The following is a 288,358-nucleotide window of genomic DNA, read 5'->3' on the forward strand; positions in this document are numbered from 1 at the left end:
TCCAGAGCAGGCAGCTGCCGCCGATGCCCCTGAGATGTCACCTCCTGGCCCTGCCCTGCGTGCTCCCAGTGTGTCCCAGGGCCAGTTTACAAGGGGTGGCAGCCCCATGCCTTCAGGACAACCATGAGCCCATGGAGGTAGGAGCCGTAAGCTCATCTTGCACTTGGCTGGCAAAGCAGAAATAGCCCCTCCAGCCCAATCTGTCCGATGCGGCTGTGCTGCTTTGCTGAGGTTTTCTGTAGATCTCTGATAATCGAGTCCCCGTGAAGGGAAGAGGATTATTCCCTGTGGTTTGTGTAGCTGCAAGTTTTTGTTTTTACACTAAGGAAATCTCTCAGTGAAACTGCCAAATTTCGGCACCATCCCCGGGTTTTGCAGTAAGTTAAGCCCAAGCCCATGCTGGCCCAGGGCCGTGGGCTCCATCCTCCTCACCAGCACTGGGGGAGCAGCCAGGCACAGCCATGTGGGCACGGAGGGGCCCACCAGAAGGCCGGAGAAGCCACTGGCCACAGCCACCTCCAGCCCCATCTCACCCCTCCAGCTTTGCTCTCCTTGGTGTTTTCTTGCTCCTTGGTCTGCCAAGGGTCTCCCAGCGCTTGTCCCTCTCCTGTGCTGTTGGTCTCTGTGCAAACCCAAGCTGGTATGTGAATGCACGTGACGCTGCTGGGGACCTCAGCGCCTTCATGGTGCCCACCCTTAGCAGGAGGAGCTGATATCCAGGGGTGGGACCACCCTGAGAGGCGGGCAGGGATGGCCTGGTAGTGGCCCAGTCCTACCCTCCCTGCCCCTGGAGGATGGAAACAAGAACCTCAGATGCTTAGCAGGGTAAATTCACTGTGAAAAAAAAGAGACCTTCATGCAGAGTTTTTACCCTTCCTTGACTTTATTTAGCAAGTTTCTGGAGGAGAGCAGCTCTCTTAGCCAGGCAGTTCTGCATCACTAACAGCTTGGTATTGTTTATGCCAAAATTAGGTGCTGAAGAAGCACATCGGTTCAAAAAAAAAAAAAAAAAAAAAGTATCAGCATCCACAAGAAGCAGAAAGAGTAAATGGGCCTAATTAGTCACTAGACAAGGAACTAGATTAGCACATTCTTACACATATCTTTAAGAAATGCAAGCTCTTCATCCTCCGCGGCACACTTGCTGGAGAACTTTTTATGGAAAGACCATTTGAACAGCTGCATGGGTCAAGGAGCACCGGCCTCAGCAGCTACATGACAAGATCCCCAGGATCCTAGACAAGAGCCCCAGGGAGGACAGTGGTGGGGCTCCCCCTGCATGCCGGGCCCTTGTAATCCCCTCCACCAGCCTTCTGCTAGGTCAAGTTTAGGAAAGGCAGTTTATGGAGTTTTCAGGAAAACAGTTGTCAGCAGGGCCGTAGGCATGAGGCCTACAAGGCCCAGTCCTTGACATCACCTAAACCTGAGAGCACTGCTCTGCTGGCAGGTACGCTGAACCTCTTGTGAGAGGGGTGGAAGGGCTTTTGCAAGCAGGTGCCCAAGACAAGCTTGACATAGGATGAAGAGATTTGCAGAGGAAAACCCTAAAAGAAGTCAGATAAAAGCAAATACCATTATTTATCTCTTGGAGGAAGAGAGGGGGCTCACGTATTTCAGCCAGCGTTAGAGTGAAGTGGGATGCTTGCTGCCCACAGTAACCTCGCTGGTTATTTTCTACTATATTCCTTAGCCATGTCCTGGGTCTCCATCACACAAATGTCCCTGTAGGCCAGGAACACCAAGGGCAGGTTTAGCAGCACCCATCTATTTATAAATTATGGTATTTACCATAACTGTGAACTGTGAGCAGGACATCTGTCTTCCCTTCAGGGAACAGGATCCATCTGCAAGCTGACTTGCAAGCATTTAAGCATGCAATATTTTGCAGGATGACACCAAATCATTTACTGAGTTCCCAGCATTTCTCTGCACTCATCAGTGACCATTTTAGCCAAAGCCAATCAGGATACTGTTGCACAGATACTCAGAGTGTTTGTTAATAGGGAAAAAAATTACTGCGATCTTGGCACATGGCATCACTCACGTGGGGAATCCAATTCCCAGCTGGGCTGGGAATCAGCTGCTTTCCAGTGGCAACAAGAGTCTCCATCACAGGCTCCTTGCAGCTGCGTCTTCAGCTGAACCAGGAGAGACTCCTTGGACTTCTGTTTTGCTCAGTTTTTGGCATCCAACCAGTCTTGATCCTGTGTGACCATCCTTCTGCATGCAAAGTTCGCTGCTACTGATGTACCTTAACTACATAAAAAAATATCCTTTAAATGTCTTAATTGCATGCAGAAGACTGTCCTGTGTCAACAGTTTTGCAGGAAAAATCTCTATCAACTATTTCCAAATGTCTTAACTGCACACAACAGCCTAGGCAGGTCTGGGACACTTCCCCAGGACGTCCATCACCACACCTGGGCATACAAACTGGTCCAGATGCAGCTGCTGGCTTGGGGAAAAATTCTAAATCCATCCAAAATTCCCACCTGGAGGGCTCCTGTCAGTCAAGTGCTGAGTCGGGAGGCCAGCAGTGAACTCGCGCTGCTGCTGCGAGACCCAGGATCAGACCCAAGGCAAGGCACGCTTGTCTGCCTAGGAGCAGCCCTTGTATCGACAGGACAGCATCGATTGGAAGCATGATAGCAAGTTTTTCAGTGCAATTGAGTGTGTGCTGGAATAGATTCATCAGTGCTAGGAGAAAGGGTTCACACATAATACGTGCCTGTAAAAAGGGAACACAAGGTTCTTTTAAAAACAAAAACATATCCTGATGTCTTCCACAAAGGCCTGGTTCCATCTCCAATTAAATAAAAACCCTGCTCAGGGAAGTTGCATCAAAAAAGCCGTGACCCTGCTGAGATGTAATTCATAAGACGTTTGTGGTGAGTAGGAAGCTTAATTAGTTCCTAAGGTACCTCCATTAACTTTCGTGTGGAATAAAAACAGGCTGCATCTCAGTGTAATCTAATGTAGTTGGTGGAGAGGATCACACCAGCGTGGCCACTAAAAGTGCAGGCTGAAGGAACCATTTCACAGGCGCAGCACAATGACAGACTTCCAAAAGATGAGCCAAATTTCCTGTCACCTTAGATGTGATAAGCAAATGCACGTTAACATTCCCTTTACAGGCTGTACTTGCACGCATGCATTTTGGTAACAGCTTAAGTTTAGCACCAGAGGCACAAGCATGCACAGGAGAGAGGCCTTGTGTAGCGCTGCAAAAGCCACATCCAGGAACATCATTCGCCATCAGCATCCCATGCGTGGTTAGGAGAACAACGCTCGTTACTTCCCTCTTCATGCCGCTGAAATCTCAGCACGGCTACTTCTCAACTCAAAAGGATCTCACATACTGCTCCACAAAACTAATTTACTTTAATTGAACTTATCTATATTTTATAGACAAAACACATCTCAGATGATGTGCAAAACTTGCAGATAGCGTCTACCCAAGAGATTCCACTCCTGGGTAAATCCGCTAGCTGGTAGCCCTGTGTAATTTAAGCAATCATTTTTACATGACTGAATCTGATAAACAGTTTTCTTTGCAAAAAAAATGGCTTCCAGCCAGACATGGACAAAAATAAGCAATCCACAACACATTCTTGGAAGAGAGAGACTTCTCTCGACTGATTTAATCATAGCAGAATCTCCTAGCAGGCCTGAAAAGAATCTTCTTCTGCACTGGGCTTTCTAATTTGTTGGCGTTCTTAACTGCCTCATTTGCCTTTAAAGTTTGGGGAGTACTTCATTACAAAAGCATTCACGTGGTATAAACTAAAGCCTCGATAGCAATTTTTATGATTTACAAGGACGTCGACAATGCAATTTTCTAGCATCTAGTTCCACCTTTTAGAGATAAAACTTGAAGACCCTTCAGAGAATAAAAAAATTAATCTGACAGGATGAGATTAAATTCAGAAGAGCTACAAACACCAGAGAAGAGAGTAATAAAACAAAGAAATCTAATAAAACATGGTCAAAAAGGTATGGTAATAGCCTCTTCTTACTGAAACTATTGATCGGAAACTTTCTTTCTTTTGGAGTTGGGCTGTGTTCTGGATCTTCTAGCTCGAGGCATGCTGGGCGCAAGGCTTGGCTCCACTCCACACAAGGTCGCAATCAAATTAAAAGGGATGCTTCTGCCCTCCAGCTGTTCTCAGCTTTCTGCCCAGTTAGCAGAATGGATGGCACCGGGATTCATCTGTTTCAGCACGGAATCAACCAGCTTGATTTCAGCTCTGCTTTGAAAGCTCCTGTTGTTATTCAGGGGAAGGTTACAGCTGGGGCAGGGACCTCCAGCATAAAAGCAGCAACATCCTGAACCACGGTGGCCATTTCTGCAGCACAGCCCAGCTCAGCATCCCTGCTACAAAGCACAATCAATCTCACAAGAAACAAGCATGAATCAGGTCAAACTAGAGTAGCACAGTAAGGAAAAATATCCATTTGCAACCTTTACCAAGACACGTTTTCTTCTTGTGTTTTATTTCAGATTTTATCGTATGTATCCAGGATTATAGGAACCCGCAGGGTCACTCCAGTATCTTCAGATCTTGCACTACTTTTTATAGGCTGAATTGAATGTTCTCTGCCATAGCTCTCTGGTTTTTAATGTTTTGCTTCAGGCATTTCTCTCTCTTTATGAGTCTGGCCAGAGAGCAGGACAGAGCAGTCACTGCTCAAGCAGGACTCAGTCAGTTGCAAGAGGAATAAAAATTATTTTTTATTTCTGTTCATATCATATTTAAAGGAAAATACCCATTAAAATGCTAAAAAATAATTTACAATCACTTATGTCAGAGCCTAAATTTCTCATACTCTTCACCCAATTTAATGTGCTGCATCAATAAGCGCTTTACAAAGTGACCACCTAACAGAAATTTCTATGATGCTGAGGCAAAGCAGTATCTTTGCAATGACACCTCTATATGCCCCATGAAAATACTGCAATACCCTCAGTTGTTAGCACATTTAATGTCAGCCTATTTAACTAATTAAAAAAAAAAATCTCTTCAATGCTATCATGACTTTTACCTGGCTTCCAGTTTCCATCTAGAAGAGGCTTGAAACAAATTGTAATAAATTGTCCAGTAAATGAATGGCTCCGTTATTCTGCACGCAACAAACCAAAAATTTTAGACTGAACAAATCCCCGCTAAAGTATACCATACATATGTATATATACGTGTAATGTCTAGTTTTAGAATTAGCTAAATGTACTAGATTTAGTCTTAACATAACGCCTAGCTATAAATCAGCACAACTGAATTGTTCTAGCAGCAGAAGGAAATTGATCGCTGTTAATGTAAAGTACAGACGCAAACCAATACAAAACCCCATATTTAAAACAAGATCTCCTGCTTGGCAGCTGAAGGATTTCTCCTGGCCAGCGGCCTTGGGAGATGCTGGCTGCCATGGCCAGACCTCGGTGCCACTGCCACCCGCGCAGGAGCAGCCCCACCTTCCCCCTCCCAGGAGGGCTGCAGGAAGCCCAAAATCCACCCCGGGATGCTCTGCACCACCAGTCCCTGTGACTCCCAAAGGCCAGGGCCAGCACAGAAGGCAAGTCGGACTCTGCTCTTGCTAAAGCACAAGGGATTTAGGGTACGTGGATTCCAGTACCTAAAAACATCAGTGGATTCTTTGATTACACATCAGCTGAATGATAGCCGCACTTCCATTTCTCCCATGTAAAGCAGGGATGTGAAATACAAGCTTGCAAAAGCTCGGTATTTGTTCTGATACTACAGCACCACATGCTGCAACTCCACAGCCAGGAGAAAGGAGATGTTGGGTGGTGTCCCCAGCAGGAGCCATGCCCCAGGGGGCTGGCCCCTCTCCGCCTGCCCCTTAGCCCTGGACAGACGTGTGGAGCCTTTTGGCAGCAGGTCACTGCTGAGGGGTTCACAGGTGTGAAATGCAAATGAGCTCCTGGGAAAACACCCTTCGGTCAGGTCAACCCTTGCAGTTCTGGTATTAATTTGTGTGCTTTGTGCTTTTCTTCTTGTTGCAGAAACACAGCTAAAATAAGGGTTGGTCAGGAGCCTCTTAAAGCAGATCTACAGTTGACAGCAATGCCAACCCACTGCCATTGTCTCAAAATGCTGAATCCTGCCTTTTTTTTTTGTCTTCTTCTTTCTAGTTCCCAGTTCCCAATGCACCCATCACATACAGCATCTGCTTTAAGGACCTTCCCTCTTCTTTTTCACAAGGCTCCATTGTTGTGGGCCTTACACTCTGGATATACACCTCCCCTCAAGGACAGCTGCATTGGAAGTAGACAGACAAAATTTGTGAGGGTTCTAGAAACAATAGCTCTGTATCAGACAATACAAAAATATTAAAATCTCCATTATCCCTATATATATATATATATATAAAAGGGCACTAGCAAAATTATTGTATGCAGACAATGAATACATCACAAAGACAGAAATGCAGCACAATCCTTCGAAAACATGCAGTTTGTATTTCCCTGGGTAATAATTCTTCCCTCACACCCGCACATATCATAGAATCACAGAACCGTTTAGGTTGAAAAAGACCTCTAAGATCATCATGTCCAACCACTATCCTAGCAGTGCCAAGAGTGCCACCACTAAACCATGTCCCTAAGCACCACATCTACACGTCTTTTGAATCCCTCCAGGGATGGCAGCTCTGCCACTTCCCTTCCGCCTGCTCCAATGCCTCATATGAATGGGAATGTTCCAGTAAGAAACGTTAAATCCTTTGTTTGCCCTGTGTGCAGGCTCCCAGCAAACTGTTCAACCTTCTCAGAACAAAGATTTGAACGAACAGACATCAGATGATGTGCAAGCCACTGGACCACTATGAAGTACACTCAGTCTGTGAATACATCTGAGTAAGATGCACACACCACTGCATTATCACCTGCACCCAGCTCACTTTTGAATGGCTGCTATTGATGCCCCTTGCTCCAGTTCTGAGAGTTTACTGTCTCCACCCACAACGGCAGAAGCAGGACCTCGAATAGCTCAGTGCAGAGGCATTTGCTGACACCGCTCATCACAACCCCTGCAGCTGTCCACATGATGAAGTGTAAGCACAGTCACCACAGCGTCGCATCAGATCCTTCTTCATCCACGGATTCATCAGCAATGCTATTACCAGATCACAGCATTTTCAAGGCCCACTGTGGCACCGTAAACAACGCTGCCTCGGATGCCAAGCAGGTCCCATCTTTCATGTTTAGTATTTGTGAAACTCGGTCATTTCTTCTTGTTTCACATTGTCAGGAAAGAGCAGATGGCAGATGTGCTCTGCCTGTAATACTGTTTTGATGATACCCTGCCTGCTGGCAGAACAGGGGAAGCAACATTTGGAGACAAGAATTTCCCATTTTGAGTAACCAAGCTAAAAGATAATATGGGGTACGTTGAGAGGAAGAAAGACTTTTGCTGAATTGATGTTGACAGATTTCTGTAATAAAAATAATAATAATAATAAAGGAAAAAGTGATATTGAAAAAAAGGAGCATTTACTTTAATGTGTTCTTAATATATGTGATGGGGAGACCAGACATACACAGCTTTTTGAAACCATGTGTACTTTTTGATTTGCTGAAGAGCAGCAACATGCAAAAGCCCTCAGGCAATTATACATACTCAGTGTTTTACTCCAAATTTTGGAGCTTGCCATGTAAATTTGCTAAGACACAGGTCTGCTGAAAACAGACAATCATCACTTTACATTCTTCTTCTCTGCCAAAAAAAAAAAAGTCAGCAAACGAAACACTGTATTTTCCTACTCTCCCTCATTTTCTTGCATAGCAACTTTCCCTTTGTCTAGCTCATTTCTGAAATGTGCAAAATTTAGCAGTTCTGATCGTTCTCCATATTGCCTGCAAGCATTTACCATGCTTTTTTTTTTTTTCTGAATGATGTGCCAATATTGTTGAGGGGGCAGTCAAGAATGCAAGCAAGAAGGCAGCAAGTCTGACTTGTAGCTGGTGTTTGGGTGCAAGCAAGAGATGAAAACCTACTTGAATAACTCAGAATTTGGTATCGTATTCATTTTTTGCTTTGCTTTGGGAAGAATGGTGCTGCTTCTCTTCGATGGGAAAGGACCAATAACAGCACACACCTTGTTGCTGTTCATCAAGATGTAACGGTTAGGGGAAAGCATGCACAAAATCCACAATAAACAACCACGGTTTGGCAGGATGAAACTTCAAAATATATTAGAAAATAAAGATAAATAATCTTTTCTTCATTGTATATTGCCTACCAAAAAAAAAAAAAGTAGCTGATTCCTGATTGGAAGTCTTTCAGGTGCTCCTACCACTAAACCTGTACCTTGTAACCGATTTTATCAGGCAGTGATACTTTTGGGAGCATCACTCATATGGCATTCAAACCCAAGAATTTACCTTCTAAAAGTGGTTTTATGAATTGCCTAATACAAGTGACAGAATCATAAGAGAAATTATTAACTGATGGATAAATAAATGCTTTCAAAACAAAGCCAAAAGAGACAACAGAAGTTTATACCAAAGCTTCAAGAATTTTAATAAAATATTTTAAATATATGTGCATGATACACAGAAGAAAAAAAAGTTTTTTATTTTTAAGTAGTATGGTTTGAGCTGCCAATAATATTCCTCAGTCATCTTAGGACACATTTATCTTCCAAAATAGCAAATCTGACACAGCCAAGAAAGGAGCACTGTATTTTTATTTAAGATTAATTATTTATTCACTTTTTAAAAAAAAAGATAATTGCTTCAAAACCTGTGGATTTAAAATTATAAACCTGTTATGGCAAAATGACATACAGGGATTTAGGTCAGAAAGTTGGTTTAGAAAGCCTTATATATCAAACTAAACCCTGTCTATAATCTCCAGGTCAATAGGAGACAAGCCCGTTGCGCATGGAAAACATTTTTCTCCATCCACTGGTACCCATCTGCCCAGATGCCAAATTGTGTAGACTACTGACAAAATTGTGAAGACATCCCTGAAAAGAAAACCTGCAGGAAAATAATTAGCTGTGACTGTTGAGCAGCTGTAGCACAAGCTCTTCATCTTCTGCCAGAGAAAGCCCAGTATCCAATGGCAAAAAGGGATCCTCCTCCTCTTGGCTGAATTTAGCCTTCTTTCTTTTCAGTGGCATTTCTTCTGCTGCATTACTGCTACCGTAGTTTCTTTTCTTTCTTCCGCTCTTCTCCTCAAGTTCACTGCAGAAACAAATCGATTACTCTTTTTTAACAACTGTGGTAATCAATATCATCATGTAATCAAACAATTCATTTTAAACAAGGCATATTTATGTCGAGATAAGGGCAAACAAAATTACAATTCAGAAGGGTGAAGCAACAGAAGCTGATGAACTCTGCATGCCTAAATTAGAACTGCTTTCAGAGCGAGGTGGTGGTGGATGTTCTGCTGTCTTAATTGATTACAGTCTATCAAGATATTGCCATCAGCCTTATCCAATATTCACTGCCTTATGCAGTGACAGACAACTTGACAAAACTGGTTTAGTAATATGTCAGTGGACCTTGACATGCTTTCAGGATTTTGTCTGAAATAAATATGCACCCACAATAAAAAGATAAGAATTGTCATTTCATTGGCAAATCCTACCCTGACTTAATATAGTTTTGATTTGGGTCCATCTCATCCAAGCCACTCTTTTCTCTTCTTTCAGAATAAGTCCTTGGAAGCTATTAACCTCCTCTTTGCCATCAGAGGAAGAGACAAAACCAAACCCAGTTACTCCCCCTGGTGAGTTCTTATTCCTTCTGCTGCCGTTGTTAAAACTGGAACGATTCGGCTTTTGCAGCCCTCAGTCTGGACAAAACAGCTGTGTATCTGTTTTACCACTGTGACTTCTGTCCCGTGGCCAGATGACAGCAAGAGGACGAAAACCCAAGCCCACTACCGGCCTCCTCCTCAATCCCTCACGCTGGCTGGACCCGGGCCTCGAGAGAAGATTTTACAAAAGAAGGAATTTGTCATCTTCGTGCAGATTACCCTTGCGTAGGTTTTGTTCGTAACACAGAAAATTTGTTACAAACCTTCTAAGATTAAAATAATTTCATCTAACAAAATCTAATCTGAGATGTAATAACTGTGTAGCAGGTTACACAGAGCTGGCTGTCAGATGCCACAGGGCAGAATGAGAATTTGTACAAAAAAAGGACTATGCAGCCCCTTGCACACCAGGCCACTCCATCTGAATAACTGAAACAAGATGATATTCTCAGTTTTTTGTGTTTGTATTTTAAAGAAAACAGCAAAAATAAAAACAGAAGTCCAAGGACCAAGCTTGAACTTTTTAAAAAATAGATGGTTAAATTCAGATTTTCAAATAAATGTGGCAAATTTCTACCCAGAAGACTGAATCTACTTCAAAAAATGTTTCAACAAGATTTTTTTTTTAATTGCCCTAATTTTTGAAATTACTTCAGTGTAATTTTTTAAAAATATTTCACTTGGAAACACTGTTTAGAGATTTAGCAATCAGCAACAGCCATTCTTACAAATCACTCAAGCTGGTGAATGCTGTGTCCTCCGAACTTAGATGGCACAGGAACCCAACGTGCAGTTCAAGCCACTTTCAGCTGGCCACCTCGTTTTCCCATTAATAGAAACGATTACCAGCACATGAAATGTTGATTTCATAATCCACTGAAAAACAGCATAATGTAGCAACTCCGGACAGGACAGTTTTCAGGAATTTCCTGAATACAGGCAAACATTTTCTCCCTTTTTCCCAGCCTGCTCAGGAGCGATCACTATACACGCTGGTGCCTCTGCATCAAGACCGAGAAGCAGACTGGACCGGGGAGGGCTTGCAGTGGGCTGCGGGCATGCAGCTGCCTCCTGCTCTCTTCTACCCCACCTTCCACAGCAGAGCACCACCAGCTCCTGCCCATTCATTACAACACAGGGAGAGGAGGAAAAACCTATGAGAAGTACCTCACATTCCCACAATTAAAATAAACCATCCTGAACTTATATGGTTCTTCCCCTTCCTAGCCAGAAAAACTAGTGTAAAGCAACAGCTGATGCATTAAATACTTTTCCTGAAATTGGGACATTTCAAAGGATGTAGCACCTTGCTGGTTCTGAGTTGTAATTTGCATGGGGGGAGCTTTTCAGTGCTTGCTACAAATGTTTATTTTACTCCTTTTCTGGGGAAAAGGGCTGTTTTTTCAGTCATCTGTGCTTAAGATATACCATAAACATTAAAGCTATATGGAGAGTATATAAAAAGATTCTCAAGGCTTCCTTTCCTAAGTGGCCACTGTGGGTTTGGGATGGAGTTTCACAGTGCCCTCTTTAATCAGGACAGATTATGGGGGTTCGCTTTAGAAGCATTAAGGCTGAAACCTCATTAAGTAAAAGCATTCTTAGCTTGCTTGCAAAAGAGTTAATTATTTCCAGCATTTGAATGGACTCTGAAGCCTACTTTGCATTCATAATTGACTAATGCTTCATCTAGGACACAAGTTCAAAACATCTCAGCAATTAAAATAACACAGACGTCTCACAAGTTATGAAATAGACTTTAAATGCGAAAAATCTAGCATTTCACTTTGGAGTTCGGATGTTTGCAAGGTGTAAAATTTAAATCTAAAACACATTCTAAAGGAACTGTGAGGCTTCTGATTTTTCCACAAACAGAAGCACAATGACAACAACTTTCATCACAAGCTTTGTGGAAAGGTTACATTGAGTCAAGCTGTTCCTTATTATTACTGTGGGATCATGGTGCTCGATTAATAGTGCATCCTAAAGATGTGTCCACACGTCAGCAGCAGGTGTATTTTCACACTAATTTGACCCCTACTGGGCTGTAAGCTCAAGAAGTAAACAAGGAGGGATGTGTAACACGTGAAAATGGCAGAAAAGCCATTGAGTGATGAAGAGAGCTAAAGGCTTGTGTTTTCGTGATGCACAAAAAATAGAAACAAGACAGTATTTGGTAAAGGTTACCTATGAGAAAAAGCAGAGAACCACATTGGGGGTGAAATATACAATTAAGTTCATAATTTTGGGGCAACGGGTGCTGAAAGACAGTGGCTGTGCCAGGAGGGTGGGTCTTACCGGCAGTGAGTTGGGTGGCGTGGAGATGGGCTCTGGAACTACTCTGGAGGAGCAGTCAGAGATGGAGCTTTCAGAAAGGAGCAAAATTTTGAAAAAGGTGCCGGGAGATCGCCAGGAGAGATACCTGCCATCATGACACCGAGGCACATCCCATACTCCCTTCGGTGCCTCTCCTTAACTGGTCAGACAGAAAGCTCTCTGGAGGAGATGTACGAGGTGCAGCTCTCACGTGCAAAAGGAAGGTGGGTATGTGAAAACAACTACATGGGGATGACTTAGGCACTTTTTGTCAAATTAACTCCTCCGTGGTCTCTCTTGACCTCCTGTCAGCCCACCCTGCAGAGCTAGCCTTTTATTGTTGGTCACTTCCCACAGACATAAACGGCCCCTCACTCCTCACGTACACACACACCGATGCACTGCCAGCTGGTGACTCCAGCAACAGCCAAAATAAAATAAAGTAATTCTGAGGTGAATTATTTTCTGACATAAAAACGTAGGTGGAAAGCAAATCCACAATTCAGATCCAAACCAAAGCCAACGTGTCCCTTGCTCTCCTATTTATAACGCTCAGAAAGCGGCACGTACAGCTGGGTTACAATTCCTTCCTTTCACCATCTGGTGCAATTTAGTTTTTCATTGCTGCAGCAGCCCGAGCTGCCCACACGTCCTGACGCCGCCGATGGAGTGATTTACTGGGCTGGGCTGTGTTTACACAGGCGAAGAGACACCAACAGCCGCCTTATCAGCACTCACACTGATTTCTGGGGTCACCATTTACACAGCTGTAACAACAAAGGAAGATACTGTCCTGTGGTAGGCAATGGTTATTACACAAGCACTAAAGCATATTTTCTGAATCCAGGCCCTGAAATGAATGCCAGCATATACGGCATCTGGGCAACAGGGGGTCTGAGACCCTGACAGCAAGACACCAGGGAACTCTCTTAATTTAACCACAAACAAATAATCTCAGGAGTGTGTTTTGAGGAGATACCAGACCAAAAAAAAAAATTTTTAAAAATTCTTTAAATTCCTGGTATTCAACCTGCATCTGGACTTCAAGGTCTGGCCAACCTCTGCTCTGTGAGGTTTAGCTTTTAGGTGCTTTTGAGTCAGCCATTTGACATGTGAGGCCACAGAGCTACGTTGCTGCTGGTTAAACAGCAGCAACTCCAAGCTCTCCAGACAGGCTCTGCTTCAGTTACCATTTGTCAGAGCTTGCTCTGGAGCCGAGGTTTAACAGCACTTGGAAATAAACTGCCCTCGCCACTGAACTGCAGGCCATGAGTTGAGTTCCCAACTGTAATACAGCTGCCACGAGCTCTTTCCCAAAGACATGTACATGAATAATGAATGAATCTGTTAATAAAATACAGTTCAGAAAAGTTAGGAATAATTTATACCGTAAATATTGGCATTTTGCTAATCAAACATGTTGTGCCACAAACCTTCTTCCACGTAATAAATTTTAATTCATAAGGCCAGGGCAGCAGTCCTAATGAAGATTAATTACTGCAGTCCCTTCCGCAAAGCCCAGTGCAGCTTCTTTCTTACTTGCTGTCAGAATGCTATAGCGCACAGAAATGGTAATGAAAATATATTGTGTTGTGTTATTCCCTTTACTGGCCATTCTACTGATGTAAATCAAAACCGCTCTAAAACTAGATTTATAAAAAACAATTGCAGGAAAAGGGAAGATTAATCTACTTGTAATGAAATACCAGTGTAATCGTACTAAAAGCAGAAGACAAGCTGAGCATGTCTTGGAGCTAAAGCACTACAATCTGGAACAAGAAAAAATACTCGAACAGAAATCAGACCAGCAAGACAATATGCTGAATGTTTCTTCGTATTGCATGGGAAGCATACAGAAGATTTGATGAGGAAAAGCACCCAAACCAACCATCAACATTTTGCTTCTGCTCTGTTGTCACCTTTACTTCCTAAAAGGTTCTAGCAGACAAGAGGCAGTGGATTCAAAGGGGGTGGCTGAAGCTCTTTTCTTGCCCATTTCTGGGCAGGCACCACTATGAAGCAGCAGAATCTGATCCAGCCCTAGGCCGCTGGTTTCCACTCAATGTATTCAGGCAGAGCAATTTTAGCTTATCTTTATACAATAGTCTGAAAACTGATATTATTCAGGGGTTGATTCTCAAATGGATGAAATAACACCATTCTGGGTTTAAATTGCTCCAGCTGAAGGTGCTTGATTTTGCTTTATGTCCATCTGTCAGAGGCATAACTCTCTCCGAAATGCACTGCTGCCTTTGGAGATACAACTACCCACCCACCTAACCCTTGCATCCGCTCATTCCTTCTAAGCTTAATATAACACTAACATTCTTCAGATGTTTTTCTCTCCCCAACTATTGCCCTCCAATTGTTGATAATTAATTTCTAAACTACAAAATTTTAATAAATACTAATACCATTTGTGCTCCCTTCATGCAAACACTTGCTAGCAGACTGGTAGATGGAATACTATGTCTTTCTTTCTTTTTTTCTTTTCTCTTTAAGGTAATTTCTGTAGCTGACAAGTTCATAGGAACCACAGTACAGCATAGGTTACCAAATTTTAGTGGGAGATCCTTCAATCAGGTCCACACCATTTTGTAGATGTACAGCATGATTAAGCCCTTAAAGAGATTTTTTTTAAGATGCTTTTCTTACAGTGCTTTTCTGGGTATCAGAACATTAAGTTCTGGCCTTCATGAACTTACTGATGTAACAGCCTGGAGAAGAGGAGGCTCAGGGGGATCTCATCCATGTCCCTAAATCCCTGAAGGGAGGGTGCAGAGAGGCCGGAGCCAGGCTCTGCTCAGCGGTGCCCAGTGCCAGGACAGGAGGCCATGGGCACAGCCGGGCACCCAGGAGGCTCCCTCTGAGCACCAGGCAGCACTTCTGTGCTGGGCGGGTGACGGAGCCCTGGCACAGGCTGCCCAGAGAGGCTGTGGGGTCTCCTCCTTGGGCATCTCCAAAAGCTGCCTGGACGTGGTCCTGGGCAGCCTGCTCTGGGTGTCCCTGCTTGAGCAGGGCTGGCACCAGAGGCCTCCAGAGAGCCCTGCCAACTCCAACCATTCTGTGATGCTGTGATTAGAGGGAAAACCATGACTTGCAGATGAATCATCTCAGCAACTTGGCAGGTCAACATCAGCATCTAGGTTTAAAATACTCAAGACGGTATAAAAAACTGCAATTTGCCCATAATTTTCAAAATAAAACACAGCACACAACTGAGCAGCAATGACTGCAGACTTGCACACCTGTAACCTGCTGACTGGCCATAAAATCACAAACTAAATGGTACCAGAACAAAGACATTTCTCCTTTCCCCTAAAATTTTCTTCTCAGAAAGAGCAGTCAGGCATTGGGATAGGTTGCCCAGGGAGGTGGTGGAGTCACCGTCCCTGGGTGTGTTCAAGGAGAGGTTGGACGTGGTGCTTAGGGACATGGTTTAGTGGGTGACATTGGTGGTAGGGGGATGGTTGGATCAGATGATCTTGGAGGGCTTTTCCAGCCTTAATGATTCTGTGATTCTATTCTATGAAATCTCTTCCATGCTGATCTAAGAGTTAACATGATCAGTTACACCTAATAAAGATTTAAAGAAGGTAATGATGAGGTCATTCGTAACTTTGTTCTTCTCCCATATTTTTATATAAAGAAGTTAAGGGATTAGAAATATCAGAAACCCAATTTGACTGCAAAATAAGTATTTAAGAAAACCAGCTGATTTTCTTTCGCCCTATTTGATACACTTAAATTTTTCACCTCATTAACAATTTACATTGATAGCCTTAAACCAAGTATGATGAATGCTGCTAGATATACAAAAATTAATCTCATATTACATGCTTGGAGTCATTAATTACTCAGCTTGTGGAGGTATTGCTGGAAGGGAATTCTATTCAAAGGCAAATTTAACTCATTATTTGTATAGCTCCCCTGGTTTAAAAAAAATGCTGGGGGCAGGATAGAGGGGAAAAAAACAATGACAACATTTTTGATTTCCTAAACCATGGACAGATGGTCTCTATTTTTAAAGACTGCTGAAGGAAGATACCCTAGGTCTCATATACCTGCTTTGAGTTACCCCTTTCAGAAGCACTTTTTTCCCTTAAAGCAAGTAGTAGGTGGTATAGCCCAACATATTTATTTCTATTCTAATCCAAACACTTCTTGCAAAATCTCTGAATTTTGAAAATATAAACAGAACAGAGTTGTATTTTCCAATTTCAAAGCCTAATTTCACTGTATGCTACTTTCAACTGATTTGGTTTTGATAAAATCATTATCTTGGTATTTCACAGCCCCTAGAGTGACTCACTCATCAAACAATTCAGGGACAATTTTAAGGAAAGTGCATGAGGCATCACTGTTGATTTAGCATAAACCCCTCCTCCCCAGTTACAGCAAGACGTCTTGCCTCTGTTCTTCTTGTCCTACACGATATCTCCATCATCCTACCTCCTCCTTCCATTCATACATCCCCTCTGCCTGTTTTCTCTCGCAGCAAAACTTGTATCACTTTTCCATGGCCTCATGCTCTACAGCCTCTTCAGCTACCATTTTTCTTTAGCTCTATAGCTTATTGGTCATTCAAATTCTCTGTTTTCTTGATTTCCTCTTTTTCCAGCTCTGAATAATTTCCTTCACTGAAGCTTCCTCTTTCTGTTGTGCCTCTGCTTTCACAAAAGTCTGCTAAGGGATGCACAGAAGCAGCCCACAGCTCCCAGTCCATCTAACAAGTGCCTCGAGGCGTTCTTCAGAGCTAGAGAACAGAGAAGAAATGTGGCTTCATCAACACTGCCTCCTGGAAACAGTCCTTGGCCTGTCCTACCACAGTGAAATATGTTGGGACTTTGCCCAGAGGAGATCTAGCTGGCACTGCCCAAAATCCCACCAGTTGTGGGCAATATGGACAATCATGCGCCAGTACTCCAACCTTCATCCTGGCCTCATCTATTTAATCTGTAAAGACATGACTGCTGCTTTTCTGGCAGGCCCAAGTCAGCTCTAGATGAACTGCAGCACGCTGCGCTGCACATCAATGGCTCTCAATTCTGGCACGGTCCTTTCAGGCACTCCTAGAAATTTAATTTTTCCTGGATCCTGTCATCTTCAAATCCATCAGCACATTGTCACCCACCATTATTCTCTGCTCTTGCCCTTGTGAGCACCCCACCATTTTTCATTCTCCTCCTCCTTTTGTGTGCCTGCCCTGGCTGTTCTCTCCTCTCGTTTGAGTTAGTTACTATCTCTACCACTGACTTACACACCCACTCCCAGCCCGTCTCCAACTATAACTCTTACACTGGTGTCTCTGCTATCTAATTCTAGATATTGCTGTTGACAGTAAACTCAGAATGGTGGTTTTTGACATTACAGGTTTATCTGTAGTACTTTTCCCATCAGAGCAGTGCATAAACTGATGTGGCCTATTCTTCCAGCAAACTCTCAACGTCTACCTATCAATCTTAACTGTTTTGTTCTAAACTGCTTTCAGGAACATCGTTAACTTCCGTTCAGCTTAAAGGCTGGAGAAAAATTTGAAGGAATTTGACACACACTGAAAATTTTGGTCCTCATCCCTTCTTAAAAAAGGCTGAAAACATTTACGATCCATTTCTCCAGTCCTCCAGCAAAGAGAGTAAGGACTAAAAGCAGGAAAGCATTCAGTCTGATTGTGTAAAGAAGGGGGGGGGGGAAGATAACTTTAAAAAAAATCTCTTTGAAGAAGTTAAGTACCTTTTCCATTATTGAAAAGTCAACCAAAATTCTGGGCAAACAACCGAGACCAGTGTTGTTGTGGTGGTTTAACCCAGCAGGCAGGGTGGGGCTGACAGGCCTCAGGCCTCAAGCAATGGCATTCTTGAGGCCTGTGTTACCCCAATGTCTTGCTACTAGCCAGAGGAAGCTTAAACCCCAAAACTGATAGCAGAAAGCAACCCAACCAGATTATAACCCCCCAGAAAACTAAACGGACATGAAAGATCTACACAGATATGTTACTTAAGGAAGAAAAACAAAATTGCAACTTTGCAGTCATGCTAAACACTTAACTAAGTCAGCAGGGTTTGCATGCCAAAAATGTCCTGATACTGCATGTGAAAATCATAACAGAAACTATGTTTCAACAGATTCTTTGCATGGACACCTTTTTAATTTAAAGAAATTATAAGATAAAATTTGTTTTATTTGATGTGCCTTCACTTCTCCTATTCAAAACCTGAAATACGATTTTTTAGACAAAATAACTTATACGCATGCCGAGGTTTCAAAGACCAAATAAAATCCAGCCTTCAAAATAAATCATTCTTTGCCAGGCTCAAGGCGAAATTCATAAAGGAAAAGGAGAAAAGACTATTTTGTTGGTAAACCTCTCCTAGATTTTAAGCTATCTTTCAAATAAATGAACACAATGTAGATAGCATTGTAGCATGGAAAATGTTCTACCGTTGCACTTCATTCCAAAGTCACCTCCAAATATGCTCCAAACAACATACTTAAAGTACACTTATTAAAAGAAAACCTGACAAGACTTAATACATGGCAGAAAAAAAAATCTATATGCCAGCTCAAGTTTTGGATTATATATATAGCATTTTTTTTTTTTTGTGCTCAAAATTACTCTCTTCAGCCCAAATTGCATTCAAAAGTAATCTCCTTGGGAGAAACTGAAATACTGTAGGCACAGAGAAGTTCAAAAAAACTATTCCCTGCAAAGGTAATTCAAGTGAGGACAAAACCAATAAAATGGTAAAGCAAAAACTGGGTCTACAATGGTATTAAGTTTATATGTGAAAATTTGGCATACTGACAAATATAACGAAAATATAAATATTTTTATATAAAAATATAAAGATTAGTTACCATTTTTCCCCCTCGTTACAAAGGGAACGCTGTGTCTAGCGGTCAGAGCACTCAATAGGCCCCCCGGGTACCTGAATTGTATTCCCAGAACTGTGTCACCAACATGTTACGAAGCTACTTCGTGATTCAACATTCCTTTCTATAAAAACCATACTGAGCTCCTCTATAAAGTGTTTTGAGATTTGCTGAGGAAAATACTTTGTCAGAAAGTATTACTACACTCCCGTTTTCCTTTTTAATACATTCTTCCTTCTCTGTCCTACCCCACAGGGAGAGGTAATGACCAAGGCCCCAACCTTATCCCTCTCTCTGTAAGCTGACATTCTGGCTCCAGTGGGCCAGGTCAGCTGCTGATTCCAAAAAAACTGCACTGATTAGCACTGCCAAGAACCTGTCCAACCCTATCAGCTTTTATTCTTAAAGCTTAGCAGATCTTGAGTCTAGCTGACATCTTTGGGGAAGGGATTAATATAAAAAGTGATGTAAGAATACATAAGAGAGAGACAGAAGTGATCTTCCCTAGTAAATGGTTCTTTAATAATACTGAAACAAAATTCCCAAATTTTAAACTGAACACCCCCATCACTTTTTCAAAACACTTTTTAAACAGTTATGCTACAAAACATGGTATTGTTGAGACAGCCTTTCCTAGCTAAGGCTACAAGCAGAAACAATACTAAACCTAGTTTAAGAAATGCAGCACTGCAATACCTTTTTCCTACACTAAGTACATAACAACTTAGGAGTAATCAGGAAATGCCTGAGCTACTAACTATTTAATGAGTAGTATTCTGACATTAGGTTTCCCATACTCAGTTGCTGGTAACGCCTTCCCACCTACATGCTGGTACATCAGCTTTATCGATCCCAGGAATCTGTCCTTCAAAAGTGACATACTAACAACACAAATACTGCTTAGTGGCCAACCTCCTACTGAAGCTCTACTTCAGACTTTCCCAATAAACTCCTGATTTTATTCCTTCCAAGAAATGCACCGCCAGTGGTTACCTGTTATCTCAAGATACCCTCTCCGCATTTTTTTTAACCTGCAGCAAAGCATTACTACCAAAGTCACCTCAGAATTTGCTCTCGAAGACAAAACAACAAAACCAGCACTGCTAAGGTCCCGTTAGTATCCTGAAATACTTCTCCAGGCACCTTGGTTAATCTTCTTTGTAAATCAGAATTCTTAAATACACTCTTCTTCTGGTCTCTATCTTACAGCTAATGTCAGAACAGAAACGGTCCCTTCCAACAAAATGGGGTTCTACAGGATCCTCTGGCTCAAGTCGCTGCCTTATATCCAGGTATTACTCATCAGAATCTCATATATTAAAAAGGCAATATTGACCACATTTCTAATATTATCTGGGTAAAGCTGATTAAAAATTTCACTCTATTAACCCACTTCTGCTCCATGCAATACAAAAATACCACTAGAGAACACATTTATCAAGTATGGACAGATATATTTGAACTCCAGTAACACATGAAAAGCAATCTACAAATCCTCTTACATAACCCTCCTCAATAAATGCTGAATCTTAAACTTCATTAAAGAACATCTTTAACAAATTATGCTGCTTCCTCCCACCAAAAGCCTATGAGTAGAGTCAAGCTGTCATAAATACTGCAGGAACTGGAAGAATCTTGTTAAGTATTGGTGGGTCTCTGATGTTCTGCCTGTTTTTAGAAGGCTGTATTGATACTTTACACCCAGCTTTTTCACTCATTTACATTGCATAGAGATACTGAATCAGCTTAGGGAAATAAAAACACAGAAGGAACTACAATTCAGTTACAGTTAGCCTCTTTCTCCCCCCTTGCACTAAAAAGGAACAATTTACTGCTGCTTAGGAAAAGCTCTGCATTTACCCTGTCCTTGTCAGTTCTAATGACCAACACACTGGGAAAGGGGCTAGAGGGGGCATGGTCTCCAGCTGTTTACTTAGGGTAATCCAGCTCTTAAATCCATGTCCCAACACCCAGTGCTGCATACCACCCCCACCGCAGGCAGTCACATCAGGGCTAGTGACAAACTAGCTGCTAAGATTTAGCTGATTCAGATGTGAAAAGCAAGAGATTTCTAAACCTAGACATCTAGAAGAGAGCAAAATAAAGATCTTTACTCCCACTTAACAGCACCAAGTGTCAATAATATGTTTCTGAATCTGTTACACATTAGGCTTTTTGTCAGAAACACCCAGATGGACCTCTTGTTGCTGTGAAGCCAATGACAAAAAACACACAGGACTTCACTTGGAATCCTTTGGTCTTCCTGCAGTATGTGCTAAAACATGCAGAATGTTGCCATCAGCTACAGATCCTCATCCCCACCCTGTGCTTTTTTGTTAAACTACAAGGAACAAAATCTCCTGTTTTATATAATTAAAAATGCACTTTAAAATTAACAAGAAATGTCTAACATAGTTAATTTCATTATACTAACTCAGATTTCACTTCTTTTGTAGTGTTGATGAGTATGAGCAACGCTGAATCAATCATGCAACTCAAGTTTTACCATGCGCTAATTTATTTAATATAACACAGGTACAGAAGGCTCATCCAAATCCTCAAATGAGTTCAATGTTTTCTCTTCAAACAGAGCCTGGAACGTGACAGTGGAGAAACCTATTTCTGAAACGCATGAAACCTCCTGGGAATTAGTCAAGATTTTTGCTTGTGGCACATTCTCACCGAGATCCCTTCAACACTGACTCAAAAAAATCTTTCTCACACAGCTTCACAAAAGGAAATGAGACCCTTTTGAACAGATTCTGTTTAGTAGTTTCCTCATAAAAAAATCTCTTAAATATTAAGTACTGGAAGCAACAAAATGACTGTAAAATGAATTCTTAACATCTAAACACAGCAGTTTCTAAAAAACAAGTACTTTGAAATCAGTGTAGAAGACGTACATACCTATGACTATCTTCGCTTTCTGAATCTTGCTCTTCATCAGAGTCTTTGTATTTATCAGGATCTGGAAGAGTACTTGGGTCAAACTCGTCTTCACTTCCACTGTGTGCAAGAACAGCCACTGTTTCCCCTTCAACCTGACAGGTGACAAATGGAGAGTTATAAGACAGGCAAACAAATCCATGTTGATTACTATGACTCCATTAATAGAGATGCACTAACAAAAAACATTCAACCACACTCAAAGGCCACCACTAGCATAGCCAAGAAAACAAAATCGTTTCTGTCATCATCATCGTTCCAGGCTGTTAAAGGCTGAAGAAATACTATTCAAAATGAAGCTCAAGGATTTACATTCAAATTCTTCCTTCTTAACATCATCATCTTAAATCTACCAAAATTGGAAGAGATTTTGGCAACAACTAATCAACAGTCATCTGAAAGTATTTAATATGAAACTCTATGGTCTCTCAAACACACTGGCAAAGAGATGTGAGCTAGAGGACACATTAATCACTTGGGTAAGGTGTACTTTATAACGTACCCTGATTTAAAATTCAGACGGTTGTCTTTGCAGTTAAAACCCAAAACGTCACTTGAGCTGAAATAACTGTCTTATCCACCACAAGTGATGTGTGGTCTTCAGGCTCCCTCCCAGAAGCTCCCATCTCCCCTCTCTGGAGCTCAGCTCCCCTCCTCTCCACAGCCCGGTTGGGGAAGGCAAGTTTCACCCAGCGTGCGGCAGCGCCTCGTGAATTCCTTAACAAAGAGGGCACAGAAGCTACTCTTCATAATGGATAATATAATTAATCTGACTGCTTTGGAAATATACACTCTGCCCAACACAGTCCTGTACTAATGGCACCACTTTTGCAAATATTACTACTACTAACAGACACAAAGAAAGCAGATGGGCTGGAGGGCATATGCAATTGCATATGCACACAAATAAAAAAAAAAAAGTTTACAAGCATTTCTAAGCAACACAAATGCTAGATGCATGCATTTTTATCGTGAAAAACAAAACAAATGGAAGGAAACTATAATTAAAGACATTGCTACCTTTTGTTTACATTTCTAAGCAATATTCACATGGCTAAGTTTCCAAAACAGTACTCATTTAAACGACACTTCATTCTACAAATAACTTCACTTATTAAATATTTGAAGTTCACTTTTCTTCCGATTTTTCCATCTACCTCCAGGCCACAGTTTTAAAAGCACAATGTCTTCAAGTGCACACACCTCATCAGAATAAAGACAAACAAAAAAAGCCAACCCATATCAAAGGTCCCTATTATACTGACATATACAGTATGTGGAAGGAAACAAGCTGCTTGGGGTAAGATTAGTCACTGCCGCAAGAGCTTGTCCAGTGACACTTCCACAAAGCGTTGAAAGCAAGCAGGAGAAGGTGCTAAAAGCCAGATTTGCTGTTAGAAGGCAGAAGAAAAACATACTAAGCATTTATTTTATTCTTGATTATTTTGAAATACTAGTAAAGGTAATTGCACAGGTGGGTGTATAAAATCACTAAGGGCATCATCAGACTCAGCAGCACTGTGAACTACCTACAGTGATATAACCACCTACTGAAAAGCATGTTGATTACCAAGGAACTTCAGGTGCAAAACTTCACAACAAAATCAAGAGAAAAAAGTATTTTCTAGCTTCCAAAAATATTCTCTAGCTCATCTTTTAGTACAACATCACAGAAATTCAACAGAAAACTATTCTGAAGGTTACCTTTTTCTAAAGCATTTCCATATTCAAAAAGCATCCTGCATTAAATTATAGCTTTTTTCAATTTCTTTTAAACATTAAATATTTACTCTTTACTTGTCCCACTGTATCTATTCTTTCAAAGGAAGTAGCACATAACAATTATATATTAAAAAAGGCAAATGAGAAACAGTATTCAAAGCTGTGATATGGAACAAAATATTTTTAATATTTATGCATGACAATACGCCACAGAAGGCTAACGTTTAATGGCAGTCATCTTTTAAGACTTGGGCTGTTCACATCCATATTCTCAGTTATGTCAGCAAAATGTTGATATTGCATCATTTCTTAAGTTTTGTCATTTATATACGTGCACATAAGACAATTACGCACACACAGATCAAACCTTCACTTTCGTTACACACTCATATTCATTTTTCCAGCAGAAAATTTGCAGAGACTTGTTCAAGGTAATGCTTACTATTACAAGAGAAATAATTGGCAAAGATGCCTCTAATTCATCAGGAATCATGAGGTCATATTTCTTAGGAGCACTGCCTGTTACATATTCATTATAATACTCGTAAGTCCCTGAAATTGTTAAGAACTTGAGCATGAACATTTATCATCCACAGTTGAACAACAGAAACTCATTATTTTTCACTCTTGCTTCAAATTTTTATCAGCCAGTCAGGAGGAAGAAGTCTTGTGACTTCACATTACTCACCACAAGAACTGGAGAAAAAAGTCACATCGTAGCTCAAGATAATACCTGCAAAAATTCTTTATATAAAACTTACAAATAGGATGCAATTTAGAGAACTGGGACTGGATGCTACCTAGGGCAATCACTACCAAAGACAGTATTAACTGAAGAATAGATTTGGACCATCTGTATTTTATGTCTAAGGTTAGCGACAATGTGCTTTGCAGCATGATTTATTACAAAGTTCTGCTGTGGACAGAAACCCGTTCAATCATCACATCAGGCCAGTCAGGAGAACAGGATTCGGTGGCACTTAGCTTGTTACCCCTTGGTAGAATGAAAATAGTAAGGTATCTCTTTCACTATACCAGAGAGATTGTCCCTCTTTATTTTGCAGTCTAGTTCCAGACCGTACAAACTTTCTAGGAAGTCTTTCAGTTTTAATATGGCATTGGGTAGAAACATTTCTGCATTTACATAATCTCTCTCTAGGGCATAAGGAGATCATTCTTATGCAAAAACTTTGCAGAAAAAAAGATCAGCAAAACACCTTTGCTGGAATATAGCAGATTTGTAAACCTCATTGCTATCGACTTGCCATATGTATCAAGTAACAATAACTCACTTCAGGCATTTTGGAAATGCACATAAGATGAAGCAAACAGGGCAGGTTCCTCTAGAGTTTTTGTCCTGCTTGAAGACAATACAACTTCTCATTATCTTTGTTGTAAGATACAACAACTCAGTTTCCCCTATAAAGCAAGATGAATATAATGAAGATAGGTAGTTGTGCTAGGCAGACTGAGAGAAGCTTAAAATGAAGAAATTGATGTAACTTTTAAAGAAAATGAACACTCAAGGGGTTAATTTTTTATAAATAGCAAAATGCTGTCTCCCTTCTACCACTCAGTAGTCATTCAGGTGAAAATTGTCTATTATCATGAGATAAAAGAAAAGCTGAAAAAATATGCCATGAAAACCTATGCGTAGACATAAAACTTCACATTTTCCAAGATTAAATTACAGAATACATTTATTGTGGTATTTAATTTATATCTAATTTAATTTAATAGGTATTTATTTTTTACCTAATTAAATTATTTGGAGTTGCAACTTTTACATTCAACCCTTTAAGCAATTCATTTGTCCTTAGCAATCAGGTCGAGCTGGGGGAAGAATTGTTTCAGTGGTTCCAATCTGTCCATAGTACTTTATAGAAAGCACAGTGGAGGAGTATTTCTGGTCCACTACAAATAAACAGTTTTAAAGGTAGTTTAGAAGTTGATCAGATTTGATTTCCATCTGTCAACAGTCACACATTATAAAATACTTATTAACTTTACTAAAACTTTCAGTTCCTTTTGAGCTATGTCACCCTTTAGCTTTTGTTAATGATGTGACCTCTACCAGTAAGTGAAGTGATGTTTGTGATTTTAATGCAATGCAAAAATAAGCTTTAAATACTGTTAGTAGGTCATTACACAAGTACACAATATTTTAAAATTTAAATATTAAAATTTGTATAAAGGGATATTTTAAAATGTAATCCCTTTCATGACCTGATAGCATTCAGAATTGTGTTCACTTTCTTCTTTCTGACAGTTATTTTTGAGATGAAAACGGGAGTTGCTTCTGTGCCATTTTTATGATGAAGCACATTCACAAACAAAGTGCTTGTAGGTTTGTAGCATTTCCTTTAAGCCATCTTACTCTAGATTCACCTGCTCACCTCGGGGAGTTTTTTTCATAGCCTGAAACCCTAACCCAGAAGTAAGCCCCCTGCTGAGGCGTGGTTGCTCTGATATCCCATCACTTTGTTTGCCCCAAAGGAAAACAGCTATTCTGGCAGTTCACAAATAGAAATACAATCTTTGATGTAGCCAGGGTGTTTGATCCGATAGTTGCTTTGAAGATCAAGAACAAAGCCTCTGACAACACTGGAAACTGACTGGGAGCCAGTGGAGCAAACCAAGTGCAGACCTGAAAGAGCTGCGTAAACCATGATGAAACTGGGCAACCACATGGCCTACTGTCTAAAGCTCATCAATAGCCTTCAAATTCAGCTCCATCTAAACTGAATTACAACACTTCTAACTGGATGTGACAAAGCATCATTTCCACTGAGGCAAGGATCTGTCTTAAGATGATTTTTTCTTGCACGTCAAGAGGGGAGAGGGTGTATTTCTATGTTGCGTGCGGTGGTATTTAAGATTAACCTTCATGAATTGTGATCACATAATCATCGAATGGCTTGGGTTGGAAGGGACCTTAAAGATCATCTAGTTTCATCATGCCACCCACTAGATCAGGTTGCCCAGGGCCCCATCCTACCTGGTCTTGAACACCTCCAGGGACAGGGTATCCACAGCTTCTCTGGGCAACCTGTGCTAGGGCCTCACCACCCTCCGAGTGAAGAACTTCCTCCTGGCCTCTAATATATATCTCCCCTCTTTTAGTTAAAAAACATTCCCCCTTGTCTTGTCATTGTCTGACTGAGCAAACAGTTGCTCTCCATCTTTTTTATAAGCACCCTTTAAGTTTTGAAAAGTTGCAATAAGGTCACCCCTGAGCCTTCTCTTCTCCGGGCTGAACAGCCCCAGCTCTCTCAGCCTTTCTTCATAGGAGAGGTGCTCCAGCCCTCTAATCATCTTTGTGGCCCTCCTATGGACCCGCTCTAACAGCCCCACATCCTTCTTGTGCTGGGGGGCCCAGACCTGGATGCAGCACTGCAGGTGGGGCCTCACGAGGGCAGAGTAGGGGGGTACAATCACCTCCCTCTACCTGAAGGCCACCCCTCTGTCAATGCAGCCCAGGATGCAGCTGGCCTTCTGGGCCTCAAGCATGCACTGCTGGCTCTTGTCAAGCTTTTTGTCCATCAGAACCCCCAAGTCCTTCTCTGCAGGGCTGCTCTCAATGAGTTCTTCTCCCAGTCTGTGCTCACATCTCGGATTGCCCCAACCCAGGTGCAGCACCTTGCACTTGGACTTGTTGAACCTCGTTAGGTTCACATGTGCTGAATTCTCAAGCTTGTCCAGGTGATCAAGTCATGTGAGCTTTTTTCCCCAGTGTCATTTACCCTACCATCTGCAACACTGAACAGGCAATATACATATCCTTTCCAAAACTGTTTTTGTCAATCCTTCTAGGCTAGTTTCTTCTTGTGGATAAGTAGGAAGTGGTATACAAAAGGGTAGGAAGAGCAGAGAACACCTTGTTACAGGAATTTCTGTTTTCTTGGTGTGAAGCACACAGAACAGATCAAGGCACACAGCAGAAAGGAGATGTGGACAGGAACAGGGTCCTCTATTTCAGAAGGATTGGTCAAATTCAATGGGTCTGGCCAGAAAGGCTGGTAACCAAAAGATGGAGTAACCAACGGTTCAAGTTAGTCAGGCGGACAGTCCTTGACACTATGATGATCTAATTTGCCTTCCCGCCTCTGGGAGGAGTATCAATCTTGGGTTTTGGTAGAAAGGAGAGAAAACTCTTAGCTTTATCTTCAAAATATTTGCCCTTCCCAAGCATTAGCAGTCACGCCAAGGTTCAGTTTCATCCAGCCATTCTTCATTTCTTTTTAAGCAATCTGACTTCTTAATAAAATTAGCCTAGTTTAGCTACCAGAATCTTGCTATTTAGCAACCATCTCAAATAATGTACATGTAAATACCTGATTTTCTTTCTTAGCATTCCTATATGCTCAAAATTTATGATCAGTGAATGGGTAAGCCTATGGCCCAAACTAGCACACACTGATGCATATATACTGACATTCAAATCTTTGCTGTGTAAATATACCAACACAGTTCATGTTGTAAAGGGCTCCTGCCACAAGCACAGTTGAGAACCATGAAAACCAAAAAAATCATAGATATTTCCACATTCACTTCTAAATTTTTGAAATTTCTGTGAAAAATTTCTTTGAGATTTTTGAAGTTTCTGTAGTTATCATAGTAGTAGGTATACATCTTATCTGTAATCTTGATCTCTATGAAGTATTGATATTCTCTATCAGAGTTAATATCAGCACAACAAATGCCTATAGAGAATGATAATATAATTTGCTAAATTTAAAATCACAGACTCAACAACCTCAAAATGAAATGTTGAGAACTCTATCCAAATAACTTTTTTTATTTCAAAGTATCTGTTCCTATTTGTATTTGAATTATAATAGTTATGCCTCACAGTTGGAACTTATGCTTTTAATTTTTTATTTTCTTCCTAAAAGGCCAATGTAGAATACTTACAGTAAATACAAGATTTTTCAAGTTGTTACTAGCCACAACTATCAATGTGATTTTAACAAAAGGGCAGACTAATACAATTCTGTTGTGAAAGCTCAGGATAAAACCACAATACAGTTAACTTAAATGCAATTCATGCTACAAACATGAAAATACAACTTAGAAGAAATTAAGTTACTAGGTTGGTAGCACTGGAAATGAAATATACAGTGGAATATATGAAATTTTGACCCCCCAAAAAAAAAGAGTTTAACCTACTGCTTATATTGTTGATTTTAGAGATTGAGCATACCCAGACTGCACAACAGTGCAAGCTAATAGTTCCAGTGACACGGGCATGGGCACACAGTTGTTTTATTTGCCATAAACGACCAAAACTAAGATCTTTAGTACCATTAATAAAATCTCTGGCATTTGAATTAGCACAGTAGTAGCTTAATCTCTGGCCAGACAGAGAGGTTCCAGTGTCCGCCATGGCAGCAGCTGGACAGAGATGCCACCACGTACACTAAATGCTTGTCTGAAAGAAAACTGATGTAAAAAATTTGATAACACAAAAGCCTCAAAACGAATTTTCAAAATCTTTCTAATGCTATGTTGTCAGGCATTATTTTGCTTGCATGTGAGCAAGTAATACAAAAACAAAAACAAAAAAGCGGGGGGGAGAGGGTGGAAATAAGAAAGGGCAAAGAGTAAGATGGTAAAGAGTAAGAAGCCATAGGACCTGCCCTGGAGCTGATTGAGAAAGAAGGCAGAAAAATAGCAAAGAGGGAGGAGAGCTGGTAGCAGGTGCAGAAGAATAAAACCAATGGGAAATGGAACTAGGGAGCGCAAAGCCAAACAACACAAGGCACCTCCTTCGTGCGACAAGTGGCAAAGCCATGAAACCTTCTGCCAAAGAATACAGAAGGTGCTAGGCGTTTAAATGGGCTCAAGAGGTAGGCAGATAGTTAACTGTGAGAAAAATCTATCGAGGGTTATTATGTACAGTCGTGCTGTGCCTTTACCCCTGAAAGTCTTTGAGCTGCAAATTTCTCCAGCCAGAGAGCATAACAAGGTAAAAGGAACTATTAGTGGTTGTCCTGTTTCTATAACAGTCCTGTCTGGTCTCAAGCAGAGAAACAACAACAGAGTAGCTAGGATCTCAGGTCCAGCAGCCAGCTTCCCATCTGTTTTTACCTTACAAAGGTGAAAGAAGTCACAATGCACAACAGTGCACCACGGTCATCCTGCAGATATCCACAGTTACCAAATCCAAGTTTGAAAACTACCGTGCAGGTACCACTGCAGGATTTCCTGCTAAACAGCTAGAAAGAACTATCAAATCTGACCAAGAGAAAGGAAGAAGGCTGTCCTTATTTGAATGTGTAGCTATTTATGGAAGTAATTTTTTATCCCCCTGCTGCACTGTATTGTATCAATCTCTTAGGTCTTCCACAAATACGGCATTTTGTTAAATGAGTCAGGTGAAGACCATCATCTCATTCAGCACAAGTACAAAATGTTTGAAACAATGCAGGGAGGGGAAAAAATCAAAATTGAGACAAGTTCCCATCAAAAGCCTAAGCATGTGGCTAACTATATTTATTAAATGTAACAGTGACACCCCTATCCGATGGCTCATTAAGGAAACAACACTGTACTATACTCAAGCAATCTTTGGCTTTTGCACTACTGTCAAAATGTTTTCACTGTATTTCCAGTGACTGAGTAACACCTTTTGGTTTCAGTAATTGAAATACAGGTGGTATGCAAACGGTGAGAGCAGAAGATCTGGCACTTATCTGTAGGTATAATTAGTGTATTAATGACTTCTTGCTGCTCCCCAGATGCCTCCACCCCATACTTACAGCAAATCGATCTCAAACATGCTGTAGTCATTGATGTTGTCTTCACAAATTTTAACTTAAGAAATTGCAGTTTTCAGCTAAGGACATCTTATGCCTTGCAGTTGCTCATTTGCTTGCTTGTTCATTTCAACAACATCTGAAAAATCTTTATACTGCATAAATAATGTATTATATCCATAACAACAGGATACAGTACATTGTGTGATCGATTACCTTGGCATTTAGCTCTTGTGAGAATAGCTTTTGTGAAACATGGCTCTACTGGGTTCCCACAAAATTACATTTTGGTAAAACTGTCTGAACTATCAAACTTAGGTATGGCTAGACATAACGTTATTAACAGTGCACAGGCAGGTACAAACTTTAACTTCTTATACTATACCAAAACAACACTATTTGTTGTTAGGGTGGGTGGGCCAATTTAAATCAGAGATTTAAATCACCAACTATAATCCTGACTACAAGCAGCAAACATTTAATTCACCGAGTAGTAGATGTAAGTAACAAATGTCTCCTTTGCTCTTCTTTTCAGTATTCTGAGACACGGTTGTTTTACACTGGCTTTTACACGAAATTTGGTACTACTTTATGCTATTTGAAGTCTCAATTTTTCTTTTCCATTTTCCTTTTCTATAGTGATGTTAGCAAATGATAGAAAGAAGAGCCATCACGTACTTGTCCAGTGATTACTGTTCATTTTTGAATCATGATTAGTGTCTCATTCTATCTGAAACCAGAATTTTAATTATTTTGTAACTTATAAAATTTGTTATATAGCTTATGTTTTACTATTATGTTAACTATTTTAAAGTTATTCCTAATTAATAGTTTAAGTAGAACCATCCTGAATACTGCAGATATGTGGAAGAAAAAAATATGAGTTTATCCAAGCAGGTGCTGTAATTTAAACTAACATTTAACAAGATACACATTCTCTGTTGCTGAAAAATAAAATTTACTTCCAGGTATCCTGCCTTTCATGATTTCAGTACGGTTAATGGCCTCAGACCTAATTTCTATTCAGAGACTGAACGAGTAAAGGAAGAATAAACAAAAATGCCCAGTTCCTCAAGTACATATCGAACTTAGTTTAAAATATGGATTTAAATAACTATTTTTGTCTTCTTACTGAACTTTTGATTTTTATCCATCATGTTCTTAATTTTAAGATGGTTTTCAGTTGTGGTGTTTTGTTGTTTTTTTCCCCCATCTTTCTCCCAAAACTTGCAACATACACACAAACTGTCAAGGAAAGGGAGAACAAGGATAAATGTTAGACTCACTGATTTAAAAATAAATTGTAGCATGCTTAGAAAGGTGTCAGAAAAAGTAATTTTAGCTTAACTTTACTGCTCATTATGAACTCCAGTGCGAACAGCTCATTTGCTCTACTGACTTCTTGGTGTTATGCAAGCTGCTTGCAATTGTGACTTGCCGTACATTAGTAAATACTGGAAACAGAAACAGCAAACTAAAAACAAGACTGCTGGTTTGACTGTAGACATATTGCCAGTTCTCATGAATTCACTGGCCACAATAAACAGAAAAGTGTGAGCTTTTATTACCCCAGAGGACCTCCACCAGAAACAGAATTTAGTACAGATCCACGACATGTTTTCTGTATAGGTCACACAATGAAAACCACCATCTTCACTACAAATAAAAATAAATCCACTAAATAAAAGCATAAGCCTAGATAATATTCATGAGTTCACACAATGTTATTCTGTAAAGCAGGGCTTTAAGTCTTCGTGCTATCTTCATCCTCCAGAACCTTTGCTTGTTTTAAATTAATAAAATGCATTAATTTTGGTTTTCAGATTTGCCATTAGAAGGTCAAATGCATGAACTAGCTGAACTGATGTAACGATAACTTCTTGAGACTGACAGCAACTGGATGCTTAACACTCCGTTAATCTCAGTATGGTGATAATTTCAAAACCCACAGAAAAATACTGTTAAACGCTCTCTTACAGCAGCTTCCAAGAAAAATCCAGTCGATGGATTTGTTCCATGAATCTGTCTCTGTCACATTCCTGGATGGGATATTTCTGATCCTGACACAGAAGCCTCTCAGCCACACACAGCAGTGCAGGTGCGTCAAGACAAACCAGGCAGGACTTGCAGGACATAGCTGGTGGTCACCTTCTCCATCCCCCCTCAGCAAGTAAGCTCAGTTACATCATTACCACCTTTGTTTTTCAAGCCTTCAGTAAGGAGGATCCCACAATCTCCTCAAAAACTTGTTCCAGTATTCAGATAACCTCACCACTGGAAGATTTTTCCAGTGTCCGTACCGAATTTCCCTGTTATAAACCTGTTATTTTTGCACCAACCTGAGAACAGATTGCTCATTTACTTTTCAAGTTTTCGAAGTATTTCCTCCATTTCTCTCCTTTAGATCACACCAGCTAACGCGTAGCTCATCAGCCAGGGTGCAGCTTTGGAGAAAACTCTTGGCCTGATGAAAGCTGAGATAAAAAGCCACTGCTTGTCCTGTTCTAGGGCAAAAAGGCGCTGCCCGACTACTTTCTGAATGGGTCACCAGTTAAAAAGAGATGCATCCACCAGCTGGTTTGGCTCCCGACCAGCAGAAAAATGTATATACTGACGGATCAGTCTGAGAAGAAATTTCAACAAATTCAAATCATAATTACATTTTCAGCAAAACCTTCACAGAACATTTGGTTTCAGTGCCATACAATTCCTATCTGGAAACTCTGCAAGCAGACCTAGAATCCAAACTACCAGGAAGTTGTGGAGGTCTTGGCTCTATCCTAAGATATAAACAATAATCCACCCATCAGACTGTAGGTGGACACTTCAACCAACTGAATTTAGGAAACATGTTTTACCACTGCTAGAAGCAAATACTTAAAAATCTTTCCTAAACTGCTAAAGGGACGTACAGGATTTACTATGGCCTTGTTAGTACCTCCCAGAATCCTCCTCAAGATTTTATAGGTCTGAGAATTCACAAAGTCACATAACAGATCAGTTAGAAGTCATTGGTATTTGTTGGTTCAATCTCAACAAAAATCCAAAACCAGCAACCGTAACATACCTCATACATAAAAAATTGTATTAAACTGCCACTTTCTCCAACACCTGTCGTACAATGTCTTAGACTTGCATAACTTTTTCAATTCTTGACCTAATAATTAAAATGACAGATGAAAATCAATCCTTTTTTGCCTCACAAACATTTTTTTTCCACTTGTTGTAATAAACAAAGGTAAACAAGAAAAAATCAGATGTGACTTGGAAACAATGTTAAGCTTTAATGTAGTTTTACAGACATAGCAGTATTGCTTTGTTTGAGAAACGGCAGAGCCAAAGTGCCAGATCCTCTTTACATAAGTCTCATATATTTGCACAAGGAATATTTAATCTTGAAAATATTATTTTTGCTTTCTTCAGGACTACTACTCTTTGCAAGAGACAAGTTTAGGATTTCAGCTTTATGGAGTCACTAAAATTATTTCTGCCTCAGTAGAACCATCTGATCATAAAAGCCAGTTGTGATTTGGTTGCAACTACAAACCTATCTCCTCTCGCACATTTAAATGTGTTATGCTTTCTTTTTAAGTTCTTGCAGTTTCACAAAATTTTGAGGATAAAATTTAATGACCTATATAAAATAAATAAATCATTTGTTATATCACATTCTACTTGGCATACAATATTAGCACAGAGAACATTTGCTAGAGGTACTGTTAAGCGAAAACCCTTGTTACATTATGCATGACTCCCCAAAGCACTGAGTACATAATATCCATCATGAAATTCAGAATATATAACTAAATTTAGAAAGAAGTACTTTCAGACCTGTGATCAGCGTTCTGACATCTCCGGTTATGAGTTTTAATTAAACTTGCTTTTTGTATTAAGTCTATTTTTATTAAGTAGGCACAGAATCATGTTTTATACATTATGCATAACTAAAAAGAGATAAAGTTATTTGTAAATGCCTTTTCTTAAAGCGACATCATAATTCAAGTCACTGTTCTGTAACTTTTCTTCACAACTGTGATGAAATGGAAACACCACTGAACATAATGTACCTCTTTGAGGGCTTCAGCCACCTCACTGGCAAGCTATTTCAACACCCCAAGTAACGCTTCTTGCGCAGCCAGGTTGATAAATGAGATCTTTGGATGATCCATAGCATGTTTTACTTTTGTCAGGAAGTAAATTATCAAAAAATAAAAACAAAGAGATTTCCAGACAGCTCAGATGCACCAGACTAACCCTCAGATTCCTGAATTCCCATCTTCTGGCACTGGAGATCTCCCATCGCTAACCAGGTGATGTCTCAACTCTTTTTCTACGCAATAATCACATTTGAAGTTTCGTAACTGCTATCACAGATGAGAAATACAAAGGTACACCTAGGTAAAGCTCGGACAGCCGAAGAGCGATCTGTCCCATCTCCAACAAGCAATGGAGTCCTTTCATGTAACCCCTGAACACCAAATCCATTTAATCCAAATGTACTCAACTGTACTTTAGCCTGGTGCCCAGCACGTGCAGTTCTGACTGAGCTCTATACACCGCGCTAGCTTGTACAGACACACATGAGAAGTGCCTCCACCTTCGCCAAAGTTGACAATGCCCATTAAATCCAGCATCTCAGCTTTCTGAGCACAAAGGAGCACTCGCCCAACAAGAAATAGCAGCAAATTTACCAGCTGCTCTCCCTCTGCAGATTCCACCCGCAAAATGAACCATTCAAATAAGTCTCAAGCAAGAAACAGACTTAAATTACCTAGCATACCAAATTAACCAAACCAACAAGTACCTCTTAAACAACAAAGAAAGCCCAGCTTAAAGGAGTCGATGTTTTCAGTTCCAGGATATCTGCCTGGATGGTACACTGAGACCTGACGTTGAAGAAAGGTTTTTAACAACACAATGCTTTTCTACAAAGCATTCCTTGAAGGACTATTTTCTTCAAAGGTCACTCTTTCCACATTTGTCAAGAAAGAGTTGTAACTAATGAGCCTAGTACTACAGCATTCGGCTTCTGGATAAACACCTTTCCAAAACAGTCCAAACTGAAATTCCTTGGAATCAGCACGTTTATATTTACAAATCCCAAATCACTTCCTGGCTGCAATCAAATACATGATCAGATTCACTGGCTAACCAATGTTAAAAAACATTGGAAAAGGGGCTTTATTAGAAGACCAGAAAGCTATTTTCCTGCTGGAGAAAGAGCTACTTGGTATTCAGGTGAAGAAAGAAGCAACTTCTGATTTATCTGAGCAACTTCACTCCATTTCCTGAAAATCAGACAGCCAGAATGCAGCACCTGCTAATGTTGCACTACTATTATCTTCAAACTGGGCTTTTACCTGTCTTTTCTTTACCTCCAAAGTAATCCATACCACCAGAAAATTCTGATTCTTCACGTTCATTTCCTCCTGTTTTTTCAGACTGGTTGGTAGCCAGAGGATGGGTATGGTGCAAAGAACTCCCAGCACGCTCCTGTGCTTTGCACAGTGCAAAGAAACACCTAGTTTTCAGAGTCATGAACAAATAAAATATACAGCACTTATTACAAGTTTCAGAGAAATTAAGATTTTTCTGCAGAAAGGAACCTGAAAGAATTCTTTTCAAAATATTTATTCACCACCTTATTTCTATAACAACCAAATTTTGTGTACAGGCTGATGAAATGCTGCTTGTAAGGAAAGAGCACAAATAAGAGGATATAAAGTGCTTTAAGGATGAGTGCAGATAAATTGAGAACCACCATCAAATAAATTAGTATCAGAATAAATTTAAGCATTGGAAAGCTATTTTGGTTCTAACTTTGTGCTTCATTGCTAACATTGTTAAATTCATTTTATTGCAGGCATTGCAATGCAGTGTACCGCATTTTCAAGATCAATTTCATTTTGCAAATGTGAAATACCTAGATTTTCAATCTAGATTTTTTTTTGGAGAGAGTTTCGGACAACTGGTTTCTCAAATTTGTTTTTAACTTTATTTAGTCACTTCTCCCCATCTTTTCCATCTATTCAGTGCTTTTGATCTGGTTTGCATAATGTACGGTGCAGTCATTTTCCTTTTGTTAACGAACACTTATTTGGAAATGAAGATTCACCAAATTATATTCCATAGCTTCTGATAATGAGAAGTGAACACCAGTAAACCTCCTGCATGCTAACTAAAGCTGCTGCCTGCAAGACATACAAGAAGTACTGCACCAAAATGCTCTTGCTGCTGCACCACTGACATCTCTGAATTGGAACAAATGTGGCTCATTAAACTGAAGCAGAATAGAGACAAAACTGGAATGGAGATTTTCCAAAGTGCTCCATTTTCAGGGACTTTTTATTTATGAATTTTATCTGCTTTCCAATATAGATAGAATGGCGAGAAGCAATGTATTGCATATGCTGTCATAAATCAGAAGAGACTTATTCTCTTATTATTAGATCTTATTCTCTTATTATTAGAGTGTCACGGCTGTGCTGCAACTCCCACTGGGTTCTGGTGGACCTCAGCCATCGCAACCATCAGGGCAGGAGCTGCCAGAGAAAGGTGGTTCCCCTCCAGTCTTAAATCTGTAGTTGCTTCAGAAGGCACAAGAGTGAAATGAATGGTCTTAGGGTAATTCTACAGATGGCTAAAACAGGCATTTTTGAGAAAAATTTAAGAGAATTTTTTTGAGAAAAATTTAAGAGAGTCATTATGGCACATTCATAGGAATAGTTCAGAACAGTTAATTCTGGAACCCTTCCAACACAGAGCATGCTGACATTTATTTATTTTTAACTGAATGGTGAACTTGAGTGCAGTGATAGTGTAATCCTGCGTCAACGTTCAAATCCCTGTACTTGACTGATATTGTGATTTATATATATATATATATATATATGTATATAAACAATTTCTGAAGAATACTGTATATGCATTTTTCAGCAGATCAGACACATTTTCAGGGAACTAAATAAAATTCTCCCTGGTACAAACAAATTATTAAACAGGGATTTCTCAAAGCTAATCACACAGGTTGAAGTTGCTAAGAAGAATACAAAGCAAGGAGACAGAGGGCCAGGTGAGGTTCACACTTTCAAAATCACGGCCCATAACCAGCATACTGGTCCCCCACGTATGCTGTACACTGGTTGAAAACAGCATCACAGCTGGACTGTGCTATCCACTGCTCCTTCCTAAACCTGAAGTTTTAACATGACCGGTGATAGGACGAGGGGGAATGGGCTAAAGTTGTGCCAGGGAGGTTTCGGTTGGATATTAGGAAGAACTTCTTTACCAAAGAGGTTGTTAGGCATTGGAATGGGCTGCCCAGGGAAGTGGTTGAGGCACCATCCCTGGAGGTCTTTAAAAGACATTTAGATTTAGAGCGTAGTGATATGGTTTAGTGGAGGACTTGTTAGTGTTAGGTCAGAGGTTGGACTCGGTGATCTTGGAGGTCTCTTCCAACCTAGATGATCCTATGATTCTGTAATGTTCCTATATTCACTTGCATATTCTGGGAGTGTTGCAGGAGCAGCTACTACAGACCAACAGCGAGAAACAGACTGCCAGGGCTGTTCTGATGGCAAAAGATATCACACAGAAACGGACGCCTGATGTTCCCCCTCTCCTCTGCACACGAACCGGATAAATTTTGCAGAAAAATAACTGGCTAACAGAAAAATGTGCAGCACATACACTGACGCCTTTTACGCTTCTGTAGTTTAACAAATGTCTCAGTAGTGTCTCCAAAATTATCATTAATAATTTACTTGACCATTTAGAAAAAACAATTCATATCGGTATACACATTCTCAGGATTTCTTTATTGATTTTCATTACCTGCTATATTATTCTTTTTATTTCATCTCATTCCTATTTAGTCTGTTAATAAGAGCAGTGATTTACTATGTCATATACCAGGTATTTGGAGAACATTTACACAGCTACATCAATTAGCTGCTTTCCTGCAGTCATGAATTTATAATATTTAATACAAATATACGAAAGAAAACACAATGGGCTACACTGGAAGGGCTGCAAGACTGATTATGTCAATGAATTCATACATAAGAAACAAAACTAAGCTTATTATCCACTCCAATTTAAATCAGGTGTGTTTATTTCTGTAGGAGTACTTCCAACTAGAGGCAAGCATAATTTTCAACAAGCAAATTATCTTTTCATCTAATGCTTCACCCTAGTTGAAGTTGCCCAGAACCATGGTGAGATGGGGTCCCACATTGCCTACCAGTGCAGAACAACACGCCATCAGTCCATTTACCTTCGTTCAATAGGTGAGCACTCCTCACACAACTCAGTCTAGCACTCCTATGGAGATGGTCGGCAGCAGTTTTATGTCAGAAGATTAATTCAGTATCTACCAACTCATTCTCAATTAAATGAACTGACATCTCTCCGTTAGTGATCCAATATTCAAAACAGAAACAGAAATCAGCCAATTTCCAGTTAGGACTGGCTCAGGAAAGCAGGCACGGTTGGTTTAATCTGCATTCAGTGAAAGCATAAACTGTAGTCGTGGGTTGCAAAATAAGGCAGTCGTGTCCACCTTCTCCTAGATGAAGCTAATCCTGATTATACCCGTGCAAACGCTGATAGCTCATTAGGACAGTATTTTCTGGCAGGATCTTATGGGTATTTTTCAGTGCTAGCAGTGGCACATTAACAATCACATATTACTGAATAAATCACATAGCTGAATAAATTTCCAAACTAAACTTTTAGATGCCAGCCAAGACAAAGCATGGCTATCTTAGTGTGCATCTCACTGACCGGGTTACAGCTCATGCAGCAGCCTGAAATTTAACTGTTCATGTAACATTGTTTGGCATGTAAAATTTTAAAATCCAGCATCATCTGTAGTGCCATACCTTTAACCCTTGCTTAGATGAAACCAAAATGGCAATTAGCCTCAACTGTACTTAGCTAATTACTGGAATCAATATATGCTTTTAAAATAAATCCTAACTATAAATGTTAATTAGTAGAATATGCAGTTACTCACAGTTACTTAAAAACACTAGCAGGCATCTTTAGGATCAAACAAATTTCTCATTGCTTTGTCACAGATTGTTGAAGTTTCATAGAATCACAGAATCATCTAGGTTGGATGAGACCTTCAAGATCACCCAGTCCAACCTCTGACCTAACACTAACAAGTCCTCCACTAAACCATATCACTAAGCTCTACATCTAAACGTCTTTTAAAGACCTCCAGGGATGGTGCCTCAACCACCTCCCTGGGCAGCCCATTCCAATGCCTAACAACCCTTTCAGTAAAGAAGTTCTTCCTAATATCCAACCTAAACCTCCCCTGGCGCAACTTGAGCCCATTCCCCCTCCTCCTGTCACCAGGCACGTGGGAGAATAGACCAACCCCCACCTCGCTACAGCCTCCTTTAAGGTAACTGTAGAGTGTGATAAGGTCACCCCTGAGCCTCCTCTTCTCCAGGCTGAACAATCCCAGCTCCCTCAGCCGCTCCTCGTAAGACTTGTTCTCCAGACCCCTCACCAGCTTCGTCGCCCTTCTCTGGACTCGCTCGAGCACCTCCATGTCCTTCTTGTAGTGAGGGGCCCAAAACTGAACACAGTACTCGGGGTGCGGCCTCACCAGAGCCGAGTACAGGGGGACAATCATTTCCCTAGACCTGCTGGCCACACTGCTTCTTATGCAAGCCCGGATGCCGCTGGCCTTCTTGGCCACTTGAGCACACTGCTGGCTCATATTCAGCCGACTATCAACCAATACTCCCAGGTCCTTCTCGGCCAGGCAGCTTTCCAGCCACTCATCTCCCAGCCTGTAGCTCTGCTTGGGGTTGTTGCGCCCCAGGTGCAGGACCTGGCACTTGGCCTTGTTCAACTTCATACAGTTGGCCTCAGCCCATCGGTCCAGCCTATCCAGATCCTCCTGCAGAGCCTTCCTGCCCTCGAGCAGATCGACACACGCACTTAGCTTGGTGTCATCTGCAAACTTACTGAGGGTGCACTCGACCCCTTCATCCAGATCATCGATAAAGATATTAAAGAGAACTGGCCCCAGTACTGAGCCCTGGGGGACTCCAATAGTGACTGGCCTCCAACTGGATTTGACTCCATTCACCACAACTCTCTGGGCCCGGCTACCCAGCCAGTTTCTAACCCAATGAAGCGTACGCCAGTCCAAGCCAAGAGCAGCCAGTTTCTCGAGGAGAATGCTGTGGGAAACCGTGTCAAAAGCCTTACTGAAGTCAAGGTAGACCACATCCACAGCCCTTCCCTCATCCACCAAGCGCGTCACTTCGTCATAGAAGGAGATCAGGTTCATCAAGCAGGACCTGCCTTTCATAAACCCGTGCTGACTGGGCCTGATTGCCTGCTTGCCCTGCAAGTGCCGCGTTATGACACTCAAGATAATCTGCTCCATGAGCTTCTCTGGCACTGAGGTCAAACTAACAGGCCTATAGTTTCCCAGGTCTACCTTCTGGCCCTTCTTGTAGACGGGCGTCACATTTGCTAGCTGCCAGTCCACTAGGACCTACCCTGATAGCCAGGACTGCTGAAAAATGATGGAAAGCAGCTTGGCCGCTCCTCTGCCAATTCTCTCAGCACCCTCAGGTAGATCCCATCCGGCCCCATCGACGTGCATACATCTAAGTGCTGTAGCAGGTCACCAACCATTTCTTCGTGGATTGTGAGGGCCACATCCTACTCCCCATCCCCTTCCACCGGCTCAGGGTATTGGGTATCCAGATAACAACTAGTTTTGCCATTAAAGACTGATGCAAAGAAAGCATTAAGCACCTCAGCCTTTTCCTCATCTCTCATCACTAAGTTCCCCCCCGCATCCAGTAAAGGACGGAGATTCTCCTTAGTCCTCCTTTTCATGTTAATGTATTTATAAAAACATTTTCTACAGCAGTAGCCAGATTGAGCTCCAGGTGAGCTTTGGCCTTTCTAATTTTGTCTCTACACATCCTTACAACATCCTTATAATCCTTCTGAGTGGTCTGCCCTCTTTTCCAAAGACCATAAACCCTCTTTTTTTTTTTCTAAGCTCTAGCCACATCTCTCTGTTCAGCCAGGCTGGTCTTCTTCCATGCCGGCTCGTTGTTTTTTTAAACACATAGGCCAGTTCTATAAAATGAAGGTGCTATTTTAATTAAACTATTTACACTGACTGATTTAAAGAAAACAATTAGCTATATTCCTAGAAGTCAATGTACAATCTCACAAATGATGGGCTATTAGCAAATGCACTGATTTACAAAAATCACAACGTTACTTTCTTCATTTAAGCCTCCTTACTGGAAGATGGGAGGAAAATTATGAATTCAAATTAGTAAACTCATGAGACTTGCCACCTTCACTCGTTTAAATGTTTGCGTTGCACTTTAAGTCTTCCCTATTAAAGCAGACTGTGATTTAAAACTCAGAAAAGGTGTATTTAAAAGAAGCAAATGCATTTTTAAATCAGAAGACTCCACAGCCTGGTTTGACATACAGTTGCATGAAAAGGTGGTGGCAGGGGTAACTTCTGGCTTCAGAGTGCAAGAAGTAACAGCAGAAACGAGATGATCAGGATGATCAGGACATAGAGACAAGACCTGCCTTCAGAGGAACAGCAGGAAAAATAGCCTAAACCTAGAGGAAGATCTGTAGCTGAATTTTACCCCAACTTCCTTGCATGAATTTCCACATTTTAACAACCTGACTTATTAGGATATTGAAAACACCACGGGAACACCAACAATCTCAGCTCTTCCCCAAAGCTCTAAAATTTCCAGTTTTGCTATTCTTGTTTCTTCACTCCAAGGCTTAGCTTAAAATAAGGTCCTCATTCCATTTCCACTATTTTTAAGCTTTCTTAATAGTTTATTATTAATAACCCATTAGTTACACTAACAATCCAGAACTCCTTGTACTCTAACACGTCATAAAATAAATAATTAAAAAAGAAATCAAAAGTTCAGGATACCAAAATTACCAAAGAAAGTTTATTAAATAAATAAAATCCCACATTGTTCTAGCTGGCAAAACAGATTTTGCTTTTTCTTAAGAAACCTTAATTCTCTGTCAGCCACCATGTTATTAGTGAAGTGACCACTCAGATGGTGTTAGGTGGAGATTTCCCTTATAGGAAGTCCAAGAGGTAGCGACATGAACCGGTTGGTACATTATTTCAGTTACAATGATGTGATGCCTGAAGAGCTGTGCTAAAGAGTCGTTTTTTAATGAACTCCCCATTTAAGAAAAATAAATTAGGAACTGTTGCCAGCATGCAACTCTTTCAGTGCAGTTATGATTAATGTAGCTGCCATAAGGACATATGCAAGAAGCAGTTTAATTTATTCAGAAATTATTCAGGACAACATTTGGGTGACTGGAGGCTACAGCAACACCTCCAACCAAATAAAATTGCATTAAAGCACTTGCTTTGTAATTATTTTCTCTCTTTATTCCAACAAGTTTTTCGAGTGCACAGGTTTTCAGTATCAAGAAGAAATCACCTATCAACATGCAAAAATAATCTAGAGATGAGATAAATCATTTGAGCTTTTTTCTTGTCTGACAGCATATATAATAGGGAAAGTGACAGATTAAACATCTGCTCTGAATATGGTGTCAAGTAATTGAGATTACAGCACACAGAAAATCTGACTGAGGCAACTGGTTATGATTTTTATTTAAACTGTGATATAAGCCAAACAGTGAGCATGACATTCAGAGCAACAATATTTACAAGCAGTACCATGCCAGAAATGCCACTACCATGATTTTGCGAGGTATTTCGAATTAGACAATAGTACAATACTTTATGTACTGACATGTTTAAACTCCTTTTCATTTGTTATCTTCAGCACCGTCTGGTTCACTGAACCTCTTCCCACAACAACTGACCTTTAAGTAAGTTCAGCCAGTGGAAATTTTCCCTAAGACAGTAACCACTTCTTCTGCAAATAAAAAGTAGAGTAAAATACTACAACACAACCTTTTGCACCTTTAGCATTTATTATTTCAAAATATCAATTCAATTGTAATAAAATTATTTGGAAACACAATCTAAGATAGCACGAAAAGTGCAAGCAAAGGAGGAATGGAAAGGGTTGCCTTGGTTGCTGGATCCAGCATCTCACAATTGCAGCCAACTACTCAGCAACAACCTTGCTGCCATAGACTAAAACAATTCCCCAAATTATACATGAAAAACTTCAGATCCAATATAAACACCAAAAAGCACAACTATAAAATGCCCCAGGAAGACTTTTCCTAGTTTCTGTGAAAGGTAGGAATTTGTACAGGCAAATTCTCAGAAGATGCTGTACCTTTAGTTACAGAGCAATGAAGAAAGAAAACCTCAATTATAATGATCCAGAAGAAAATATATAAATAAAAATGTTGGTGACTGATTAAATCCTGAGCTCAAAAATAAAATGCACCCATGAGATACCTAACAGATTTTAACAATCCTCACCAATAAAACCTATTTTCAGCTGCCAGAGAAGGCAGAAAGAACTCACAGACAAAATTAACATTAACATGTGCTATTACTATATTAAAAACTATTCATGTTAAATATACACAATTTGCCTTTAATTTTAGCTCTAATTTAAAATACTTTGACCATAGAAGCAAACCCAGAGAGAACATCTCATCATGATCCTTTTAAATGCAGTTTACCCATACAACTTCTGATAGCCTACTTGACCAGATGTCAGAATTGGTATGAATTCTGTTAATTACTCTGCAAGACAATTTTCACCTAATACAACAACGTGTTTTTCAGTGACATCTTCACCAAAGGAAGATCATGTCATCAGCAACCAGGACAGAGAGCAGCAGCAAGCTGGCCTAGCACACAGCTACTCAGCAGCTGAAAGTCCTGGACATATTTAGGTAACTCCAAACAAATCCCTGGGTTATGAAGTCCCCTTGAGTCCTACGTATTTGGTCTTCAGAATGAATGTGTTGCTGTCACTTACTAAAATAATTAAACATAACAGTCACTTCAGGATTTAAAAATCCATTCAAAGTTCTTCTACATCATCCTGAAGTCTCTGCTTCACCACATTACAAACCAGTCTGTGCTTTAAAAATGACGGTGAAACACCGAAACCAATTTGAAACGTAAGATCAAATCCAAATGAGAGAAAAACAAACAAACAAACAAAAAAGCCTAACTCTAAGCTAAGTCGGTTTTAAAAGCACTGAGATAAAAAGATGGAAACACTGATTATAAATGCATTTACTGAATTCTGAATGGAACAGGCAATAAGATGAACATAATACTTTTTTTTTTTTTATAATAAACCCTTGGTACAAAGAAAAATCCTTAAATATTTCCACAGCCAAAATAGCCCCAACTAACAGCTGGCCATGTTTTACATGTTGCTACACAAATTTGGAAAAGAAGCGATCAATTGCACTGCTCCCAGCTACAGGCAGCACAAGAGCTGATGTACAATTCATACAACTGCCATGCTCAGCCTGACACTGATCAGCTGGTATCTGAAGTCTGACACTTCAGCTTCACCGTGTTCCAAGCTACCAACGAAAATGCTTCACTGCCAGGCACTGACCATTGCTCAAGTCTTATATGATGTATTGGGTTTAGGTGGGCAAGGTTTTGGTAGCAGGGGGCTGCAGGGGTGGCCTCTGTGAGCAGAGTCCAGAAGCTGCCCCATGTTAGATAAGGGACAGTTTCAGCCGGCTCCAAAGGGACCCGCTGCTGGCCAGAGCTGAGCCAGTAAGTGATGTTGTTTGTGCCTCTGGGAGAGCAGATTGAAGGAAGGAAAAAAAAAAAAAAAAAAAAAAAACTTCTGCCCAACAGCAGCTGGGAGAGAGGGGTGAGAGCTGAGAGAGAAGCAGCCCTGCAGCCCCCAAGGTGAGTGCAGCAGGAGGGCAGGAGGTGCTCCAGGCACGCAGCACAAGTTCCCCTGCGGCCCGTGGAGAGGCCCCTGGTGGAGCAGGCTGTCCCCCTGCAGCCCACGGGTCCCACATGGAGCAGATCTCCACGCTGCAGCCCCCCTGTGTGGAGGAGCCCCCGGTGGAGCAGGTGGATGTGGCCTGGAGGAGGCTGCGGCCCATGGAGAGCCCCCGCAGGAGCAGGCCCCGGGCCGGAGCTGCAGCCCGTGGAGAGGAGCCCACGCAGGAGCAGGGGGTCTGGGGGGAGCTGCCGCCCGTGGGGGACCCGTGCTGGAGCAGTTTGCTCCTGGGGGATGGACCCCGTGGTACGGAGCCGTGTGGGAGCAGTTCTTGAAGAGCTGCAGCCTGTGGGCAGCCCCCCAGGCTCAGTTCGGGAAGGACGGCATCCCGTGGGAGGGACCCCACGGGGAGCAGGGGCAGAGAGTGACCGTGAAGGAGCGGCGGAGATGAAGCGTCAGGGACTGACCATAACCCCCGTTCCCCTGCACCGCTCAGGGGAGGAGGTAGAAGAGGGTGGATGGGGCGAAGGTGTTTTTAGTTGGTTCTCTTTGTTTCTCACGTCTCTAGCTTGTTAGTAGTAGGCAATACATTTTATTAATCTCTCTATGCTGAGTCTGTTTTGCCCATTACAATAATTGTTGAGTGATCTCCCTGTCCTTATCTCAATCCTTGAGTCCTTTCCATCATATTTTCTCCCCCTTTCCCTTGGAGGAGAGGGATTGAGAGAGTAGTTGCAGCGGAGCTCAGCTACCCAACTGCGTAAAACCACCACATATGATGACCACGACGTATGTATGGTTTGTTTGTTTTTAATTCCACCTTTACTTTTTTAATTCCACCTTTCCGTTTATAAAAGCCTTTCAGATAACAGAGAAGGACTGTCAACTAAGCAAGCAACTAGCCTGGCATTTGGGAAGACTGAATCAGCTCTCTACTCCAGCCCAGTCAGAAGCAAAGTGTAAGGAATGCCTGCCGTATCTCACTCTGCTCTTTGCTTGCAGAACAGAAGTAAATCCTGATCGCAGGCTGCTGTGAGGAAAACCGCATTAAAAGATCACGAGGCACTCAGTACTACAGCCACAAGGTTTGCAAAATTTAGACAGGCTAAAATACTTTACAATTTATTATCCTATCTAAGTAGCTCACATAGGAATAGCATTTCAGAATTCAGAGCTAAATGACAATTTAAAAAATCAATTCCAAAGACCTCTATACTATTATTTTAAATGAGGCTTACATTCGCCAGCAATGAGTGTTCTAGAAATACCTTAAATTAGACTAAAGGCAGATTTGCTTCATTTAACAGCCTCTTACAGTGGAAAAGCTGTTTTAAGGCCAGTTTGTTAAATATGACTAGAATTTTAGAGGACATCTCCTGCTTCTTTGGCAAGTTAGATAGTTGTTGGTAATGCAGTACAGGCAACAGTTTGTCATTATTCCTTGTTATAATTTTTCAATAGGCAACTCAGTATCTTAGCTCACAAATATCACACAATGCATTTATTATTATAATAACAGAAAAATTATAGTTGTAATGATTGATGGGCAAAGAGACTTCTTCACTGACATCTTCAGCATTATACAGCTGTCTAAAAGGAGTGATATGCAAAAACTGATGGAAAGTAATTCCAGTGAATGGTGAAGGTTATGGATGAATAACTCAAGCAGCTATAGATCTATTTGATGTATCAAGCTGTCAATAATTAAGAGCCAGGAAACAGGTAAAATGCACTGAGAAGATGCTGTATGATGTTATTTGATAATAAAACATAAATCAGGGTAACTAGCTCATTTTTTAAAAACGCCTTTTCACGCTAGTATAGAGATTTTGATCCCAAAATTTTAAATGTGCTTGCACTAAAGGTGCCTTTCAAAGGTTGCTACTATAGGAAGACAACTTCAAAGATGCTAGGCATCTTACTACCAAAGGTAATTTTAGAGATCAGTACGCAGAGGGACAAGATACAAGCCCTACTCAAAATCACCACAAAGACAGCAGATAAACAAACAAACAAAAAATGTCAAACTTGAACATTTCAATTTCCTGCTGTGTGTTCAAAATTATTCACCTGTTTCTATTCTGGATATGGTATCAAACATCTACATCGAAAAGAACTGCAGCTTGTTTTGAGGTATAGCTGACAAACGTTAAAAAAAATGGTAAAACTGCAGGACAATTCTATCTACAACATAATTAGCTTTCACCATGGCCAAATCATCTTTGTTTAACAACACACACAATCAGAAAATGCTCTACTTCTTTGGAATGCTTCTAGACTTCAGGAAGCAGGAAAACTCTTGCGGCTACTACCTGTTTAGAAAATAGCGTGCTCTTCGTCCCTGGATCCTGCTGGTTAGACTGTAGCCAGAAGGCAGAATAGGTGAAAGGAAGAGACTACAGCAGCATTTCTCACACAAAGTAAAAATGCAATGTGTATGAGAATTGGTCATTTTTAGGACTAACATTCGTAACTGCAGTGTTAAAATGGGACAGCAAACAGCACGATCTGCAGGACTTTCTGTGATGTGTAAGAGGAACTAATACCTATTACACAACAACCCATACTGGCTAGAAACCTTACAATGTACTTTGCCTTTCTCTGAAAGTTACCTTTTTTCTCTGAAAGTTATTCTGCTCTGAAAGCAGAATCCACTAGCAGAGAACAGCAGTGGGACTTGAATGAATCACTGTCATAATCTTGTATCTCACAACTTGTATCAGTTAATGAGAAGTAGTCCAACAGGCACACAGTGTACCATCGAGACCAAATGCATCCTCTGTTCTCTCTTGGCCATGAGCTTTCCAGAACCTCCTTGTACCCTTGCAAAGTCACTTCACCCTGCCTCATTACTCTAGAGGGGCCTTGTAGACATGGTTCAAAACTGGCAGACAGTTCATAGTCTGGAAAAGACTCGGTTAGATGTTGTCTACAAGAGAACAACATGCATATCAAGTCAGCTCTTACCTTTGTTCTCAATGTAACAAACCATATCTGAACAGAATTGTTCTCATATCTCCTGCTTACATTGAAAGTTAAAAATAAGCTGAAACAACATCCTTTATTAGAGAAATCCATCCTTAGATTCATAGAGCTTAACGTAAAGAAAGCCTAGAAGAATATAAGCCTCAGACTGTCATGAACTGCTTCTTCCATCAAGTCAATAGCTGCCTGTGGAGGCAGATTAGAGAATAGGATTACACAATTATTTTTATGCACTAATATTCTTTTAACTATCTGTAAGAACAGGTGCAGTGATATTTTGTCACATATCTTCTAGTCAGTCATACAGTAGGATATTCTTCCTGAAGCTTGAAATATTTTGATGCTACTGTGAATGTTCTCAGTGACACAGGAATTTTTTTTATTTTTTTTTATTAACACATGCAGACTACATTAATCTGTTTAATACTCATTTGTGTTGCTACCAAGAAGCCTTTCAGGACTTTAATTCACTCTGTGTCTGACAGTCAAGTGCAATTAGCAATCTGTAAAAATATGAACATTTTCAACCAAAGACTGTTTCTGAAATACAATGCCTAATGAATTATAAAGGGAATTGTCTTCCAAATGCATACAAGAAAAGAAAAGGGGGAAAAAAAAGCAGATTTTCTTTAGCACCTGGAAAACTTTATTCTCGTGCATTTGCAATAATGAATTATGTCATTCCTTTTTAAGCAGAGCTAATTAACAGAATTGGTATTGTAGTTGGTCAATCAGAAGCCACCAATATTACCTGTGTAAATCTCTCAATCTTTGACTACATTTAGGTACTTTCTGAACATTTTTAATAACACCACCATTACCACTCATAAGAACAGAGATACCAGAAACCACTACAGAATCAACTAGAGTATGAATTCACAACAGTTCCTCACTGACTACCTGTAAAAGTGCTTTCATCCCATGGTAATCGAAGTAGATGACTAAGAAGAGCAATGGCTACCACTTCACAATGGCTTCTTCTGAATAAGCATGTTCATGCAGGGAAGCCAGCATGCTGCCAAGTACAACCCCAAGCTTATTCCTGACGTGTACCTGTAGTAAATCCTTAAAGATTAATTAAATGTGAACCTGTTTTTTCTGCCACAGTATGGATGAAGTATACATTCACCAGCAACAGAGAAAACTGAAAAGAATTTCCCCCAAAATACATTTACTAGAAAATTCCTTTTTGTGATGTAAGAATGTAGTATAAAAAGTCCATTCTCTAACAGTTGATTGCATCCCATTCTTGTACGTTTATGATAATCTTATTAGAGAAATATCTTCAAAGTTCATAAATTATCATTCTTTCTCTTTGGATGCTCCAACAGTGGACCTCCCTTCTGCCAAGGGCCATATCCCAACATCTGGGTGATACTGGTGGTAGGAGGACGGTTGGACCAGATGATCTTGGAGATCTTTTCCAACCGTAATGATTCTGTGATCAACCAACTTCAGAGACATGACAATTTTTGAGAAACTTTAATGAAGTTAAAAAAGCCTTTTTACAGCATGCTACCGTACTCTTTTCTACAGATCCTTGAACTCTGTCTGAGCTACAGCCTGACCTAATAAACAGAGCAGACCTAACTGGCAGAATGCAGCATAAATTTGTTGCTGGTAAGATTGTTCAGACAGCTTCCCAGCCTTTGTTTTTACCTCTTCTAATTTTAGCTGTTTCTTTGCTTTACATCTGTCAACTGGGACCTTTATGTAACTTTTGTATAATCTTACTGGGAAAAATAAAACTATTTAAAGAAAGAAGATACTGTATGTAGTAGTGTAGTGCTAAGACGCATTCTGGAGGAACAAGCAGGTGGCACAGTCATTTTTTCAGTGCCAGATTTAGCTGCTGCCTGCTATCTGCTCACCTCCTACTGACTGAAAACTCCAAGGTCTAACTCTAGAAGCAGAAAGATTGGAGGAAGGAACCAAAAAAACGAGTGTGCTATTCAGGGAAGAGATGGAAAGGTAGGTGGAAAGAGATCTCTTGAGATCCCTAGGCCCATTTCCCATGCAAACTGCTACTGTCACCACCATTAGATCAGGTCAGCTGAGGCTTTGGTACATCCGAGCCTGGAAAACCTCCAACGAGAGAAGTCCAGCCTCTCTGGGTAACCTGTTTCAGTTCAGCACTATCCTCTCTGTAAACAAGTTTTTCTGAGAATCCAATCAAAAGTTCCTGAGTCACAATTTTTGGCTGCTGCCCCTTACTATGTCATCTATCACTCCCAATAATAGTTTGGCTCCACCATCTCTGTAACTGCCCTTCAAATGCGCTATTAAGTTGTCCTTTAGCATACTCTTCACCAAACTAAACAACTCCAGCTCCTTCAACCATTCCTCACAGACTGTATCTGTGCTCCTTTCCACTTCCCAAAATTTTCCTCCTTAGTTTTAGACCACTGAGATGCTCCCTGCTTGTCCAAGTCCAACACTCTCTGACAAGGTTCTTCCAGACACTCCACATGTGGAGGGTTGAATGTTTAATATCAAGGCTATTTATTTGAAGTTATTTGACATTACACAGGATTTTTACTTAAAGACTGATACAGCGATGTACGTAAATCAACGCACAAGTACAAATTACACTTAAGAGTACAGAAATGAGAGTACACAGCTGAATCACAACCCATACGTGATTCTCATCACCAGTCTTTGTAACATCCTCACCATCACAACACCAGACATCTCCAGTAAGCAGATACCCAGTAAATATGATATAGCAAAGGGGAACACATGCATAAAAAATAAACAGATCTCTGATGAATCTGGGACCAACCCTCAAAGTATCACCTGGGTACTTCTCGGGAATTAATTAACAGTGTTTGCTAAGAAGCAAAACAGTGAGGTTAGCTCATAATCAAGAAAGAAAAGGAGCAGACACTCCAAAGAATGTCCTCTCCTATTTATCAGAGAAAATAACACTTTGTGAACAAGACAGGAACAGCCACCAAAAAAAACTACAGGAATTTACAAAAGAAAATGAAACAGGATAAAAGATCATTTTAGAAACCTGCTAGATAAAAACAATATCCCTGGAGAAAAAGGATAGGAAAAAGGTAGTAAAGGATACAATCAACAAAGCATAAATTCTAAGCAAAAGTTAGTATGAATCATGCACGATGACAGCAAGCTCTGTCTAACTGTGTTTTTTGTTCAGATCAGGCCCACACCGATTGACACAGCCAAACTACAGGAAGGATTTCTGGGTTAACAGTGATATATGAGAGAGAAAGGAAAGGCAGTGCAAAGGTTTACCTCTGCATGAAGTGACCACATGAAAACAGTTGTCCTAAGTCAAGCCAATGGCCCTTCAGGCCTAGCCTGTGATGGAAACCACACTGGAAATTTACAGAAAAACTGTGAAAGAGGGCAACCAGATGGATGCTTCCCATTATGTTTTTCCAGCTTCATTGCCTAGCAGGTGAGGGGTTTTTGAAGCAGAGGATACATTTGGGCAGCTACAGAGCAGTAACACCTCCCTAAGTTTTTCTCTTCTGTTCTTAGACTGTAGGTTTCTCATTATGCAGTCACAATGTGATCTACAATGCTACTCTAAACTTTGTAAAAATGCATGTTTACATACATTTTGATATGTAATGATTTTTTTTTTTCTTTTGCCGGTTTCAAACCCACTGTCAGTCCCTTCAACAGGCTCCAGCAGTGCACATGTTCCTGCAGGTTTAGCCATCGGCATTCCAGGACAAACAGAGAATCTCTAACAGAAATCATCCAATACATTTTCATGCCACTGTCCGCATCTGTCCCACTCTCTCTATATCCTTTTTGAAAGGGACTGCCCAGAAACTCACAGAGTTGTAGGCATATTATCTGCTTTGTTGTGTATTTCTTTTCCTTTCTGTTGCAGAGGAAACCAAAAGCTAAACTCTAGAAGTATAAGGTATCTTCTGACCCCAGTCTGACAGCTTACGCCTTAGGACAGCTGCATTCACGTACAGCCTCTGCGGTTTGAAAACAACGCTTCCCAGCACCCTCACAGCAGACTCTCACACTGCGATCTCTAACACCTCACTGGCCGGACTTGCTCAGGGATAACGACTCCAATTGCCCTTCTCATGGGGATAAACTAGACTTCATCCCAATTATACTTTCTAGAGGTCACAGAATCACAGAAATGGTGGCAACTCTTAACCTGGTACAAGAAAAATAATGCCAGAGAATTTGAAAGTTCAACTAAACTAAACATAACAACAGAAACACAAGAATGATTTTAAAAAATAAATCAGAGTAACACAACGTTAACCAAAGACGGGGGAGGTTAGCTTTTGTATTATTCACAGAGCTTTGCCACACAAGCTCAAGGACCTGGGAAGAACAACTTTCCTAAACTGCATGCATCTCCTAAGTCAGTCAATACTTTGATCGTAGTGATAATTACTCTAAGCACTACTTTTACAGATATGCGATCTGCTAGAATATTAGCTGACAGGAAATTAAAAATGCTAATGACTTTTGACATCTTTAATAGCACATGAATTATCAAATAAAATGGACTGTGTGAGACTGCCATTAAAAGTGAAGCCTACTGATCTTTATGAGTTTTCAGCTCAAATAGCTGCTAATGTAAATCACGTAAATGTAAGTTGACTGTGACTGTAATTAATCAATCACCTTCCCTTGTCCACCCACAATTCCTCTTGCTGAAAATTTCAAAGCTCTGTCAGGTTGTCCAACATGGATGAACGGAGGATAGCGATATACTGGTATAAACTAAGTCTAATCCTATTACATGCTGCTGACTGGATTTTTAAATCAATTCATCTTTATGAACATCCATTTGAAAAACTCATTTTTGATATAACGTACAGGAGTGCTGTATTGCAAAAACAGTAACCTAAAGATCATACGTGTATGGAGTACTTTATAAAACTGCTATGGTGCTATCCTTATAACTACACATAGGAAAAACAAGTAGCAAATAGAAGACTTAAAAATGCTTTTTGAGCATAGCATTGGGATTTTTCTCCACAATGACAAATGGTGAACCTATCGTTCTATCAGTGGTAGCTGTCTGCTTGGCATAACTGCTTCCAAGGCACTTCTATCTATACAGAAGTACTTTCCACAACACAGGAGGAAGACCAATGTCAATATACCACCAAAGTTGCTACCAAAGTGTAGCAACCTATTTTGGAAGATACGGGGCTGTTTTTTCTCCCATGCCACAAACAGAAGGGCATCCGGTGATCCCACGTTAGTCTGAAGGGTCAGTTGTCTATATTGAGTATCAACCACCACATGGGAAATGGTCGGGAAGTTCTGCACAAGAAAAGCCCAGAACAAAAACCTGTAACTACAAGGTCCCCTTCCCAGCTGTTGTTCCAAGTGGACAACAACGTGAGAACAAAAATCTTTCAGATTATTATGGACACTGCTCCATTCTTTAGTAGCAATTTAGAAAATCTCATGTGGTATGCCACTAATCACTCCTTTTCTAACTGAAATTAAAGTTTAAATACAGGGGAAAATCAAGAACCAAACAAAACCAGAAAAAAACCTGCACAAACACAAGAAAGGATAAGAGGAAATGAGACTGCAGGCAAATACGAGGCAAACAGCAAGGCAGGCTGTGACCATCTGTGTAACAGAAATAACCACTGACTGAGCATCTACGTAGTTACCACAAAGCAAACCTATTTCCGGATCTTAGGGAATTTCAGGCCTAAAAAATAAGATTGATGGCTAGGAATGCCACAACACACCTTGCAAGAACTACGCATGGAGCTCTGGCGTGGGTACATTCATGCTGACTGTACATTACCTCACACCCAAGTCGCAGTTCTCAGCTGTTGTAATGCAGCAAACTGCATTTCCCAACAGTGACAGAGAGAGAAATGATGTAAAGGAAATTAAACATCCCAGTTAAGAAGCTCAATCTCAAATGTTTGGCAAACTGTTTGCAAACCAACCGTTCACTGGCCTTAGATTTCCAGCTCTCACAATTAAGATTAGGTTTGAGAATGGCTCCATGTTCCCCCTGTCCAGTTTTACTCCACCAGTTTTTCACAGTGCTCTGCACTGAGTGGTCAGGGAGGGAGGAGAGGAACCTGAGCTCAATCCCTTCGCTGAGCCAAACCAAAGCTGGGCTACATGTCTCGCATGAGCCTGATTTCAGAAGGAATTACACAGGGTGGGAGACCTTACCTTCTGAAAATGTTAATGAAGAGTTGTACTTTCAGTCACTGAGGAAATATCTTGCTATCTATCCTAGCCTAGCTTGCCTTTTTTCTCTATTAATATCAGGTGGGTTTTTTTTGTTTGTTTGTTTGTGTAGAAAGAGGTCCAGAAAACATGAGGAAAACTACAACATCCATTCTGAGCTGCAGGGGCCAAAACAGCACATAGTTCCACAACTAAGGCTCCACGGATTTGCACCTCCCACAGAAACCTTCTGAAAAAAAAAAGGGTGTCATATAAGTCCATGCTAGCAGTTCTAAGAGTTTAAAAGATAATTTACCTATCACAACTGCCCATCCAAAAGAGAACTCAGGTTTCCCAGACCCATCTCCTCTTAGAGGTCTTTTCCAACCCAAATGATTCTACGATTCCCAAAATTAACGTCAGCAAAGACTGAAACCTGAGTTTTCTGGGAAATAAGCCAAATGGCTCTGATTGTAGACTCATCTGGGTCTCTTAAGAGATGACTCAAGTTTGCAAAAATCAAGAACTCAAGAATGCCAGAAATACAATTGATGGCAACAGTCCAGCTCACTGTTTATGTGGACATGTCGTTTGTCACGAGAGGTTTTTTTAAAGCCATTTACCTAATGGATGGCATTCTTATGATGAGCAAATGAAAATCCTAAATAACTGAAAAACACACAGCCTCCTTCACTCGTGGCTGTACACTAAGCAAGCTCCAAGTTGAAGATCTGGCTCAGCAGGAAGTTGAGGCCAGCGGACGGGGAGGAACAGAATCGTCTCTTCTAATCTGCATCACCGGATATATACAGAAAGGGACAAGCACTGCCAACTTTAATGCTGGCTTTTCTTAGCTTAGGAGTGATTAGCTTTGAACCCTTACTGATGCTCTTTTAGCAAAAGGTTTCTTGCAAGAATATGAATGTGTGCAAGGAGTAAGAGAGACAGCCTCTCTCAGCTCTCCATAGAAGGAAGGAATGGGGGCACTGGAAAACCAACATTTATTCAGCCATACTAGAGCAGTTCAGCCCAGCAAAACACAACCAGTATGCATTTTCCTGAAGCAATGTCAAGAAAGTACGACACAGTACAGAAAGAAATCAAAAAAAAAAAGGAAAACAAAACAAAACAAAAAAATAAAACTCACCAACCTTTCCCTAAAAATACTAAGCACATTTATTAAAGCTTTGCTCCCAGATGATGCTATTATCTTCGTTCCTGCTGTTCTCCGTTGTTTGTACTCTCAGGTTCCACAAGGCACAAAGTAACCCAACAGAAGGAGTAGCAGCTGGAATTTCAGAAGAAGGAGCAAAAGATAAGAGTCCCAGAAACTCCCCCAAAATTCATAAAAGACCAGAGAAAAAACAAGAGGGAAAGAAAACAATAAATGGAAGGTAGACAGAAAATTAAAGTTGTGCCTTGCCATAAGGCAAAGAAACCTTGAGGGAGACCTGGAGTCAGCATACAAAGACACCAGGAGTCCTAATGGACTTCTCGAAGAGAAGGCTGTGCTCTGTTTGGGGCTTACTGGGCTCTCTGTAGAAACACACAATATCCTGAGTTGGAAGGGACCCACAAGGCTCCAGCTCCTGGCTCCGCACAGGACTGCCCAAAACCCAAACCACATGCCTGAGAGCTTTGTCCAAATGCTCCTTGAACTCCAGCAAGCTCGGGGCCGTGACCACTTCCCCAGTGCCTGACCACCCTCTCGGTGAAGAACCTTTTCCTAATAACCAACCTGAACCTCCTCTGCAACCATGCAGGATGTTTAAATGACCATACATGTTTATTACTAGCTTGAAGTTTCCTAATAACAAACTGTTTGCTTTATCAATGCAGACGATAATACAAAAGAACAGAATACCTACCACAAACACTGAGTGCTGTCTTAAAGCACACTGGGATAGTGCACTACTGCAGATCTAGTGTATTTGGCAAAGGAGGAATCTGACAAAACACAGAATCTTTAAGAATGGTCTGAGATAAAAACATATTGAGACAGTCATTAAGAGCTTTTTCTTTTTCTCTTAAAGCTCATGTAAAATTCAGCATAAAGCAGCTGGAATCCTGGTGACTACATGACCCAGCAGTATTCTGAAAACAGCCATCACAAGAATTTTAAAACATTGGCAACTGCAGCATTATCAGTCAGAATGCAGATAATGATTTTCTGATTGCACAAATCAATTTTCATCACTAGTAGCAATTACGACTGCTGAGAGTAGCTATAGCTGACTATGTAAAATGCTGCAAGCAACACGTTCCAAGAATCTAAACAGGGGCGATGCTGAGAAAACAGAGCTGCTTAATTGAAACTATGATTCCTTATTGCATGAGGATGTCCGCATCATCCAAACACATCTGAAAGATTAACCCTGCTCATCAGCCAATTAACTCGTTCTTAAGAAGTTTATACCTGAGATACGCAGCAGAGTAGAGTCCCAGCATCTGAAGACTATGCTCTAAAGAAGTTTCAAACATAACGAAAGCTGGGAAGTGGCTCAGAGTAATACCAGAACAAACCCAGATGCAAATAAAGAGGTTTGAACAGTTCTGATCCAGCTTACTTATAAATATTATGCAGATGGTTGCACTTCATAGAGCCAGAAGTGAGGCATGTGAATACACGTGCTGTTCACAGCAGAACATATTCTCACTAGATTGCATTGCTCTCAGAAAAAGGCTTACAAATACAGAAAGAATTTCAAATTCACAAATAAAAGCTGTGTGTGAAAGCTGCTGCAAACCTCAGATTACTAGATCTGGATCGTTTGGGGTTTCCCACATCTTCAGGGTTGAAGGTGCAGATAGGGAAGAGGGTCTCCAAAGTTTCAGTTCCAGCCTATTCTGCCATGCTATGTTGGTTAAGGCATCCAAGGACTGTGGTGAGGCACAAAGAATAAGAACTCCACAATAATAAAAAGCTTGATCTGCTGTTTAAAACATATATGGAACAGAGCAAATGCTAGAACAGCAAATGCTTTAAACAGCTTTAAAATTTGTGGTTGAGAAGGAGGGAAAATTTAAACACTGGTACACACACCAGGGTATGGCTCCAGCACTGTCCATTTCCTCTTATTCCTTGACCAAAGTCAGTGCAATGTGGCCATTTACGTTCTGCTGAGGCTGGGACTGCTGAGGAGAGTGTCAAATCAGTGAAGAAACTGAACAAGAAAATTTGGAAGCCAAGAATCCCAAACACATCCCAGTGGCTAGTTACATTTAAACTGCACACTTGCTACCTTTACAAGAGAGCATTGTGAAAAATGAAAGGCTTACATACTGATGAACTGTGATCACAGCACCTTAAACAATCTCTCTCTAACATTTTTTAATCAAAGAGAAAGGATAAAGAGCAACAGGCTAGAAATACAAAACAGTCCCAGTGTGCTCTTCTTCCCCTATTTAAGTTTACAGAACATGGTGTTGTGCAGGTAGCATGAAAACATCCAATCAGTGCTGAAATGGAAATCTGAAGCTCAGGTGGGAAGGTCTTTGCCCCTGAATACACTGTGTTCAGCGGTTTGCACTCTGCAATACACAAATTGTTCTTGTTTGGTTTCTTGCGTGCTTACTGTTTTTCTAGATACAGCTATTGAACTGAAATACTGGATTGATGAAATGTGCATTCAAATGGAAAAATGTATATAACCTAAGTCACTGGTGCTCAGTCATTAGCCTCAGAAATGAACCTGCACAAGAGTAACTCTTACCGCTCTCCCTGTGCTCCAGCACACTGCCACGTGAGAGGAGGAATGTGACAGTGGAATCCTGCTCCTGATGCCCACAGACATCGGAAAGGAGGAAAAGGGAATGGAATAATACACGCCTCCTTTGTGCAAAGGAGAAAGAGAGCTCGAACAGCGACTCGAGCAGCTACTTGGTTATTTGCTGATCCCCCTTCAAGAGCCTGGATGGACTGGTGCCAAAGCACTCCTTAATTCTACAGCTATTGAGAGTTAACGTACCTCTTCCTCACTATCCGCATCATTTGATTTCCTTGCACCCTGTCTATTCCAAGTCTCCTTGAATTCCAGGAGCAAGAAACTTGGCAAGAGGTTGCCAGCTACAGGGCAGCCCCTTTTATGGGGTGGGTGCCAGCGTACATTGAGGTGACATCAGAGTAGGTGGCAGCTGACATCACAGGAAGCCCCTTCGTGGCAAAGGAGACAGACACTGAGTACCCCCAGCATCATTTTGCTCATCCTTACCACAGATATAAGAAGCAATCTTCTCCGTTTCATCTCTTACATGGCTCAACAAATGGGCTACCTTGCAGTGGGAGATGGTGCCGATTAGGAGAAACTACTTAGAAAGAGTGGTTAGGCACTGGAAGGGGTTGCCCAGGGAGGTGGTGGAGTCACCGTCCCTGAGGGTGTTCAAGGAAAGGTTGGATGTGGTGCTTAGGGACATGGTTTAGTGGGTGATATTGGTGGTAGGGGTACGGTTGGACAAGATGATCTTGGAGGTCTTTTCCAGCTTTAATGATTCTATATCATCCTAATAAACCGTAACACAACCCACAGGATTCCAGAGAAAGACAGGAATGCATATATGTTAATGCATATTTATTTCAATTCACAATCTTGCAATTTTGGTAGCCTAAGCCTTTAATAAAAAAATACTCAGTTTTTCCCCAATGCCAAAACATTGCTGTTCATGTCTCTAACAGGTTGAAAATTTTGGAGCTCAGCTGTGAAAGTAAGTCTAAGATAGCTCCAAGGATCCTGTTCTAATTATTTCAAATTTATATGAATAAACCAGAAACAAAAAAGTTCCCTAATGAATACTGAATTAAACATTGCAATCCGCAAAGCTTTAATACTAGTGAAATTTCTTCAGAATTATACTAGAAATTTAAGAAAGTCACTTAACAATAAAGACAATAACTTTTGTCCTCCCTAACACTGCAGAGATAAGGGACACCTCTCCTGTGCCTCTGTGCTCACAAACCCGTATCACATCTTGCATCAAAACCCCTCTCAGAACTGCAACCAAAAAATAATTTAAAAAAAAAAAAAAGCATTACCATACCTCTGATTACCGTAAATTTGAAAGCAAACACAAAGCAAAGCACAGAGTATACGTACGTCAGGCACTGTGATGGAAATGCGTTTTTTTTTGAAGCACTGTGCATCTGCCTTACTGCAGCAGACCTTCTGGGTCTTCAGGCATGTGTAAGGTCCACGTCCACCCAAATCTATGCTTCTGCCAAAGACTGGGAAGAAATCACCTCAATAACTGGCAAATCATCAGCTTACTGCGTGTAGAGCACTAGGCTGTCATTACATACCACATATGATTAAAAATAACAGTTGTGAATATCATACTCACAAAATTCAATTGCTGGGCTATGCCCAATTATTATAAATGGTCACTTATAAACATCTTTAAAACTCTCCACGTGCTGGTGGCTGCAATGATAAGGTTTGCAGCAGTGTGCATAACTGCAAATCAATCCATAAGAATCCTTCCTTCTCATATGTTCAGGGTTACAATACATAAATGCTAATTTAATCATATATTTTTACTGGCAGAAAAGGCAGGACTTATTACAGCTTTACTTAAAGTAATTTAAGTGCTGTTAGCTGGAATCATCAACATGATATTTTCAGTAAGCAAAATATAGTTGACATTTCCATACAGGCATAATAGCCATTTTCAAATATGAACATAAATATTGTAGAATATGTTGATTTTTAAAATTATTTCAGAATACAGATAGTTCAGAATCACTGATTTCTTTATTTCCTTTTAACAACTTGAACCTGACATTGAGATTCTGCCTCAAAAAAAGAAAAAAAAAACTGTTTGAAATTACTGAACTAGAAGGTTAAAATATTAATTTTCCAAATTTCTGTTCATCCACAGAGCTTCTCATGAAAATAAAAAACATTAAAAAACCAAAATGGTAATAAATACAGCTACTTACAGTTTTGGTTTTTTTATGCGTACAGAATGCAAGAGTTGAGAGACCAGATCTACTTCTAAACCAAGGTTAATTAAATTGTTTTAAGTATGACTTAATAAAAAGGAGCTAACTCTCAGAGTAATTTCAGTTGTAAACTCTCCACACAAGACATACTGGAACATTTTGTAGCTGAATTATCATTCAGCTACAGAATTCTCATTGTTCTATTTTTATGTTTGTTGTTTCTCCTTGTGGTTTGCAGAATCAAGAGCAATGATTGATGAGGACTCAGCAAATCTTTTGCAACTATCAAGCAGCAGTGATAAGCCATAGCCTGTCTTGAGGTTTTACTGGGCCATGATAACCCTCTCCTGAGGTCTTCTACGAGCAAAATAAACAACGTCTACATCCTCCAGTCCACCAGAAGGATCTAACCCTGAAACCCTGCTCCACTTCTAGAAGTCGCAGGGAGCTAAAGCAATGGTTCCTCAACACCATCCACCAGGTCGTGAGAGGTGACCCAGAACCAAAGCACCTTTACCATTAACCAGCTACCCATCACAATGCAGGATATCCCACAAGACTTTCCCAAGAACACGTAGGGATAAACTGGTCAAAGGGATTTGGGAAGGAGGCATGGACCAAAAAAACAAACCCCTTTCCACAAGGAAACTACTGTTCACATCTGCAGCACATCTAGAGTCTCCAGCCTACAGACAAGGCTGTGGGCTATATTCTCAACGAAAAGGAAAATCAAGGCAGAAGCCGAGCTGTCAGGTAATAGAAGTAATTTATAGTAACCCCAGGAATGACATACAATGGATGTCAAATTTTCATCATATCTTGAAAATTATATTTCTCCCACAGGATTATTGGCAATAGGTTCCCAAGAGATCCAGTTCTGTCCCTTTGCTACCTGGCACAAAGATATCTTGAGCTACATTCAGCCAGTTTATCACAAATCCCGTGGAGGGTACTGAAGAGTAAAAGAGAATAGGGTTTTAAAGTAGTTTTCTGGTTAACATCTCAACAGAGCATGGCATAAGGAGCAGAAAACAGAATACTATACTGAGGATTATACCTTGCAGTGATGTGATACATGCAGATATCAATGCTTTAATCTGTCTTGGTTTTAAGTACATGCTTCCTGCTCACCCAGGTGTATTTTGTAGATGTGCTCACATACATCCCTTCATAACAGAGTACCAAGATTCCTAACTCCATTGCAACTCTGAGAAAATTTTAGATTTATATATAAAGAGCACTAAGAATATATTTAATAAAATATGTAAAAACTCATACAGGAGTGCTAACTCTTGTCAGAGTACCAAAACACATTGAGGAAGAACAGGGGAAGAAGAGAGGACATCAGAAATGTTAAAGCATACTTATTATCCTGATTTTGCTGTTCATCTTGTAATGCTCCAAAATTATTCAGCAAGAATTCATTCCTATGAAAAACTGCCTCTGAAGACTGAGTACTTGGATCTCTCTCCGTACTCAGAGGACTTCAGCTTTCCTGCCTGATAACAATCCCCAACCTCAACTGTATTACAATGATTTGTCTTCCTCATTCTTTTCTAAAACAGAAAATCCCTCTCGTGCTCAGGCTGGTTTTCCCTAGGTTTAAGTAGGCAACATTTTTCTTACAAATGTTGGGATAAACAGCCTCTAGTCTTTCAGAGGCTCCTTTTTCAGTTTTGGACATTAGCATGGTGCAAATCCAACCAGAAGTGTGCATCTTGTTATATGTCAAGTAACTCATATCAATGAATATGAATGATTTGTGAATTACCTAGGAGAGCTATATTACTTTTACATCATGCAACACAATCAGTTTTCTGTAGTGTTGAGAGTCTTAAGAGAATGACTCTAGGAGAATAATGAATAAAGTGACTGATCCAGTAACACAGAGAAAAATAAGCTCGTGTAGTATAAAGCCATAAAATATAGAGCTTTGATACACTGATCATCTTATCCAAGCAACACGGCACGAGTTGAGGGTCAAACATAAGCAGAAGTTAATACCACCACTCACCACCAAACTGTCAACGCTGTCAAAAATTGTATTAAGCAACTGGTGAGATGACAATCCCTAAACAAGCAGTTTACACAACGTACAGTGTAAACTCTTAAAACATGAAGTGCTTGGGTAGACTGCTCTCAGAGTGACTCAACACCGGTAAGTTCAAGATGACAGGTACAGGAAGGCAGCTAAGTTGTGTAGCTTTATTATTATTTTAATGCTTCGTACTTTTCATTCTGTAACTGCTACAGGATTGCCAGTGGCTGAAGTGATCCACCCAACTGTCATGACTGAGCAAGTTTCACCTCCTGGCACTGCTTACAGATGCTGCCCCAGCTCTTTCTAGCAGATGCTGTTGCAGTCCTTCAGGGGCTAGTTTGCATTGTTTTTGCATGATGTTGGGTGTTGGCTGCTGAGGATCACAAAGAACATCAGTGCTGGAGCTGGAAACATCACCTTATCCTGACTCCTGGTCTGCTCCCTGCCCTTAGTCCCACAGAGCTGTAGAGCTGCTTCTGGAAAATGCCTTTCCTACAAAAATAATTTTCTTAAAAGCAAGAATTATGAAGTGAGGAAGTTTCCTTAACACATCAACACTGTTTTAAGGCACAAGAATAGCAGAACAGTAAACTCACTAAATGAAAACTATGGTCATATTCAGCTAAACTGCAGCTAACAGCTGCTTGCACAGTAAGGACCAATAAACACCAGTTGAAGCCTAGAAGGGAAGGGGTAATTCGGGGACAGTAAGTGCCAGCCACGTGGGGCTGCTCGGGCACAGAGACATGCTATGGCCAGGCCCCAGGTCAGCGGCCGTCAGCCCGTGCTTCTGCTTCTTCTGCACACTGCTTTACTTGCCCATCAAAAGACAGCATGATTACTCAGTTTTCTCTAGACCATTTTCAAGAGCAAACCACAGCAAACAGTATCCGGATTTGTTTGAAGGTTCAAGGACTGCAATTTTATCAGTACCAACTAAAGATAAACACCTGCTTTTTTCAATCTTGAAACACTGCATTTGTTAATATCTCATCCAGTTCGCCTACACTGGGAGAAAAATAAATATCTATTGATAGGGAAAAAAAAAAAAAAAACCACTAAACCTATTTCAAATTCCTCTTTAATATAAATAGAAGAAATCTTTTATCCGATTTCACATACTTTTACACTCAAATTCAATTAATGGCAATAAATTCCAAGGAATACTTTCTCCAAAGTGTCCTTTAAGAGCCCTCACTTCTTACCTGGTTTATTTATTGCATGGGGGATTTCTCCAAGGTGGAGTCAATAACACTGCGGCTACCTACTCCTCTAAGCCCCTGTTCCAGGACACTTAGTAGAGTACACCAGAATTGGTTATTAAATTCCAGTTGCAGAGCCCATCCCAGTACAACAAAGGTTGGGGAAAACCTTCCCTGCAATTGCTGTAGGCTCCTGTGACACCAGGAGAAAAATCATAAGGCCCATCTCTCCTGTGACCTTCCCTCTTTGTTGGCATACAGACAGAAGAGTCGTGCTCATGAAAGGCATGAAAACTCCTGCACTTTGAAGTGAAGGGAAAAAATGGAGATATTCCCCTTCTCCCCAGAATAATCAGGGGCTATAAAGCTGAAGGAAGGCTGTTATTAAACAAAAGTAGGCAACAAGTGAAAAGAGCATAGGCAGAGTAAATGAAAAGTGTCAGTAAGTCAAGATTCCCAGCACATGAAATGGATGAAAAATCCTAAGCCAGAGAAATCCTAAAACTAAGAATATCATAACCAAAGAAACTGAGATTAAATTAAGGCTAAAATAATGATGAAAGATAAAATCCCACAGATGTATAGGTTAAAGGGTAAAAATGAACTAATTGTAAGCTGTTCCAAATAGATTCCATTTTCATTTTCATTTTGGAAAGAAAGCCAGCATACATTAAGATTTACCATACTAGGCACTGCACAATCAGCAAAACAGCACAAGAAACATCAGGACAAAAGGTGCAAATGACACCAAAGCAGAGACACAGAAGTTGTCATTGATGAATTATTATGTAATATTTAGAATGGAAAAATAAATAGCAGTTTTGGTCATGTCACACCCTGCGGGCTTGGTACTACAGAAAGACAATAAATAATTCTCTGTAACCCAGAGTTTATCATATGAGAGAAGCAGTTAATAAAACAAACTGGAATGAAGCGGGTAGAAGAAGTGGAACAACAATTTACGACCCCAGCTGCTTTGAAGCAACTGGCTGTTCAGAACTGTTGATCTAGTCCTTTTCTCCAGCTGCCGAACTGCATTATTATATAGCTGAAAATACCTTTGCTGCTTTTTGGTTTTCCATATTCTATTCTCTTTTAACAAAACCCTATTAATTGCCAAAGGAATTTTGTATGGCAGAGTAAGTGGGTCACAAGCCATACTCTGAAAGCACTAATGAAAATGTGAAGGTTTCTAAACTCCTGATTTAGGCAGCATATGTTTGCTAAACTAGTTTCTGTTTCAGTAGTTTCTCTGTTTTACTGTTTTCCTTTGTTGTTTTTTTTTTTTTCCCCTGAGTGTCTCATAGGAGCTACTTGAGTCATATCCCACACAGACTATGGAGAGCTTCAGCTACTATAGCTTCATCCATAAGCTTTTGTGAAGCAGGGAGTGTTCTTAATTAATTCCTCAGACACCTCACAGCCTGAAACCACCACCTTTATCTATCGCCTACTGCCCCCTTGCATGTCCAGGACTGCAGTGCCCAGCTCCAAGCTGTCACAGCCTTTCCCAGTGGAAGCATCTTCCCTTCAAATGAGCCCCACAGAAAGTGACAGGACCCGATTGCACAGAGTTTTGGCAAAAATAGCCTCTAAACAAAACAAAAAGCCCAGCAGTTTTCAAAGAGGATTATGTCAGCTTCTGAGGCTTGCCTCTTCTTGCACAGAGCGAGCTAAGCACTTGAGGAGTAAAATGAAGTCCAAGTAGTGGCAGGTTTACGCAACTGGCACCCTCACAGAAAGCGTGTGCCACTTGCACACTGCAAAAGGACTAGAAAGTCTGCCAGACAGCATTCAACGTGCCAGTGTTGGAAAGAGGAGAGAAAATTTGTCTTTTTTACCTTACACAAATTGTCTTTTTACCTTACACAATTTTTGGGGGGTGACTCTGCACGTAACCCCATCCTGTACGCATGTGCACACTCACACAGAGCACAGACAGATCAGTCCTTAACAGAGATCTACTTCATTTCCCATCAGCGGAGAGATTCATTTGATTACCAAAGAATAGGATAGGGGAAGTACACCAGTAAGCAGAGCCTTTTAAGAGGACTGGGCTTATTTCTCCAGCTGCTGAGTAATGTGACATAGGGCTTTTTATTCCTGAAAAAGAGGTGAAGTGAACTAGGAGCCAAATGTTTACAAATGCGATGCAGCCTGATCTGATCAGTGTTTTCTCCCTATATTAAGACATTTGTTAATCACTCATTCCATCATTTTCCTACAATGCTTGCTGAATATATTAAAATTATGCATCTCTATACATACAATTACACACAGAAATGTTCTACTGCTTGACTGGGGAGTCATGATGCCAGTGGCTCTCATAGCTTGCCACTCTGAAGACAAAATCTTAATTAATACTTAGTATAACTAGGCTTTCCATCTTAAACTGTAATTACTTTCCTCTTCAGAACTACAGTAGGAAGTATTTTCCTATTCTCAGGTCTCCCAATGCATGGTCAGCTTGGAAAAAAAAAAAAAAAATACAGAACATTATCCAATTTCCCAAGGGAGTAAGATACTTGCTAACTGCTGAGAACAAACAGCAACTATTCATGTATAGCATAGGAGATGCACTGTGAGAAATGACACACGTTCCCCTGTCTATATTCTGGAAAAATCACTGCAGCTGAATGAAACCTCAGTTCCTCAAAAACACGGAATATGGAAAACTAGAACAGTTAAACGCATATGAAAAAGGGGAGCAAAGGGTTTGGGCCTAACAAGAGGCAGGAATAAACTTCAGTGTAAGTAACTGCAGCTTAAAGAAAAGGTTCCGCAGAAACAAGTTGAAATGAGATTTCACCAAAAACCTTACTGCCTGCAATACTGCAGCAAGTTATAAACATGTCCAGGTACTCAGAGGAAAAGAAAATGGCATCAGCGCTGCAGCTGAAATGGCAACTCACTTGATATACAAAATAAAGTGGTTAAAATTCCAAAAGGCTTCCATCTATATATTACTTATTAACCCTACTCAGTACCTTTCCATAATAAACCATTACAACCACATCACAGCAAGGGAATGACAAAAGATAAGCAAAAAGAAAATATCCGTAAAAAGTCATTAATCAAACCACTGTTTATTATAGAAAGGAATACAGTAATTAAAAAACAATTTCAAAGCCACAATCATTCACTCGATCAGAAATAAAATAATAATAATAATCCTTACCTCGGCGTTCTTATTCCTGGCTTCTCTCCTTGCTGCTTTTTCTTTTAGCCTTTTCTCCTAGAACAAATAAGAAGATCCACAGTTTCAAAACAAATTCCTGGTATGTTTTTCTTCTAATATTTTAAGATTAAAGTTCAGACACCGAGAAGTTTAATGCACATCTAATATACAGGTGGAATTCATCCTACACATTATTGATGAAAAATGATATAAAACATCTGATTGAGATATTATTTATAATTCTTGATCCTTAAAGAAAATCAGAACTACAAGAATGGTTCAAACTTACATTTCATCTTCACTGACTTGTTACTCTTAAAAAAAAAATGATGCAACTAGGCATTTTGACAGTTAATTAGTACTTTGACAGAAAGTTAGCATCTGTCTGTAACAGGTTAGTTAAAAATCACACCAAGAAATCAGTTTCCTTATTCCTCCCTGTTTTAATATGAAACCCAATCTATTTAACAAGCAAATATGATCATTCCCCTAACTCCCAAACTGCTAAAGCCACTGGAGAATGAAAGCTAAACCATATTCTCCCTAGCTTTCGTATCTCCATTACGAAGTAAATGCTACTGCAGAGTTTTTATTAGTAATTGCATCGATTCAGAAGCCCTAAGAACATCGATCTGCCTCCAGCAAAGGTATTCTGCTGTGTGAAAATGAGTGAAAAGCAATGATAAAATTCATTCAGAGCTGCCAGCCAGATTTTTGAACATCCAAAAGTAGCCAAGATCTTTAATGTAATTAATATTAATTGCCTTGGTTGTTTGTTGTTGTTGTTACTGAGATTTGCTTATTTTTAAACCATCTTAAAGATTATCTCTGTGTTATACTCTGTCAGGTCCTTGCAATTTAACATCCTTTCAGTTATTGGTTTCATGAGGTAAGGACAGAAATTCAGACTAGGGCACCCATCAGTGAGAAAAGCACACCACTCCCTATTTTTCATTTGTCTTAGCAAAGCTAATGACATTGGTTATTCAAACTTTTTAATGCTAGCATAAAAAAGCCGATGCAATGCAATGCTCTCTGTTTCTTTACGCAACATAAGCTGTCCCTAGCATCAACACATCTACAACCAAGTCCACATAAAATCCCTTTACCATCGGTCCCAGGACAACACCTCAGGATGGAGGACACTGAAGACCATTTCATGGCATGAGGTCACATTTCAGATCACTTTGGGGAATAACAAGAAAGCTCCAACTGTCCTGGTGCCATATCATCACAATGAAAGAAGAGTCAACATAAAATTAATGAGTAAGGTGATCTGGTCAGGAAAAGCATAGATGACAATGTCAGTGCTAGCTGGGGATGACAGTATCGAAGCTACGACTGCACAGAGACCGTGGGGTAAGGGACACCGACGCAAAACATTCAGGTCCCTCTGTCCCGTATTTCTTTTGGTTAGCCTTCATCCTCTTTTCCCATGCCTTATTGCTGCACTATTAATTCCCAACAGACATTCCTGCTCGTGCTGTTGAGTCTCTGGCAGATATTTTTGCTGCAGTCTCTTCAGCTGAGGACTGACAAAGGCTTATTACTCTGCCACACAACTCTACCGCCAAGCCGATTTCAATTTTCCAGGACTAGCTCCAGTTTTACCAAGGCGTATCGGAAGCTACCACACAAAGCTGCTTCGAAAAGCAGTGTGGTTCATGTGCAGAGATGGGAAAAGAAGAACACAGCTGCCACGATTTTCAAAAACGGTGTCTAAATTCAACTTCTTTTGAGACTTCTGTCTGGTATGTGCCAGTTTCTATCCTCCCAACTACCTAAACTACAGAAATGTTGGTTTTCTTTCAAACGTTGAGTAAATCAACCTTTCCTCTCCAAATCAAAACTGAACAGATCGAGTTCATCCCCAAAGGAAGGCAGGGACAAAACTGCATGACGTCTGTGTCTCTCTGCTTTACACAGTTCTCCAGTGCTGTTCCTGACAGCTTTGCACACCAACACCTCAGCACCTCCAGACCTACATGCCAGGGCATTCAACGCATGCCATAAAACAAAACAAAGACATCACTGGAGTCAGATCCAACACAGCTCTCGTATTATTTCAGGTCTTTTAAAACACAAAAAAGCAAGGAAAAATAACAATTACATTTAAGGGCATGTGAGCCAAAAGAAGCCCCTGGGACCAAATGCTACCTGCTGTGGACACAGTCAGAGTGCTCTGCAACAAACGAGACCCACACATCCTGAGCACAAGCCCGCTGCATCGCTTAACCCTCAGTCCCCAAGACAGACAAATCACCTAGCAGCACAGACGTATTCTGGAAAAAAAAAACATGATTTTCCAAGACCTCAAAATAGTTTGTTCTTTTTTTTTTTTCCCATGATCATAATTTCCTGGGAGTGTTACTGCATCTTAAATCAAACTGATTTTGTTTATTTGCCAATATGTATTGGCTATACTAAACTGATTGCAGAACACCTTTCAAATTGCCAAAACGTTCATCATTAAAACACTGCAACCTTTACCACCAACTTTACATGACTTATATTTAAAGGTCCCTGCCAACCTAATTAAAACAAGAACAGGTAACAGACTGAAATAGCTCCCTGATTGACAATAAATGAACAAAGGAAAGAAGAGATAAAGCCAGTTCATTGGGATGAACACTGCTGTGTTTAAATATACAGTGGCACAAAGAATGAAGACCTGGCTTCCTTCTGAATGCCAATTATATGAAAGACAGGAGTAAATGCTTTTTCTTTCAAGTATGAGCCAGGTACCTTTATGAAAGAGAAAAGAGAGAAGGGGAAAAAAGTTGGAAACAGTCAATGAATTAACTTGCTCCAAGCAGAAAGCCCAGTAATGCAGACTTCAGCAAAGGTAAAAGGATATTAGACAGGATGTTACCATATTCCAGAGGGAGATATTATTCCTTCTCTTCCAAGTCAAATCTGTATTCATTTGATCATTTTTACTTACCCTTTTCTAATGCTTTTATTGAAGTTTTCCACTGTCTCCCACCCTTTTTCTAAATGCTTTAGTTAGGCATTCTTTGCTCTTTCAGGTCACCATTGCTCTCTTATTTTTCTGCTAAAACTGTGATCCTTTTCAAACTTTACTTCTGAGCTAGAAAATAACTCACCAGATATTACAAAGCAGGATAAAGCTGTTTTTAAATTGGAGAGAACAGAAAATTTTAGATAGAAAATTTCTATGGTATATGAAAAGACAGTGTCTTAACTACAGCCACAGGCTTAAACCAATAGAATAACAGTTGAAGTTCCTGCTCAAGGGATTTACAACAGAGCACTGGAACGACAGCTATGAAAGCAGAAGATTGACATAATGCCACAGCAGAGCAGTATGCTGGACAGCATAATATATGTAAGTCTCTGAAGAGACAAAAGGTCTCATAGGTGCAGAGACTGAAATCAGGAGTACAAAACAACAACAGGAAAGAGAGGTGTTACCAGGAGGTGTTACCAGGACCCCTTTTTTTTTTTTTTTTTTGGTAAGACTTGCTTCCTTGTCAATGAAAAACAAAACCAAATTTCATATAGAGTGCATCTACATTAGCACTTGGTTGGAATTAGGAGTGTGTTTCAAAAAGTAACACCCTCATCAGCCCCACGAATGTTTTGTTTCACACTACGAGGCAGTCTCCAGGAGCACAGCCAATACACTCCAACCAGTGCTGTGCATTCACAGGATCATTCAGGCTGAGAGACACATCAGGAGGCCTCTGCTCAGCCTGGTCCAGCCTCCTGCTCACACCAGCGTCATCTCTGAGGTCAGACCCTGCTCAGGGCTTCATCACTTTGGGTCAAAATCCCAAGGATGGAGACTGCAGAACATCTCCAGGCAACCCATGCCTCTGCCTGACTGTCCTCACACAGAAGAGGCTTCTACTTAGCCCCAAGCTGGACCTCTTGTTTCAACTCATGCCCATGGCCCTCTTGCTCTGCACTGCTCTGTAGAGCCCGGCTCTCTCCTTGATGACCTCTCTGGAGGCACTGGCGGCTGCTGTGAGGTGCGCAAAAGCCATCCCTGCTCCAGGCTGACCAAACTCCCCCAGCCTCTCCTCACAGGACCACCGCCTCAGTGACTTCTGCCGAACTCTCTGCTTTGTCAATGCCTTCCCATGCTGGGAGTCCCAAAACTGGGTGCAGTATTCCAGATAGGATCTCAGGAATGCTGAGGAGAACAATCGCTTCCCTCAAAGCGATTCAGTTCAAGGATCTCAAGAATGCTGAGGAGAACAATTGCTTCCCCCAAAGTGATTCAATTCAAAGCATCAGGTAAGAGGTAATCGGGTGTAACCTCACCACCACCTCACAGTGTGCAGTCTGGCTCTCAGCACAAACTACATTACACTGCAAACTTCCTTGCTGATGCAGGAATAGCCATCATGCTTTAATGTAGGCTTCAATGCAGGAAAACAGTCTTACTGTGGCACTGCTTAGATTTATGTGCAGCTTCAAGCACATGCATCAGTACATACAGCACGCTATCCTGAAAAACCATGTGCTGAACAAGTGCTAAAACACTTTTCCCCAGCCAGGACCTTATTTTCTACTACCTAATGGACAAATTGTAAATTTTACTGTGCCAAAGTAATATCACCATGTAATAAAGACACCCTATTATATATGACTGCATAAAACCAGAAATTAACTGTATTGCCTTAAGTTACAAGGAAATGCTTCAGCATAGCCAGGAACATAGATTTTCAAAGACTCATTTTGAGTATTTTAACATGATGTCACACTTCCTCATTTCTGTTGCTAGGAAGAAATATGGGCACATACAGAACACACATGGACAGCATACTGTAAGACAGTTGTAAAAAAGTAACCAAATGTGGCAAAGTTTAACCAAACAATCTGATATTGATTTATTTCCTGTCAATAGATTCTGTTCATCTATGGATATGCCTGTAGCTATCTGTATCTACTCAGTGTCTAACATTGGTTTTGATAGACAGGAAAAAAAAAAGTTACACAAAGTCTGGATTTTCTTGGAATACTTAACACAGACCACAATAAGAATGCCAGATTTTATCACTATCCTATCAAGCTATAAATCATAACTTGTAAAAATAGCACATAATTTAGAGACAAAAAAAAAATATCCTAGCATAGGAAAACGAAAGGTTGTTTCAACATATGAATACTTCATTATACATGCTACTGGCTGACTATCTGTAAGGCATAAATTCACATCATAGCACCACAAGGTTGTCAGATAAAGTTTTAAAGCATCACAGTTTGATTAAATACTCTGGTCTACCATGGTGAAGTCAAGTATGCATATTTTGTTTTGCATTTATATTGAATTGTAGCTCTCTTTTGCACCTATATAGCATCTTCTTTACAGTTTAGAGCTAGCTATGTGCTTTTAGGGCTATCAACACTGAGCACGATAAAGAAGTTTAACCAAAAATCAGTGAAATAATTTGCTGCAACTTAACTTGGCCCCTTTAGATGAAAAACAAGGAATCTCACATTAAAAGACAAGGGCCAGAACATTCTTTTATTATCTGATGTCAGCAACATGATGGGTTTTGAACAGCTGCTAAATACAGATTATCAGGACATCATTTGCAGAACAGTTGGGACAGATCAAGGACCACAGGCTCATGGACTTATGGAAACAGGTGAGGAGATGGGATCAATGTGCCTGACTAGCACAACATAGGACTGAATTAACTTCTACTACAATACATATCCTGGTTTAGAAAGAACTTTATCTAGATTTTAAAAAACTTTCACTGAAGGACAGTATACCACAGTCACTCAAAACTAGCTGCTGTTTCTAATCTGATCTACGTATCTTTATTTTTAGCCCCTGGAACTTTTCTTCCTCTGTCAACTACTCTGAAGGACCCCATGTAATCAAAGTTCAGGTACTTACATAGATACATCCCAGTCATGCAACCTCCTAACTTTCTTTTGCAAGATAGAGAAAATCAGGTCCACATGTCTCTCAGCATTTAGGTCTACTTTTCTAAATATCCCAGAAACAAACATATCTGAGATCTCACTATCTGCCCAACCATACTTGTCACTTGTTTCTATACTCAGTAATTCTATCATCCCCTTTCATAGCATCACAGAATATCCTGAGTTGGAAGGGACCCACAAGGACCATCAAGTCCAACTCCTGGCTCCACACAAGACCACCCAAAAATCTGACCCTATGTCAGACAGTATTGTCCAAACACTTCCTGTACTCCAGCAATCACGGTGCCATGCCTGCTTCCCTTGGGAGCCTGTTCCAGTGCGCCAACCACCCTCTTGGTAAAGGACTTTTTCCCAACAACCAGCCTATGATATTATATATTTATCTAGCTGCATGCTAGACACTTTGCCCAGAAGGATTCTGTAGGAAACAGTATCGAAAGTTTTACTGAATTCTGAAAAGATTACATCAACTGACTTCCCCTGGTCAACTAGGCAATTAAGTTCAGGACTTTCACCTCATGAACTCCTGTTGGTTACTACCAATGACTGCATTTATCTTTCAAGTGTTTTTCAGTAACTACCAGAATAATCTTCTCCATCTTCTTTTAACAGGCCCTGATGTGAGACTGGCAGGCCTGTAATAACCAGAGTCTTCCTTCTTGCCTTTCTTAAAAACTGGATCAGCATTTGCCAGCTTCAAGTCAACTGGGACCTCCCCAGACTCCCAAGACCATTGAAAAATAATTGAGAGAGGTCTTGTGATCACATCAGCCAGCTCTCAAGTATTATCCCTGGGTTGAATCCCATCAGGCCACACAGATTTGTACGCATCCAGATGGAGCAGGTAATACTGCACAAGTTCAGGGTTGGCTGGGGATCACGCCAGAAGAATCCCACTGCAATAGTTCACATCAACCTGATCAGCTAAAACATGCACCCAAATCTTTCTCAATGTCTCCATCTCTAAGAGAAGAGCTCAGTCCTAAAAATATGTTCCAAATTTCTTATTCCTAGAAATCTGTATTCATGCCTGTCTTAAAACACAACTTTCTTTGTTCAAGCACAGCTTAGCAAGAAAGCCTTCTTCCATTTCACCGCAAAATAATCTTGAAATAGCACACCATGAAGAACAAATCCCACGGTCCCACTAGAAACATCTACTTAATCAGGAGCCACTGGTTTGGGATGTTGCAGTTGCTGAAGTTTTAGTCCCTTTAATTTGCACAGCGTTAATTTTATTAAATCTAACTTATTAATCAAAACATTTAAGTGAAAAGCTTACAGAAAATTCAGTATATTCCATAGATTTATTTACCAAACCAGATTTTGTTCTGATAAAAATACACATACACGCACATTTCACTACGCTTACTTTCCACAAAACCATACTAGTTATTGATACTCCTTTCATTCAGTTCTTCGTTAAGGCAAACTTAAGTCAGTCATTCTATTATTCTGCTGTAGATTACCAGCAGGCTAAGTTACCAACTTATTATCCTTGAAAGTATTATCATGGTAGTTCTCAAATCCTTCCAGAACTCTCCTGCTGTTTCAAGACCCTTTTTAAACCAACATTAATGGTATTACACAGCTCAGAGACCTTCTTGATCAGCTTTTAAAATTTTCCTGCGAAGTACCATTCTTTTCCCCCAGTTACACATCAAGTTAATGAGGACAGTTAATAATCTCAGTGATTACAGGAATGAAAAGCTTTAATCATCATCATGTAGTTTGACTATATCATTTGGCTTTCAACTAAACAAAAAGCAGTTACAGCTACTGCACCCTTCTACCTTTTCTGCGTTAGAACTGGCAACTGCTCTGCCTAACAAGGAGCCAAAACCACGGACATAAAACTGCTTCTGTTTCTAATATATGGAAAAGTTAGAATCTTAGCTCTGCAACTGACTTTTCAATTTTTCCTCTTTCACAGTTGGATTTTAAAACAAAAATTCATACCCTTTTTACCTCTCCCTCAAGACAATAACACATTTATTAAAAGACAAAACTCTAACATTCCCATTCTGTGTTCTTAGGTTGAGGCAAAAAAGGAACGAATAATAACAGCCCTCTCTATTTGGTGAGGTTAGGAATATGTGAAAGATACATATAAACTCTGTTTATATGGATCAGCCGTAGTTTTTAGATATAAAAACAAAGAACTGCACTTTTGAAAGCTGAAAGTTCTTTTTTTTCTCCCAGAAAGCCCCTTTTTCTTTGACTCTCTTCTTTCTACAGTTAATTGAGAGTTCATTTTATTTTGTCCAGAGGTTTAACAACAACATTAAAAAAATACACAGTTTTTGTCACGTGTTATTAATAGATTTATTTGACATAGTTCAACAAGGCTAAGTGCAAGGTTCTGCACCTGGGATGGGGCAAACTCAAGCACAAATACAGGCTCGGCAGAGAATGGATTGAGAGCATCCATGAGGAGAAGGACCTGAGGGTGCTGGTGGACGAGAAGCTTGACATGAGCTGGCAATGTGTGCTTTCAGCCCAGAAAGCCACCTGTACCCTGGGCTGCCTCAAAAGCAGCAAGGTCAGAAGGGTGAGGGAAGGGATTCTCCCCCTTCGCTCTGCTCTTGTGAGACCCCACCTGGAGCCCTGCGTCAGCTCTGGGGCCCCCAGCACAAGAAGGACATGGAAGTATTAGAATGAGTCCAGAGGAAGGCCACAAAGATGATCAGAGGGCTGGAGCAGCTCTCCTGTGAAGACAGGCCGAGGGAGTTGCACTTGTTCAGCCTGAAGAAGAGAAGGCTCCAGGGAGACCTTACAGCAGCCTTCCAGTACCTGAAGGGGGCCTACAGGAAAGCTGGGGAGGGACCCTTTGCGAGGGGATGGAATGATAGCACAAGCGGTAACAGCTTTAAACTAATAGAGAGTAGGTTTAGATTAGAAGAAATTCTTTATTTAGATAGTGGTGAGGCCCTGGCACAGGCTGCCCAGAGAAGCTGTGGATGCCCCATCCCTGGAGGTGTTCAAGGCCAGGCTGGGGCTTTGGGCAACCTGGTCTGGTGGGAGGTGTCCCTGCCCGTGGCAGGGGCGTTGGAATTAGACAGTCTTTAAGGTCTCTTCCAACCCAAACCTCTCTATAATTCTATCACATTAGTGTTTTTTTCTTTCAGCTTTTCAATTTCTGAACAGCTTCTGTGTGTTTTTTGCTTTTGGTTTTGTTTTACAATAAATGTCTCTCTTCTTTTTCTTAAGGAATTTCTACATAGCTAATAACTCAGATTTACTTGAAATAAATTCCTGGTTTTGGTGATGCACAGCAGTTTTACCAGCCTTAAATTTCACTGACCTCTTCTATTTGCTTACCCATAGGCATGAAATAGTCTCACTCGATACAAGTAATGCATCATTCCATATTTAGCCCTGAGAGCATTAAAATAGCCTAGGGCAAACGTATTTCCTATAAAAATTTCATGTTAATCTGAGTCTGAAGCTGTTTTTGTTTTTTGTTTCTTTGGTTTGTTTTTAAATGTTAAAGAACTCCTGCAGGGTTTGATCAAAACTTTTAACGCTGCATTTTTAATAATCGATCCTTTACCTACTGATGCCATATTTTGGAGTTACCAATCTATCACATTTAACAGTTGAGGCCATGGTGTACAGTTCTCACAATCGGTCAGGGTTTGGAACAAGTCACACTGTTGCCTGAAAAATTCTGGTTGTCATTTGCTAATAAGGCCTTGCTAGTCGATACCAGTACCAGGTATCATTTCTCCACATCTACTATATTTTTATAGGACATAGACACTCCAGAGTCAGCTGTGCTACAGAAATTACACACACAGCTGTTCAAAAATTCACAGCATCTCTTACATACTGGCATCATCATATTCAAAAGCTGGTTTCCACCCAGATTTTAAAGCGCAGATGTGCTCTGAAAAGTGACTTAATAAATAGCACTGTGGTATCTCACATTTGTCTTCTCTCAGATTTCACACCAGGTCTGTGCTGCTTACACACGAAAGAGTTTTTTTTCAACTGCTCAGCTTGCAAGCAACTTGGGATCTGAAAATCCTGCTCTACTAAACACACCACCAGCCCATAAAGCAAGATTAATCTTCTAGCTACACAGTCAGCATGCACATGAGCCAACATAGAAACAAATGATGCCCTCCTCCACAGTGGTTTTGTTCTGCACAGGTAGACAGAATAAAAACTAGAAATTAGTGAGAGCTATTTATTATTTTTAATAACTTAAAAGTAAACAGGAGAGGGCTGAATACACAGAGTAAGAAAATTCCATTTCAGCAGTCACTTTTTTAGCCATCGCTACATTTTATTTAGCTTTTGTATTTTGTATATTTTCTGTCTTTAAGTGTGTATTTTAATATCTGTTTTCTAATAAAGATTAGCAAATCATCTACGTGCAAGCAGTGGTCCAACTACCAAATTAAAAGAATGTTCCCAAATGAAAGATCAAATTGAATAGACACTGAATATTATTTTCAAGCAAGGGAAAAAACAGAAATTAGGTTAAAAAATGGTCAGTACTGAATAAACAAATGTTAATGTCTTCAAAGAAAAAAAAAGTTTTTGTGACTTTGGTGACTGATTTTTCTTTTAGTCTGTTAACATATGGTTGTAGACATCTATTAAACAATCCCTTTAAACAAAAAACTATATGAAGATAACAATATAAACCCCATCCGTGGGGCTGATGTTTATTTAATAGGTAGGGAAAATGAAACACACAGGTTTAGTATGACCTGTTTAGAATACAAAATAGGGAAAGTGTGAAAGCGCATCATCAAAAGCATGTGAAAGATGGCCCAATGACAAAACAACAATCTTAAACATTAAGCAAACAGTGGAAAAGGTCTTAAAGGCAATTGAAAAAGGCATCCTCAATTATGAGAAGAAAAAACAAACTGGAAGAAATGACCCTTACAGGGCATAGTTAGAACAAAACCAAAACAGGAAAACAGTTGAAAAAAATGAAAATGATTCCTTTCTCATCTAACATCTGAACACATCGAACATGTTTCTGGGGCAGATTTTTTTTTAACAAGTTGCTAAGTAATTTCAATAGGCCATCTGTTTTGAACATATGTATACTTAACACGTATACAAATATATACATACAGTTTGTTTCTAACAAATATCTTTGCAAAATTAACAAATAAGAAAGATGTTAAATTGTGGTAATTAAAATACAGAGGCAGTCCAGTAACATTTTTTTTTTTTTTGGTGCACATTACAATCAGAGCTAGATTCTGAACCTCCAAAAATGAATGGGATTCTTTCAAATGAATACATGGACACTTCCATCAAAACCTATGCATATTCATATACAAACAATAATGTGTAGAGGTAAAGGTAACCCTAATTCAACTTAAAATACGCTTTCAAAATAATTATATCAGGGATTCAGCTAGTTAATGATGCTCATAATTAACGTTTAAAAATAAACAGAAAACTTAAGGACAAATTCAATGGGAGTTGCACTGCAAAAAATGCCAGGATTTTAAAGAGAATAGAGGAAAGTCTGATCAAGATGTATATTGTCTAATTCTTCCACTACTTTCTGTTTTACAGGAATTATACCTTTTAAGACTGAAAATTCATAACCTAGATGGGTCACAGACTCCGAGCTGCCTTAACTCATACACCATCCTGAAAGGAGGTAGATAGCCCAGAGCTCCCGGTGCCTGCTCATACAGATAAAGGCATCAGCAGTACCCGAGCGCTGAGCAAACAAAGGGTGCAGTCCCCATCAGAAGCTGCTAGCTTGTCTCGAAGACCCAGGAAAGGCAGAGGCTGGCATTCTGTGCAGTCGTGCCATTACATCCTTCCCTGAGAACATGATGGCTGCAACCCCACCTCAGCTGAAGTTAATGTAAGCTTGCACTTCTTCAGCCTCCCCCCATCTTCCACTTGCAAATTCCTGCTTACAAGTGGTACTGACATTCATCTGATCAGGGTGTACTCGAACCTGAAGTAACTCTGTTACTTCATTTCCTTCTTTTCTACATCAGTAAGATGAGGCCAAGAACTCTGATTTTGCTGGAAAACTCTTAGAAAACATTGAAGGGCACTTCAAGTTTTAAGTGCAGCCCATCCAGCTTTTGAAGTGAAGAGGAAAAAAAAGCAAGCAATGAACAAGCTGCTGCCTCCGCCAGCAAGGCCAAACGGATTCTGGTGCTGACTGAAAAAGGATGTCTGTCAACCCACCTGTCAGTGCCCGTACCCCTTATCTTAATAGCTCTGCACTTGGGCTATAACAGCAGCATTGCCTGCATACAATAGCTATGAAAGTGCTCAGACAGGCTTTCTAATGAAGTAATACTCTCTTGATTTACTTTACACATCTCTCCATCTCTAATACTTCTCCTCTTTGCAGCTGAGCTAAACGCTCCTCTCAGCTGCTACTTCCTTTCCTTTATGTCCCGCTCCCACACTGGCGCACTCCTTACATGAGAGAACAGTACCATCCCCACACAGCACCACACTAAGCCAACTGAACAAATACACCGAAATCTGAAAAATTTCACCTCATAGTGAAGGACTAGTTCAAGTGCTTAACTTAATAAAGAGTACATTTTTTCCCCTTCAGATTATTTCCTTTGAAATACGATGCAATCTTTCCTCAGACCTAATGTATTGATCATTTTCCAGCTACAAATACTATTTTTCAAGGGTTGCTTTATCTTCCAGCACACCAAATGGTTTGTGTTGCCTAACATCTATTTATTTCTTTATCAACTGGACATAATTTCTTTTGTTTATCATGAGTAAAAACGAGAAAAAGAAGAAGAAAATCCCTGGAGGGTCTGTTCTGCTTCTTGAACTGTTGTTCACAGTACTCAGTGATCTATTACAAGTATTTTCACAGAATCACAGAATCGAAGGGACCTTGAAAGATCATCAGGTCCAACCCCCCTGCCAAAGCAGGTTCCTTAGAGCAGGCTGCCCAGGTAGGCGTCCAGACGGGCCTTGAATATCTCCAGAGAAAGAGACTCCACAACCTCCCTGGGCAGCCTGTTCCAGTGCTCCGTCACTCTCACCATGAAGAAGCTCTTTCGCATGTTGCTGCGGAACTTCCTGTGATCCATTCTGTGGCCATTGCCCCCTGTCCTGTCCCCACAAACCACTGAAAAGAGGTTGGCCAAATCCCTCTGTCTCCCACACCTCAGGTATTTATACATATTGATGAGACCCCCTCTCAGTCTTCTCTTCTCCAGGCTGAACAGACCCAGGTCTCACAGCCTTTCCTCATAGGGAAGATGCTCCAGGCCCCGTAGCATCTTTGTGGCCCTCTGCTGGACTCTTTCCAGGAGATCCCTGTCTTTTTTGTACCGGGGAGCCCAGGACTGGACACAGTACTCCAGGTGAGGCCTGACTAGGGCATTTTTAGTATTAATTTATAAAATTATAAACCAAACATGTTTAATCATAAATTTTCTGTCATCGATGGAAATCATTTGCAAAAACAGGTTAGGGTCTGGAGAGACAAGGCCCAGAGCTCCAGATGGAGGGGCCCGAAGGAAGGGGCAAGTTCGAGGAGCTCCCCCCAAAAAACTCTTTCACCTGGGCCATGGCTGGGGCTGCAGTCAGGAGACAAAGGCTACAGCTTTAACTGGAAGTAAACCCAAAGAGTGCAGTATGGTGTGAGGTATATAACGGAAAAATAACCACTATAAATACCAGCTGACATTTTAACTGATTTGATCTGATCATTCTTCTCCTGCTGGTTAAAATCACCATCATTACTGCTTTTAAAATTAAATTCGCAGTTTAATTCTAACCTTCAGCTAATTTAGGTTATAAAGAAAAAGAAATCTTCCTCCATAAGTAAACTTACGTCTCGTTTTCAAGTTTAAAAAATTGGCAGCAATAAGATCACGCACAAGGTGCCCCTTTCATTGTGTCAATTCCATTCACACAGATTTTCAGTCGTGGTTAGGTGACCACAGATATCCAAGTACTCTCTCTGAGTATGCTCAATATACTGTATAACTATACTATCTTTTCTGCCCCTAAATGCATCCAGACATCTTCAAGTTTTTTATGCATCAGCTCTAAACTGAGTACCATGGCTGTTACATCAAGCCTCTTCTTATGACTCCAATTTTTCTTCCTTGGAGGAAGCATCAATTCCAGATTCTGAAGAATGGTATGTGAATTAATACAAAATTAATAAAGTTTGTTTCTCTCCTACTCTCCTTCCTTCATATATATATATATATATATATATATATACAACCATAAAGTCACAGAATGATTTGGGTTGGAAGGGACCTTAAAGACCACCCAGTTCCAACTCCCCTGCCATGGGCAGGGACACCTCCCACCAGAGCAGGTTGCTCAAAGCCCCATCCAGCCTGGCCTTCTGCCCTTCCAAGGATGGGGCATCCACAGCTTCTCTGGGCAGCCTGTGCCAAGGCCTCACCACCCACATTGTGAAAAATGCCTTCCTTATAACCAATTTAAAACTTTACTCTTCTAGTTTAAGACCACTGTCCCATGTCCTTTCCCTACAGGCTCTGGTAAAAACTCTACATCTTTCTCATAAGCCCCTTTTCTATACTTTGAAAAATCACTGAGGTCCCCCATAGCCTTCCTTTCTCCAAGCTAAATAATGCCAACTGTCTCAGCCTTTCTTGATAGGAGAGGTGCTCCATCCCTCTGATCATCCTCATGGTCCTCCTCTGTACCCGCTCCAACAAGGTCATGTCCCTGTAATGCTGGGGTCCCAGAGCTGAACACAGTACTCCAGGTGTGGTCTCACAAGAGGTCTCTATACTGATGTAAAAATGAGAAAACATTCCTTCTGACATCCATGCTTAAATCTACCTGGATGGTCTCTCTAGGGATACCTGGAATTTAATGATGTGGTTTGTAAGAATATCTGGTTAACAGAGAGACAAGCACAACAAACAAAAGTAGTAATAAATTTCACACCAAATGCACTTAAACAAGCAGTGAATAATAACAGATAGACCACTAGAGGAACCACACAAGCGCAACCTTGAAGAGGTTCACACAGACCTTCATAACTAATCAGAACAAGAGAAGCAAGATTATCTTTTTTATTGGTCTCATGGGAAAAAGCAAACTTATTATGGAGTATTTAAAAGGCATTGTGAGACTGTATGGAAAGACCAACATCTCAAAGACCCAAGGTGTGAAAGCCACTCACTATGTAAGGGCCCTGCCTTGTGGGTAAGGATATTCAACATAATTACAGCCCACGCTGTTATTTAAGGGATCAATGAATACTAATGTGCTTGTGAATCAATGGAGCGAAGGTGTTTGCATGTTCTGCTAGCACACATCAACCCTGATCAGACCGGAAGAAGGAATAAAACTGTGTGCTGCCTACATTTTTATTTTCTGCCTCTCTTGTCTCTGTGGCCAACCATGCATGCACGCATTGTACATGTATGTCTTTGGAGTAGATGCCCAGCCTTGACTGGTGTCTTTGTGCACATCTTTGGAATACATGCCCAGCCAGGTCCATAACCTGAAAGCACAGCAGCCTTCATCTAAGAGGGCCCACAAAAGAAACCTCTTAGGTGTTGGGAGTCCACGGGATTTCAATTTCCTTACCAGTCTGCAACCTTCCATTTTCAAGAATAAATTTTAAACAGAAAGTTATTGAATAAATTCACTGGGATAAGCACACGCTTCCTGAAGCTCCAAGATTTTTATTATATAAAAGTCTTTCCATAAGGTACGCCTTGTACCTTGCAATATCAGGCCCCTGAAGACGGCCTGATCTTATTTGCTACTAATGCCACCCAAATCAGGGAAAACATTACTTTTAGTCATCTTCTCATGTTGATCATGCTAAGTTCACAGCATTTACTTGCTGGAAAATGAGGTAAAAAATAAGGCTCCTGTTCATTTTTCCTTCAGCACCTATTTTGCTGAGCTTGGGTTGGCAGAAAGAGAGGTTATTAAAAAGCAAGATGAATCCCTCTCTGCCACTATTTTCTTCCTAACAACAGTGCATTTTCCGCTGAAAACTTGAAAAATGGAGTGTTAAAACATGTTCTGAATACTTTATTCACTTCTCCCTTTGTTGTTGTTTATAACGTTTTACACATTTCAAAAGAGCTCAAATTCATACCTCTCGCTGCGATGTCATTAAATACCCATTAATGCAGAATTCTTTTCACAGCGTCTTGATCAGTGTCACTGCCCTTTCCCATGTGGTCAACTGCTAAGATTTACTTTGCTTACAAAATTTCAATAAGCATTAATTATGTTACAATTATACTTCAGATTTTTATTTATTTTTATCCATCACATTTTCAATTTCTCCCCATTTGCAAAGGAAGGAGAGGATAACAGAATGTGAGACTCATGAAGGAAACCTAATTATAGCATAGATGCTTTGCAAGTTTCCACATGCCTTAAGGCACTGCAACGCACGTCTCATCTAATCCAAGCATCTCATGAATGCACCAAAACATATTTCTGATCACACTGAAAACTGTACTCATTTGGAAGACATTCACAAATAGCTTTAAAAGCAATGGCCTGTGGATACCTTCTGGCCTGTGGATGAATACTGCTAATCATCAGAAATGATTCTGTGAAAAAAGTTCCTATTAAGCTGACAGGCCATATTCACCTTAAAAAAAAAAAAAGTATCTAGTGGAAGTTTTGATTTTAAGAAGCTCCAATTCTGCACACACACCCCCCCCAAAATATCTTTCATTGTCAAGATCATACTGAAGAAATGATAAGGAGAGGGATTTTCAATGAAAGATGGCCTATAAAATGACAGGCTTTTTGTTTTTTAAATAAAAAGCAGTGTTTTTATAAATCACCTCACTTATAATCTAAATCAAAATATGAACCCACATGTAGGACATAAAAAAAAATTGTTGAAACAACCAATACTTGCACAGCATTCCATAAATTGTTTGTTATTCACCCTTTTAAAGCCAATGAAGAGACCTCAGGGACTAGCACACGCGCCATTTCAGAGGATTTTTTGATTACTGAGGCACTTGGCCATGGAGCAGACTGCTGCATGTGGTTTATACAAAACCAAAATGTATTTGCTTTCTGGTGGTATTCTCACGTATCTAAATGATATTTTAAATTTAACATGTTTCAGAAATTGTTTCAAAGGAAGAAATGAAAACTGCCAAACATACAAAACAAGGAACTACACCACCAGCATCACATGTAGCAGGGAGGAAAGGAATAAAGAGGAGGAGATATGAATCAAGACACAGACATATGAGATTTGCTAAGTGAAAGAACAGAAGTTAAATTGATGAAGTTAAGTGAAGATATTCAACAGATCTGAAGCAAAAGCAGAAAGGAAAAAAGTCGGTAACCACGGCAGAAGACCAAGAAACAGAGTTGCCATACTTCATGCTAGAAAAGATGCCAGCTGGACAATAAAAAGTTCTTTAGCAGTCTGCTTGCAGGATAGAAATGAAAACAAAGACAGGAAAGAAATAATGATTGTTACTGCAAAAAGTAAAGGTCAAATGACAGAGTTCGTGCTATATTGTGATATATTTTAGCTGACAGTGCAGCGGCATACAGAGGAGTTTAAGAGAAGGAATGACAGTCACAAGTGATGGATTTAATACTCTGTATACAAGGGACTGCTGAATGCCAGTGAGAGAATGTGCAGGAAGGGATGAAAGCGTGTGACTGACAGCTGTATTTTCTTCATGAAAAAAACAGAAAAGTCTTAAGCAAAGTGGAGGTTGTAGGAAGAACACAGCATAAGAAATGGAAGAAATCCACTAGAAAACAAAAAAAGCACAGAAACAGCTGAGCCTAAATTACTTTATTGTATGTATTTTTTAAAAGAGCTTTGATTCTGTTACATATTCCAGCTTTAATATATGCCATTAGCAAAATGAAACATGTCTTTCAGTAAACAGTGGAAAGGTGGAAGGAGAGAACCAGAGTTACTCAGTTTTCTCATTGCTTTTCTAAATTGACTTTTCTGTTGTTCCACAGGCTTATTAGCAAGCCATCAGCTATGTTCTCCAAATATTCTTTCCAAGTTATATTTAGCAAGCTGTCACATGTATAATTCAGAGTAATCCCCCAGCAGTGGGCTTGCTATGACATCTTATTCCAGTAAATTTTTTACCCATTCCACAACCTGCTATATCATTGTTGGAGAATTAATTTCTACTCTGTTTGGAGAGCTTTTATTTATTTATTTTTAATAGTTCTGCCTCTCAACCACAAGAAAAACACTGAGCATTGCTAAGTACAATATGTGAAATAAATCTCTCCTAAATTGTAATTCCCTCGATCAGCATTGCCACATTTCTCTTGTGATCATTTTTTTATGTTACCTAATTGGCATCACTGGGCACTTGCACTTCTCATTTTCAGACCTAGTATTTTCAATATGCCAATAAATGAAGAATATAGCAGTATAAATTTTGCTTTTTAGTCTTTTTTTTTTTAAATAAATGTTAGATAGCACAGAGAAACAAATGCACTATTTATTGTACTAGATTAGCATGAACAAGATACAGTCTTGAGACAGCATCCAGTAGGTCAGGTATAATGTCATCAAACCTATTGCTTATACAATAAAGACCTGAGGGTTTCTTTTCAGCAGCAATACTTATGCATGTACATGTATATGCTACATCTTCAAGCTTCATAAATAAAATTTCTGGAAACAAAGTTATTATTCCACCAAGGTGTCTTCTAACACATCATGTCCTAATATTATATCTGAAATGGAGACTCAAGATGTACACAAGTTTTTCACACGTAGTCAACACGGGTCATTACACCACGATACAGAAACAGATCTTTTTAGTCAGAATTTTAATATTAAGAACATTCTATTTTAAAACACCCTGTTTTTTCTCTTGTCAACTACAGCTGTGTAATAGATACAAACTAAAAGCAATTTTTAAAAGTATCTTCACTCTGTTAACTTACTTGATATATTTCAATAAATTTGTTGACTTTCAATAGTCAAAGTTATGAAACAGGCATGGGCTGAAGTCACACATGGTATGCCTAAATATTTGCACTCGCTTCTACTGCACACACCTAAGTCCCAAGACACTTTGTTGTGTTCTTATTACAAAGGATAAATGTTGTCACATTTTTACACTACCCAACAGTCGGAATTTCAGACTTACAAACTGAGCTTTTGCAGAGCACTGATTATACCTTCTGTATTACTCTGCATCGCAGACTGCCATGGGAGCTCTCTAACCTAAATTCAATAGTTACAAGACTAAACCCATTAAAAAGTGACCTGAGGATGTATTAACCATGTGTCCCAACACAATCCCATCCAAGTCAAGGCTTAAAGATGCATGCCATTTTGATTCAGCACTCTTCAGTTAATATCTGCTCACCACCTACTTTGCTCCTGCATTATTCGTCAGTAACAAGTGCTTCTGCATTTAGTTCTCTAGGAGCACTCACCAGCTCGCACTGTGCCTCAGGAGGGTGCAACTACCATTAACTGTGCCTTGCAGGCAAGAAGATGTAGGCAGAGATAAGTGACTTGTTGAAAGGCTTACCACCAGCTAGTACCACAACAACACGCCAAATTTCCGGTCTTTTGGTACAGTTTTTAACCTACTAGATTGTGCTGTTTCTGTATTTCTCATTATGCAGACAGGACTACATAAGCAACTTCAGTAACATGAAATTCAAATAAATCCAAATTTAACTGCTAATGATGTGCTCCCTAAGGACCATACTTACCACCAGGTTTGAGACCAAAAATGTACGCAGATGCCTCAATGTATAAATTCACACAAGAAAATAAATCTGCTACTCATTGTTTCCTCTAGATTATAGCACAGAAGCTCTTCTCTCAATGACACATGAAGGGGCACTAAGGCAACCCTACCTTCCCAAAGTAAAGAAAAAAAAGATAAAGCCTCCAAGTCTTTTTGTTGCTTTCATGTCCTTTTTAGTAACACACCTGAATCTCTATTACATTTCCTCCTCTCCCTCCAAGTGAGGCTACAAAATAACACGCACAGCTAGCCCATCAGGCTCACACACACAACCAAACTTCTCATAGCACATTCAGACAATGATCAGGCTCCTGATCAGGCCTGTCCAGCGCAGTCACAATACATGTAGTCAACAAGTCTTCTTCCTTAACATCGCTGAGATCACAGTCAGAGGTTCAGACTCAGCCAAGTCTCTGCTGTTCACTGATTCTGTTACCTTCTGTGAAGGGAAACCTTATGAGGTGGGTATTTTTAAATACCACTGGGTAGTCAGTGTGAAAGTAGCCACATAATTCCTTTTTATTATCAGGCAGTTCAAATTTTAAATACTGATGTTTCCCTTGGCCCAGTCTTAAAACACCCTCCACAAACCCTGTCTGCTCCCTAGCATTTTTTGGTAATTCAGGCCTGACAACTTGCCCCACTGGCAGTGGGGTAAGTTCCAAAATAATACCAGTTACAAACCAATGGCTGAAACTGGATACCCTAAAATACAGTTATCTATAATACTCATTTGTCTACAATCTCTAATTTATGCCAAAGACCTTCCCCCTATAGTGTGAATTAATTAATTACACATTTTCTGTTCAGAAAAAATGGAATAATATCTGCCCTCTGTAATAAAAATGCAGCTTCCTCATGAGTCACTGGAAGAGTGGCTCTTCTATCACGGGACAGCTTAAAATGACCTAAGAGGAACAAGATACCATTTGCTTCTGCTCACGTCAAACAAAACGTAAGGATTTGACATATTCTCCCAACTATTTCTACTAAAACTATTTCCTAAGCAGCAACAGCTCGCTGTCAGCTGTCCCAGACATAAAGCATGTCTTAGTAACAACATATAGTAACAAAAATGCATTCAATCCATGTTACTTTACCTTATAAAAGGTCCATTACTTTCTATTGAAAATGAATTAGCATCTCAAACTTGAATGCATTCTAAAGTGAGGGTGGAAGATCACATTCAACCACAAGGTTAGTGAGACAGTGGGGAAACAAATGAGACCCTACCAAAGGGAACCCTGAAATCCCATTTCCTGTCCCTTCTGTCCATCCTTTCAATTTCATCTCCTTTAAATATGGGAAAGCGAAAAATTACGATTCTAAAAATTTTTTAAGACCATTTCAAAAATTAAATGACAATCAGGAAACTGAATGCTACGTCACATACAAAGAACTTACTACAAGGAACACTTTCACCTCCAATTGTTAAGCCAAAAAAAAAAAAATCTGAACGTGCATGCAGTGCCTGAAGGCAGGAAGGCAGCACTTAAAACTACAGACACATTTCACGGTCCCTCAATCAAAAGCCTTTTTTTTTAAATATATTTTTCTTTTTGTTACGCCACCTTTTTTTTTTTTCTCTTCCTAAAGGATAAAAGTTAGTTGTAGTGCGAAAAACATTCACACAGTAAGGCAGGCTACAAGAAATATGACACTTTTCACAATTACAAAAAAATTATAAATATTTATGATGTGGCATGTTCTGTTCATTGTGCTTGTCTGGCTTTCAAAAAGATGCATTCTCATCATTGCATCTGAACAGGTGAAATACTGGTTTTTTTTAAATGCAAGTAAACATCTGATCAATGTCATTTGTTCTCCTTGGCATTATAAAGACAAAGATGCGTTAACAGACCAGCTGATAAAGTATTTAATCATTACAGTCTTTTATCAAACAACAGCATCACTAAAAGTATATGAATTTGACAGTAAATAGCAGAGTGATTGTAAAGTCATACATGAGTCTCTTCTTCCCTATTTATTAAATTGCATCTTTGAAATCTAATACCATTATTTCCCCAAAAATTGACTATGATTTCACCTGTATGACAGAGAATAGATGATATCATTGCAGCTACCCTCAAATGCAACACTTCACTAATGAAAAACAAGGTGAGATTTTCATGGTCCTCAAATCATTATAACAGGATTACAGGGGTAGACTTTCAGATTAAGTGTGTGAAGTATGCTTTGACTTCAGCTGGAATACTTCTGTGCCTAAATGTAACTCGAAGATTTCACAAATCCTCTCTGAATTATTTTGTTTAAATACAAACCTTAACAGACACTAGAACATCCAGCATCAATCACTAGCAATTAGTGGGTAAAGTCAAACTGGATAAAGTCAGCATTTGCAGAGCAGAGCAATAAAACACTTTATAATGCTTTGGAAATCAGGAGCTTTGAGTATAAAGTAGGCCATTAATCACATGTGGTTCTAGGATCTCGCATTTATTCATGACCTGGAGAAATCCAAACCTTTCTTACAATGTCTAACAGAACAGCACTGAGCACTAAAGACATTCAGTGGTCTTCCGTATGTGACAAGGTCAGAAAATTCTGCTTTGGTCAAGGACAAATAATCCAGAAGAAGTTTGCAAGTATACGGTATGTAAATTTAAAGGTTTTTAAATGCCTTTTTTTTTTTTTTTTTTTAAATGCCCAACTACAGTTACTAAAGTTTCCAAATTAAATCCAAAATTATACGACATTGAATAAATCATGAAAAAAATCCAAGAGCCTTAATAATGCTGATGTAAGAAGTCAGCACTTTTGCATATCTGAAATTTATTACTGAATGTTGAGCTCACGGTAGTCTAGAGACATTTCTGAGATTTTTTTAATTCCCCTTTTCCCCAAACACTTTCAGGGGAAAAAAAAAAAAAAAATTTTTTCTCAAGCAAACACTTCCACTGAACACTGGTTTATATTAAAAAAAGAAAAAAAAAAATGCTCCCACTAAACTCTTACAAGATTAAGTTGGAAATAAAGACACATCGTTACCAACAACTGGCGTTGTATATAGCTTTATGTTACCCAGCTACTTACAATGTCAGAACAATCTGTGCCCTCTGTAGCCTTGAAAACACTGATGAATTTAAATGAACTTGCACTGCACTTACTGTGCAATATATTTAAGTATTTTCCCTCACTGAGTAATCTATATCACAGTACCTAATTCTGCACTTCAGCAGCTGAGGAAGAAATCAACTTACCCTGTGTTTTTCCTTAATTTTCTTCCTGTATTCTTCTTTGTCAAATTTGTCTTCTTCCCGCAGTATCTCTTTCACTTTATCTAAGTTGATACCACTGGCATCATCTTCTTCATCTGCTTTTGCCAAACTGGATTTTTGCAGAGGTGGCCACTGCTGCACTAACTGGATTATAGGTAAGAAAAACAATGGTTAGAAATGTTTTTGAACAAAGTTTTTATGTCCTAAGTAGTCCAACACATTATTTTTTCTGGACTAAATAAAAAGGCCATTTGCAAAGAAAAAATATTTTGAACAATACAAACTTAGATAGCTTACTCAACATCACATTCAGTCAAAAATAAGTATTTAAAAATAAAGTCTTCATTATACCATGTTACTATTTAATAGATTCACTTGAACTTTTTTCCCCTTTGCCTAATGGCATAAATAATTTATAACCATATTAGTCATTTGGAGAGAAAAAAAATGGTATTTGCTTTCAAGAAATGATTCTCCAAAATCATGCAGAGCAGAATGTCAGTAAATTTAAACAGTATATTTTCAAGTAAATTATCAACATTCCAATATTGATAATTCTCCAAATGGAGAGAAAAATCAGTTAAAACTTCATCACAGAGTACATGAATAACCCTAACTGCAGGTCTGTGTTTTGGGGGGAAGCAAGGAGGATAGACATGAAGGTTTACTTTGGTTATTGTACGAATACTGCATTGGAAATGTTTTAAGATTCACGTTTGACATGTGGATGACATGCTGAACACATCCAACATAACTTAAATAACTGAAGCTCTAAACTGAAGACAAAGACTACATATTAACAAAAACAGCCCCACCTATCTCATGACATAAGAGCTTATACTTAATGAGCCGACATGTTTGCCAAATCATTCCTGCATATGGATTGACAGAGTAGTAACTCTTAAAAATAAGCTATATGATAGAAAATACTGAATGTCTTTCAGATAGTTTGTAAAAAGAGGGACAAATGTAAAAGCATGTTTAGGACTCTCTAATGCACGAAGGGTGTTAATCAACTGGATCCTGGTTATCCCAACCGAGTGTTTCCACTTGGTTTCATAAAATGGACTTTGTGTACTTGTATTTGCTAGGAAGTTACATTTCTTAAAGGAGATTTATTTTTAAGCAAAAGCATGTGGAGGGGAACAGTAAAAGTTGAAAGTACAGTTTTATACAGCCCAGCAAAAATGTAGGAACAGATGCAAAGTTTCTTACCTTAAATAAGTCAAGCATCTTCTCTACTGTTAATGTAGTCCCTCTGCTAATTTTTGCTCCACATCCTATTTGCTTCATTGTATGGGCACATGAAGCTTTTGCACATATGTTTTAAGATGAGACAACTACTTTTGAATATCTAAAATATCTAAATAAGTATCTATTGAATATCTAAATCTAATGTAATATCTATCTATTTAAATATCTAAAAATATCTAAATCATTTCCAGTCAATAGGGCAACCTCTAAAACCTTTTAAATTTTGTTTGATGACAGTAATTATATGGCTATACCCCCTTCATCCGCAATACAAAATCCTTTTATTTTATTTGGTCACAAAAGCAAATGAACTACTTGTGAAGGTGACCTCTCTTTCAGTTTATGCCTTACTGAAATTAATCTAGAGTTTAAAAAAAAACACAAAAAACATTACTTTCTTCTTAGTGCTGGAACTGGAAAAACAATGTACACATCTGAAGCTGTGAAATCAAATGTTAGGAAAGTTTATGGAGCATGGAGACTTGCTCCTGAGGTTATCACCACAATGAAACCCTACAGTGACTAGCAATCCACAGTAGTTCCTTGCTGTATAAAATCAATACATTTTTCCAGGGGCTATTAAAAGATCCAACTAAATTACTGGCCAATTTCAATGCACTGCTGCATCAGCACCAGCAGGCAGAAATTTGGTACTCCCTTAGGTTTTCTAACAACATTTTCCATCTAGAAATAGTGAACATTTGAAAGAAAACCAGGAACTTCCTCTAATTCCAATAAGTTAACTCGACTTGGGAGAGCTCTGGCAACTACCTATAGGAAAATAGCATTACCTACCTACAAGTAAAAAATAGGTTCTCTATTCCACCTGAAACTGAGGATAATAGGCAGGAAAGGAGTACAGATAGCTAAGCGTAATAACAGCTCTCATCCAAATAACTTACAAATACAAATGTAAAACAAGGTCAGTACTCAGCATTCCTCTTTTCCTCTGTGGAATAGAATATAAATGGAAGCTGAACAGTTTAGCAAAATGTAAACCAATTATAAGAACCACACACTTATCGAAAGCTTTTTTTTTTTAATATATACATATATAGATGTACTTTTCTCTTGACAGAAACTACAAATACAGTTCTCACCAAAATACAGTTATTCTGAATTATCTTACCTCTCCATCTTCAGTAAAAACTATTCTTGTGTTGACTTTAAATTTCTTCTTCAAGATTTTTTTGGCTTCTTGAGTTCTGGTTGCTTTTTTCTTCATCTTTGAGTTTGATGCATTCTGTATAAAAGAAGAAATGAGATTTTGTTTTTTGGGTTTTTTTTTGGTGGGGGGAGCATAGAGCATATGTTTTCAATTTTCTAAAAGCAATTAGACATTAAAACGTTATTGCTAAAACATATGAATGCAAGAATGATGCCAAGTGAACATTAGCTAACAAACATTTTTCTTAAACTTGTTTTTCATGAACTTGCTCTATATCATGGCAAACTCATTTATTGTTAAAAATTCAGCATCCGTAAATCCTACCAACAGCAGGACACCAGACTCATGCAAATCTCATGAACCTTTTTGGAACAATGACACTAAATTCATTGGCATATGCTGTCAGCTGGTAAGCCTCGTCATACAGGAAATCCAGTGTAACTGACTGAAGCCATTAGCCACAACTGATCAGATCACTTTCATCCCACTTGTCCTCGGGTGATGAAAGTAACTCACACCAGCCTATTTCTGCGTCAATGAAATGTAGAAGAGGCCATTCAAGAACCTTTCTATTTCATAATTCCTGTTCTGCACTGTGGTGGGATTGCAATGCACAAAGGTGCTAGGAGATGTTTAACAAACTTAGCATTTAACAAAATTTAGAACCATAAACGCTACTAGCATCACAGGAGAAAATTTTAAGTGCTGAAGACACCAGGGAAACTAGAAGACTGAAATCCACAGACATTGTTTCCAACAGATAGCAGTTATTCCCTCCTCGCTGCCACCGAGAAACCAAAACTGACCAGAAAAAGCAAATAATATCAGCAAAACAGTATCCCTGTATAAAACACACTCATCCTGAAATTATGTTAATTATTTCTGCGCGCAATCTTGTTGTTGGAAAGGAGAGGGGGAAGAGGTCAATCCCATTTTCAACAGAGACTGAGGATTTACCTAGAGTATTTTTGGATATTGGAAGTAGTTTCTGACTGTGGGACGACCATTTCAATTAATTTATTTTCCATTTCATTTTACAAAAGTAGCGTCAGGTCCACAGATGGTCCACAAAGGTTTCAGAGAGCCTCCCACATGATGGAAGCAGCAGAACGCCATGGAGCCAAAGTACGGGGAGATTCCTCACCTCCAGCTCTTTTCCTGATAACTCTCATTCCAACAAGAATAAAAGCCGTACCTGTAGAGATACCTAATGGGATAACACACGCAGCAGACATTTGAAGCAACAGCTGCCACTGCAGCAAGTATTGCGAAAGATAGCAAAAGCTATTCCACTGGAACATGCACAAGCTCCTTAGGAGAAGGCTCGTCATAATCCTGTAAAGACTGCAAAGCTCCACTACACAGAAAAAAGTGACTGCCTGAAAACCAGCCTAAACTTCTGATAAATAGCGGAAAGTGGTCAAAACAACCAGACAGAAAAAGGAAAACCCAAGCCTCTTTATTACTATCATTCTTATCATTATGGTCATTTTAATCGGTTTTGTATTCCATACCAAATCCACTATAAAAGGGAGCAAAAAAATTCAGAAAGTCACTGTCATTGTGGTCAGTACACTAATGCACTGAAATATGAGCTACAGAAGAGAAAAATTACAGTCTTCCTAACAGGAAAAATGGTTTGTGACAGCTACTGAGCTGTGTTACCGAGTAATGACCATATCTATTATAGAAAGTGGTAAACTGTAGCAGCACTCAGGAACCCAGTATTGTCACAGGAGTTTTGTTGCACTGTGCAGGTAATACTGCTGGGTCTTACACACACCTTTAGTAGCTCAGGAAGCTGTGCTATTCCTTCACTCCTGTTGCTTATCCCATAAGCACAAAATGTTGAAAGTCTACAAAAGCATAAAACCCTTACCTCAGCGTGTCAACTCATTAGTAGAACAACGGGAATTGTCCAGGGGAAGAATCTAAAGAGGGATGTACTTTAAGCTGGTACAACACTTATTATTATTGCATCATTTTCTTTCACCTTCTTCACTTTTGGTTTTCTTTTCTTTTTGTTTTTTTTTTTTTCCTCAGTCTTCTTTCATTTCTGCATTGCCAGTATTTTTGGTACCAGCATAATATGTTGATGATATGTTGATCTGCTAGCTAAAGAGCACAGAAACCCAATGGACTGTCTAGCACACATAAAATTGTAATATTTTCAGTTGTATCTCCATCCCTGCCCTGTTTTGTGTGATTTTGAGAAGCAGAAGTATTTTGCTGCTGCAAAGTAACATGGAAACAAATGAGACAGGTCAAAGTTTCCAGACAAAGAGAAGGAACAAGAGGAGGAAGAAACAAACGGGAAACTAAATTCCCTTACTATACACATAAAAGCACAGTGTAAGATCAGTGTGTGAATTCAGCAGATGTACAAAATACAGCACGAATGAAGGGTAAAAGATTATGATAAAAATACAGGAAAAGCATCAGTACGAAATTCTGCATACCTCATAGATAATTAAACTTTTCTCTATTAAGACACTTTTGTTGCTTTACCAAACTGAACACACTTCAGAAAAGATGGGTATCAAGGCTTCCTTAAGACTCCATTTCCTGGCAATTACAGTTTAAGACCACACAGTGTGGAGACCAAATGGACTCAGACACCAAAACATGTAATCACAGATGTAGGCCCAATTTTGCCAATTACATGACTTGCTGTTCAGCAGAAGTGTCACAGCCCAGGGGGAGGTTAGTGCTGTGGTTCCTCTCGCAGCTTCCATGTCCCACCTGGTTCCCATTCCTGTGCCCTGCACAGTCCAGAAGAGCCAGGCAGGTTGGCTGTGGTGTGTATACAGTCCTGGAGCTACCGTGGGATCCCATGACTGTTGCTTCAGTCCTCTCTTGAGGACATCTCTCACGCTGCTCTGGAGTCCCTAAGGCCCTAACGTCCGTCCACTAAGTCTCTCCATCACGTGTCTCCAGAAGCATTTTTCAGAGCATCTAATTTCGACATCTCCTCTCTTCATTGGCCGCCGCCACCCCCAAATTTACCTGAGCCAGGCATTTCTCCATCCAGCTGCCGTTTCGGCACATGATGGGTTGTTTCCATCCATCTCAGCACATGGCCTCCTCCCACCCACAGCCCTTCCGCAGCCCATTACTTCAGCCCCGCCATTTATGCCCAACACACTGCCCTCACCCAAATTCCTCATGCCACTGCCTGCCCTGGCTCTCACGCTTGCATTTTAACAGCTACTTTAAAACATCAGGTCCCCATTGGGGAGGGCTCTGATTCATCCACAGTAAGAAGCATGCACACAAGCAGTGGATGGCAGACCTCGGATTTTCCTAATCACAGAATCGCAGAATCGTCTAGGTTGGAAGAGACCTCCAAGATCATCCAGTCCAACCTCTGTCCTAACACTAACAAGACCTCCACTAAACCATATCACTAGGGGCTACATCTAAACGTCTTTTAAAGACCTCCAGGGGTGGTGACTCAACCACTTCCCTGGGCAGCCCATTCCAATGCCTAACAACCCTTTCGGTAAAGAAGTTCTTCCTAATATCCAGCCTAAACCTCCCCTGGCGCAACTTTAGCCCATTCCCCCTCGTCCTGTCACCAGGCACGTGGGAGAACAGACCAACCCCCACCTCTCTACAGCCTCCTTTAAGGTACCTATAGAGAGTGATGAGGTCTCCCCTGAGCCTCCTCTTCTCCAGGCTGAACAACCCCAGCTCCCTCAGCCGCTCCTCACAAGACTTGCTCTCCAGACCCCACACCAGCTTCGTTGCCCTTCTCTGGACTCTCTCGAGCACCTCCAAATCTTCTGTGCCAACTGGTTTCCTGCATTTCTCAAGCCATTCTGCTTGCTCAGTTCCCATTTTCAACTTTTGTACTGGAAGATACCTGAATTTACAAGCAGCAGGTTGGCATTTAACCCTCATTCTTCATGGCTTCGTCAGTTTTCTTTACAATGAGTTCACCCCACCATCAGACACCACCAGCTGCTGGAGACTGCCGGAAGATCTCCATCTGCTAACCTCAAGCACTGCAGAAAACACAGTGGTGGCAGGAGCAATGTCTCCTCTCTAACTGCTCAGAAAGCTGAAGTCGGAGGTTACAGGCTACGCTGACAGAAGCACCACCACACCAGCAGACATGGGTGGACAGAAAGTTTCTGCTGACATCAAGGCTGCTGCTAGCACCAGAGCAAGGCACGGGGCTAAAAGCGCGCAGCCGGTACCCACACTGACATGCTCACCCAGAAAACGCTGTGTGTCAAAACCTGCTCAACCTACATCTGCCTCGGTAAGCCTATTTCTAGAGCTGAATTACACCATCAAATAAACCAGATGCAAACACAGTGGGCATACATGACCCAGGCTCAGAATTTTATGTTACTATTAGATATTAAACGGATTCTGTGGGTAAACTCAAGTTGGTAACACAAGATGTAAGGACAGTCAGCATATGCTTCCTTTTCAATTACAAGCAGACACCTCCTGTTAACTAACACTTACATACTGCCCCATGCCTCACAAATAAGGCCCTTAAGTCTCAGGTTTTCTTCTATAAACATGTGGTGATTGTTAAATAGATAAAACAAGATCAGAGTGATAATCAACCTCTAAAACGCTATGTAACAAGCATTAGAAGTTAGTTGCATGAGTTTACCAAAAATTCATAAAACGTTGGTTCAGCTTCATCATTGGGGGTTTTCCATTATTAGTAGTCAAAAGCCTAAATTTCCCTTTCTGTTCACACATGCACATGCCAGCTGGCTTGCTGGATTATGTAATGACTTAGAATAAAAATCAGTTCTTAGAAGCACAGAAAATTCAAATATTTTGATATACAATCCAGAACAAAACAGCTAACATGCAGCAAGTTATTTTTTCCTTCAAGAAGCAGGCTTCTGCCTTCTGGTTTAATAGATCTGATATTCTTAGCTGAATCTCTATGAAAAAGGTTTTCTTAATGACGACACTGACAAGTTTCAGACATAAGAACTTACTATCTTTCAATTACAACTTTTTGCTCAAAAGACAGTGTGTCAGAAACAGAAATTTTGCTATTCTAATATGGAATGGTTTTCCATATTTATACATTTAATACAATTAACACCACCGATAAAATCAATAGTTTAGACTTGGATTATACAATACTCAATAACTCAGGGTCAAAGCATTTCCAGTCTCTTACCCTGACAAAGACAAACACATTTGCTTTGGCCTTACACTTAGGGTCTTACAAACCACCAAGTGTGACATATGGTTCTTTCTAACTACAATTTGCCTGTTTAATTCCAACCGTGCTAGCCTGTGAAAGCAAGCGCAGTGCATTTGTTACAGAAGCTGCCTAAGACAGGACTGCATTATTGTGGCAGGGTAAAATATCAGTAGAAAAAAAAAGTTATAATCAATTCTTCAATCATGTTAGGTATAAAAAGCATTAGGTATAAAAAGCATTACTGCTCTCCTAGGTTTTTTTTTTGTTTTTGTTTGTTTGTTTGTTTGTTTGTTTTTGGGAGGGGGGGGGCTTTTCTCCCCTGCTTATACCTTGCAATTACTAGGAAGAATAGCTGTGTACCTGGAATTTTTTTTATTTTTCTCTCTCCCAACATTATTACATTACTTTTACCCAGAATTCAGCAGCAGCAGCCTCTGAGAAACACGAATCGATTCAATCCTCAATGTCACACTTGTTTTGTATTTCACGGAACCACAGAAAGATTTGGGTTGGACCTTAAAGACCATCTAATTCCAGCCCCCTGCCATGGCCAGGAACACCTCTCACCAGACCATTTCTTCATGAAAGTGCCCAGAACAGGAGCAAGGCTTGTCACATCTGTATTATTGCAGAGCATTTCAATCCTCCCGTCAGGCTGCAGAATTCAGACTCAGAAGTCATTCTTTACACAAAAAGACACCATCCTGCCAAATTAAAGGCACCATGTCTCAGACAATGAGAAAGGCTGCCTTCATCTTTGCACAGCATAGAGCACACATCCAGTGCTTTCACCTGACAGGCACTACTGAACTCTCAGAAGATTCAGTATCCTCCAACCAGAACCATTACCTCTCAACCCCAGAAACTCACCAAACTCAGACTATGAAACTTTTAATTACTTACAATGGAGATAAGGTTAGAGGAGAGAGAAATTTTCACTCCTGCTGACAGATATTGAACCATAAAAGCAGCAGTGAGACACAAACTTTACCCTCCTACACATAATTATAAAACATGAGAAGGAAAATATCAAGAGAAGCAAAATAAACAGACTTCAAACTACAGTCCACATCACTTTAAGCACCTGCAAAATTATTGAAAAAAAAAAAAAAAGGTTTCCTCTTAGAAATACAGTTTGGCCCAACCAGTCATCTGTCTTCCCAGTAGAAGGAGTGGAAAGGATCCGAGAAACAGAAACCTGGGGGCTTAGGATGCAGCTTGACCACAATGAGATTGGTGGATGCTGCTTTTCTCTGCTCCGCCAGGACGGCTGATTCAGTCCTTCCCAATTCCTGCTGGATGCTGATGAGCCACAAGTAGCTATCCATGGACTTGAGCACCAGAACAAGCTGATGCCACTGAGCAGCAGCCACGCAGTGCCCTTCAAACCAGCCCTCTGTTTACACCACACAGCTCCCCCAGTCACAGCTCTTTCTTTTTTTAATGTAATACAAGCAAAGCTAACTTTGTTTTGGTGAAGAACCCTTTCTTTTTTTTTTTCTTTTTTAATCAAATCTTTAAGAATTAGGAAGGTCAAATTTACAGGTGTTACCCAACAAGCTTGCACAGCGTCCACAAAATTTACCAAACACAGCTTTTACCATGACAGTTGTGAATATAAGGACGTAGCCAGGCTGGTACTCAACAGACAAAAGCAGCACTCCTTACGTGTTGTTTTATTTGCTTCTCTGTGAATTTTTAAAGTGCATCATTCAAGTATCAAGATCAACACGATCTTGAATTTTTCAAGCCATAGCTTAAATTAAAAGGGTGGATTGATTTTTGTTGTTTTGGGGTGTTTTTCCTTCAAGCGGATGAGGTGCCATTTTGTTTTTAACTAGTATCATACAAGCTTCCAACCACGACACTTGAAAAAGCACCAAGTCAAAAGTAATTTCTGGTAATTCCTTAAGCAATGTTACAGGTAGAAAAGTGAAATTTTGGACATCTGTGTTAGTTGCTACACGTATGTACTACTTACTTTTGAAACCTAGTAAAACTGAGATGCTTTTGAACGAGACCACTTTCTGGGGTAGAAGAACATAGGCAGAGAACTGAAGGTGAGTGTTAAGAGTAACAACTGTGAAAGTAAGGGTAAGCCCTGGTCAGTATTCAAAAGAACAGCTCTCACCATACACAACAGCACACATACTGCGCCTCCCAGAGTCCTATCAGGGAAAAAAAAAAAAAAAAAAAAAAAAAGAAGAGGAGGAGGAAATAAGGAAAAGTTCTAATAATGGCTCTTTGATATTGTTACCTGCATTATGGACAAAGAGCCCAAGACTAGCAGCTCATCACACTATCACTCCAGTTTAAATTACCCTTCAGATCACAGAAACAGCAACAGATAGAAGAACCCACAGCTAGGACAGAACTGTGCTATGGCAACCACACGCTTGGATGATGCTGTCTTTGGTTCCTTTGGTTACCGTTAGGACAGAAGATTACATCTGAATCTGAGTTTCATTAGAGTTTGTACGTGATTGGGTTTAAGACCTAGGTTAGAGTGTATATCTTAATAAACCACATACTTTTATTTCCTATAAAACAAATTAAATTAAGCCAAGGAGGCTGAAGAGATTAAAACTAAGAGATTAAAATCTTGATGTCAAACACACAATGTAAAAGTGAGGAACAAACGACTTGCCAGCTTACAACTTGCTAAACCAACTGCAATTTTCTGCAATAAATTTATGTGATGAGTTTGTTTTTTATATGTAGACATATTTACTATCCCTTGTGTTTCAAAAAAAAAAAAAAGGTTTCATTAGATCATTTTTACCCATATATAGACAAATGACAGCAGAAAGGAATGGATCCATGCTCAGTACTTGTCCCCAGCCACAGCTAAAAATTCAGCATAACAGAAAGGTTTATTAAATGGTTCTTAAAAGATAAATCATACTCCCCTTTCTAATTGACAGCATATGGTGCTATTTCTCTAGAATACTTCTAAAACACTCAAAACAAACAGAATTGTTTTCTACTGAATTGCTGCACTTTTTATATAGATGAATGCATATTCCACATTGTACTCGATCACTCATTTCAGCAACTGCTATCAAAACTTAAAATTGGGAGTTTTAGTAAAAGCTAAAGAGAGCCCACATTTATCAAAAAAGAAACTTCATTTGATTATTATGAATTATATAATTGTACACATAGCTCTACTTATATACCAACAAACAGTTTTTAACATGGATCTGCAAAGTCACTGCACATCACTTTACTGTCACTGAGAAATCACTAAGAAATTTGTTGAGTTGTATTAATTAGATCTCACACTGAAAGATGTTTCTGTTTAATATAGACCTTTGTGGTACTGGTGTTGTGTTAGCCCCAAAATCTCCATATCCTATAAGCATTAGCAGCAACGACCTCCCTTTCTAAAGCATTAAGCTCTTAGCAACACAAGACAATGACTCTTTTAAAGAGAGGTATAACAAAATAGTGAAGTACTTTATATATTCCTTGGCAAAAAGCAAGCTAAATTATAATTATGTCTAACTAAATGAAGAATAAGACATTTCAAAAGCCTGTAATTCAAAACCAAACATATAAACACATATTTACTCCTGTGGTTAGAGTTGGTAGAAAGAATAATCTAAAGATGACCTCAGGCTGTTAATATACAAGATGTATACAATGATGATTAACACTACTACTAATTCCAATGCCAGATCAGGACATAAAATGTTTTCATTCCTCCCCTCCCTATGTCATCACAAGTTGCTGCATCACTAGAACATGACCTTCTTTGATAAAATCTAACAAACACAGTAGCCATCAAATTCTCCCCCACTTCTACAGCCGAGAAAAATGTTGAGCAGTCTAATCACTTGCAGTTATCCTAAACTAGGGACTGCAGCTTAGTAAATGAAGAGAAATCCCTCATACAATATCAATTAACATGCAAATATGATTTGGCTGACTACTACTCATACTCCCTATTCCAGACCTTCTGCTTTAGGTAAGCAAGAAGAGGCCATCATGAGGATGCTGTTTCCAACAAAACACTGCGAACCTGAAAGAAAAGCATTAACATGCATTCCATATTGAACTACATTAGAAACCATTTCTAACTTACACGTCTTCTTCTGTTACTTTCCAAAAAAATCCCCAAACCCACAAAACAGTAATGTAAAATTGAGAAGCAACTGCTTTGCACCTTTTGTTCCATTTCAGATCTCCAGCAACGATAACGTTGAGATAATTTCTCACTTTCCAGCAGCTGGAAAATCCTGCCTATTCATCCCCCCCCACTAAGTGACATGGAACAAGACCCACATTTAAAATGGGAGGGAGGCAAGCCAAGTAGAAAGGGGAGGGGAGTGCTGCCTCGTTTTAAGATTAACAGAACCATTAAGCCCTTCAGGTAAATTGAAAATGCAGAACTTCCTTCCATTTGTACTTTTTCAGTCTCCAAAAGAACCAGAATAGCTCCTTCTCTCCCGAGAGGCATTTAGTATCCTAGTGCAAGAGAATAAAATTGAAATATTCAGAGAAATGCAAACACTAAATGCTACAGCAAGAAGGCAATGTTGAGCTGACATTTAATGAACCAAACAGAGAAAATCTGAGGCTTTTTTACTTAAAGAATAAAGATCCCAATTTTTTTTCTATTGTATTTTCTAAAAGGAAGAAAAGGGTTTTCTAAAAAAGTGACATTTGTACTAAGGCAGTTAAGGTTTAAATACATGCCGTAACATCATTAAAATTATGGCTTAAAATACTCTTCAGAGGAATCTCGGGTCAAAAGGGGAGATTAGAAGATTACTCTTTCATGCTGTTTTTCTTTAAGGCTGAACATATTTTACCACCTGTGATTAGCAGAACAAACCCTTTCTCCCCCTAAAGCCATGATGTGTGGCAGCAGGAACACAGCAGCAGCCAAGGCTCCTTAAAACATTTGACTTTGCGAAGATAAATATATTTACCTCAGCTTTCTCCCTCTGCATCCTTTGCTACATTCGAAAACCGAAATTCGAAAGCTATGCCCATTAAATAATATCATTATGGTCTGGTAATTAACGGGCTATTGCTGTAAACAGCAAAGTCTTCATATCCTTTCAAAACACCCAACATTAATTTTCATTTATTTGAGCAGTGCAAGTTTTTCAGCAGTAGACTAGTGCTGATAATCATCATTACTTTATTTCACCTTTAGATTAAAATAGATGGTACATGCTCCTTTCTTTAGAGGCCTCTAAACTAATTTCTCTCAATACCCAAGAACTTACACAAGTAAGAGCGTTCATCTGGCCTGAACTTGGGCATGGCACTACTGAGGCCACTCGAGAGGAAGATGTAATACTAGACGCCAAATCCAGGAGGGTTTACCTCTAAGACAAGGCTTATTTGAGTTTAGCTCCCAAGCAGAGAGTGCACAATCAATCTCAAAAGCACATCAGAGCCTCCTCTGCAGACCAAAGCAGCAAGGAAACCAACAGCGTGGCCTGGGAGATCCAGCTGGGGCGAAGGCTGTAGCAGAGCAAGCACGAGGTACCCACAGCACAGAAGAGAAGGGGAAAAAAGGAGGGGTAACCGAGTGAGTTTCACACTGGTGGCAAGAGATATGAGAGTAACGTAGCTAGTTTCTTCCTGTCACATCAGTCAAGGATAACCTGAAAATACAGAATTTCTTCACAACTAAAGGCTGAGATGCCACGATAACAAACATAAAAGATTATCTCATGACTATGAATTATTTCATGACTACACAATTGTTAAAAAAAGAACTTTTAAAAAAAAAACTTTTAAAAAGGCTGAGTCCTTTCTCAAGGTATTTGATGCAGACTAAAGATGCCACCAGCAGAAGTGGTCTCGTACTCCCTGAGCCCTTTCACATACTCTCACCACTGCCCTTCACTAGCATAGATCCTTTCCTGCCCCTGGGAAAAGGTGCTTTACAGGTATAAAACTGGCAGAAAGCTAACACTAAGAAGACTGCAAATGGTATTCTGCCATTTTAGCTCCCAGGGGTCAGACAAGCACTCGTGCAGACATGTGGAAGGAGCAGGAGCCGGGCAGGCAGAGACACACAGCTCTTCCACTAACAGCCAGCAGTGTCTCGGCCGTGCTACTGAAGGGAACTGCTCCTTCAATAAGTTTCAGGTAAAAAGCCAGGTAAGAAAAGTAGCAAAAATTGTTTTGAAAATCAAATGAGATTCTCAAGCATTGACAGACATGAGAAGTACCTCTACTCTCTAGATCCCAGTATAGGAAAAACACAAGTGTACGTGGTGCCACTGCCATCACAAGTACACAAGCCACCACTGCTCTCCAAACTCAGTAAATTATGATGAGAAAAAATAATAGGGGCCAACATCCATTTGAACTGGCACAGTCAAGATGACTGAATCAGTCTGCTAAGATTTAGCTTTTGTTCCACTACAGAAATGCCCTGGCCAAAACCCCTGCCAAAAAAGATGCCCACTCACAAGTTGTATGAGGGAGTTTGATAACCATATGCATATCAATCTATATAACCAGACACTAAATCTCAGAGCACTAGTAACTACTTATCTTGGGGTTCTAAAACTGTCTGCAGTTTAAACTGCCTTCTCATCTCTTTTAAAACATTTTGCCTTTGATCTGAAAGCCTCCACACCTTCTGTGTTTGCAGAAGTCAACTTTTAATAGGAGGTTGAATTAACATGGAAGTTTATATAATGAATATTTCCAACCTGCTTGAAAAAATAATTTAAAAATCATTACACATCTCCTCTGTCTCTAGCTGAAGCAATTAAAAGTTTTCAATTGTTTCAGCAATATATATGCAGATAGCATAAACTCTACCTAACTCCCAATGCTCAGTTACAAGAGAGTTAAGAATCCATTAAGAACAAGTCAGAGGGCTCAGAGCTAACTTACAAGTGAGCAAGGCACAAGGCTTTCAGTAAATCATATGGCCACAGCCAGCTGGTCCCAGACACACACACTGTGAGCTCCTAACTTCAATATTTTCTGTACTACTCATTCTTGCATGCCTTGCATGGGAAGAGATGTTGCTAGAAGAAAACATGCAAGAAGGCGTGGTGTTTCATTTAAATATTTGTGTTTTCTCAGTTTTCCTCATTCCTCTAGAATTCCATGGTGGTTTGTCTGCCACCAAAAGTTTTCAGTTTTACAGTTTTTTGACTTATGAAAGTGACAGACTGATGGAAAAACTGAAACGCTGAACTAAAAATACCTTCAGTTGCCAGGATACAACCAAAGTTTAGTAGGCTGATACGCTGAGGTACACTAAGATTTTTGCTGTTGTCTCTGAAGCAGCATAATACATGGAAATGTCTTCTTCACTTCTTAGAACTGGAAAAGTATTCAGGTTTCAAAAAGCATGCTCAATTTACTGACATCTATTTTCCTTCCCTTTAAAAACAAAGAAATTAGGTGTAAAAATTGCATTAATTCAGCATGAAGGTTCTCATGGCAAAACATTCAGGATTTAGATCTTTACCTAGAGAGAATAGGACCAGAAATTTTGGTCCAGACCAAAAGAGAAGAATAATCAACCCTAGTTTAAAGGACAGTAGACAGAAGAAAAGGGGGAACACCTATCGTCAACAAAGAACACACATTGACTGCACGAAGTTGAAGGTATACAGAGAAGGTCACAAGCCAAGACTTTGCAAAAGAAGCAGTAAATCATTTGCCAGCAATACTATTAACATTAAAACAAACAAAAAAGTGAAACTGGTAAACAGTATGAGTGAGGTCGATACTGAATATAAATTTGCTATGACTTCAAAGTTTAATACTTTCGCCTCAGCTTTCAGCAAGACCACTGTGGTATCGGACAGGCAAAGCCAACTCAGCTTCCAGGAACCAGGACACGAGAACTCTATTCTATCTTGGAAGAAAAACTAAAAATGATTTATTTATTTTTAAATTCAGACATAAAAAAGCCAGTTAATCTCCATCCTGGAATTCTAAATGTATTAGCACATAAAATCACAAATCTGGCAGAAGATTTTTATTTTTTAAATAAACCTTTCTTACTGACAGGTGGTGTAGAATCAAAAATGATAATACCTACAAAAAGCAGTGAAAGGGAAGAAAGCGTGACCTAGGGCTATTCCTGATTATTACAAGCCCTCGGTCTGACCTCAACAGAATGTGAAGCAGAAAAACAAGTTTTGGAGGAATGATGGATTAAAAAGATAGAAGAGAAATTGGAATAATGAATATATTGTACCACAGGAATGCCAAAGATGCATTTGTAATACAAATGGTATCTTAGCTTTTTTAACAAAGGAGATGTAACCGCACTAATTCATTTAAATTTCAGAGCAACATGTAACACAGCACTACATTTAAAAGTATTAGCTGAAGTTTAAAACAAACGTCAAGGATTAGTTACAGACTGAGACTAGAGTGAGCTGTGCTGAAAGACAAATGACCACGGAGCTGGTGACTCTCCCTGGCCCCTCCTGGGCTCCCCATGCTGCCCAGAGCATCCCAGTAACACAAAGCTGGGAGCTGGTGCAAACTTGAGAGAAGGCAAAACAGGCCACTTGTATAGAAAAGGGTAATTCTGAAAACCAGACCCATTAAAATGAGATGAAAGGCCATTCAGAATTTGAAATTTCAAGTGAGAGCTCAAACCGAAGCAGGAGAAGCAGAAAGGGAGCCAGGCACTTTCAGTCAGACTGTGAGCCCCGACTGTTCCAGCAGCCACAAAAAAGACAAATAGACACCAAAGACACACCAAAAGGCAAGCTATTTCCAGTCAAAGCTGACAAGTACCAATGGTACCACAGAATGCAGCGGTATGAACTCATGTGTTACACTATACATACCTCTAGTACCTCAGACTGAATAGGGACAACGAGCACATCTGGGACAAGGGCATTCTTTCAAGAATTCTTTCAAGAATTTTGATATTAAGTTACAACTGATGTTTTGAAAGAGGAACAAGCATCTGTCATTCACAATACTAATTATCTTAAATTGTTTGGAGAGTACTTAATTGCATTTTAACACTCAAAAGAATGTCTTCTCCAGAGCTGCATTCGCAGCTCTGCTGCTGTCACTGGGAAATACCTTACACTCTGGTTGACCTATCTGAGCAGTAACACTCATTTTAAAGATCCTTGGAAGAAAGTTCTAAAAATTATTTCTAGAGGAACATACTGGATTTTGCAGACCTTTAAGAATGAGCATGATCTACTCATTACAGTTATTTCATCACTATAAATTTAACTTTTTTTTTAATATAACATCACACACTTCTCCTTTCAATTTCATTGTACTGCTTTCAAGTTTGTGTGGATTTCACATTTTGTGTAGGCAGAAAAATCAATCTTACAGGAATAACGTATGAATAAATGTGTTCCTTGTTAGCTATTCACTAAAATACGTAGCTCAGACCTCTCTTGTGCTAACTGAAAGCCATTAAAATCTAAGAACAAAGTTTTACAAATCAGATGATGCAAACGCCTCGGTGACCTAGCAAAAAATGCTCTAAAGCCAAAGGGAAGACACGTGGCACTGATCAGCCACCCCCATCCCTCCCCGCACCACCACCCCAAGACCACCACTAGAGCCAGGTCTCATGAAGACAGGAGGCAGGAGTGGCATTAGCATTTCGGCTCTCAGTGCCGGACCATCTGCTGTCCAAAGTTGTTCCCAATCTTCCCACTGGATGCGCAGTAAATTGTTGAGAAGTCTGTTGCAGGATACAGCTGGTACACAGGTCAATAGCTGGATCGTACCAATTTAAGCAATATCGACTAAATAACACATTCCCATTCCTGAAACCTTTTTCTGAGTACTGCCAAAGAAAAGCTGCAAGTTGTCCATTTTTCAGGCTTACTCCACATCTTCGTAATTCAAAAAATGTACTGGTCTTCTGAGAAATTTTCGTAAGCTGAGAAATCCTCTCTTGACAGATGTCTTTTGGCTGGACTTCATTGCACTTTTCTACTGCCAAAGAATTATCCAATTTGAGCCTTAGCTAAGCTCCTGGGCGCGCACACAAATTCCTACAGTGCCTAAACTGATGAACTAAGCCTGAGCCATCAGGCCCACCAAAGAGCAGCCTGGAGCTTGTAAGACAGTGGGGATGGATCAGCATGTGTTAGCACAACGATCATGACCCCCACCCCTCAAGCCTGCCTCAAGGTCATTCTCACTCAAGTGAGATGGGGAAGACCACCTAGCTCAGCTGGAGCAGCTTTACAGGCTCCAAGTCAAGTGAACTGCTGCATTGAGAATGAAGGACTTTGAAAAAATAATTGAAATCAATGAGGAGAAAAGGGAGAAAAAAATAGGTTTATGCTTAGTAATCTGTTATCACTACCCTAAAAAAAAAGGTTTTTGCTGACAAACCTATTCCTTACATGTAGTCCCTATGGACTAACATATTGGTCCTACTGCCATCTCACTAGAAGTCTCCATAAAAGTTTCCAGATAGATTGAGACAAGGGAGATGCTCTTCTCATACAAAAAAAAAAAAAAAAAAAAAACCACTTTCTGAAGTCATTTCAGAGAATGCATGGGTTAATAGTAGATGACATTTATTACATTAAGAATAATCCGTCTGAAAGTCCAGATTTCTAGGATGGTAAGAAATGTTTCCCATTTCAGTTGCAAGTGTTTCTACATTATGTCAAGAGCCACTCATCAATCACACCAAGGGAAAGTTAAGAAAAGTATGAAAATCAGGAACAAAGGCAAATCAACTGCCAACATGGAAAACGGATTTTAAACGTGCACTCAAAATGACAACTCTTATTCTAGAAGATGAAACAAAAACATCCTCTCAAAACTTTTTGGCAGAAAAATTGTTTCTGTAATTTGTGATTCTCAAAAAGAAACAGTGATGAGTGAGTAGTCATCTGTGTTCTCCGGATTGGTAGTGATCTTTTTCTATTAGAAGCAGTAATCCAAGATGGAACCACTTGAGATAAAGAGTAATTTAAATTCCTCTTCTCCAAAGTAAGTATTTTCTCAAGTTATGTAACTGTGATAATACACTCAGATACGGATGTTGCAAACGGACCAGTTTGTAAGAACAGCCAATTTGACCTTCTGCACAAGCCACTGAATTTAAAACGACAAAGTATATTACTTTGAGATAACGTTTACAGCATTTCATACTTTTTTTTCCCCCAAAATCATGAAAGATCATACATAACAGGAGGCAAGCTCAAGGAAGTAATTTTTTCTACTCCATCTGCAGAAACTGAGGTTTATCCCTCTTTATTGCTACACAGATACTGTTTTGATTTGTCTTAAAAGGGAACAGATATTATGACTTACTCTTACTCCAGTAGGGAAAAAATTCTGAAATGCTTTTATAAGCACTTTTTACAGTGCTTCCATGCTTGAACAGTACATCTTTTTATGGCGCAGTAACTTTTTATCATGTGTTCAATAGATTTTATTCCTGTAGCCATTTACAGAAATGTGGGTAAGATTCTTTTTATCTATCATTTTCAACTGCTCTGAGGAAAACCATAAAAAAAGCATATCCAAGTATAGGCTAATGTAGACAAGCAGAGTTTGAGAGATCATTATGGATAAAAAGTAATCTTTCATTTCAGTCAAATGTTCAATGGTCTCTTATGCCTTGTCTAACATGAAACTTTCCTTATTCAGTAAGGAAATTTGACTGATTTGTTTTTAAATTGAAAAAGCAGCTCAGTGTATTCAGTAGTCAATGATCAGGACAAGACAAGAAGCGTGATAAAAAGTTCACACTACATTGCACAAGCAACCTTCTTTCAAGGACATAACCATAATACATTTTCTATCTGTTTAGCAGTTCCCAAAAGATAACTGGCATAATTTATTATGTTATTTATCTACTTTGCTGCTTAGAACATCAGTAGGTTTCAGTATTTAGTACAGCTATGGGAAAAATAATGAGGCAGCTACAGGCCATTAGTGCAAAGAGATCAATATTTCAGCTAGGATAAGACTTGAGCATTCAGTAATCAAAACTACGAAATACACAGAGCCAGTCTACAAGTATCTCCTCTTAATATGTTTTATACCTACCTTTAATACATGCTTATGCAAAACAGACGATTAACTTTAGAATCCATCTGCTCACTTATTTACACTGCTTCAATAAAATTCATCTTTCGATAAGTCCCACCCTCATTGCTTAAAATAAAATGTATGTGAAGAAAAAGCCATACTTTCACTTGAAAAAACAATTCATCCAGTAAGCCAAATTGCAAAAAATACAAGCAAGAAACCACTTCTCCTCCTTGAAGGGAAAAAAAAATAATCACTGAAAGTGGCAGCAGTTATTTGCCATAAAAGAATTCTAACTTTGAATAGTCCAATTGAAAATATGGCCACACTTCCCATGGCAGAAATAAATCCCTCTCCCATGAACACTTGCTCAGTCAGTTTTTACTTGTTCATAGTTTCATGGATTGCTCATTTGCAAGGACTGTGGTTCAGACAGACTCAAATTTTTCATTCTGGAGATCTGAGACTTGTAAATTCACTTGCAGAATTTTAACACCTGGATTTTCAAAGAAGCCACTGTGGTTTGCTTTCTGGTATGGGATTTTCAAGATCATCATAAGCATCTTAAACTCTGGGCAGTTCGCATACTCTTAAAACTGCTTGGATGGTTTGAGAAATGAAGTTAATTTTAAAGGGAGTAAGACATTAGACTCCTCTCACACCTTCTGAAAATCCTGTCTGGAAAATGACTACATGTCTAGAAAGATAAGAAATAGAGGGGAATAATAGAGGGCAATAAAATAAATTTAAGAATGATATTTTTCTTTCAAAGTTGAACTGAAAAAAACTGAAGTTTTCAAATATCCAACACAACACAATTTTCATCATTACCACATTCTAGCTTCAGGGAATACGTGCTTCTAGCTATCAGCAATTCTTACCAACATAACTCAGGACTTAAATACGGAGTGGTGAGCAATTTACTGAGCAGCAGGTATCTACACAATAGTTGTAGTAGTTGTGAATACGTTATTATAAAGTCATCTTACTCAAAAGCATTAACGTGAGACTTCACATCAGATCCTGTAAAAAAAAAAAAACCCTGCAATCATTATGTCACTTACACATTTACAAGGACAATGATTCAGCAAGCTTTTTAGCTAAACATTTTCTCTGGCAGAGTTTTAACAACTATGCAGCAAATTGGTTTGTTTGCAGGTTAACCCCTTCGCCCTAACACACACAGCAAATGGCTACTGTTCAAGACGTTATTTTTTAGCTGTAGAGGAGCCATTTTAACTTAGAAGCTATAGGCACAATTTGTGATGCAGTAAAACTACCAACTATGTACAGAGAAAATGTATTAGGACAAGGGCGGTTGGTTTAAATCTAAAAAAGGGTAAGTTTAGATTGGATATAAGGGTAATTCTTCACTATGAGGGTGGTGAGGCCCTTGAACAGGCTGCCCAGAGAAGCTGTGGATGCCCCGTCCCTGGAGGTGTTCAAGGCCAGGCTGGGGCTTTGGGCAACCTGCTCTGGTGGGAGGTGTCCCTGCCCATGGCAGGGGAGTTGGAACTAGGTGATCTTTATGGTAGGTCCCTTCCAACCCAAACCATACTGTGATTTTTTTTTCCCTTCTAAATACCAAGCAAATAGCAGGCATTCTACAGACTGCAAGACCATGTATTGTGGACCTAACACTGCTCTACCTGAAGTGAAAGTTAAGACAGACTTTCAAACACAGTGGGGACAAAGCAAATCAGAAAGGCAGAGAAGCATACAAGGAAGCAAAGAAAAACAAATCTCTCTTGGCCACATGTTGCAGACAAAGAGGGATGATTTTGAGCTGGAGATAGGCGTTACGGGCTTTGAATCTGCTCAAGGATGGAGAAGCATCCCCTTCCCCCTCTCCATGACAGGAGCAACCTTGGAGGACTTGACTACTTGGGAGAAACTTAAGCTTGTGCCTATCCTTACCATCCCCTCTACCCGTTCTCCATCACGTGTGGGGGTGATTTTCACCAAGACCTGCACAAAATGCTCTAGCTCTTTGCTGAATATTCTCTTCCCTATAAACCTTTATCCACCCCCAGAAATCTTTAAATGTGCCCTCTACTCCTTTACCCCCTGCAAAAAGGTTTTGTGCTACTGGACTGCCTGTCATTGTCAAATGGCACAACTTACCAGCATCAGACCTTCCTCACTATTATCTTTATCCCTCATACGATTTTTTCCTATTTCCAGAACCATTTTTCAGACCCTCACTACTTTAAGCTTGCCCTCATAATAAGACACAACCTCATTTGTTCACTTGTGCTCAGTTCTTGTTGAGACATTCTGTTTCAGGTTAAAGTTCCCCACATGAAATGCTCATATAACTTTCTGACACATGAGAGCCTGGAAGACAGAAGTTAGACTAAGCTGCCAGAAACAAACACCAGTACTTATTCATTGCCAACCCTCTGTGACTTTTGATGTGCTATGTCGTTCTCAAGTGATTTCAACAAGCCAACTACACATTAAGGACAAATATATTGAGAACACATCATATGCCTCCATGTTCACAATCAAAGAAGCAGCAAAGAGAGTACAACACTTCCTGATATCAAAGTACCAAAATCAACTACACAATGAAAGCCATGAGGCCATTTCCTGGGGGGTCAGCAGCTGTCCCCAGAGTGTTGAGGTACTGCTGCTGCCAGAGCGGCCATGCCACCAGCCACCTCCACAGGTCTCCAGCCAGAGGCCTCGGCCACCACCATGACTGCCACAGAGCTCCCCTCATCAGCAAAGTGACTTCCCATGAGCAAGAAACACTCACGGCCATTACAGCTTCCCCTACAGCAAAGGCTGCAGATGACACACATGCTGATCAGATCTCTTCATACCTCCGATATTACTACTCTGTAAGTGATACAGGCCCTGCCCCACCAACATCCAAGACTGGTCACAACTAAAAGACCTGAAAATGTTCCAGATGCGATCAAACTTTCTTTTCATTTAATCTTGTTAAGGCCTCTCAAATGTTGGTCACCTTATTATTACAGTGGCCAAAAAATTCAAGGAAGTCTCTAAGTAAGATAACAGCTGTATCAAACCATATTTTCTATCGAAACACACACAACCTTCACATTCTCCCCATGCAAAACAAGCTTCCCAAATCACATGTTAACACTTAATTGACTGACATGAATTTTAAGCATCCGGCTGTATATACAGTTGCATTTGATCTTGCAGTTCTATTAGTCACCGCAGTCAGCTTGACCCTAAGCCTACTATCGAACTGGTCAGCAGCTTCCCAGACCTGATGGAAAACGGACACTTGACTGCCCCACTACTTAAAAGGAAGCAAAGCACTCAGGATTATTTTAAAACTTCATCTAAATTCTCTAATCTAGGAAAACTTGGGAACGCCACATGTAAAACACAAGTACTCCCTGTTACGTCCCTAACACCATTACCCTGCATGAAAGGTGACTACTGTAGCTGAGTCCGTCAGAGCAAATCTCAAAAACCTCAGTCAAAACTAGTCAAGACAGCAATGCGGCACTAGCAAATATTTTGTTCCAAGAGAGGAACAAGTATTACTTCAGTTATTATTACAGATAACGCTCATCGACATTGCCTCACCACACATAACCCAAGGCAGCATGCCTCAGGCACAGGCACGTGCATGCTGAACGCACCTGAGGGCTCAGGGACACCTCCACTCTCTAACAGACTTCACCAACCAACGCTGCTCAGGCATATAGTTATATATGTGTTTACAGCTCTACATCCCCAAGGCAGAACGAGAAAACAGTTTGCTACAATAAAAACAATATTACAAAATTTGTTTTCGTTGCTGGACAGATGGTGCATTGCAACTACAGCTTATTACAATAGTCATAATCATCTCCATTACCTTGTGTTTCCCCGTCTGTCTTTTATGTCCACCTGTTTTCTTGCCTTAAACAGTAAACTCTGTCACAGCACATATCCAGTACGTTAAGTGCCTAGTGCAACGAAGTCCCAAACTCTGCTCAGAGATTTTCTAATCTATGCTAAACAAAATGGAAATTGAATATTCTCAGGATTGTATGTGGATTATTTAAAATGCACATTATTAACACCCACAAATCACGTGTTATATTTTTGTTGATTTAGTTAATAAACATATTTGTAATGTTCCCCTTCCCTCAAACACAAGATTTTTACATTAGCAGCTCCTCTTCTACAATGTAGACCACAGAAATCAATATATATATATACACTCTAAGCTTTATTATCTTGCCTCTCAGCTTCCTCCAACACTGTTTAGCGTCCGGCTTGCCTCCTTCTGTAAACCACCTTAAGGATTAGTCTACACCAACTTAGGAACCACCAACTTAGATGCATTCTGGAGCTGAGATGCTTCACTGGAATTCTACTGGACTCAGCCCAAGACATGCATGGACAGATTGCCATTGCTCATAAGACATATAAAAATTTCCATTGCTACAGTAATGAAAGGCACAGTGAAATACAAGGCATTTATTTTTGTCCTGCTGTTTCCCACTGTCAGCATTGTGATTACATTAAGTGCTCCCTGCCCACAGTTTCCTCAATATTATTTGTCAGTAGTTGTAGCCTGCAAAGGAAATTCTCATTTACTGTGCCACTGGGTGAGCATCCCAGGTCTACATTCAAATAATTCTTCAGTAATCACCACTGTGAAGCAAACCATCTCCTTTGTGTCCCAACCTTCTCCTTCACAGTTTAGAAGTCCTCATTAATTGTGCTGTGGATGCTGTACACTGTGCAGGAAAACACAGCATCAAATACAGAAACCTTTATGCCCAGATTAGATGCAGTCTTAATGCTGAGCCATTAACCAAAGCGCTCAGCCAAAATATCACTCTACATTAGTGAAATACATGGGTAAGAAAAGATGAAAGCAAGCAACAAATCTGATAGAAAATATCTGACAGGTTGTTTTAATACACAATTAAAAAGGATACTGCATGTATTAAGCCTTTATATTGGTCTCTTTTTTCAAATGCAAATGCTAACCTCTAACTGAAGCAAACTTTATGTTTAAAAATCCATTACTGACTTTGCCTGTGTAACATTTAATGGAAGCAGTGATAGCAGGGCTATTTACACTAATACCCTAAATTTCTTCCAAATTATACCTGTAATGCAACTTTTATTCTGATTGCAAATTAAATATTCTATTATTCTCCTTATCTATAAATTCTTTTTAAAGCAATATTACAGAAAAACCATAGCTTAAACAGAACAGCATACTGTTTTTTCTCAAGTCTCCAGAGGTCCATTTCCTAAATAAACAGAAATTTCAATAAAGCATTACATCAACACTAAATATTTCTGAAAAATAATGTATTCCTGAAGGCAGAAATGCCAATTTCAGCAAGCAGAAATTACACAATACATTAAATAAAAAGTGGAAATACAAACAACAAGCTCTGAGACTAAAAGACACCTGGAAAAAAAAAGCTTTAATCCAAATAGGCATCTTCTGAAATTCCTTTTCGTCTTCTAAAGATACCATTTTACCTCCAAATATTTCATTGCATTCACTTGTCTACTGCTTCTACACATACTATAGTGCTGTCGTGTCTTTTCACCTGTGACTTGTGTGTGTGTGAGAGAGAGAGAAACTGGGAAAGCACATGAAGGTAAAAGGAGGGGTGAAAAACAGAAAGGATATAAGAAAGGCTTAACAATAAGGTCTGATGAGAAAGGGAATAAAGTTAAGTGCAGCAACACAGCACATTAAAGCTGTGTTAGAATCACAGCATTAGTGCATTAGAGACCAAATCAACTCCCGCTGGCAGCAATCCTAGCAAGAAGAAAAATTAAAGCAAAACAAAACAAAAAAACATAGTTGTGCAAAAAAAAAAAAACTAATTTTAACACAAAGACTTCTTAGTTTTATATGCAGGTAGGTTATAAAAGAAACGTTAGGCTGAAGAAACATTTTAGCTCCTTAGAGAGTAAAAAAAGGTTATAGGCACATCAGTTGGGATATGGAATATGCTGAGTATAGGGTGACACAGGCACATGGAAATACGCAGAAAATTAAGTATTTCTACATTAACTGATAACACAAAAAAAAATTATGATTCTTAAACACAAGTTTGGATACAGCCAATGACTTTAAAATGTTTGCTCATTTACACCAACACACTGACCACTTTAGTTTTATTTGGATAGTCTTAGAACAGCTTCTGATTTGGACTATTTTGGTATAACTAACATAGTCATTCATAAGTAATATCAAAAATGAACAAATGATGGAATACTAAGGTTAAAAAAGGAGGGAATATGTAACATATTTTAAAAAATAAAGTTTTTCATTATTAAACTACAAAAATACAAGTATTTTCAGGGAAGTAGAATAAAATTCAAGGACAGAAATCAAGGATATGACATAAAATGAACTTGTTAATAAATATAACAAATATAAAAATATATAATTCCTACAGAGCTCAGGATGAAGTATAGTAAGAAATTTAGTGGCTATGAAAAACGTATTTTTGAAGAGAACTAACAGATTATAACTTCCCTACTGAACATACTTTTCTCAGGATTTTTTAATTGCCATCCTTGGCTGTTAATGGTCAGTAATGTCTGATATAAAGCAGGCATTCAGAAATCCCATCTCCTTTTCCCCCAGGCACTACATAAGATGACAGGATAAGCAGCGTGTATTACTGTTGCAAACACGCTCAAAAAATAAGACCTAAGCCTTCAGCAGAATTAAAAACTATCAGTTTGCATTAACGTCACTTCAGGAAAGCAGGCTTTTGGGAGCTGCACATACTACCTCTAGAGTCAAATTTGTGCTGAGGCCCCTGAAGATGGCATTTCCTTCTCTCCAAGGAACCGGTCCCTGCAGAGCCATGCTCCCAAGGCACAGCACCAGTGTCCCCTGCTCTGGCACCTCCTCCCTTGGATGCTCTGAGCAGGAAAACTGAAAGTCCCAAAAGGGCAGATGGAGAAGCCAAGAAACCAGGTATCAGCTGGAGGACTGAACAGCTTCATTATGAAGAAGGCATGGCAAAAAAGCATGAAATTCTTCAGAATATATACCTGAGGAAAAATAAACTTGTAGGATTATAGTTTCTTGAATAAATAAACATTACAAGACAACAGACTGGGAACCCTAAAAGGAGCTGAAACAGGGATCCCACGTGAGCAAAAGAAATCATACAGGTCAATTTATAGGACTCAAGTCAAACTGATTCCTAGTACTGTACTACAGACCAAATAAGAACAATCCTGGTGGGGTTGTATAGTAAGAACAAAGGATCAACGACAACCTAAACGTGCTTTCAGAACTATATAGCACAGCAATGAAAGCAGCCTAAGGAAAGCACAACAGCTATCACCAGGTGTCTCAGTGGCATCAAAGGATCTGGAGCAATGCTTGATAGAAACAATAACAGAAACACAAAAATACAAAACAGGACAAGATTCAGCCATGGCTGATCAAAGACACCATGCTGAATAAATATTCTTCCAGTGTAAAAGAAATAGCTTTAAGAAAAGAAATGCAGAAAATCCTGTTCTTCAATAAAGTTTTTGATGGAGCACCAGATGCAAAGTTACCAGTTAGGCTGAAAAAGAGACACCAGCGTAATTTAGCTTCAAGTCATTTAGCTACAGTGAAGAGAGCACTACGGTGTTTCTGCGAGCTGAAGCGCAGGGCTGCAGAGGAGCTTACAAGCCCCACAGCACAGCCCAGGTGGCCTGAAGGTGGCAAGAGCAAGAGGCAGCATGAGTACCCCATGGATGAATAACATGAGTAGCTGCCACTGTGATTTGAGACTCCTTGAGTGTAACAGAAGACAGAAAGGAAAGAGCCAAAGAAGCCATCCGTGGAAAAATAAAGAAATATGAACAGCTGGAGGATGGAACTGCTGAGGTAAAAAGGAAGTACTGCCAGCTTGTTTGTATCAACAAAGAACAAAAATGTGGGAAAACTGAAAAAGGCAACCAAATCAAAGGAACTGCGAGCACCCTGACAGGAGCCAAAAACTTTCCTGGCACCTCCCCAGGTGACCTGCCCATGGACAGCGAGCTCCTGCCACGGGGCACGGCGCAGCCCCGCTGCCGCTGTCCCCAGGCCTCTCCACAAGGAGCAGTGGCCTTCTTCTCCCAGCGGCTCGCCGCTCAGCTGCCCACACTTATCGCTCTGGCAACAGCAGCACCCGTCTCGGCATTACTATTTTCAGACTTCTAATTAATTCCTTTTGCACAAAGGCTATGGTAATGATATTTTGTGAGGAAAAGGAACAGGGAGGCAGCCACAGCCTGGAAAGCCGCAGAAGAACACAAAGGAAGAAATGGTGCAGGATGAGAGGAAAGGCCCTCTTACCTGCTGACAAAGAATTAAGTTACTGAAAAGGGTGAAGATTCAAAGGGTGTTTTTCACCATGTAGGAAAGTTGGTACCAGGATCTTCCAGGATTTCAGCTAGGATTTACACTGCTCCACACATTCCTAATTTTGAAGCAAGTGTAAATAACGGGGTGAAAAAATCTGTAGACAAACTTACTGCAAAGGATCACTGGGATACCGAGTATCTTGACAGTAAAATGATGTACTGAACTACAGAAAATGCAAAATAACACAGAAAAATAGCTATACAGCACTGTAGACACAGTGATGAGCTCTACATCAGCTCTGTCACCTAGAGAAACATCTTAAAATCACTGTCTAATTTTTCATGCATGAGCTAACCAATTTAGCGCAATCAAAAAGGTAAATAAACAAAGAACAAAACAGAACACTAAATACTACTATATATTCATGATAAACCCTGCATTCTGATGACTACATCTGCTCTGAACATCTTACCTGACAAATACAAACTCTTTGTAAGAGATACAGAATAAAGCAACACAGATGATCAGAAGTACAAAACAGCTTCAGTACAGAGCAGCCACAAACAAGTCCTGTACGTTAAAAGGACCACGGGGATGAGGGTATGTGATGTGACAATGCCTATATATATATATGAAAAAGGTCTAGACAACACTCCATCACATAGCTTTGATGAAACGATCCACTTATAAAATATTGAGAATATATACAAAATTTACATTATTTAGACTTAAACATAAAGCCTGCACAGGAAGAGGTAAATCTAAACCGAATCTAAAAACATTTAAGCTGTAGACCAGCAGAGTTTTAATTATTAGAGAATGGTAAGTATATCTTTGTAATAATTCAGCAAGAAGTTTAAGCCTCTCCTAAGATGGAACTAGGGGAAAAAAAAAAAAAAGAGAAATTACAGTACTGCTATATGCAATATAAAGACTTGGTATTCCTAAATAAAAAAAAAAAATCCAAGAGGATAAAATTGTCTTTTAGATTCCAACAGTTCACATGAAGAAAATGCTACAAATCCTTGTACTGCAACTATATACAAGGAAGGATTTAAAATAATTGAGACAAAGGAGAACATTTTGAAGGACTCTATAATGATGAATATCCTGGTGCCATACGAGACTCAGTGAGAACTTGCAAAGTAGAAATGATAGCTACATTCAGCAAGAGAGATAAGGACATGAAGACTTGACAAACCCAATATTGTTTTAACATAGATCTGATACTAGAATCTTCTTGCCTTCTAGCTGTATTCCAAAAATGCACTTTTTTGTTCAGCAAATTTCATCTGTAGAACTATTAAATCCAAACTATGCTATTTTATGAATTGCATCAGATAGCTAATAACATTTCAAGTTTTGTCTCTGTCCATTGCCAGAGATTTAATTTCTCCCTTCTCTCCAATGATACCTCAAGAAAAGAGTACAGCAGTGACATCTTCTGCCTTCTTTTCACTGTAAAAGCTGAGGCAGATTTCAGTGTTAGAGAAGCTCTTAAAGAGTTCTCCTAATTCTTAGTTGTGCAATTGGCTGGTGGTCTGGAGGTGTTGGCTTTAGAAACTTTCCCCGTTTTGACCATATCACCATGACTGACAAATAATCTTGATAAAAGGTCTGAGGTTTGAATCCCAGCAAACCCTTCAGTAAAATAGAGCTTGCAAATTCAGCCAGCCTGACTGAAAAAAAAACGCTTAGCTACCAGAACCCCTTTACTGCCCAACCCTGCAGAAGATCCCCACGTGGCTGATACCACCAGGCAATGGCAGCTCCAAATTAGAAAGCCCCATGCACAACTGGAGAAGTAACATTTCACGGTGGGATGGAGAGTTAAATTCCATAAAATACACAGGTACAGATTGTTCAAGGTCAACTGTACATTGTAACCTCTATTTCTGGATGCACTGACTAGGACTGTGCATGCCATGAAACCATCTCTCTCCTGATCTTCTGTTTAAAAGCTTACCATTTTTAATGTCACCAAGGGAAGCAAAGAATTTCACCTGCATATCTAATAGCACCTCTGAGCATTCAAATTTTACATTTAAAGCTTTCATAAACAAATTATAGCAAACAATTATAAATCCTTGCCTCCTTTAAATAAGAAGTCACATTACAGTAGCATCTCAAGATCAAAAATGATGACTGCATTACAAACTGCATAAACATGCCAGGAAAAAAAAAGCACTGACCTTGTAAGAGCGAATAGCATGTTTACAAGTCACTGCGTCCCACTGTTTGAAGTGATCTCATAAGACAAGGAATAATGGGAGTAAGAAGTCATGAAAAGGTCCCCCAAAGCCTGCCCGAGTGTTTGGAGCAAGCACCTTCCCCCCGGCAGAGGAAAAGGACCCACCTGATTACAACATTGAGATGAAGCCTGTAAAGGTCATGGTTGGTTTCAGTGCAATAAAGACATTAACAAGAGCATTAACAATGATTAATGTTAATCTTTAATACTGGGGACATCGCTCCATCCTGAATGTCTGCCTTAATTAATACTGGGACAGCACTGGGTCAGAGGAAACAGAACTTATCGCCTGTCAACATACAAACTGTCTACCAAAAGTATGTGCAAGCATATTTGTGGGTATACGTATGCACATACACACCTAATTTCTACACTCCTAAGAATGAAGGTAAATTGATATGGTAGATCACAGGCCAAATACATGTCAGCAAGAATCACTAATGCGTAAGGCTCAAACCATACCAAAAATGGCATAATTGAATCAAAGCCACAAAATATACCATCAGTACTACAACATATGCCTTCACTGATGTTTCCATCTCCATCAAAGGATACTTTTGAAATTCTTCTCCTGGTTATTCCTACCTACCGCATTTCGGTTGGCACAGCAGAGCAGTTTTGGAGCACCAGGAATGGATTCGTTTGTGATGAAATGAGGCTTGCAGGCAGACTCCCGGAGTATACCTGATACACTCTGACTGCTCACAGGCAGTCAGTCCATAGGAACAGACCGTATTACTCCAAACTAAAACTCTATGCATGTTAAGTACAGACATGGGTTTTGCTCTGCAGACCCACTCCCACTGCATTACACTACTTGCTCCTGTAGCCACAGATTTGTATAACTCTGTACTTCCCCACTATCAAGAAACAAAAACAGGAACCACCAGATTTCACAGATTTTAAGTGCCTTGCCAGTTTGTATGTCCCCACTTCTTCCCTCCTAGTGCCAGCTTGGTATACAGTCTTCTATAGAACACAACCTGCCCACATGCTGTCACATATGGGACAAATTGTTAACATACTGATCTATATTTTGGTGGAAATGATCCTTTAAGGGCTAGAGACCACTGACAGCATCAAGGAGTATTTGCTAACTAAATTCATTTGCACACCTAAAAAGCCCCACAACCTACTTACAAAGACTCTTCTTCCAACTGCAACGTTAGTTCCTGTGAAACTCATTTATAAACAGTCAGCTCATCACAAAACTCACCATATGTACAAGAATTAGGCCTGCTGAACTCACTGATAGCAGACGCTGAATAAAACAGGATCAGAGGATTTTGGAGAAACAAAGGCAATACACTAGAGATGGAATTCACCCATACTTGAATGAGACACATCTGTGTTACCAGGCTACCCTGCCAGAAAAGTTCATAATGATATATTTAGAATTAAACAAAATATGTTAAGACACGCCGTTATCAGATCCCAATTAAGCAGGTTTATGACATCGTGAATGATTCCCAAGAAAATAAAGCACCACTGGACTGAAAGCTTCAAAATGTTCTAGGGATTGGAGGCTTGAAGGTGTTGCTTTTCCTAATGCAACAAGAGCAGACTGCTTCAGATTATTAAAACTCTTTGTATGGGTGCAGTGGGCCTTTGTCAAACTCCTGATCTTCGGTTTATATCTTATCTTGTCTTTATACAACATGTGATGTAGTCAGGCAGAAAAAAATAACTCAAGACTAAATATTCTAAAGGTTAATCTGATAGCACATGAGCATCCTGCAACCTTGCAGAGATTGAAGGATGCATGCCTACCTGTAAAAATGCTCAGCACTACTTAAGCAGAAGGCACCCAGTTCAAATGTCTCAGCAGACTTCTTTCAGGGTGAACGAGGCAACAACACATACAACAAACGATGTTTCTTGCACAAGGGACACACAAGAGGCCACAGCACTTGGTGACAGCTAAGCCTGCTTTCCAGCAGCTCCCACAATTTCGAGGGGTCATGCCACGCTTCCTTTCCCAGTCCCCCACCATCCCCAGGGACTTGCCTGCACACGGTCACTGGGTGACCTCGAAAGCACAACGTTCCCCCCTGCAGAAGGTATACTGACTTTAGCTACAAGGAAATACAAGGTAGAAACCAGCCAGGTGAGTCTCATTCCGTGTGCCAGACAAGACAACTTTCACACTTCAGTACTGAGCCAACGTTCGTTTCTCTTCTTAAGCTGAGAGCACAATCACTGATTAATCAGGGTAAGGATTCAGAATAAGAACTGCAGGTTTTCTGTTGTTGTTTCTAAGAAAGCAAAACACAAAGACTCAGCAAGTCTTCAGAGCAAAACACTTGAGCTATGCATGAGGTCTTATCTAATGAAAAGATCCTTTTATAACATATACACATATATCCGTATAAACAGTTTCCTCTTGACATAAAAATAAACAGCAAGAAAAAGATCAAGAATCTATTTTTCTCTTAAACATCTTAAAAACTGCAGGCTGAAGTACGAAAACTAAGAAGATAAATGAGAAGACATTTTTTACATTTAAAAGCTTTGTAAATCTCAGTAAATGCTGTTCAAGTTATTTTGCATAAAATCATCATTTTTTCAGCATATTAAGAAAATATCGTAACTAATTTTCAGTATAGTTTTGTACCGTTAAAGCTCCAACCATTTAATTTAATATGAGGGAAATTATCAAAATTTTTAAGATTAGTAAGTGGTAAAGCCCCGTAATTATGTTACACTGCTTAGCAATTTGCTTACATAAACGCTGGTACAGGGGAGGCAAACTAGTATCATCTTTAATTTACACAAAAGGTTTTACACTACTTCTGAAATGTATACAGCTAAAGCCAATTGAACTCTTATCCGTACCTCAAGGTTCATGACTGGGGAGGAGGGTTAAAAAAACCAGAAGGATACCTTGACACTCCTGTTCTTGGTCTGCAATGGAGATGAACTTTAAACAACAACAACAAAAAAAAAAGGGCTGAGGCACAGGAATGTCTCTCAGGGCCCACTCTAGCTTTAACATCTAAATTCCATGAAAATAAAGGCATCGCTGAAAGGAACAGAGATTGCACCGAGTGCTCTGGAAATACAATCAAACCTGCTTGGCCCTATGTAGTAGCTCTAACTATCCCTTTAAACTCTAAGGTACCACTCTAAAAAAAAAAAAGAAAAAAAACACTTAAAACAAGTTACAGAATCACAGAATCATCTAGGTTGGAAGAGACCTCCAAGATCACCGAGTCCAACCTCTGACCTAACACTAACAAGTCCTCCACTAAACCATATCACTAGGGGCTACATCTAAACGTCTTTAAAAGACCTCCAGGGATGGTGACTCAACCACTTCCCTGGGCAGCCCATTCCAATGCCTAACAACCCTTTTGGTTCTTATAAAGCAAAATTCTACTTCAAAGTTAAGCACAATATAAGGATCTTGACTTGATTTTTAGATTGCTTACTCATTACTGGTACAGCCAAGACAATGGCAAGTTGAAGTCCAAGTATTCTGCTGCATCGGCATAGCACTGACCTGTAAATCAACACTGATTTAGGCAGGTTTTTCATTCTAATTGTTGCATGGAAAAAAGGAAAGCAAAAAAGGAAAAGGAAAGATTTTGAAACTAAACCATTCCTATCATTCCACAGCATTTTGGAAAGAGCAGAAACATGTTCTTTCACTGTTTTCACAATGCAAAGAACTGAAAGAATATGACATTTTCAACCTGTACCCATTTTATGGACAATCCAGTAATTTGAATTACTGAAAATAACGAAGTTTTGGGGGAGTTTTTTGTTTGTTTATTTTTTAATCTCTCTCCACCTCTCCTCCTGAAGTCAGCAGAGTATCAAGCCACACAGGGAAAAAGACAGCCACTTGAAGAAGCAAAACTCTGTTCCCCAACTTTTAACTCTACAATCTCAACTCCAGGATCGGCACATACACCTACACCAGCAGGCAGTGTTGCCTGCACCAATTTCTGCTTGAAACTGGACACAAAGTCAAGAAAAAAGGAGCACAACAGTAATCCTAGAGCCCATCCGAGAACGCTCTGAAATAAGCAGCAGTATTTGCCTTTTGCCTGCCTCACTACAAGAGAGAACGCAGAAGATTAAGCAAGCCTGGGTGTCAAGATTCCTCAGTTATTTATATCAGAATCATAACCACTGGTGCAGTGGCGTCTCAGCTCAGGACAGTTTGATGTTGACTGTGCTGCCTGCCATGTTCATACCACATTAGTGTCTGAAGTTGTCCAATCATCAGCTCTAGAATTTTTCAGCTTATAGTCATTATATTTTTGGCACATCAAAGTATGTTACTTCACCCTAAAAGGCCACACCAGAAAAGGCACATGCAGGAGCTGATGGTTAAGTGCATCAGGCGCCCAGCAGTGCTGACCGTGCTGGATGTTCAGGTCACGGCTGGACAGCTGATGCTTGGGACTCCATCCCACGTTACCTACCTGCTCACAAGGTGTATTACTGAGCTGCCACACAAGCACATTAAAATGCTTATTCTATTTTTTTTTTTAATATTTTGTTTTGATACTGTGTAGCTCTGGGAATTCCAGCAAGGATCAAGCAAGCACTCAAGAGTAAGCCAGCCCTCACCCGATCGTCCAAAAGGTCCTGCCATTAGATGGAAAATGCTGCGCCAGCAAACCGACAGAGATTGAAGCTCCTCCTGCTGCACCCATCTCCACGCCAAAACCAAGGCAGTCTCATCTCACAATGGGCTACGATCCTGGTGACTTGCTTTGCCACAGTTCAAAGCTGCCAACTCTTTTGGCACAGTTAAAAACTGCTGCAACAACAATCAGATGGTTACCCAGAGCATAAAGGCACTGCATTTCCAAATCAGATAGCATTCAATAAATATGAACTGCATCGATAATTTCATTAATTTAACTTTCAGTAAAGAGCCAAAAGTCTAAGAAGCTACGTACACTTGCAAGCTGGATAAGTACGCAAAATACATTAGGAATACAACAACAAAACTATTTCCAAATGTTGAGTCCTAATTTTCCACTTGTTATTCTAATTAGACAGTATTAATAAAATAATAATTTCAAGCCATAAGAACACAATCCAATGTTGACTTCGAATAGCGCTTGGCTACTCCGAAAATTCAAATCTGCTTTTTAAGATATGACAAATATTTCCTTAGAATAAGGAAGGTTTTTAAAACAGTCCAAGTCTTTTTATTTCTAGAGCTTACTTTTCTACAGCAGCCAACATTTTTAAGATCACTTGTACTGAAAATTGTACTCTACATTTTTATTAAAATACAACAGAACCACAAACATTTGCATCTGAAATCTCTCAGGCAAATGTTAAAGCTCTATTTTGAGCATATAGTGGCACCCCAATAACTCAAGCTAGAAGAACTTCCCATCTCCGAATGAAGAGGGAGGATTTTTAATGCACTTGTTTCATAATGTGCTTACCAGCAATTCATTTTTATTTTAGGGAGACAATCACACACAAAACCCATACACAGACTTGGGCCAACACTGCAACTGTGGCATTCTCTTGAGCTGAAAGGTAACAAAAGGGGAGGCCTCGTGCAGAGGACGCCAGAATGAGAAACTGGAAGCAACGACAGAAAGACTTACAAGAAAGCTTACTTTTGCCTTTTGTATGGTATTTTCATTGACTTTACCAATTCAAGTTAATCTGAAAGTCACCTCTTTTCTTTTAAAAGAAACAGCATACAGAAACCTCTGTATTTAACGGGGATGATATATTGAGCTTTTTCAACCTGCCACTCCAAGAAGCACCATAAATCACAAAAGCCTTTTCCCCACACAAATTTGAGTGGCTCAAATAGAGGCTTGTTGTGGAGCACTTAATCAAGCCGGTGCAAATAATATGCAGCCAGTTTCATTGCGATTCATCTTGGTTTATTTTAGGCAGAAAAAACAAACACGTAAACTCTCACATTAAAACAGATATCCACATGCAATTTATTCTGAGCTAACCAAATCTCTTTACACTTGCATTTCAATATTTGAAATCCCCTTACTTTTCAAACTGCGGTCCCAGTATAACTTGTTTTTCAGTTCACTCCAGATAATTTATTAGTCTGGGCACTCATTCCTCGTAGGACAACTTGCATTTTCCTGAAACTGCTGCACAACATGCACAAGCCTTTATCCTTTCCCTGTAACCCTTCTCCATATCTAATTTGTAAATGGACCAGCTGTCAACACTGAAAACAGCATCTGAAATTATTGCTGTTCCCCTTGAGAATACCACTTAATAAGCTTATGTAAATTATGTACCTTTTATTTACTGCCTCAACCAATCTAAACAGAGCCCATTGTCAGTAACAGCTACACTCTGCAATCGTATGCTCAGCCCACTCATTAAGGTGGTTAAGTGCAGCACTTAGATTGCCATTCAATAAATAATAAAAGCACCTCTTGGGACACATCGCCAAGACAAGTGTACTCATGGAGTCTTAATAAACGACAAAATTACAAATTCAATTATTTGATAACAACCTGTGCAAAGTGCTTTTAAACTTTTGGTTTATTTGAAGTACATCTTAATACTCAAATGAAAGCAAGGAAATACACCGCTAGCTACTGCAAGCTGGCTGCCGCTGCAGCTAGTGAGAAGCATTTCTGAGATGAGGCTCATCAGACACAGAAGTGGTTGGTTATACAAATGGATTTGGTTACTTAAATTTTTCTGCTTTGGATATGCAAGTACCGATTCTGCTCAAATAGCACGGGACATGGACCAGATGAGTTGAGCACGGGTAAGACCCAAGCTTGTGCGACGGGAATGAAAACTTTCTGAGAAAGTCTAGAGACCTGACCTGTGCTTTTTGGATATCGACACTGTTCAGAGGTGAGAGAGGAGCTTCAAAATTGTTTTAATAAGGTACTGTCTCTTCACAGCAACTTACAGTACGACTCCTGAAAAAAAACAGAAAGTACCTACCTCAGGAGCCTACCTTGCCCAAGCACCTGAAATGCTAGCACCTGCCCACCCCAGCATTTCAGTTTACACACAAGGTCATATTAGTTAGCTGATTTATAAACATGCTAGTTGCCAAGGTCAAGGTACTGCCTTCATTTGACAAGTAACCTGCAGCCAGTGTCACAGAACTGATTTACACGTAACACATGTAAATGCAACACTTTCATAAAACTTCTCATAAAAAGGCTTTTATAACTACGAAGTCATCAGGTTTTGCTTTTAAGTAGGTAATGGGAGGATTCTGAAGATTTGCATACATATAGCTACTGTCAAAGTAAATGATTCATTTATATTTTAAACTGCAGTTCCTCACTTTGTGCATATCGGTTAACTTTTCTCGTTTCTCACAGCTGTGAAGTTATTCAGGGTTTCATGGTAAAAAATTACGTTTAGCAATGATTTTGTCATGAAAAGTTACAAGCAATGGTGTATCAAGTTACCTTTACCATGCATGCACTAAACTGTTTCTAAGGTCAAATCTCAGTGTGCATCCAGTAACAACTGAGTTATACAGGCTTTTTGGCACTGAACTTGTTTGCTTTCAGAAGGAGTGAAAAGAACGCAAGGTATTTTTTAAAGCAGCAATTCAAAGGGATATTAACCGTCTTCGGTAGAATGGGAAAGAGTAAGACTAAATTCTAGTAACTCTACATCACGGTTCCCTGCTTGCTTCCTCACAGCACAAAGCACCAAACCTCCAGCTACGACTGGAGCTTTATCATTTTGATCTCCAGCTGTGAAATGAGACTTTTCTATAAATGAAGCAAGGGAGGAAGCCTCCCTCCTACACTTCTGGTATCTCCAGAAGGCGGACACATAAGAGATGAGAACACGCTGTTTGTGACCATAGCTCTTTTGCATGACTGCTCCCCAAACTCTCACCCACGTATGAGCTTGATCCGAGAATTCTCAATGGCAAAGACACAGGGAGCATACAGCAAGAAACCACGCTTCTGCGCCTTCACTGGCCCTTTTTCAAATTAGGAATGACGGTGCTGTTCTTCTGACTTAAAGGGCAGGGAAGCTACTTTCATAGAGGAATGGAAGACCACCTGAAAAGCTTCTTCACATTCATGTCCTCTGGGCAGATGGGAGCGGGGTAACCTTGCATAATGACCCAGCTTCTGCCACGTGCACCTGCTGCTCTTCCAAAGATGACCCTGCTCTTTCAGGTGTTTTTAATGCTGATGGCAACTGCCAGCAAAGGCAAGCTAACGGCATCCAGTTGTTTCAGTGAACAAAAAAGGCCCTTTTTCAAGGGCAGAGGTTAGTGTTAGTAACACAAGGGTTTCCAAAACCCACAAGAAAAGGAAGATCAGAAAACCTACTCTTCTGTAAAGGCCCCAACAAATACCTAAGTGAGCACTTCTTCCCCTTTACTACTACTTCACACTTTTAAGCTCCATCTACCCTCATCAGATGCCCTGTTTACTTTAAGTGATAATCTTAATCACTTTCTATCAATGTCTGTTCTCATACTTTCTTGTGAATGGCCACCTGAAACAAGAGGCAAAAATAGGGTAATGAAATTCTTCATGTTCCATATATATACCCACACAGAGTATATGCAAAACTAATATCCCCTGAAGAATTTTTCTTAATACAACATTTACTTTTCAGCACAAGGGAATGAGATAATTGAGTCGGAAGACTAGCAAGGGAACTGCGGCTGTTCCTTATATTAAGAAACCTTCAGTTGGCTGGGGAAGCAAATTTCAGGCATTAACTAAAAAAGCAAGTCTGCCCAGACTGAAAAATTTCATGTAGAAAAGTGTTTTATCAAAACTGATCTGATCTCTTTGCTTTGTTTTCTCCTGAGTTCTTTGACTGATAATCTTTTAGTAACCAGAGTTTGCAGAAGGAAAGAGAAGAAATTTACTGGGTGGTGAAAAGGGAAACTCTGGAGCTCAAATTATTCACGTAATTTCCAAAGGAGAGAATTTCCTTTTAATTACCTTGTTTGGTGACTGCCAGCATCTATAACAAGTAGTAGCAACATATCACATTAAGTCAGGAAAGACTTTAGGGGATATCATACTATTATCACATACCAAACTTGCAGTCTACAGTAAAAGGTGAAATATTTGCTGGCAAAAATATGGGAAGGGACACTTTGCGACACCTTGCTATTTTGGGAAAGTTAAAAAGATGACCATTTTTTTCTTTGATGCGTGAGAAACAAGATGAACTTGGATTAAGAAGAGCAGAACTAACCTTTGATTCTACTTATCACACACTGCAGCAAGTTCTGAGCCCTGGTTTACAGGAAAGTATTTGGGTAAGAACTCGGCAACAGCAGCACCAGAACATCCACTGGCACTTGACCACACCGCAGGTCCTCCTGGCTCTGGAGAAGTGGCATCTCCCTGCTTAGCCCACAGGTCACCATGCTCAAACTGGGTCAGAAATTTGGACCTGAGCACACAGCTGAGGCCCAGCACTTCAACTTGAACTGCTGATACCAGCAGTCAACCTGAAACAGATTACAGACAAGCACAGCAAACTAAAACGTGCCAGAGAGCTTTTCAACTGATGGCCCTACTAGCGTTGTCATCCCCCCCTCTCCCATAGCTTCCTTTTAATAAAATTCACATAAAACCCCGTTTTTATTAATAGCTAAAGAACCCTTGTATGCTTATGAAATAAGCCATGGGAAGTGATTCACAGAAGAATCCAGAGAGAAATAAAATGCAACATTTTCTAAGTGCAAGGCACATAACTATTTAGCTAAATTAATTAATTTAATAAAAACATTTTGAAATATTTTATGGGTTTAAGAGCAAATTTCTGCATACCTATAATTTCATTTCATAAAAGACAAAGCTACATTATATGAAAAATAAAAGTTGCTGTAAGTTCATCTGATTTCAGGGTATCAGAACACAAATGGTACCTTAAAATAGCACTAAAATCATGGCATCATCTGACCACGTGCAGGATTTCAGGGTACAGTCTGCAGAAGACAATGTGCCAGCCTTGCTCCTACTACTACACTGGAGGCAGACCTCATGGCTGTGTGCCCCAGGGCAGCTCAAATTTGAGACACTACACACAACTGGACAATATATTCCTTAAAAGTCTCAGCACCTCGCATACACTAAATGACTGTTTTATAACAAAAACATATTAAGATACTCAAAAGACCCTGTTACACCATCCTTCAAAAGTTTTATTCCGAGTACTTTTTAAATAGTACTTCTTAAGGGAATACTCGCAAATGAAAATTATTAAAAACCATTCAATACAGCAAATAATAAAGTGTTAGAAATCTTATGCTGGCATGTTTCATAACTAAGAGAAATGACATTTCCAACAGTTTTAATGGATATTAACTTATTACTTGGGTTTTGTCTAGACTAGCAGTTAAAAGTGTGTTAAAGAGGTTCATTAAAACACAATACATTATGCACAGTGAGAATCAGAGTTTCATATGGTTTTCAGGTGCCAGCATACAGCTCAAAACTATTTCACCTGCAGTGAACCTGGATTCAACATGGATGCACAAACACTACTACTCTGCTGAAGCAGCTTACTGAAGCAAGGCCAAACACCTTCTCAAGAAACACACTTTCTGGGTCCACTCAAAGTCATCAGGCAAACAAATTCAGGACTTAATCTTTGCCACCTGACTGAGAAATAACATAGAATCATGGAATGGTTTGGAAGGGGCCTTAAAGACCACGCAGTTCCAACCCCCTGCCATGGGCAGGGACACCTCCCACCAGACCAGGTTGCCCAAAGCCCCATCCAGCCTGGCCTTTACATCTCTGACATGTGCAGGTTGGTTAAACCCTTCCTGTTGTAGACTGGGAGGCACACCTTAGGAACCGAGATTTACGACAGATGCATCAAAGTCAATGAAATCAGCATGGCTACTAAACCAAGCCTACCCATCATCTGGCACCACAACACAACCAGTAAGCTCATCTCAGGGTACAGTCATCACGTATTTTGCTCCTGACTGCACAGTAGGAACAATCCTCTCTAGCCTGTGCTGTGCATTCCACACCCACCACTCTCTCCCCACCAGGCCAGACAATAAAAAGTTTCTATCCCTTTTACAACCCAAACGTCACTGCCCTGAAGGCTCTGGGAAACAAGTTTAGTAGATTACAACCTGGCACCATCCATTCTGCCTGGGACTTTCTGGAGAGACAAGATACAGAACATCATGCAAGTGCTTTCCTTCTGCACCAGACTCCTTGGAAATACTCCTACATTGAACCGGGCTGACTTAAGCTACTAAATGGAGAATAGTGAGCTATTTTACCCACCTTAAACCACTCATGTCTTGTCCAGACACTTACCTTCTCTCTCTGTTTTTTAACATGTGATAAACTGGAAGAGTCTGGTATAAGCAAGGCAGCACGTGCTCTAACAGACTCGTTATTCACTTGCACCAGAGTTAACCTCCACTGCAGTTATTACAGCCTTGCTCTGTCACTTGATTTTTGTACTGTTTCTTCATCTAAAAAGAAAACATTGCATCCACTCAGTTTTATAAGAATGCTTTGTTGAGTGTTGCATCTCCTCTCACAGCCTTCTCTGCCAAGTAAACGCTCAAAATTAACATTCTTCAAGGAATATAGATGATGTGTAAGCAGGTACTATATAATAATAAAAAAGACCCTCCAGCTAATGAAAGATGCTGACTCCAAACTCAGAGGTTTGCCAGAAAAAAATATGCTCCTTTTAAAAAGGAGAAATTGCTTAAAAAGAAGTATGGAATAAATGCTAAACACTCAAGGCTCGAGGCAAGACATAGCTCTAGCTCGCACATAACTATGGAGCTAAATAAGAAAGATGCTTCTGGTCTCCATCTAGAAGAAAAACAAAGAAAGTTTCTTTATTTTCTTTTGCTTGTGGCTCACTGGTGTCAAGAAGTTCATAATTATTTCTAGGCATTAATTGCAAATAAATATGTGACCAGTCACTGATGCAATGGATCTTGAATGTTTGTGCCTTTGTTCCAATAAACCCCTGGTTTTGCTTCACGGCTTATTGATTCAAATAAAAATTTCTCAAATTCTACTGCTTGTTCTCCTGGACTAAAAAGCCAAGCCAGAAATGACATCTTAAGATTGTCTGAAAAAGCTAAACAATCAGTTAACAATGAATAGGCATTTAGAGCAGTTTTTTAAAAGAAAGGCTCATAAGTGACTGTTTTTTTCCAAGGGCAAATTCAGCCAGTAGTCCTTCCAGTACCAGAATGCAATAAAATATGCAGTGTTTTTTTCGTTGTAACAGTTCATACTTCAAGCCTTGAGTAATATTTCTCCAGGGAAATTCTGTAGATAAAACGTGCCAATTTACTCCCTATCTTCAGCTGCTGGAAAAAGTTCATCTAAGGTTCTACGAGGTATCTATAATGCATTTTATTCTAGCCTTTAACTTACTGAAAGGTACAGCATTATCTTTTATGTTCTGCGTATCCTAACACACAGATATATGCAGAATCATAAAATGAAGGTGATCCAGAACATTCTAAACGCAAAGTCAGTGGAACATACTTTGGAAGAATATCCACAGCTTTGTGGTGCTACAGAACATTCTTCTTGCACAGCCCAAGTAGCGTTACTTGTGACTTCAATATGTACTGCTATCCATTTTACACGTTACCTTCCAGTTTTCTAGCAATTCATTTATAACCACAATCCTATTCTGCAAGTCAAGCAAGAGGTTTTTGCCACTTCTCTTTGTTTGCTTGGATGCCTCTGACCATACAATTTCAGCATGAGAACGCTGCTAAGACCAATAGCTCTATGGTTTCTGCAGCACAAACTTCAATCAATGACTTCTTTATTGGAATGAAAGGAGCATAAATGTTACCAGAACAAATCATTACACTGTTGAAGGAAGTAACATAATTCTCTCTCCAGGCTGTAAACTTCCCAGAAGTCCTCACTTCAAAGCTACTACTTTGTAACAACTTTTGTTTGGATTTCTCCATGAATTGGTTTTGTCCCTGTTGGGAAATAATTACAGGAAGTTCAGAGAAGATGCACTGAAATGGTGAAGAACATTTAAAAATAATTCTTGTTCAGAGAAAATAAAAACAAAGAATCTTTGCCTCTGAAAAGAAAACAATTATTAAGAATTAAGCAACACATATAATTTAATAAGTGAAGAGATGCACTCTGTTTCACAACCAAGAACAAGACACTATATGAAATTACAAAGTCACAATTTAAATAGAAGGCAGGAAATACTGCTTCATACAATACATAATTAGATTATGAAACTCATGCACAGGTAGTAGCTGATATCAGGAACTTGTTTTGATCAAAATGCATTAGACTTTACAGAAATCAAGAGTGAATTTGGATATAACAATATCCACTAACAGAAAAATAATAATATGAATAAGGAATTTACTCAACCTCATTCTGCCCATGCTCTTTTAACTAACAAAGATCAAAATAAATGCTCTGGAATTCTTGTGAAACATAAAATGTATTTTTCAGCAATTATTTTCTTCTTGAAATAGAATTATGAGAAACTTCCTTCATATTTAAGAAGGCTGGAAGGAAGAAGCCTCCAATTTAAGGATATTATCAGGTGTGGGGTTTTTGTTCATCCATTTGTTTTTTAAAAACAATCAGAAACCCTGGTGTGATGAAATTTTCCCCACAGCTAAAAATATTAGTTTTTACCATGTCCATTGGAGCCACCCAGCACTGAAACATCTGGCACTTGCCCCGTGCAGTCAGAGAACATGATGCGTTGTTCTCAGCTCAGCCCAACACATAACCCTACCCTGAAGCCTCTCCGTCCATGCTGGCAGTGACCAGGACCTGCTTGTGCTGCTACAATTACTCCTGAGAAGGGGCTCAGGATCTTCAACTGCTCACAGGAAATCTTCTCATCCAGCCTTGAAAATATACAAAATGAGCTCAAGATGGTGTCAGCTTACTTGCCTGGAAATCTGATGACCAACATTTCAGAGTAAATATGAGGAAGGGAGAGTGGGCAGCTTTCTCCTCCTGCACAAAGAGAACTGATCGGCAGGAAATCTGTCTTCTAAGTCAGCCACCTCTTTTTTTTTTTGTGGCTGAGTCAGCACTAACAAAGGAGAAACAACGTGCATGAAGTAACAGAGAAGGGACTGTGAAGTGAGGTGCAGCTTCTGCACAACAGTAACAGTTTATCCTGTAACCACCATATGAAATATCTTCAATACCAAAACTGCCTGAGAGAGGTACACCATTACTCTGCAGCCTTCGCTGATTGCCTCCAAACACAATGCATCTTCCAAATGACCACAAAACCCAACACGGAAAAATTCCTATTACAAGTTGGTACTCCTCGCTGAGCAAGTACCACCACAGAAATTAAAATGTTCATCATCGGGCTCTTGCCACTTACATTAGCAAAATTAACCCCATACACAGCGTGCTAAGTTCAAGGACTTAACAATAAATTTTCTTAGGAAAGGCACTGGAGGAAGAAGTATTTGGGAAGCAACTTTTTCATTTACACATACGTACACATGCATGTATATATAGGTACATAAATTAAATATGTATAAATATAAGATTGTTATCTGTATTCATTAAACATGTTTGTACACATAGTACATATAAGGGTTAATTGTTTTATGTATACAATTTTTTAATATATATATTTTAAAATGTTTAAGACAACCCCAATCTGTCAAACAATTTAGTCATGCTCTGAATCCTGAAAGGCTGGTAGCCTAGCAAGTCAGTAAATTAACTCAAGTGAAAAGAAAACAGGGTCAATTCCAATTCAGCTCTGATCTACTTGCTGACCTTATCCTTATGACAACTATAAATTTAAACTATATTATCCTCGCAATCCTATTAAAGTAGGAGAAGAATGCAATTTCATCAGATAGAGTTTGACATTCAGATGCCCCGGGTCTCACAGCACAAGCACTGAATTTCTATTTTGTACCAAGTCATTTCAGGCTGAACATGGCAAGTGCAGGAGGCTGTATACTTCGGCCAGATTTCGGGACTGTTTGAAAAGGCAGACAGATAGATAGAAAGATAGAGAGCCCTAAACTGCTCTCACTGACAGATTTCGGCCCCTCCACTGGAGGTAAGGGGATGGCAAAAGATCTCAAGAGAGAGAGATTTATTTTAGACTGATGCATTGTAAATGAAGTCCTGCTTTCAGAGCACTCCAAAGATAATCAGGTAGAGCTTTTACTTGGTGAGATATAAAAAAGAATAAATAAAAAAGGGAAAGGTAAGTTTGTTTTATAAGCCCGAATGCACAGTTCATAGCCGTATGACAGGCTATCATGAGACGTAAGCTTTACTTCCAGCAGTTTTCCATCACTCTGTGAATGCAGTGAACAAGGGCTGCAGACACAGTCCATGAACAGGACGTTAACACACGCAGAACTGCTTCGGGATTTGTAAGCGACCTCTGTCCAACAAAAGTGGTTTTACATAGCAGGAAAATTGTGCTCAAAGAGTAAACAAAGCAGATACAGCAAAGCAAAGCAGTTATGGGCTTGCAATTAAAAATAATAAACCTGGCTTTCTCCCACCACCTTACATTTCCTAACCACAATAACATCTCTCCTGACTGGGGAACTTGAGTCACCCTACATTACGCCTCTATGTTTAAACACACAGCTAGATTTGTGAAAACCTTCACGTTGCCCATATCCAAATGGCGGTCTGTGGGTACGCTGAGCCACCTCATTAAACATTCCCATGGTAAATCCTGGCCACTGATGCCTGTAAAGATACTGTGAGAGATTCCACCTCTTTGCAAATATGCTCATATTCACGGTTTCCAGCAACATACGGAAATTATAAATGCCCATTAGATTTCAAGGAGGATGAAATTCTAAAGGAATTGATCAAAAATGCTTAAGAGAATTAAGAATATGGAAGTCTGATTTTACTCTTGAAGCAAATCCATCAGATGCAGCATTTGAAAATTAAATACTCATTGTATTCTACTGATTTTGAAGCCTTATTAGCCTAGCTTACAATTTTCCTTCCCTCTCCCTAACCCCAATTTGGATCATTACTCTCTTCTCCTTTCTTTGTGTACGCACCCACGCCAATTCTTGAAAGCTAACCTGAGACACACTTTTTCATGTGCACTGTTTCCTATGGTCCTGCTGTCTAGTTCTACAACTGTAGATTACCTCCCAGCCCAACCCAACCCCTCTGAAACCGTACACAAACATCAATGAAGACTACCTGAAATATATACAAAAAGAACACTTCAATCAATGACCAAGATTTAAGAGTTTGATTATTTAACATAAACATTAATCAATGTTTATTTTGATAAGTTCTTAACTCATTCTGAATTCTTATTAATCTTTTTTTTTTTTTTTTTTTGTAATAAAAATACTTTAAGTTAGACTTGAACTTTCCTGCTGCAAAAAAATGAGAACTAATTTAATTGGGAATGTATCTTTTAGAAGCAGTGCTTTTCTCACATAAATAATTTCAGGAAAGAGCTATTAATTTTTTAGCTGTAAAAGCTCTCTTTACATATAGTTACACTTGCATAAAAATTACTTCTGTTAATTTAAATCCCTGCCCAAGCAGGGACACCCAGAGCAGGCTGCCCAGGACCACGTCCAGGCGGCTTTTGGAGATCCCCAAGGAGGAGACCCCACAGCCTCTCTGGGCAGCCTGTGCCAGGGCTCCGTCACCCGCCCAGCACAGAAGTGCTGCCTGGGGCTCAGAGGGAGCCTCCTGGGTGCCCGGCTGTGCCCATGGCCTCCTGTCCTGGCACTGGGCACCGCTGAGCAGAGCCTGGCTCCGGCCTCTCTGCACCCTCCCTTCAGGGATTTATGGACACGGATGAGACCCCCCTGAGCCTCCTCTTCTCCAGGCTGAGCAGCCCCAGCTCTCCCAGCCTCTCCTCACAGCAGAGATGCTCCCAGTGCCTTCATCATCCTGGTGGCCCTGTGTTGGGCTCTCTCCAGTATGTCCAGGACTCTCTGGTACTGGGGGAGCTTTTAACTTTTTAACTATTATTCCAGCAACTAAAGGAAAAATTGAAAACAATGAGCCAAGGCCTGCGTTCCAGTGATATGCTCACACTTTATAGAAACACTCAATCTAAAGTTACATTTCCTTTCTCCAGTGTTTTTCCACTGAAAGATTTAACATTTCTTGTACCTCTATTTATTAGTCTCTTCTCAATTTATCCAGTAAATATTCCATTACAGCTGTCTTAGCTTTAATCATTAGCAGCTGTCCTACATTACATCACGAAATGCTTTAGAAGGCTATTATTGCTCATAAGTGCCTTAAAAAGTGTCCAAAGGTAAAATAAAATATGAAGATGTTATTTTTCCACCCATAAAAGAAAATTAGCAGTAACAAGAAATGTCAAGATTGATTAGCTTCAATGAACCACTGAAAAAATCTGCTGTGCTAAAAAGAATAAAATACTTCTTGAAAAAGGAGAGAAGTCAAAGTAATTTATGTTTTAAATTTCCCACGTTTAAAGGAGGATTGAGAGAGTGGAGTCACAAAAACAATGGTGGCTAATGAAAATGTAACATTTCCTTGGCTTGGCGTAAATGCTGACCTTGAAACCAGACAGAAAGATTACCTGCAGATGTGGTTCATACAACTTTTTTTTACATATATTTATTTATTTATAAGCTTGCCCTGTTAAGCTAATTGTAACACTTGACCTGCCAGGAGCAGAATCTTGACTCAAGTTCAGTCAATCAAAAATACACAACCTTCAACTCCTACACCATTTTTTTTTTTCCATTTCTAAGCAACTACGGGATGCCTGCCTTCCAAATTACTTGCAACATTTGATAACATGCAGTAATGAAGTGTCCCTAAGCTAAATGCTGTCTTAATTTGCATTTGCACATTGCATTTCCAATTTACATCATATTATTCACCTCCTCCATAACAGTATCACATTTTCTTCTCACATTCTCTTGTGTGCTAAAATAAAGTCTCTCTTGCAGACCAAAGGAGTATTTGCTGGAATATCTTTATTCTCAGCTCCTGTCCTCTTTCCCCCACATCCACCTCTTCACTGCAGCACTGACAAACGAGCTAAACCACTGGGAGAAGTACTAGTAATGGTGGACTTCGGATCTTTTTGTGTCTAAGACAAAATGCCTTTTGAAAACAAGATTAAGCAAAATTCAATTTTTGTACTCAATACAAGTGTACCAAATTAAAATAAGAGGGTTATATCTGGGGAGCTCAGACCAGATGACCACTTCTCTTCTACAAAATGTAACTACGTTATCACTAAAGACCTATAGAAAAATTTACATACTATTCAAGTGTCAGGATTCAAAACTGAAGAAGTAAACTTCACACTAATTCTTATTCGAAAATCATCCCATAAGAGGTGGTATAAATCTTCATGAAACATGAGGCTGAGAGACAGAAATCTGCTGACAATATCATACGGGCTTCCCAAAGGAGCAGGCTGGGAAGATGCCTCGTGAGTTTGTCATTCCCGTACAACACCATTGCCTTTCAGTTCTCGTCTCATCTCAGCCCTCTCCCTTCAATCCCCCCCCTTGACATCAGCCTCAATTGCTCGTCACAGCTATTTGGGGAGCTTTTTTTTCTTTGCCTCCTTTTTCTACAGCTGAAAGTAAACCGAACAGCTGCACTTCCTAGAAAAGCCCATTCAAAATTTGTGTCCTAAAGCTGGAAATAACATGAACGTTTCTTTCAGCCCACGAATCAAAATACATTTTGCATCAACGCTCACTGACCTAACACAATACCTTCTCGATAGCAATTCTTCAGCTCTGCTACAGGTCAGTATTTTCTTGTTACCATGTCATTCTGACACGGAGCGTACATATAAATAAATTCCCAAGAGCATATTCGTTTTTTAAAAGCTTGAGCTTTTTGTAACCACCATAAAACCTAGAAGACAAACAATAACTTATTTATGCTTTTCAGGCTGGGGAACCTATGGGCACAAAAGGTAGAAAAAACAAAAGTTCACAGAGACTTATTCTTTCACAGAGATGCTATAATTCTAGGTCAACATCCAATTCCCAAAATACATGAGCAAATTAAGGAATTACACATTCCTACAAGCCCAAAATGGTGAACCTCTGTGGCTGGAGCATACCACAATTCAGCTGCACATGCACTTACTAGGTCTGTAAGCAGCTGTATATGAAGAACCCCTTGCCTTTCAGTATATACTAATGTAAACAAACCCCAGATAGAAAGGCTTAAAACAATTGTTAATACCCGTTTCAGGATTATCAGCTCGTTCTTCTATCTCCCTTTGTTAAGATAAAAAGGCTTGGTAGTGACATCAGATTTGTGATCTCACCAAAAAGACCCACTGTCCTACATTCACGATTTATAAAACACCAAATTGAAAACCACCACCCAGAAGTACAGACCAATAAAACTCAGACCAGTAACATATATATAAAGGAAGAGTGATTACTGTAAAAATAGTATTTCTCCAAAGTCACAGGGCAGACGCATAATTTCTCCACCAAGGCAGCAAAAGATCTACTGCAACAGAAACACGTTGTGTCCTTTTATGCTCTGCAAGACACAGCCCTTGCATTGTGAACCTGAAGGAAAGCTGCCACAGCAAGGCTGGCGTTTTGAGGACACTCTCAGCTCTGAGCCAGAGATAAGGAGGCATCACTGTAAGCAAAACAGCAGCTAATGTTAATTTTGCTCAATGCAGAGGAGATCATGGAAACAAGAAAAGCCGCTGGTCTTTCACCGACATCTCCCTAAAAAGCCAAAAAGGACAAGAGATATTTGCACTTGCTTAGAGAGTCAAGCTCTTGTTTTCTGTTCCCAGCTTGCTCATAGCAAGATCAGCATGGCACAAGTGTCTCAGAACTATCTTATACTCCCCTTTCACATTGATACGAGACATTTAACCACAACTGGCACAGGCTGCCCAGAGAAGCTGTGGGTGCCCCATCCCTGGAGGTGTTCAAGGCCAGGCTGGATGGGGCTTTGGGCAACCTGGTCTGGTGGGAGGTGTCCCTGCCCATGGCGGGGGGTTGGAACTGGGTGATCTTTACAGTCCTTTCCAATCCAAACCAGTCTATGGTTCTGTAACAATAACAGTGAGACGGACTTTTCTTCTCCAGCCTTCTTCCTGCCAGCTGCAGTCCCTCTACAAGAAGCACGCTCAACCCCACCAAAGAAAAAAAAAAAAAACTTAAAACGGAATTTTAAATAATACTTTGTGGTCCTGATCAAGTAAGAGGCAGATCCGAGAGAAATTATATCATCATTTAGCTCCTCAAAAAGCTACTTTTGTCATTTTTGTTTTCCCATGGGTTTCCCCACTCAGAGACACCACCACTTTATCACATCTACTTGATTTTTTGGGAGATTTACTAATGCACCCCCTCAATTTTCTTCATGTGTGCTTGCCAGACCTCTCACTGCTGGAGCACCACCCTTTTTACTTCACGGGCACCTTCCGGAGCGCACAGGGCTGCGAGGAGCAGGCAGGGCAGTCTGCCTCAACCTGGTGAGCACCGTAAAGATGGAGGTTTCCTGCTGGAGGATTAAACAAACATACAGCTTGAGCAAAGAGAAGAACAACCCTGCACTGAAGTAAGCTGAGAGCTACCACAAGAGAAACATGGTTTAGATAATGAAGGACAGGATGCCACTAAGACTTCCCCAGACGGGATGCCACCAGGCTGGTCCAAAGCAATTTATAGCTCACTTATTTTTGACATAAATAAGGCCAGCAGCTGTCATCCTAATTGTTTTATTTTCTCAGAAAACAAGCTCCTTTAACAGATCTTTTTCCCCAGGGGCAGTAGCTGTTTCTTTACCTGAGATGGAGAGCAAAGAGCCCAGCCTGCAGCAGGCAGGAGGCTCCCTCCCAGCTGGTGCCACCTCCACCACTTCACAGCTGGGATAAACCAAAAGCTCACAGAAACATGATGTCACTAAGCAGTTTGTCTGTGATTACTGTCCTTTTTCCCAATGAGTCAGCAGGTCAGAATTTGGAAACCGTGTACTACACATTTTCCTTTTTAAAATACCAATTACACTACAATTTGCATGTTAGTAATACCGTAACAAATTTCTCTGAGACTCATTTTGGCTAACAGCTCATGAATCTTCACCAAAATCATGATTTTTTTGTCATAATTGTCAAATTATTCCACCTAAAAATTATACCATACAGATAAGAATTCAGAAATCTGCCCGAAAATATTGTTGAAAATGTGAATGAGTAGTTCGTTGAGAGGCTTAAAATAGCAGATGTCTGCATCGCAGAAGATGTCCACATAAACAATTGAAGAATTATTCTCATAACTTCAACTACACGCTGTGCTGACAGCAGTCGGGAGGCTCCGGATAAGTATTTATTAGTTGGTCTGCTTTATTACTATTTCAGGAAGCCGCATTTCCTTTGAAAATTAGTGCTGTATAATTTCTGGTGGCATTTCAGAGTATTAGCACTCAACTTTTCGAAAACCGCTCATCCAAAAACTATGTCATAGTTATAAATACTTCCAGTGCCATCACCCAGCAAGCATTCGGGCACTAGAGGTCTTAAAGGAAATCGCTGCATTTTAGAATTTACAAATCCTATGGATTCGGAGAATATTGATTAAAACAAAGCAGTTTTAAAGCAGAGTATATGGCTCACTCATCCTCATCTATGAAACGATTACAGTATATTAAACAAGGCTATAAATCAGTCATTAGGCACACCAAAACTGAGGGTATTGCTGCAGGCTTGAGTAACCTACTAGAAGTATTTAACAAATTATATTTCAACAAATCATTTTAAATTATACAATACCCTCGTATCTTTTGAGATAAAAGACCATGTACCTCAGTCACCTCGGGTCTGTCCCATCAAAAGACAAAGTGTGCCTCACTGCAACCTGAATTTGCACCACATTCTGCACCGTGAGCATGTGAGCAATATGCTGGACTGCTAACATCACTCTGCACTTCAGGAAGCATCAACCCACCAGAAAAACATTCTCTAAAGGAGAGACTCAAGACACGCATGCTTAAACACAAGTATCACTGTCCTCTGGTGCAAGTTAACCACAGGAACACTTTGCAAAATAGCTGCCTCTTGCTAGGACAACAAGCTCTGTGACACTGCAGCAGGTTCAGCACAGCGGAGAAGACTTGGGAGGCTGCTTCAGATGGCATATGGAGTTAAGGATTTTTTAACCCACAGCTCTAGGAACTAAAATAAAAAGGCTGCACTGTTTAGTTCAGGAGTCTGCTTCACTAGCTAGTAATTTTGTGAACAGCATTTCCTCTAGGAGATGAGCAGCACGCTCCTGGAAAAGCTGCTGACTTATGAGCAACTCGCCTCAAAACTGGGGGAACCTCTCTTGGCTCAAAGGAGAAGGTGCTTCTCAAAGAGCTGTGACTGAAAGACTGAAAGCAAGTCCCTGACAGGTGTGGCATCTTTCTTAATCACAAAAGGTCCTCAAAGTGCACTGTAGACATCAAAACTAGCACAGCCCACAAGGGTTCAAAAGCACTTTCCAATGTAAAGCTTTTCACAGAAGCAACACCTTGCACATCAGAATTGGGTACCCTGTAGCCTATGATACAGAAAGCTATGATACAGGCAGATTTTAAATAAAATTCCTAAATAATCCTTTCTATCCAGATTTGAAACATGATTAAAAACATTTAGGATGACCATTTTATGCTGCACCCACAGTTTAAGAGACATAGAGCAGCCATTTATCTGAAGTATATAGCTCACCTGTAACTCAGAGATAGAATTTTCATCCTATAGATTTTCCAATCTTCCTAAACATCACAGGGATTGACACAAATACCTGGAACGCTGCCTCAAAGGTGCAAGAAACAATTACAGTGAATTCTCCATACACTTCAGAAGTTTTCAGGAAGTCTCTAGAAAAACTAATTGAAATAGAAATCAATAGAGAAAAACCTAAAGATGCATTTGGAGCAGACACAAGAGCTGCCAATGCAACTAAACCTGAAAGAACAATGAAGAAACATTAAAGCCATTTTAAAATAATAAGTGATTTATGGATCTGGAGTCTAAAACAGATTATGGGTTCTCACAAAGGACTGCCTCAAAAGCCTCTGTTAAACACTTTAAACTAAAAGAAGCTCATGAACGCTCTACTCAAAAATAATGACGACAGGGAAAAATCTCAAGAGCAAAAGCTGTCCAAGAAGGGAAAGAAATATTTTTGCTGAACACCGTGCCTGGGTCTAGCACTGTCTCAATGCACAGCTTCCAGAAGCACCGCTGAACAACAAGATTTTTTAAAATTACATGGAATATAATATAACTGGGCATCACAGCTTTTCTTAAAAAACAAGTTTCAGCTGTACTTAAGCTATTGAAATTGCACAGAAATAAATTGTGATTTCATTTCAATTTCCATCCACTTTGTAGGACACATTCAGCGCTCGCTGCTGGGCATGAGGAGGCTCAAGGTTCTGTCAGCAGGTTTCATTTCCATTCACGGCCGACAAAAGTTATTTTTTCATAACACTGCCTTCTTGAAGCATCCAAATGTAGGCCTACCTCACTTGTGTGCGAATGTTTTGTGCTTCTTATAAATCATTACTTGCTATAATTCAACTTGAGGTACACAAGCACAGCATTACTAGGCTAGGAACATAAGGCCCATTCTGTAGGAAGGAGAATTTATGGTATATAATGCATCACGGTATTGATTTTTATTTAACTTAAAAATAAATAACCTCTGTATTTCCTCTGCTATAGTGCTAGCTTCACAACATGCCTCCAAGGAATAACGTGCCTTTTATAGCTAGCAGGTTGCCTGGGAGCACGTTTGTTCTCTTGGACACCACACACTGCTACAGGAGGAGCAAAGAGGGGCATCCCTAAGGGAACCAGCACTGCTTCCAGAGCCAGCCAGCTTCAGCCCTTGCCTCTTGCCTCCTTTGAGTGTCTTCTATCTTGTCATCCCCTGAAAAGCACCAAGAAGACCAAGTCATATGTTTAACATGAATTACTATGTAAGAATAAGAGGTAGTAAGAGCTGATAAGAAGAAGAAGATGCTTCACATAGATTTTGACCAACTTTATGTTTATATACTGTTTTTCCTATCTCACAGCATGGAACAGAAAGAGAGAAATCCCATTCAGAAGGGAAAGCCGATATAAGAGAAGCAATCGAGATGAATCACAACTCTGAAAAGTAATTTTGATTTATCTGTATGGTAATAGGCTTTCTTTTCAACATCACGGGAGAAAATTCAAGAGGACTATGTCCTCACTTTGGTGCACATTAAACGATGTTTCCTTGATACGCTCTGTGTAAAGCCCACATTACAACCAGCTATTACTGTCTGCTTGTTGGTATAGACCCCTCCATCATCTCTAGTGAGAGAGACCTACCCTTGTCTGTTCGTTCCTGCTTCCATAAGTTACCATGTTTGTGTGTCTGAGAACTGTAAGAAAATTTCATTTCAGATAACATTACTGGATTATAAAACAAGCCAAATAGCTGAGACAGAATCATAAAAAAAAAAAACCCTCCAAAGCCACAGCATTCAAACTGAAAGCTTTGCGAGTGTACAGACTAACTTCAAGGAAGCTGCAAGTATTATTTAAGGCAACCCTCTGTCCATAGGCTTACACTTCTACCATCTTCCGAGCAGGCGGTACCTCACTAGAAAAGCTTTACGAGTCTATAAATCAAAGGATGGGAGAGCAGGAAGGGAGTCACGGCAATCCTAAGAACTCAATAATTTAACATTCTCTATCCTAAAAAAGAAAATTCACTAGCAGAAAACACGTCTGATAGTATGCAACATCTGACAAGATGACTAAAATAAAGTATAAACAAAAACAAGAAAAAAAAATACTGTAGGCTTAATCTTAGTTCTCCAATAAATAATGTTTTACGTGTAAGTACAGCCTTTGCGTTTGAAAATGCAACAACCAATTTCATCAAAGTAGCATTAAAAGCAGTTTGTAACCTGGGATTATTTAAAGTCCTTGCAACATCTATACTGCTAATATTGTTAGATGCACTTTAAGCGAATAATTTACATAATGTTAATATAACAACTAAATAATACTGTGCATCTGCCAATTGATATTGGCAGTTCTGCTTGTCACCTTTTTATGCACAAAAACATCGTACTTCTAAATAAATCCCATGAGTTATATCAACCAGCTAAAAATCATGACATGTTTAAGTAAAATTCATAAACAGAGCAGCTAGTGAGTACCTCTGGAGCTCAGAAATTCATAACAACGTTGTAATATGTGCCAGGGTGAAAAGTCCACATTAGTCAAGGTTTTAATTTTTTTTTTTATGTGGCAGTGCTAAAAGAAATGTTTTCTTTATATTTGTTATCACGAAAACACAGAGAACAATATATATACAGCAAAGACACACTAAGAAAGGGAAAGCATGCAATCGTTCTGGAAGCGGCGTCATTAACCGAGCTAACATTGGATATGTGTCACTTCCCATCACAGCGTAACTTTCACTGTCAGGTTAGGCACCACAGACATTCAACAAAAGCAAGATATTCCAAGGAAGTCACACACATTCCCCTCCACTCCATCAGCATAAATAAATCCTGCTCTGCACTACAGCCCCACGGAACACGCGGCGGTGCTGCACCTCCTTGTGCTCTTCCTGAGGCTGGAGGGGCTTGGAAAGACACGAGGATGAGGAAGGGCTGGTGACCCTAACAACAGCTCTTTAAAAACTGAAACCGAATGTAAGGTTTCCCCTGAAACTGAAGTGCTGAAGCTCAAGAACAGCAGCGGGACTGGTTTGCTGTCAACAAGCAGCATAATACAAGAACACTGGAATTGCAAAATCAATCACATGCATTAAAAGTATAAAGGCAAATTTAATTCAACCTTTCTAGGCATATTCATGATCTCCCAATCAGATGATCACATACTAGCTTTTCCACAAGACTCTCATTTTTTTTAGCACACAGAATAGATTTTTTTCAGAACTAAATGATCTAGCCAAGAGCATACTTCATTTTCAGACTCCCAGACCCTCTGCAGCATTTGATACTGCTAATTAACACACTGCCTCATCCCAGAAATGCAGCAAGGATCCCGTACGCTGAAGTCAAACTGTTTTCTGAGTCCTTGCTGGAAAGACATTCCAACATTGAGCAACAGGAAAACTGCCCTTGGACTGCTCGGCGCCTTTTTCTCACACCCCAGAGGAATCGGCTCTAATTCTTTAGATGTCAGCTACATGCGTTCGGTAGGATCTACCACAACACAGCATTAATCACCTCAAAACTTTTATCCGGAAAGTAAACAGATGGGGAAAAAATATAAGTAGCGTTGCAAGTTAACAATTCATTTTTAACATGCATAAAACGTGGTGTCAGGGTATAGACATGAAATAACAAAGATGCGCAATGACCGCATCTTTCAACGTAATTTCTGTCATGTGTATTTGTATGCTAAAACATTAAAAGACAGCATACGGTTAGTGATATAAGCCTTTACTCTCTTATTCCTACCGAAAATAGAAACCATAAGTTTAAAGCATTCCACAATTTATCAACAATTTTCACAGTAACTAAGGCAATAAACACCACACTCCCATATGCAGTGATTAGTTTCCACAGCTAGGCACAGCACGCCCTGCGTTTCTGCTTTCTAAAAATTATATATTGCACTGTCATTGGCATTTCTGTAGGAGATTATTCAAATTATATTTCAATTCTTAACGATACAGATCTTGAAACTTAATTTTTCTTCACAGCTGCTTAGAGTATTGTGCCCCCATGAACAAGTGGATTCAGGTAGTACGAGCTCTTCCACACTTGTATAGCAAGTATGAAACATTAACAACACTAAATCACAGAAAAGAATTTCCAGCTTGCCTAACCTATAAATGTTTAATGCTAGAAAATTGTTAAAAGGTTACCCAGTGAGGTTCCAAAGCACTTGTTAAATACTAATATTTTTCATTAAAAAATTTTCATTCTTTTACATCAAAGGTTTGTGGTGTTTTTTTGTTGGTGTTGGTTGGTTGTTTTTTGTTTGTTTTGTTTTTCACTATTTTCTGAGCAGAACTTCCAAACCACTTTCCAACATACGAATCCAACATAAAGCTGTCTGTGTATTTCAGCATGGAAAATTGTGGAAGTGATAGGAAAGCTGAGATAGGAGCATTCTTTAAGGCAGAAATCTTTCATTCTACTTTTTGTTTTTAAAACTGCAGTTCCTTTACCACTGAAATAAACTGAAATTTATTAATAATTATAAGCTACTGCCATGTCCAGGTACTGCCACTCAGCTCTGCCAAGTACTAGCACCTAGCCAGCCACGGGCTGCGCAGGGGCAGGATGATTCAGGTTTAGAGTAAGAGGAACAGAAATGCAATTCCTGGAGCACCCTTCATCCACTTCCCACACCTATCCTCCTCCCGTGCTTCTGGCAAGAGATGGGAACCTGTGACAACCTCCTCGAGGAAGAGGAGAGAACGCGGGCGGGGGTTAAGTTACTGAGCAACTGCTCAGCTGCGACAAAGTTGGCTGACGGAACTATTTTATACACATTGCTAAATACTAGCGGAAAGATGCTGCTTATAAATGCAGCCAGTGGGCTGATAAGCATCAGTTCATGACAAGTGCCCTGTGCTGTTAAATAACAGCACAGAAAAAGATTTAAAATACCGGTTGGAAAAATACATACATCGCTTAACAGGAGGCTCCCCTCGCATGCAAGTAAGTTAAGAAAACCATCTTGCTGAAGCAGATGGCTATTTCACTTGGATCTCTTTACTACAGATAAATAGTTGCTAGATAGGGCAAAGGACACACAAAAAATTCACAATATGCACTTACCAAATCTGCTTTATGGGGGGGACGGGATGGGACTTACTATAACACTGCATTTAAAGATTAAAGGAAAGCAACATTTCTGGGAATACTGAGTACGGAGCGCAGAGCAACCCTCAATTACAAAGCTACTGACTAAGGAAATGAAAGATCTACGTGAATGAATACTTTTAATACACCTTTATACCTATGTTTTAGAAGAAGTGCTTGTCCACTTGCTCTCTGGTATCGGATGAATTCCTAACAGCAAAGGTAGGTCTTGTTGAAAGTAAAAATCTTGGTTTTAAGCTATTTAACATTAACAGTTTGGATCTTTAGGTTAAGGTAAAGATCATTTGTTACAATTTGTGTTAGGAAACAGCTCATCATCTACTGCAATTTGGTTCCCAGTGTCATAAACTGTGTAACACCATCAAAATTAGGACTAAAAGTTGCAGCTACTTTAGGAAAGTACAAGCAAAGTAGTAAAAAGAACTAAAACTGTCAAAAATTCCCAGGTATTCAACTCATGTTATTCATAAATTAAAAACTACTCCAAGAACATATTTTATGTGAATAAAATTACTTACTTAACGTTAATAACACAAAATGATAAAAGCATAAGTCACACCACGACTTATCTCCTGGGAGCAATTCTGACCTCTGATACACTTGAGCAACGCATCTGACTTCAAGCGAGTATACTGCTAAAGAGCAGAATTTTCTCCTCATTCTTACTTGGAGTTTGTCCAAAATAAAATCATCAAGATACATAAGCCTTACTGTAAAGTGTACTTACCTGTGCTGGACCATCTTTAGCTTCCACACCAAAAACATTCCGTCGTTTCACTGTCAGCAAATCAAGATCTTTAGTATCATCGTCGTCATCTTCGAAGAACTGCATGGAGTCTGTGTTTGGAGCCCTGCTTGGTAACGCAGCTTCTTTTTCCTCATCCTCAGATACTTCTTCTGATCCATCCTCAGACTCATCACTCTCCTCAGCACCTTCACTGGAAGGGGGGTGTTCTTCTGTTTCTTTCCTTCTTTCCTCTTCCTTTGCTTTGTTAGCAGATACCTTTCCACTGAAATTAGTTCTGCATTTCTCCACTCCTTCCTTGTTTATTGAGGAGATGGTATTTTTGTTCTGCTCTTTCTCCGTTAAGGGATTTGTCTTATCAGCCGATTCATTCGCAGATAACTGTTTCTGAACTTTTTGAAGAAATCTCACACGAGGTGCCATTGCAAGACCAAGTGATCTAATGCATGAAATTAAACAAACACATTAATCTGAAAAGCATATACCCAAAATTTGACTAAATTAGAAGCCTTCATCGAAGGCTCAAGTGCTTCAATTTTAATTTTGGTAATTTACATTGACACATTTTCACCAATATATTCACAAAACAGTATGTGGCACACAACAGGACACTATAGATTGTACAATATAAGTGAACACTGGGAGAGGAATGAAGATTAAAAAACTGATAAAACAGTCAAGAACAATTACAGAACTTCCCAGGAAAGGAATCAAACAAAGAACCTGAAAAGTTATAGAAAAGGATAAGTTAAATATGATCTATAATAAATACAGTGGAAGAAACACCAATGTAATTTGGTATGAAGATGCATGGACATCACGTCAAGGACTAAGATAGTACTGATATCTGTCAGTGTCCTTCACTGCTAGAAAGCAGTGCTTATCAAGTCAGTTAAGAAAGCAATAGAAGATAAGCTTAGACCAAGCTGTGTACAAACAACCTCCTTATTATATAACTTCTCAAAGAAACTTCAGGATTTGGGGTCATTACTGTCTCTTTTCTATAATATATTCCAAACTGAGAATAATTTGAGAAACACATTCTACTACTGCTGAAAGTTTCCTCATGTTCTTAGATTTGACAGTATCTTTAAAACTTATTTCTTAATCATTTTCCAAATCTAGAGTTCAGTCATACTAAAAAAAAAAATGAATATATAAACGAGCATTTCGTTGCATCAACTAGAAAAGGCAATATATTAGATGCCACTCAGACCAGACCACAATCCTACTTGCACTGTAGTTACAGCTGTTCTTCCTTCAACCTTAGTGCTAGAATTCGCACATGCTTCCATAATACGAAATTTGGAAGATTTTTTCATGAAGACAGAGAGCAGGTAAGTTATTTGTTGTGATTTAATAAATTCTAACACAGAACATTAAAAACATACTAACACTACAATATAGTCCTCAGACTTAAGACAGCCTTAAAATGCCAGCAGAAATTCAGCTGACAAACTGAAAAACAATTCTTTGGTATGAAATGCAGTAACTACTCGAGAACAAGCTCTACAGAAAATGTTTTAAATCAACTTCTGAAAGCAATGCTGAAACCAAATACTTATTTTGCTACTATAAGTGAAAGCACAGTTGACGATTCTATCAACTGACAGAAAATGAAGTGGCCAGACATCATCGTTCCCTAAAACTCATCAGTGAATGAATGTGTTAAAGGAGCTGAATAAAACATCCACAATGCTCAGGATGCTCAGGTACATCCTCCAATTCAAAGCAGGTTGACAACAATTTTCCGGAAATAATTTGAAAAAGTAAAACTCCAAAGGTGTTCAGAAAGAATTTTTCATGACTTTAAGAGGAATACTGCTTTTATTTCCTATTGAATAGGGAAAATTAAACATAAGTAAACATTTTAGAAAATGAATTCAAAGAAATAGCATAGACTAAAAGTAATGCCTCTTCTGAGTTCTGATAATCTCTGCTTCTATGAAGATCTTGAGTATGTTTGTATTAACACAGTATCTTAAAAATCCCTCTATTTCAATTGTGTGAAAACACGGGCACCTCAACTCTCTGAATGATGGTATCTTAAATATTAAGCAAAATCTGTTCTTCTACAGAACAAATTAAACAGGAACTGAAACACCAGTACAATCTTTTATTTTTTAACTGTCAAAAGACTGCCTAACTTGCAGCCAGAAGATTTCCAGTCCTTTTTTAAATGCGAGCCAGTTGTAAAGTTTCTGTGGTCATTTCTGCAGGAGAATTGCTACACAACAATTTTTTACAGAAGTTAGTTCTTCATTCTAGTGCTGCAAGTTGCTACATTAACTAAATATAAGACATTGTTAAACTTACTCAGAATGATTTGAACACACAAAAACACAGCGCAGTGATTTCCATCACTGTAGAACTGGAAATGATATAAAATAGCCTGAGAAAGGTTAAATACTTATAAGCAACTTCAAGAGATGAAATGTGTATTATTAACCTTGCAATATATGCTATGTGCTCTCAGTACCTGAGCCACCCTGACACCTGCTCAAAAACACAGCAGAGAACAAGCAACAGTGGTTGCTAGAGTGCATTAAAGACCATTTTTTCAACTTGGCTGGACTAACCAACCATGAGAGGCACTCTACTGCAATGCTACTCATGCATATGCAAGCACTTCTGAGGTAAGTGAAGGTCGATAGCAGGCTTGGCTGCACTGTGAGAAAAGATAGTTTAAGATCCTAGCAGAAACGAGGGTGATGAGTAAGAGAACCCTGGGATTTAAGAGAGGAGACTGCAGCTTGCTCAGGGGACTGTACAGCAGGACCCAAAAGCTCAGAAGCTCCCAGAAGCTGTTGCAGAAAGCTCAGAAAGAGATGGCTGGGTCTCACAGGTGGTTGAAGGGGAGTGATGTGAAAAATGCCCAGACTCCACAGATCGTTGGAGGGGACACTGGGGTCTGTATGTGTAATACTGTGTAAGGCTGAGATTAACTAGGTAACAGCATGCAAAATACTAAGTCAGGTTACAGGTGTACCAAAACTGGAACCAACTTGGAAAAAGCAGTTAGGGATAGGCCATTGATTTGGACGGAGGTTGGAGTCTAGAAAAGAAACCACGATGGCAGCAAAATGGAAGGCCAGGAAGAGGCTGGAGCATCTCTCCTATGTAGGAAGGCTGAGAGAGCTGGGGCTGTTCAGCCTACAGAAGAGAAGGCTCTGGGGGGACCTCATTGCAACCTTTCAGTACTTGAAGGGGACTTATAAAAAGGATGGGGAACAACTCTTTGCTCAATTGGATGATGACAGGACGAGGGGGAATGGTTTTGAACTAAAAGAGGAGAGGTTTAGATTAGAGATTAGGAGGAAGTTCTTCACTCTGAGGGTGGGAAGGCCCTGGCGCAGGTTGCCCAGAGAAGCTGTGGATGCCCCATCCCTGGAGGTGCTCAAGGCCAGGCTGGATGGGGCTTTGGGCAACCTGGTCTGGTGGGAGGTGTCCCTGCCCATGGCAGGGGGGTTGGAACCAAATGCTCTACGAGGTCCCTTCCAACCCAAGCCATTCTATGATCCCATGAAGCAGCCAAAGGATGAGATGTACAAGCCCATGGCTGGCACTGCCTGGGGAACGTATTGGGCAGCCCTGAGCTTGCTGACAGTGGCAGAAGCAGGACAACAAACCAAACCTTCTGTCCTGACCATGCCGTAAGGGCCTGGCCTACATTTGCAGTGCAGTGGGTGCTTTCTCTGGTCAGCGACAGGACAGACAGATGTGGACAGATGGATCATGCATCCTGGTATCACCTGTTTCAGGTCTGACAGCACCCGCAGCTACCTACTGCTGTGTACCATTGATCTGTAAGCAACACTGGTAAAATTAGCTGGTACTGTGTTGTGTGTAACAGACATTTCCCAGACAATTTGGCTTCGACCTGCTTTCTTTATTCTCTGCGTACCTGTACAGGGATAAACAGAGAAAAATATGCTGCATTCCTCCTAGAAGACATGAGGAAAAAATTACCTCCCTTAGCAGCCCCATAGAGCACTGACTAGCCTAAGTCCAGCAGACTGCCTGTTAAAATATACCCCTGGAGACTGAAATATGTGTTAGCATTTAACAGAATAAGATGCCTGAGAAGTAAAATATTTAGATTCCCTGCCTCCTCTTTACCTTGTCTAGTACCCAGGAGGACAGAATAAGTAATTATTCCTTTTCACCCTGTTATTTGTTTACATTTGCTTGTATTTTCAATGCTGTTTTTTGCAACAAAAAGACAAATTTCTCTTTTATGCATACGTGGAAGAGATTCTCCTTCAGGAAACCTAAAGGCTGGTTATGTTCACAACAGGCCTATGCAGGTCTTCTTCCAGCAAACTATTCTGGGCAACAATTTGTAATGAGAGGACACTGAACAGAATGCTAATGTACCACAGCTCAGAGATGATAAATCTCTAGAATAAATATGTATATGTATACACATACACACACACAGAATAGACCACTGCTTTCTGCAGAGACTCGATCAGCAGCATTGAAGAGAATCTCAGTGCACAGACAGGCCAGGCAAGAGAGCAATAGAGACGACGGGCAACAGCCAGGCAGACTGAAATGCAAACCTGACAGAGGCATCGAGCAGCCTGTTTTCTCTATAGGATTTTAAGTGGAGTAACATCTATCAAGGTAGCAGTAAATCTCTGAAGAAAGGCTGAAATACTTTCAGGAGAATCCATAAAGAAGGTAAAAAGGAAGAAAGGACACTTATTCCAGCTTTTGACACAAGTTTGTGCACAGACCGCAAACCAGAGCTGCTTCTGAATGCAGAATTTAAACACCCAACTTCCAGGGCCTTTCAGACAAATTGAGCTGACTTATCCACTGTATCAATGTGGTACGTGCACTGAATTGAAAGGCAGGGGACTGCAGGGTGTATGTTGGTAGACTATCCGTCTGGAGAGAGGGGAAGAAGAATGCCAACAGAAACTGTTCATTTAGAAGAGAACCTCCAAATTATCTTCCAGATTTATTATCTTCTGACTTTTTGATTACGCTTCCATATATTTCATAGTCTTGACTAAATCTATGCTACTCTATCCAAAAACTGTCCACTTTCTCCCATTTTAACACAGAAATCAGTAACTTAGCAAAGCTGAAATTAGAATCGTCTTTTATGAAGGACCAAATCCTGGCACAGATGCCTAAGAGGAATTGTAGGCTATTCTGTCTACACAAATATCAGATACTAGATGGCACACTGCACAGAAATCCAGAAAGATGCACTGGGATTCCTAAAATTCGGCACTAACACCATCTGTCAGTAGGTTTGTTAACACACTGGTTAAATTTTTGTGGTCAGCCCTCTAAGTTCTGATCAGCATAGAGTAAGACCTATGCTAAGGTTTTAAAGATGCTGCAAACTACACACAGGTCAAGGGGCAAGCAATAGTTGTAGAGAAACTGTTGAAGTTTTTGCTAGCTCTCTTAAAAACCTCAGTCCACAAAGCATCTTTTATAACAGTTGTGTTACCTTTAAAAACATAATCATGTTAATTGAAGCAGAGCACAGGAAGACCAGGTGTTCTACAGTCTAGTAATTTGTCACATTTTAGTTCATTACGCTACATGCTGACAATTTTGAGGACTTAAGTCTTCTCTGTATGAAATTCCAGAGACACGTAAAATTAATTTATCATGCATCTTTGAGCACCTTCCTGCTCCCTTCTGACTACCCTATGTCCCCTGAGATTGTTCTAAAGCTTCACATTTTAAAACAATCTCAGACGGTTGTCATCTTTAAAGTCAGCCTGTCAGAATTAATTTCCCTCCCCTAGAAAATGTGGAAAAGATCACATATATGTACAAAAACAGACATGGTAAAATGGATGCTACTCATACCAGTGCAGACAAGTTAACATCTCTACCAAGCCCAGAGCATCTTTTGAAAAGTAATTTACATCCAGGGAACAACGTCCCTTTCACACTCAAATACGACTGCATAATAACATTTTTACATAATCCAAATTCTTTCTAAATACTACACTAAACAAGTCAGCATTTAGCTGTGAGGTTAGAGGGTAAACCTGAACAAGAATTATATTGTTCTCTATCCTTTTCCTTAACAATTTCTGTCTTTTATTGTATCTTCGGCTGTAAGAATTATTTCTGTTTGTAGAGGTATACTGTTTTTACACATAATTTCTACTTAAAATGTCTTTTAAAATATGCAAAAGCACAGCGTAAACATGAAACTGTAAATATAAGAAACTTTACAAATCTATATGTTAACAGTCAAAAAAAGCTTTTTAAAGCTATTGTACACCACAAAACTACTTGTTATATACTTTTCACTTTCCATATTATGTTTTTTGTCATACTTACAGAGCATATTCTGCTAGAGGCAATTTGAAAACATCAAATACTTCCTTATTCTTCATCAAGTAAACGGAACGCAAGTAGGATACAAAACACTGAAAGGAAAATAAAAAGTATTTTAAAAAAACTATATATTTACCAACACATGAAATAAACATTATATTGTTGTTCTAAATACAAATAGATTTCCACTATAAGCTGGTCTGAAGCTAATTTCAAAGTGAAATTCTTTTACCCACTACTGATAACCCAAAATTTAACAGTACTACAGAAGTGATACTACAAATATTCAGGTATTTCATTAAAGCACATTAATTGGCTTAATTTGCCACTAGAATGTCATATTTTCACTAGAAAGTAAACATGGCAAATTAGTCAAAAAGGAAACACCACTGATGTTTTTCCCTCCCAGATTTTCTAGATGCTGTTACACTATTCTGACACCTGAATCACATGGAAGCAAGAAGAGACTGACTGTGTTGCTATCAATCTGAGGTGTCTCGACTTAATTGCAGCCCCTGGCGAACAGAAAGTGATTCAACTCAATGTAGCTGTCTTTCACTGTAGCCTAGGATAATTCATATTACCTTGCTTTTGCCACCAGCTAATCATACACATTCAGTCAATGAATGCAACTCAGCTGACCAACATCAATTCACTGCACAACATTCACTAATATGAGTCCATATTCATATTTCAAGTCCAAGCTTGAAATTTTAATTAATCCCTGACATTCACCAGGAAAACTGGAACCAATCTGTAACAGAACAACTTAATCTTGTGTTATATTTTTCCTCCACCCTTCTCAAAAGGGCAGATTCTTATTATTCCTTTATTATTCAGCTTCTCATCGTTTTTTACTTAGTATATTTCTGCCTATCATCAGTTCATTTCTTAAAATTAGTATTCTATCACCACTGACAGTACTACTAGATAGCTCTATTTACAGCTTACTCCTATTCAAACTGAAAAAAAAAGAAAAAAATACTAAATTGCTTTGTAAAATTTCACAGCACTTTTTTGCTGCAAATGTAGGTGATGTTCTGATAGGTTAACATTCATTAGTCAGTAAATCGTATTGTTTATTCTAAAGCAGTATTCTGTTGTTTTTGTTTTGGGACACCAGTTTAAAGAATTGAAGTCGGCCATCTATTGCTTTTCTTACGCATTAACAGAATTTTGGGATGGCCTTTTGCAGTCAGACACACAATACTACAATTTCTTCAACCCAAAATACCCAATCTAAAAAGCAATTCTTTAAATCTGTTAATTGAGAACTCAGAATAGTTCGTATCACTAGTATAAGTATTTGCTGGTAATCTTAATCTGATCTCCCAATAAATATTGCTGTAAAATAACAGACAAATACCCATCCATGTGATGCTATCCAGACATACAGAGTATTCAAAAGTATCAAAAGAAAGAACAGACTGTCGTTTACCCACTCATGGCTTAAGAATTTTGACCCTCATGTATTAGTTAGTAGTTCTGTACATTAAATTTCAATAAAACATATTAAAATACGTTCTGCTCAGCTCCAAAGGTTTGTCTTTCCTTTCCATGGCTGCATGTCACCATCTACTGCCAGAAAAGCTCCAAATTCCTAAGTTAACAAACAGATGCAGGAAAACCACAAGTAAACAAACCCTTCCTACAACATCTGCAGTTGAAAAACTCGTTGAGTTTACCAGTTCTTACGTATACAATGAGTTGTAAAAGCAGCACAGGTTATTTCATTCTGATAGAAAAATCTGCTGAAGATTTTATGATTGCAAAACCATTTCCAACTCTCTAAAAGCTGATGGCAGAACACTTCTGATGCTGGTGTTTGTGACAACTATGTCTTTTATCCCACTTCTAGGAATAATCCAAAAAAGCAGAAAAAAAAGTTATCTGCGTTTTTAAACTAAATACTTTTGATAATACACTAAATCTGCCTTAGGAGAGTCTCGACTAGTGAAATACCAATACAAAGAAACAAGTCAGTAACAGCAAACATTTATCATCCCCCATTTTAAAAGTTCAACATAAACTGTTCATACAGCACTTGGGGGTGTCTATACAGCAAAACTGAACTATCTAAAATAATAGCAGCAGTGCAGCACAATATACTGCAATATCTTAAGTATCAGAAAAAATCCTTGGACTATCGTTTGCAACCTAACTTCTGATACATGCCAAAACTCCTGCCACCAAGCTTAAACCAGCAGCCAGTTAAGCTACTCTGGTTATATTCAGGTCTATCACAATCACACCCTTGTTCTGCCATGTACAGGCACCTATCAGAGAAAACATTTGTCTCTGTAATTCAAGGAGAATTAGGAAAAAAAAATCTATTGTTAACCTGAAATAAAGGAGAAGAAAAACAACAGTTGAGGCACCAATCTTCTATGGGGGTTCTTGAAATTCTTAAGAGAAAAACTATTTCCGAAGGTGAAAAGGATGAGACTGTAGATTAAGCACTGCCACAAAGTAATTCTTTCCCTTAGCAAGTTGGAATAAGAACTTGCGTGTAGAGCTAAGAGAAATGCTTTTCAAGCTGCCCAACGCCTTGTTAGAGACATTTTTACTTGTTTGCTTTTCCAAATGCTAAGTTTTTTAGGTAACTTTCTGATCTGATTATCTCTTTCAATTAATTTTAGAGGTGGAAGGTTTTAGCATAACCCATTTCAGCTGGTACCAAGACTAAGGTTTGGAATAAAATACTTGTTTTCTCACATTAAATTATTAAATGTTTTACCAAGATACCTGGAAACCTTTAGGAGAAGCCTTAAAAGCTGACAGATCTCATTAACCCATTGCAGTCTAGCAAGCAGTAACAAAATTAATTGACAGAGCCTCTTCCTTCTGTATAGTGCCAGATGGTCAAAAATGAGGTTAAATGAAAACTGCCTTTTCTGGGAACCTGAGAGTTGCACCATCCTTTTTCAAGTTTGTCACAGACAGGATTCAGGCTGGAATTGCTCTACGTTCAAACAAAGAAATGTCCATCTCATTAAGATATGAGGCTTCAAAGATCATTTAGTATTAATATAATGATGATTAAAGTCTTCAGCTGACCTCACTTGCTATTTCAGACACTATGAACACTTCCAACATGAGCTATTCCCCACCCCAAAAGCTCTCATCCAAACCAGAAAATTACATATAGCATGGAAGAGAAGTTCTACTTTCAAAGAAGAGAAATGAAGCACAGAAAATAGTAAATGGCTTCTTCAAAACTGTGGCAACTTAATCTGAATTCTGATTTGATTTCAGTGTCTTTACTTCAAGCTCCTTCTAAAATATTGTCAATCCTTTGGGATTTTATTCAATTCTCCTAAGACTTGGTCACTCCTCTGCATACAGACCAGAGAGCTGAGGAAGATAAATTTCATCAGTCTGAACTCTATTCCTTCTCCTTTATCATTTTTTTTATTATTATTATCCACTTCTATTTCTGCTGTTTTGATATCACTTTCTTGGTTTTTTTTTTTTTTTTTTTTTTTATAACTGAAAGTTACAAAAAAAATATCACATGAATTAATTTATACCCTTATGGATAATGCTAATGCTGAGCATCAGAAAGACCTTGCAGCTCTACCACAGCAGTATCTAGAGGCCCCCAAAATGATTCAGACTAGAAACAGCTATGGCAACAATCTATACTAATTTGCTACATTTGCAGTTTTAATTTATTGATGTGTTTCTTGAATAATTGTTTTAAGCAATAATAAAAAAAAATCAATTTATGTGTTGTTTTGACAGAATTCAAAGTTAACAGGGCTTGACTGGAATCTCAAGCCATAACTAATTATGTTACCAGAACACCCTGCAAGTCCCTCTGGGAGAGATGAAGAATTTAACAGAGACACATCACTCTGGTGTCCAAGTCTCCCCCTACACAGAAACATTCAAGTTAGCGAGAAAAATACTTTATTTTTTAAACTCTTTTTCAGAACTGGATGAATTGGCCTATTAAATATTAAAATTACAAAGAATGCCGGAAGGCAGCATCAGTCCATGAGAACTGCGGAGGTTTCAGAGGAGCCCAAATCTGATACACCCTCTCTTTCCAATCAACAGCAAAGCAGCCAAGTCCTATGAAACGAACCATGAAATTCCTTAAACCAATTAGTAACCAAGAATTTTCTTTTTAGAAAATAAAGGTGTCTTGAAATAAATCAAGAAGCTGATGCCACCAAATCATAATTCTCTTCAGACATAAATATAAGCAAAGCAAACATACAAAAAGAAAAACTTAATTCTCTCCCTTATGAAAATGTTTCCCAAACAGAGTTTTCACTTTTGACATCCAAAATGCAAGATGCAATCACTCAGACCTCATGCCCTCAACATACTAAACTATATCGTACTCAAACCTCTGTGCATAGTTGTTGCAATGCTGTCTGATCCATCCTGGTACTCCAGCAGGGAATTTATTTCTCACATATGTCAAGAAGTTAGCAGCTTGCAACAGGCAGGCTAGATAGATAGCACAACACCCATGCCTTTGACAAAACCGGCTTTCCAGACAAGAACCTGAAGTCAAGATTTCAGCTGTGTTATTGTTTTATTCACCAATGTGAATAAATAATATGTACTGCTACTGGACGACATCAGCAGAGTATGTTTGAACACCCAAATCTTATTAAGGAGAGCCAAACTCCATCTATGACAAAATACTTGACCATATTTTAACATCTTCAAAAACTGATCGTATATACAGCTTGCCTGAAACTGCACTAATAATATTCATAAGTGAAAAAATGCAACAAAAATACCTTAAAATGGTAATTAAATGATAATTTGTAGTTTTCAAAATTAGTTGAAGATTTTATCCGCAAGCTGGACACACAGTCCATGTTTGATTTCCTTCTTGTGTTATTTTGAAACTTTATCATTGTTTTCTTTTCTCAATTCAGAAATCTCTCTCTCTTCCTTTTAAGTGATCTTAAAAAGCCAAAGCCAAAAAACTGAAAGGTTTGTTAGTATTTTCATTCCAAGTAAGAGAACGCTGGCTCCCTCCTACTCTCATCCACCCCCTGCCAGCTGCTCTGCCACTTCTGATGTAATTTGTGTAACTGCAACTTCCTGTGGCAGTTGCAGATGATCACACTGTGTCACCAGTACATCTGGCCTGTGTAATGACATGATGAAGCTTACACTGACAGTCCACATGCTACAACCTCACTCTAGGAGTTTTAAATACTCCAACTTCCTTAATTTTACATCCCAATTAAGCAGACAGGCTACAATCCTCTCGAAACATTCACAATCCCCTTCTCATTTTATTCTACCACTCCAGTTCACCAGAATATTTTCAGGTGTTATTTATCCTCATGCTAGCAAACAGGTATCTACACTAACCCAGAATTTCAGTGATCTTTTGGATCCTTGGATAGCCTCTGTATTTCTCAGAATTTGGCATTTCCAGATTTCCGGTCACTCGACCTTTGGCCACTAACTCATTGTAGTACAGAAAGTTTTTCTACCTTCCCCAAGCCTGCTAAGTTTTTGATAAAATTCACATATTGTTCTTGGAGTCCCCCAATATTAATCAGCACAGCAAAGAAACACCATTCACACACTTCTCTATCTTACTTGGAAGAGCAATTCTAAGCAATTCTGCTTCACATTAAATTCCAAATGAAAGTAAAAATCTCTTATTCAATTCAATGATAGGGATTTTACAGCCGTGATAGAACAAACTGTCCTATATATTCAGGAGATATAGTATTAAAAATTGATTAAGAAATTATGAACATGAGACCAACATGATTTCATATTTCTTACTTTTTAAGCCAAGGAATGAAATCTGTAACTTCCCAGTAACATTTTGGAATAATAACAACAGCAACACTATCAATAATAATAATGTTCTGTATCAGCTCCCCAGGGCAAGTCCTCTCAGGAAGAACTACCAATTTACCTACCCCCTTCAATTAAACCAGTTACTGAACTGAAAAAAGGTACATGCACAGTCCTATTCTCCATCGTGCCACTGAGGATACATGACAAAAAATATAAACTTGTACTGAATTAAAAGCTTTAGGCTTTACAGAATCAAAGTTTAGTTGAAGTCGAAAGAAACTTCTGGAGATCACCTAGTCCAAACCACTGCTCAAAACAGGGTCAGCTACAACAGGTTGCTCAGGAACACATTCAGTTTTGAATAGGCCAGGCTCTCAGGCTAACCTGCTGAAGTGTTCAACCACCCTGATCATAAAATTTTTTTCTCACATTTAAATTGAGTTTTATCCAATTTGTGTCCATTGCCTCCTCCCCTGTCACTAGGCACCATTCAGAAGACTTCAGCTCCATCTTCTCTGTAATTGTCCTCTAGTACAAGACATACTCCAAGCCTTTAATCATCTTTGTGGCACTTCACTGATCTTGCCTCCAGTACACACATGTCCCTCTTGAACTGGAAGCCCAGAATCAAACCCAAACATTTCACCAAGGCTAAGAAGAAGGGAAGGACCACCTCCCTCAACCTGCTGGCAACACTCTGCCTAACACAGCCCAAAATGTGGTTGACCTTCTTTGCTGCAAGGGCACATTGTTGGCTCAAGTTCAACCTGTTGCCCAGGGTTGCTTTCTGCAGAGTTGCTTTACAGCCTGTTGGTCCCAGCCTGTACTGGCAACCTCCACAGGTGCAAGACTCAGAGAGCTAGGAAAGGCTTGAGCAAACTAAAAATAAATAAATAAACAAACCTCAAACAGCTGAGCAGCAGTGCCTAGATGATCTAGATCTTTTGGACTAGATGATCTTCAGAGGTCCCTTCCAACCTCATCCATTCTGTGACTACTAAAACAAAAATTACTTTTATACCCCAAACTCTAAAATAGTATGTTCCCACCTATGCCTTAACTATGGCACAATAGCAGCAAGTCACGATGGCTCTTCAGACATTAGCGTCGTGAGCCCATGTTCAGAATCAACTCACCCAGGCCATACAGAGACGCTTACCACCACTTGCTAAAACATGACTGTTCTTTCTACTGATGCCACACTTTAAATATCAGAACAACTTAGCAGTTCCAAACACTGCTGCTAAGGCACATATCAGCAGGTCAATTATTCCAGCAGCAGTTCTATTCAATTAGCATACCTCAAGAACCATAGCACAGCAGATGAGTACTTACCCTTTGAGCTTTCTCTTTTAACTCCTGATCTTGGGCTAAGAAAGCTTGCATCCTCTTTTGGATGTCTGTAAGCTTATCAGGATTGATTCTAATCAAAAAAAAAAAAGTTAGCTTTAATTATTAGAACATGCACAAATAAGCACCTATTAAATTCTCAGGAGTATCTTCAAATTTTCTGCATTGCTTTAATATGCATAAAACTATCTTCACTCTGAACAAGCTTACAGAGGAACCATATTACATACACTCTTCAAAAGAATAACACAGAAAAGAGAAATGGGAGCTCAGACTTTTTATCCAGATAGAGTTTTTGGTGAAGGAGATTAAACTTGTCCCAAAGCAAAGCCAAAATCAGCATTAAAATAATTCTCAAATTTATAAAAATGCTGAGAGAAAAAATACAACTGCAATGAACCACAGTACTGCTTTATACTGAGGCAGCAGTCTTCCTAAGGAAATTCTCAGTGTTTTCGAAAGCTTAAATAAGATCCAGTGTATTGAGAATACTAAAATTAACTTTTCTGTTATAACCAGATGAGCAAAAATAAAGGACGTTGAGATTAAGCAGATTTAAGAGCTCCTCAAGACATTTATCAGGTGGATGGAGAACAGCTACTATATTACAAGAAATGCCATTAAACCTGGTAAGAAGTTATGCAAGTCCTCTCCCATTTTTTACTCTTATTCCGGTGATATCTACACTATGCTAGGCTTATTTGCCAAGATCCTTACTCACCTATTTCTTGTTTTGACCTGCTAATGCCACCCTAGGATATCAAAAAAGCTACTAAACGTGGCTGGAGTATACCCCTCAAGCAGAGGTCAAAAGAGATGCTCTAACACAACTACCAGATTTCTCACACTGCATCTTGCTGCTGTGTCATGTCATCCCATACTGTACAACAAAACATAGCTTTTGTTTAAGAAAACCAAGAAAAATAAAAGAATCAAAATCATGTATCTTTACATAACAGAGTCAGTCTAAAGAACATGACTGATTGAAATACTAGGCAAGAAACATTTCACAGTAATTTTCTGTAATGTAAACCATTATGATCATCTATTATTCTTACTAAACAAGAAAGCAGCCATTAAGCAAAGGGTTGTGGGTTGTTACCAAGCAGTACTTTGAAGACTTGAAAGCTTTATTCCCTCACCATTTCAATTTCATATGTCTGTCAGGTACAGCCAGTGGAAGACTGTAGTGCACACAAGCTGTTTGGTGACAGTTTCAGTGAAAGATCAAATAGCTGAGTTCCAGTTTCAAGACAGCATATAATTTGCTCTGAATGTGTAAAAATGTAAGACAGAAGTCAAGAGGCATTAAAAATTTAGTGGGACACAAACTGACCACCAAGTTTTTGAAATGCAGTGCAGAACAGAGTGCACATAATATACCAAAGACGGAAAAAGTAAATTGAGAGGAAGCTCTTCTAGATTTTGTTCTACCAAACAAGGTTAAGAAGGTAACAGCAAAAATATTTATGGTCCTAACACAGGAAACATGGTAGAATAGGAAAATAAAAGCAGCAGCTTCAGGAACACTGAACTGTATTAGAAGGTACAAACACAAAATATACGACCTCACTGCAAAGGAAATAAAGGAAGGAGAGTAAAAAAGCTAGCTAGACAAAATCAAGAGGTTTACAATGACCTGAAACTCAAAAAGAAACCTAAAAGCAGAACTGAATCCAAGTATAAAAACCAGCACAAATACACTGGAATAAAGAAATAAGAAAAAATTTGTGTGTGTATACAGATAGACAGATAGGAAGGAATAGAAAAAATTACAAAAAAAAAAACTTATCACTGATAGTAAGACATCCCAGAAAAGTGTTGGATTACTATTATGTTATGGGAAAGTTACTAATAGATAACATGCACTTAAATTAGCCTGTGCCTTTTCCCCCTCCCTTGTCTTCACTCAAGTGGCAGCTGACAACAGTTACAGCACAGTCCAAGCTCACACCCGAACTGGAAATCCTGGGTTAACAGGTACTTTGATAAAACAACCGGGTCAAAAGAATCTTGCACCTTATCTAGAGAGAAAGCGTGCTTCGGGACATAGTTATATTTATTTGTGCAAACTAATCTAGGAAACAGGGCAGATAAACATAGTGCTCATCTTCAAAGGTGGCAAGAAAAGAAGTTAAACAATCATTTCTTCTTCACTTGGTACTGAAATATCAACTTGTAAATACCTGAAGAAAATAAGCAAACGTCATTAATTGGCAATACAGCTTAGTCAATAGGAAAGGAACAGCAGATGTATCTTGATGTCAGCAAAGCATCTGGCAGTCTCATATCCTCAATAAGCTAGGGAAACACAGTCTACATGAAAGCTCTCAGTAAAGGCAAAACCAGATGTGGAGCTGTTGTAGTTATGACTAACTCACTGTCAAAGTCAAAACGCATACCAAGTTCCAATTCTCACCCAGGCCCGCTATTAGGTCCTCCAAGCATTATGAACAACAGTCTTAGACAAGTTGTAAAAAAATATAATCCATGTGCAGTCAACAAATTTTAAGTAATTTAGAAAATGTGATACTTCGTAGCTAAACGCAAGGCAAGATATTGTAGTGTAAATCGAAGTTTTGAGTTTTCAACTTGTATTCTTGTTTCAAAGTCTTTACAACATAAACTCACTGATAACATGTCCCTTTTAGACAACACGAGAAGCAGATAAATTGCAAGATATCAGTACATCGGAAACTGAGCCATACGTTCAGCAAACACAACATGGGGACACACTGAGAGTCAGGCCATGGTGCGAATCAATTCCAGCCCCAGCTGCTTATGAGATGTAAGTATTCATGAAAAAATGGGCAAGGAAGTTTCATTTCACCAGCATGCAATACATCTAGGGGAAAGGCTGCTAGTTAAAAAATATGACATGAGAAAAACTTTAGTAATGATCTAAACTTGCAAGACTGTACAGAGTAAGTCACAAGTATTTCCAACACTTTTTTTTCCTCTCCTTATGATTTATTTATTTCAACTTTATGGACTACCAAAACCAGACGGGTGTTTAGATGGCAATTCATCCAACACGGGATTTTCAAGAGAGGATGCCCACATGAAGCCAACTCTAAGACAACCAGTGCAGGCCATATTGCTATTTTGTTACAAAAGCATTACTTGCAGTTTTTAAACTTAAAATCACTTTTTTTTTCCCATCATATAGTTTCAATATTCCACCCAGCTTCCAAGCAGCAGCAATTTTTGCTCTACGCTATCAGTCTGGAACTTGGCTTCCTGAAGAGCAGAGACAACCTGTAAGGCTGTAGAGAGCAGGAAGAGCTGGAACAGCGAGTGACTGCACAGAGCTGCCAGCCTCACACCAGCACATCACGTACAGATATGTAACCACACTGGGTAGTGACACAAATGGTTTTCCTACAGTAATGATGGCTTTCAGGAGGCGCCAAGTTTTAACAGAATCTCCAGTATTAATAATACTGCCATGTAGAACACATATCTAAGTATTCACCACTGTGAGAATCAAAAGCAGCAGCTTCTTTCAATAACCACATTCTTGTTATAATATTAAAGCTAGCAATATTTCTTGTTGGCTATATACCTCAGGAAAGGTCATGGAGATCATCTTGATTGCCACCGTGTGGCACTTACAGGGCAAGCAGGTGATCAGACCCAGTCACCGCGGGTTTATGAAAAGCAGGTCCTGCTCGACTAACCTGATCAGTTCTATGACAAGGTGATGTGCTTAGTTGATAAGGGAAAGGCTGTGGATGTGATCTACCTAGATGATCGTAAAGCTTTTGACACTGTTTCACACAGCAATCTCCTCAAGAAACTGGCTGCTCATGGCTTGGATGGGCACACACTTCACTGGATAAAAAAACAGCTGGATAGCTGGGCCCAGGGTCATAGTGAATGGAGTTAAATCCAGCTGGTGACCAGTCGCTAGTGGTGTCCCGCAGGTCTCAGCACTGGGGCCAGTTCTCTTCACTATCTTTATCAATCATTTGGATGAGGGGCTTGAGTGCACCCTCAGTAAGTTCACAGATGACACCAAGTTAGGCACGAGTGTTGATCTGCTCGAAGGCAGGAGGGCTCTACAGAGGGATGTGGATAGGTCGGACTGATAGGCTGAGGCCAACTGCATGAGGCTCCACATGGCTAAGTGCTGGTCCTGCACATGGGGCACAACAACCTCATGCAGCGCTACAGGCTAGGGGAGGAGTGGGTGGAAAGCTGCCTGGCAGAAAGGGACCTGGGGGTATTGGTCAATAGTCAGCTGAATATGAGCCAGCAGTGTGCTCAGGTAGCCAAGAAGACTAACGACATCCTGGCTTGTACCACAAATAGTGTGGCCAGCAGGACCAGGGAATTGATTGTCCCTCTGTACTCGGCTCTGGTGAGGCTGCACCTCAAATACTGTGTTCAGTTTGGGGCCCCTCAGTACAAAAAGGACATCGAGGTGCTGGAGCATGCCCAAAGACAGGCAACAAAGCTGGTGAAGAGCCTAGAGAACAAGTCTTAAGAGGAGAGGCCGAGAGAGCTGGGGTTACTTAGTCTGGAGAAAAGGAGGCTCAGGGGAGACGATACTGCCCTCTACAAATACCTCAAAGGAGACTGTAGTGAGGCAGTCTCTTCTCTCAATCAACAAGTGATAGGACAAAAGGAAATGGCCTCAAGTTGAACCAGGGGAGGTTTAAGATGGATATTAGGAAAAATGTATTCACTGAAAGGGTTGTTAATCATTTTAACAGGCTGCCCAGGGAAGTGGTTGAGGCATCATCCCTGGAGGTATTCAAAAGACATGCAGATGTGGTGTTTAGTGACATGGTTTACTGGAAAACTTAATAGTGCTAAGTTAACAGTTGGACTTGACGATCTTAGAGGTCTTCTCCGACCTAAGTGATTCTGTGATTCTGATTCTCTATTTGCACTTCCTTTGGTAAAATTTTCTAGAGAGAAGAAACTTGTTATGATAACCCTTTCAGAAGCAGCTTTGATCTTGTTACTCAACAAAATTAGATGCAATGAAGAAATCTCAAGGTATTATCAAAAATAATTTCAGTTTACAGTTTGCATCTAAAACTTTGAAGTTACAGACTAATAAATATGTCTATAACATTTAATACCTTCAGAGTAGTTTTTGCTATATCTGAATACTCTACAGTACTATATTTATTGTTGCATATTTTAGTTTCTCTTGCTGTGCTTGAGCAACAAAAAATGACATCATTAAAAGCACTAACTGTAAATTTGCAGCTTGTGCTGATTAGAAAAGAATGGTATACTGTAGCAAACTCCACAGGGAGCTTTGCTATAAAATTGAAAGTCAGGAAAACAAAACAAACCCTAGCCTTTTATTTTCCTAAATACATGTTCAAAAATTCTTCCCCCTACATCCTTCAAATTATGTAACTTTTAAAAGCCCTACATAAACAAAGTAAAGAAATGTTAACAGCTGTTTGTAGAAGAAATACAAAACAAGAAAGGAGCAGAAAACTGGTTCTTATGATACTTATGCAAGATAAAATGCTAACAAAAACAGAAAAATTCTATGAGTCTATGACGTTTTAGAAATAAAAAGCTTTCAAAATGAATTTCAGAAAGTTAAAGAGTTAAACCCCATTTGCAGAAAGCAATGCTCATAAACATCTAACTCACCACGTAGAACAATTCTTGAGAATCTATAATTGTATGAATATGTATACACAACACAAGAAAACTTCAGCAAGAGACCTGCAATGTCATTCATGAGCTGATGGAACTTCTTCAGCAATTTATCAACTGACAAAACACACCAGGGTTGTAGTAATTGGGAAACTGGTTAGAAGTAAACAACCTGACAAGAATTGTCATTAATAGCTTTTAGGATGGAGGTGGTTTGAAATCTAGAAGTAATTACAAAATTTATTTTCTTTTTTTTTTAAGAACTTCAGTCAGCCTTTTAGAAGTACCGTGCTAAACAAGTGTTAAACACACTAAGTAGACCATTCTAATTAAAAGTAGTACCCTTCATTACAATGTTGCAAATATTAATAAAGGTGTCCCTTGCAAACTGGGAAACTCAAGCATAGGGGGCAGGCTGTTAAAAAGTATTATTTATTGAAATCCTTGACTTTGCTTATACTGGTTCCATAACCTATTCAAACAATTAACTATATTATTCATGAAGTTAAAACGTTAGCTACCAAAGAAAGATGAACTATTTATACTGCGCATGAGAACAGACATTTATTTAGAGAAAACTAAAATGAGATTAATGATTTGATTAAATATCATTTTAAGAAGACAAAAGATGATGTCTGGAAAAAAAGACATTTTGCTTAGACTGTGGTGGTTATACAAGTGATTCTTTTAAGGTGCTATGATGCTTAAAGGAAAAGAAAACACCAGAGACAGTAAAAGAAAACTTCAGGAACAATTAGACTTTAAGTAGCTATTTGACTTCAGTTTTGCTGTCTTAGCAAAAGGTATCTTTTGTTTGAAGTTCATGCATATTCTATACAGAATTGTTACCTGTATTTGCCAAGAAAAAGTGTATTTACTTCACTGGCTGCTGTGTAGTCATTCTGTTAGAAACTATATTCACAATCACAGTTTGCAAGTACAACCACTAGAATTTAAAAAAAATCCACTAAACCTTAAATCTGGAAAGTGCTATATGCATGTTTTTATACTCCGCAGAAATGACAACTTGTGTCCAGGCATTGCATGTTTGGAGTGATGATATTTAACTGTGATATTAAAAACGGCAATCATCAGCGAAAACAGTCAGGAAAGTCCTGCTTGTAGCCTACTGCCTTGTGAAGCTGAATGCTGGTGAACTCAAAGAGTAAGATTCAGTAGAAACTAACAGTATTCTGTGGTTGTCATTCCAAGCTTTTGCTTATCGCTACCACCACAACTGTAGCAGACCACTTGAGCCTTACTTTCCACTTACAAAAAAAAAAGTTTGTTAAAAGTCACTTTCCCATCAAATTGAACACCTTATCCTGGCTTACCTTATTGCATCCTATTAATTTACAATAGAAAAAGCTAAATTAAGTGAGAAAGTGTCATTATTCAAATCTAGCGAATGAGAAGTCGTAAAGCATGTGTTCACTTGCATTTCTTAACTTGACAAACATGTATGGAAGTGTAAAAAAAAAAATCAGGTAATGATATAAATAGTAGTAATTTCTTATTTTTTCTCATTAGAATTCAAAGAATATAAGCTATTTTTAAGCAGACCTGAAGGTTTAAGTGTTGACGTAATAATAGCCACTTAAAGTTTCACCCTATTCTGTTTTATTCTCCAAAACAATTATTCCACCAACACTCTCTGCATACGGTTAATAATCTTCTAGTCTTAGGTATCTTCACCTTCAAAGCATAACTTTTCAAAATAAAACAGGCCTAGCCTTGCTCTTATCAACTGGTAGAAATTAATTCCTACCTTGCATCATCCTTGTCTGGATTTCTTCTAGCTGCACTCTGTGACTTCTGACATGCGGTAACCTGAACTATGTGAGCATTCAAAATGGAGTCAAGCTCACAGTGTATTTCCTGACTTGCATTCACGCTATTTTCCTCCCCCCATATTTTTTTACAATTCTGTTTCTTCTGTTGATTTAGCATTGAGCTGACAGCCTCAAAAAACATAGAACTGCTAAGTAAGAAATCACCACTGATTTATTTTTAGTGTTTTCTTTATTTATTGTTTTTAAAGCTAGGGCTTCTTTCTTTCCTACAGGTACATTACTCTGCATTTAATATATATTGAAAATATAAACAGGGGGGGAGGGGGCTTTTTTTTTTTTTTAAACATAGTATCATTATATAGTTTTGTAACTCTTTTGTAACTCTTTCAAAGTCAGCTCTCATTGGTACAGAGAGCATAGATCCCTACTGGTCTCCATTAGTATATTCTCTCCAGTAACAAAAATGACCACTTAGTCAAATTTTTACTTCCTGTTCTTCAACTAGCCAATTCAGAAAGATCATGACAAATTGGAGAAATAGTCTAGAACTAAAGAAAAGACAGGTAAGAGAAACCAGAGTAGCGAAAGGTCTAAAAAACATTACAAGGATTAAAGATTAATACAAGATTAAAGAAATTGTAATTATTTAATCTGCAAATGAAAAGGGAAAGAGATAGGGTGATAATGCTCAATTACATAAGAAGTAGCTGCAGAGAGTATGAGAATATCATTTTCGATAAATTCTTGGCACGGGATAAAAGAAATATTTCACTTAAATTATTGTAAGACTTATCAGACACTTGAGGAAAAAAACTTAATGACAAGAACTGTTGAGTATAGATGAGATCACTTTGCGAAATTGTGGAAATATTCATTGGCAAATTAGACAAGCATTAAGTACATGTAATTTGTACAGCCAACCCCGCCTTTAGGAAAAGAGATGGAATAGGTAACCTCTCAAGGTCTTTTCTTCTTCTTCAACAGCATCGAAAACAAATCATTTCTCTTGTTTGTCCAATTCCAGGCAATTCAAGCATTTGATACCACCATGACTGTCATACTCATAACACGTTATTCCTCAGGAAAGGCTGGCAGACAAACCATCAGTCACTTACTTTATTTCATTGACAGGTACTTTCTTCTGCACCAGCTGCTGCACCATGCCTTTTTCTTCTGATGGAAGCAGCACTAACAAAGCTTCACCCCCTTCTTTGTATCTGATCCAAAGGAAAAAAAAAATTGAAACAAATTAAACATGCAAAACATACAATTTTTTGTTGTACTCCTACTGCCTTCTCCACTCGTATCTGTCTTGTTTTTTCTATGCAGGTAAAACTTTTCAGTCACCTCAAACATAACTGGCTTGTGTTCTGTATGGGAAGTTAACTTCTTCCTCTACCTTTATTCCATTCAGTCTGTTTCTATGCCAATAACTCTCCCACTGTCCCTTATCTATTCATTTTCTTCTTGCCATTCAAATATCTTTGGCTACTTTTACTCCATCACATTTCCCTGCTGGGCCTTTATTCCAATTGCATTCATTCTTCTCCATCAGGAGAAACATCAAGGAAAGTATTATACAAAAGATACCAACTGTCAGCAGGAGGGTGGGAGATGTTACCAGTTTGTGTTCAGGTCAGAAACCACAGAGAACAAAACTGTGCCAAGGTAGGTGACATATTCCAAGAAAAACTTGGCAGCGATGAAAACAACCTTACAAGCTTGAGAAGTAGGCCCATGTGAACCTAAGCACAAGAAGGACATGGACACATTAGAGGGAGTCCAGAAGAGGGCCACGAGGATGATCAAGGGGCTAGAGCACCTATCCTGTGAAGACAGGCCGAGGGAGCTGGGGAAGTCCAGCCTGGAGAAGAGAAGGCTCCGGGGAGACCTTACAGCAGCTTTCCAGTACCCAAAGGGGGCCTACAGAAAAGCTGGGGAGGAAATCTTTGTCAAGGGGTGGAGTGACAGGACAAGGAGTGATGGCCTTAAACTAAGAGAGGGTAGGTTTAGACTGGATATAAGGAAAAAATTCTGTACTGTGAGGGTGGTGAAGCACTGGAACAGGTTGCCCAGAGAAGCTGTGAATGCGCCATCCCTGGAAGTGTTCAAGGCCAAGTTGGGTAGATGGCATCCCTGCCCATGGCAGGGGGCTGGATTTAGATGGCCTTTAAAGTCCCTTCCAACCCAAGCCATTCTGTGATTCCAGGAAATCACCCGTCCAGTCTTTGCGCATAGATACAGGGACAGAAATGCTGTGTAAGGAAGTGCTGGAGTCAAGACTCTGGCCTCCAGTGAGTTATCTTCAGCCACGGAGAGTGCAAAGTACATCCTTCGGCACACCAAACAACAGTCACACCATTAACTGATAAAAACCACTTCAGATGGAATATAGAGAGCCCGTATTTCACCAAGTATAAACAGTTATCACTTGGCAAAAACAGAACTGCAAAACTGTTTGAAAACTATAAACACTATCTGTCACAGCAGAGTAAGCAACACAAGCAGCAACAAAATCTGCAGTTAAAACAGTCTGACAGCTTTTATTACAGCTCTTTGCTTTCATTTGATGAATCTGAAAAATCATAACAAAATGTTCTGCAATGCCTTTTTCTTTTTTGCTCAGTGCTATGTATTACGGGTTTGGGGACTGACTTTTAAAGATGATTTAAAAAATTATACTGCCTTTAAAATTTTTACAAGACTTTCATCGTTAAAATTTAACCCTTACATTCTATATTTTGGCATTTCACATAGAAATCAAATTGATACAAGAGGAGAGCTTCTGCCATACACCAACACCGTGAAAGTTCATAGTTTTTAAATTGTTTGGTAAGAATATATGAAAACGAACAGTAACACATTTGGAATTTGACCCCAAAACAATACTGTTTGGGGGTGAGGGAGAGAAACTGTAAATATGTGTATATAATTGCATTATTTTAATCCACGTAATTAATAGACCTAAAATGTTCGTAATGCAGAAATATCAGTTTGTAGTCTTTTTTTTCAAAAGAGTTCTAAATAAAAGAACTCTCAGGCTTAAGGCAAGTAACTATCTTTACCAACAGCACAGCAGACCATAAGCCATTGCTGACAGAACATTCCATGAATTTTTTGGCTCTTTATATAATGATTAAAGTTGGGAATGACTTGCATGTATAGACCAAGCCCACTTTCTAAGAAAGCTCTATTTACTTCAACCCAACCAGATTCCAGGCTGTATTTCCACCAAGTAGGTAGCAGATGCCAACACTGTCTGAACAAGCAATGGATTCCTGGAAAGCCAATGAACCACAGAAGATTCTGCCCTTTATGGCAAAAAATGATGATCACAGGCCCAAGGCAACTAATTATTCATCAAAAAGAACTCTCAGTACTGTAGAAAACAAGGAGAAAAGAAAATACTCTTTTATCTACTGAAAGCTTGTATGAGACAGGAAGACAGAAATTATATTGCTGTCAGAAAGAGTCTCACCAATTCATTACACAGAGTAACACACACAGACCTGTTAGTCTCTTCAAAATAGATGCTATGACAGGAAAGGATTCAGAAAAGGTCTATGAGAATGACCAGGTATCTGGAAAGAGTACCTGTCTAATGTCTTAATAAGAATATTCCTCCTTTATCAAGATGACAAAAAAAAAAAGTCTTAATTCTACCATATATATATACACACCTACAAAGGATGGTCTTTGTAGATTCCTTACCTTTAGTTAAAGGTAGGAAGTGGTTTGTACAGTTTTTTTGTTTTGTTTTTTTCCTGACATTTCTTATCTTTGAATGCCTGACAAAATTCTTAAATTGCTGTTTAAATATATTTCTTTTATTCAGTGTGCAACACGCTGTGAAAGGCCAGTGCCATACAAATCATATAAGAAATACCCATCATGGGTCAATAAATGCAGATACCCTCTCTGCAAGCCACAGATCCAAACTGTGTTATGATATAGTATGGGAAATGTCATTCTACATCAGTTTTGCTTTAATAGCTTTTCCTCAGTACACCCAAGGTTACTCTCAAAACATCATGCAGGACCAGATAAAGCTTCAAGCTGACCCTTGAAAGGTGTTCTTGCATTGTTAGTGCTAAACACTTCCTTTCAGGAAGTACAAGTTCAGGAGATGTAATACTGCAAGTACATTCCATGCATAATTCACACACAAAAACCTACCACAACCTGTTATCTATGAACAACAACGTTTTCAATGTTTAACTCTTACAAAGCCTTTATAGAGAGAAAATAGTACTATAGCTAAGTAGAGGAACAATCACATGAAAATAGACAATAAATAGATAAAGGTTTCCAAATATCCATACTTTCTCATCTTTTGGCAACTAATAAGAAAAAAAAAATTTAAATACTTCTCAGAGCTGATGCCTTCAAAGATTCAAAGGGACTGAAAGACACCTGATAACTACTGATGCAGTATAAGCCTTTTCCTTACCTACTTTGGAAACATTCACTCTTTCAAATGTCAATATTTTAAACCTACTTAAGGAGTCTTTGCCCATTTTTATACTGCAAGTGTGATTTAATTAATTAAAACAGATGGTTTAATATTAATGCTGCTCTTTCAGAGCTAAACATGAAAACGAAATTATTATAGAATTGAGTAAGCTGAAAAACAAATAATCTAAAGTACCATCTGGGAAGGTTTGTGTCTGTTTAGTCTCTCCCATGGGTGTTTAGTTACAGAAAACAAAATCCAAGCCTACAAAAAATGAGTTTTGCTTGGGCAAAGTTTTATCTTATTTATTGAAAAGAAAAAGAACAACTTACTAACGTGATAGTAAGAAAATTATGGTCTTAAAGATAACCTCCAAGACAGAGGTTGCAAAGGAAAGCTTCAATTTTCAGAAGTTTTTCTGTGTCTTTCATACCAAGAACTTCTATATTAGCAAACTTATGAAAGCACTATCTACTAAAAACTGTCATAAACAATAAAGAAAAGAACACTTAAATTTTCTGCTCGGCATTTGTTTCCATTACAATGCCTGAAATATAGGAAAAAAGAACATCCTTCAGCCTCTTAAGGGAATAAAGTTCTCCACTAATGCCAACAAAAGAGAATTCCTGTAATTATTTTCAGTAGACACAGATGAAACCTTTGAGCCTTTATAGATGACAAAGCAGCAAAGAGTCAACCTCAGTTACTGAAATTCTTCAGTACGAGGACTAATTCTACAGAAAAGATGACATTAGGAGAAGTTCTCCCCATTCCTGCTAATAGCAGCCTTCAAGTTGCCTGTTATCACTGAAGCCAAACATCTGTCTTAGTGAATAACAAATCACCAGAATTAATTGAATATGCACCTCAACTGTGCTGGAGAAAAGTAAGTTAACCTCAAAGTAATCACACTTTCTCGACTGTTTAGTAATTGATGATATTACTTATCTTGTCATATCCTCAAGGTGATCAACAAACCAAAGCAGGGAGTCATCTTTGCATTGCAATTTTAACAGTCCCTTAGTATTCCAGATACTATTCGTTCCCATTCTGCAGAAAATTGCATCTTACTTGCACAAAGCCTTTGAAAAAAGATATTCATCTCTCTCCCATTTATTTATTAGTCTGCTGGCTTCAATACTTACCAAAAGGCAAGTAACTTCTCTGTAACTCTATCTTGAATTACAAGCAAAGAAGCAGTGACAAATCATAATTAGCACTATAAAGCAAAGGGTAGGAATGATGTATTTACACTGATTGCAGATGAAAAGATAGTTTAAGGCTAGCAATAACTGATCAGCTACTTGGCCTCCACGAAAACCATTTTTTCTCATCCTGCTGTCAATGAGTGGTTGCCATGCTATCAGTTCCTTCCTACTTGATACTAGCCGGCAGCTCGAGGTGATTTTTAGCTGAAGTTTAAATAGTTTATTCACCATGACAGAATCTATCCTCTTGATTTTAACCTTTTTCTTTAAGTAAATGAGTTATTCTGCAACTCTTTGATCCTTTACTGGGGAAACAGCGCTCTTGACATTTTTAACCATTTTTCTTTTCTCTACTTATAATTAGCCAGTACCACAGAGCCCTAAATAACGGATCCTATTTCCTTCTCATCCAGCCTTTGGATGAAGGCATAACTATGTGCCTATAAGTAGGTAAATATTCATAAAATTAATGAAGGAGAAAAAACAGAAAGATAAGTTTAACAATTAAAATTGTGCTGCGTATTATGCCATAAGGACCCGAGTGAAGCGTATCTCATATCATTAAGAAAATTGTGGTTATGATCCATATCTAATAAACTAAATTATTGCACTCAATGTGTATTTCAGTAATATTTCTACTGTATTGCTGTGACATCTGGGGAAGGAAACTAGTACATATGGACTGAAATCCAAGAAACTTTATAAATAGTTTCTTGAGCTTATGGTTATGTCCTTAGATAAGAAGCTTAATATTTGAAATCAGATTAACAGGATTGAAATTTTAAATTTGGCTGACTTCAGAAAGATTCTCTAGCTGGGCTTTATAATCAGACAACACCTTATTAGTATTTATGTAGGGCTGAACAGCCTGGTAACAATCCGACGTTCAAACTCTAGTCCTACACAGACATTAATTCAAGGCATCAGTTTTAATCTCATTTATTAAATAATTTAGTTCTGAAAATACACTTTGGTCAAACTCAAAACCAAGAAGGATAACGGTAAAATTTGTGAGAGCAATGAGGCCAGCACCTTTAAAGATTTGTAGATGATAACTGCAGTGTCCAGAGACCTTCTCCTAGAAAGTCAAAAAGATTTCTGAAATACCCAAGAAACACACACACACAATGTATTTCCAAAATAGACTATGTGCATTACACAATATATTATTTGAAATGAGTGCACCCTCAGTCATCATCCCCTGTGTTTCCCAGTCAGATTTCTATCAGTTTGCAGAGCTTAAAAACAGAAAACAAAACCAAGTATGATGCAGCATAAAGATTACATGAAATTTAAGCGTAAAATGCCTGTTTCATTAATATCTTAACTGTAATACATGGGAAGTCACGCCAGTCATTATAACCACAAAACATTAAGGTTAAATAGCTGTTAGTCTAATAACTAGAAAGCCAAGCCCACTAAGTTTGTTCACTTTTGCATGTCCATTACACAATCTAATTACATATTTCCACAGTTCTTCCGCTGGACCCTTTGTTTATCATACACGGAGTCGAACTATTAGTAAGAAGTTATTTAATAGTTAATTCCACCGTGATACCTAATTATTCATCATGTAAAGCCATCATTTATTCACTGGACACAATTTAGACCCCTCCCGGAACACTTCCTCAGCACTTGATTTTGCAAAAATAACATTCTTTAAACCTTTGCACACAGTTCTTGTTTCCATAAAGAAACCAGAACAAAACAATTCCACCACAACCAAAACCAAAAAAAAAACACCAAAAATCCCTGCTTTTAGAGCAAAGATTTATAAATGTCCTGTAAAGACAGAAAGAATAGATCCTCTTTTCCAATGGAAGTCTATCTATTTCTCAATCTACATATGACTGCATTTGAGATTTGTGGTTGAAGAAAAAAACAGGCATAGCATATTTCTTCATATTTTGTAAGAAGTACTTAAAAACAGAGAATGGCTATCTGCGTATGCAAATATACATCTAGTTTTCAGAAGCTAGTTTACAGTGACTTCCCAATCTACATTTTCATTAAGTTAGCTAAAAACTTGATCATACTTAACATGCTAAGGACTAGAAAAAGTGGAGTCAAGTTCTATTATTACTACCATGTAATTTTTAAATTATTTTCATTTCCTTGATAAAATAGCTACAGTAGTGAAGGAAAAAGCATTTCACTGATGCACGTTTGTCTGCACTGAATTCTTTTTATATAAAGCAACAACATAAGACATCTAAAAAAATCCAAAAAATGTCAAAATTGAGAGCTTTATTCTGAGAAGACCTATTTCAATCTGATACTCATATGAATAAATCTATTCACCCACACACTACTCTTCAACAAAGAGGCACTAATATCCATATTTAACCCTAAGGCCTTCCACAGAAATAAAGTAATTCATACTTTTGTTTTAAAATTCACCTATTAAATCTGATTATATAAACTACCATTTTAAAACATATTTCTTAAACAAAGTAACAGCTTTAAGTCTTTCCAAAAAGCACAACTTTCTATACTACCTTCCAGGCCTTCTGCCACAAAGAGGATTGGTGAAATTTAAGCTTCAGAACAACAAAACATTACTCCTCTAAAGCCCAGAAGCAAGAAGAATTTTATCTGCTGTTTATCATACCTTCTACACTGCTGGGTTTCTTCCCTATTGTGGTAATTTGTTATTCCATTTTTCTCTAGACACAAAAGAGCAGAGAAAACAAATGGATGAATATCAGAATTTCTGCCCTATCTACATGATCAATGGTCTCTTATTCGATAAAGAATATTCTTTAAAACAAGCTTTAAAAAGAGATCTGTGTGCACGGCTATCTGAAACTGGTCTTTATCACCTACAGCCCAACAAAAATCACAACAGACCAGAAAGTTTACCTGCCATATACAGCTGAGCAAACTCTGTAGACAGCCTGTGCTCACTGATGGTTTCAAGCTTCAGCGAGAAGAGCTCTTTTTTTTTTTTCCATGGGTTGCAAAAAAAATTCAAAGTTCCACTGAGCATTTAACACAAATGCACATCAATAAAAAGTAATCTGGCTTCACTCTTTGTTTCTTCTTTAGCTCATTTCTAGTGCTTTGTCCTCTCTAAGTTCTTTGTTGCATAGAACTTAGTTTAGTATCCTAAAAAAAAAAAATCTATCAGTAAATATTGCTATGAAATTAGAGATTGCTTAGGGTTTTGTTCATTTCTTTTTTTCCTCTGATCATTTCATAACCTTTTCCTTCTCTTGTCTGAATAGTAGCCTTTTTGTATCTATTAACAAGTTCTGAGAATCACGCAGCTCAGTTGTATTTACGTCACAAAGCCTTAATCCCTCTCATTTAGTCATATATCAGTTACTTGTCATTGTTTGCCAGACAGGCAGAAGAAACAACGGACAAGAACAAGCAGTGGTTCACCATAAATTCATCTGAAAAGGCCTTTGGGAGGTTGTTGGTCCTCCAGCCTGGATTGCAAGCAATCCATTTTCCACAGCAGTTGTGCCCACTCTACTGTGCTGAAACACAGGTGCTTGCTTATTTTTTTTATTACAGCTTATAGGATAGCGTCATGTCAGCAGGTAATAACCTTAGCCAATTAATGCCGCAGTTTATTGAAACATTCCTGTCATTCCACTGTAAAAAGAATTCTAATGGCCAATACAAAGGCAGGTAAATATGGCTGCAGCATCACAGGCCACTGTCAGGTATGTACATAGGGTACAGTATTTAGAGAATTTAACAGTATGAATTGCAAGTTAAATATGTGGTGTCAACAATTTCTTGTGACCTTTAGTGGCAGTTATTTTTTTCTTAACTTGAGCTAGGATAATGATTTGACTGCAATATAATATGAGATGGTCTAAATACTGCATTTATTTTTAAAGAAACATCAGTAAAAGTGCTTCACTATGTCTCAAATAAGAAAAAGAAAAATCAAACAAGGAGATGCCATCTTGATTATGCCATTTATTCATGTCTCTCTCAGATTTCCCAATGCAAAAAAACAAGTTTCCACCACTGAAATATAGTTCCATTATGCCACCCACATTTTTAAATGATTTACTGTCACTTGGACATATTATTCTAAAGATATTTTAATCTCATTTTCACACTTATGGTGTGCAATTACTTAAGGAGAGCCCCAATAAGCATGTTTCAAAGCAATTTATCTGATGACAGAGTAAGATCATTTCATGACTACAGCTCTTCTTAGTCTGTATTCACACTTCTTGGTTCTAATCATCATACCAGCCAGTACAAAATAGTAGGTTGTCCTGGTAATACAGTACTTTGCTTTGGGAAGAAGGACTTTTACTATCCCATTTTCAGAATAGAGTTTGCCAAAAGGAAAAAAGCATATGTACAGCTAGACAGAATATGCCTACTTATATTCATATACACATTACATTTAGCAACCAACCAACCAAAAAAAAAAACAGTACTTTCCTAAGTCAGTTTAAGCACCTAACAAACCTAACCACCTAACTTGGATTAAACACCATTAGTATCGGAAATCTGAGCCTGAGTCAGACCTAAAGCCTATATAAATTTCTGGATTTAACAGAGAAAAACTGCAGAGCAAAAGTTTTATTCTGTTTTACATTTCACTGTCTCCTGACAGAAAGAAGTACGAAAGAAACAGTTTTTATAGTCCCCTCTGAAGGAAAAAGCAGAGTAGAGGGAAGAATGTAATGCTAAGAAAGAAAGCAATTAATTACTGAGACATGCCAGGATATGGGTACATCCAAAATGCAAGATATTTACTCATGAATAGAAAGATAGAATAGACATTTTGATGTCTTTTCTACTCATCAATGCAATCACAACTGAACGAAAAACATCCCAGTACATGTTCCTTTCATGCCACACAACTTACAAATTATGTTTGGAAAAACATTTTGGGAAAAAAAAAAAATGATATCAGGGTGCTTCGGATACTATTATCTTCTGCTGTCCCCTAGTGGCTCTGCAACTTGTTTCACAGACCTGATCAAAGAATATTTTCAATTGTAGGCTTCATGGACTACAGAAAAGAAGGCATCAACAGAAATTAAAAGACAGAAGTAATGATCATTTGCAAAACTCTGTTCAAGTATCACTTATTTACTTCGAATTTTTTAAACTAAAACCCACAGGGAAACACTTTGATGTAGTATTTTAAATTACAGACTTCACTAAGAGACCGTATGACAAAAATCTAGCCAAAAATATTTATGGGCATGGCCATGGTATTGTCAGCATTTTAGAAATTCTGTTACTGAACTAGTTAAGACTTTAAATAAATACTTTAAAATGCAGGTAGGAGAAATAGCTTCCAATTACTCCAATAATGGCACACCTTTCAAGGTAAAAAGAAGAGAATCTATATATGCCAATTCCACTATAAACTAAAAGCATTACTGGACAACACCCAGATTTTCTTGATCTTACTTTACCATAAATCAAAAATGCTGAAGTTGCAATTTATGTTCTTCATAGGATGCAATGCAAGTGAAATACTAGTTATGGAACATGGCGGTCTTCTCCATTTAAAAAAAACAATCTTCAACTTTCATTTTAGATAAGGTTTTGCAAAAGTACCAAAATAAAGGTGGGAACACATCCACAAGTGTTAGTCAAAGGTTTTTCAGCCCCCTCCCAAAAATAATTTCTCTCTTGACTTTCATATTTACTTTTGTATCACAAAATAATTTGATTTCAAAAGTAAACAGTATTTGGCATCCCAGTTTTAATTACAGCTTAACACAGTCTCCTAATTAGCCGAGATATTTAATTTAGCTTTCATTCCAGGCAATTATACACTCGCATAACCCATGAAAATTTGTAATTAACTCTAACCTCATTAATGAGGACTACTAAACTGCAGTTCAGTTCATTTTTATCAAGTTTCTAGAAGAAAGATGAGCTTCTTTCATACTAACTGCATATACTGGAAACAAGTAAAGTTTCCTACTCAACATTCAGAGTTAACCAAGAAGCACATTCACAATTATCCACATTTAAAACTGCATTAGCATACTTACTTAGTGTACAATATTTACCTATAGCTATTACACACATCCCATATTTTATTTTCAATGATTTATTTCATAGTGTTAAGATCAACAAACAAATCTGTTTCCAGAACGCTCTACTTCAAGGATGGGGAGCCTAACAGTTCTCCAAAATGAAAGCCCTGTGTAGGGCAGAACCTCCACTGATCTTTGTATGAGTTTACGAGGAAGAAAATACCTGTGAAGCTTTCCCTACAGAAGGAATTTGCCTTCAGTCTTAGTCTCAATTCTGCCGGCTCCAATAACTCACTCAGAGATGCTCAGAATTTCAGTAAGGTCTGGCTACTGGAAAATTGATGTGAACACAAGTCTGAATGACAGCTTGGTGAAGCAAGAAGCAGGCACCCGACATGGCTTGTGGCCTCTGGGACAAACCCTCTGCCCCAACAGCCTGCCCCAGTCTGTCCCAAGCCATCACAGGAGTTTGTATTCAAGACGCCTCTGAAAACAGACCCTTAAGTCTGCAAGGCTAACATCTTAATTCGTGGTATTTTATTAGAAGCATTGTGGAAAAGGGGTGGTTATTGAGCTTGATGTAGCTGTTTACCCGTTCACATCTCAACAAGCCTTCTGTGCTTGTGTAAACTGCCAATTAAACAGTGCCAAATATAGAATCATAGAATCACAGAATCATTAAGGTTGGAAGAGACCTTCAAGATCATCTGGTCCAACCATACCCCTATCACCAATATCACCCACTAAACCATGTCCCTAAGCACCACGTCCAACCTTCCCTTGAACACCCCCAGGGATGGTGACTCCACCACCTCCCTGGGCAACCCGTCCCAGTGCCTGACTGCTCTTTCTGAGAAGAAAAGTTTCCTCATTGTCAACCTGACCCTCCCCTGGTGCAACTTGAGGCCTTTCCCTCTAGTCCTATCACTAGTAACCTGTGAGAAGAGGCTGACCCCCAGCTCCCCACAACCTCCTTTGAGGTAGTTGTAGAGAGCAGTAAGGTCTCTCCTGAGCCTCCTCTTCTCCAGACTAAACAACCCCAGTTCCCTCAGCCGCTCCTCACAGGACTTGTGTTCCAGACCCTTCACCAGCTTCGTATCCCTTCTCTGGACATGCTCCAAGGCCTTGATGTCCTTCTTGTACTGAGGGGCCCAAAACTGAACACAGTACTTGAGGTGCGGCCTCACCAGAGCAGAGTACAGAAGGATGACCACCTCCCTGGTCCTGCTGGCTACACTATTCCTGATACAAGCCAGGATACGGTTGGCCTTCTTGGCCACGTGGGCAAACGTCTGGCTTATATTCAAGTGAAACATGAACATGATATATTGTTTACCTTTCCACAATGATGTTATGCAATAAAGACAAAAGACATGTAATAAAGACAAAATTGAAAGCCTTCCGTGGAATTCATACAGGATTTAAACAAAACAAAAACCCACCACCCCACAGAACACTAAGCTTATAGGTTTTTCCCTCAGTTGGGACCCATAAGAATAGCTAAATTCAAATCTACATGTAAGTAGTTACATGTTTTATCTAATTACCTAACATTCATTAATTTTGTTCACAGACATTTTTGCAAGAGCATTTAAAAATGTACTATTCTGTTCTATAATAAAAGGTCAATAGGAAAATAGAGTACATAGGAAGGAGCAGAGCACAAATGTTAGCAATTACAATAAAAATTCTAGATTGTGAAAGAGTTCTGTAAGTACAAAATTTAATGCCATCTGATCCAGAAACACAGATTTCAAATTTCTGTAGTGCTGAGTACTAAATTCTATTCTAAAAACCTTCCGTCATTGTATGATTTCAACCTACATTGCAACACACATGATAAAAGCCTACGACAAACAAATTAAATTATGTACAAGATATAATGCTAGGTCTCACATTTCATCCTTCAGATAATAAAGTTTGTAATCGAGTGAATTACACAATAACTACTAGTGTTTCTCTTAAAAATCTACTTCAAAGACCAAGAATCAGGTTTTCATTAGTATAACTGGGTAACTCCCTTCCTTCATGAAGACTTAGCCACAAATATTTTAGCTAAGGCTATGCCTAAGAACATAATTTTACAAAAGACTTAGAAAATTAAAGATTTGACCAGTTATTAACATTGTTTGATTCTTTCCTCACCAAATTAAAATAAGGAAAAAATATTTCAATTCTTTTGAAGAGTCTGCAATGACACAAAGAAATTGCATCCATACTCTAAAGCAGTTATTTATCCATACGTGGCAGTGGCAAAACAAGCATTTCCACCCACAAATGCACTCAACTCAGCCATTAAAGTAATCTGCCAAGTGCAAAAGACAACTTTGACTTCCTCACTAATCTTCCCTGATCAGACTAAACAACTAGACATGTTCTTTTCTCTCAGCTATAAGGAGTCTCAGATGCTCACTAAGAAAAGCTTAAGTCAGACCATTACACAAATAATCACAAGCGTCTTTTAGTGATAACAGCCCTTCTTTTCTTTCTAATTTGTGCCTTGATTTTTTCAAGTGAGTGTGCAGCCAATTATCTGTTCTGATAGCTATATAATTTTAAACAGTAAAATATTAATGAGAAGTGAATATGAACCTGGCTGTTCTTCCCACTCTGTGGATATACGTGTTTGCATCCTCTGGACAGTCGAACTGAATGACCCAGTTTACTGCTGGAAAATCTGCATAAAGAAAAAAACATCAAAATTTAAGCTCACTGGACTCCCAATTCTCCTAATCAAGAGCAACATATTATTTTGGAGCATTAATTTCTGTAAGAACCATCATTTAGGACAATTTATAGACACTGAGTGTAACCTCTGAAATAAAAATAAAATTAATTGCATGTATTAACATATCATAAACAGCCATCCTCTTCATCAACGAAAGCTAAAATTAATGGTGTCTTCATTCTCTAAATTATGACACTGCACTGAATGGAACTTAATTTCACAATTGCTAAGAACAGACATGCTTTGTCTTACACAAATGATAAAACACCACTACATTTAACAATTAAATAACAAGATCTGACCCACTTCTCACCCAGAGTTTCAATATTCTACACAGTTGGGGTTTGAAGTTAGCTGTGGTGAGACAGCACTACTTCAGCTATCCATGTACAGAAATATCACACACCCTCTCAATGACAGGGAGGGATTGACCAAGCCTGCCAAAGAAGTCAACATTCAATGTGAATTACAGTATTTATGAGCACTTTCCAACTCCTGCCCTTTATCCACCAGCAGCAGCATGCTTTGCATTGTAGAAAGTTAGAGTCACTTCCTGGCACGTCTGTAGTTACGCCATACTGCACAGGTATACCTACACTCTCAACCTAAACACACAACCACGTTAGTTCCTCACTAGTGAGACATCCACAGAGTAGAAGGTATGATAAGCCATTTGCACTTCTCTTTTCCATTTTTTGAGCACCTTCCTCTTAAAACATACCGACAAAACCTTGTATTTTGGACAATGAAAGTTTGCTACCTAAAAGAACAAGCAGATTCCTAAAACAGGTCGTCATAATTAAAGTTTTCAAAAAAAAAAAAAAAAAAGGTTTGAAGTATCTACAGAAAATATAAAGAATGAAATCATAATTTAGCAAGTAATGACCAATGGAAAGAAACACAAGCCAAAACAGACCCTATAAAATATTCATGCTTTTCCTTTTTATCTAATATTCTGCCTCTTTAATAACAGAGTGCTTATAGTGCTCTGCGTAATTCAAACAGTAAAATTTATTCAGGTTTTCATCTCTACATCCTGGCAGGTCAGTAATTTTCCATATCCTTTGGAATAACCCACAGGATACAGAAATATCAGAAATACTTAAACCTGCTTCCATCTTGCCTTAAGGCATGTAGTAAGCCAATACATCCCTATTTCCATTTTTTCCTCATTCTGGTTATTTGTCACATAACGTGGCTGGGAAAACTAGATTGTCTACACAGTGGGAAAAAAAAAGATAGCTTTCACTGGCCATTTTAGTATTAAACATTACAAGACTAGTAACAATTTAGGTCTTTCTAGAACAAAAAAGCACAAATGAAGTTGGCTTCTCTATTAAAGAAACAGCAGAACTAATTAAGAAGCATATCTCTTCTGAAATACCTTAATGAGCTCTTAAGCAAACTACAGGGTCATTTCTTACAGATCAGGTTGGTCTTCAGAGCATACTGTCATTGAAAAAAGTCTTAATAGGATTAAATCATAACTTTGTGAATAATTACAGCTTTTGTGGGTACATACCCAGGCCACGAGCTGCAATATCTGTAGCAAAAAGTACTGCTGCCTTCTTCCGAACAAAACAAGTGTAGACTTCCATTCTCTTGAACTGTTGCTGTTTGCCATGCAGTGCTAGTACAGGAAGACCAGGTTGAAGCTTACAGAACACTCTGAATAAATACTGGACCTATCCAACAGATCAGGAAAAAAGAAAGAAGATTTAACATTGAACAGTAAAAATTACATCCAGTAAATCACAACAGACTTAGCACTTTAAGTAAAATACACATTTTTCCACATCAAAGATCTGACATGGATTTCTGAGACTTTATCACGCACCCAGGTACTATAATAGGAAATGAACAGAGACAAAAGCCTAGTATGCCTTTTGATGGCATTTCCTAATACAAACCAGCAAGAATGATTTAGGACATGATTAGTAAAGCTGTACACAATGAACCGAAGTATCAAAAGTCCATCAGAAGCACTGCTTTTAGATAACACTGGAGGAGTAAAACATCTTATGCTTGCACTCAAAGCAGTCTATACAGTCTACTTCAAGCTTCAACAGCTTCTTCTATACAATCTGTTTACTATCATACACAGTACCATGATGTAGCTTATAGTAGACATATCTAATAATTTTTAAGAAGTTACAGAAACTATGTATATTGCAGTAACAGCTGCAGCTCAGAGGACTTGTGTCCAAATAAGCCCACAACCTCACTGTCCTCAGTAGCCAACTGCAGAACAAAAATGCTGTAACCTTGTGCATAAGTGAATGAACTGTAATATTTACCATATAACTGTATGTTGAATATACACAGTAAAATATTTGATACATGCAGAAGTTATAAGAATAAATACTTATGCCATCCAAACACGGAACTTAAACAGAATAGTACTAGGCCAGTATATAACTGAAGGATTACTTCCTTTATAAACATAAGAAAAACCCTTCCCTGCACTATTTTACAGATATAATTTCTTATATAGCCATTTTTTAAAGCTTTTAAAGAAAGCAAGTACATCTATTAAACATTCTGTAACCCAACGAACTGCCTCACCCAGCAAAACTGCAATTGATAGCCCTTAGCGAGACAACTTTTAGGGGAGGATTGGTTTATTTGAGCACAGAAGTCACTGAACACCCTGAGGTCTCCAGGACCTTCCTGCTCTGAGCTTGCTGACAGCCAGGCCCTGCCTGCATGACACTCCTGTTAAGTGTAGGCAATGTTTAGCTCCTCCACAATTTCCTGTTGCAAACTAGCCCAGAATGTCACCTCTGGTGCCTTCATACCAACATGAATGTCTTAAGTTTTCATACAGTTTTAACGTGTTACAAGGGGAGGGAAAAAAAAAAAAAAAAAGGATAGACATACCTCTTTACAGCTTGCAAAAAACACAATGGTCTTCTTTTTCAAGTGACTTCTCAGGAAAGAGTATAACATGTTTACTTTTTGTTGAAGCTCACAAACAACATAGTTCTGATCCAGAGTTGCTGGGGTACTTATAATATAAAAACGGAAAAGAAAAAGAAAAGAAAGAAAGAAAGAATTAGGTACCATAGTTCCCATGACTTAAAAATGACCAAAAAAAAAAGGAAGGAAAAAGAGAAAAAATGGGTATATAATATCTAGAGAGCTCCCTGTCCATTCTTTTTAATTGAGTGTCAAACGTCCATAAAAAGGGGGGAAAAAGAGTCAGTTGAGAAAGTTCTCCCACTTTGAGGTACAAGTCTTGCAGCTCCACGAGAAACATACTGTTGAAAGATGAATCAATTTCCTTACTAAACGTCAGGGGGGAGAGGAGGGGCAGGGGGCGACTTTTGACATGACTTCATTTCATTTACCTTACACTCTTTTAGTAGCAGTAAGCCTAACTCTTTCCATGTCTAAGCAGCGACATTCAAATTGCCTTGACTTAAAATGCAATTTTTGTCTATCAGTGCTATTAAAGCATCATTTGTGCTTAAGGCAATGTCAACGCACAGTCTAATCATGCACACAAAAAAAGCATTGATGTATTTTCACTGATTACACCCTGACATGCAAAGTGACTTTGTAAAGCTCTGAATTGTCATCTTAACTCACCTCGCCATTATTTGTAAGATTAAAAAACATAAAATAAAATTTAAAAACCGTTATTTGGCATTACTGCCCTTGAAATACATCTAAATGCTCATCTCACAGTCCCTCTGCTTCACCCAAGACAGACCAAGGGTATTTAAAATCTTTTTATTTTATTAGAGGTGCCACTTAGGAGGATGAAATTACAAGACACTGCTCCAGATTTTATTCTGCTATTCAGTTTGAATTATGCCACAGTACTTTTTGTCTTGTAAGTCTTTCAGAGGAAACTGTTCCCACAACACAACAGTATACTGTATGCTAAGGATGTAAATTCTAAAACAATTGAAAATGTTCCTTTTTTTTAATTCAATTTATTACCTAACTCTACTTCCCCAAACTCAAAAGTACTTAAAATAGGCTTCAAAAAAAAAATAAAAAATTTGTGAAACAGTCCTCAAACTGAAGCCCACATATTAAGCTCATACACCCTCTTCTGATGAAATATCCACTTTTTTTTTCTAGGAGTCATATTTAATTAGGATACCAATTAAAAAAAAAAATAGTACTTTCAAAAGACATTTACAGCAGAATCTAGCCAAATAGTTAAAACACTACCTCAGGATTCAACCTCATTCTGCTGTTTGTTTTGCAGATGATTTCTCATTTGTTCTTGGGTGAGACATTTTTATCAGTGTGCTTCACCTTTCTCCACCTTCATCTTACATATGAAAATATTTACATACTCCATAAAACAGGAGAAAAAAGTCATGCATGTTCATAAGCCATTTGGCACTGAGATATCTGACAGTCTCCAGAAACGAAAAATTTTAAATTGCATTCTTCACTTTTTTTTTTCCTTTCAAAGCCTACGTGCCAGAAACCAACATGCATGGTTTATCATTTAGTGACACATTCATCATCTCTGGGATGGGTCTCCCATTCTGATCCAAACTATACAGCAGGACAAATTTACTTTGTGTGCACAGGGCTGGAATCCTGAACGTGCACAATAAGCCCAGCATATCTGGAAGCCACAAGTCTTGCTGCAACACAGACAAATGCCAAATGCTTTCTTTTGCACACCTAATATCACACACACACACAAGACTCTCATTCTGCACAATCCCAGAAGGGATTCCATTTTCTTGGAATGCCAGATTCATCAACAACACATGGATGAACTGTATTTGTGCAATAAATCTGCTGGTCCTGCACAGTAAGTATGCACACACAGAAGGAAAGGAAGCCAAAAAAAAAAAAGTAGCAATTCAGAAGTGACTCCTGCCATGGCCAGGACACTGCTCCATAGACGCTGTAGCCCACTCTGGAGCTTATTCCCAAGGAAAAAAAACTTCCAGTCAGAGAAACTGCCTGGGGAACCACAAGCAAAGTACTGGTTCAGTCTCCTGTAATGAAACAATCAGAACTAGTACCATCTTCCCTAGAAATTCCTTGTTTTCAGGATAGCACACAACAGGATCCGACAATGACAGAAGGAAAAAGACACACGACTTCTGATTCAGGAAACTGACAGATAAGCAGTTAAGTATGATCACCATCTGTTTAAGCACCCCCTGCTCCTCCTCCTCCTCCTCCCCCATTTCCCCCCCCAAAATATCCCAACATACCTGAATTTGGCTTTCTCATGAACCCAAACATATTCTGGATCTTTCAGACTCAGCCGCGCAAGATCCTTCACTGACTTTGTTTGTGTTGCAGAAAAAAGCAAGGTCTGGCGTTTCTTAGGCAGATTTTCTATGATTGCATTCATTGTATCAGCAAACCCCATATCTAGAATTCTGTCAGCTTCATCAAGAACTGAATTGAAAAAGATTTGAGAGAAACTAGTTTTAGCTTTACTCTGTTAAAGACTTTAAATCCATGCCTACTTACACTGCAGAGATTAATTACCATATATGACAGGATTTGGTTTATATATACTTGTATTCCAAAAATGTTTTTAAAAACTGCAATAAAGTCACAGCATTTCCTATACAGATTCTCTCAGACCTTGAAACAATATTTATACACTCTAGCCCTCCATTCCACGTGCTGAACCATTGGAAGATCCGCATTTCAAGTAATCTGTTCAGCAGTTTGCAGACAGAATTCAAATTACAAACTCCCTGTCCTATTGCAGAAACAAAAGCACGGAATATAAAACAGTGCTGTACTACTCTTGACAGAGCAAAACAGACTCCCCAGCACGTAAGCTCAATTTGCCATTCAAACATAGAGAATGAACAGAGTAGCACAGAGACAAAACCTTAAGAAAAGGGCATGTATTTAATGCAATTCTTGTCTAACTGCCATGAATTGTACTCAGTATAGAGAGCTTAATTTTGCACTTTATCAGCTTCATTAGTTTGTTAATTGCTTCTAAGTTCCTCAAGCTATGCTAAAAATTATGCACAGTTCTTAGAGGAAGGCAAACCCTTCCATTAAACTGAGATTTGTATTCAGGTTGTGAGGATAAAAAGAAGCAATGAAGGGAGAAGTAATCTGGCTTAAAATTCAAAAAGAAATGTCTTCTACAACGGGCATGAAATACATACACTGTAATGAATATTCCATACAATTAATTATCATATCAGGAAAAACAAGAGAGCTATAGGCAGAAAAGGCCAGCTTTTAGCTAATACATACCTAAAGGATAATATGGCATACCACATGTGGGTTTTATTTCCTTACTTAACTTGCCTACTTGTCTTTATCATCTTAAAGAAGGCACACTCAGTAATTGTTTTGAGAGAAAGTAGACACAAGAAAGGGGTTTTGTTGTTTTCTATTTTAATTTGTACATATACAAACTTAAACGCCCTTTCATCTACATACTAGAATAGTCAAACTTTTTAACAAAGGAAGTGCTCCACAGTTATGAACTACTAAAAATATTTTATTTTTTATTTATAATATTAAGTACTTTCGAGTACTTAAAAACTTACTCAACATTTGCAGATCAGATGCATAGAAATACGAAGTTTCATCCATGTGCTGTAGAAGCCGTCCTGGAGTACAAATCAGCATATTTATGTGGTGGATTCTCTCAGACTCTTCTTTCAGATCCTGAAATAAGTTAAACCAGCTGAGCTCTAGCTGTTCGCACTAGAAGCCCAGTGCTAGAGATCTCAGCCCTCCTTAACCTTTTGATAGCTTTTTGAAAGAATCAAGCCTTTCCTCTTTCTACACATATACCACATCTTATCAGCATGCTCACACTTGTGGCTTGAGCAAATATATTTCAGAGCAATCTAGTTTAACAGGACAGGAAGGGTTGGTAGGAAGCTCCATCCAGTCACATCACCTGTAAAGATGGCAAATATGCAAAAGCTTTAAAAGACAGAGTACACAGACAGGCAAATGAGTGGGTTGCTGATGGGTTCCCATTAACTAATATCTTCTCTGACTTCCCCTTTTCAGGGTTTCCTTCCTAAACTAGCGCTTATTACAGCACTCATCCATGCTCCCATACTGCAGGCTCCAGCAGAGGACACACCTTTCCTCCAATGATTAGGCCAGCTGAGAAGTCGTGATTCTTTCCCACTTTACGCAGAACCTTAAAAGTTTGAAATGCCAGTTCCCGGGTAGGCGATATTATCAAAACTCCCAATCCATCCGCTGATGTCCACTGAAGGCGATACAGGAGTTCCAAAGCCTGAAAAAAAGTTACCATATTCTCATTATATAAATCTTCAAAGGAAAATACATAACAAAAAGTGTCATAGAAAAGATGACGTAATACTAATTCAAATAATGTCGAAACATGAGTACACATTTCATACGGTTTGATTACGCATGAATTCTAACTGATGTTACTGATACTTGTTGAAGCAAAGTTCCCCAGTACCGATCTACAACAAGCAGTAATGGGTAGTAAACCATAAACATTTTACTGGACAATTAATCTTCCTCTGTTTGATTCTAGAAATTAAGCCTTAGTAATTTATACAAAAATGGAAATCAGACGTACAAACAGACAAGAAATTTCCCTGGTTTTAAGGGAACCAGAAACAGATTGACCAACTAGAAAAAAGTCAATTAGCGCGGCTTTGATTTTAGACCCTCAGGAGTACCATACACACATGCTATATAGGAGCATTCCACCTAACGTTATCATAAATCTCAGTCCAGGATTATTCTTCCTCTTATGAATTTATACTGCAGAAATACAGCCTTAGCTAATATTAATACAAAGACTTCATAGGTATAAATAACTGAGGCATTTTTGGAAAGAAAATTTATGAGGGTACTAAACAGCCCTTAATATTTCACTCTTCATCTGCCCAGCTCCTCCCTTATCACTTGTTTTCCCTAAAACTGTTTTAAAATAAGGTTTGAAAAAAAAAAAAAAAAAAAGCACTTCTGCTCCTAGGTCAACTAATTCTGCAATCTCACTTCTGTTTTGTTTCTCAAATCCACAAGACTATCTTTCGAAGACACCTACCACCTACATTTTTTCCTATTCTTTACTAACAAAAATAATCAGCATAAAGCATGTCTTCTCAACTAGAGTGGGTATTCAAAACACGACTGTTACCACAGTTACTGACAGAACGGCTCCAAAGTAATTTATGTTTGCAAAAACACAAGTAATGTGTAAACCAAAAAAAAAAAAAAACCAACTCCATAATCAAAACTACATTTCTTTTTCCCTTTATCCAATCGTAACATGATGGATTTTGTATCCATTTATATGTGCACTTTAAACAAACAAGATTCTCAATTATATTTTCAATCTAAAGCAATCAAATGTAGAGCATAATGTTTAGAGGAAAACAGTCAAACATATTATTCACAACGGGAGTTTTCATCCTCTTTTCCTGCTTGGACCTGGAAGCGATTTCTAAGGTGTTCAAAACAGACAACCAAGAAAAGGAAGCCTATTACCTCTAGGTTTCAGTTAGCTATAAAAGGTCCGAAAGTTCATATTATTTCATTCTTTTAATTTTAAAATCACACATCTAAAAAAGAAGAATGCTGAAATTTCTATGGTTTCTATTCCATAGATTTAGCTTTCAAATTTTAAAAGAATCAGACTAGATTTGTACAGGAAAAAAACACATTCCTGAGAGAAAAACAAAGCACTTCCTAAATCACAGAGGGCCTACTGATGTAAGGATCAAAATGAGATTTCTAAGCACCAGAATACTCCAAGGGACAATAATATACTTCTTCCAGAACTTCAAGCAGCTTACTTAAATGACTGTCTTGGCTTTCTAGGAACAACTAGACCACTTGAATTACACCCTTCCTCCAAGGATCTATTAACCTAAACTGCTTAACATCCCCTACTTCCCAGGTAACTTCCCAGGCTTAAGGGCAAATGATGTAAATTACTTACCGGGACAATAAAAGCCAAGGTTTTGCCTGATCCAGTCTTTGCAGCTCCAAGTACGTCTTTACCTTGTAAAGCCAAACCTATGGTTTGCCTCTGTATCTCAGTTACCATGCGGTACTGAGCTTCCTGCAGTCCTAGTATTTGGGGTGCGGAAAGGGAAAAAAAATATATATATTTATTTTTCTTTGCCCAGAGCTGTATTTTTCCATTTAGAAAACACTGCACATAGCAACACTCATGTAAAACTTAGTTTAAGACAAAAGATTATTTATATGCAAATAAATAATACATTCATTTCTAATGTAATTACTTTCCAAATTAAACTTTATTTATACTCACCTTTTAGAGTTTTCTTTGACAACGGAAAATCTGAAAATCTTTCAATTTCATTTGCATTTATCTGAAACAAATTAAGTTTAATCAGTGCTAAAATCAAACGTAATAGAGAAATTAAATAACCTTTAAGTCGCTGTTAATTTTCCCAGGAAAAATCCAGAGGTGCAATTTGTTTTTGCAGGCTACAGCAAATGGAGTAATGACAGTCACATGCCATAAAAAGGAACTCCAGGAGCTCCCATATCTCTGCAAAAGAGAAGATGGAGTCTCTTCCAGCTGCTGTATGAGATCAGACATCCCAGGTAAATGTCTCCAGCCTGGTCTGTACCTGGCCAACAGTACAGTACCACTCACAGCTGATGGCACCAAGACAGCACCCACCACTGCCCTCCTGTCCCCCCCATACAACTCTTACTGACAAGTCATCTCTGTCTAAACTGCAAGCAAGGCAAACCTAAAGCAAAAGGAATTCATATTTACTATTGTTTTTCCCTTTAGCTCAATCAGCTTGTACACTTGCATCACAAAAAACCCTTAGTGATTCTAAGAACATTTTTTCACAGTTCATAAGAATGTTTTCACTATTATATTAATTTTATTTTAGTACGATCCTTATTTAAGTTCTTTAAAGTTCAACTTTCTAACTGTATATACAAATGACAAATTAATTTAATTTAGGTGGAAAAAACACACAACTCTAGGCCAAACAGAGAAGTCTTATTAAAAAAGGCTTAAATCTGTTGTGAATGATGCTATAATGATGGGTTTACAAAGTTTTTCATCTCTATACTGCTGCTGCGTATCCGGTGCTCCTAGAATGGATTCAGAAATGGGAAGTCACGATAACCTTATGTGTGAAATGACTGGCCTGGTAGATGAGGGGAGAGCAGTGGATATTGCCTACCCAAACTTCGGGAAGACTTTCAATACTGTCTTCTCACAGAGAAGCTGCAATATGAGCTGGATGAACAGTCAGTGCAGCGGACTGAAAACTGGCTGAACAGCCAAGCGCAAAGCCTACTTAGAGGCCATTAACTAGTAGAGTACCTCAGGAGGCAATACCAGGTCGAGTCCTGTTTAAAATCTTCATTGATGATCTGGCCGAGGGGACAGAGCATGCCCTCAGCAGGTTTGCAGATGCGACAAAGCTGGGAGGAATGCCTGGTACACCAGAGGGGCATGCTGCCATCCGGAGGGACCTGGCCAGGCTAGAGAATTGGGCTGACAGGAATCCATGAAGTTCAACTAGGAGAGGTGCAACGTCCTGTTCTAGGTAACAGACACATCCCCACACCACATTTTTCCATTTTGACTCTACAGCACTAGCATTAAGATTTTGGTAAAAATGGGGACTTTGTACAACCTCTTATGACTTGTTTTCAAGTCCACTGTAGGAATGTCAATGGCATTATAGGATGTTTAGGAGAAGAATCAAAGACAAAGAAAGTGAGGGATCAAGGTGGACTGGGGAAGAACAAGTGTGAGGAAATAGAGGGAACTGGATATAAACAGGGCTGGTCAGTATGCTCGTCTGACTGAGCCCTGCACCTGATTACCACAGCCTCTCCTAGGATCTTACTATATATCGTTACGTAATAATTATTATTTACCAATAATTACTCTTACTTTCCTTCTAACCATCCCCTGTATGGGTACATGCTCTGTTCTGAGCCCACACTTGAGACCACCAGCAGACGTCAAGCCAGAGCAGCCAGCAGCAGCAAGAGAGTCGAGTGCCACAACTGGAGCACGACCACAAACTTCAGAAGCCTGAGGGTCCAGGTGCCAGCACCAGGGGAAACCAGGGGCTAAGGACAGCTCTTGGACAGACTGAGCAGCTGATGCCAGATACTGCCTATTTTCTATGTGTGCGCATATATTTCACAAATAAATGTTAATCCTGACCAGCAGGAGAGGAACATTACCTGCCCTCCGTGTTGTTCAGGTGTGTGCAGGTACTGAGTGTATTCATGTGTCTCTTACAAGGGTGCTGGCAGAAGCACTGCCCTCTGTGTTCATCGGTGGCTGACCACGTGTGCACACACTCACCCCCAGGAATATACACTCACCCTCACTGCAGGCTGCACCTCAGGACCCAGCACTGCAGCAGCCTTACACCTGCCTGACTGGGACAGGAGGAAACCCCTGGGTCCTGAAGCTCACCAGGTTCAGCAACCTCTAACACTTGGTGTACTTGATTTTCTTCAACTGTCCTGCAGGGTACAAAACATATTAAAGAAGTAGCTCAGTGTCCTGACACCTACTAATTTACTTCTCTGTATACATCCACCTCTAGAGCACATTGTGAGGTGTTAACTTTATACACACACACACCAAGAGTATGCGTTTGATTCCACAAGTTGGCTGAACAATTTACAAAAACGTTGAGATGTCAAGTAGAGATCTTAAGAAAAACGTAGTACTTTCAAGTCTTCTCTAGTCAATAGCATATCATCAAAAGATGCCAACGGCTTCTCCTAGCAAAGTTAACAATCAATAGCAGTAAGACAGCACAGAAGTCAGAGAGAGAAGAGAAAAGAACAACCAAAAGTACAAAATAAAGAGACTACTGTATCTATAAAGCCCGAGCAGACTAACAGAAAGGCAGATGACAGCTCTGAATGCATACTGACTAGCAGCCACAGACTGAGATTTCCAGATGGCAACCTCGGAGCTCCCTCAGCTCATGCATTCCTAATGGGCACCGCTTACCTCTAACGGGCTGCGGAGCAGAAACCTCCCAACAAAGGAGCCAACCAACATGGTCCTCAGACATTTAAGACAACTTGTGACAGCACTTCTCGAGAAAGCCTCAAATGAAGAGTTTCTGAGCTGTCAAATCAGGCTTGAAATACCAAACTTTCTGCCAGCCCTGCCTATTACAGAAAACTGTGACCTGTATTTCTCTGAGGATCTATGCCTTTTTAAAGCATCCAGATCACAACACTGCTCTCTTCAGCTGAGAACTCTTTAGTAGCAACAAGGAAGTAATTTAATGTACGAATTTGGTCTTGAGATAAAAGGGAGTAACACCTTTATTAAAACCCCTTTTTGACACGTTCCAAGACAAAGCTCTTGCAAGACAGATTTCAAACTTTCACTGCGTCCTAGCAGAGCAATTAAACCTTTACCAAACATTACTCAGGAATCTCCAAGGTGAATTATTAAACTTGTGCTCCGAGAAGCACATACTTTAAGCTAGTACATTTCTGGGACAGGGAAAGAACTCCTCTCTGAAATCACTATTTTAAAAAGTCTGACTGTCACAAATTGGATTTCAAATCAATATTTCCCAAATTCAGTTGATAATTGTGCAGATATTGTATGGCATGCAATATTGCATATTGTGCTAATTCCCAGTCTTGTTACTTTGCATGCTAAAGGATAACAACTCCCTGATGTACAGAGGTTCAATTTAATTTCAACCAAGAGATTGTTCACATTGGAAAGCAGTACGCCTAGAGGAGGAAAGACTGTTTTACTAACACTGTTTTACTATTTCACTACGAAGAATTAAAGCAGTCCGCTATGTGCAAATAAAGGGATAAATTTAATAGGTTTTGACACAGAACAGACTACCATAACAATGTGAAACTGTTTAAATAATTAGAACTGCTTGAAGTATTTCAGTAGACAATTTATTACTGCGTCATGTCGAGTTAAAAAGAACAGGTGTATTAATCACAGCAGAGACTAATACTATTTTGCTTTTCTACCTTAAACTTCGAAAAGTCAATTTAAAAGTCATAGCATGCGTAAGTCAAGCTCTTTCAAGACTTCCAAGGAGAAAAAGTGAGAAAAATACTAAGAGTGAGCACAAGGATGTAAGGAAAGGCCACATCACCAAAGCCTCCCATGTTACTTCTCTGCCCTACAAAGAATCATCAGCTGAAGTACCCTAAAACTCCAAAGATACTGGCTTATTTTCAAATAAAGTCAGGATGGCAGGAGTAAAAGGGATTGATGCTAAAGAGGCAGATCTGCTGATAGAGCTTTGTTTCCATAACTGCATGCACTGGTAGAAAACAACACCAGCTTCAGCTACTTCATTTATTTCCCTATCAGAAGTTATTACCTCCTTTAATCCGCTGGAAATCTGTCCACATGAGCTCCCTCTAATCTGTCCCAGGTGAGAAGATGCAGCTCATTTCAAATACCTCAGATGGTAGCCTGATCTAACCTGACTAATGTGACATAAAGCAGACTACAAAGAGTTCACCAAAGCATCTTCCCAGCACCTTGACTAGGCTGTTAAGGCTTTTCATTAGCACAACTGAACGGAGAAGATAACATTCATCAACAGCTTTATACAGTTAGGCAACAAATTCACTGGTTCAACAGACAACAGATCGCCTACAAACACATTATACAGATAATGGTCCCAAGATTTGGCCACTGAAATTTTCACATTTTCTGTCTATGCTGCCAAACATTCTCCATCAGGTGACAACAGATGACAGGAAAAAAAAAATCCAGTAACAAAATATCTTGGTTATCTCTTTAGTTCTGTTTAATTTTGTCTTATAATATCCATCAAAGTGGTTCTCAAACCAAGAGCTACAGACAACATACTCTAGGGCAAGGTGAATATTCTTGTGTCCAGCAGTGCTGCTGCCCCTATTCCATGCCCCATCCAAGAGCATCTTAAAGCATGGTAAGACCTAACCACCCATAGCTGACGTGCCAGGAACCCCAGCCAGTGCTCTCTGAAGAAAGAGGGGCTTCCTGAAGAGCTTTCTAATTCTGCAGTCCCTAAGCAGGGATCTGTCTCCTGCAGAACTCACTGGAGACCCCTAACGATCCAAGCACATTGCCCTTCTTTCTTCAGTCCCCACTCTTGCTGTAACCAGATTCAGGGAACTAAGGAAGAGATGAAGAAGACCAATTGAAAAACCTTGTCAGGGACCAGAAAAGGAGACATGAAGGTCTGAAGATAGGAAGCAAAGCAGTCACCCACCATATGTTCACCAAGAGGAGACTCCTGGAGCTAGAGAACAGCATAGACCCAGAGGAGTTGAGGCCAGCAACCTCTATAAACACACCCCAAGACAACCTCCCACCACCCACTCCTTGCCTCTGCTCCTCCCAGCTCCGAAGAGTGACAGAGAATGACTACCCATGTCCCAGAAGTAGATGCACAGGCAGATACACACTCCGGTAACAGAGCCTGGCATCCGTATGTGTTCACATAACCATGTGTACGGCAAATTAATTCAAATATTTGTGGAATTAATTGACAGACATGTCTACAAGGCCATTATAAAGAAATCTACGTAAAATGACTAGAAATTAAACACAAGTACCAAATGTATAAAATGTGTTTCAGGGGGAAGTGGCAGCATTTAAATATTACACAAAAATATTTAAGTCTAGGAGTAGCTGAACAGCCTACTGTAAAAAAAATAATAAAAAAATAAAAAATAATAAAATTTATGTGAGTGAGAAAGGAACACTGACCTCACTATCGAATGGAGGGGTGGAAACTGTTGAAAAACACAGTTTCATTGACTGACTGTGTGTGTTCCTTTCAAACCTTTCTTCTGCCTACCTATGTCTGTGAGCAGCACAGCCATACCCTGCTACCTGCCATGGACGCATTCCTGTAAAGTACAGTGGTATGACATAGCAAAGCATTTCTTCCCCCTAAGAAGTAATGTAATAGACAGGGATACAAGGGGATTTAAACACATGCATACAACTTACATGTAGCAAACTGTATGTGGGGAACAGACACTGTATGTACATGGAGAAACAGAGGCGAAGGCAGCATCAAGAAAAAGATATGTCAGCTTCCCAGAGCAGATCAGTTATCAAAAGACTTCAGCCACTTCACCTCTGAGGCTCAAGAGAAATCTTTTAATTCAAGCATTGCTTGCTACCTCCTTCTAAACAATTACATTTTTTCATTACCATCTTTCTCAATAATTAAGCTTAACTACAAGCAAATGACAGATGAATGGAGGTCACATTTTGCCATTCCGTCTCAATGATGAAGAGGCTGTAATCCACTCCAAAAGGCAGCATCTCCTCCTATTGAGGATTCTGGTCATCCTGTTCTTGCCTCTTAAGACTCCCATGCTGTACGCATATAATTTCAGCACACAAGAGCACCGTACTACTTAAGCTTCTGCATATATCAATCTATTACATTAGAGAAAAAAAGAGGAAAGGGGGAAAAACTATCAACTGAACTAAGCTACTTTATGAGACTGATGGCAGTTGGCTGCCTGGAGTATTAAATGACCAGTGATGCACCTCCAAAACAAGAGGTTGAGAAGAAAGAATAGCTAAATATTGCCATAGTACCCTAAAAGTAATGCAGAAGCCTAATTTGTGTATGACATTACCAAGTAAAAGCAAACTATTGTCGTATGTAGAAACAATTAGGGCCTGAAGATACGCAAAGTTAACTTCACATTACACATATCAACTCCTGTTTGAATATACAGAAATTAAAAAAGCAATCTATTGTAGAAATACCGCAGCTAGGTATATAAAGAGCAAGGCCACCACTCAGGGGCCTGGGCAGAGTCTGCAAACTGTACCCGGCCTGTGCTGAGCTGCTTTAACCGTTTCCCCCTTGAACACACACACACCTTCTGGAGACCATGCAGAGCCAGCTGCCTAAGCTGAGGTGCCGCGGTACCTTGACTGAATACAGGAGGTTTTTCGTTCCTCATCGAAGAGCACATACCTGACAGTGGTCATCCCCCTCAGAAATAATACAAGCTTCTAGCAATACAAGTACTATTCAGCACCTAAATCTTCTACAGTCAGTACAAAAATATTGCTGAAACAAGTCAAGACTCAAAATTTATCCACAAGATGTACTGATCATTTATATAGGTACCATCTTTACTTTTTACCATGAAAACAACACAGTGCACAAGCAATAAGCCCATTTTTTTCCCTGAGAAATAATCTGTGATTCAAAACAGTAGTTTGACCATTTTTGAAATATACCGTTTGCTTTCAAAACGGTAAAACCAATGACAATGTGAAACTGCATCTTAACCAAGGAGCCACCTCGACCTCTGCATGGTGACAAACATGTTCCTTCCATATCTACCCTCGTTATCTTCTGCTCAGTCAAATAATATCCACCAAAATGTCTCTACTAACAGCAATGCTGAGTGCTGCATAGCCAAGTACAACTGCCACATTCCTCTCCGATGGCAGCTGCAAATTCAGCAAATGTTGGCAGGACGTGTGCTTGGCATGTATTGCTGCCCTGAGTCGTTATCCATAATTACAGTATTTTCCGCTACATGGCTTAAAAGATGGCCATCTCCCAGAGGAGCGTAAGGGAATCAGGGTGACAATACCAACACCGCCAGCCTTGGCACAAATATTCAGTTACGTGTTTCCTGACCTGATCATAACTAATGTGAAAAAGCGATGTTTGCCTGTGCAGCATCTTCTATGGAGACAGATATGTCTCATCTCCAAGAGCCAGGCATCCATGCTGCCTGGTCAGAAGGGACACGTGCCACTCTTCACAACCATCCCCACCATCTGCTTCAGTCTCCTCCTCCTCCTCACTGTGCCCTGGACCACTTACTACCCCTGACCACCCCACAGCACTGCATTACCACCCTCTCCTCCACTGCCTAGGGGGAGGAATGGAGGCGCCTCATGGAGGTGAAGAGTCCTTCTGCCTGCACAGAGCACTGTCACACGCTGCCCTAACACCAACAGCCACACAAAGCTCCCTCTCCCTGGCCACGGGGGTGCTCCCTCCCCCTATACATCCTCCTCCTCCTCACAGGAGCTCCCTCTCCGCTCGCATCCCTTCCCTCCGTCAGGACAAAGCCCCCCGGCCCTGCAGCCCGTGCCGTACCTGCGGGTATTGCTGCACCAGGCGGCTGATGCCCTCCCTCTCCACCTGCCACTCGGGCCGCTCCCTCTCCTTGCGCTGCTGCCGCAGCCGCTTCGTGCGCCGGGTGTACTTCTTCTTCCAGCGCTCGAAGCTGCGCACCGGGTCCAGCACCGCCGGCCCCCCACCGCCATCCCCACCGCCGCCACCAGCACCAGCAGCCCGTCCCATGCTCCCCACTGTCCCGCGTGGGCCGCGCACAGCTGCCGGGTGGGAGACCGTCGCCGTCGGAGCGCGTCAGCGGCCGCGCCGCCGGGGGTGTGCCCGGCCAGGCCCCGCCTAACGCGGCCATGCTCGGCCGCCAGGGGCGCGGTGCGGCGCGTCTGGACTTTCCCCGTCGCTCCGGGCCAGACCAGGGCCCGGCCGCGCAGGGCTCGCAGGCGTGGAGTTAGGCCAAGGCACCGTCCCTGCTGTGCGGTCGATGTGAAAAGCTTGTAGTACTGCAGCTGCTGCTGCGGAAGGCTTGCAAAGGGTTAAATAAAAAACGCGCTTCGTGGAGTACAGCCGAAAAAGCGCACTTCATGCACTGTGACCAATGACATGCACCTCATGTAATATAAGCAAACTGCTGCATGGTGTGGCATGCAGAATAAATGCTCTGTAATGGAGACTATTAAAAACAGAAAAAATGTTTTTGTTTGATTAGAGAAGTTGAGATAAAGGAGGAATAAAATGCAAACAGACCATTATGTATAGGACAGGAAACAGATGTATGGACAATATATCTCAAACAGGACATTGGAACACAAGATAAAGAAATAATTAGCAAAAACCAGTCCTTGCGGTTAGGAAGAAAGCACACTCAGCAGAATCCTGACCAAGGGTGAAAAGTACACTGTGAGGAAGACATATGGCCTTGCTCTCTGAGACCACCACCCACAACCCGACGACCACTGCCCAGAATTGATGAGAGGATCTGCGCAGACGCAGGACACAAAAAAACTAATTAGCATGAGAAGCGAGAGTAGGCGGGGTTAGATAATGAATATGTATAGGCATTAATAAAATATTCATCACTTTGCTGTATAAATTTGGGATGGCTTTTCACTTCAGGTATGCACGATAGGTGGAGAGATCCCCCGTGCATCTAGCGCTGCAATAAAGAATATACCACTTAAAGAAATTGGACTATCGATCTTTGAATCATGTTTTTAATTTAATTGGAAAGCAGTATGTGCTTAGTGCTGTCATAAACGTCCTGTGCAGTACCGTGCTATGGAGGGAACAAGAGGAAGAGTTCTGTGATAAAGCCTGTTACTGGTTTACTCACTGCAGAGAAAAATCCGTCAAATTCGGAAAAATCAAAAAGCAATTGGTCAAGGGGCTGGCATATGGTAGGCCTTGTGTTTAAGACGGTGGATTTAAGCTCCTCTTTTGACCCTTCACAATATCGTTGCAGTTACTCTCGCTGACCATAGCTAAAAGGCTTGAAACATGCAAATGGCTGGCAGAGCATCACTGGGAAAACTACAAAAAAATGCAAATGAGTTTTGTGCAGTGGAGGGGGGCTCTTTACAACGCACAGACCTGTAAAATTAACTAGATTTAATCAACCTGCAAATGTACATTATCTTCATGTGTACAGATTCTTAACATCTTCCTAGAGGGAAGGTCTGCATCATATCTGGTTGTTCTGCAGTCACAACCAGTGTGCTGAGTCAAGTTTTAGCACCACATCAGCACCCAGCATTAAAAACAAAAACAGGCTACAGAGTCATCAGGCCACATCAGGAAGAGAAAATTACAACGCACTGTCATAAGAAGGAAGTAAACACTTCAATTAGGGGAACAGTGAAAGACTCCCAAAATAATTAGGTCTCTGATGAGGGTTTGGAATTCCAGAAAGCCAAGGGAAAAGGGAGTGTCTGTTAATTAACTCCACTTTTGCCATAAATAGGTTGAGTGTATCACTAAGGGTGTTCTCCCTCCTCCCCAAGACCATGGAAACCTGTGATTATAAAAATGTTTGTTTTCCCTTTAAAATACATTACATTTCCAATTTCAGGAACAGATGGAAAAATCTCCATTAAAAATGCCCTGATCGGATCTCTCGTCCCAGATACAGCTTTGGATGCAATGGTTTTCTCTAGGGGTTTATTTGCTGTTAAGATTAATAAGGAATGATACTGAAGTTTTTATTCTTAAATATGTTTGCACTTGGTGAAACAAGTGTTTGTAGGAGGTGCTGTTCCACCCCTAAGCATATTCTGCTGGGGCCTGGCACATCGTTCCCATGATTACAGCTCTGGACCTTGACGTATAAAGCAAGGTCCCAGTCAAACATAGTCAGACTATTGCAGAACTTAAGTGTCACTCTAAATTTTACTATTTGTCTGCCTATAATAGCAAAGCAAACAAACGAAAACCCTCCTGTATAAATTTTTCTACTGTTGCAGCAGTAAAATTTAACGTATTTATAAGTAAATGTACACGTAAGTGTTGTGTTTGAACATGCTATCTTTGCTCACCATGGTCTATGTTTTGCCTACAGGCTCATTTCTCTAATAGCAGAACAGCAGGAGTGGTCTGATTCACTACAGACATAAATCCTCAGTGAAAAAAGTTATACGGAAAATTGTATCTAACAATTGTATTTCTGAAACAAGGCTGTATGCTGCTTTATGAAGAACACTTCTAACTATGCCTGAATGCTCCCAGTGCTTTTTAATATTTCATTTGTTCTTTACCCAAGAGTCCAGATACCAGAAAAGGAAGAACAGAAAGCCAAAAGCCGCCTGTTCCATAACCCACAAGAGAAGGTAAAATTCTGGAGAGCCTCACCAGCCCTTGTGTGGGAGTTATGGGGTCCAAAAAGGCCCATGAGTTACCTTTCTGTTTAGTCTGATTTCTCTGCTCTCCTCCCGAACCAAAGGGCTTGCCCCTCAGAGAATGGTTTGTAGAAGTTTGCCTTCTATGCAGGAAAAAATGTTACCCTATGAAATTTGATGTATTTATAAGGTACAAGACTTCTGCAGTTGTTTTGTATAACATTATCCCTAAAACTGTGGCAAAATCAGAGATCTTTCTGAGTAAGAGAGAGGGAAAGAGACAGAGAAAAAGCAAAGAAAAACTTGCCTGTAAAAGCAGACAAATAAGTGACTCAAGCATTGTTGTTTACGTGCAATTTGGGGGAGTGAAGGAAGGGAGTATGGATATAGCAATAAATGTAGGAAGGCTCCATGCAAGATCATATTGTAAAAGGCATTTTTTTATTAAAAAAATGATAAACACTGGTTACACTAACATCTGCACACACATTTCACTCTCTCTTTCATACTACCTCTTTCATATTCATTCTTTTATGCTCTAAAGCAGAAATACATATGTGTCTAGCCAAGGTTATCTGTGGTGATAAGGGCCACTGTGTCTCAAGGTCATAGCCCTAAGGGCACTCATAGGCTTTAATGGCCCTGGTCAGCTTCACCTGGGGCCTCCCCACACACTCAGCCCTCAGGTCCCGGAGCCCTGTTTTGGCTCCACCCTGGGGCTTCAATCCCTGCCTGAGTTATGTCATAGGAGCGCTGGTCTCCAGCTCAGCCACGGCCGTGCCCGTTCTTAGCCACAGAGTCCATTGATGTGGACTTTGAGACCGACTTCCTGGCTTGACCTTGGACCTACTTGGGCACTATGGACCTGCATGGTCATCAAAGGGCTATGTCTGACCCTGGTTTTTGCCACCAGACAATAATCATGGCCCTAACCCAGCAATTGGTTTCCCAGCTTGACCTTGGACCTGCCCCATCATCACAGACTTGTCTGCTGAGCTGGATTCTTGGTTGACCCTGGTTGCCACCCATGGGCTTGTCCTGCTCCTTCAACTGAGGACAGTGGAATAAACACTGGTTCTTGCCTTGCTGGCCACATTACCATGCTTTGCTCCCAGCTCTAAGGGAGCAGTCACCTTCACTGTGCCCTGACAGTCAAGCCCTCATCACTTCTTCCAGGTCCATCTTGAATGGTGACAATGGTGCGTGACCTTTGGCATCCTTATATGCTCTCTACACAAAACCTCAGGGGCAAATTGAGTTGTATCATACTGCTGTTGCTCCGGATCTGTATTGCGGGGCCTTCTCCCTGGCATGGCCTTAGTACAGATGGCCTTATACCCAAGTTCTGTCAATTCCATTATTCTCACCTATATTCTTTCTTGCAGTGCATGGTTGTTTGTAGTCTCTTGGCTTGCTGTGGATGCATCACTCCCTGTACTACTGCTGTGCCATTTCTTCTGGTGCCTCATGCTACTACATAGCACTTTCATTCACATTCCATATATCCCAGTTTAACATTCCCTTTGCAAATCTCATCAGGAATTTAATATAACTAGGGCTTGATTTCATTTTAAAAAAATGTAAAATTGTGTATGTTTAAGTTAAAGCTTGGGATTTCCATTAAATCTTTTATTGTTTTGTACTAACCTGTTTTCTTTCAAATTTTCCAAATAATCTTTATCACTTATCTGAAGAAGTAATTAGGAAAGCAGAGGAATTGCTCCCAGAAGCACATTATGTCCACAAAATACCACTAAAGACTTTCTCAATGAAACAGCCAAGTACTAGGACAATTTCCTTATATGAGATACTATGGATACTCTACTCCTTTTCTTCTGAAGCTTACTTGCTGTGCTTCAGGAGGTTTGAAATAAAGCATGTAAGAGTTTGCATCTGAAGATTGTACTCCAGTGTCTTTGAATAAGGTGGAAGCCTGACAACTCCCATAATGAAAAGATGTACCTGCAGTGTAATATTTTCAGTACTAAGTTGTAACTTCAGAATGTTTTTGGAAAAAAAAAAAGAAAATGGCAGACAGATTTATGAATGTTGGTTTTAATAAAAGTAATGTTCCTGTAAGAATTTATTACAAAAATTTATCTGGCTAAAGACTGTACATTATGAGATAGAAAAGTGGTACTCGTACTTGAAAAAAAGAAAAAGAAAAATCACTTTAAACCAGCATTAGTAGGTACGGTCACCAGAACTGTTCAGAGAAGAGGTGGGTGTCAGGGCCCTGAGGGCATTATCAGATCTTGATGTCTGGCCAGTCTCCCCTGGGGTCTCCCTGACCCCTCCCATAGGCTAGGACCCCACTTCAGCTCAGCCTCTGGCAAAAGTATTACTCTGAGCACTGCAAACTGAAAAAAATCAATGCTGTCAGTGTGAAACAGAGACTACAGCACTCTTATGCAGACCCAGGTTAAACAACTCCAGGAAGGAGGCACAGTAAGTGTCTGTAATGGAGAACAACAACAGCAAAAAAGACAGAGAATAGGAACAAAAAAAAAAAAAAAAAAAAAAGGGAAATCCACAGAATTGACTTCTCATATATGGGGTATCCCTCTAATAAAAGGTCTGTCACCTGGATTTTTAAAAACACAGCTTTTAAACTGGATTTTCAAAACACATTAGAAACATTTAAAAGTAATTCCTGGTCTGAGTAAATGGGTAAATTGTGACTGGGTAAATGGTGTCAGTTATGGCCAAGGTTATTGTGTGGTGTAATTGAGTGTCTGTCCTTTCCTCTTAGTGATGAGCTACTGTTTCCCAACAACAAAATAAATACAATCTTGCATATGATATTATGGCCTCTTCCTGTGGAAGTGATAAAATGAAAAATCTTTTACCAACTATATACAATGGCAGGAATTTGGTTTTATGTGGACACACCAAAATGTATTCTGGTCTGGGAAAAAAAAAAAAAAGTAGTTAAGTCATTATTGTAAACATCATTGCATGATCCAGCTTAAAAAACACAGAACAAACTACTGACTGCATCTTGGGCAACACAGATGTACATAGCAATACAGAGTTAATTTTAGAAGATTTCTCACAGGTACCTGAATTAAAATGTTTCTACCACAGAAAATTTTAGAATTAAGTCTTTTCCTATCATATTGGTAAATAGTTTCATATTTTGAAAAAAAAAAAAAAAAAAAAAACAGCATCATACAGAAAATAATATTCAAAAATAGCTGCTTCTTGTATGAGCCTGAGCTTACCAGAGGACAAATGATGTCTTCAGGGGAAGAATATGGCTGTCTTCAATGAGTCCTTCACTCATTCTCCTTGGCTATAGACAATTTATGAGCCACTACTGCAGAAATGGCCTTAGGTTCTTTAAAATGTCCTTCAACAGGCTGCCAAATTGGGATTCTTTTAGGAGATACTGGCTATACACCTCTTAAAACCTGGGTGAAATAAACTGGGAAAAGGGGAGGAGGAGAGGGAACTTACGTGTTGTTGTTCTCTTGATTACCGGGATTTTGACTAAACACCAACCAATTACATTGATCAGAATGACAGCAACCAATTTACTAATTGTTTAAATGAAAGCCACCCTCCAAAGGACAGATTTAAGGTAGCACAACAACATAAAACTTTGTGCCACGATGTTTCAAAACTATGCCATGTATGTGAAAAAACGGTGCTGGGGAGGAACTAGCCATGTTTCTTCAAAAACAGAAGTAAAACAGGCTTGTAAAGTCTGCAGAAATGCCAAATGGAAGTGTTGATGGAAGTGTTGGATGATATTAGAGAGTGTTTTAGGAAAAAAAAGCTGAAGAGCTATTTGAAAGGATATCATACACACATTTCTTCTGGAAAAGATAAAGGACTCTTTGTTTTCTAGGGGTCTGCTCTTGGTGATTCTATTATTCATGATTTAGTCTGCAGGGCCGTCCAATGAACGTTTCTCCAGTGAAAGCCTACCTGAATGTTAGGAAAATTGTGATGGAAGCCCTGGACAAAGAGAACATTTATATAGTCAAGGAAAAAGCTTTTCTCAGACTGTCAGGCAATAATGTGACCATTTATAAAATGGAAAAAAAAAAAAAAGAATGACTTACTATACCACACTTTCAGTCTTCTAATAAAACCATCTGCTGCTTCAAAATGTTACCATATGTAGATGTCTTTTTAAAAAAGACACAGAATGGAGGTTAAAAACCTACAAATACAAAATCAAAATATTTCCCTTAAAGCTAACAAAGAACTTTTTATTGAAAATTATAAGCATGATGAGTCTTGCAGGCAGCATGTGACGCAGGTTGCCGCAACACGTTTTCCCTCCCAGAAATGTCACGCACACCCAGTGTCTCTGCAAGCCCTATCACTTCACCGCTTCCTGCAGTTTGCCCCGTAGCACTTGGCACTTCTCAGAGCTTTTGGCACAAAGACTGACATCATGTTTATGTATATCTAAGCCACTAGGGGCCGTAACAGAACTGTAGAAATAAAAATGACTAATAAATTGTGATCATAATAGATACGTGCGTAAAAGAACCATGAAGGAATCAGGCCTGCCTTTACATGCTGGTTAGGGTCTGTATGCAGTCCAATGACATGGGCTGCCGTTCCAGTCCAGGGAACTCTGTAAATACCTGCTGAATTTTGAACATCTTTGACAGTTCTTTCTCAAACTGAGCTGATTTCCTGACTCAGAGGTAGAGTTGACAAATGGAATTACGAAAGATTACTTAACCTTTCAGACAATCACACATTTTGGAAGAACACCATTTCCGAAACAGAACGGTACACGCTATGTTGCTACTGGGGCTTAATGCTTAATATAAAAATGAAACACATGCTGTCCTCTAATTAGCAAAGAATTTCATGAAAAAAAAAAAAAAGGACTTGCAATTAGCGCAGTTCTTGGGCTATTTGAATTTCAGAGTCATTCGAGGAGACAGTTAATGCATTGTTTTTCCCAGCCCATTAACATGGTAATATATATATAGCTCTTGTCAGATATGCAAAAAAATGGCGCTGTACTAATGCAGCAGGCACTTATGCCTTATTATCCTTGTGTGTGTATGCTTGATTATTCTTACATTTGGAGAAAGAGTCATAATTTATTATTTTGATTCTGTAGTTTATTCACTAGGCGTATTGCTCAACTCTGAAATGCATATTTCTCTCCTGTTTATAATGACTTAAAAACACCTCTTTGTGTGGCTGTGAAGTGTAATCCGCCCAACCAGTCCTATCTATCTGCATATTTCTGGCTGTAGCAATTAAATTTGGTTTAAATGTTTATGCTCATTAGAGCTATATTTGATAGTAATGGGTCATTAGACTAGTTTTAGAGAGGAGACGTAGGCTGGGAGTCAATCACAGAAAGACAGTGTGGTAAGGCAAAAGGAAGCTGAAGCTAAACTACCTCAGTAGTACCTGTTTACGCTGATAGAGGTGAGGCCAGACCAATGCCTCTCCCTACACCTCAACCATTCCTACTAACAATCCCTGTACTTGTCTTCTGGTAGGAACCTAGCCTGGGCCAATATGAACTGTGTGAACTGTAAAGTTGTCAAACCAAGTTCATCCCATAGGTAACTGCAAAGTCACATTAAACTTATATATATGTATCCTCATGCTTTATTATTGCAGTTGCACCAGTACAAGATCTTTAAGACTCAGGTGAAAACTATACTGTCCCTATGCCATGTGTTGATTCAGCCGTGAATAACCATTGTGACCACCAAAAACCAGAGTGATAGCTGCGTTCTCAAAAATGGAAGGGGAACAGCAGCAAGGCTCACTCTCAGCAGGCATAAAATACTGCCACCCCAAGCTTCAGAGGGGTGATGCTATTCCTCATCAGCCCAAAATCTGTGGCTGCTGTGCTTGATGTCCTTATTTACACACTCGTTAACACACAGAAAGGGCACAAGTTTTTCTTTAAGGGGAGCAGCATGGTGATGAAGCTGTGCAGATTTGTCTACTGTTCCCTTCTGAAGTATTAGACCAGTTCTGTGATGGTTGGTGTAGACAGCCATGTGCATGAATAGTTGAATTTCTGAAGCTAACAACTATAAAATTTCTGTACTATTGCTGGCTTTAAGAAAAGAGGAAAAAATGAAAACAGAAGCATTGTTAAGAAAAGATTTTTTTTTTTTTAATGGGAGACTCTGGTTACTTTTGATAGACAAACCAACACAATAATTTAACATTTTTTGACAATCTGATCCCAGGGGTGGCGTTCAGCTCCATGCTGTATGCATGTAAATTTAGGCATCTAAATAGAGGGGATAACACGTGTATGTCTGTTACCATCTGAGATAGGCATCCTGCCTGAGCCCCAGTGGCTTTTCCCGCAGGGCACAGATCTCCCATCTGCCCTGTGTCACATCTGGCAGCCTCATGCAGATGCTTATCTACCCTAGGGCACTAGACGCTTATGTGTAAGCCCCCTGGAAACTGTAGAGCTATTTGGCTAATTTTGAAAGAGACATCTCATTTAGTCATCTGTATCGCACTGTAGAGTCCATTAGCTGTATTGACTAGATCTCCACTGACTATAATGGGAGCGTGACATCCAGACATGACATTTAAGTGCCTGTAAGCTGGAACTGATGGTCTGTCACCCCTCCCCAAAGAATTTAATGTTCACCAAATGTAAGGACACAAAGTCAGAGGCATGTGAAAACACAGGATCATAGAATCATAGAATGGTTTGGATTGAAATGGACCTTAAAGATCATCTAGTCCAATGCCCCTGCCACGGGCAGGGACACCTTCCACTAGATCAGGTTGCCCAAAGCCCCATCCTGCCTGGCTTTGAACACCTCCAGGAATGAGTCATGGACCTTAAAAGCTTCACTGAGCCTCTCAGCAGATTAGTGCTCCAGTTTAACTTCATTTAGCAATCCTGTAAATCATTTTAGCATCAACATGAATATTCAAGAAAGCAGTCATTTCAGTAAATGAGGTTGGTTCATGGGCAAAGTTAAAACCTGGACAAATCTTTGTATTGAATTTGGTGGCTATTTCTTTGGATTCAGCTCACAAAATGTTCAGTACTCTTTAATCAAGTTAGGATCTCTATTTCAGATTTAAGTTGTACAGATGTAACAACTCTTAAAACAAACTAACTAAACTAAACTAAACTAAACAAAAAAAAACCCTCTACACAGCTCTACAGAGCATTGGTCCCTACCAAATTTGGAAGCAGCCAGTCTAAGCTAGCTGGCTCTGCCTCTTAGCAGTGTTTGGCAGCATGAACTTCCTATCACAAACCTCAGATTCATTGCTTGCAGAGGGGACATGGATGAACGTGCACCACGCAACTGTCTGCACTCATCAGTGCTGATATTACTTGGTAGTCTCCTATTCTGCTCACAAAGAGAATAGCAATACAATACTGTTAGCTGTAAAACAGGGGTCAAATATGCCTGAACGATATTTTAGCTATACTTACAAGTGCCTCTGGCGTAAGTAAATATTTTGAAGAGTAAAGAGAGATTACCAGTGGCAATCTGTAGGGTCTTTTCTAGGCTGTGACTTTCAGCATATGAAGAAGTGATCCAAAAAAGGGGTAAGGAGGCAAAGCCTGCTAGTGAAGTGCCTTACTTCCTGCCTGGTCCTTGTCTGAGTTATGTTGAAAGTATGCCCGTGCCTGGCCTGGTGCCTCGCTGAGCTGGACCTGGACCCTGATGTGCTGAGTTGACTCTCTGGCTTGACCTTGTGCCACCACAGACGTGTCCGTCCAGCAGTCACTGGCTGGAGGCTGAGCTGGGTTACCACCCTGGGACCTGCTCACCCTGCTCAGGTGCTGGGGACTGTGCCTTGCCAGTGAGGACACTGCTCCTGCCTGACTTGTGGTCGCTCACCTTCCCTTACAGCACAGCCTTGCTGCTCCCGACGTCACGTTATCTAGTGTCATAAAGGATTTCCTGTGAAGGCTGTAGAATAATTGACCAGGTAACAATACAGCAATTAAAATTCAATGTAAATAAAGGTGAAATTATGTACATAGAGAAAAAAAAAGTCCCAACTTTGTAAATACCAATGATGAGCTCCTAGTTGATTGTCACCACCCATAAAATTTCAGAGTTATGGAGAGACTGTTTCTATTATAAGGTTCCTACTTAGGCATTCACTATCTATCTTTAAGCTAGCAATTATCCTGTAAGGTACAAACCAAAAGTAAAAGCAACAGAAAACCCCAGTGCTATTGCTGTATACCATTCTGTTGTATATGTGAATGTTGTCTAACTGGATGATTACTTGCAGGGCTTTAACAACAATGATACTCAGCTTTCAACCCCAGATTGTAAACAGTCTCTGAAGAATTTATACTGCTATGTATTCAGTGAAGTGCAAGGAGAAGGTGGCCACGCTATGGCTTTCCTCATCCAGCACAGGAGAAAACTGCATGCATGCATTCACAGTGATCACTATCCTTCAGTTTGGATTCTCCATACCATCCTGTTCCTCAGTAGCTGTCTGACATCAGGAAATAGTAATACCTAAACTGCACTGAAAGGGCAAATAAAGTAACTTAACTTCCCTTAGAAGAGGACCCAGAACACAACTGGCAATTCAAATATTGCTAGGGCTTGAAATCCAGTCCTCACTGGAGTTGTGCTATAGCTGTCCACAAGGCCTAGGTTTCACTCTGTTTGTGGTACTTCAGACATGGTAAACAAAAAATGAAGAAAGAATCTGTAAGAATCTGTAAGAAGCACAGGTAACTCTGCAGAGAGTTTACAGAAGCACACCATGGCAAGAAAGTGTCGCATCATCAAGCATTGCCTCTGTGCTCAGGATAGTATCCACAGGATCAGAGAAAAATAAATGTGAATTCAAATTTGAGGTGACAAAAAACCGCTGTTCTTCCTCACATTTATTATTGTTACTGCATTTCATTGTAAATCTGTCTTTACTGTGTTTATAACATAAACATAATATGGCAAATTATACAAAGATACAAAGACCAAAAGAAAAGATACATCTTTATTGAAAAAAAGTGCTTGAAGAGGAACTAAAGAACAAAGGAGAAAATCCAGGGTACACAGCAAGACCTTTTAGTTTATTTTTAGGAAAAAGGAAAAGGCATTTGAGTTGCTATTTATATTCAAGGAGTCATAGAAGAGAATAAAAATATTTATTTTCTCTACTGTGGAATTGTTTTATATAGTATAGCACCAGTGAACATGATGAACTGGGGAATCCAGACCAATAGCTTTAAGTTACAACCATTTCTCTGTGTGTGTTTTGTTTTGCTTTCCTTTCTGTCACCTTTCAAAGCAGTAACAACCAAAGCCACCTATGCATCACCACCTGTTTGATCCTCGCTCATGATAGCAGCTATTTTGCATCTTCGTTCAAATCACTCCACCCCATTCCTTGCAGTAATGTTAACAACAAAACTTCCTGTTTGGGGATGCATTTCCTCAACGAATCCAATTACTGCGGCTCCAGGGAGGGGCTCAATGGGCAACAAATGCAACCAGGAGGACAGATTGGTGTCACATGGATTTTTTAAAAGCTGTTCAGTAGGTCCTCAACATTGTGAGGCAGGCAAGACAACTGCTATAGCTTGGAATGGATAACTGCATTTTTAGCCTCCCCAAAATCCTTGCGAAGGTGAATTGATTCTGTGCCAGTTCTTGGCCAGTATGGACTGGAAAGTTGTGCTTCACGAAATAAAGGCTTTGGAGATACGCTGTAATTCATGAAGGACAAAGTTAATTCAAAGTTAAAAAAATGTAATGAAAAATAAACTGTTGAAAAAACATGCTCTTTCAAGAAAGACAGAAAAGCTTAGATAAATGCTGTGATAGACATAGTTGATTGTATCTTTAAAAGGAATTACAAGCTAGCCATATTATGAATTATCAGATCGTATCTCTATTATGCAAGGCATTTATCTGAGAAGTTCAGGCAAACGGTTCCATGCACTCCCTGGTCTCAAAGCCTACTTGCCAACACAATGATAGGATGCTAAATTTGATGTATTTCATTGATTTTTCAACAGCTTGACACCACGCTGCAGGGGAGCATGGAGGAGCAGGGATTCACAGCAACGCTTCTGTGCTTCTAGCAGCTGCTAGGAAGAGGCTGCACTCGCAGTATGAAAACCCTTCCAAAGCTTCCGATGATCTGTGGATTTTTAAGGGCCCCCACTGTAAATTTATCACTGTTTCCATTGTGCTTAGCAGCTTACATGTGCAAGAAGCTTTCACAGTGTGTTACTTTTGAAGTATCTGAATGGTCTCAGTTGACATTCTGGTATTCAATTAACTTTTTACTGGATGGAGTAAAGATAAAATGCTGCTACCAAAAATTATCAACATATCAGCACTAAATTAGTTTCTCATGTGGAATTCGAGATGTAGTTTTTCAGTGCAGAGTGCAGACACAGAAGTTGTGCTTGTCAATTTATACCATACATACGTGCATGCTTTCAGAGACCTTTCTTCTGACTCAAGACCTGATTTGGAGATACCTGAGCAGATGAGAACTTGTGACAAAGGTTCCCCTCTTCTCCTGAGTTCCAAAATGAACAAAACCAACTTTTGTTTTCCTAGGAAGCAGATCCTTCAAAAACAGTGGCATACATTGATTTGTTTTTAAATATTTTTTAAAGTTCATATGTACTTATTTATTTATTTATTTTTCATTTAGGTCTTCCAAGAGCTTCCAATCAGATCAATAAAGTTACAGTAAAATTTGTGAGTTACAATTGTATTTTATTGCCTTGTTGATCAGGCTATTTATAATGTGTGTTGCATAGCTACATGCTAGGATATGTAAATTGTTATATCTACATATCTACAGTTCTACAGCTGGTGAAGTGACATCATTCCCAAGTGTTTAAATGGATACCTTCATTGATACCACATTTAGTGAGATGAACTGATTTCGTTAATCTTCTGCAAAGGCTTCTACATGTAACAGTGTCGGAGAAATAAATTCTTCCTACAGAGAGTCAAAACCAGGCAATACTGGACGACAAAAAAATGGAAGGAGAAAAAACACATCAATTTGACTCTAGGATCACTCACTAAAGAGATTCAGATCATCTAGAAATGTAACACTACAGCAAAGACATATGTAGCTGCATCTGAAATACTGGATTTATCTTTTTATCAGGAAGATGATTTAGGAGGAGTAGGTGGAAAATAACAGTAATATTTTGGGTACTGAAAAATAGAAGATAAGAAAAATCTTCAATGGCTCCACTGCCTTGTACTTTGAACAATTGCTTACATTATCACCTAATGAACATAATATGCTAGCATTTTCATTAACAATGCCTCCAATTTATAGTCACTTTGCACTGAAGCAAGATCTTATTTCATGAAGTTACCAACAAATTGTTTGTATTAGGGGTATGGTTAAGTGGATCCCCATTTAACAAGGTTACTTAGCCAGTTTGCAAATACCTCAGTACATATAAACTGTGTTTACCCTTAAGCCAAGCAGCTAGGCAGTATGCAGGACTATTTGGGTGAGATCATTTTCACTGGAAGAAAAAATACCCATTATCTCACTGCATATCCTGGTTTGCTCATCATCTGTCCAAAGTCCTGTCTCCTAAGAAGAGTAACAATGCACCAGCAGGAAGGTAATGTCCATGTCCAGAAGCCAAGCTCTATTTCCAGATAGGTCTGAGAATTTCTGGTCCATATAGAATTACAGGTGGCAAATTTTACTGTTTGTTTTATTCCTGAAGTGGAATAGAGGAATGAACACAAAAATGATGTTTGCTATTTTCTGGTAGATGAGAACTATATAATTCTATTACAGTGATAATAGAGAATTATATGTCATTAAATAATGTGAACTAAAATCTAATAGAAGTTTTGAAGAAGGCTGTAAGCCAGTGACTAAGAAATACTTCTTCCTTTGGGTCCCCATTCAAGCCACGCTACTAGTGCTCTCCAATGCTCTTTCTAACCTCCCAATTGCTTTCAGACATGCTCACACAGTCTGATTCTCATGCAGCCAAATCAGCATCCTTCTTCTTCCCCATTCTCAGAGTCACTCTGGTTTGACCATCCACTAAGGTGGAGTTGGTGCCTCCTACAACTAGGTCAGCGATACTTTACCTTGATGACACAAGCCAGTGACCTAGTCAGAAGCATTCTGCCAGCTGCAAGTTATTCCAAATATGTTGCTGGGTCAACTATGCACTAGCAGACTTTGCCACAACAGGCATTGCCTCTCTGTGCAAGTGATCCACTAGACTCTCCACAGCTGTCTCACCATCTTTTTCACCAGTTCCTCCTTGCTTCCTCCTAGTCATTGATGCTGGAAATTGTCAGGTCTGGATGTTGCAGGTTTCAGTCTGGCATTTTTTCTTTCTCTTCAGGCTCTCACCTCAGACAAACGTTTCCTAATTTTTCACTCAATCTGTCCATTGAACATTTGCCTTCCTCAGAGCCCTGTTTACCCCTCTCCCCTTGCATCTAGAGCACCAGCATGGTATAGCCCACACTGGAGTAAAAATTGGGTGTCCCAGGTAAGAAGGTCATTTGGCAGGTCCTTTCCTGCTTTTCTTTTTATCACTTGCTGGGCACAGAGCCAGGAGCAGGGCACTTCGCCAGCACACAGGCTGCTCTCACCCCACCCTGGACCTCGTGTCTTCGTGCCTACCTCACCTCTGGAGCGGTGCCTGGGGCCGCACCCCTCGCTACACCCCTGCAGCGAAGCCACTCCTGGCCCTGGTGCTGGCCCCAGCTCCTCTGCCTCTGCCCCACCTGGGAAGCCGTGCCCGGGGCTGGGCTCCTCCCTGCATCCTTGGCCTTGTGCTTCCTGGCCAGCTTCCTCCACACATGCAGCCAGGGCTGGTTCCACTGCCTGGGGTCTCTGTGGTGCTCGGCGGCTTGCACTGGGAATGCAGACAAGGCATGTGCATAGAGAGAATGGTAATTTATTCCGCCTGAGAAAAGGAGAGAATGCTGGCTGTAACAATGCTTGTCTCCCAGATAGGCATCAATCTGACATTTAGCGTTACGCATTTTTAATTGATCTGTAGGTTGATATGGCGATATAGCATCCTCAGACACCTCCCCAGAGACAATAGGCTCCTCTCCAGGTAGCTCTTCCAGCACCGCTGTTCCCCTTCTCCTGGGATGACTTTTGCCTCAGCAGCAGCAGAACGCAATCAGCACTTGTCTGCCTGGGATGGAGTTCACAGAATCACAGCATCGCAGAATGGATGAGGTTTGAAGGGATGTCTGGAGGTTATCTGGTCCAACTCCTGCTCAGGCAGGGCCACCTAGAGCTGCTCTGCCCCCCAGCAAGGAGGGTGAGGGTGCACAGAGCCAGAGCAGCTGTGTACAGCCTAACCAAAGGGATATCCCATATCATATGACAAGTCCAGCAATAAAAGCTAAGATAAAGGAGGGAGGGGCGAGTTTTGTGGTTTTGTCACTTGTATTTCCAAGTAACCATTACACGTGCTGAGGCCCTACTTCTCTGAAAGCAGCTGGACATCTGCCTGCTGATGGGAAGTAGTGAATGAATTCCTTATTTTGCTTTGCTTGCACACGCAGCTTTGCTTTACCTATTAAACTGCCCTTATCTCAACCCATGAGTTTCCAGCTCTTGCCCTTCTGAGTCTCCCCCATCCTTCTTGTGGGGGGAGTGAGCAAGCAGCTGGGCGGGCATTTAGCTGCTGCCTGGGGTCAGCCCACCACAGCACTCGAACTGCCTTGGGCTTGGCTGACAGAGCATTTTCATTGTCTTGAATTAATACAGATCTGTTCTTTGCTACCAGGGCTGACTGAAAATGGGTACAAGCATCACGATCAGGGCATGAAGGAAGAGCTGGTTTTGCTCCTGATCTTGAAAGAGGAGGTATTTGAAGGAAAAAGTATTTTTGCTACTCTGACCTTAATAATGATCATCTATGACAAGGATTAATTGCAAAGGCACATAATTATTGTTGGCTCCTCTTGGAGCATCTCCTGGCTGGGCCTCACAGTGCCAAGGACATTAAGGAGAGAGAGAAAAGCCTTGCTGCTCTGAGTAGCTCCTTCTTAGAAATATATGACTGTTTTTTCCTTATTATTCTTCCATTACTCATCCCCAGGGCAGCATGTCCAGTTGCTAAAAATGTTATTTTTTTTTAAGATCATACAAAAAGTAACTGCCATCATTAGCGCTCACTCCTACATGGGACAGAAGCTAAGGGTGCTAGGCAGCTCCTGACTCCCTCCAGATTAATTAGTTGTCCTGCTGGGAGTCATACTGGTACAGGCATCTTCTGCCAGTGCTGAGCAACAGTGTGTCACCCAGGTAATCCTTTTCAAAGTGCTGAAACACTTAGGTAGTCAATTCTACCAGATTAAGGTAGTCAATCCTATCAGTGCCATTTCCTATTTCCTGAGCAGCAACTCATCTCAAAAACAGGCTGTGAGGTATTCCAGTGTTAGCATATAAGAACCCCTTTAACGCAACAGGACTGACATCAAAGGACCTGCAGGGCGGACAAGTCCTTGCAGATCAGCCTGTGATAACAGACTGAATACTCATGCTGCATGTGGCACAAAAACATCATGGTGCAATTTTATTAATTTGGTAATGCCTGTTACCATTCTGATCACGTGGCAACATTTTCACCGCCAAATCCAGCACAGAAGATGAACACAATTGTTCTGTGAACATACTAATCTCACATAAATCCCCTTGCCCTTAAAGCACAGGCATTATTAAGGCTTTTCCTGCTTGGTCTAAAATTTTGGGTAGACCTGTGTGGTGCCAGAAGTTGGACTTGATGATCCGTATGGGTCCCTTCCAACTCGGGATATTCTATGATTCTGTGATTCTTGATTTTTCATTTGCTTTTAAGAAAGAGCCTTTTACACAGTTCATGTGAGCTGGTAAATAAAATGAAGCTAAAACTGAAGAAGTTATTTTGAAAACTCTTGTGCCATCCAAGTGCTTTTACTAGCATTTTTGTGCTAGTAATGAAGAAATTGAAACTCCTCCTGTTCTTACAGCATTACAAAACCAGTGTGTAATTCTTTCTTTCTTCTGATGAAATACACCTGTATAATACAGAATTTATGGCTGGTGTTAAAAGAAAATGAGATCATATATTAATTCTTCAGCATATCACCATGTAAAAAGTTACCCAAAAATGTTGCAGTTATATGAATTAATACACATGCAGCCTCTCACACCTTCCCTGTAAAGTATTGGTAACATTTCTCTGTTTTTTCTTTATTCCTCACCAAAAAAAAAAAAAAAAAAAGTAATGGATTACATATCACTGTCATTTTTAATGTGTACAAACTTCATCTTTCAGTATGAAATACAAAGTCTGCAAGGTTAATTAACAAAATGATAATTTGCAGGAAAACTACTAATGTAACTAAATTAATTGGAACAGGAAAGACTTCTTAATTCTGCATCCCTCCAGGACCCAGAGTTTTAGTAAGTCTGTACCAAATTTTCCTAAATACAGGTTGACACAATTAGAACAATTCCAGCACAGATTTGCCAGGAAGCAAAGCACCAAAGGTGCTGAAGTTACCCTGGCGGCCATTATCTTCAGTACTTGTCACTAAAGAACTCTGCAGAGCACACAGTCCTCCCTCACATGCTTACAGCAGCCAGGATGTTGGGTGGATGAAAGCTAGCAATGGCATGGCAAACAGCTAATCTACAGAGCTGCTTGTTCAGCAAAAAATCCCTTTCCACAGGAATGGGGTCGTCGGTTTCTTCCCAAGCTGCTGTAGCTGCTTGTATTTCTCCACCTAGATAAATCCTCATCTTTTACGTCCAGGTGCACTGGCGAGTCCCTCACCTTCAGCCACTCCCATACTGATCCAGTTCTTTTAATTTAATTTAATCCTGTTATTAATATGTAGAGTTGCTACTTTGATTCTTAATGTGTTTAGAAGAATCCTTCCAAGTTGACCTCTTTTGCTTTTGCACTGGTGTTGTCAAAAGGGGTGGCTGTGCAACCTGTTATCCACAATTCTCAGCACTCTTGCCTTCGACAGAATTCCCTCTCTCCCTGTTTTCAAGACCTCTATGCTAGATGCACATGCAAATTTGATAACTGTGAAGCCAGGTTGATATTCAGGATGAATCCAGCAAGGAGGAAACAGCACGAATCACTTGGCTTCCCCTCCCATTAGAGCTAGAAAAGGCTCTGGAGTTACATGCCACGGTCACAGTCATGCAAGTCCATGCCCCCTGGTTTTTTCAGTTCCTCATACTGAGATCAGGACTGAATTACACCTGAGCTACACAGTAAATCTTCATTTAGATAGAGATTCATTTTCATCACCTAGACTAGGTCCCTAATGCTTTTATCAGACTTTCCAACCAAACCTCCGTTGTACTGCCTACCTTCATCATCTGGGGTCCACCACTGAGGATCTCTGCAAAACTGAGAGGCAAGTTCCAAAGCCATCACTTAAATAAGGCAGCAACATCCTGCTGGGCTTTTTTAATGTATTACACATATTAATTACAGGGCAAATCATCCTGTGTAAGAAAAATAAACATCTGTACTTCCTGGTGTTATTTGAATTAGAATTATTAAGTGCATATATCACTAAGGATTTATCAATACTGCTTATATATTTAATTTAAAACTTGGAAGGAAGAAAAAACCCTGTTTCAAAACAATCCTATTCAAAGTATAAACACATTTATAAAATATCCTTTCTCATTAAGCATTGGATATCCATTTCTAATTGAATTTAGTTAAATATCCTTGATGAGAGAGTAAACAAAGCTAAGTGACAAGCCTCATTAAACTCCTCTCAAAACATACAGCTATTGACTTCAATGGGAGTTGAATCTAACCCTAAATTAAGAGCTGAATTGCTCAAGATTAAAACAACTTGTTTTAAAGCCTGGGGACAGTTTGTTCATTTTTCATTTTTATACTATATTGGTATTCTTCTTTTATTATGTGTACAAACAGGTGGGATGGGATTCCTCTCACCTAACTTCAGACATTTGCAGCGTACGCTTCTGAGCCAGTCATGCCAGACTTGCTTTATATTCAATGCAGAGAAACAGCCTCTTTTAAGGCATGATTCATCTGACCCATTTCAGATGTCTACTTCAGAATGAGATAAATTGTGTGCTAGAAGTATCTGGTTTTCTTCATTGAAAATAAAGGTAATTAGGCAAACTCACTTAAAGAGAGCTGTCTATATTACAAGTGTTCACATTTGATAAAATGAATATTTCCTCTGGCAGCTGAAGCCATTTAGACTTCTTGTCAATGTACGTAGAAGAGGACTAGCTAGTGAGTTCAACTGAAGCCTAAATGTGTCTTTTACCTGACCTTGCAGGTGGAACTTGCTTGCTATAAACAAAGCAAGGGTAAAAAAAATATATTTTTAAAGAATGTTTATTCTTCTGACACTGTGTTTGTAGATGACCAACACCAATAGCCACTGATATTTAAGGATGTGAATGGGCTACACCTCCAACTTCCACTGTTCCGAGTATTTATGCAAAGTCAGTAGAATAAGAACCAGATTCTGATAGAATTTCCCTATTCAAAGAATCACAGAATCATAGAATGGCTTGGGTTGGAAGGGACCTTAGAGATCATCTAACTAAAACTCCCTGCCAGGGGCAGGGATGCCACCCACTAGACCAGGTTGCTCAAAGCCCCATTCAGTCTGGCCTTGAATACCTCCAGCATAAGGCATCCACAGCTTCTTTTCAAATACGATGAAGAGAGGCTTGGCAACCCCATCAGCCAATTCCCTCAGGGCTCTGGGACTCATGGCATCGGGCCCCATAGACGCGTACCTGTTCATTTTCATCAGGTGGTCTCAAACCTGCTATTCGCTTACAGTGGGAGGGACTTTGCTCCCCTAGTCCCTGCCTAGAATTTCAGGGACTTGAGAGATGTAGGAAGATGTAGGACTGAGGCAAAGAACTTGTTGAGCACCTCAGCCTTCTCCATGTCTGTTGTTACCAGTTCTTCCTTCTCATTTGTCAGAGGAGGTATGCTCTATGAGGACTTTATTTTCTGGCCAAGGTACCTACAGAATCCCTTCTTGTTATTCTTTGCATCGCTTGCCAAGTTCTGTTCCATCTGTGCCTTGGCTTTCCTGATCCCAAAGCACAGAATTCTGCTTTATGTTAGTAATCCTCCTGCAATAAAAGCACTCTTGGAGTTATGCACTAATGAAGATCAGAGAATTATCTGTGATATAATTAAGCTATAGACAATCTGCTTCTTAGCTGAAATGGTAGGCATTTCCACTCAATTTATATTAATTTTCCCTGGTATATTCTCAGAGGCATTTTGATTTCACTATACCACATTTGGTGTATCTTGTCCTCCAAAAAGAGGATTTTGAATAAATTTTTTTTGGTTATGCAACTTTATTTTAGATGGTGAGACTTTTACTGCATTTTACTTATTTTAACTTTATTAATTTTTTACTTATTTTAACTTTATAATTTTATTAAAAATTATGATTTTTTATAAAATCCATTACCTTTCTTCTTCACCAAGTACTGGATATCGTGAGATTCTAAGGAAACCAATCAAAGTTGCTGATAGTTAACGTCTCTGATGAGAGGTTATCAGGCTGAATCCTGTGCTCAAAGCTGGGCTAACTTCAGTGTTAGACACACAGAGCCTTCAAGTTTTGCCCATTTACAATCTCCTTGGATAATCTGTTCCAGAGTTTTATCAACTGTTTTTTTGTTTGTTTGTTTTTCTTTTTCATAATAGTACGGTGTTTTTTTTAATGCCATTTACGTCCATTTTCCCTTTTCCTTTTGTGGTGCATCTCCAAGCAGATCCTGGGTCTGTTCTCTCTGTAATCACCCACTAGAAGGATATACCCAGCAATCAGATACACTTACCCTTTTCTTCAGGCTGAACAAACCCATTTCTCTCAGCCTCTACTCAGGTGTCACATGCTCTGTGCTCCTCCACTGGACTTGCTCCAGTTTGCTAATGTTTCTTGTAATTGGGAGTCCAAAACCAGACACAGCATTCCAGGTGCAGTCTCTTGAGTGTCATGGAAAGGGAATAACCAATTCCCCCAGCATGCTGGTTACACTTAGTAATGCAGCCCAGTATACAGTTAGCCTTCTGTGCAAGGGCATATTCAGCTTGTTCACCATGATCCCCAGGTCCCTGAAAGACTGCTTTCTAACCTGCCAGTTCCCAATTTGTGCTGTTGCATAGCATTTTTCATGAGCAAATAAAAGGCTTTACTTGCCTTTTTTAACTTGCCTTTTTTATTTTTTCTTGCTGTTTTGAACTTTGAGAAGTTTCTGTCAGGCTCTTTCTCTAGTTTGTTGAGGCTATTGACTGTCCCTCTGAATTGCTGCCTTGCCATCCAACACACTTTCCACTCCCCTCAATTTAGTGTCACCTGCTATTGTAGTGATGATGCATTCCATCTCATCATTCAAGTTGTTAGTGAAGATCTCATGGCAGCTGGTCAAGACCACATTTGCAGAACAGCTGAACAGAAGGCAGACAGGAAAAGAAAACCTCAGGAATTTGTTTGTAAGATGGGGAGTCCTCTGCAGCCACATAAAACACATGCTCTTGACCACAGTTATGGATCTAGCTGTGTGGCAAGTGAGATCCCAGGAACAAATCACTAACACCAAGGCATTACTGCTATGGAATGCCTAGGTAAGGCTCCAAAGCTAGTCCACAGCCCACCCAGAGATGATGGTACCTGATATGAGCCCACCTTCCCAGATTTCACATATATGCTTTTCTGGCTATGTCCATTAGAATATGCAAATGCTCATATTGGTTCAAACCACCACTCCATCTAGCTGAGTATACTGTCAACACCAGTGGCCATAAGCAAACACCTAAGGAACAAGAACATGAAAGGGGTATATGAAGCTCTCTCAAAATCTGACTATTCTCAGCTCAGGCATTTTCCTGAGTGCCTTTTTTATTAAATAATCTTGAATGAATCTGTCCCTTAAGTACTTCTGCCATCTCCTCTCGAAGCCATATAAACTTTTGTATCCATAAAATCCTTTGGCAAGGAGTTGCACAAGTTCTCCTTTTGCTTGGATTGAAATCAGCTCCTATTAGCTACTTTTGATGGCCTCTCATTCTTGTGTTTGAATAAATCCCAGAGTCAATCCCTTTCCACTCTTTCTACTCCATATAGAAATGCAGAATTTATAGAATTCTGTATTCTAATTCTATATTTAATATATAGGATTACATATTCATATACAACCTGCATATGAGTATATAATATATTCTCTATATAAAGAATATATACGAATATGTTATTGTATATTCATAGTATATATTCACTAAATATTTATAATATGTGAGTATATTTCTATTTTATATGAATATATTTCTATTTATATGAATACATAATATATGTTACATTCCATGTAGAATACCATATTCAAATACAAGCTGTAGGTGAACCATGGATTTATTTCTGTCCTAATAATTCTAATATTTGTTTTGCTTTTTTGATATTTTCACAAGTTATGCATGGCATAAAGACTTCACTTCCAAATGTAAGTCAGCTCAGAGTCCATTGCTTACATGTGAAAACTTGCTTATATGTGAAGCTGGGATTTTTTTTCCACACATACCAATATTTCAAGAAGTTAAATTTTAACTGCCTTTTAATTTCTTAGTCACTCAGTCTTACAAAGGCCTCTTGTGATCCCTCACAGTCTGTGTTTGTCCTTTCTATCCTGAGTATCTTCATATCACCAGCAAACTTTCTTACCTCACTGCTCACTTCTTTCGCAGGTCACTTCAAAATGTAATGAACAACACAAATCCCAGCACAGAGCTCTGGGAAACTCCAGTGATGACCTTCCTCCAGTGTAATAACTAAGCATCTTTTTACCATCTGTTTCCTAACTCATAACCAGTTATTCACACATAAAATGATCTTGTATTTAATTTCATGAGTACTAAATTTCCTTGAAAACTCATGTTCGCAGTCCCATCAAAAGTCTTTAAAAGTTCAAGCAGATGGTATAAACTTTGCTGTCTTTATCCAAATACTTGCTGACACCCTTCTAGAACCTCCAAGAAGACTGCAAAGTAGGACTTCCCTTTTTTAGAAACCACGTTAACTTTTCTGAGGTAACTTGTATTAACCCAGGTAACTACTCATTCTGTCCTTTAGTAGAGTTTCCACAAATTTACCCAGATGTCTGATGCATAATCCCGTAGTTCCCCCAATTCTCTCTGAAAACTATTTTACAGTTGGTATTTATTTGTCCCACTCCAGTCCTCAGGTATCAAGGACTACAGTTATAGACTACAGTAACTTTAGTTGGAACCATTGAATGAAATAACTTCTGTTACTGGTGATCTCTTAATGTTTGCATTGCTAATTCATCACATAATCAGTTTTATAGTCACTTTGGCTTCAGTCAGATCCTCTTCTGGGAAAGGATTCTGGCATGTGGGTTTTCCTAGTTTCTTCCACAGTGAACACCAATTTCTTCTCTGAAAAGGTCTTCTGCTCTCTGTAGTATTCCTTTTATACCCTGATCATTGATCAGGCCCTGCAGATTCTCTGATGAGCTTCTTGATGTGTCTGAAGAAGGATTTGGTGCTGGTTTAAAGTTGTTCCTCCTAACTCTTTTTTTTTTGTCTGCTTAATTTTATTTTCATATGTTATCAGCCAGGATTTTTGAACTTTTCTAGTTTCTTCATTTGGATATGACTTTAGCATTCTGAAGGTTGCTTTCTTGATTCTAATAGCAGCTCTTCTTTATTGCTTAGTCATGCCTGATTCCTCTTACCTTTACTCAAGCCTTTCTTAATAGGTTGCATGCACTGGCATATAACCTTAGTATATTAAATGCTTAATTCTGCTGTGTCCCAGGTACTGGCCTCTGGTGATTATGTTTATGTGCATATTATTTAAGGAGGAAGAGAAGGTTACATAGTTTCTGCCAAGAGAACAGATGTTATACACAGTACTAGCCAACCTATGGCTCTGTCAGTCAGGACACCAGACATGGAAGTACCCCCTGATGAAGCAGAAATCCAGCATCATTTCAACAAAACACATTCCTTCTGCCATCCCAAGCAGTGCCGTTATGCTCCTGTACAGAGACATACAGGTAAGCACCTTCTTCCTTCTTCATATACCTCTCCAGGCCACAGTCCCCTATAGCAACCCCCTAAAATCCCAACCTGTCTTGCCCTGTGAGGGACCCTGTTCACAATCTTGCCTCCAGCCCAGAGAAAGTGCAGTCCTGAAGGGTATTCACAGTGGAACTAGTCATTATCTGAATCCTAGAAGTAAGGGAGGAAGGACAGACATCCATGCACGAGAAAAAAAGCAAACAGAAGGGATGTCAAGGCGTCATTGTCCAAAGCAGCACCAAATACAAGGCAAGCAGTGTCACAAAGTGCAGGGATAAGACTCCATGTCTTAAGTCTGTAAGTCCATAAGACTCTGTTTCACAGACATCTCATGACCAATTCTCCTTGCTGGCATGCAGTGCTAGTATGTATTATTAAGATGAGAGGAAACAAAAGCAGTGAGTAGTTGAATGGCGCAGAAAGCTAACATGCCAGCAGACCAGAGTCTAAAACTGGGAGAAAGAGAAGCCCATACTCAAGTGACTGGAAGGAAAAGCAAAGAAGGTGAATGAGAGACTCTGAGAGGAAATGCTTGAGGAAATTGTGAAATGGAGCAGTCTGCAGCCATGCAGGCTGCAAGATTTGACTTGTGAGTGGGGTGTACCTCGAAGATTGACTTTCCCTGTAGGAGCAGGCCTGTGGTGCCTGTGGCGGTTTCAGGGTGGACAAAATGGCCTACGCTCTGCAACCTGCTCAGCCCAGTCCTGGCTCCTGGCTTGCCTCACAAGAGGTTGTGTACTGCACAAACAGCTGTAATAACACGAGAAGCATTTGGATGTTGACATCCTGGAATTCTTCAAAGTGCAGCACTTCACAGTTAAAATGCCTAAATGAAAGTCTTAAGATCTTTTGAAGTGGTAGCTGAGGGCCCAGTTAAGGATCCTGCAGGACACTGTTGAGTGGAAATGTCTACATGTGGCAGTGGGAACCACACACTGCAACCCACTGTGTCCCGTGAAACTCAGCAGGACAATTAGTTAACTTAATGCAATAACTCAATCACCACTATTACAGTAAACTGAGATATAAATGATGGGCTTATTAAACACAGTGAGAGGCACAGCTTTTGTTTTCGAGAGTACTTTTGATCAAACTATTTTTGACTTAGCTTAGTGTTGGAAATATTTATTTCGAACACAATGAGCAGATTTAATACATTTTAAATGAAGGACGCTTCATATTTATTCTTTGCATTGCCATGAAGGCTTTTTCACTTAACGCAAGGAGTTAATTAAACTAGCCTTCACTAATCTGCGTGACAATTTACACAGTAATTAGTCCAACAGGATTAGACAAGACCTTACAGTTCTTCCAAGGCTCAAGGCCAATTGCTATAAGATGCAACCAACCCTGCTGCACATTCCCCTCTATTCTCCAGCTACAGATCAGCTTATAGAAACAGACCCTCTGGCTTTCTGCAGTTCTACACTTTGAAATCCTCCACTGAGAGTAAGTGGAGTTAACACCACCCATTAGTACAACAGTATTTGTAAAGTGCAGTTTTTGAAGAATTTGCCCTGTAATTAAGGTATGTGTCAGCATCCTCTTTAGTGGCATTGGCAATTAACATTACTAATAGACATGTCTCATGTCTGCAGCATCTCATATGTTATTTTGGCCCTCTGTTTCAGGTTGCTAAACAGAAGAAATGCTGCATATTTACAAGAAAACACTTCTGTAGCTTCCTGGAACAGCTCTTAGCTAAAATCATGGAAAAAGTTTTAGAGCCTGTATCCTGTCTTGCGTTTATACAACAGAAATTAAAGCACATGAGGTGCCAGAGTCTCTAAGTACTGGAATGCAGGTGGTGTTTTCTTGCCATCATGATCTGTATATGAAAAAGACATCATCTTTAAACTGAGAGGGAGTAATGAAGAGATATGGAAAGGTGGTTGTTTTCCACAAAATAAGAATGTGACAAATGAATCCATAAACAGGACCCATTTCTAGTCATGATCCAATATGTGTTTTGTAGTGGTGATATAACATGCTAAAGAAGCTGGGTAAAATGAGAGTCTTTTTACCAGATGCCCAAGTTTATGCCCAAATCTCTAAAAATTCTGGATTTAGAGTGCATGAAGTAATAACTACTGTGACGTGTGGCAGAATCTTTCTGGAGGCCCTAGTGTACCTACTCAACACCCTACTAAATAATCCCATCACTTAGTAGAGAATGAAAACTTATTTCTTTCTCATTATTACCTGAAAGACTATACATTGCTTGTATACAAAATGAGCATCTTCTCCCTGCTCCCCTCTGCATTGAAAATATCGTATGCTAACATACGACTTGATAATTAAAAAAAAAAAAAAAGTCAGATTGCTAGAAAAGAAGAAAAAGAGTTACAGAAACCTAAAAATATGGATTTGATTCTTTAATTTGTTGTGGGATATATACAATTACAAAGTAAGCAAATTTATGGGGGGTATGACCCTTTCTTTATGAAGACTGTCATGTATTACTTCCTTGGTAAACCCATAAGAACACCCATGTACTTTGTATGTACTCTGTATGTATGTATTTTAAGAGGTTTGCATAAGAATTAAAAAATAATATATAATATATATGTGTATATATATAAAACATGACTTTTAAGGCAACAGGGGGCATTGATGAGGCCCTGACTTGTGGCCCTGAAAAAATGCTCACACTAGTAACAGACATCTTTTCAGACAATTAGCTGAAATCTGTTATTTTTAAACTGCCAGATTTGAATCGAGTTCATTGCAATGGATCTAGAGAAAAGTTATCATGGTCCTTCTCAGCTCTGCCCGTGTGATGCAGAAGCACCATGAGGAATTGCTTCCCATACCCTGTAGGTGCCAGGTAGAAAGGGAGAGTGATGTCTAATCCTCTGCCTGGGAGACTCCCAGGGAGAATGCCATGCACTCAGCTTCTTCTGCTGGAACACAGCCATGAAGGACACATGACAGAAAAAGTTTGTGACCTGATATTCCTTTTCTGTAGTTCGTTTCCAGCCCACAGGGAACTTCTGAAAGCAGAAAAGAAAATGCCAAAAAGCAGGTATGATGGCTGAGTATGTAATGAAATAGTCACTCCACTATGCTCAACGCAACACAACAGGGAGGACGGGATGTTTACCCAAAGAGAGAAGATCTGTAAGCTGCTAATGCAGCAGTGATGACTGTGGCTCTTGCATCTTTTGAAGTAACAGGTTTGGACTTTACCCAGAAGCGTGTCCTATACCCTACTAAAAATCCTCCGTGTCTTTTTTCTGTAGGAAACACCTCCTCCCAACACCTTCTAAGCAGCATAATCCTTCACGCTTTCATTACATTCTTCATCAGTTGTCTCATAGCCTTGTTTTTGTTGTTTCGTTACCAGGAATCAGTAAATTCCTCTTTGCGCCAGACGAGTGATGCCAGAAGCTACACCAAAATAAAGAGCCTCCTGGAACCTGTTATTCCCGCTGTGCTCTAAGGTCCTTATTTCCACTTGCACAACACGACTTCCTAGTGGGGAAGCATTCTTCGGCGGCCCCACATCAGCTCGCTGCGGGGTGGGAAGGTGTCTGCACGCAGCTTGGCCCTGCTCCCGCTCATACCGCGGTGCCCTATCCACCACCTCAGTCTTCCATAGCAAGAATTGTGTCTGCTTTTCCTTGCAGATCACATCTGAGGTTCGACCCTGAATAAAGCCCTTATTTGACTAACGTATTTCAAATTGCATTTTAGTACTAATATAATGGGTCTAGGTGGCAAGGGTTTGGTAGAGGGGGGCTGCGGGGGTGACCTCTGTGAGCAGAGCCCAGCAGCTGCCCCAGGTCAGATCAGAGCCAGCTCCAGACGGCTCCAAAAGGGACCAGAGCTGAGCCATGAGTGATGCTGGTTGGGTCTCTGGGACAGCGGACTGAAGAAAGGGAAAATCTGCTGTGCTACAGCTGCTGGGAGAGAGGGGTGTGCTTCTCCGCCACTTTTCCCCGCAAACCTCCAAGGAGGGCGAACACAACGCCCTGCCCTGCCCTCCCCGGCCGGGTCCGCAGCGCCCCAGCCGCTGCCTGGTGGAGCGCGGTTACATGGCCAGGAGAGGCCCCGGCCGAGCCGCTCCGTCCCCGGGGCCGCCTCCCCGCCTCTCCCCGCCCCGCTCCGCCTCCAGAGGGAACCGGGGGTGGCCTCTGGAGGGAAGCGGCTGCTGCGGGCGGCGGCCGGGCGCTGTGGTGCCCCGGCTCGGCCATGCCGATGTGGCGCCGGGCTGCCAGGGGGCCGGCGCTGCCCCCCTGCTGGGGATGAGCGGAGCCATGAGCGCGGCTTGCCGGGGGCCCGATCTCAGTTTTTTAAGCGAGGACGAAGCCAGGACGATTTTCCAGGTGCTGCAGAGGGACTCGGAGCTCCGGCGGGCGGAGAAGGACAGGGTCAGGTACAGCAGGCGGGGACGGGGCTGCGCTGCCCGGGGAGGGGGACAGCGGGAGCCGGTCCCTGCGGGGCCGGACTGGGCTCGTCGGGGCGGCTCTGAGCCAGGAGACGAGGCCGGTTTGGGCTTTTACTCCGTCGCTACTACAGGTAGGGAGGTGCGGGCTGAACGGCGGTGGCTGGGCGGGGGGAGCTGTGCGGGGCCGGGCGGGCTCCGGGGCTGAGCGCGGGGGGAACCCAGCCCTCGCCTGAGTGACCTGCGGCGCACGGGACCCTCTGGAGTGACTGGATTAATTCCCTTCTTCTACACGGGTCCGTGTGTGAGCCTTATGAAGAAATAGAACAAGTCACCAAAGCTGTGTTGACGGTGATAACAAAAGGTCAACGACTCGGTGAAAAAAGTGTGTTGGAAAATGAGTTATTTACCATTAGAGGTTATCATTTCCTTGAGGGACCTTGTGGGCAGTTTGCAAGGGGGAGGCAGTGTCCCCTCAGATTCACGTGGGCACTTCTAAGAAATCATTCATGTTAGATATAGAAGGAATGTTAATGAGTAACGTTTCTGTCAAGTGGATTTTTGAAGTGTGTTTTTTAGCTGTGCATAGGCTTGTGAAGCAATAGCCTGCTCTCGAATTAAAGGCTTTCACCTGCCACCAACTTTGTTCATCTGTGTTCTTCTGACTTTGTTGGCAAAAAAAAAGTGATCTCTCTTTATGCAAAGGCTGTCAAAATAAGCTCATGGTATAAGAGAACATTTTCGGTGATGCTTTACTGACATAGAGTATACTTTAAATCTCAGTTGAAGAGATACTCAGAAGTTGGGAGAAGATAGGTTTAGCATCAAGGAGCCATGCTGTAATCTAGGTTAAACTCCTGGATCTGTCAAAGGCTTTGTATGTGTCCTTGGGCAAGTTTCTTAATCTCTTGAGCCTAATAAAAGTGCTTTCTTTCTCACTCCACTTGTCTACCTGGTCTTATTTAGACTGTAAGCTCTTCAGGCCAGGGGAGTCCCATCATGAGCAGACGGGTGGCAGCTCTGTGGTGTTGCTCTGTGCTACTATAATCTAAGTAATAACAGTAATGACCCTGGAGGGCCAAATCCTGCTGTTCTTATATGACCACAGTGAGCTTCAGAGGCTCAGAATAAAATTGCATTTGCTCCTCTTGGTCCCATATGACTTTATGACTTGGAGCCAAGAGGGTAGGCATTCTTATTACTATTTTGATAATTAACTTTGTACATATTTTTTTCAGTTCAAAGCTTTTAAAATTAAGCCTGTGATAATAAAGCCCACTCCTGTGACGCTTTCTAAGTGTGGTTTTGCAGATGTTTGATTTATGCCATGAATCCAGTAAGGTGTACAGGAGATGATGTGCGATGGAAGGAGCAGTTTCATCAATACTACTTTTGTGCATGAAGTCACTGAAGGGAGTTGTGTCCCCAGCTTCTCTTGGGCATGGTTGGAGCTGGCCAGAGACAGGGAGCAAGTTAAGGATAACCAGCAGACCCACTGGTCAAGTTTGTTCAGTGGCCATCTTCCAGTATAGCATGTCCATGTGTAGACCAAGCTGGCCCAGATTGATGGAGAGAATGAAGAGTTCGGTTGCAGACCACAAGTCAAGGTCCAACAACTGCTTATGCATGCTGTTTGGTGTCTGGTGAGTGAGCACATAGCTGTCTTCAAAACTCTGAAAAGATCAATGAAAAATTGAATTCCATTCTCAGATACAACTCACTGTGGAAGCAATAAAATAAAACAGGAACAGGCTTTTGTCTTTTTACAGGCTACATTTGATGGCTATGTAAGCAAATGTTAACACTTTCAATTTTGAAAGACAAACATTAGAAATAAGTTTTAGGTTCAAAAGACGGAGGCTGACATCCTGAATGGTTTATCTTCTCCAGCAAATGACAATTGTGGTTCAGGGAAGTTGATTTTCACATACACACAAATGTATTGCAGTGCAGTGTGAAGTACCTACCAATTCCTCCTCAGGTGCACTGAGTTTTCAGCTAAATAACTGAGATTCCAGATGGATATCTACATATATAACATATATTTCTTATTGCTTACCTACACTGAAAGTTTGATAGGGCCACTGGATGTCTTTTTATCAAGATAGTCCAAGTCTCTGTGAAATGAGATGTATACTGGGGACATGCTTTGGAAAAAGCCAGTCACTTTATTCAGCTCCATCCTCTCTTTCTCTTTTGTAGCCTTTCTCTGGAGCGTGAACGTGCTCTTTCCAGTCATTTGTGTGCATTTGTCTAGCTGTGGGCTCAGCCTCAGCCACAGAGCCCTACTTCGTGGTCTCTGTCCCCATTCCACTTGACACATCCCCAGCTCATCCTTTGGGTACCTCCAGCCCTTTCTCTGCTCCTTGGTGCTTGGCAGGCTTTACACCTTGGCGCTGGCAGGACCTCTCAGTTTTGCTTTTCCTTTTATACAGGAATGGCCTGTGACCTGTTGGACCTTTATTTGTTCTTGTTACTGACGGCGAGCAGAGCTGATGCCGTTGGTTTTTTGCCTATTTTCTCCTTTCTAGTGCCCTCCCGTGGCCATACTGAGCAATGCCTTTGAATTCAAGCCTTCAATTGCCTTTGAACAGCAAACAAACGTACCTGAGCTCCTTCTCTCACGAAACAGGTTCAGAGAAGCTGCAACAGTCAGCTTTGGTGCAACTCACATGACTGTACACTGCCATATACACTGAAAATAATACAGACAATAATTAGTAAGTACGTATTTCATAATTCAAAAAAAATGCACATTAGTTTTGGACTTGGGTAACACCCAACTTCAGTATTCTTTGTTGTTCATCAAATCCAGTCTCATACATAATACCCACTTGGAGAAAAATTAATTTATCGTAAGTATTAGTGTGGGAGAAAAAAATTGAATATATGGTCTAAAAAAATTCTACAGGAAGTTCCAGCTGAATATGAGGGGGCACTTCTTTACTGTGAGGGTAACAGAACACTGGAACACGTTGCCCAGAGAGGTTGTGGAGGTTGTCTCTTTCTCTGGAGATACTCAAAACCCGCCTGGATGCCATCATGCGCAATGTGCTCTAGGTGATCCTGCTCGGCAGGGAGGTCGGCCCAGATGATCTCCAGAGGTCCCGTCCAACCTCAGCCATTCTGTGATTCTGTAATTATAGTACTAAAAACAGAACTCTAACTCAGTCACAAAATACTATTTTAATTAACTTGATCAGTGAAATGGATGACATTGCAGATGCCTCTGGGAGCAGGTTCCTTCTCCCAGATATTCCAATCACAGTTAGATGCCTAGGGGAAGATAGGGAGGCATCCAACTTGTTCAGAGGACAGTGTCATGTTCAGATGGGTCCCTAACAATTCAATTTCCGTAAGGACACAATGCTTGCTGTAGGTACAGGTAATGATACCACAGGTCAGCTTTCAACACACAATGAATTAGTCCTGAAAATCATGACATAAAAACACTCCAGATCTTATTTGATTTCTGGTTTCAAGGCTTTGGGGTACAACCCTGATCAGGTTCTCAGGCTTTCTTCTACAGCTGCTGGGAACAGAAAGTAAAACACATTTGACAGCTGATATTTGCATGCAAAGCCCCAGTTCCCAGAGGCTTAACAAACCTGTAGTTGCTTCTTTTTTCTGTCCTTTCTCCAAGAAGCCGATGGGCAGGGTAACCAGGGAGGCTGCTTCCAGTCTTCAGGACAACACTTCAGAGCCTGGCAGGTTGGAGAGGGACTGGCAATCCGAACAGGAAGGCTCAGCAGCAGTGGGGCATGAAGCTATAGTATTCAGAGGTGGAGCTATTGCCTTTTATCTCTGAGGCAGCTCCTCCCTCTGCAGCGTGTGGAGAGGCAGGCAGTGCCAAAGCAGGTGTCCTTTCAGTCGGCTGTGGGGCTCCTGGTGATCCCTCCGACTGCTGAGACTCAAGCTTGGTGTGGAGATGCTTCTCCGGTGCTGAAAGAGGTCAGGAAGTCGAGAGAAGAACAGCTGGGACAGGAGGAGCAAGGAGACGTGGAGCCGGCTACGTAAAAGAGGCAGCAGGTAGGGGGGCTGTGGCATGGGGAGAGCTAGCTAGTACATTTGCAAGAGATCAAAAAAATGAATAGTTGGGAGTTACAGCACAAGAACTATGGGTAAACAGAGAGTGGATTTAGGTGGGCAGAAGAGCTCTGAGTTCTTTAATTGCTAACTTTTAGGAGATTCATCAGTTTTGTATAATGGCTCCTACTATGACTACATACAATGGCCTTCTGCCATTTTAATTTATTAATCCCTGAGAAAAAGGAAAGTACTATTACTTAAAAATGAGAAAATAACACTGAAAATAACAGAGAATGAGTAAGTGAGCAGGGAATTGAACCTACTTCCCCAGTTAGCAGTTTACTAGCTAGATCGTGTTTCTAGACAAAACTATGCCTGCATTGTGTGAGGAATGTTGTTTGGCTGTTTTTTAGTAGGAAGAATGGAAAAAAAAATATTACCAGCCCTAGAACGTATCTTGGGCATCAGCCACTGTTTACGAATGGGAATTGAAGAAGAAAAAAAAAAAGAGAAAAAGGAAATGGAACTTTGGGGAGAAAAGAGCACTCGTTCCTTTTGCTTTAATTTGTTTTGCTTATTTTCAGGTTGGTTTATGCTTTTGCTTTTGTATTTGCATTTGCAGCAAAGGGGAGGTTTGTTTTCATTTTATCCTCCCATTTAAAGATGAAAGTAAAATAAATTAATTGGGAGATACACTCAGCACTACTCACCACTCCTCTGTTGGTGACCCATTAACAGCATGTAAATCACGTGAATCCCCTCCTTACTTTACTCTAGATGGTCTCTACAACAAATCACGTGGACGTAGTTATTTTTTTACAGGAACACAACTGTTCTCACTGCCTCACAGCAGATCATTTACTGAGTTCATCCTTTGTTGCAACTAATTCTTCATTGTATTCTGTTGGCTGACGTTTACTCTCACAGATCTGACTATAGATGACAATAAAACACTGCATAGGAAATGTTTTTCCACTTTTTTTCCATACCCGTAATGTCAGAATGCATTTGTTTTGAAGGTGCAGCCATACTCAGCCCCATTTTGGTGTTTCCATTATTCTGACTTGCTTACATTTTGAGAGGTCTGATTGTGCATTCTTTAACCCCAAAAGTAATTTTGGCTTATGCGCAGAGGTAGACCTGTTGGCCCTCTTGCAGCCTCATGGAGATTAAGAATAACTTCTTGTATGTTAGAGATTTAGATTAGGGGCCCAACTCCTTATAATCGGAATGAATTTTTAGAGTCAACCCCAAAGCACTCGTAAGCAGTGTGGGTGAGGAGAGCAAGGTACCAGGACATCAGCATTTGGGTATATTGCGGTTTCATTGGCGCACCCTCTGTGAACAAAGCATTAATAAAGAAATTCTTTCATAAGAGATACTCCACCCGGTACGTTTCAGGGCACGATTGCCCTATTGTGTCTTGTTTGTGAAGGAGATGCTATTATTATTTACTCCTGATACTGTGCCACTGGCATGGTTAGTGGTTTGTAAACGCTTATGAAAGCAGGTCCTTGAAGCCCTGAAGTGCTAATATGCTAAGTAAGTACAAATAGAAGTAAAATGGCAGGAAAGACTGTGATTTAAAAGCCTCTTCTCAGTTTGGTAAACAATTACATGTCATAAATAGTCCCACCTTTGGACTCCCCTTGTCTGAGCGCAGGTTGCTTACCATAACTGAAGGCAAATGGTTAATTTGCTTATCAAGATACCGCCACAGTTGTTCCTCACAGCTATTTTTGAATAAGCCCTTTACAGAGGGGCTTGAAGTAGAGGACAATGACTTCATGTGAGCTGAGGAAGGTCAGGTGGATTACAGGCTGCTGTGGGGTTGCAGGGGAGCAGCTGCCATTTTCTCTTTCGGTTTTAGCCACGTAGATCTGTTCTAGGTAACCTGATGTCTGTTAATACGTTTTACGTTTACAGAGCAGGATCCACATAGCATTGCTGACGGACCTCTGGGCTTGTCTGTTCATAGTGAACTTATTTCAGTGTTACGACAGATTTCAGTGTTACAACAGCTGTGTGCTTTTTTTGTGTTTGAGGCCCAGGGTTTTCTACAGCATGCGTGGTGGCATGTGGTCCCAGGAAGGCTTTTAACGGTGTGTTGCGTTTGGAGGAGGCTGTCTGGTCCACCTCTTGTCTGTGTCTGCCTTCCTAACGCTGTCCCAGCACTACTCCCGGGGAGCTGGGGCAGCAGGAGCCGTGGGTCTCCCCACAGGGCCATCAGGGCAGGGCCTCACCACCAGGGCCCTTTCTACCCCTACAGTGGGGGGCAGCCTCAGCCCCATTGCCAGACAAGGCTGTTGTGACACAGCAGGGCTTAGACCAGGCTGTGAAGTCACAGCAGGGTCAGGATGAGGCCCGGCGATGCTGACTGGGGTCAACTGTGAGCCCGTGATGCCAGGCAGGCCAGGGGTGATGTGGGAGCTGAGGCCAGGCAGGGGCATCAGCCAGGGGTCTGGACCAAGAGCAGCAGGGCCATGGCCATGCACAGGCACAGCTGTGACACATTTGGGCCGTGGCTCAGGCATGGTGCAGCAGGACAGCTTCTGCTTAAAAGCAGCTCCCGGGGAAGGAGAGACATAGTCTTTGCTGAGGCCTCTGGCTTGCTTCACAAGAGCTTTCTCCAAGGCCACCAGCTCTGCTCTTTCCAAGCTGGCCCGGTGCCTGGGCAGTCAATCCGGCAGTAGTGGCAAGGACATGCTCAGGGCTTTTCCACTCTTGTGCCAGAGTTCAAACTCAAGTACGCATTTTTAAGTGACAAAAAGTTGCAAAAGTTAAAATTAAATTGATAATGATGATTATTATCTAGACTGCTTGCTGATGTCACTGGGGGTGCAAAAAAGAATATACTTGTTGAAATGAATGAGATTTAAGTTCAGGGTTACCTTTAAGCTTGTGGGGAGATATTTTCTAAGTCCAAGCTTAACTAAGAAAGTAAAACTATTCTGGTTTTGTCTACATAGATAAATTAAACCAGACTACGATAATAAGTGGATCAGGTCAGTTACAGCAGTTCATGCTAGTGCCAAACAGTCTGATTTTGTTAGTGATTTGTTTTGTTGATTTTTTTTTCAGTGGATTTGTGGCCCCGTTAAGGACTCATGCACCTTGTAGGAAGTCTGTGCACTTCCCAGGTTTGAGCTTTCTAGTACTAATGTTTCCGTGTCCTCAGCACACTCTGTCTCCTCCACAATTCAAGTCACCGGTACTGCGGAAGGTAGCGCCAGTGAAGTGTAACCTGCGCTGCCTGTCATGGCCATAAAGAAGGGGATGAATATTGGTCTGCAGTGAGCAGTCTTGGAAGGAACTCAAAATTGTTTTCAGGTGCTGACAGCTTCTACATACTGTGTCCCAACAGTTTCTGGTCCTTGTGCATATTTCAGGAATGTTAAATTGGTTATGCCAGGAAATGAAAAAAGTGTTGCAGAAGAACAGGGCTGATACATATTAGTAGTGGCTGGATATCTCCCCTGGTATCGGCACAGCTGTGCTCCACTGGTGTTTTCAGGTTGCGTGTGTCCTGTAGGCTTGTGGAAGACTGCAGCACGTGTTGGAGTCACACCTAAGCAGGGGTTTTGGTGACATTGTGCTTTCTGTGGTGAAGCCTGAGGTGCCGTAGTTTGATAGTTTTGGTTCCTGAACTACATAATGTGAAGTCTGTCATGGGTCCATCTAGACATGCAGCACTTGAATCTCCTGTGGCCTTTGGAGAAAACTTACTAACAGCTGGGGACAAAACTTACTGGACTGCATGTCAGTACTTCAGCTGACGTTCAGTGGCTTCTATCAGGTTTTGACGGTATTTGTAGAAAGTTGAACGGATGCATCTCCTTTTCCTTTTTAAAATCTGGTTTTGTTAGTGGTTTATGTGTACTGTGTTTAATCATCCCTTAAAATCTTTTTGCTCTCTGAATCTAATTTTCAAATCAAGTGGAGTTTCACCAAATGTAGTTTCTAGCTTTCAGCACAGTGACCTCATTTTCTTCTGTGTTCTATAACTTTAATACAGGACTTTATAGTCTAAGGACAGATCTCAGTTCCAACTTTCCTATGCTTGTTTTAAATTAAAAAATTACTTAAATTCCTAGTGCTGACAGTCTGAAACTTTTCACAATATGGATTTCCTGTAAGAAATGTCTTATATAAAGTAGGGGAAAATTAGGAACTTTTCCTGAGGATTTGTTCATGTAAATGTTCACATAAAATGTGTTTCTAATCCTTTGTAGCTAGACTGTTATATTAACACTGTTAAGTGTAATAGCTCTATGTAAATGCCTGCATTTAAAATTCCTACCTGGAACTATACTCTTTTTGATCAGTCCTACCTCAAAAATAACTAGGTACGTGTCTTGGTATTACACTAACTGACCAAATGCATCAAAATCACAAAATAAAAGCTATGAGTAAATGAAAAATGGAACCTATTTGTACATTATTGTATATAAATTACACTCAGTTTAATTTGTGGTTGGAATAATCAACTAATTGCAATATTTCTGCTTGCGCTATCTTTGGATTTCTAGGTAAAGGGGCCTGAGTGCAGAGAGCTGCAGTCTGGCAGAGCTGCAGCAGCATGGCCGGTGGGCTCTGTGTTCTGTTCCTTCCTGTGTTGTGGACTTGAATGAACTTAAATACATATTTATATGCATATAAACGTCTATTAAAATTATATATGTGTATATATGAATTATAGTATAATACTACTTATGTTTTTATAATATTTCTATCTCCTGAGATGTAATAAATTCAGAGCCACTATAGCAGTGGCTGTGTAAGTATATAATATAAATATATGTATCCTATATGTATATTTCCAAATGAAAAACATTCAAAGTGTCGACTTTCAGAGTTTCCATTCTTCTGGCTGCTTTCCTTAACTTAAAGCAATGTAAACAAGGCTTTTGTTGTGTTACAGTAACACATAAACAGTGTACATACACCGTGACCTTCTATATTACATCTGTTGACGAGAATCTTGCTTCAGATGTGTGTGAGACTCTGCACAATTACCTGAGGTTTCTAAGGTGTATTTTGAGAGCCTTAGGCTTCAAGCTTAGCCCTGTGCCAACAGATGTCTAAGGCTATCTGGAGTCTCCAAGTTTTAGAGGTCTGTCCCAGTCCATTGGCCATCATACACAAGTCTGCTTGCAGCGATGGGACCTTTGTCTTTATTCGAAACCAAGTTCCATTATTCAGCATTTTCATCTCTCCTGTTTCTTTTGCTTTGTTTATTTTCTCCTATGTTGTTAACTAGGAAATATTTTGCATACAGAAAGTCATGCCAGCAATATGAGAAACAGCATCTACATTGTGTGTCTTTGTAAGGCAGTTAAATTTATGGCTGACCTGTAGATTACTTGCATAGATGGCTGTCTCTACGTATGCTATCAATGTTTGTAAAAGGTCCCACAATCAACGAGCAGCTCAACCCTGGAAGAGTAAATAGGCCTGCTGTTAATCATTACCTTCAGATTTACTGGAAAACCTAAGAAGACCTGATTCTCAGCCTTGCAGCCCATCTGCCCTTCCTACCCCAGCACCGTCTGTTGAAGCCGGTTTGTCTCAGATTTCCAGACATCCATTCCAGACCAGCCCCGCTGGTCTGGCTGCTCGTGCTGTGTAGTCAAACTGTTCAAAGATCTAAAATTCACTGCAGATGTGGGACACCTGGTACACATCCATATTTCTGTGTAAGGCTTCCAGGACAGAAATTAAGGAACCAAAAATTTACTCCTGTTGTACAATGTTTTTGGATTGAGACTACGTCTGTCCCTACAAACGAAGCAGAAACTGCATGGAGTACTATATCTATTGCACCGATTCGTGTCTATTAATGCTTATGGAAATTCCTATTAATGAAGTCATCTCATTAGAGATATTAATTACTACAATTCAGAAGCTATGTGACACACTTTAAAGAATGATAGGTAGCCTTCCTTTCGATTGCATCATGAATTTGTTTTGTTATTACCCCATAATATTGGTAGGTAGCTTGTGAGTATTGACAGCATAAAAAGTAACACCCTTTACCATGCCCATCTGATTTTGACAAGTCATTTACAGAGAGATTGTAAATCATCTGTGAAACATTCTTGGATTAGAGCTTCCCCCTACTTTGCACTCCACGTAGAGAAAATAGCAGAGAATCAGCCCAACCTGGAGACTTGCTGACAGCTGTGACATTACCAGTAGCTTTTGATCTCATTCACTCTTGTTGACTAAAGGACTAAAAGCTTTCATATTCTAAATATTTATAAACTCAATGAAAAGTTGTATACTTACAGCCTCTTCTATTTCTTCCAGTAGGGCTAAAATAATATTTTCACTGTAAACCCAGGACAGCTGCTAAAAAAAAAAGCTTTATTGTTAAAAGCAATGTTCTGAGCCTCTGTTAAAGCTTGAGATAGATGATTAATACACCCTCAGTCCTCAGTTCCCATGATCTAGGTTCACAGTGCTCCGTGCTTTAAAAAGTGAATGTTATGAAGACAGTCACTGAGCTCTGGATTTCTGAGCTTTAGCTGAGAACTTCTGTTTCTGATCTGCCAGAGCAGAGGGAAGGTATGTATGTGGTCAGCATGAGAATGCCCGTCCTTGCCCCTGTAACTGCCACTGGCAGCTCCTTACAAGATTTTGTAATTTTTTGCTCCAAAGGAAGGTGTCACTGTGCTCTCGCCAAGGGACAAAAGCTTCAAGCAGAAATGGAGTGTTGGACTCAGTGAAGGAAAACAGCAGCTAGAACAAGAAGTCTGCAGTGTATTCACTGTGTGTAGTGTCATATAAGAACTTAATGCTTTGGGGAAAAAAAAAAAAACAGAGGTAACTTTTAGCCACTGTGCATAGGGTGCTCAAGTTAAAGAGTGTAGACACAAAAGACATCCTGAATTAGAGTGGAAAGAAGTGTTCAGCACACAGTGGGAGTCCAATTGTAATGTTCCACGCATGCTGATAATCTCCCTGTCTTTGTGGGTTGAGTGTAATCAATGTACACTTTGCCACTACTTTAGGCTTTCTTAGAGCAGGTGATCAGCTTTAATATAAGGAATAAAACCACTGAATAGAGCGCTGCTCTTTGTTTTGTCTCATGGATATTCTGGCACTTAAATGATATGGGATGCTGCTGATTATTCCTTTGCTGGGAGCTCTGAAGCTTTGAGAAGCGCCACAAGAATTTTACAAATATAACTATAGTAATGAATTAAAGAAGATTCCTGGGTCACATTTTGTGTTTTTTCCTACTTTTTAATTAAAAAGAAGAGAGGTAGGAATGGAAGGACTTTCCTATGAGCAGACAGGGTGGGACTTCAGTAAGGGCAGAAAAGGTTTTCTGCCTTTAATGCGTGTATTCCTAGTCTGTACCCATGACACTCATAGCAAGACTTAATGTGTGGCTCTGGTGTCTGTTGTCAGTAAAGTGTTCTGGGGACAAAATGATGTGCTGTTTGCGGCTGTCTGCTTAAGTAACCCTACTTGTGTCTACAGGGCTTCTGTCTCCTAAAATGTGCAGTTTGGGTAGAAAAGCTAGAGAGAAGATTATTTCCCTTTTCACTTTCTCCTCATTTCCTTCTGGTTTTGCACATTTTCAGAGTCTCAATATTTAGGGATAATTCTGAGCTGTCAACTTGATACGTCAGGGAAAGTGGGATTGAAAACATATCCCATGTAGTTCAGTGTTGGGCTGTGAAAGATTTCCCCTGTCCTTAAGGTGAACCTTTCCTGGCACTTCCAGTTACTCCTTTCCATCCAGCAGTGTCACCACTAGGTGACTCTCCAGCAGCCTGTTAAACATAGTGAAAGTCAAGCCATTAGATTTGTTGGAATTTGGGGCATGGTTAGAAAGAGATGCCAAACCAACACACTCTCCGGTCTTCCTTGTTGTGGCATGTACCTTTGCCCTTACTTATATTTAGTTTTATTGGTCAGATACTCAGACTAATATGTTTTCTGAAGGCAACTTAGTGTGGTAATGGGCTTTACTAAATCAATATATAATTTAAAAAAATAGCAGCAGCACTAATGTTAATAAAAACTATGAAGACTTCGTAAGAAAACAAGTGTTTGGGAAGAAGAGAAAATGCAATCTGGTTGATTTACATTGACCTAGCAGGTTAGATTCCAGCGTTATTGCCAATGCAACATTTTGTTAATCAAATTAGAGGAGGCCTTGGTTTTCCAGAGAAGGCTTAATTCTACAAATACAAAGGCCAAATGAAAAACAAGTGGCTTTTCAGCTTGGACTGCCTTGTAGTGTGTGCAACCAAAACATTGGAGTCAGTTTACCTCTCTGATTCACGTACTTGTGTATACTGTTTTACATATAATAATGAAGATGACTTGCTTTATTGACATTAGCCAAATAGAAAACAGTAAGAAAGAAAAATAAACAAAAGATTGCTTTAACATGAGTAAAAAAATACCAGCTACAGAGAATGAATAATGCCTTAGAAAATGAGCCAACTGTCTGTCTGCCATACTAGGAAAAAGTATCTGAGCTCTCTATGCTTATTTCTCTTCCTGATAGGATTAACCTGATACAGAAGCTTCACTGGCACTGTGGAAACCAGAATATCGTGGGGTTTTTTGCTATTATATGTGATATGGTGGATAATAGCTTATTTATTTACTTCAGCTGTGGTTGTCTGACCTGGTCAGTAATACTTCTTTCTCTCTTTTTTTAAATAAGGTGGCAACCTGAAAGAATGCCTTTAAATGACAATTTTGTCAAAGTGAAATATAAGAAAATATTCTTGCGTATACTTTATAGAACTATCCATTGCTGCGATAACAGACATAGTTTTCTAGAAAATTAACTGGCCGTGTAAATGATCAAGATGCACAGTTCAACCGTGTGGCATAATGCACACAGCAGTGGGAAGGTGGTAAAGTTGAAGCAAAATGTTGGGAAAGAACTGGTTCTTCAGGCACTGTTTTTCAGCATCTTAGCCTTTTCTCACTGACAAAGTGAGGAATATGAACAAAGTAAAGGCATAAGCTTGTTTTAGGTGGCTGTTTTTGCAGATGAATTGCCCTGATGTAGCTGTTACCTAATGCTTTCGGCACAGGTTTTATGTGCAGTCCTTTCAGCTTTGTCTTCCCAGACACTGAGAACTTTGATCTGATGAGCAAACCCTGCTCTGCTTACCGTCTGGCCTGGCGCAATTCCTCGTGCTCAGTTCTCTCGTGAGGTGTATGGTAAGAGCTGCTTAGTGCCAAATCCTGCTTCAACTGAAACAGCAGCTTCTGCTTTGACAAAAGTGGCATTGAGTTCCCTGGTCCCTGCGAACAGCAGAAATGTCCCCAGATCTCCTATTTGGCAACCCAGTTTGCCTTATGCATTTGTCTTCTGCTCTGTGTTCAATATGAAGATGACAGAGAAAATACTTTTCCTCTTACGGTAGCAATTAAAGCTCCTTACTATCCTAGCAGGAAGTGACAGGGGGAGGGTGCAGATCTTTTGACAATATTTGTGATAACCCACATGAAAGTCTAACGCATACAACCATATAGGTTAGCTTTTCCCTGGAGGAGTCTGTGTAAGAAATTCTGGGACATGCTTATGCCAAGAAGGAAGAGATGTTTTGAAAAACACCGCAAAGGAATTGCTCCCAAGTGATTCATTAGTTTAGATGTGTAGGATAATTGATGGGAAAAGTTAAAGAGGTACAGTCTGTGAGGCCATGCTGGATTGCTGCCTGCCCTGGTTTGTGGCACAGGCTCCGTGTGTACCAGGAACGGAGCTGCCTTTAATCCTGCAGCAGCTGACGGTAGTGGTGCCAGGCACAACGGGGCTGTGTCCTCCCAGGGGAAAGTGGCTCAGAGTGTCCAGGAAAGAAAAGAGGAGGAAGGATGGATGGATGGAGCAGACAGGGAAGTAGGATTAATGTATTTGGTTTAGAGGGTATTTAGGTGTTTTGACACTCCTACGGAGCAGTGTCTCAATATATAATTTGCAATCCAAGTAACAATAGCACTGCCTCAAAGGCAAGTTCATTGCAACTCCGAGTGCAGATACCATCTTCTGTTGTAATTGTCTCTTGAGACGGGCTTCCCTTGCAGTTCACAGCCATCGTTCGTTGGTACCATGAGGGGGCATGCAGACGTGACAGAGCAGGTATATAGTGAAATGATGTGGTTTGGCTGGGAGCCATTGCAAATGAGAAATATTTAATAGTTGTATGATACTGCAGTTACAAATATATAAATATTATTCTATACTCACGTAACTGTATATGTGTAGGGTTCCATGTGTGGGTGTGCATCTGCGTGTAAGTACAAATACGCACAAGCAATTTAAAGGACTTAGTTCATGAGCTGGGGATGGCAGCACAATTAAAAAGCACCACATGCACACACAGCGAGTAGAGATAATGCCAAACATGTACCAGTAAAGATTTACAATGTTTAAATGTTAATGGCAGGGTTTGAGCAAAATTTTTAATATATCTTTCAGTCATAGGCATGTTCATGCAATGCCTGATATGGTAGATGCTAGAGTAAGTGTTTTTTACTATTATTTTTTCTTCTATCCACAAGGCACACATTTAAAGCAAATAGATATTTGTATATAAAAGATTTAGGAATTCCCCACAGTGAGTACGCTGGAGAACTTGCCTGGGAAAGCAATACTGGAAGGTTATGCAGGGAACGCGGGTGTGTTTTTGGCTGTTACCGTGAGGTGTCACCCTGCTAAATGTGATCGCACCCATCCGGCCTGCGCAGGGCTGGCGTCCTCCAACCAGCCAGATCCCACAGCTGTACGGACATACAGGCTGTCTGCCCTAAATTACTTCATTGCTTCTTAGGTTGGCGAGGAAAACAGTTAATTCGGGTTGTTTTAAAGGACCGCAAGAGGCGGGTTGGGTTGTAGGAGCTGGTCTCCACATCCAAGACTTCAGCAGCAAGGCCACGCGCCCCTTCTGCAGGCCGTAACTCTGCCTGCAGCCGCCCCACACACACCGCAGGCCTGGCTCTGTGCGCTTCGCTCCTCCTCAGGCCTTGGGTCCCCTTTGCTAAGGCCGCGTGAGTGAGGTCATGAAATTGGAGCACGAGAGCACTTCGTTCATCTCCTCCTCCGAGAGCACTTTGTTCATCTCCTCCTCCTGTTTTGTATTACTGCTAGGCTGTTTTCCGTGCTGCAGATGGCGTTCGTTGTGCTTAATCATTCCCACAGTGCGGCAATATCTGTGATGATTAACATTTTTGCCTTTGTAATAAGTTTATTTGAAATGTCAAGCGCTGGTGCATGTGTCTGTTGATCTTCTTCAAGAGCAATACTCATTTAGCAAAAATGTGTCTTTCTTGCCCTCCTATTCTTCAGAGGCCACCAGATGAACAGTAGGTGCTGGTGTGGACAATACAGTCTGTATCAATGCCAGATGGACGTACATCTATTTCCAGGCTAGACATTTAATTTCAAGTTTGTTTTGTGATGTTGTTTCAATGAGAGAAAGGGAGTTTTTATTCAAGTTGCTAACTGATACACTGAGAGAATAAACATATGTCTCTGTTCCTGGACATGGGTTTTACCACAGGTTAAGACAGAAGATTTACATGAGTGCCTCGGTAAAACATCAGTATTACATCTCCAGGCTGTGCACAAAGTCTTGCTGTGTTGCCATCAGAGTAGGCTGGGGTGTGGATTTGCCACATTTAAATTTGTACTTTAGGCACTTGTGTAATGTAATTTGAAAACAAGTAAGTTGCACTATCTGGACTTCTTTGCAAGTGTACATTATTCTTTTATGTCCACATAAACAGTACAATCCTGTGACCCCTTGGTATAAAAACTGAACCTGCTACTAAGCAGCTTCTTCATTTGAAGCCACATGTGTGTACCTTGTTCAGTCCTCCCATCTGCATGGTAGAACATCCATAATCATTGCTAGCTGCTTACATACATATTAAGCACAGACAGGATCACTATGCAGCAAGGAAAGAGGAAAATGTGATAAACTTGTTGGACATGTTGCGTGTATACCTATTAGCTGAACACAGTATTTACTTTTTCTCTTTACAGAGAAAGCGTGTGGTGGGCTCCAGTGAGCTTCCTCGTGAAAGTCGGAATAATCTCATTACTGCTACTGCTTAAATGAGTGGATAAATATTTTAAGAATTGCTTTGTTACAGTATTATTTATTTTAATTCGATTATTGCCTGAACCTAATCTTACTTTCAATTAGTTTTATAATGCTTATGAATTATTACCTCATTTTGCAAGGAAGAAGGATGTGCTTTGAGGCAGAGAATAATGCAAGCATATGAGTAGTCCAGTTAAGGTAGTCACACAATCTCATTGTTAAGCTGGAGAGCTCTGCTCTCACAAAAGTCTTTCATGTGATTGCTCTGAATATACCACGTCCCACTGTATTTTCTTTTCAGACATACTACATGTAGAAATATACTCTAAATACTTAAACAAAAAAAAAAACAACAAGAAGAGTACTAATAATATACCTGTAGTATCTCAAGTGGCTTAAAAATAAATTGTATTGATTTTTTTTCTCCTTTCTAGAAAACTTCTGGAGAGAAAGAAGTCTGAAACAGGTCTGCAAGGGGTGACTGGAGAATGGTTTGAAGAAATACAAAGAAAAAAATTTCAGAATAACACTGATGTCAATACAATGCTAAAGCCACCATTAGAGCATCAGCTAAGGAACAGCAAAAGGACCAGTAAGTTGCATTTTCCCAGTTCCTTACCTATATGGTAATGGTCACCAAACCAACGTCTTAGAGCATTTCAGAATTTAATGGCTAAGGAGTTTCTGACATGGCATTGAGTTTTTTTTCACGTCGAAGTTTTGCCAAAAATACATTTTCAAAATGAGCATGTGTCTTTAAGCGGATTCTGTTGAAAGTAGAACTGTGAGTCACAATAGAAAATCTGCAATATTCTCATTCCATAATTGCTTTTACTACAGTGAATGTGGCGGTGGTTTCCCAGTTGATTTTGTACAAAATCTGTTTCACCCTTACCTGGTTTTCTTAAAGAAACTAAAAGCACCTAAATGACATTTGGAATAAGTATGTAGTCTGGGTTTGGGTGAGAGGCTGTATTGGCAAACAACTTTTCCTGGTAGCACTGGGTAAAAGGCACACCAGTGCTGATTATCAGGGCAGGGGACACAGCCCGGAAAGCTGGGCTGGCTGAGAAGCAATGGCTAGAGATCTCATTTCGCAGGTGGTGTTGCCCATCCAAAATGCACACACACAAAAACCATGGTAACTCGACCAAACACAGCATCTGCGTTGTCTTTTTCATCTTCCTTCCAGGTAGTTCTCATGCACGATACGTGCTTTTATTCCATTCACATTTCTGCACATTTTCCACTGAGCTCTTCCTATTGGAGCCTCGTAGCAAGTAGAAGAACCATTTGAAAAGAACCGTATTTCAAAAGAAAAGTGAAAGACTAAAAAATTTTGTGAAACTACAGCCCTCCACAGAACCTCTCTCTTTCCTTTCTCTCTAGATACCTCTCTCTTTCCTGCCTGTTTACACCCCAGCATCCCTGCTAGTCCACCGCTATCTACTATTTTTCTCTTTCAGAGGTGGTCTAATTGATGCATTAGCTAACTAAGCTCTGTGTGATTGTTCAGTGGTATTTAACTTTGAAAGCTGCTCTTTTTATTTCAGATCTGAAGAAGGGGTTGTGTGCCTCAAAGGCTTCTCTGGTATTTCCAACTGTATGAGTTGGTTTAACAAAAGGTACTACTTCTACCCGCGAGTCTTGCTCTGCCTACATCCCTAGACCATCCTGGCTGTGGCAGAGCACTGATAGGACTCTCCTGATGTCACCTTCATTGTCAAGTCAAACAATGACACCAAGAGGTTAAGCTCTGAAAGGGGTAAAGGATGCGGCATTTCATAATACATGGTGATTGTCACTGACATGAAAGCGATTACACACAAGATTTAAGTCACGTGACATATTCATTTCATGTTGGACTAGATCCAAAGTACTGCCTCATGCTGTTTCTATTGGCGACATTTTGCTTCCATTTCTGTTTTTTTGCTTTCTCCTATGGTCATTGGATAAGCCATTTTCAGGCTGTTGTGTTGTTTCCGACAAGATGTTTTAAACAGGAAAAAAAAATGCAGTGCCTTATACCTGGGCGAATCCTTGTTTCCTTATGTCCTTTAGTTTCCTGTGGCATATTTTAGTAGCAGACCCTGCAGTTCTTTTCCCTAACCTGTGAGCAATTCCCAGTGATTGCCAGCTGCTTCTACAGGCAGCCTGGGTTTATTCCCAATGGCTTGTTACAGTTGAAGAAATCAAATCATAACCTTCCCAGAGAAATCATTCATGATATAGGGCATTTGAAATAGCAGTTCTGATAGGCAGTTTACAGCAGAAGATGTACACTGGTGCATTGGAGTGGCCCAAGAAATCCCATCACAAGGAATTGCATGATACACAGTACTGAATTCCTGTTAGGTAGTTACACTGCAGTCCATTAAACCGTTGTACATTTAGGGTTCTAATATTTATATTGCTTGTAAAAGCGGAAAGAAAGTGACTAATGATTGTGGTTGCCTCAATTTTCAAATGTTTACCTTTATTTTAAAATGTTTCTGGTTTTCAAACTGTTGATTGCTGATTACTTTCTGAAAAGCAGCCTCCTTTATCTCACATGTGCCACCCAAAAACAAGAGTACTTTTTGAAACTTTAGACCTGTTTATCTTTCTCTTAGCCTTCTAGTTAGTCATTAGAAAGCAGCATGTCACATACTCTGTCCAAAAATGTAAAAAATTGGATTTTACTGGTATAAAAGGTAAGCAAAAGAGAACTGTGAAAGCATAATGTTTAATGTACGCTTTAATACTGCTTTTAATAAGAACGTGAAGCAAATCAAATTTTTATAATATTTTTAGATCATAAAGAATTTAAAATGTCATCCCGCACAAATCCTCAAGCACAAAAGAACACTTCAGCTTCCTTTCTGGGATTCAGGTCACCTTTTGCTTGGCTTTTCTCCTTTAGAAAATCAAGGAAAAACCAGACTCAGAAGCAACCACGGTGAGCTATAATAAAAATATACATTATTTCTAACTTTTAAAAGTCTGTAAGTTGTCCTATATTTTGTTTAGAAAAATTAATTTAATTTAAGATTAATTTTCCAGTCTTTTGCCTTTCACCTTACCAGGAAGGTCGCCATTTTACTTGGTAACGTAATGAGAGATTATCTGTTGTGTGTCAGAAGAATAAGGATTAAGTGGCAAGTAATAGCTAACGTCTCTCGGCTGAATCTGTTTTGTTCAGGTTTTGCATAGAGGTTTTAGCTGTATTACAGTCCCTAGACCTAGCAGTGGCTGCATTCTGCTTAATTCCTCTGCAGGAGGAGGAGATGTGCGGTGCATGGGGATCTGGTGCCCTATAGCAGTGATATAACAGGGAAGCATCGGTTTCCCAGGCCGTGGCAAGGAGTATGGGCCGCAGGCAGCTCTACTGCAGCAGTTGCCACTGTTTCTAGCCCAGAGGCAGCTTAGAGCTGGGCCTGGAGCTTAGCTGTAGCCAGCCAAACTGGGCGGTTCCCGATGCTTTTGTCTTTGGTGCTTCGTCAGGGCTTTGGTTCCAACTGGAGCGGTACCAAGGATGGGCTCATCGGCAGCACGGGAGCTGTGATGTTCAAAGAGCATCCTTCTCCCTCACTGTTCACAGGGGTAAAGCTACTGCTGAGAGGATAGAGGGGCTGCACTCAGGCTTGACATGCTGTCTGCTATTTCCTAATTTTGTCCAGTGTGGTCCCTTTTTCTAGGTGCCGTCAGCACCTGAATAAAATACTACTATTTTTGTGTACAGCTTAGGGTAATGCTTCAGCTAGCAACCGTAGGAGAAGGGGCATTGTGCAGTAACGTCAAATCTAAGTATGAACCTGCAAGACATTTGGCACAAAATGCTGCTTTTCACGCTGTTTGAGGGTGTTGGGCTGGTTTTCTGGTCCCTGCCTGGGGCTCCTGGGTGTCACTGAGTGGCACTGAGACAAGGAACAGCTCCAGTGAACAAAGAAAGGGAGCGCAAGCCTCTGAAGAAATGGTGATTAGTGGGATAACCAGGTTTTGTAGCACAGCAGCTTGCAATTGTATAGTGTTTGTATCAAAGCAAGAGATGTAAGGAGAGGTTGGAATAGAGGCAGCAAGTTTAACTTGGTGGCTGTTTGCTGGTAACAATTCTTCTACATAGCAATGCGGCATAGGGAAAACAAACAAACAAACCACCATTTGCAAAGTTTTAACACTGACACCTGTCTGTGTGATCTGCTCCCTCCTTTGTCCTTTGTCCTGTGACAGGGCAATGCCTTGTATGCTGGGTAATGGCACAAGGCTGCGGGCACGCAGGGCACCGGGCCAGCGAGTCCCTTGCCAAGGGGCGCCTTGGTACCGGAGAGTCAGATCTCCAGGGCTCTTCGTATTGGCGTGCTGCAAGGCAGCTGAAAAAGGTGTAGTCTTTGCTCTAGAACCTAAGCATTGGAGTGATTTTTTACTTAAAAAAAAAAAAATTAAAAAAATTAAAAATCGTGCATGCTCGTTTCATCAGCACTTGTAACAGGTATTTACCTTGCTTTTCTACAGAAAATCTACCCTATTTTAGATTCCTATGCCTTTGGTTTTTTACAGCGCACAGCTTGAAAAATAAACAAGTCCGTCCTGACGTGTAACTGAGCTGATTGCCACATTTTCTAGTCACGCCTCTCTGTCGAAAACTTCCCCCACCCTCTTTTAGGTGTTGCCGTGGCATGTGGTTTGCTTGATGCATAGACAAAGCACTGAAATAATCTGCCTCTCACCAGGTAGAGTTATTCTGGAGAGTTAGTGAAGTGCAATAGGAGGCAGCAGTGTAAATCCTGTAAGTCAGTCTACCTGGCAGAAGCTTTTAACTAGCTAGGCATCAATGGCTGTTTAGAGGGTCCTTTTGTGCTGGAAAGACGCTTTCATCAGCTGTAGTGGTGTTTTGCTGTGAGAATAAATTATGGATGCTGCAAAACAGAGTATGCGTATGTGGAGATACAGGAGATGCTAATAAAAGGTTTGTAACCCTAGTTTGAAGATAGCCAAATGTTGGATCATATTTGTTTCAGAGGTGATCGATGTTCTTGAATTTGTTCTTACTCTTTTCTGATATGTAAGTTTTATTTGTTCTGGAAGAGAAATGCTATTTAATCGTGTTTTCAGAATGTTGGTGTTATGTGTCTGTTGCTTAGCTGGCTTCTAAGGTAATACTGATAAGAATAGTATAGAAGAAAACGGATTGCAGTCTGACATTAGACAACTTGGACATGGCCTGGGGAAGACAGGTGCCGCAGTGAAAATAGCAATTTGCAGCAGATTTCAGTTCATGGTTTTATATTATTGTTATCAGTTGTGGTAGTAATAGTCATACATACTTTTAATCTTAGACTCTGTTGTCACAAACTAGATACATATGTATATGTAAGTGAAAATGTTTAACAAATAACCTCTTGCTTTTCTGAAGTAAATAGTGTTTATTCTGATGGCAAATGTTTTTGAGCTTGAGTAGCAATTTATCCATAAAAAGCCAAGGAGTTAATAGATAACGTTTACATGTGTGTGTGCCTGTGTGTATGTGAAACTAATGTAAACATTGCTTAAAATCCTTAACCAAAAGAGAAACTTTTCCTAAAATTACCTTTTCCTAAACTGTAACAATATTTCTCTGGAAGGAAATGAAACTTTAATTTTTGAAACGGTGAAAAACTTGAAAGAGTGAAGGAAAAAATGAGGCAGGTAAGGAGGTGGAGAGATTGGTATGGGGAAAAGATTAAAATAACCTTGTCTGTGTAAGTTGTCAGGGAGGAAAATAAATCAGGATACAATGACCAGTTATTTCTCAAAGAACAGTGACAACAAAGACATGGAGGAATTTAGAATAATGCCAGAGGTGCAAATGAAAATTTAATTTTTGTCTAGACTATCAGAAGATATTTCTCACTGAAGAGTCTGCTTTGTGTAAGCTTCATTGCATGGAGCAATTAATTCTACACCAAGCGTAGCACCGAGCAGGGAGAACAGTAGGGAGCAGCTTTGCACAGTAAAGCTGAAGAAGAGAGCTTCTAGCAAAGCTTTTGCATTTTTGTTGTGCATATAATTAAAATTAAGATAACTCGCTAAAGCACAGGTTTTCATTGAACTTGGTTTGCAGGAAATCATCATAAAAATTCTGAAACACAAGTTTAATTCTTAATTTGTGGTAGAAGCATTAAAGTATATTCAATGTCATTTTAGTTTAAAAGAAGAGTTGCATATACCTCTGAGTCCTGATTCTGTAAACCTTATTCACAGGGAGAGGTAACCCTCTGAATTAATGGCTGTTCGTATTCAGTTTTACAAAGAAAAACTAGGAATTTCAGATTCAGATAGCCTGACCTGATCCGAAGCCCGCTGAGGTCACCAGGCTTGTTTCCATTGGTTTCAGTTGGACCCCATGGCAGAGAGGAATCTTGGTTTTAAAGTTCACAATTACAGAAGCAAAAACAAATTGCACCTTTCAACTGTTCTTCCCTGCCTGCAAGCACATTGCAAACAAATGACAAAGCACTTCAGGAGGAAAGGCTTGGCCACAAAGAACCTGCCAACAAGCCGGTTTCTACTTGCTGCTGAAGCACAATAAAATAGTCTACCTGAGCACAAGAAGGTTTTAAGAGCCTAAGAACAAGATCATTCAAAAAGACTCTGAGACAAACAGGAATGAGCAGAACCTTCTTTCCCTCCTTCTCTTTCTCTTGAGAACTAATGTCCTGGGAAAAAGTGTTTCTGAGACAAGGAAGGACTGGCAATAAGCACAGACTGAGCACGATTTCCTTCAGGGCTTTTGAAGGGTCTGGGTTTGCTTATCTGTAAAATAAGGATTTTGTAGACTAGAATGGACTCAGTGAAGTTGAATATTGTTCCTCTAGTTTCTTTGTATATTTATATGTCTGCAAGTGGCCCAGGAGAGCAGCATGCCTGTGATGTGCAGTGCTTCTTGGCTCACTCTGACAGCTGCATTACTCACAAACACTCCAGCCAAACCCTTGCAGTCCTGTGTAGCTTAGGAAAGCAGACAGGCTTACCATTCAATTGCGTGTTAAAAAATGATAAATAAAGGCTGTTTTGGATGGGTAGCAGCAAATTCCCAGTTCACACCAAAACCAGTCTGCTGTCTGTCTCACCTCCTTTGCAGGGATGGAGCACAGCTCTGCGTGTATGTAGGGAAATATGGCAGAGAAAAACAGTAAAGTTTTAGATAAAAAAACAGTTATCAATTTATACATGGTTAACTCCAGGTATTCATAGTACCTACTACATTACTGTTCTTTGGAAAAGGAAGTTATAATATCCTATTGTAATGCTGGATTTAAACAATGACTTTATGGCTGTTGCAAGCATTAAGATATCAGTAGGTTGAGATCATACTTGGCTGTGCAGGTAAAATATTTGCAAATTGACAAGGCCAAACCAAATGGTAAAGTTCTCCAGCATTTTTACATTTTTTGGTTAGCAGGAATTTTTTTTGGGGGGGGAAGGGATTCATCATAGGGCAGTCTTTTTCTCAAATGCCTTTTGGTAGTTGTTAAACAGAAACTGCTGGTTATTTACTAGTGCATAAAATGATTTCATGTTCCGTTTCCAAGCCAACATTTAAACCCTTCTCCTTACAGATATGACAGTTCTGCTATTACAGCTCCGAAAGTGGAAGAAATGGCAACGGTAAGTGTCTTATCAACTTTATTTGCAACAATGTTTAAATCACAGCTTTTTTCAACACTAATCCCCTTCGTTTAGGCTGCTGATATAATGCCTTTTTAAATAATATTCTTGCAATTCTTGTTTTAAACAGTGAGTGAAATGTGTTGTGAAACTGTTGAAGGCAGTGAAATGAACTTGCCCTGTTAACTATACAAGTCAAAAACTTTATAGGTAATACTGAATCTAGCTATGATCAGGTTTCAGTTCTTACGATGAGACTACTGCATGAATAATGTCATAGACCAAACTCTTCACATATTTTGGCAATTGTAACCAAAGTACAAACAGATAAAAACTCACTTTGAATAGTTTATTTACTTTTTTTTCCTTCATTTGCACAAGAGTGAAAAACAGTAGGTGACATGGGCAGGCAGTAAGCTAAAGCCTGCTCCTGCAACATTTCCATGAACGTAAGCTCAGTTCAAGCATGAAAAACAAATTTATATCTGATGTAATTTATGTGTACTCTGTTGAAATAAACAGATTTCCTCCAAGGATTATATTTGTTATTTTAATTACTTTATTGCCCTGTATTACTAACATGTATTTTGTCCTCTTCAATTGTATGGTATAACCACAGAGGGGACTGAGAAGGTATACAGTACATAATCAAAGGTATAGAGGAGGTAAATTGGCCACCACCCTTCTCTCATACTTCAAAAACAAAGGGATAATCTTTATTAATATGTGACTGAGACAGAGATCTCATTAAGATTCACAGAATCCTGACTATTATACAAATACACTGCTATAGCTGGGTGATTTTTATTAAAAACATGGGGAAGGGTCTCAGCCAAAATAAAGCAGCAGAGGGTGTGAACCTCTCCTGGTTGGCGCGTAAGCTAAACTCAGACTGATGGGGAATAAGATGTCATTTTTCCTGCTGCTGAAGGCATCACAGCCCCTCAAAGTGCTGGCTTAGCTGTAGTACTGAAACTGTCTAATAGATCAGATGTGGAAAGAGAATATGCTGCAATATGAAAATATTGCACACAGGAAAAATGCTTTGGAAAACTTAAATGAAGAGATACTGTACAGTAAGGATACGTATGGAAAAAATGAGTAAACTACAGCTGGTACTATAAGGTTATTATAACCAGTGTATCCAAAACATACTACAGCATGAGGACCAGATGAGCAAATCTACTTACACACATAGAACTAAAATCACGTTGTCTTACTCTTTTTAACAGGCTGAAATGTGTAATTCCCCGATGTCAACTGATACAAGTGGTCATTCTTTTGATGTAAAACAAGATGAAATGATGGAAAAAAGTACACAGGAGTGGAATGAACAGCTAGAGAAGGAGTTTTTCAGTGGTAAGTGCATGTGCTTACTTTGTTCTGATACTGTTGTTGTCAGAAGTGACTATGGTGAATAGTTTCTTCTGCAAAAGCATAGGCTGCAAAGATATGGCTTATTTCTGGTGCAGTGGGTACTTTTTGCTGGCTTTGTCTATCTGCTCTGACGTAGACTTTAAGATGTGCTGCCGCTCCCTCTTAGAGCTTATGTTTATCTCTTGCTGATCCAGTCCAGAAGAATCACATCTGAAAAGCGTGCATTTCCCTCTGCTTATTCTGGCAGGAGCCTATATTCTTTAGATCTAGACACATAGTTATGGGAGAAGTATTTCATAGCAGTTTCCTGCATGCATAATTTTGATAATGAATTACTGGGCCTGCTTTTATGAATTGTAAGGCCTCAAGCCACAGAAGCAAGAGGCATTATGGCCTTCAGTTACCTTTCTGGGAGCCCTCACAGAACCAGTCTTACGTTGCTGGTTCTTTTTTTCTGACTGCTGAGAAGCGAAGCAAGATCAGGCCCAGATTATGGGTGTGCTGCTACCCAAAATTACAAGAGGTCACAGCTGGGATTGAAAGTATGATAAGGAAGCAGTGGGTGAGTTGGCAGTGCTGGAAGCAGAGAGCACGGCATGGTAGACAGTGGTTCTTTGGAAACCCACATGCCCATCACCACTTTTGGGTATTAGTCATAACTGTGCACATTTGCCCACTGACAGAAAAACTCTTCATAGGTTGGCTGACGTCCTCAAAACAGAAGACTCAGAAACAACTCCTCTTTTTTCTTGTACTTACCTGACTATCTCAAGACTCTTCTCTCTTCTATGCTGAAGAGAAACTTAGAAAACCAGAACAATTTAGAATCTTTTATCACGTTTTATTCCACCCATACATACCTAACAATGTTTTCGTAGTGATCTGGTATGATCAGCCCAGATTTGTCTGGATTGATCAGTCAGTCTTTTTTTATTTGACTGGGTTAGGAAATGCTGTAACAAAACTGCCAAATCCATTTGTGGTTCTGTCTTGTGTGCTATTTTCAAAATACAGAAAGAATACAGTTAGCAAATGCATAATTTTTTTTTTGCCAATAAAAATACTTTAAATACATTGATGTTACTTAGTCTTATGACTGAATATCTTGGTTATCTGAGCTGCACAGTGTTTAATTCCAGTTCTTGAGAGTGTCTGTAACTACAGCTTTGTTGCTAGAATGAATCATAGGTTCTTAACTATTTTCTTACCCTTTTTTATCCAGAAAATGCCATTTTCATTGTTCGTTTTAGAATAATAAGCAACAATTTATTGAAGAACTTGCTTTCTAAATGAAACAAACAGTGGACTTGAGAGACTACTGAATATGCTTCTTTGATGATTTGCAGAATTTTGTGTTTCCTTATAGTTAGATCATAACTGTATGTTGTGATCACACAAGGGTCCATGTTTGCTTACAAGCATAGTGAATTCTTTTCAGGGATTTTTTGCTTACAGACTATATTTGGGAAGTTTGCCCTTCCCCCCCTCTTCTCCCTCCTCCCATGAGGAAGCTAGTGAGGAAGAATTCAGACTTCAAATTGTTTTGTTTTTCTTCTAAATAGCATAAAGACCGACATTTACATAAAAAGCATTTCTGAGATCAGTCATTGAGCAATGCATTTTTTTTCCTTGTAGTCATAATGGGTGGCCACTGAAAGGTCCTGTGGATGAGGAATGTGTCGTTTGGAAGAGGTTTTGAATGTTGAGAAATTGACTTCTTTCAAAACCAGTCCTAATTATTAATGTAGCACAATTTTAACAAAAATAGTCAAAAGATTATTAAAGAAAACAAAACCATGTATCTTTATTTTTTTTTCCTTGTGCAGTTCTAAATGATCTGGATGACCAGCTGGCCCAGGAGCAATCCCAAGATCCACTGGACAGGCCGGTTTCTACTAGCAGCGCTTCAAATGTGCAATACAACAGAGGTGCCTTCCCTACTTCAAAGAGACAGACTGCTAGTAGAGGGCAACACAGAAATGACTGGAATAATGACTGGAGTGACATGCCTAGCACATTTTTCCCAGATGGACTGAGAACAATAAGAGCCAGAGATGAACACAAGATTTTCATTAGACCAAGGAAACTGTACAATGCGTATATGAACTGGCAACAGACCTTTCAAGATGACTACAAATACAGTGATCCAGCCGATGGAAATCCTCATCTGCTAAGCAGAAGGCTGTCTTCTGTGTCTTTTGGGCGGTCTTCAGAAGGTAGCTTATATCCTCCTTCCATAACACAGAACAGTGGATTTAGGCACAAGAGTTATATGAACAGGGATACAGCTGGCAGGAGTTACTCTGTGTGTTCCCTCCGGAGATGTCCGTCATCGGTATCTTCTGAACAGCTGTCAGCATCTAGTTTACAACATCCATTGGCAAGGGAGAGCAACAATGATTTTGTACCAAGGTTTGGTCGACAAAACCCGAAGAGAATTCCTTTGTCTTCTATTGTATGGAACAATGCACCAGACTCTTCTGGACAAACATCAGCTCAAGAAAAGATGTTTAGAACCCAATCACTGATGGAGTTTCATGCTACAGACCACGGTAGATATCCTACCTCTTTGCAAGAAAACAAGAAATACGCATGTTACCACTCAAAACACCAGTACAGAAGATCTATTTCAAGCAGTAATTGCTTTAGTAGAGTTAGTTGCCCTGACAAAGCTACTTCTCCATTGTCCTTTGATAACTGGGAAAATTATCCATTATACCAATCAGAAAATAATCTCTCCAGATCATACCATAGAGATAATTCTCACAGCAAGTTGTATGCAAACCAAAAAAGTTCTTACGGAAGGAAAGAGAGTTATCCTTCTTGGACTGATATTCCTCAATACCACAGTGATGATGTGTTTATTTCTCCTGATACCAGCTTTGAAGCGATTATGGCTAATTTAAATGACCAGCAATGGACTCACACAAGGAATGCCAAGTTTTCTTCACAGCACCTGCAGAATGATTTTCACGCGTGTTCTCCAGAAAATACAAATTACAAAACAATAACAAGAAGTGCGAGTAGAACTTTTTCAGAATTCACTGAGGGCTGTCAGCCTTGGCTAAGTTGTAACTCTTCGGTTTCTGCAGCTATTATCAGAAGTGATGAATCAGTCTTACCTAATTTGAAGGACCAAACAAAACCCATAGGACTGAAAAGGAATTCAGTCATTGTTACCCAAAGAAGTACTAAGGCAGACTTCACACAACTAGAAAAGGTTGAAGGTATGAAACTGCCAGATGAAGTGGATTTTCAAGACATGCCGTTACGGTCTGTTTCTCAACAAGCAGATACAAGCTACATCAACACCCAGAGTTTTCCCTCAAATAACTCTGCGTTTGCCACGTTGCAAAGTGGTGCACCTCTCATTAACTCACTGAGATCAAAGAGGCAAACCCAAGCCAGTGCCAGAACAGATACTGCAAAAATGGATGCATCAAACGGCGATACAAGAAATGTACAAATGAAGGAAAATGATCGCCCACCCAACAGTGTATTCAGTCAGCATCCCCGTATTCTGCCAGCTGATGAGAGCAGAAGGGAACCTTTTCTTCTGAGTCAGAAGGAATGGAAGCATAATCTGCATTATGCAAGAAAAAGAGAAGGCATCAGACAGGATAATCAGTGTGCAGAAGCAGTTAACCAAGCTCCTCCAAAGGGATTGTCTTTGCTGAATGTTGCTTCTGCTCCATCCACCGAAAAATTAGCAGACTGTCAAGGCATGTCATCCTGGCCTCCTGACTGTTCATCTAGTTCCTCACCAAGCTTTCCACAAGCACTTTCTCATAAAGACAATTCTAAATGTTTAGGAACACTAACTAACTCTTCAGCAAGTTGCACAGTTACTGAATCTCATGCAGGAGGTGGAAAAACAGCTCAATTGAGCAGAATTGGTGTTACCAAAAAGATTTCACAGAAAACACCACAAAGTACAAGCACTTTAGGTACTAAGGACTATAGTGGACAATTGAATACTAGTTCTCCACAACATGGAAGTTCTGGAAATATTTACACACATGGAGACCCTGAGACTTCTGAACATAGTTTAAATTATTTTTGCCTTGAAAAAGAAAGAGGGAAAATAAGGAATGATTCATTTGGAATTGAAAGGCTTCACAAGCAAGACAGTTTACTGAGACATACCAGTAGCTGCAGCATTACTGGCTCCCCGAGCAGAAACAGCTTTAAATCTTCTGATCCACTTGTTATTTATTACACTTTACCTAGAAAATCAGCTAGCATTGCTGGTAGTATTATGTCAGATACACCCATCTCTTTCCCTAGAGAAAATAGAAGAAGTATGTATGATTGTTTAAGGTCTGAAATTCCAAGTGGAGTTGATGCCTTTTGTTCTAGTCAAAGAGATGTGTCTTGTTTAGAATCAAAACGTTCCTTTTTAACATCAGCACCATTATATGCTGCTACAAGTAACAGAGATAAAGAGTACCCCAGTCCTTTAACCGGAAGTCCTAATGATTCAGTAAGTGGCAGCACACCAGCTGAACTGAGTGATAGCTGTAGACATCTAAGCAGAAGAGAATCCTCTGTGTTTTCGGACTGTAAGGAAGGGGGAAACGGTTTGCAGAAATATAAAACTACAAGCACGTTTACAGTTTGTGTTGATGAAGATCATGTCAAGTATCATGAGCTAGTTTCAATTTATTACACGTTGCCGCGGAGGCATTCAAAAACATTTTGTAACCTCTTCAGGGATAATGCAGAGGATGCAGATTTACCTCTTTCTGATGACAATTCTCATACACCAAGAATACGAAACAAGAAGAACGAAGGTCATGTGAGTTTAGCAAATGTTTTTTTCCCCAGTACTCTAGAAAAAGAGGTGTCTTCCTATTCTTCTGACCAGGTATCTTCAGCTCTGGTCACACCTCAGAACTTAGAAACTGTTGTTAACAGTGAAGGAGAGAATTCGCACTTACCTTCTGGCTCTGAGAGGGTACGTACTGCAAAGTCAATGAGTATGGTCAATAATAGGAAGGGTAGTTCAACAGATCTTTCAGTAACAGACAGTATCCTTTCTGATGTGGTGACAAAAGACATTTCTTTCGGTGGTCCACAACCCATTGCAATAGCGGCTAACTCAGGTAAGGCCCTTTCTAATGCTACAAACAACCAATATACAGAAACACGTCTGAAGGAAAAGGAGGAAATTTCTCGAACATCTGCACCACTAACGTCCACTTTATCAACACCTCCTAAACCAGACAGACTTTTAGACAACTCTTTTTATTCTACTTCAACAAATAAGAATGGTATACAGAAGGGAAGCTCTGCAAACTGCTATCAGCCTGCTACTGTAAGTACAAATAAAAATCAGAACAGTTTACTCCTCCACACAAGGGAGAAGAGTTCTCGTGGAAGGATCAGTAACGCAGAGCGTGCTGATGTGCCACTGCCTCCCAGGGAGGACACAGACAGGGACAGTACCAAAGTCAAACAGGGAATAAATTTCCTACACCACACCACCCCTCTGTATAATAATAAATGCAGTGGACTGCAGTTAAGAGCTGATAGTTCAAGAAATAATGCAAATGATTTAAACTCTTGTAGCCAAATGCTGCCAGAGTCTCAGAACAAAGCATTTGAGGTAAGCACACCTTCCACTGCTGATCCATTACTTCGGCTAGACAAAACGGTCAGCACAGATACAGATGAGTTAAAGAATTCAAAAATTAAAAAAGAGCATAACTCACAGAGTACTCAGATGGGTAAAGACTGTAGTGTTTTGCAGGAATCAGAAAGGCCCAGTGAAGGTAGCGTGAACATTAACAGTAAAGATAAAGTCATCAGGGCTGCACAAGACCAAAAATTAACACAGAGTGCAGAAAATGAGAACAAGCTTCTCTCTGACTGCACAAGAGACAAAGTCAAAGATATAGAAAAAAGGAAAAACAGACCTTCCATTAAAAATAAACTGGCAGCTGTTTGCAAAACCAGCCGAAAATTTTCAAGTAAAAATTTACCCCCCAAACCACACATAAGTAATATTTTTTCACAGAATGATGGGAATGCCATTTCTTTAGAGGCCAGCATGTCCCCTGACTCGCTGGTTTCAGCAGATTGCCATCAGTCATCTCTGCAGTCTGAGAATGAAAATCAGAATCACAGTCCAGACAGGAATACACAAATACGAAAACCAGCTGAGAATAGTAAGAGTGAAAATGTGACTGATCCTTCTTTGCTAGTTAACAACTTAAATTGGAAGTCTTTTGCAAGCTTATACACCCAGAAGGAAGCCATCAGTCCCAAAAAGACTACAATGAAAGTAGAAAATAGGCCAGATCTTACAACCCTATTTCCAGATAAAGCAGTAGCCACAAGAAATAAGAATTCCCAAACACTTGATTTGGGGTTAGAAAACAGAAGCCAGCCCATCTCACTCAGTGCTACCGCATCAGACCCGGTGGTTGGTGAGAAAAAAAGAGCTAGCAGCAGTGCTTGTAGTCCTCCCATGCCACTCTTAACTGACAAAAACTCAAACACATTTGTAAATAATTGCTTGCAGACGGACATATGTCCAAAGCAAAACGTGACTTCTCAGACCGCGCTTGGAGAGCATCAAAACACCTCCCAGTCCAATAGCTTAAAAAATGCCAACTTGCAGAGCTATCTGTTGCGCAAGAGTCAAGCAAAAAATCAACGAGAGCGTCACCTTTCTGAGAGTATTTGTGCTCAAGATTCCCATTCCTTTGCCTCTGTAAGCAGTATTCTACCAAAGGATAGCATACATGGGAAGAGATTTAAATCTTCCTCAGAGCTGTTGTCTTGTGATGAAAATGAGAACTGGGCGTCAGATGATGAGAAATGCTACAGCACTAGGAATTTGATGTATCCTTCCGTTGAATTTGGTATATTTGGCAAAGAACAACAGTTGGCTTTCCTGGAAAATATCAAGAGGTCACTCACAGAAGGGCGATTATGGAGACCTTGTCTTCTTAATAACCCTGGTGCTCTCCGAGATGGAGAGACCCCTTCCATAAACAGGGCTGCGCTTTTCAGCTCGAGTTCTGCTGGGAGCAAAGTATCATCAGCTGCTTCATCCCCCCGAGAGCTGTCAGACATCTATCAGGAAGACCCAGCTACTTACTCAGACTCAGACACTGATACTACCACAGATGATGAATATTACCTAGACGAGATAGATAAGGAATCAGAACTGTGACAGCCTGTGGTACGAAGATGGCAAGACAGCTCGGTCGTTTTGGGGCAGGCAAAAACATGTAAAATACTTTGAGCCAGTTCTTGTGCTGCTATAGATTGGTAATCTTAAGTTTCAAAGAAGTTAGTAGTTTATGTTAGCTGAACTTCTGAGTTTTGTATTAAATACGTGGCTTCACTATTGTTGGTTTTTCCTGGCAGGGGAAAAAAAATCCATCCCAAAATATTACCTTCTGTAGGTAAACAACTGTAGAGCTTTGGGCAGTGTAGGGCTGGAGATGGCTTTCCTCTGAGTCAGCAAGCAGTGGCTCAGGCTGCTGCCAGCTAGGTAGAACAGTGCTAAAATAGATAAAATCTTGCTCTAGCTACATTTTCTTACAAGTTGTAATAGGAAACCAACAGGTTACGTTGCTGATAGATGTTTCTCCAACTCTCATTTACCAGACCAAGTATCGTAATGCTGATCCATCCCACCTAACACCCACACGAAATGAAAGTCATTGACTTCTTACAGCATATTTTGTAGGAATGCTCTTTTTCTGTATTCCTGGGGGGCATTGCAGCAATGTCCTGGTGGCAGTTGCTGGGCCAGGCGGTGGCCATGTCGCATGAGGTGGATTCCATGCCAGGAATTTTCTCCTCAGCGCTGCAAGGGCAATGAGCTTTGTGTGTTACAGGAGTGCTGCTAACGCACTTGAGCAAGGGGCGTAGCACTGCTTAGTGTATTAGTAATTTTCAGTACTGGAGTACTGTGAAATTGCCGTGGATGTTAACACAGATGAGCATGGAAATCCGCTTTTCAGACATGCGTGCGGGGAGATTCACAACTGACACAGCTTTGGCTACGGTTGAGATGAATTGCCAGGCTTCTGCCTTTGACTTGGAACAGATTCATGTGGATTAATAACCCAGCACTTTAAACCATGCGAAATGTAAAAGGTTTACCCTATCTATTGCCTATACAAACCTCGTAGTTGAATCCTAAGTTGTCCTAACAGTGCTAAGACAAGCTGAGTGGTGCAAACTGTGGCTGCCCCGTGCGGAGCTGACCCCGGTGAGCCGGGTGCCACCACCAGGCTGCTCCAGGCTGGCACCTCCCGCAGCGGGCGCTTGGCTGGGCCACCGCTGCACAGGCTGGCATTTTTTTCCCATGAAGCAGGTAAAACTGGTGAAAAGTGCTCCTTGCCTTTTGCTAAATTACCACCTCTTTCTGGTGTTTTCCCACCATTCCCGCTGTCACCGTGGAACTTTCTATCCTTTGAAATGAAACGCCGCAATTGTTTTCCTGCGGCTTTCGTTCGGCCACATTAATGAATGTTGTGTTATTACTCAGTAGCCAAAACTCATCCCTGGCCATTAAGTTTCTAACTAAGCTTTGATCTGTTTTTATATGAAATAGCAAGCCAGAAGATAGTATTTTTAAATAATTATACATTTGTTTCTATTTTAATAATTTCACATGTGATCTAAAATGTTGATCCATATTTTTGATACGCTTTTTAATTCAATAAAATTTCTGTAGGACATAATTATATTTTTGTAACTGGAAGGACAATATACTGATATTTTAAAATAATATATTTTATCAGAACAAGCAGTGCTTGTCTCACCAAATACTCCACAAGAAACTAAAAGATGAAAAGATAGTAGGTAACTGGTATCCTTATCTTTTGTACTGTAAACTTCGTTAAAGAAGTGGGTCTAATTCAAATCTATACCGATATATAAGTATTATTACTTTATACTAAGATAATTTGTCTTGTACATAAAAGGACTAATATAAACTATGTATTTATGGTCAGAATTGATCTCTAAAACATGTCTGTCTTAGAAGAATGTAAGCGTATGCTGACATATGCAATAGTGGAAGGAAATAACTACACTGTAACTGTAATCTTGTAAAATGTGGTATTCTAAGGAAAAATTATGTTTTTTTCTGTAAATGGTTCTATATGTTTGGGATCCTGTAGAGTAAGATAATAAAACCAGCTGAGTACCAACGAGGAATTTGTGCTGTACATTTCTGCAAAATATGTTAATCTAAAAACTGGGAATACCAGCCTACATAAGTTAAAGGATAATAAAATAAATGTTTACAAGGGAAATAAATGGTCATACAGTTTTGCTTGACTTGAAGGGGATGGTTTAGAACATTTTTATTTGTAAGTATTTTCTACCTGTTCAACAGAAGTTGGATTAAGTTCTCACCCTGTTGGTGTAAAAAAAGTTTTCTCGTTTGCTTTGCTGTGTATCCACAGGCAGCTTGATTTAATGTAAACAAACAAAAAAACAGCTCCTGGTAATAAATCAGTTGTGCATGACTGCAGCCTGTTGAGGATCCATGATTTAATATTGACACTGAATGATGGTATTCTCAAAACCAGTTTTGTGAAAACAGGGAGAAAAATCCTTTGAGTAGCAATCAGCTCCATTCAGTTCAGCAGAGCCAGATTTTGATACCTTCGCTCTTTCAAGCTTTTTCTTTGGCAAAAGTATATTATATAAATGCTCATAATTTATAGGATTTTCATACCTAAAGTTACTTGTTTGCAATAAACTGCATTCAAATGAACAAATGCATTGGTACTGTATTTATTTTTTCACTTACTGAGAACATCACAGACAATTTATCAAAAAACAAAAACAAAACAAAAAAATACAGCATTTTAGTATTGCTGCCAGGGCGTTGCTGGGCAGTGCTGCCAGGAGCTCCAGTAGCAGAGGTTTACAAGGGGGTATCCACCTTTGGTCCATCACACAGCTCTAGGCAAAGGTGGCTCAGTCCTGCCTTGTACACATGAAGGATGTGCCCAGCTGAGCGACGCGCACCCTGTGCCTGCCACAGTGCTGGCTCGTGGCCCTCAGCAACTCTTGATCCAGTCAGTTGCCAGTGCCGCAGCCTTTAGTTTTCTGCCATTTGATGAGTGAGTCTCTGGTATATGAGTAGTTTTCCATCAGCAGGAAAACTACATCTTTACAGATCTTTACAGGAGACATGCACCTTGAGGAGACGATACTCCACATAGGGCCAAGGGTAGTAGTTGATGAGTAGTTTTACAAGGCAATGAGATCCACGTGAAAATCACTCTGGCCGGAATTAGACCTCGGTGGAGACTGGCTGCCACGTGCAGTGTGATGGTGTGAGACTCACCACTCACTTTGAACCTTAATTACTACAGCCAGTGTATGTGGTACCTGAGCTCAGTAACACCATCCCTCAGCCTGCTTTCGTAAGGAAACAGTTTATGTGCAAAGGCTGTGTTTGTGTCTTTATCTCGGTACACCCATTGGGTCACTTATATCCCCATCTGACCTGTGAACGTAATAACCGAGCTCTGGACACTTGAAAGAAGGGGCAGCATGCTCCTAGTTTTGTCACAGGAGTGCTCAGGCTGGGAAGGAGGTCAGGTGCTCTCTGGTCCTTCTTCATCACAGCAGTCAGAAAACCTCCAAGGGCGGAGACTGCACCACCTCTCTGGGCAGCCTGTGCCTGACTGTCCTCATGGGGAAAAAGCTTCTCTATATCCAGGCTGAATGTCTCATTTCAGCTTATGCCTGTTTGTTCCTGTTCTCCTGCCCTGCACCACTATGAAGAGCCTGTGAAAGTGTTAGGTCCCCCGAGAGCTGCCCCCACTCCAGGGTGAACAAGCCAAGCTCCTCCAGGCTCCCCTCACGTGGCAGGTGCTCCAGCCCCACCATCTCAGTGGCCTCACCTGAATTTGATCCAATTATTGGATCTTGCACTGAGGAGCCCAAAACTGGATGCAGCATCCAGATGCGCTCCAACGAGCGCAGGATCGAGGGGCACAACCACTTCCCTCAGCCTCTCTTCACACAGCCCAGGCAGCCATTGCTGCCAGGACTCGCTACTGGCCCATGTCCTGCTCACCGCCTGCCAAGACCCCAGGGCCTTTCCCCCAGAGCTGCTACCAGTCAGTCACTCCTGGCCTGTACCAGCACTGGGGTGCCTCCTTCCCAGTCAAGGTGCCCAGGGGCACCAGGGGGCCCTGACCCCCTTCCCCAGGACCTCCCCTCACCCTGTCCACAGACCAGGACCACATTTGATCCCACCCACGGCCATCAGTCCCTGTCACAGTGACACCATAGGGTATCGATCACCAGTTCCCCACAGCCCTGTGGTGCCTGGCCATGGGCTGTCCAGCCCAGCTTCAGCCAGTCCCTGTCCCCAAAGCCCTGCAGCCATCCTGGGGCTGAGTCTGACCCCATCTCTCCTCACCAGGCCTGATCCTGATTCACAGATTGACGTCCCCACCTGACCTCAGCACTGCCCTGTCCCCATGAGCTTGCCGGGTGAAGTGGCCTCTCAGCTTCCCCAGCTGCTGGGCCTGACCCTGGGGACGAGCACCAGGGAGGCCATGGCGTTGTGCTCCCCAGCCCCCAGGGAGCAGCTCGCCCTTGCTGCTCCCTGACACCCAGGTGTGGGACTTTGTCAAATGTCATGGCCGGTTCCTCCAGCCTGCCCAGGTGCCTCGGGATGGCAGCCCTGCCCTTGAGCATACCAACTGGTCCCCCAGTTTGGCGTCATCTGCAGACTCACTGATGGAGCACTCCATCATCTCATCCCAGCCCAGGTCCCTGTGGCGCTGCCCTCGTTACCAGCCACCGGGTAGAGACGAACCATTAACTACCACCTTCTTAGCCCAGCCAAGCACCCAGCCAGTTTTTAAACCCATCTGGTTGTCCACCCATCCAGACCATAACATCCTAACTTGGATATAAGACTGTTGTGGGAGACCCTGAAGTCTTTGCTAAATTCAAGTTAGATGACGTGCTCTGCCCTCCCCTCATCCGCAGACCCAGTCAGTTTATCGCAGAAGGTGACCAGGTTGGCCAGGCATGGTTGGCCCTTGGTCAGCCCACAGTGACTGCTCCCAGTCAGCTTCTTCTCCTTCCTGTGCCCAGAAATGTGCTCAAAACTGGTGGAGAGGGAGAAGAAAGCAGCTCTCAGTGATCCCTTCACTGAAAGCAGCAGCCAGTGAGGTAGTGGTTGGCCAGTAAGCAAATACGTAACTCCAAATTAGCACTATACATGTTTTCTCTTGCCCGTTGGGAGTATCATATATGGTATGTTGGTGGAAATCTGTGGTAATTTGAGGTGAGGGAATTTAGGAGACTAAAGGCGAAAGCAGGGAGGAAACCAGACTTGATGATTCCTTTCAAAGAACCTGTTTTTCATGGTCTGTATGCACGGAGCCTTGAAGTTCATGTTATTTATATATAAAACATGCGGCGTTCATTCATGCTCTCATTGTTTTGCATCTGAAAAATCCAAGCTTTCATGGAAGCATCATTTAATTTTCTTACAGCCTTGTAAGCCCCCACATCTACTGTCATCCTGAGCTACTTCCTAGTAGCAACAAAGGCACATCTGATAAAAATGATACAACAACTTCAGGAGACAAATCTTTGGGGTTTTCCCCCGTGTATTCATTTTCCATCAGGTTAAATCTATGAGATTACTTTGTTTTGCAAACCTTTCCATTTTCTAGAGAACAACACCGTGACCCCTCATTCCCCTTCACTGGGCTTTCCAGCCCTGACAAGACCCAACTGCAACACGCAGACAGCAGGAGCCAAGAGCACACTCCAGCTCCTGACAGGGGGTACGTGCCCGAGCCGCACTGGGATGTGGGGCTGAGCCTCCTCAGCACCCTGCCTCCTCCTCGGGATGGGAAGACGACCTTGGTGGCAGGGAGCAACATGCCCCCATGTCCCAGCAGGGTCCCCGGTCTGTCCTTTGGTTTGAATGTAACCAGTATATGGGAAATTCTGGAAACAGCAAGGGGGAACTTTAAATTGTGTTTGCATTTTTGTTTCTTTCACAGGAGTCTCTGTATATGAACTGATTCGTACAGTTGTGATTAATAGGCTTCAGAAAAATACATTTTTTTTCTCTTTAAATTCAATACCAGCTGTTCAGCTGACTTACATCATAAAACATAGGCAATGTATTGCAGTGCCAGCTGTTCAGCTGACTTACAAAACACAGGCAACATACTGCTGAAGGGAAACACGGAGGCTATTTCTGCTGCTGCCTGGCCTGCAGAGCGCTCGCAGCCCACGGGAAGGACCCCCTCAGGCCTGAGAACACGAGGTCAGAGCAGCCTGCAGCCGGAGGCCATTCCCCCCCGGCTCTCTGGAAGCACACAAACACCTTCGGCGTTTCAGAGCCGCCTGCCCTCCGGAGAGCACCGCCCGCTCTCCGCCACCCCGAGCCGGCCCGGACAGCCCCGGGCCGGACGTTTGCACTCGAGGGGAGCCGCGGCCCCGCTCCCCGCCTCCTCCCCACAGGGGGCCGCCGCCGGCACCGCCCTCAGCCGCGGGGCGCGCCCGGCCCCAGCCCCGGCCCCGGCCCCCTCGGGCCGCCCCGCGGGGCGGGGAGCGGGCGGCGGCCGCCCCGGGGAGCGGGCGCTGGGGCCCGCCCGGCCGCGCAGGCCCGGAGGAGGCCCTGGACCGGCCCGGCTCGGCTCGGCTCGGCTCGGCTCGGCGGGGCCATGGCGAGCCGGGGCTGCGGGCTGCTGCGGCTGCTGCTGGGCGCCGCTCTGCCGCTGCTGCGCTCCGCCGAGGCGGCCGCCGTCAGCCCCGAGCGGAGCCTGGCGTGGGGCCCCGGGCTGGAAGCGAGGCTCGCCCTGCCCGTGCGCTACTTCCACGTCCAGGCGGTCAGCGCGGCCGGACACAACTTCACCCGCTCGCCCCCAGGTACCGTGCTCGGGCTCCGGGGCAGGGGGACGGGCTGCAAGCCCTGCCCCGGGGGCAGCGGGTCTCCTCCGGGCTTCGCAGCCCTCCCTTTCCCCCATCCCCTTCCCTTTCCCCTTCCCTTTCCCCTTCCCTTTCCCCTAACCCCTTCCCATTTCCTTCTCCTTTCCCCTTTCCCCTTCCCCTTCTCCTCCTCCTCATCCTCCTCCCTCCGTGCTCTGAGCAGTGCCACCACCCATCCCTGGCTGCCCCCACGGCCAGCAGCCTGCCCCTTCCCTCAGCTCCATGCCCTGCAGTGCTGAAGCACTTATCTCCATCTCTGCACGCATTCAGCTCGCTTCAAATCCCAGTCTCACAGCGCTCTGGGCTCCGTTATCCTACTGCTGCCCCGTTAAACGGGCATAATTTTCATCTCCTGTTTATTCAGCGCCAGCACAAAACATCTCCTGAGGGTGGGAATGGGATTCTACGCTCACAGCCCCGCGCTATGCTGCCTGGCAGCCGGTTTCTGCCACAAGTTAGTCGCACACCCTCTGTAGAAATAGTTGTAGTTTAGGATAAAAAGAACTTTTGCGTCTCAGACTTCATCCTGAAGACAACAATGAGCTACCTTCCCAGCAGAGATGAGTTGCTGATTTAGGTAGATCTGGCTACGTCACTCCACATCATGTACCGCTCATGTACATGGGCCTGACCTACCACAAACACACAGCCTCTCCTTGTCATACAGTAATTCCTGCTCTGGGTAATAGTGTCAGAAGGCTGCTGCTTGTGGAATTAAAAAATAGGCCCAAAATTGAAAATACCCAGCATTTGCCTAAAGCTTTCTCATGGGCTTTGATCTGACATCGCAGCGTTGTGCCTTCAGTCCGACAGAGCCCCACACGCGTCGGTGCTGGACTTTCTCCAGCCTCTGTTGCAATGTTGTGCTGGGTTGCAGCACAGTTTGTAGCAGTACTCCAGCATGCAACTGCACACTTGCTGCCAGCCGCTCTGAGGCTGATTTCAGCCGCAGAGGGAGATCCTCGGGTTGGAGCAACAGGTTGCTAAAGGTAAAAGGTGTGAAGCTCAGCCGGATTCTCGTGTGAGTTTGAATGCTCCCAGATAAGCTGATAGGAAGTGGGTACTGCAAACCTAGTTTTGCCCTCAGTGTGTACACGTATGGCTATGTTTATGTTAATAAATAAAATGCCTTTGGGGAAGTTTTCAGGTCCTGATGCGATCTGGCATGGAGTGGCCTCCGTTCACGCAGTGGCGTTTGTAGCCTCCGGACTCAGGCGGTGCATGCAGGATGCCCGCAGGGAACGGCTGCTGGCTCGGCCCAGGCTAGCTTCTGAGTCGTGCCAGGAATTATTTAGGAGAGTGCCAAGGATCATTTAACAACTTAGCGGTACAGTTGATCACATTCCAGTGCACGAGCACTGTTTAATTTATTCCTATAAACACAGGTTCTCAAATGATTTTAAATGTTCAAATTCTACCTGTAAAATGGCAGTAAGAGTTATAATTAATAATATTCACAGAGGTATTTATTTCCAATATAAACTAAATACATCTCAAAATATCCCTATTGGGGTAGCTAAATAATTCCACGTTACCATCTCCATCACACCAACAAGAATACTGCAATCAGAGTGCTGCAGTTCAGGCTTCCCATTTGTAAAACTTGTGCTAAGCTATTAAGTTGTGTTTTGTGTGGATCAGAATTTCAATCAAGTAGCTCAGTACACAACATGACACTTATATAGAGTAATTAGTAGATTTTAAATCCAGATGAGTTTTCTGAGTATCAGGTCTGATTACCAGAACTAATGTGCACCGTTGTACACCAAACAATAATGTCAACCTACAGCCTGCAACTCTGACCCGTCTTTTCAGGAAGATGCCAAATGATGCAGAATTCACTCCTTCCTTAGGAAAAAAAAAAAAAAAAAGTATCCCAAATATTAAAGAATCACTGCTGAAAACACAGAACTTATTTTTAATATAAAGTGCATAGATTTTTCTTTGAATTCTTGGATCCCCTTATCCTTCTTCCCTGCTAGGCTTTCCCCTACACTAAACAACTGTTCACCATGTCTTTATATGAATTATATGCTATTCACAGGAATCCATTTTGTCAAGTGCTAAGTGAACCTATTTTGTTCAACTGCCTCTTTATTGACGATACCACCAGTTTTCATCTGAAGAAGTAACCAGCAATGAGTTCAATAAAATCACTGAGGGAAAAAGCAATTTGTTTTCAGATCTTTTCATTCATTTTCTGCTTGCATTTCAGAAATGGGGTGTCTGTTTTCTTTTGTTCTTCTCTAGCAATTTTCATAAACCAATACCTTCTTACTTTTTCTCCCTTTCCTTCCCTCCCTTCCCTCCCTTCTGTCACTTTTTCATCCATGCATGGAATACCGCATTTGCAAGCTATATAAGAGAAAAAAAATACATAAAGCAAGTTTCACCAGGTGGTTTTCTTGAAGTATCCCATTTTGACTGTGTCTGTATTTTAGTCTCTCTTCAGGATAGGAACATTTTTTTTTTTCCTTAAAATGCTGTCCCAGACAGGTTTTCAGGTAAAACAAATTTTAGACCTGGGTACATTGTCCTTATTTAATAAAATTGCTCCGAAGTCCTACTACAGGGGCTGAAGTGTTTCCAGTGTCATCCTAATTAGCATTCATTCATTTTCTGTGCAAGCCAAGAGAAGTCTCATTCCATCAGAATTATTACGTAGAACAAAGGTTAAGAGTTCTTTTTGTCTTCTGAAGAAGTCTTTCCTTGTTGCCTTCTCAGCTGCCTTATATTCAAGGATCACTTCTCCTAGCTCAGGAATGATCCATCCTTACAAGCAGGAAATCGAACAAAGGTGGTGGGAGGCCTGCACGGATGAACAAGGAGCTTCTGCTGAAGCAGGCATGAGGTAGAAGCCAGGGCAGACGACTGAGGAGGAATACAGAAAAGTTTTCTGATTGTGCAGAGATGTGGTTAGGGAATCCAAAGCTCATCTGGAACTGAATCTGGTGAGGGATGTGAATGGCAACAAAAAAGTATTCTACAGGTACAACAGCAAAAGGAAACTAAGGAAGCTGTAAGCCTGCAGCTGAGTGGGGCAGGGGACCTGGTGACAAATGACATAGAAAAGGTCAAGGCAGTCAGATGCCTTGGTTGCCTTTTTTTTTGACTGGTAGGACCAGCCTTCAGGAATCCCAGGCCGCTGCAACCAGATGGAAAGTTTGAACCAAGACTTATTCTTGGTGGTTAGGGGACACATAAACACTAGACATGTGTAAGTCTGTGGGGCCTGGTGGATTACAGCCACAAACGCTGAGGGAGCTGGCTGATGTCATTGCGAGGCCACTTCTGATTATCTTTGAAAGATCATGGCGAACAGGAGAGGTTCCTGAAGTTTAGAACAGTCAAAATCCATCTGAACACAAGAAAAAGTTGTGATTTTTTTTTAACTGTGTGTCATGAAACACTGGAGCAGATTACCCAGAGAGGCTGTGGAGCCTCCATCAGTGGAGATATTCAGAACCCAGCTGGGCACGGTCCTGGGCAGCCTGCTCTAGCTGACCCTGCCTGAGTAGGGGGGTTGGACTTGATGATCTCAAGAGGTCCCCTCCAAACTCAACATTTCTGTTATTCTCGTTATTCTGTGCTTTTAATTATCATGTGTTGCATGGTGCAACATAATCTTGCACAGAGCAAAGAAGAGCTGAAAGTTACATTTAGAAAGAACCTGACTGCCCTCCGAATAGTCCTGGATATCTCAGTCATGGACAGTTTGGAATCTGGTTACATGACTCAGGCAGATTCAAGGAGGAGGAAATCATAATAAAGTGTGCACACGAATAAAGCTCCATTATTTCCTGCAACACACATGGGTTGTCCACTCGTCACAGAGCATCTACGCCTGATATTCTTAAGTCTTTAGAGAACTGCAACTTTAGAGTGTTGGAGTCACTCTGACATATCGACCATTTCCCAAAATAAAAAAAAAAGGAGCATATCTGCATATTGTGGGATTCCTGAAAGCTAACCTAGGCTGGTACAGAGCTGTATTGGTACTTGCCCAAGGAAATTTCACGCTGCATAACTTCGCTGCTAGCGTATCTTCAGCCTAGCACCTAGGCAAGCAGGGAGGTGTCCACTCAGCGTTCCTCTGAAAAGGACGTACCATATATCTGGAGCAACCTTAACACTTCCCTGTTCCTCTGAAGTCAGAAGTGCACTTTTGGGAGTCCCGCTGGGCAGATAAATGAGGGCTTTTCATGACAGATCTGCTAGCTACCAAAGACACAATATTCCACATTCCTCAGCAGTGGGAGTGCTGCTTGCCGCAGTGACATTCCAAGAAAGACTGAATGCTTACTTCATAATGATTTTATTTCCTCAGTATGCTCTTCAGTGAAGACATTCTGACTTGGTTTTTGGTGTGTTTAGCTGGCAAGGACTTTGAATAGTAAGAAAACTGAGGGATGATGACAAACAATCCACATTTTGTGTTCGTACATTTGAATACAAAGCAGAAGAGGGGGAGTGATCAGCCTCATGAGATTCTTCTGCTCCCAGACAGAAAAATTGCTAGGATGGCACTCCATGACTGGAAATGAATTTTTCCAACATGGTATAATCAAAAAATTTCCAGTGCAGCATTAAATGAAATTTCATGGATTTCATCCAGTAAAGTTTGCTCTCACCTTTAATTTATACATGTGATTCTAATAGCTTGACGTGCTTTTATCTGTTTTTATTTTCCCGTTTTCAGGACGAACACAGTTTAAAGTGGTAATTAAAGCACTTTCTCCAAAAGAGATCACCAGAATTCATACTCCTCTCCCTTTGGATAGAAACGACGGCACATTTCTTATGCGGTATCGGATGTATGGCAGTGTCAAAAAAGGGCTAAAAATTGAGATACTTTATGGTGATAAGCATGTGGCTCGATCTCCTTATATTTTGAAAGGTATGTTGTTTTTCTGATCTAATGCAATGTAGGATGGTAGCTACAGAAATGCTATGAACTAATTTACTGCTGGAGGTGGGAGATTAGAGGTTTGGTTGCTCTTGTTCATACAGCCTCATCACAAACTTCCCCTCATGCAGAGAAGCAAGCAGAGACAATCCCTATACGTTGCCAAGTTACAGGACGTAGGCACATAGGCAGGTAGATTACAGTCTCTGATCTTAAGGTCCTGTGTCTGAATATATCCTCTTCCCTCTTGCATTCAGGAATGGATTTCTTCAGATTTTGTAAGAGGAATAAGAGAGGAATGGTACTTTTACTTTTTTCAAGCAGGCATTCACTTAAACATTGTCATGTTTATCTGAAATAGAAATTACTACCTGCAAAAGTAATGAGTGTGTTGTTCCCTATACTTTATAATGTAAATGTCTCTCTGTGTGATCTCTAAGCAGTGTGATCCTTCATAACAACAAAGATAATATTTCTCTAACTAGAACAGCATTTAACTTTCTTTTCCTTAGCCTAGTGCAGGTCTATATGACACAAGAACTATTTAAAAGCAGGGAAGACAAGGCAAATTATTCTCTCATTCCAGATCTGTTTTTTTAATTTCCCTCTTTTGCTCTAAAATGGACAGACAGCTGTTTGGCAAAGAAAAAGATAATATAAAGTTACTTCTCTGGAGAGTCTTGTTTCAGTTTAGCACTCCTAACCAGAATTTGGTTATGTTTCATTTTTGTAAAACATCGTAAATACAAACTCAGAAATGCTTTCAAACAGAAATAAAACTGTCCTGAGTCGTCAAGGTAGCAGTCTGTCTTCTTTTTGCTGGTACACATTTACCAGCAACCATGATAATATGGCACAGGGCAGAACCTGTGTTGAGTAGAGTCCATAAAGGCTTTTTTCGTGCTGTGAGAGGCTCTTGTGTAAGCCTGCTGCTTCAAAAGAACAGAAAGAATAGTTGATGATATATCAAAGACAGTACCTTACAGCAGAGCTAAAGACTGCTGTATCAAAGTCCTAAATTAGGCTAAAATTGAAAATAATACCTGTGCTTTAGTAGTTATGGATAGTTAGACCAATTCTAAACATTTTCTGTGGTTGGCAGGTAGCACAGTAATGGAGCTTCATTTTGCAGATGAATTTTGCCCTCAACAAGTAACAACACATCTCGTATTATTATTTCTGAAAAGAATGACGCAGTTTTCTCAGTTACGCTGCTAACCCCCAGATGGATGATTCCCCAGGAAACTTCAGAAAACTTAGAATAAAACATGTCAAGCCGCTCTAATTTCTAGAGTCATATGCCTGTGTGTTTGGGGAATTACGATTGGTGTAGAATCACAAATACTGACTCCCAGTGTTTCATTTTCTGCAGGACCAGTTTATCATGAATATTGTGACTGTCCTGAAGAAGACCCTGAGGTCTGGCAGAACACTCTCTCTTGTCCATCCCAAGAACCTCAGATTACAAAGGACTTCCTTTCCTTTCCCACCATTGACCTTCAGCGAATGCTTAAAGAAATCCCATCAAAGTTCAGTCAAACAAGAGGTGCTATCGTACATTACACTATTCTCAATAATCGCATCTACCGTCGTTCCTTAGGGAAGTACACAGACTTCAAAATGTTCTCTGATGAAATGTTACTGTCACTAGCAAGAAAGGTATCAGTCTTGACCATTTACTTAAAACTATTAAATCTTATTCCAATATGGCTGTAGTGTATTCATTGTTGTAGCTTCAGATTTGTAATTGCTGCAGTGAGATTTTACTTTTTTTTTTTCATCAAGATGACAGTATCTGTTTAGGGATCATACTAGAATTAATGTGTGGGATCTGAGTTTGATGTTCATGAAATTGGTAGAAAAGCTGCAGGAGCTAAAGCTCAACCTGGCAAGCTTCCTGGCCTCTGTAAGTGTTCCATTCATATCTACTTGCAGGACAGAAACTTGAAATTTGTATCTTAATACCAGCTAAATCTGTAACATCTATTAGTAGGTTTGTTGATTCTAAGGTAGGTTGATTCAGTAGGTTTGTTGTTTCATAAGAGAACTGAGGATTATACTTTATTTAAGGGTGGCAAATGATTATCTTTGTGTTATTATGCTTTCTTGGGTATACTTTTAGGTTCATCTTCCAGATGTGGAGTTTTATCTTAATGTTGGAGATTGGCCAGTTGAGTATCGAAAAGTTAATGATACACCTGGTCCTATACCTATAATTTCATGGTGTGGCTCTGTGGATTCAAGAGACATCGTCCTTCCAACGTATGATGTAACCCATTCAACTCTTGAAACCCTACGTGGTGTCACAAATGATCTCCTTTCTATTCAGGGAAATACAGGTAAGTTAGAGATGGTGAATTTAAAAAAAGAATTTGTAATTCCATTGAAGCAAGCTGTGTTTAAATAATGTGTGTTACAGTCTTCAGGACACATGAAGTGCCTTAGGACATCTCATAATACAAGCAGTTTAGTCTTTACAGAGGCTACACACTTTCAACACTGCTAAAAGGAGGTGTTTAATACAGGGTTAGAGCCAAAATTTAAGAAATTCAGTTCATAATAATGGTGAATTTTAACTTAAAGGTATCCAGAAGATAGCTACCATGACATGTCAAATATACATATATAATTAGAAGGCCTGTCCCCTCAGTAAAGTGCTTGAATATTCTCCTTCTAATAAAATAGTAATCCTTCTTCTGACAGTGATGTGGCCCAATGTTCCACTTAGATAAAAATGAATTTGAATCCTGAAAGTAGCAAACTAGTACTATGCTGTAGCCTCTTTCAACTGAAAAAATATTGTTTGTATAAAAATACCTCATAGTGGGATCTTCTGAATTGTTTTTCTAGCTTCAAAGGAAGAGTCAGTTTTACTGACAGGTGTGTTTTTCCCCCAGGATATTCATGAATACCTAGGGATCAGGCAAGTGACATGCAGAATACCTAAGGAGTAAAATTTGAGCGAGTAGGTGTTTCTTTTTATTTGAATAGTTGACAGTTTCTCCTTGCTTTATTACTTTGTTTTTAAATTTACCATCTTAATTGCATTATCAGTTTGAAGCAGTCTGTGTTTACTTGTTTAGCGCACCTGCTTTTCCGGTTAGGATATGATTAAGGTCCTACTCCAACTTGGTATGTCCCAAATTTCCAGCAGAAGGATGAAAAAGGACACATATTTAATGTTTTTAAAATAAAGAAGTAAGCAGAGATGAAGTCTTTCTGACTCTCGCTAAGTATCCTGAGGACACAGTATAGCCATTTTTTTTCCTTTATAGGTCATCATTAAGTGACTTCTCAAAGACCTGAATAAATTGCTGTGTAACACCAGTGGATTTTTCTAAAGAAAGTTTGGTTATTGTGGCAGTCTTTAAGGGTAGAGAATTACTTAATTATTATTTTACTTATTTAATTTGATTATAATTTCTTAAACAGCTTTCAAGATATTTCAGGTTATTTAAATGTAAAATTGATGAGTGCAAAAGCAGTTCTCTGCTTTTCTTCTTAAAAGTTGCTCAGTTTCTCATCCCAAAATTCAAGCCAGAACTGGGAGTCTAAACCCTGTGATTAATAAGTGTTTATGGGTTAATTACAAGAAATCACGCCTGTTTTACCACGTCTCTGAGAGTAATGCCACTTTCATAGCAAGTTCCTATTATTTGCACAAAACGTATCATGTATATTTCATTACTGTTCACTTTATTTTATCACTCAATGCTCATAGGCCCATTCTGGGAAAACAAAACTGAGCAAGCTCTATTTAGAGGTCGAGACAGCAGAGAAGAACGTCTCTATCTTGTCAAGTTATCCAGGAAAAATCCAGAACTACTTGATGCTGGAATAACAGGATATTTCTTCTTCAGAGAAAAAGAGAAAGAGCTGGGAAAGGTTCCGCTGATGGGCTTCTTTGACTTCTTTAAGGTAGCAAGCAAATTACAGTCCTGGATTAATTTTGCTGCCAAGTTCTTACCAGCTAAAATAACAAGGCTTAGTTTTGCTAATTCCACTCAGTAAACAAAAGAGTTATGCTACACTGTGAACCCTGGTCCATGGGTAGCTAGACCACCCACAATCAAAGTCGTAGCATGACACACTTAAAGAAAGCCACTACAATTTTTTCTTGGATTCCCTTTGAGAGAATTCATGGAGGTTTTTTTTAAAGAGATTGAAAAATGTGATTGCTTACCATCTTTTTTTTTTTTTTCACTTGGGAAAAATATGAAAACAATGGACAAAACTTGTGTGTAAAGAGGACAGAGTCTAGTAAAAAGTAATTATAAAAATGGCAACTGAAGCTCTATTCCAGAGATTAATATATTAGAAACGCTGTAAAAGCCAAGAGTATCTGGCAGAGCAGTGTATTCATGGTTGCTTTTAGTTTACTATGTTAGATTGTTCTATGTAGTTTTCAGTAAGAATAAATGTACTCTTTTGAAGTATAGATTAGTTTTGATTTCTTGATAGCTCTAACCCTTGTTCTGTCACAGGACACTTTAGCATAATAATTTCATGTGACACAAAGCTTCTTGACTGTCTGTCCTGGGCTGAAAACAAATCATTTTTCCATTATGTTATCGTAACACCACTAAACTACACCTGCTTAACACTAAAATAGGTTTGAAGATGAGGACTAATAAACACAATTATGTGTAGTCTGTGAAAATAATTTTTTATATAATCAGCGTTCCTACTCTGTTTCAAAATACTTCACATTTTTTCCCTCTGTCTTCTTATTGTAGTACAAATACCAAGTGAATGTTGATGGGACCGTAGCAGCTTACAGGTTTCCATACCTCATGCTGGGTGACAGCCTAGTACTGAAGCAAGATTCCCAGTACTATGAACATTTTTATTCTGTATTAAAACCATGGAAACATTATGTTCCAGTTAAGAGAAGCTTGGAAGACTTGCTAGAAAAAATAAAATGGGCTAAGGTAAGTTCCATTACAAATTCAATAAATAAATATGTTAAAAAAAATGTCTTAGTGCTCTCTTTTTGTATTTCCACATACATATTTTGCATAAACTCTTTACTGAGATCCTGGGATAAAGGAAGTACATTTTGCTGTATTAGAGGGGAAGGCCTTAATTCAAGTAACCATCTCTATTCAGGGAAATACTTGAGAATTAATTTTAGGTATGTGCAGTAGTGTTTTCATGAGTCAGAGCATTAGTTTACTGACTAATGCAGGTAATTTTCAAAGAAATGCACAGAACCCTAGATACTACTTAACTGTTCTATCATTTTTTTCAGGTCCTGACTAGAACAGAAGTCATTGCATGTTTGTCTGAATGTACAAAAAATCACTACTCTATATAATCTCAGAATAAGAGAGGCTGGCATGCTGTGTGACTGCAATTACCATTTGTGTTTTAAGCTTAACTGTAAGGTTTAAAACCTTGGAACAGATTCTGTTCTGACAGTACTGTAGTTCTTCATAAAGAATCAGATGAGAATACTAAAAGGTCTGAAATAGAGACCTAAAAAACTTGAGAGTAAGTACATGAATTCACATGCTCATGTTGGCATTACGTATATGACTTTGAAATGTCAATCAGTTATTTTTAAAAGGAAAACATTGAATTGCATTGCATAGAAGAGGACAACAGCTGTAGCTTTGTCTTCTGTGTAACTAAGTATGCGTGAGAGTTGTCAGAGCTGCTTTTGAAGAGGCTTTGACTTGGCCAAAACATTGGAGCAAGAGTACTTAGTTACTGAAATTGTACAGTTACCCATGGAAGCTGTAACTGATAGCCCTAAGCTACTAATTGAAACCATAAAAGCAATCCAGTATTTAAGAAAAAAGAAATTAAACAGTGTGCCTTTGCAGTGTACCAGCAATTGTAAAAGTTCAGATTTGAATAGCCCCTTTGATAAACATACTTACGCCAGCAAGGCTTCAAGTAACTCGCTGATTGCTCTACTATTCATTCCTATCTCCTCTCAATTTTCCAGGAAAATGATGAAGAAGCACAAAAAATTGCTAGAGAAGGACAGTTAATGGCAAGAGAATTACTTCAACCTCACAGGCTTTACTGCTACTATTACAAAGTGCTCCAGGTTAGTACAATAGATCATTTTATTACTTTTCCTCAACTGCTACAGCTACTGATGCTACACATTTCATACTTAGTCCTTACCTCAGTAGCAGACATTTTTTATATTATTCACAGGAGATCAGTGTAAAGACCTTTGCTAAAACTTGCCTCACCATTAAAGAGGCAGCCTGATGTAACAGTTGTCTTACAGAATGAGAGATTTATTTCTTTTTTGCCCCCATCCCCACAGTCAGACCTGTTTTCGGTTTCACTTGGTGTATGACATAGAGGTAGGAGACAATCTGCACACAACTTTCTTTTTCCCTTTATATTCACTCATTAGCTACTCTGCTGTATTACATGAATACTTGGAAAAGAAATTCTGGAAATATGGTTTGCAGAGTGGTGAAGGGTGACGCAGGCCCAATAGTCATTGCTTCCCTAGGAGATGCAAGTCTCTAGTGAAACTTGAGTTTCTGTTCTCTGAAAGTACTCATTTCTTTTTCCTCCCTTGCTGTACAGAGGTAGAGCTCAGCCTCAGCAGTCACAGGTTGATACAAAGTTTGACATAGTTCAGTGTACCAAAATGACAGTATTGTCTGCATAACGTGGTTAGAGGCACAAATAATGACAATATTTAAATTGACATTAATCATAGCACATGGGAAAACATTAAAGGAGGCTTTCAGAGGCAATGTAGCCTATTACTAGGCGTGTTATAAAGACATCTTGTAAACAGGTTGTAAACAATGACATAAGGAGCCTGGATAAAGGGAAGCTTGTAAGTGGAAGGGAGGAGGAAAATTCTGTTTCATGAATTATACCTTGGTGCTTTCAGCATTCTTAAATGTTGTTTACATATTTCAGAAATATGCCGAACGCCAAGCCAGCAAACCTGAAATACGGGATGGAATGGATCTTGTACCTCAGCCTGATGACAGAGACTCAGTATGCAGCTGCCACAGGAAAAAGCCTTTAAGGGAAGATCTATAACTGTACCGGATGGAGAAAATCACCCTCTTACAATGCAAGAATTTAAATAGGATTTAAGCTGTGAAACCTAAGACACTTATGCACTAGCAGACATTCTTAGTTATGCATCCTTATTGTATTTACATATCCTTTTTCACACTGACTCTGATGTGCAACGTCGGTTCCCACAGTTTTGTCTCCGTGACCACCACCAGACAGATGCTGAGCCTGTACTGGGGAGCATTTGGGGCATTGGTTGGATGTACCGCATCACCAGGAAGACGAGTGCAGTGCTGCGCATGTTCCTGCTGGGATCCAGTTCCCCAGAGTTTTATGAGGAACCAGTCACCCACAAGATCTTCCATGAGTCAGGGCAAGTTATTCTAAAGGAGCATTTGCAACATACTAAAACAGTGTTATGATTTCTTCATAAAGTTTACCTCAGTGTGAGATTGTTTCTTGTATACAAAACAATTTTCTAACTAGACAAAGAAAATTAGTATTTGAGATTTACAGATATCAAATCTGGTGTTGCATTGAGATCATTCTGTGGTGTATGACAGATAACAGAATAGAGAACATGATTAATCATTGTTAATTTGAGAGGAAAATGGAGAGGAGAGGGAAAGATCAGAATAATATTTTTTTAAGCACCATGGCTGCGAATCACCAAAATTAAATTCTGCTTTAGAGCAGACTGTGTAGCTATCACAGCTATCACAATCACGGTGCTTTGAGTGCCAAGACATCTCTCTGAAGGCCTGTTCCTTGCTACTGACCATGTCTTTGAATATAGGCACAGATCCACAAAAGGACTTAGGAACTTCAGGTGAGGGCCAGGTAAAATATTGGTATCTCAGTTCAACAGCTACAGTCTACAGTATTCTAGGCTACTTGAGTATTCATGCATCTGAAATTTATTAGTAAAGTTTTAGACTACCTAGGTTTTACTTATGTGTAAGGCTAAAGATGTCACCATCTTTTTCCCTTGGGTTCATGAACTACTTTTCCTGTGCTTAAGCCCCCACAGTGAGCTTATCCATTTTCTGAATTTAGATCAAACCTACCTAATCTTCTGCTGAGAGCACTGAATTGAGTAGCCAGCAGGTCAGCCATCACAGTTTTGGTAGAAAAACTTATGCTGCATTTTGTGTCTTAATAGTAGGGGTTGGGGGCCATACTGAGCAACAAAACAATTTGGTTCTCCTTGGTTTGTTTCAAAGCCATGTTTCCAGAGTGCCTTAGCTCCAGACTGGAGACAAGTTCTTCAGGTCTTGCACTGAAGTTGTGAAGCCATGAAGCTAATGTTACAAAATAAACAGGGCCAGAAGGAGCTGGCCATAAAACAGCAATAAAGTGTGCCTTTGGGTGGGTTCAAGGAAAAATCCTAGTCTTGGATGCTGCTCCCAGCGTCTCTGCCAATTTTTACCCAAGAAACTGTCTACTTCAAAATGCATAAACTGCCCAGGAAGGAGAGACCAATACCAAATCTTACCTCCCACATCATGAAGAGTTAACTGGCCACCATGTAACATCTGGCTTCCAGATTGAAAGCCAGCTTTCAGATTTCTGGTTAAAATCCATTCAAAGTCAACACCTTACTGAAATGCAGATTAACTTTGAAATGTAGGGCACTGAAAACCAGTAAAAGCAGACAGGAAAACAAATCCGTATGAAAAAAAAACATGAGTTCAATTGGGCTGAAACCATCCAAGCAAGGTTAAGTGCCAAAATCCACCTGCATTACCAAACTCACTGCTCACCTCACTCTTAAGTTCTTTTCCAGGAGACAAACACAAAGATACTTGGTATTGACACAATGACAAAACTGCAGTGAGAAAAAGATTTTCAGAATGCCTCTGCTTTCTAACTTTATGTGGCATCTGTGTTCTTCCTACTCAGCTACACTCAGATAATGTCTTTCCTGAATACCTAATTCTACCTGTGCAAAAAGGAGTGGAAACATTTTAAGACTGCGGGCTCATCTGATTGCTTAGGTGTCCGAAGTTCAGTGCTGTGTACCTCATCTGGGTTTCATTCCTGCAAGTAACACTCCAAGTAACACTGCAACTTACTCTCATAAAATACATTAAAAAATATATAAATCTGTACTAGAACAGGAGGAAAGACTGGATTTTCAGCATGCTAAATATGGAAAGAACCCCAGGTCTCTAAAGAGATTAATGCCTCTGTCCCTCAGTCATTTATTACGTTGTACTGGTTAAGAAAAAACCTGAAACATCTTGTTCTACCTGTCAACCTCTTTGTTCTAGTTCTAACACTAATATAAATAGTGGTTGTATTTTTATTTGGCACGACAATCAGACCTAAGACTTCAGACTATAAATACATGTTCCATTTCATCTGACATAAAATTTTCTACGTCAGAATTCAGAAACACAATTCCATTGCTGACACTGACACTTAAACCTGGGTAACGTGCTCCTCATTCCTTCTCTGTGTACAGTCATTTTTACTGTATGATACAATCTTACATTATCCATTATATTATCTGCATTTTGTATTCATCGGTATTTATGCAATGTTGTGCTCAGCAAAGGCAATTAAGCATACCAGATGGTTGAAGCAACAAAATTTTCCCCCTTGCACACATATTTCAAAGCAAAAGTCCAAAAATAATGTTTGTATTTAAAAAAAATAAAAATGTGAGGGACCAGGAGTAGTCATGATACATATCACAGAATCACAGAATTGTAGGGGTTGGAAGGGACCTCAAGAGATCATCGGGTCCAACCCCCCTGCCAAAGCAGGCTCCTTAGAGCAGGCTGCCCAGGTAGGCGTCCAGACGGGCCTTGAATATCTCCAGAGAAGGAGACTCCACAACCTCCCTGGGCAGCCTGTTCCAGTGCTCCGTCACCCTCACCGTGGAGAAGTTCTTTTGCATGTTGCTGTGGGACTTCCTGTGCTCCATTTTCTGGCCACTACCCCTTGTCCTGTCCCCACAAACCACTGAAAAGAGGTTGGCCAAATCCCTGTCTCCCACACTTAAGATATTTGTAAACATTGATAAGACCCCCTCTCAGTCTTCTCTTCTCCAGGCTGAACAGACCCAGGTCTCTCAGCCTTTCCGCACAGGCAAGATGCTCCAGGCCCCGTATCATCTTTGTTGCCCTCCACTGGATATGTTAGGGTTCTTTTCAAATACCTGTGTAGGAAAACTTGCCTGGCTTGAAACATAAGTCTTCTAAACTGGAAGAAGAATCAGATAACATTTATATGGTTATGAATATAAATAAGTAAGAATATTTCACCCATCCCTTTTTCCCTCAAAGAAAGGGAAAAAAATCTTCTAAATTCTCTGCCAAAAACAACTTGCTTTGGTAATAAGCATCCCTTCAAAGCAAAGAGTAGTTTGTCACAGAAAGCATCTGTAAAGATGCTTTTATGGCTTAGAGGCAAGAAATACCCTGAGGAATATTCGTCTTCCCGCCAAAATTAGAAAACAGAAGAGACATGGTAGAACTTCCATGGAAGGTGCTTAGTCATTTGAGAAAATCTGGTTCAGTTTATAACTACAGATCTTCCAAAGATAAAAGAAGGGAAGGCAAAGCCTCTCTCGTTTCCACTGGTGGTACTATATTGCAATGTAAATTGTAATGATGAGCAATCGTAACAATTGCCCCTCCAGGCCAGAAGAGATGTCAGATCTATTTTAGTTTGATGACAGAATGATATTCACAGGCCTGGTGTGTTACAGGAATTGCTACATACTCAGTAAAACCTGTTTGTACAAGTAAAGTGCAATGCACATATTGCACAGCGTTTTAAGCTGCATATGTATGTACACTAGAGTTTCTGTTATTCTCCAGCAGTTCTTGAACAGCACTGAGTAAATCTCTAGTACACCTAGCTGTTGGTGGTAATTACAAAAACTTAAAAATATATATATTTTTAAATTTGGTGGTAATTAAATATATATATCATACCACAGCATTGATTTTTGCTGCAGTATTTTCAGCTTTTAAAGCACACAATAGGATTTATTATAGAGAATAAAGTCTTTGTCCTGCTTTTGTCAACAGTAGTCAGTTTTAACACACCATCACAAAACTATCGGTGATGATAGGCACAGGCTTATTTGCTTGAAATAGCATGTCCTAAAGTCCAGGGCCAACATTTTCACGCATAGGCATCTGTGTAGATGTGGTCTGACTTCCACAAGTAGTGGTCATGCAGAGCCTTCAGTTGAGTCCACTTAGGTTTCTTATTTTCAGATCTCTTTAAACTTAACAGTAGCTTCATACAGTGAATACTCCAGAAAATTCAACCTTTTATGCTGTCTTTTATATATATGTCCTAATATATTTAGGCATCCACATTTGAAAATAATCACCCAACATCAATTTCATCTTGAAATAAGAACCAGTAAATCATTATGCGTTGACCGTAACAGAGAGATAAATTCACCACATTTTTAGACTCTGTTTTCTGAGATTTGCCTCGAGATAACTAATATATTAGTTTCATGACAGTATTGTTCCAGATCCGCCTTGTAGATTCGTAATTTAAAAACCCTATAATCAAAGCCTGCCTGATGGAATGTTAGATTCAAGCATCCATCCTGGGAAGCCTACGCCCGGCATTTATTACATTAGAAAGTAAATTATTTAGTTAGGGAGGAGAGCTGACAGGGAAAACATACATCACCTGTTTGAGCATGTTTAAGAAGCTTGCAAAGAAATGATAATAAGGAAAAGAAGCATTACATAAACCTAGGATATTATCAGCTCCTTTACAGCTTCGGGTTTTCAGAAGTGTTCGTAAGGGCAGCGATGAAGTGCCAATATTTTGTGTAAATATATTAATGTTTTAGTTCACAAGATTTAACCACTAGAATCTTCTTGTCTGTGAATATTTTATAGCATTTTAATGAGGCTATATGAGTAGTAATGCTTAGCTTTTCTTTGGAGTTGTTGATAGTGTAAGAAAATCTATACTGTAGAGGGTTATGACATTAATTATTGTAAAATAATTTTGTATTTTGCTGTAAGAATAACAGAAAGAGGATTATTTTGCACGTCTGTTTGAAGACACTGGGGACATCTTTAGCACATGCCTTAATCCAGTCCTGTCACGTGAGTGGTGATAAGCAAGAGATGTATTAGCAAGAGTGTGGCCAGCAGGTCAAGAGAGATGTTTCTTCCTCTCTACTTGGCAGATGTGAGACTTCAGCTGGAGCACTGTATTCAACACTGGACTCCCCAGTACAAGAAATATATTGATCTAATGAAGCAGATCCAGCCAAGGACCACCAAGATGATAAAGGGGTTGGGGCACATGATGTATGAGGAGAAGCTGAAAGACACGGTTAGTTCAGCCTTAAAAACAGAAGGCGAGGGAAAGATTACCTTCCTGAACTCCAGAGGGAGGGCGTAGATAAAACGAAGCCAGACTCTTCTCAGAGGTACACAGCAGAAAGCATACAAATCAAGACACAACCTGCAACATGGGAAATTCCAATTAGGTAGGGAAAAAAATCTTCACACTGGTATCTCCAAGGAGATAGGGGTTGACCTACATGACCTCCAGATGTCCCTTTCAACCTACATCATTATATAACTACATTTCAGTCATACAACAAACATTTATCTAGTCACCTAACGGGAGGATAAAAGCATCCAGCTCTTGAGTGTCTCCAAGATGCAAAGTCGCCTTCGTCTGCTGAGACTTTTGACACTATTCATGTTTATGTCTCCCTTGATAATATTTACTATGTTATGCAGATATTTTAATGTTGGTTTACAATACTATAAAATTACATTCCAATATTATATGTTATTACTGTATATTATCACAATATACCATATTCATGTAGTACTCAGAAGATTCAAGAGAAATAGGATAAATTGATTTGGCATTATATTACGGATTGCAAGACCTGACCTTTCAACAAGCTGGTTATAGACTTTACACATAGGAAACAATTACAAAAGATTTTGAGCACAGTTCTGAACATTCAAAGTAATTAATTTTATGCAAATGAAATATTCAGGTAGACATATAGTTAGACATATGCTTAAATGCCAAAGTATTCAGTGCAGGCCACTGGTGAGTGAGCATGATGCATTCATTCCCATCCTACTCCCAACACTAAAAAAAAAATCCATCAGGACACATCTGTGTCACACATTTATCACGTAACACAGAGAGACTCAACAAAGTTCAGCAGAATACCAGAAGGACCTATGTGAAGTAGGATAGACCTTCACATGGTTACCTTCCCGCTAAAAACCCATGGAATAAATTATTCTAGATGGAACTCATGTAAAAGCTGACCTATTCAAGCTATCCTTGACAGACCATGATCTCCACTACAGCTTATGCCACTCAAGAAACCTTTGTTTAGCATGAACAGATGCTGTTGCTTACCTTCAGGTCAACAGCAACCATGCTTCCAGCTTCTTTTTCTCCCAAAATGTCCATCCAAGTTGTTACGGCACTCCTCACCGTAGACAGGTCACCTTGTGACTGGATGGCCGGCATAAACCAAAATGGTTGCTACCAAGTTAGCATCCTTCAGGTCCAACACCTGATTTGATCTTGCATGCTACTCACACCAAGTTTTTCACTATTGCAACAGAAAGAGATTTGAATGCTACATTAACATGGAAATCTGTTGACAGAGCGAAAATGGCTTAGAGTGAAAGTTGGTTTTGTTTCCAAGAGACGATGTTTTTACTCCTGTGGTCAAAACCATAAGCTATTACTACAGGAAAAAGATAATTTTGTCAGTACCATTCATTTAATTTAATGTTTGTTTTGTTTGTATTTTTTTTCTTTTTAATAACACCAATAATACCGCAAGTCAAGTCAAAAAAAAAAAAAAGATCTGCTGGTAAAAGTTGTTCCTCCTTTAAGGAAAGATGATTGATACAGATACTTTGGCACATACTTTGTAGTGAAGACATGAAGTGAACTTAACAAGCAAACTAAGTTCAGAGGGATCCTACTGGGATACTCTGTACTGTGCACTAATAGTGAAGACCAAAATTAGATAACTCACAACAGTGAAATTAAGAGTCGAGGTTATACAATAAAACTTTATCTCCTAAAATATAAGACACAGAAGAGTCAAGAAAACATCTTTTCTCTGACATAACCACTCATGCAATGTCCTACACAGAGATTCAACTCATTCCAGCAGGTGTCCTTAAGATGGTTTACTTATGCTATTTGGTAAGGTGATTTATTTTTAAAATAACAGGAATGTATGTACCTGATGCAAGATGCATCTCTGCCAATAAATTCTGCTTTTTTCTGCTCTATGAACATAGCTACTTTGATGTGGACCCACCATCCAACTCCAGCATGCCTTTTCACACCACTATTCCATCTTCAT

The 288,358-nt window shown here is 40.0% G+C and overlaps 3 protein-coding genes across 4 annotated transcripts; 2 read left to right on the top strand and 1 right to left on the bottom strand.

The window, feature by feature from the left end:
• Positions 1 to 8,518: 8,518 nt before the first annotated feature.
• On the bottom strand, positions 8,519 to 201,311 carry DDX10 (DEAD-box helicase 10). The gene is made up of 18 exons (XM_035542787.2): positions 200,748 to 201,311; positions 192,911 to 192,971; positions 192,575 to 192,705; positions 190,730 to 190,888; positions 190,179 to 190,299; positions 188,862 to 189,051; positions 186,544 to 186,670; positions 185,186 to 185,348; positions 183,528 to 183,612; positions 170,412 to 170,513; positions 161,858 to 161,945; positions 154,736 to 154,824; positions 148,394 to 148,850; positions 92,096 to 92,209; positions 89,695 to 89,856; positions 66,822 to 66,878; positions 21,885 to 22,018; positions 8,519 to 9,208 (listed from the first exon to the last, which is right to left on the bottom strand). Exons 1-18 carry the CDS (start codon positions 200,952 to 200,954, stop codon positions 9,016 to 9,018), a joined length of 2,640 nt encoding a protein of 879 aa, XP_035398680.1. The 5' UTR covers positions 200,955 to 201,311; the 3' UTR covers positions 8,519 to 9,015.
• Positions 201,312 to 229,738: 28,427 nt separating this feature from the next.
• On the top strand, positions 229,739 to 264,874 carry EXPH5 (exophilin 5). 2 transcript variants are annotated; one of them, XM_050709530.1, is made up of 7 exons: positions 229,785 to 230,144; positions 245,363 to 245,442; positions 246,557 to 246,714; positions 248,916 to 249,060; positions 253,700 to 253,748; positions 254,981 to 255,107; positions 256,952 to 264,797. In XM_050709530.1, exons 2-7 carry the CDS (start codon positions 245,414 to 245,416, stop codon positions 262,306 to 262,308), a joined length of 5,865 nt encoding a protein of 1,954 aa, XP_050565487.1. In that variant the 5' UTR covers positions 229,785 to 230,144; positions 245,363 to 245,413; the 3' UTR covers positions 262,309 to 264,797. The 2 variants fall into 2 exon arrangements, with proteins under 2 accessions (XP_035398681.1, XP_050565487.1); XM_035542788.2 differs by lacking the exon at positions 245,363 to 245,442 and having other exon boundaries at positions 229,739 to 230,001; positions 256,952 to 264,874.
• Positions 264,875 to 268,740: 3,866 nt separating this feature from the next.
• On the top strand, positions 268,741 to 281,448 carry POGLUT3 (protein O-glucosyltransferase 3). Its single transcript, XM_035542441.2, has 8 exons — positions 268,741 to 269,024; positions 273,784 to 273,981; positions 275,363 to 275,649; positions 276,113 to 276,329; positions 277,712 to 277,908; positions 278,727 to 278,921; positions 279,944 to 280,048; positions 280,894 to 281,448. Exons 1-8 carry the CDS (start codon positions 268,820 to 268,822, stop codon positions 281,017 to 281,019), a joined length of 1,530 nt encoding a protein of 509 aa, XP_035398334.1. The 5' UTR covers positions 268,741 to 268,819; the 3' UTR covers positions 281,020 to 281,448.
• Positions 281,449 to 288,358: the final 6,910 nt, after the last annotated feature.

This window comes from Cygnus atratus, chromosome 1 (assembly GCF_013377495.2).
Source record: "Cygnus atratus isolate AKBS03 ecotype Queensland, Australia chromosome 1, CAtr_DNAZoo_HiC_assembly, whole genome shotgun sequence".
Lineage (NCBI taxonomy): Eukaryota > Metazoa > Chordata > Aves > Anseriformes > Anatidae > Cygnus > Cygnus atratus.

Bases quoted from the DNA above. Each gene is read 5' to 3' on its own strand.
- POGLUT3 (XM_035542441.2), top strand. From the start codon at position 268,820: ATGGCGAGCCGGGGCTGCGGGCTGCTGCGGCTGCTGCTGGGCGCCGCT. The intron at 273,982-275,362 runs GTATGTTGTTTT...CATTTTCTGCAG, and splicing joins ATCTCCTTATATTTTGAAAG to GACCAGTTTATCATGAATAT. The intron at 275,650-276,112 runs GTATCAGTCTTG...GTATACTTTTAG, and splicing joins TACTGTCACTAGCAAGAAAG to GTTCATCTTCCAGATGTGGA.
- EXPH5 (XM_035542788.2), top strand. From the start codon at position 229,871: ATGAGCGGAGCCATGAGCGCGGCTTGCCGGGGGCCCGATCTCAGTTTT. The intron at 253,749-254,980 runs GTAAGTGTCTTA...TCTTTTTAACAG, and splicing joins AAGTGGAAGAAATGGCAACG to GCTGAAATGTGTAATTCCCC. The intron at 255,108-256,951 runs GTAAGTGCATGT...TTCCTTGTGCAG, and splicing joins AGAGAAGGAGTTTTTCAGTG to TTCTAAATGATCTGGATGAC.
- DDX10 (XM_035542787.2), bottom strand. From the start codon at position 200,954: ATGGGACGGGCTGCTGGTGCTGGTGGCGGCGGTGGGGATGGCGGTGGG. The intron at 183,613-185,185 runs GTATGTACCCAC...TTCTTTATGCAG, and splicing joins TATTGCAGCTCGTGGCCTGG to ATTTTCCAGCAGTAAACTGG. The intron at 161,946-170,411 runs GTAAGTGACTGA...TTTTTTGATTAG, and splicing joins GTACCTGTCAATGAAATAAA to AATCAATCCTGATAAGCTTA.